The sequence below is a fragment of the Gadus macrocephalus genome, chromosome 12 (assembly GCF_031168955.1).
Source record: "Gadus macrocephalus chromosome 12, ASM3116895v1".
Classification (NCBI taxonomy): Eukaryota; Metazoa; Chordata; class Actinopteri; order Gadiformes; family Gadidae; genus Gadus; species Gadus macrocephalus.
Window position 1 is genome coordinate 20,476,517 of NC_082393.1, and position 215,827 is coordinate 20,692,343.

Below are 215,827 nucleotides of genomic sequence, written 5' to 3' on the forward strand. Positions count from 1 at the left end.
TGACGATACTGGAAAGCGGGAAAGCGGGTTATCTTGCCTCGCAACAAGCAGGAAGAAGCGGGAAGAACCCGGCGAAGCGATTTGATTGGCTGACGGATGCCTCTGCAAAGACTACTCCCCCATCCGTCAGCCACGCTTTCCCACGTCCGTTGACTGACGGTGCAGTGGGCATGTAGCGCCTCGTGCCCACTACCTCCGTCCGTTGACTGATCCCCATTGACTTTGAATGGGGACGGACGCGCAATGCATTGTGGATCCGTCCGTTCCGTTGGAGCCTTCGGCTCCGTCAAAAAGTTGAAAAATGTTCAACTTTTTCAGCAACGACGGATCCGTCATCCAATCAGATCGCGTATGCAAATTTAAGCACTGTGACGCGACTCGGGATCTGACGATACTGGAAAGCGGGAAAGCGGGTCATCTTGCATCGCAACAATCAGGAAGAAACGGTGCAGTGGGCATGTAGGGGAATCCGAATACTTAGTACATACTATTTCTGTTCAGTGTCTACTACTTGACCGTACCACACTTGACTGTGTAGTACGGTCTACAGCTATGCGTACAACGCCTCCGAACGCTTCCGAACACCGCCGAAACTCCACCGGATGTTTGGAGATGACGTATCTCCCTTTAGATGCCCAAAATTACCTTGATAAGTTACCTGTTTTCCGTCTTGTCATCGTTGCTATTAAATAAAAAAATTCTCTTTTTACTTAATTACTTACTTTACTTTTTTCTCTTTTTTTCGCCGCTTTCTACGACGTCTTTCTGGTGGTGTCGGGTCAGCCATCTCTTCCTCGTTCGTTACCAGACTCCGGTTGCATTGTGGGATAGCGTAGTGAACTCCGTTGTTTACTGTGGCGGTAGTATGCATTCGGAAACGTTTTCCGTACTACACAATGCGTACTTTGCATTCGGACGCGCTATATTTGTGGCGTACTACAAAATGCATACTATATAGCAGTCAAGTATGAGTATTCGGATTCAGCCTAAGGCTGCATTCAAATCAAATCCCGCATTGCGACGATAAACGTAGTTAGAGACCTATCGGTCTCTAACAGGTATTTCCTCTAATGGCCTTCCGGTGGTTCGCAGTGGTTGGATGCAGAGTAAACCGCCATTATTCTAAAGTGGGCAGAAATGTAATTAAAATGTCCCGATACGAAACCAATATCTGTTATTTTCCCTTGTTCGGTTAGGAGCTCAGTTCATCTCCATATCATGTATTTTTAGCGCCCATTTGAGTGGTTTATTTAATTTAAAAGTAATTAAGGACTGAATATTGCTGAGTATTTAGCCTTGAGCTAGTGTGAGGCGGCCATTAAATTCCCCCCCTCAATCTGCCAAATGTGGATTGTTTTCGCTGCTGGTTGCAAAAATCTCAAAGGGTGGCAATGATCCATGGAAGACGAAACTACGACCATGGTGTGTGGGGGACGTCACGGTAGCTAATTACATATTTTTTACAGTAATGACAGTCTGCGGACTGATAAACAGGGAGAGAGAGAGCTGGAGACTGCATGAGACAGAATGAGAATGAGAGAGAGGCGGAAGGTGAAGGAAAAAAGGAAGAAAGAAGAAAGAAAAGAGAGAGGAAATAGAGGCTGGTTTCAGCCTCTGATGGCCTCCCTCACCTTTTTCTTTTTCTTTCGCCTCATTCCTCTGTCGTTTCTCTATTCTCTGCCTGCGGTTGTCACCTTGCGCAGTTATCCATTTGAAACGAACTACCTATCCTCTCTCATCTCCTCAGTTCCCCAGTTAGGGGATTGATAGTGGCTAGTTGCTTGACTACTACAAGTCTTTCCTTTTATCAAATATTCTCTGTCATCTCAAACGTACAGCGTGGACCCTGTTCCCTGTTCACACACTCAACTGACATATCTGTTTTTACATGTCAACTTCAACATGCTAGAGCTAACTTTGCTTTTGCTATATTTTGCACGTGCACATACACGCGCACACACACACACACACACACACACACACACACACACACACACACACACACACACACACACACACACACACACACACACATCCAGCCACATCTCTGCACCTGGCACCTCTACCTCACACATCACCCCCCCTGTTCTCCCTTCCCTTTTCTTCATGTTGTCATCTCACATTCGTCCGCCCCCACCAACCTTCCCTCACATGCTGTTCTCTCTGTCTCCCAACATCTCTCGATAACGCTATATCTTATTCATTGGCGCAGCCTCGCGCTGTCTTCCTTCAGCTCTTGTTTTAATCCCCCACTCACTTCATCTCTTTGTCTTTTATCTATCGCTATCTTTCTGCTCCTTATTGCATTCCTTTATCTATTTTTCTTAACATCTTTGTGTGTGTGTGTGTGTGTGTGTGTGTGTGTGTGTGTGTGTGTGTGTGTGTGTGTGTGTGTGTGTGTGTGTGTGTGTGTGTGTGTGTGTGTGTGTGTGTGTGTGTGTGTGTGTTTCTGTCTGTGTTTGTTTCTGTGTGTGTTTGTGTCTGAGTGTGTATGCGTGGGTGGGTGTCAAAACGTGAAATGTGGCGATATGCTCATACTGGTGAAAAAGGAAGTTAGGAATCATGCACATGCATCATGCTCATGCGTCATGCTGAAACGTCAGAACGACAGTCAGAAGTCAGAGACATTTGTTAATTGGGATTAAACACAACGTGTACTGTTAAGTAAAAAATCAGTCATTAGTTTAAAGTCATATCATTTGAGTTGAATTGAAATTGAATTAATAACATTGATAAGTTCTATTGTATACATTTCTATGACAATCAATTTATAAACTGCGTAAATATGTGGTATGGAATTATTTTCTCTGAAAGATTGATCCGGCTTAGTGTGTTGCCTCTCCAGGCAACACACTAGGCCCCGTAATATTATTACATTTATTTCTTAAATAATTACTTTACAGTTTATATTAGCAAATGTAAAAAATCATATTATTTTGCCATTATAGTTTTGCGACGATGTAACTTCCGGTTTAGTCACGTCCAGCGATCTTCCTGTTAAACTTACCTGGGTAGAAAGAATGGCCGACATGTGCGTCGGAACATAATTAATCAGCATCCACTTGAAGGCATCAGAGACGCCATGCCGTTAGTTCTTTGATTGTTAGAGGACATGTTGAAGATGTTATATTATGGTGGATTTAGTTCGAAAAACTGTTTGACATGTTGTTTAGGGTGATTTGGGTCGCATTTGTGTACAAGCTAAAAAGCGATGCAATTGTCAATCAGAATGCCTAATTTCAATATTGGACAGTTTCCATTGTTATTTATAACTATGCATAACGTGATGTTTAGTTATAAAGTTTTGTCATAAATGGACACAATATTTTGTGTATTTTATTTGCAGTTTTCACCATCTGTCGATGAAGAAGTAAGAAAGTAAAAGGTCAAGTTTACTATGACTCTGTCTTCATTGGCTACGGTTTAGCTCAGTGTTTAGTCAGAGTTTCGACACTCTGCACGAGAACATTACACTTAGGCCCCGTTTACACGAGGACGCTTGCGGGTGAAAACGACAAAATATTTTATCGGAAGTGCCTTTCGTTTAGACGGTGACCGCGTTTTTGGGGCATGAAAACGCATAAATCTGAAACCACCCTCCAGAGTGGAAAAGTTGAAAACGCTCCGCCGTAGCGTTTCCGTCTAAACTGCCAAGACGCAAAACACTGCTCAGATCTGCTCACGTCGCGTACGCGTTTACGTCACATACATGTGCCAGTACAAGGAAATAAACAAACATGTCAGATTATTTCCATTCGTTGGACCTTCAAGCTGCTCTGGCAGCTCTAACAAGCATACAGGAGTATTTCCACGAAATGTACAGGATATTTACAGATAGTATTACTGAACATAGAAGGATCTTTTTGGTTTTTGCGGCACGGATAAGAGAAGGAAGATTCTACGCATGCGCTCAGACATGGCGGTGTTGTGTGATAGTCTATCACAGCACCACCTAGCAGCCTGGCATGCATACCCAATCGAATTCCACACACTTTTGCGTCACCGTATGCACGCAGATTTCCTCCCGAAAACGCTCGTCTAAACGCGGAATAAAAAGTGAAGACGCAACGCCACTTTTGCGTCTTCTGTTCAGACCGTCATCGTGTAAACGTAGCCTTAGACTTCGCCACAGAAGTATAATGCTTTCACAAACCCTGACATGCATACAGACCAGCATGTTTGCATAAATATTAACTCATAATCCCACATTCCATGTATCTTTTCCTGCACACATGCACACATACACATGCACACATACACAAGCATGTAACATACTGACTCTTTATCCCTTTATTTTCACCCCTCTGTCCGTCTTCCTCTGTTTGTGCATGTGTGTGTGTCTCTCTCGCTGTCTCTTTTATTTGTTGCAAATAAAAGTTAATCCGCACATGCTCATCCCGTGAGCAAACACAGTTGGGCAGTGACCCAAATTAACATATGCATGTGTTCTCTGTTCTCATATAGAACAACAGCCAGATGTCTGAGAATTTGACCACTGTGGGCGAGTGTGTGTGTGTGTGTGCGTGTGTGTGTGTGTGTGTGTGTGTGTGTGTGTGTGTGTGTGTGTGTGTGTGTGCGTGCGTGTGTGTGCGTGCGTGTGTCTGTGTCTGTGTGTGTGTGTGTGTGTGTGTGTGTGTGTGTGTGTGAGTGTGAGTGAGAGCAGGGATGGAGGGAGGTTGAGTAATGGAGGGTTGATATAGTTTAGAGAGAGAGAGAGAAGCAAGGCAGTGAGGGCACTCATGTTATGTTAGTCTTGCTGTCTTATTCTGTGCGACAGAGTGACTGGGTAAAATACACAACATTGTATGCTGCAAGCTATGAAGCCTGTCAGTCCGACTTGGCAGGGGCTGGCAAGAGTGTTTGGTTTTGGGTTGATGTGTGAGTGGATGTTTGTGTGCATGTGTGTGTGTGTGTGTGTGTCGTGTCTTGGCGTGTGTCTGTATGCAGGAGGGAAAGGGTTCATTGTGAGTGCACGGTATGTGTGTGTTTATGATGGGGTGATGAATTATGACATAACATTTATTGTTGTACCATATATGTACAGCATTTAATATCAGATTGACATTTAACTGCTGCTTAATGTTTGGCATGTTGACCTTCTACCTAACCCTGCGTTGTGTCAATGCATATTAAGCCCTTTCTGTGTGTTTGTAACCTACTGATCTGAGACCATCCATGAGAAATTGCATTCCTCTGGCGGTCCCTTCCCTCTCTTCCTCCCTCCCCCTTCTCCCGTAGGCCGCAGGGTGAGTTAGCAAGGGAGTGAAGGGGTTACAGAGAGAGCGAGCAAGAGAGTAAGGATTAGGGGCATACAGAGACCATGACTGTGGAAAATAGATTTTGATGATTCAAAAACCGAAACCAACTGCCAAATCTTCCAAGCCCTTGAGCTACAGCCGAGGCAGAAGAATGGGGAAACCACGTGTATATAGGTGCTTTTTCTTTGTGGCATTTCGTTATTGTCATTATCATTGGCATTGAATAAAAAAAAAACAAGTCCAAATCATTTGACGGGTTCGAGGGGGTGTCATTTGTGTTGACACCAACACTTGCCGACAGTTTTCCCCCCAAAGCCTTCTGACGTGAGTACATAGGCGCGGTGGTTGTCAAGTATTTGTCACGTGTTCATTTCTGGGGGGAAAGAAACAGGATTTAAAGTACCCTCACGCACTTGTGAAGGCAGCGAATGGAGACACACAAAGGGGTTGTGTGCCTCTATACGCTGTCTTCACAAGTGTACTCCTACCGTATTCCTTTTACTCTCCACCCCTTGCCTTAAATGTCTGAGTGAGACGGAGGCTAAATGAGGCAACAATTTCAACAACACAGAAATAGTCTGCGAAAAAACGGGATAATTCCAGTGTTTGTTACCTTACCATGTGCTCCTCCCCTTCTCTCTCCTTTTCATTTCCTCTCACTCCTTACTTATGTTTCCCTTACCGAAAACCGTACCACACCATACAATGCAGTACAATACAATGCAGTTTAATACCATGCCGTATAATACAATGCCGTACAATACAAAGCAATACAATGCAACGCAATACAATGCAACCAAGAGGCAGCCATGACTGTCTGTTTGTGAGGCTCATGAGGAAGAGGCTAGCATGCAGCTCCAGCCGTCAGAATACTCTGCCACCATCCACAGTCAACGGGAAAAAATGTAATTTTATGTCAATGTCACTCATTGTTTTTTCGCAATGAAGTGGTGATATTTGGACTCATCACACCACAGCATAAACATACTGTTTAGCCGCTTACGTTTAACATATAACACTAACCCATTTTCTTTGTATTTATGTATATGGAATTTAATCTAGATAAGATGCAATATCATGTATATTTGAAACTATTTAAAAAAACAAGATTGACTAGTATTTTATTTATCCGTCTTTGAATCCATCCATAATCATGTATTTGTCTTCTCTAGATATGCATCTTCCTCCCATTTTGCTGATATAGTTGAATAGCTGAGCAATAGCAAAGCAAGAGAAAATCCCCCATCTGATTTATCGCTAATCTGAATAAACATAATGAGCTTTCTGTCCATGATGCAAGTCATCACACACTTTCCGAAATGGACCACATAATCCTATGCTCTACTAATCTTAGGTAAACTACACAAGGTTAACTACACATCAAAACTAAAATAAACTATACTGTACTATACGATATAGAAGACAGTACTATACAACATTGAAACTATGTAACCTTAAATAATACTATACAGTGTACCACTGTTCTGCTCTCAGTTAACCACCATGCTTTGGAAGGACATGGCATGAATTTATGTATGTTTCACTTTTATGAGTTACTGGAGTGTGTCCGCGTGTGTGTGTGTGTTTGTGTGTGTCTGTGTGTCTGCGTGTGTGTGTGTGTGTGTGTGTGTGTGTGTGCGTGCGTGCGTGCGTGCGTGCGTGCGTGCGTGCGTGCGTGCGTGCGTGCGTGCGTGCGTGCGTGCGTGCGTGCGTGCGTGCGTGCGTGCGTGTGTGTGTGTGTGTGTGTGTGTTGATCAGAAGCCCTTTCCTGGACCTCGCCCACTGCGGTGGGCTTGTTAATCATTTTCCTCCCTGTCTCCGGGTCGTCCCCTCCGCAGCGCCTAGGCCTTCCCGCACCTCCCGGTGAAATTGAATCAATTAAATGCTCTTTTGTAGATAGGCGGCCGGCGCTTCCACAAGATTAGGCTTTGATCAAGGAAACGCACGAATAAATAAATAAACACTTGCCGGGAAATGAAACGGAAAACCAATGGAGTCAATGAGTCAGTCCTGTCAAGCCAACGACGTGCCTGTTTGTTTGATTGTGTGTGTGGTGGGGGGGGTCTGTTTGTGTGTGTGTTGGTCTGTGTGTGTGAGAATGTGTGTGTGTGTGTGTGTGTGTGTGTGTGTGTGTGTGTGTGTACGTGTGTACGTGTGTACGTGTGCGTGTGGGTTTGCCATTAAGGCCATTACTGATAAAAGAGCTTTCAGAGGATGAAAAAGGGACAAAGCACTTCCTACGACAGACATGTAAGGAAGAGGGGCTTCTTCTATGGGTGTGATTCCCCCCCACTTCCCCCTTCTTCCACCCCACCCATTCCGCCAACACCACCAAACCACAAATACACCTCAGCCGGCTGATCTAAACAGCAGCAGAGCAATATTGATTGTTTTTCTCCGAGCAGGGGGTTTCTAATTGAAAAATGGAGGGACAGTAGACCTGGAATGGACGGAGGGAAGTGAGTGAAATATAGAGGGAAAGGTCAGGTTAATAGAGACAGGGTCAGGGGAACCAGAGATTAACAAGATAGCTAGTCGGAGTGGCGGTAGTTGCGGAGGTGGACAGCCACCGGGAGCGAAGGTCAATGTCGGAGTGTAACCAGGCGACTGGGTTCCTAAGGGCAAGTAAATACTGGAGCCGAAACTCTGCGATAACAGCACACACACACACACGCGTCACCGAATCCGGTTTGTTTCAGCTGACTTTTTTTGTCAAACATATATGGAGCGTTGCGTCACCTGGCACTGTTTCAACACAAAGCATTTTTACAAGCACCATTTATTTTCTTTCAGATGGAAGATTGTGCTTTTGAAATGCTTCAGAGGCGTGAAATGTGTGTCTACCCGCTGCAGCTTTATTATGTTAACGCGTCGTACATATGGTGTTGGCTGCCGGATCAGGCCCATAACTCTCTTTGTTAGCCTCAGCATGCTCGACCATTTAAGTAGCTCCGTGGGAAAGGAATCCTGTTTTATTGCAATTATGAAATGGCCGTGCTTGTTAGTTTCCCTTTCTACATCTGCTTTGTTATCCCTGTTCAATAAGTCCAGATAGGCAGGAAAATAAAAGACTGAAAACGAAATGGGGAAATGTTCTCTCTTTAGTTGTATTTTATGGGCATATTTCATTCTTCATCAATTTTCTTTTCAAATTGATCGTCCTCGACTAAAGAATGCAGAGGGATTTATCCACCACCAGAAGTTGGCAAAAATCGATCTGGCCCTGTGCGTTTGTAGCTTCACATCTGAAATGAGTGCTGAACACAAACCCGCCGTTGTCAGGAAATACAGAAAAGGGAAATAAACAGAATGTCCCGGGCTGCTTTCACAACTGAATCTTATTTTACGGTTGCCATATTATTCTCTCTCTTCCAGCAGATGAGCATGTTATTCATGCCGCTTACGCACCATCTTTCAGGGTAAAATAATAGCAGCGTCTTGGCTAACTGACAGGAGGGTCTATGGAGGGAATACATCTGTTGTCCGGCTATAATACTGTGCTTCTTTGAACCCTGAAACACAGAGGCTATAACCAGCATCCAGAGTGAGTCAATGTACATGAAAGGAATAATACACAGACCTGCGGCCTGGCCTTTGCCACCTCATTGTATTATTGTTGGTTTATTAATGTTGCTAATCTTCCCTCTCCAAGACCTATAGTTTTCGCCACTCAAACTTCAAATTCGAAACTACTCCAAACCAATAATGTGTTTTACAAATAGTAAGCCAGTGCTCACCTCCAGGATGGACTATCTTTGCTCAAACACCAGGTTGAAATTGTCCACTGTGACTGGTTGACATTGATCCTTCTGAAGTGGACAGACGGGCTGAAATGCACAAGATGAGCCTAACCTGAACTGAATTCCTCTCTGGCAGGCTTCCTGAGCACGGGAGACCAAGCGGCCAAGGGGAACTACGGACTCCTCGACCTGATCCAGGCTCTCCGCTGGACCAGTGAGAACATTGCGGCCTTTGGCGGCGACCCCCTGCGCATCACAGTGTTTGGCTCAGGGGCCGGGGCGTCGTGTGTCAACCTCCTGACGCTCTCCCACTACTCTGAGGGCAACCGCTGGAGTAACTCCACCAAAGGTAACAGGGCCTCGTGGCATCTTAGGAGCCTCGTGGCTCGGCAGCACTGTGTGTCCGTTTATAGGGAAAGACCAACTGCCCTGTGTAGAGGCCTTGCTATGGCTTTGTTTGAGCATTTATCTGAAATAATTACTTGCAATTGCTTGGATTCATTAAGGTTTGTGTTAAAACACATTTTTATATGGCATATATGTCCTTCATTTATGTTAACCGACAAATAATGATGAAATTACGAAAATTATTTGAATTATATCTCGTGTTAGCATCGTGGTAGGCATTGAGCCTAGTAATCTGTATTCTGTATTGATTTTGCCTACATTTATTTCATTAAGCATACACGATGAATGACATTCTACGTTTGTAATATATAACAAACCAGATGTTAGTTTAAATGGTGATGCTTTTTGGTGACACAAAAACTGACACGCCCAACCAGCGTTTCATTCTGCCTGCCTAACGAGCCTTACTAATGAGGGAAAACATTGATATTATTCAATCAAGAAGGTTTATATTGAGCCCAGATGCTCATGGAGGTTGGTTTTGGTTGTTTCACAGCCATTTATTACTGTTGTTGATGTACTGGGATACTTCTTATTTCCCCATGTCTTTTTCACTGTTCCTATTTTGATCCAAAATGTACATTCATGCAAAAAACTAGACCATTGCTTTTATTTCAATATAAAGATGCTTTAGGATAATCTAGGTTAGATTTGAAAGTTGTAAAGAGATAGAGTGAGCAGAAGAGAGCACCATTGACAAGTGTGCCATTTACTACACCTGTGATTTAGAGGCCAGATTAATCATCCAAAACAATCACGGAAGAGTTACCCTGATTGGTCAGAAATGACCCAGGAGCAGTTTGTAATCGAAATTGGCTCATACAGAAGCAGGCACAGTCAACTCTATATATAGAATCCACTGTGGTGTTCTATTTGTTGTTGAGTATTTCACTCAACAAAAGCTGAAAGTCGGCCAAGCCATTTGTAACAAATTACACCCTAATAATAGCCCTTAAACTACAATACCTTTAACCTCATACACTCATTCCCTTCCAACCGTCCCTACCCTTTGCTCCCAAACCACCTAGGTCTCTTCCAGCGGGCCATAGCTCAGAGCGGCACGGCGTTGTCTAGCTGGGCTGTGAGTTTCCAGCCGGCCAAGTACGCCCGCATGCTGGCCCGCAAGGTGGGCTGCAATCTGCAGGACACGGTGGAGCTGGTGGAGTGTCTCCAGAGGAAGCACTATAAGGAGCTGGTGGACCAGGACATCCAGCCTGCCCGCTACCACATCGCCTTTGGACCCGTCATCGATGGCGACGTGATACCAGATGATCCCCAGATACTCATGGAGCAAGGTAAAGGTGGTGAAGCACGAGTACCCCTTCCTTTATCCTGAATGTACGGAGGTACGGTGGTCTGCCCTTGGATGTCAGGCCAGGATTCCCACGCCTCCAAGACCTGGATTAAAAGAAAAAGTTTGTCGGAAGCTCGAAAATAAATAATGAGTCAAATGTTCCTAGACTAAATTTGAAGCTGTCATGGAAAGTTGCAGGATTACCAAACATAATCATATTATATACTCATTTATACTGTCTGCTACATATTGTTGCATACAGGAATGTCCTGGAAAAGACCTGAAATAGATTGAGTCAGAAAGAGTGGCAGCCCTGCAGGTCATAGAGTGACAGCTCATGGATGCATTAGTCAGTTGTATAGATAGGAAGGAAATAAAAAAACACCAGCCCGACAGCGAGGATTAGAAATCTTCAAAGCAGTCAACCAAAGTGTGGAAGAACAAGTGTAAAATGGAATTATGACAAAGGGGGAGTATGAGGGGGAGTTCAAGCTTTTTCAATCCAATGTTTTGACTACTCAGATAGATGGCTCTTAATGATGATCTTAGTTCCGCTTATTATTCATACTTTGTACGCCGCCTGCAATATCCTAAATTTTTTCTCTATTTGATCAGAGGATTGGTATTTGCCTCCCCTTGTTTTTGCTCCTGTTCAACTCTACACTCACCCTCTTCCCCTTTGACTCCCTCCGCGGCAGGCGAGTTCCTCAACTACGACATCATGCTGGGGGTGAACCAGGGTGAGGGCCTCAAGTTCGTGGAGCTGATCGTGGACAACGAGAACGGCGTCCAGGCCAACGACTTCGACTACGCCGTCTCCAGCTTCGTGGACGACCTCTATGGCTACCCGGAGGGCAAGGACATCCTACGCGAGACCATCAAGTTCATGTACACAGACTGGGCAGACCGACACAACCCCGAGACACGCAGGAAGACCCTGCTGGCGCTCTTCACCGATCACCAGTGGGTGGCGCCTGCGGTGGCCACGGCTGACCTCCACTCCAGCTTCGGGTCGCCCACCTACTTCTACGCCTTCTACCATCACTGTCAGACGGAGCAGGTAGGCAGCTCATCTGGCTGTCCAACGGGGGCCTTGTTCCATTGATTAGACCATAATGAGATGTAGCCAAAAAAGAGTGTAGCTGACCTTTGCTGAGGCTCAAGGTGGGTTGTCTGTAGATGGATTGGCCAACGGTTCGTAATGATATTCTTTTCGAAGATACCAATTTTTCGGGCCAAATGTCACGCAACGAGAGACAAAATTTCATGTAACGTTTAATGTAGCCATGAATATTTTGCGTTTCTTTTACCTATTTTGTGTTCAATTTTGAGTTGACATTGTCATCCGTTACAAAGTCATTAGGTATCCATTCTGGTCTACTGTGTTTATGTGCAGCTCCTTTGAGTTTCTATCAATAGTAATGCCTTTCTTAGTGTACGTTGGTGAATGTTAATTGATCTGATCTCTGATTGAAAGGTGCCACCGTGGGCAGATGCAGCCCATGGGGATGAGATCCCGTATGTGTTTGGCCTGCCGATGATCGGGCCCACGGAGCTCTTCCCCTGTAACTTCTCCAAGAATGACGTCATGCTGAGTGCCGTGGTCATGACCTACTGGACCAACTTTGCCAAGACAGGGTACAGTTTAGATGCAACAGAAAAGTAGTGCTGAAAAATGTATAAATAAAAACTGTTAACTGACAGCTAAACACAGGGCTTATGCATCAGTATTCAAAACATTGTTTGGCTAATAAAGCCAATAGCACAAGCGATAATATTTCCCTAATGATTTTCTACTGGAAAGCTTGATCTCCAAGTTCCACAATTGTTTAATATGGCATAGGTTGCTCATTAGATTAGTATAACATAATTTTCCGGTAATTGTTCCGCAATTACTTTAGTAGAAGTGCTTGAACAACATTAAATCTACTCTGACACATTGTGCTTTCCCTGTTCCGGTTTTCAATGAGCTTGGCAATTAGGTTTGCTCATTATTAAGCACATCCATAATAAAGAGTCTTTTGTGCAGTAAAGTATGATTGGTATTCCTTGCACATGCACACACGTGGAATACATTCCTCATTAATGTCCGTAGCCTGTGGAGTGGCATTCTCGATCCGAGATGAGGCCAAATATATTCTGCCTATTCCTCACATTGCCTTTCAGCATTAAGTCATGGCAGTAATTGTCTTTGAAGCACCTAATGAAGGGCATTTGGGCTCTTTCTGTGCACTGCCCAAAAGGCTTGAGGGAAGCCGGAATAGACGCTAATGATCTACATATATAATCCTAAATTGACGTGAAATGCAGGCCACCTTGAAGATTTACGCCAGTCCCTTGAATGGTTAAGTATGCTCCTGATGAGGTCTGGCTGGCTACGTAAGCTGCTTCCAGACAATTGGGCGCTTATTGGGTCTGAATGGCCCTCCATAGATCACATGGCTGGCCCTTTCCCGCTTAAATAGGGTGTAAGTAGTTTTTTTGTCATGAAACATGGCAAATGGGCTCTCTGCTTATCCCCTTTATAAAAATAAAAGCAAGAATTGTACTTCTGTGTGTGTGTCTCGTCGTACAAATGTTCTCCCTGTGGTATTATCACGGCTGCTGTCGTGTGACTCCCATTGTGACTCCCCTTCAGGGATTCAGTCGATACGATCTAATCTCTCTTGTACTCTTACTATTCACAGGGACCCCAACCAGCCTGTGCCCCAGGACACCAAGTTCATCCACACAAAGCCCAACCGCTTCGAAGAGGTGGCCTGGACACGCTACAACCAGAAGGATCAGCTCTACCTCCACATAGGCCTGAAGCCTCGTGTCAAGGAGCATTACCGCGCCAACAAGGTATGGTCACGCACACTGCAGTGGGCATACTCCGTTCCCCTGGTTCGGTTTGCTTTGGTTTAGGTGTGGTTTAGGTTATGGTTTTGACCCGCTTGATAACGTCAGAAAGACAGGGTCATTAAAGGGAATTAATCCACAGGATTGTCATGTAGAATTGATGCAGACATTTGGCACTCACTCACTCTTTTTACGGTGAATGTAAGCCTTAAAAAGTATGGAGAATATTTTGAACAGATACAGTCTAACTTATCCAACTTTTGGAAACTATTCACACATTAAGGTGAAATATCCACGTCTAATTAAACAGTTGCTTTACCTTGTCCCAACCTTGGAACCTTCTTCCTTTCCTTCTGAGGAATGTTGTTGGCTGTACGGCCCTGGCTCTGAGCTCCGGTCCATAGTCCGTCAAGTGTCCTCTCTGCCCACTCTAACTCTGTGTACCGTGCTCTGGTCCCCAGGTCAACCTGTGGCTGGAGCTGGTCCCACACCTCCACAGCATCAACGACGTCACACAGGTCCTTCCCACCACCACCAAGGTGGGTCATTCAGCTCCAGTGTTTCACAGAGATACACTGTATTAGCATTGTGTATGGCTTGTGATTACTATATGTGTAACTATGATTACAATTATTATTTTAATAATTATTATAAATCCGGGCTTTGGCACGCTTGCTTTGTATTCAACAAAAGCAAAAGACGCCGCTACCACCCAGGGAAAACACGTGACTACTGTTATCATAATGACAATGAACAAACCCAACCTGTTGCTCAGGAGATAGAGCAGGTTGGTTGGTAACCGTAAGGTTGCTAGTTTGATCCTAGGCTCCTCCTAACTGAGTGTTCAGTTGTCCATGAGCAAGTAACCTCACCCTCACTGCTCCCGACGAGCTGGCTGTCGCCTTGCATGGCTATCACCGCCGTCGGTTTATAAATGTGTGTATGAATGGGTGAATGTTTGGAAATATTGTAAAGCGCTTTGAATGAATGAATGAATGATCTTCATTTGTCAAAGTACATGTACGTGTACAGCAACATTTGGGAGTGGCCGCTGGTTAGAAAAGCGCTATATAAATGCAGTCTATGTTCATTTACATTAACATCTCCCGCACCAGGTGCCCCCGGCGGAGGTGACCAACCGGACCCCCAAGACCAAGCCGTTCGCCACCAAGCGTCCCAACCCCACGCCGTACCCCACCGACACGCAGGACAGCCTGAACCAGCCCCACCTGGTAGACCAGCGCGACTACTCCACGGAGCTGTCGGTCACCATCGCCGTGGGCGCCTCGCTGCTCTTCCTCAACATCCTGGCCTTCGCCGCTCTCTACTACAAGAAGGACAAGCGGCGGCACGACGTGCACCGGCGCTGCAGCCCCCAGCGCAGCGCGGCCAACGACCTGGCCCACCACACCCAGGAGGAGGAGCTCATGTCCCTGCAGATGAAGCAGCACTCGTCGGAGCTGGACCCGCGGGGCCACTGCCAGGGCGGCATCGGCGGCGGCGGCGGCGGCGGCGGAGGCGGCGGCGTGGTGGTGGTGGGGGTGGGGGGCGGCGGGGGCAGCGACGGCATGCACGCCCACGACGCGCTGCTGAGGACTGCCTGCCCGCCGGACTACACGCTGGCCATGCGGCGCTCGCCGGACGACATCCCGCTCATGACCCCCAACACCATCACCATGATCCCCAGCAGCATGGGCGGGCTGGCGTCGCTGCACTCCTTCAACACGTACCCCAGCAGCGGGCAGAACAACACGCTGCCGCACCCGCACTCACACTCCACCACCCGGGTATAGCCCAGCCACGCCCCCCCCTCTCCTCCTCCTCCTCCTCCTCGACCTCCCCCCTCTCCCCCACCGTCGGACGACACAACGAGACGTACCAACACCGCAAGGCGAGGGAGACTCTGAGGGGCGGAGGTGGAAGTGGAAGGCCGAGCGCTGAGTGAACACGGTACATCCAGAGCTTCGACAGGAAAAGGGTCAAGGGGCTGTCGTCGGCTGGATGGATAGAGACTGGGATTCCGTCCTCGCCGGTGGAAACCTTTTACGGAATTACAGGATTTTATTGGAAGCTGGAAATCACGGAAAATATTAAATATGGTTTGTTTGGGGGGGGGGGGGGGGTTTGTATAAAAATAAGAGACGTCGGGGAGAAAACAAGCAAAAAAGCATTTATATATCGAAAGAACTGAAGAAAAGCAACTTGACAGACTAAAACAGAGTGGAAGATTGTTCGTTTTTTGGGGTTTCAGCAAAAATAGGGTAAAGGAGTTTTATTCGTTCTGGAGACATATATGGCCTTTGGGATCTTTTGACAAATGACTGCGTGATAGTGTTAACTGGAAGCAGAACGGAGCATCAGACACACCTCGAAGGTGGAAAAGGGAAAGTGCTTTGTAAATGAAGGAAAACATATTGTTTTCCTGTGGCAAAAACTAGATTACTCTTTTGTGGAACAGAGAGCAGATGCTGTGCCAACCTAGTTTAGGCATGTGTTACCTTCATAAATGAGCTATGTAAGATAAGACAATAAACAATCAGGAGAGGAGCAAAAAAAAACAACAACAAAGAACTGAAAACTTTAAGTAAAAAGAAAAAAAAAAGCAAACCTGTATGCACAATGCAGACATTTTAATGAGCGAAAAAAAGAGAAAATGTCACAGATTCTTTTCCATCCATTTATTTTCTTTCCTTGAGGGAGGGGGGGGGAGGTACCCGTTGTATTGTATAGATCCTATTTACATATCTAAATCTGTACACTTAAGCACCAAGGCTGTTAAGAGGGCCCTCTTCTCTCTGGGGTTGGGGGCAGGGTTGGCTGGGGGGGGAATTGGGGAGGGCCTCTATACTGCAAATCTGCCAGCAGGAGTGCACCAGCAGGAAGCAGATGATCCAACCACAGGCTCTGCGTTTCTGCCACTTAACAGCTTCATCACACAAGTGCTGTCAACAGGGAGAGCTCTGGGCGCGGGCTGGGGGCTGCGGGGGGGTGGCAAAGGATATTTTTAGCACGACGCGCATGACAATTTATCTGCTTGATGGCTGCTCTGCTGATTATGTCATTATTAAGAAGAAAAAGTCTGACCCCCTCCCTCCCCATTCCCTTGCATTGGAAATAATCTCAGATGGAACACTATACTCAAACTCAATCCTGATTGGATAACAGGAGACACACACGACCTTGATCACATTACGCTTTCGAGACAATGGGAAATTCAATTCCAGATTAGCTGTGAGAATAACGCAGGGGGTTGGCTGGGCAAATGGTAAAGGTTCATGCATAACATAATATAGCTTGAGTGGAGCTGGGCATATAAGAACTAGTTTTGTACTCTCTGTGTGTTGGTACAAATTTTTTGATAGTGGTTAAAATCACATTACACTTTATCAATGAAACTTTCATTGTACCTTGGGTTGATATCGATGTTCTTTGTAATTCTACCCATTAGTTTTGATTATCACCTCTCTTGCTACTAGCTATAAACCACCTTGCTGTATATAAGTAATCTCCTGCACTGTTTATTCCATGTCTCTCTTTCTATTTCTTTTCTTTCATTTTGTTCTGGCTGAACGTGTGTGTGCTGTGTCCACACGACAGATCCCCCCCCACATCACACACCGGCTCCGAGGGCTAGCGAGTCTAACAATGGTCAGCAAAGCGACGGAAGATGGCATCGAGGAAGAGAGGTTTTAGAGTCTCTTTGGGCTATGTAGCTTTTTCTGTGTTATTATAATTTCATATAGCCAACTTCCAAAGAGCTGTTTAATGATGAATGCCTATAAATGACTCATAAGGGCCAAGGGACCATGGTATGACAGCAAGCATTAGGAGCAGCTCTCAGTCCTTCCCTGGCATGGAACTTTTATGGTGAGGGGAGAGAAGAAGGGATGAGGAAGGAGAGGAGAATGGCTCGGAGTGAACAAGCAGAGATTCAAAGAAGGGTTGTTGTTGTAGATCATCAGATATATCTATTGCCTATGTTTCAGTGTGCCAAGGTTGACTCATTGTTGAGGCACATTGCATTCAGGGGAAAGAAGTGGATGCGCTTCAACACATTACATTTTTTAATCGTACCCCTTTTCGCTTTTATTGTTTTGGAAAATTCTCCACAAAATAAACTGTCTGTCAAATCTGAGTAATTTAATGTCAAAATGGACCTGTCTTGTCCTCGCGTCTCTCTCTCTCTCTCTCTCTCTCTCTCTCTCTCTCTCTCTCTCTCTCTCTCTCTCTCTCTCTCTCTCTCTCTCTCTCTCTCTCTCTCTCTCTCTCTCTCTCTCTCTCTCTCTCTCTCTCTACCGTTCTGTTTCTTTGTTTTCTATTTCCATGCAGGGTTGCATGACCGTAGGCGTCCGGTCCTCTACGGCCTGTGTTGCTCGCATTGTGAGGCTTTGTAATCCACCGTTTTGCCAGTAGACGGTTCACAGCGCGAGCCTAAAGCACCCCTGCCTAGGCCCCCCACTCATCTCAGCCTTCCTGTTCTGCGTAGCCGGCCTCCAGCCCCCATCGGAGCGCCACGAGATGACTGGCCTGTCCGACCCAGAGGGCTGGGGATGCAGCAGTCCACCACAGGGCGCAGTACAGTCGGGTGTACACAGGCTGGAGGAGCCCCCTACGCAGCACCAAGCCTACTGGGCTCAGATTTAGAAAACCTATAGGCTGCAGGTGCATAGGCGCGGCCCCTCGCGAAACTCAAAGCGCTCGTCTCACCTTATTTTGCTGCCCCCCCCCCCCCCCCCCCTCCTGCCGACGTGTGGATGGATGGCTCTGGAGTTCAGAGAGTACGCCTGGCCCCACTTGACTGGCTCACAGGCACTGTGCAGTCATTCAACATAATGGCTACAGACGCGTCGTATACCCTCACAGCTCGGCGCGAGACAAGCTGTAAATATGCCCGTGGTGGGGATGGTGGGGGTGGAGGTGGTGGTAGGGAAGGGGAAACAACAGCTATTTCGAAACAATCTGAGAGGAGGAATTTTAAACCCGATTTATGCCAAATTAAAGAAATAGTGGAAAGGGTTAGGGTCAATATGCAGAAAAAGGGTCCAGGGAATTCACCATAGACCATGCACATGAAACAAAAACAGCAGGCCTTTTGAACTATTATGGTCTTTTGGCCAACCTCTGTTGAAACATTAATATATATATATACAGTATATATATATATATATACCATTTCAATCTACATTGACTTTTGTTTTTCAAAATGTATGCTCAACGTTACTGCAGAAAAGATGATGAAGCCATGGCATTAGGCTACCCTGTGACACTGTGCTATGCCAAATTATCCAAACTGCCTTTTGTTGCATAACTCATCTGATGGACCTACACACACACACACACACACACACACACACACACACACACACACTCACACGCACACACACACGATGTTAGTAATCAATCCCAGGCTTTTAACCTAATTTGGTAAAAAGTCATGAAGTTGGATGATCTGATTTCCCAAACTTGAAAACGTAATCATGAGACCAATATTAATTGCGACATGATCTTGTTCTTAGTCTGTCGTTCTAACACCTGTCATAAGCATCCCACGATTTGCAAAAGAGGCTCGAAAGGAAATACAATAAAAAACATTGAGGTGATTCCTGCCAAAGGATTTAAAATCAAATTAAAATTGTTTAAATATTTCAGATGTCCGGCTATAATGTATGGTGATGTAGTTGCCAGGGACCTGTCTAAGAGGCCTGCAGCCAAATTCCTAATCCGCATAAATAACCTTTCCATCATATTTGAGAGGGTCTTCTTTTGAAACGTAATTACTGCAGAAATATGAGTACCACAGAATGCGGTTATTTGTGTGCTGACAATAGCCTCAGGAAAGGACTTACCCATGCAAATCAAACACACACATGTGTTTTGTTTGCATGTTAGTGGTAAAAACACTGCAGGCTAATGACGCACTGCACATGGCTATAATATCATTTTAATTGCATGCAAAGAGGATCACATGAAAGATGGAAGATTAAGCAGGACTTAAAGCTTTTAGGAAAATATATGTGGATGTGATTGGGGGATAAAAAGCCCACTCATTGAATTACACATGTAATTGCACTATGGGTAAACATTCAAGTAATTGCAGGGGCCTCAGCAAAGTAGCTGACAGATGAGGATGAATGCGGATAAAGGAGTTGATGTGCGCTTCAATTAGCCTATTGATGAAGAGGAGCAGAAAATACTCACGCACTAGACTCGAGTGTAAAGACTCTAGGATGGAAAGAAAAAAATGACAGATGTGTTACAGTCAAAATTTATCATAAAGTAAAACACAAGGTAGATTTGCTGGTTATTGTATGCAATCGCTAAGTGAAGTAAGCATAAACATAGTGGATTATACGCAAATATATACATATATATATTTAAAGAGAGGGAGACATGTATCATGGTACCTGATTGATAGGAAGGTGTTACTGTAACAGGCAGTATTGGATACCTCGGCACACAGGAGGACACTAGAGTCATAGCACACAATGGTCTCCCACTCAATAAATATTCACATATTTACATATGGACACAGTGCATTGGTTTCATGTGTCACTCCCTGCAATAAGCTTGAGGAGCGTGAATGGTTAACAGTGGTAGTTGGTATTTCGCATAACCTCCACTCTTGCCAATGGTTTTGTACTACACAGTCAACCCCTCATGTTTCCATACTGAATGACCTGCTGTTATTTTGATAGATTTTCTCTCTCGTCCATGTATTTTCGTAAAGTGCCATTGATCTTAAAGTCTCGAATCTGAGGTAATTCTAAGGGATGACAAGTAGGAATCTGTTGAAGGATATAAAGGAACCATCACAACTGTGTATTTTGGTCTAAGTACCTGCTAAAGTTGTGGCACATCAAGACAACATATGACGTTGATGTGTTTGTTTCCTGATCAACAGTTGACATGACCAATCTCGGTTTGAATGAATTACAACACAAATTGGGTCTTAGACTCTGGGGGTGGGAACTTACGCATAAAGTCAAAGGAGCACATAATTCAAGTAATAATGCAGGCTGGTGTTTTGATGGTAAACTCATCCTTCTCCACTGTCATTGGCTGCTACAGAATCCCATCTGAACGCAGCTTTAAGGGTGAGATAATGTGAATTTTAGAGTAATGATACATACATGATATTATACATCATAACAAACCCTCTTAACTACTGGGCAATTCAAACTGAGTCCAGGGAGCATGTGGGCATATGTGTTTGCCTATATATTCACATCTTAGCAAAATATCAATATCTAGCATCCTTTTCATTGGTTTTTACTAAAGGATAGGTGTCATAGAAATCGTTGTTTGACATTTTTCACTTTGCTAAATGCATCTGCATAATGCATTAATTTGCTGATATCATTAGGTATAATCCATTCAAAGCTGTCGCCCTCGATTCCTAGTTTAAAAAAAACACTCAACACTCAACGCTTATTCAATAACCTCATATCCCAAAGACGTGATCTGTAATATTAACGGGTTACACCACCTCCGCCACTTCATTACGGGCTTTGCAGTCTGTATAATTCCCTGGAATATCGACGCCCAGCCGTAATCCTTTTTGCGCATTAAAGCAAAAGAAGTCATTAACTACACGGTTCACTTTCTTTTTTAAGGATAAATCCGGGAGGCTTGACGACAATGGAGGACAAGAGACTAGTTCTATCGGTATCTTTGGAGTGGACCTTACAGGACGCAGTCCCCAGTAGGCTCTGGGCATACAGGCCGACGTGGTGAGGGGGTGAAAGGGGGTTTCCTTCTCCATTTTGGTCCCAAACTAAAGACATTAAAGACCCCCGGGTCTCCTAAAGTGTAAAAAGTGAGAGCAGGTCGGCGTGAGCCCCGTTGGAACCCATTACCACATGTGGATGGATGGACAGAGCAAAGTGCGCTGCGTATGAATGTAATGCAACAAGTGTGATTTTATAACCTCAAGCAGCAGAAAACAGAGCAAAAATGACCTTTGATTATTGGTCTCTGGAGTTTTATTTCATTTCTTATTTATTTTTGTTTCTGGTTTTGAATTCTTTCTTTTATTTTTCTGTTTGTTTCTGTTAATCGGTGACTGAAATTAGCAATTTAAACACAATGTAAACAGAGGGAGCACCATGTTAGTTGGTCTGGAATTTGTAATGTAGATTATTTGTCCCTTGTCTTTCTTTCTGGTTAAATAGTAATTACTCTTCTGGAGCACAATAAATTTTAATAAGCTGATAAGTCGTTGGGTTTTTTGTACTCTATTTTCTCTCTCTCCCTCTCTCTCTCTCTCTCTGTCTCTCTATCCATTCCTCTGCCTATTTATTTCCAAGTATTAATTTACTTTCTCTCCCTCTCTCCTTTTCTCTCTCTGTTGATGCAGTTAATGCTGAACGGACTGATTAAATTAACATTTAAAGCAAGTGCCAAGACATAAAAAAATAACTATAATATTAATTAGCTAATTATTTTTTGATACGATTTTCAAGCATTTCAACTATTGAACAATGAGGGTTTAGCTGCACACGCCATTGTAAGTTAAAATGGTGTAGAAGTGCAATATTGTTGGGGATTTATACGTGTGAATGCTAAATATGATCCACACTACAGAATTGAGCTGACAAGTTCAACTTTTTGTCACTCCACAGGATACCTCAGCATAGCTCTTTGAAATGCCAGAAGACTAAGACGGTTTCCTTTCTCGTATCTTTCTAAACTAGTTTGGATTTTCATTCAAAGATTCTGTGAGATTCGGAGATGATTGAAACTTACAGTGCACAACTCAATTGAATTGTGTGCAAGTTTCTTGGAATAACACTTTCTCCCTAGCTTTGACAAATGTGTAATAAATATAGGTCTCTTATGTTTAATATAATGCTAAATATGAATAACTTCAATTTCTTTTATATTTGTACAAGGTTGATATCATTGCTTGATTGACATGATTGCAAAATCATTTGACATGTCTAATGTTTGTACAAAACATTTTTTTCTGATGTGTTTCTTTCCTTCACAAATCCGTAAACATTAAGCAATAACCTATACAGAACAGTTATTATGGTAAATCGACATTCATCTTGCATTACGGTGGTGTATGTGTTTTATATGAAAAGCATTCCTAGTACCACTCCAATATTTTGCCCTGGGAATTTCTAGCCCAGAACAAAACAATATTACACACACAAAACAAGAACCTTTGGTATTTGGTAAAGTGTTTATTGGAAATCATTTGAAATGTATCCTTGTCTGAAACAGTGGCATTTTCCTATTCTCTTTGGTAATGATTAGAAACAAATTATACTGGCGCCTGAATGACATTTGGCAAGCTGGCAGGGGTGTTTGGAGAGGGGTGTGAGAAATCAACAAAGATGTATTCATTCATTCTCCCTGGTGTGTGGTGTGTGTGTTTGTGTGTGTATGTGCCTGAGTGTGTGCCTGCATGCGTGTGTGTTATGTATTTGTGCGTGTGCTTGCGTATTCATGCATGTATTTGTGTGTGCGAGTTTGTGTGTGTGTTTGTGTGTTTGTGCCTGGTTGTGCACTGGCATGCATTTTGCACACACACGTTTATTTCCCCAGACCAAGGGCATACACCACCCTGGGCCTGCTCAGCAAGCGTGGGCCCTGTAGGAATTGCTTGATAAGAGAGCCCTATTTACCATAATACACATCTCATCTGTGCACATCAAACACTCCTGCCTGGTCTGATAACCCGCTCTTTAATTTACCACTGTTTGATCTGGCTGTGGCCCTGCTATCCCATGGTCACTGTCACCAACAGTACAAGAGTTGGGTAATTGCTGTGTACTTTAGGAGCGCTTCCCAAATAGAACGCTTGCGTAACACACATGCAACTCTAGAGATTTATTTTTCGGATGCTGAGGCAGTGCAATGCACTTCCAGTTCAGACTACTACAGTGTATATTCACAACACATTAGTCCACTTTTTTTATGATATATTATTTCATCATTTGGGATTGAAGGTGATTATTAAAGAGATCTATTTTTAGATTATTGTAGTTTATGGTAAGTATATATATATTTTTTCATGTAATCCCTATTTCTGGAATGATGATTAGAATTGGCAATGGCCACACAATCTGTTAAAGAGCCCAAATAAAAAAGATCAATATATATTTATATATACTTATGCATACTCATATATAAAACATATTTATGTATTAAGTATGGCAGCACATTTGTGGTGATGTGCCATTTTAGAAAACCTTATTAGCTGACATCTAAACTATATTAGTTTATATATTATAATTTAAACGCAAACAATTGCATTCACAAACCAAAGTGAATTTTTTTGCCAGGCATGTTATGAAAATGTGAATTGTTAACTGTGATCTGCTGGGTGACACATGCGCAGCCAGCACGCCACAATGTCAACCCAGTGGGTTTAGGATGGATATTATCACCTTGTGGCCAGCATTGCCTGGTTTAATGTATCTATAATGTCTTGTAATGTAATATTAATACTAATAAATCTCCTTTATATGGCGCCTTTCAGGACACCCAAGGCGCTGCTAATGTGGTTGTAATGTAATTCGCCCTCTCTTCCCCTGTTTGCCACAATTCTACCTTAACCCCCACCTTCATAGGTTGCAGGGTCAGCTCCTGAACAGTGTTGGATGGGGCAGGTATTTCATTTCATGTCGAATCGCACTCGAGTGCCGTATTTCTTTTATGCTCTGGTGGGGTTGAGAGTAACTGAATAAAAAAATGAACGCAAAAGAAACGGAGGGAGAGAGCATAGATCAGAAACAAAACACAGATCAAAATATAAAGCTTATGTTTTGTCAGACCTCTAGTTTGTTATTTTTAATGTTGCAAGTCACTGCAAGTGCTGCAAGTGAGCCACTCGCAGTGATTTCAGCCAATCAGGCAGAAATAGCAATACACACAGCAATGTCAATATGCAGGTCTATGAGAACTTACTATGTGTTTTAATTCATTCATATGGAAGGGTGTGTGTGTGTGTGTGTGTGTGTGTGTGTGTGTGTGTGTGTGTGTGTGTGTGTGTGTGTGTGTGTGTGTGTGTGTGTGTGTGTGTGTGTGTGTGTGTGTGTGTGTGTGTGTGTGTGCGTGTGTGTGTGGGCGGGGGGGGGGGGGGGGGGGATTCCCCAGATGCCTATTAAACCATGCGATAGCTGAGCTTGTGATAGCTTCTTTCGTCTGCTTTGTTAAAATTAATTGGGGATCTGGAGCGCTTTTGTCTGTCTTTTACTGATGCCTATAAAGCATTTGCTTTACCTTCTCCAGGTAAAGCAATTATAATCAGCATGCTGGGATTCTTTTTGTTTACGGTCTAAATCTTTAAAGGAGCAAAAGGAACAGACATTGGGATTGAACCAAGGGATTGAACCAAGCCCTATTTACAACTTGAATGATGAAACACTTATAACTTTTATTCAACACTTTCCAGGTGGCTCCAAATCAGAGCAAAATGGAGTCTGGTAGATTTCAGAGTAGCAACAACAGCATTGATCATGCTTCTATAGCACTAGCACACAAAAATTGCCATCTTGGGACAAACAAATATGTATTGATCTTTTGTCCTCATTGATAGCTGAAGAAGCAGTTTTCATTGTTAACTTATTTTCATTTGTTACAATATGGCACAAACACAAAGCTTAGTCAAGGTTAACACAAGTGACTGTCAAACACACATGAATAGTGCATCGTGCTTGCGCTTTCATCTGATGTCTGCGAAAGACCCTCACCCTGTCAGGAATTGGACCAAACCATATTCAATCTAAGAGGATCTGATGCCTCTCGCAGCCTGTCTGTCTGAATATCTCGGAGTCAAATGAGATCTGGCAGTCGGCCTGTTCCTGCTGTTCATCTCAAAGTGAAGGAAATCAGGAACCACCCCTCAATAAAACTAATTTGCCAAACCTGCCAAGCCCATATCTCCATCGGTATCACCTAGACTACAAGTTTCACGGCTCACTATGTCCTGATCCGCAGAACTCAGTGATGAACCTGAAAAAGTAATCTATGTACCCGAGAACCACGCAGCTTAACGCAATCTTCTCATGTTATCATATTAGCCTTTTTGGTTTCCTATTAGGCAAGGCATATCTGAGTAGAATGCCTAACTGGTGGAGCCAATGGCTGTAGGTTCAATGATTTTGATATTCATGCATTTGTGTGCTTTTTGAATAGCTTTTTGAAAATGAAGCCCAAATCATTTCGCTATTTGAATTCTTTCCAGCATTCTCACTCGCTCACTCACACACGAAAACCCACACATAGGACAACGCGCACACACATGAAAACGCACACACACACAAGCCTTATCCTACTCATATCCTATCACATTCCTGTTACAAAGAACCTATGCCACCCATGGTAAATACATACACATTGCTTTCAAACATGAATTGTTGTACAGCGCTTTCCTTTTAAAGTTTTTTGTTTAAACATGGTTCAGCATGGAAATCTATGCCATTTTGACACTGTTACTTAAAATGTATTGGAATTAGAGAAAACGGGTGTGAATCCCTGTTTTTCGCCAGTCTCCACCAACCAATTTGTGAACGTTGTACCCTCCTCCAAACTCAAAGAAAGTACACAGAGGCAGCCAGGGTATGTTAACGCCACGGTGTGTGTGGATATGTGTGGAGCCCTGTCTGGGCAGTCGATGTTGATGGCCGCATCTGAGGGAGGGTTCCCCTTCTCTAACACTTATAGTACCATTGCAAATTATAACATATATACTCAACCACGTGTACTAGGCCAAATAGAAAGTTGCCATGGGTCGTTACCATGGGGTGGGTTAATGCGGGTTAACTCCTTCCTATTACCAATCTTTTTTTCTCAAAGTGGCGAATTTGAGCTGAACTTGGGGAATCAAATATACTTTTATTGTACACTCAATGGTTATCGTTGCAGAACAGGTCAATGTGCTGACCTGTTCTGCAACCTTAACAAAACAACAAAATAGATTGTTTGTATAGGTTGTTCAAAACAACCCATAAGAACGTTTCAGCTCCATATGGAGAAACACCAATATGTCACTAGTATGTGGATGACATTTGCTTTATTCTCAGTGGAAAATGTGTCATTTTAAAATAGTTTCAGCATTCAACTACGTTTTGATAACATTGCTTGTGATTAATGTGCATTTCGATTCGTAATCTTCAGTGAATTAATTTAATGTTTGGTATGTTGGTTAATGCAATGTTTTCTCTCATTGCCCTGGTGTATCATATGGGCGCAGCTTGCAAGTTTGAATTAATGTCTTTGCATTGTGTAGTCATCTTAGCTGTTGTGATAAGTGCTCCTTTATGTAACTGCTGATCAAATCAACGTTTTCAAGTGACCCTTGGATAGCATGGATTCTTCTTTGGGAGAAAACAGTATGTTTTGGGAGTATATGTTTAAATGAATGCCGCTTGGGGCTTAGATAGAGATGTCTGGTCTCTTAAATATGAATCAGTGCATTGTAGGAGATCGTATAGAAATGAGGACGGAGACTTGGTTGCCAGTGAAAATATAAAGAGAAGGATTTATTTCCCCGAACACAGAACAACCCCGCACAGCCAGAGGTGCGTTCCTTAAGTAACGCGTCGCACTCCCAGGTGGGTCTCACGCCCCCTTCCCTTAAAGGGGGCACGCACCATACACCATACACACGATACCGGAGAGATACCGCTACAGCATTAAGTTTAATACAATTAGTAGATAATATGCTATAAATCAAGCACTATAGGAAGTTATGTAATAAGTAGGTGACCTTGGGGTCAAGGACACTTGCTCTAGCTCACACTTGTGAGCTAGAGACCTCAGGTCTGTGTTATTTGAAAGAGGGCCTCAAGCATTTTTGCAATGTTCAATTTGGGGCCTGCAGCCATTGAAACACATTGGAAATAACCCAAGTGTGGAGGTCCGAGTAAGTCCGTGGAACAAGGTTGTTAAGTCTCGGCAGTAGGACCTTCCTATCTCCAAAATGACTTTTGCAACACATTCTGATCGACTATGTTGCACAGGAAAGAAATCTGAGAGGCTCTTTAAAAAACAGCATGTTTGGGTAAGACTTGATTCTGCAGGAGCTAGAAATAAAAATCGAGGATATGTCGTTCCAGGGATCCAGTGGAACGTGTGTATGCATTTTGGGCATCTCTTCCCATCTTGAAAGGGCACAAAAGAGGCATGACTTCCAACCATAGAGTAAATAGGCATTAAAACTGTGTGTCGATTTCATGTTCCCCATTTCCAGTGCGATGGGGGATAGAAACTTTTACCTTAAGGAGTGTAAACACAGCTGCCTTGTGGACAGGTTTTTCATATATGGCGTCAGAAGGTCAAAAGGGGCACCAAAATCAAAGTTTTTTTTTATTGAAACCACATCATCAGTTACACCGTTAAAACATCATACATTCACTGACTGAAGATGCCAAAAATAAAATGCACATTTATTACTCGAAAAGTTATCAATGTGAGCGCATTTTAATGCCGAAACTATCTTAAAATTTGACTTTTTTTCACTGACAATATAATGATTTTTCTCATCTATTTTGTTTAGGCCTTGGAGATCCATGACATATGTGACGCATTGCTATTTCTTTGAATAGTCGTTAGGGGGCTGAAACGTTCATATGGGTTTATTTTGAACAACATATATAAACAACCCGTTCTGTCGTTTAAGTTCGACCTGGAAAACACCAATATGAGTTTGGATGGGGAAAGTTAGGAATGATGACACGTTTATTGTGTTGTGATATGTATGGCCCTGAAGGGTGAAAGGACTCAAATCTTTGTTCCCTTTTTTTTTCTTGTTTGTTTTGGCTGCACCAAAAATGACTTATGACGCCACAAAAGCAGGCCTCATAACAAGCAGTAATTCAAAGGGTGGCATGACTTGTCATTCGAGGGCTTTGTCTGTCGTTGTGCTTGCAGTAGCATCTTTGGTCTCATGCTACAAGGAGAGCGTGCTATACATATTTAAAAAATAGACCTGTTCCCTTCGGAGTAAACCACTTTTCTCTGTTACTTTAGCAAGCAATGAGACCTTTCGCAGCATTCACTTTCATAGCATCCACTTTGACAGCATTCCGCAATTGATGCTGCCAGGCTCCTTGCAGCAATCTACAGTTTGGCAAGGAGCAACTTTTCAGGATAAACGCTTTCAACATTGAGCTCACTATCATCTTGGATTGTTTCTAAGATTAACTTGGTTTTAATATCTTCATCAGTAATGATTCAATATCTCAAAAGGGTCAAAACCATTTGAATAACATTTGAGTGTCCTCAAATGCTGAATGCTCAAAATTCATGACACAACCCTTGCCCATCCTCTTAGGTTTAGTCCAAATTTACAGTTCTACAAGGACGTGTGTATGTATATTACTGTAGTTGGTACATTTTCCTCATCTTAAAGAGTCCTCAAAGTATTTAAATCTAACCACGGAACAAAAGTAGGGCCTTTCACTTATTTGAGGAGCCTAAATCTGTCTGTTGTCACCTGCTCTTTGACAAGTGACAGCGCTGATCTTCTGATTTTTAGCGTAAGGTATTCTGAATCTGCTGCAGTGACACTGCTTCCATAATGCCCTGCGGCGAATGATGAAATCTATCATTCTCTCCGTCCTTCCATCCATCTGTCTATTGGCATGTCTGTCTATCCTTCTGTCTGGATGTCAGTGTGTGATGGGATATTAAATCGCGGTGGACGTTCTTCCGTTCGTCCATCCAGCCACCCACACACACGCACACAAGCATGCACACACACACACACACACACACACACACACACACACACACACACACACACACACACACACACACACACACACACACAAAACAATGTTAGCAAATCCGAAAAGTACCAAGAAAGCAGAAATGTATTGCATCAATGCATTACATTATTTACTCTGAACAAACAACTCTTTCCTATGAATAAACGCAGAACAGACTTCACGCTGCAGGTGTGTCTGTTACTTTCCAGACACACTACACCAGCCCAGCCAACCCCCCCGGGTCAGCGTCACCGATCCCCCCTCGCCAGCACCACCAGCACCACCTCTCCCTCGGGGACTTGGATGGGACAGGTAGAGAGGATATCTCTGTCAACTATGATGTGCAAGCTGCCAGCGAGGATACGGGATACAGAGAAGCCGTCCCGTGGGAGGAGGGAGGAGAAGAAAACAGTGGCGTTGAGTGCCGTGAGAAGAAAGAGACAGGTGAGAGAGAGAAAGGAGAGAGAGAAGAGACATCAAGAGAGCGCAGAGGGAATAAAAGTAGGAGAGACGTGTGGGGCAGATCCCCCAAAGTAGACGTAGTGCCACCGCAGCGACCGGGGCCCCGTCAGCGTTGCGGCCTGTTTGCCACCAAAACTGTTTGGCAAGACCCCTGAACTGCCTCTTTAGTTTGAGAAATGTATCCCAGGAAAGAAGGATCTATGCTTTCTATGGCTTCCTGTTTGGACGGTATTCTGTTTTAACCAACCCTGATTATTCAAAAACTGTAATTCGCCAATCACAATTCAAAGTGCGTTTGAAAGTGTATTTGAATGCATGGAAAGATATGCGGGGTCATACGTCCATCGAAAACATTTCCGAATGATACTTCATCAATGTTTTTTATCATGACAGATTATAGATACGTGGGTAGTCACTCTGTCCATGGGGATTTTTCAGATGGATCTTTTGAAACTTCAGTCATATTAGGCTGAAGGTTTTGATGTTTTGGACTTCACATAGCATATACATGGAACCCTGTGTCGTTTGGTAAATTAATTATCCTGGACAGAACCCTGGAGCTGTTTGTGTGTGCGTGTGCGTGTGCGTGCGTGCGTGCGTGCGTGCGTGCGTGCGTGCGTGCGTGCGTGCGTGCGTGCGTGCGTGCGTGCGTGCGTGCGTGTGTGTGTGTGTGTGTGTGTGCATGCATGCGTGCGTGTGTGCTTCTCTGAAATAATATCCAATAACAATTTGTGATTACGTTGATAAATCCATAGGATGACGTTCCTTTGACAAATTGAGGAGCAGTTAAAAAAAATTACTTAGATGCAGCACAGATTTGCATAGTACTAAGAGCACCAATAAGATCTGCAATTATAGCAAATCACAAGACATCTCTAGGTAACACTAGTGAACCAGGCTATAGACTGTGGGGAGTAATAGGTTTATTCCTCTTCCCTCTTGTGGATGGCATCCCTTTTTCCAAGAATGGTGGCACAGAGTCTCAGGGGAAGGTAGAGAAAGGAATTCATGTAGCTCAGAAAATAACAGAGCATGCGAGAGGAAAGGAGAGAGAATATCGTGAAAGAGACACAACATGACAGAGGCAGAGGAGTCGCTGTGATGTGTCTCAAAGCTGTCAATCACCCGTAAATATGAAGGACAACTTACTCTAAGCAGACCCTGGAGCTAAAACCAAAAATGGAAGGCCAGTTAAACGGAAGAAATTAATGTAAACCATTGGGTTCGGACAGGGTTTAGATGCAAATATATATAAAGATGATTACGTAAATTGTGCAGTTACAGTCGGCCTCTGGAGAGTAGGAAGAAGACGGATAAAAAGAGTGCAATACATTTTGTTCAGTAAATGTCGACCTCCGGAGAATCGGAAGAAGAAGACTTAGAAAAAGAGTTACATTTTGGAATAATGGTGTACTGCATTGTTCTCTAGATTATTGTGGAACTGGTAAACCATATGTACCACCCCTAACCCTAACCCATATATAATTGTGTATATTGTGGGCATCAAGAAAAGGAGAAGTCAACAATAAAATAGTTACAGCTTCTAACCACAAGTTAAATGGATCATACTGTATGTTGTAAAATAGAAAACCAATGAATACACAATGAATATTATTTGGCACAACAATGGTTGAGTTAAACCTTCTCAACCTTATTTGTTTTTATAAACTAAAGCAAAGTTGACCAAGGACTGTCCTACTTTATTGCACCACAATAATAACAGAATAAGACATCCGCCCATTGTCATAGGTCGGATGACGCAGTTACAATGGATATGATTACGTTATCTTTGCGCAGGGCTGCTGAAATTTTCAGAATAACCTTGGGGACAGAGCAAAGTTGGTCATAGCGCTCTTGCGGAACCATTTATTTGGTGCCTGTTCGGGGCTGCTGAACACATTTATTTATTAATTCCTGTACTTGAAGTAAAGAAACTTGATTATTTATGACTATTTCATAACTACTAATTCTACAACTACTAATATCATTTTCGGCCACAAGGGGGACCTTTGGTGGTCAAGGATCACCATTGACCACCAGGTCTAGAACTTTTTGACCCAGAACCGGCCTAACCAGGACCTGAACAGGAGCTAAACAGGACCTTAAAATGATCTAAACAGGACCTAGACAGGATTTAAACAGGATCTAAACAGGACCGTAACAGGACCTTAACAGGGACTAAACAGGACCTAAAGAGGCTCAGAGGATCTAAACAGGAGCGTGACAGGCCTCAGTCCCACAGTAGGAAAGATAGGAGGTGGGACGTAAGAGCATGTAAAGATGTCCATTTCCTGGAGTCTCACCCTTAATGCATAAGAGTTGGCAGCTCTGCTATGCCTACTCTGGCTAGAGCAGTGTTTCACTGGAGTGTTTAAGTGGAATGCACATGTTCACACATCACTTCAAGCACGGGCTTAGCATGTAAGTGCAGACCTGGGATTCGTTTTGTTAGTCGTTCAACATGCCCTCGTTGACTTCAACTCGGCACTTGCCCTGGGGCGAATCCCCGCTGCCATCCTAAGTGTTGTTCCATTTGTCTGTAAACTGAAGTGAACTGGGTAAGATGGACCCTCGAAGGGCTCAGGGAGCGTCAACAAAGATGGACACTTCAGAAGGGTATATCACCCACAAAGCATTGCAGCGATGCATCGGTGCCAGAAAATACATCCATTGGTTGCTTAAAGTAATGTTTGTACAATTCTGGTTGCTTACCAGCGAAGAAGGAAAAGATGAATAAATTGAAGGTAATGCCGGTATTGTTTTCAATCAATACTCTAATGCCGACATGACGTCCATATACAGGTGTATCATGACATACAATATCTGATATTTGGTGTTTGCTTCATACAAGTAATATAGTACCGCATATTGGTTTGAACTTGTAAAATACTAATTTCATTCAGTACTATTTTCTGGTCACACTGTTTGGAAATGAAATCTAATCTTTTTGGTTGAATTTAGGAAAGTATCCCAACAGTTTATTTTTAAGCAGTTTAGTAATTGCTCTGTTAATGTCTGCCGGCTTTTTGTTATCAATTAGAATCAAGTGTTTATAAATAAATGTCGATTAATTTAAAGAGTAACAGATCAATTCTCATAAACTGACTTTAAATAGGTAAAATATCCAGTGTAATCCAAATTCAATTATTTATCTATGCTGAGCCACTCTTAAATATGCTTCTCTCTTTACAAGCACAGTGGAAGCATTCAGGTGTTTATCTTTTGACTTTAAATCACATAAACACTTACAGACACACACACAGAATGACCCTCATTATGTGTGTGTGTGGACCCTCATTACGTCAGACAGGTGAATCATTAAAATTGTTTTACCATTTACAAATGAACCTTGTGGCCCTGTTGACCATTAATACAAAAAAGAAATAAACTCTTGAAAAAAATATTGTTAAACTCTGACCTTTTCGGTATTTATGTTTCTGTGTACCCCATCAATAGGGCACAAATAAACCACACATTTGCAGTAATTATTGGTATGCACAAGCGATTTATCTGCCACAGTTGCTCTTAATTAATGATGTGTCCCATCAATTTGGAAAACTAATTGCATTGACTGTATTCAATAGCAACTCAATAATCTCATTAATAGTCTCCACTAGTTCAGGTTGATTGACCCCCAAAGACCAAGCTGATAACAGCTTGGTTGAATACATAATGCGTTGAAAGTGTTGCTATTTGAGGTCATAAAAACACAACTGTTCTCCAAAGGGTTATGCAATACCAGCGGCCTGACGGGCATAAATTGACCTGGCATACATTTAAATGGTATAAATTGACCTGGTGTAGGCAACAGTAATTATTATAACTAGAAAATTCAATTCCTGCAGAAAATGCGTTGAGTGATGTAGTACAAAGTGAGGTTGAAAATCTTTTTTAATAAAGCCACACAGATTAAGACATAAAGACACGTTAAATGTCTTAAATCAAGTGAAGGGATTTGAACAAAAGTTCAAAAGCCTAAATGGAGTAAACAATGTAAACATGCACCATTTAAAGGCTGTCTTGCAGGGTTTATTTTAAAACGAATTTGTGCAATTTAGTTGTTGGTATTTAAGATTTAAACAGTTATTTATTGTATTTAATGTTGTTAGGTATCACAAAACGGAATGTAATACGAAAAAGTAGGTACTATTTTAGCGGTTTGCCATTGATTCGCATTTCCCCCAGAATGCATTGCATGACGTCACGTTGGAGAGACACGGACCAAAGCCGCATTGAGACCCTTGAGAGTAGAGACTAGTAAGAGAGTGTTCAGCAGATTATACAGATACATAGATAAATACATAGATATTATATATAGTTAGTAAATGCTGCATGTGTACCTCCTAAGATGGCGCAATTTGATTGGTTCGCTATCTCGGGATATTGGGCAATATCCCATGATTGACATCTCAAACTCGATATTGTTTTCATTGCAAAATGTCAGCTGATAACAACAAATAAACCTTCGGTCGGGGCTATTCCCCACTATTCACTTCACCTTCGGCGAATAATTGTTGACTAATAGCCTGGATAGATAAATAGCCTAAAGTCAAGTCTTTATTAATACCAAACTACACGTCGCTCACACAGTATAGCCTACAAGACCACACAGAACAAGGGAGACAAAAAGTCTGACTGGACATACACAAAATACATCACATTAAAACTAGACCCATGCGTTGATAGATAGATAGATAGACTAATAGAAAGATAATTAACTATGTTCTATTATTTGCCTTGCGGAGCCAGCCAATCCTGTGCTCGTATGCAAATTAACCATGTGCGCCTACAAGAAAGACGTAGCCTAATGTTGAGAAGTCATACTAAAAACGGATAGCAAGCCAAAGCCGAACCAGACTGTATCAATCACATACTTTGGGTCCATTCTAACTTATGGTAAGAGGCTAGTCTTTAAATCTTTGCAGTGACCGAATATTGATGATAAAAAAACCCTGATTGTTTTGCCTAAGATGAGTGTGTGCGACTGTGCGTGTGTCCTTTTCGGCTTCGGCATACTGCATGGTTATGAAGGCCTTGTGGTTAGTTGTGGTTTTAGTGCAGCCTAGCCTTGGAGTTGGATTAGTTGGAGCGATTGTGTAGTAGGCCTACGGGCGTGCGAGAGTGAGAGTGATGGCCAGATGGCCTAGTGTGAGTGCATTTGAGAGCAAACCCGCCGTGGTGATGTTTGGCTTGTTGTGGACTGTCTGTCAGCATCCGCCGGGTTGGACGTGTGCTTTGTGTGTTCAATGTACATCTGTCTGGTCGTATTTGCGGTAGATTGATGGTTAAATAATGTCACACCACGATCGGTTATACTTGCAGGCACACATTTGCAAGTGCACTCATTGCTGTCTGCTAAGTTAGCCCATAGCTAGCATTATGCCTTCTATTTCTAGATCTTCTGACTAAGTTTACCGGTACTTACGACATAATCGCTGTCACTAGATGTAAAGAAAACGTTGACTTTCATTCGGTGCTATTCACTGACAGTAAAAATAAATAGAAGTGTCGTTATTGTATGCATTGCTGTTCATTGACTAGCTCCAGCAACGTTGCTAAATGATAGCAACTCTCCACTCATTCTCCTCCATTTAATTGGCTTTGACCGCCATCAGTTCTCGGCAATTCCTCATTCGCCCTCTCACGTCTGACAGGTTCGAAATTATACTGCGGTGGGCCATCATACATGTTATTTGTGGTTCTTGCCACCTCATAATTAGACGCCATAGTTCTAGTAGGCTGAGGCTACCTTCCACCATGTCTCCCCAACGTGACGTCATCGCCGAATGGCGTTAGAAAACACCGTTACTGCCAAAAACGCCAAAAACTGGACTTTAACACTATTTGAGACATTTTATAAATGATACTTATTTTGAGTGCTTTATGTACCCATTAATCAAAACTTCTGGTTAACCTGCAAATAGGCCTTTAAGAAAAAGTAAATGGTTGAAAAAAAATAAAGTGACCACTGAAAGAAAAGCGCAAAGCATTGCTAAAAATGCAGAAATGTAAAATGAATTGAACTGAAGAATCTGAAATGTCAAATGTATTGCCCTGCACTGTGTGTGTGTGTGTGTGTGTGTGTGTGTGTGTGTGTGTGTGTGTGTGTGAGAGAGTCTTTAAGAGAATAGCGAGCCGGTGCGTGATTAAAAGTAGCTTTTTTTTTTTTTTTTTTAAATAACTTTTGACACGAGTGGGAAGAAACGCCCAATGTGGCAACACTGCCTGAACGTCCTCCAAAAGTTATGAAGGTATTATTGTAGCAAAAGTCTTTAGCACCTGTAACTGCAGAATTTGAATGCGTACACTAAAGTCACAGTACATTTGAAGTTGTGTATATTTATTTTGCATGTGTACTCTAAAGTCACAAATGTGTAACAGTACATTTGTAGTCGTAAAAAAAATATAAATATTTTTTATACCATTGTAAACACAAAATAGGGTCTACGAGTACGCTAATCTGTGTTACAGGTGCACAAATCCTTTTGCTACAATTATTGCAGCGCAGTTGGTGCAAAACACATTCGCACACCCGTGTTTCATAATCTGAGAACATGCCCAAAAGGTGTGCATTCGTAAACCCAAATTTGAACAAATGCATCAGAAGTTGCACATCTGTGAACGCTATGTTAATTCAGCATTTTAATGAGCGAGCACAAAACCATTTTACAACTGCTCGAATCTGCTCCTGCAAGTCTCAGCTGTGGGGTTTTTGCAGGTTGTTTTGCAACACCCCTAGGTGGTAAATGTGTAGCAAAAGTATTCGTATCCGTAGATGACAGAGCGTCCGTGAGCGGGACAAAATAGTCCCGCCCATAATTTCCTAATCCAATGAAAATCGCCGGCAGGGATGCATTTCTCAAATTACAGTGACGGCTGGTGGTGATTTTGGGTGGGTGGGCTAAAGAATGCATTACATTTATCAATACTTCACAGGGCTCCAGATGCCATGAGGTCACCTTTATATCTCTGTTCATAACTTTCATATAATGTGTATGATTTTTAAACAAGATTAAGGTGTAGAGAAAGGCATTTTTTATTTGAAGCACAATTATAAATAAAAAGAAAAATAAGGTGTTTAAAGTGCTTCACTGAGCTGAAATTGAACATTTCGAACTAAACCATTAAGCAAAATAAAACTTTTTTTGTGCTTAAAGTATTACACAATTAAAATGTTGACTGGTCTCCATTTGCGCAAAATGCGGCTGTAGACGATCACACACTCTTTGGTAGAGACGTCTGTGTCGCCGTCAATCATGAAGGACATGTAGGCCTATGTGGCGTTTCCGACGTCCGCAGCTGTCTTTTGCTTTAAGGTGTCGCCCATTAGGCCTACTGCAATGAATTGTGCAAATGCCATCTCATTGCTATAGGCCTACGTCGGGTTGATGTTTAATCCATTTCTCTTCATGAGAATAATTTCGGATTTAAATTGAGAATGGCAACTCCTCTTTGGCAATGTTGTATGCAACATTAAATGAGATCATTTCCGATTCCTTAGAGAACCTTATTGTTACTGCCTGTCGCTGAAATGCAGCTTGGAGAGGGGCCACTATCTCTACACACTTGTCACGTCATGTTGGGTTATTTAGACAGCTTTTTTAATGTTTCGATACGAAACGTAGTTGACCCGCTTACAAATGCACTATTACCGGCCATATTCTGACCGCACTCCTGACAGTAAATCTGTACATCGTTTGGTTGATGTGTCCCCAATCTTTTCACTTCCAATTTTTCCTCCAAAGACATTAAAGAAAACCGATTAGAAAGTAAATAATCCACTTCATTCATTTTCATGCTAACGCCCGCCATACTGCACTTGCGCTACTGTGCTGTGATTAGTCGAAGGACACTGTACTGTAGCTACTGTGCTAGGTCAGCCTTTGGGCTAAACTAATTTAGCCCAAATGGGAAGCATATGAAGGGGGCGTGTCAGGGCACCTGTCAATCAAACGTCAATGGAAGCTTACGCTACTGCGCTTGGGCTGAATACATTTAGCCCATTCACAGGAAAAAAACAAAGATATATATATCCTGGGTTTTTCTGTCACTTGTTGGTGCTGTTGCTCCTTTAGGTTCTACCAAAATTTAAAACAATATGTTCTAAGTTTTTAATATTTTTTTTATTTTCACTGTAAGAGGGCTTAGCCCTGTTAGCCCATTTATACCAGCCGTCCCTGACTGGGACCCATCGCGTGCCAGCCATGGAGCTATAAAGATCGCAGCATTCTTAGCGCGGGTACGTTTCTTTCTGGAGAAGTGAAGAGGGCGTCCTACTGAACGGAGGTGGGTATCCTACATTATGTAAAATGAAATGACTTAGTTCAAGGGAATTCTCCCCAAAGTATTGCATTAACATTTCTGAATTTATGTTATGGCGACCATTAAAATACATTCAAGGACATTTGCGGCATGTTAATGAAATACTTTGGGGGGAATTCACTTGAACTAAGTCATTTCATTTAACATAATGTAGGATACCCATCTCCGTTCAGTAGGACGCCCTCTTCACTTCTCCAGAAAGAAACGTATCCCGTGCTGAGTATGCTGCGATCTTTATAGCTCCATGGCTGGCACGGGGTGGGTCCCAGTGTAATTTGAGAAATGCATCCCTGCCGGCGATTTTCATTGGATTAGGAAATTATGGGCGGGACTATTTTGTCCCGCTCACGGACGCTCTGTCATCTACGGATACGAATACTTTTGCTACACATTTACCACCTAGGGGTGTTGCAAAACAACCTGCAAAAAACCCCACAGCTGAGACTTGCAGGAGCAGATTCGAGCAGTTGTAAAATGGTTTTGTGCTCGCTCATTAAAATGCTGAATTAACATAGCGTTCAGAGATGTGCAATTTCTGATGCATTTGTTCAAATTTGGGTTTACGAATGCACACCTTTTGGGCATGTTCTCAGATTATGAAACACGGGTGTGCGAATGTGTTTTGCACCAACTTCGCTGCAATAATTGTAGCAAAAGGATTTGTGCACCTGTAACACAGATTAGCGTACTCGTATACCCTATTTTGTGTTTACAATGGTATAAAAAATATTTATATTTTTTTTACGACTACAAATGTACTGTTACACATTTGTGACTTTAGAGTACACATGCAAAATAAATATATACGACTTCAAATTTACTGTGACTTTAGTGTACGCATTCAAATTCTGCAGTTACAGGTGCTAAAGACTTTTGCTACAATAATACCTTCATAAAAAGTAGCCCAATCTGGCGGGATAAACCGCCCAATCTGGCAACACTGCTGAACGTCATCACGCTCCAGCGTCAACGTAATAATGATATCGAAATTCCGTGTGGATATTATTGAAGATACAAGTGTGCAGATTTGTTAAATGGTCTAAAAGAAGGTAAACGGTTGAAATTTGACCGAGTTACGATGTCTTCAGTAATTTAGGTGTCAGAATGGGCCGACGGCTTCAATTGGACCAACTGTAGAATATGACGGTTTGAAACGAAAACTGATTCTGAAGAAAGTTTAAATTATATCGAAATTCCGTTTAGATATTATTTAAGATACAAGTGTGTAGATTTGTTAAATGGTTTGAACGAAGATAAACGGTTGAACATTTATTTAGTTACGTCTTAAGGTGCGGCCACACCAGACGCGTATCTCGCGTACTTTTTACGCGAGATACGCACGTATAATGTTGCTTGACCATTTTGTGTCAAAAATGGTCGCATACGCGCAATACGCGCAAGACGCGCTATACCTGTCCCTGAGTGACTTCCACCTCCTGCGACATACGTCCACTGACAAGAACATATATAGGCCTACATATTAAGTTGTGTAACCTGACAAGCGGGACAGTCTGTTGTAGTAGTATCACTTAATATTACTGCTAACTGGTGCTACCGCTAACCAGCGCTAACTTTTTTCATAGTAGAACACAACCGATAGCTGAAGCCAAGCAAAATACACACACATACACACACCAGGAACGCCAATATCCTCTGCCACGTCGACCCACGCCCTCTCTGTTTTGTTCCTGTCCCTGTACGACACCATCGTGGTGTCGTACAGGACAGGACGGCCGCACACGGCGACAATGATATTTTGATCCACCTCCATTTCTGTTCGTGTAGTGTCTGTAGTGTTGATCAGCAGAGAAATAGTCCGCCAAGACGTTGAGGTTGCTTAGTAACCAGAGACTCTGTCCATGCAAGTGAACGGAGCGTTCCCTCTTCGTCATAACTATCAAACCAAACATCCTTCACATTCACCGAGCGAACATTATGAAAGTAAAATGCACATTTCTCGCTAGAAATGTTTCCATAAAAGCATTTAATGGCGTAACTATGTTACTATTTCCACACAGAATAAAGAAAGATGTCGGCCGTATGCTTCTGTCCAAGCTCACTACTCTCTGCCAGTGACGTCGGGTCAAGCTCAACGCTGATTGGGCAACATGGCTAATCGTCATGCGTATGAGCGTAAAAAGTTAAATTTTTTGAACTCTTGAAATGTACGCGATATACGCGCGTATAGCGCGTAAATATACGCGCCTCATACGCGCAATACGCGCGTACAATGTTGCTTATACGCGTATTACGCGTAATACACGTAATACGCGCGTAAACCAATGGTTCCCTATGGAAAAAATGGCGATTTCATACGCGAAGTACGCGAAATACGCGTCTGGTGTGGCCGCACCTTTAGACAGCTGAAGTACCTTTAGACTCCCATGTTAAAAAAAAGATAATATTTCAAAAGTAGATATCTTAAAAAAAATCTGAAAAGATGCGTGCGATTCCAAGCTATTCTGAATATTTTAAAATCTGAATGGAGTCGCTAGGTGAGAAATTGAGGGAGGCTATAGGTCCCAAAGTTTGTAGAGAATAAGAAAGAAAGAAAGAAAGAAAGAAAGAAAGAAAGAAAGAAAGAAAGAAAGAAAGAAAGAAAGAAAGAATAAAACTTATGAAGAACAATAGTTGAGCGCTGCATGCAATTTTCAACCGTTTACCTTCATTCAAACCATTTAACAAATCTACACACTAAATGATATCGGAATTTCGATATCATTTAAACTTTCTTCAGAATCACAGTTTTAGTTTCAAACCGTCATATTCTACAGTTGGTCCCATTGAAGCCGTCTGCCCATTCTGACACTTAAATTAATTAAGACATCGTAACTCGGTCAAGTTTCAACCGTTTATCATCGTTCAAACCAGGAAACAAATCTACACACTTGTATCTTCAATAATATCCAAACCGGCTTTGTTTTCAGTTGGTCTCATTGATACACACACACACACACACACACACACACACACACACACACACACACACACACACACACACACACACACACACACACACACACACACACACACACACACACACACACACACACCAGCAGTGCAGGGCAATACACACACACACCAGCAGTGCAGGGCAATACATTTGACCTTCTGCATTTTTAGCAATGCTTTTCTTCAAATCCCTTCACTTGATTTAAGCCATTTAACGTTTCCTTATGTCTTAATCTATGTGGCTTTATTAAAAAATATTTTCAACCTCACTTTGTACAGCACTCACTGCGTTTTCTGCAGGAAAAGCATTTTCTAGTTTTTTTTTTATGTATTTCCAAGACATATTTTAAACTAATGCTACAGAGGGGCAGCTCAGTTGGAAACATATATATAGTGGTTGATAGGCTCACCAGCAACATCTTTTGTAAACATGAACGCACAAGAGGATAGCAGCAGGTCTGCGATTTGCTTTATAGAGTAAACAGAGCTAGCACACGTTGACTCGGTCAGAACATGGTGCTCTGCATATCTGAATTTATCACCCTGCCGCCTGGATATTATTTCACCGTCCATCAAACATTCAGTGGAAGCTTTCTTAATGATTGCATTTTTCGCTGGCTATAATCCAACGTAATCAAGGCATGTAAACTGATTATTTGAATTTTTTTAAATATATACATTTTAAAATGTGTTTTGCTGCAAAATACCGGAGACATATTAATTGTTTGATTGTTGAAAGTGATTTTTAATTTATTTTAATTTTTATTATAAATATATTGGATATTCGTCAGATATTCCCAGTCTGAATTAGAGGGATGTAACACGGGGAGCTAAGGATGCGATCACCAGCATGAGTCCCGTGTGTCTAGTGGTGTTTAGCCGCCCAGGAGATGATCGGGCAGTACGTCCTCATTGAGCCATCGTTTGGTCAATATATCTGGAGAACAACAAAGTACCCTTCACTGAACAAAAGCTTAACTAAAATGCAATAAACCCGAGACGTCTCATGTTTCAAAATGTTCCCAATGGATTAAAATTGTTGTTTAGAAGAGAGTATCACACTAGCTCTACAACATTCAAATCAGTTTAAGAACTGCTCCGTAGGGGCTGTAATGCATATAGACGCATATGATAGAGGTTCAACAGATGGAGAGTGTCAAGTTGTTACGGTATACAGAAGACCTGATTTTTTTTGATAGTTTTTTGGGCATTTTTCGAAAAAAAATGTTCTATCTATTTTGGTCAAGTTTTGAAGCAGGATATATAATTAAATCAGGGGTTAATCTAAACCGGGAAAGAGGGACGCTGCGCCTCCTTGTTTCAACCCAGCGCCTCCTTGTCGAAAATTTAAAATTACTTAAAATCTCCCGGAATGGAGAGCGAGCGAGCAAGACCGCGCACAGGAGACAGACGTGCTCCTAACCACGTTCGCATCTGTGTAGCGAGCGCGCAGCACAACAGAGAGGGATCTAGAAACTGTGCATGAGGCAGTGTGCAGTGTGCACGTGAGCCTCAGGCGCCTCCTGATTGGCCTGGATCAGTAAGTCAACCAATCAGTTTACAGTGTAGGCGGGCTTTTATCTCTTCTCCCGAACCAAATGTATCAGTTCAGTGAATCTGAGAGTGTCTGAGAAGAAAGAAAACATAGCGTTTGGTGACTTAGTTTACAGTGTTTTTAAAATGTCGTACTGGTCCTTCACAAGCCTCAGAATGATCAATTTCTACCTCAAATTTTCAAAAGCTCCGCACCCCTGATTAAACCCCTGATTAAATAATCCCAAATAATGTTTTTGCTGTTGCATTGTGGGTTAGCAAGGTTCAAAATGGGTTACCGCTCCAACGTTTACTAGCCGGCCGAGCAGGTTGGAGTTCCCCCCCTGTTCGACATGTTACAATAATGACCGCCGGACAATACAATATTGACTGCCAGACATCACAACTAAAAGTACAATGTGAAAAAAGCTAATTGCGCTAGTGTAGTTTCGTAGTGAAATAATCAGACATCTCAACAGTAGTTTATGTTGTTTGAAAGTATTCCCCCATGTGTCTAGCGGTGTATACCTCCCGAAGGACACAGGACTTCCCAGCAAAGCTGTTTGGAAGCAGCACTCACCTCTCTATATAACCATCGTTTGGCGAATATTTCTACAATATAGGCAAAGCAGACAATGGCCAAACTCAAACTTAAACTGGATACGTCTCAAGTTCCATCCGTCCCCGATTAGTATGACATTCAAATGTCCGTATTCTGCAAGCTCCGTAAGCTCTGGAAAGCCTAATAAAGTTCAACTGACTTTTGATATTTCTACATATCATATTAGAGACTACAAATATTACAGACTACCAAACACCTTCACAAGTACTTGTTGATATTTGGACTGTGTATTCCATTACTTTTCAGATATTTCTTGCATCCCTACTTCGTAATGGTTTTGCACCAAAAAATACATTTACGAGGACTTTTTTCTGCGAGGGAGCAGTAAATGACAAATTGTTATTGACAGGCAAATTAGACAATTACTGATCCTCCCCAAGTGTTCAATGCCCACTCCACCATAACCATTTATAAAAAAATATATATCAATGACACATAGGGAAGACATTGACTAGGGGGAAAGTGTAAGCATTCACTCAAAAGGCGACAGTAATAAATGTGAAATCACCGAAGCAAACAGTTATTCAGCATGACTGCCTGCCTGCCCAGTTGTTTTATAAAAGGCATCTGTTTATTTATGTCCAGACGTCATATATATTTAAAATGGGATGAAGAGGGTGCTTAAAAATCCAAAACCGTCATCTCCATAATCTCCAGCTCAGTAGGTTCCGCTGGAGTGAGAGAATGAAAATTACAGTCTGTCAGGCATCAATGACAAAGAGAAATGGGAAAATGGTGGTCTATTAACAACCATCCTATACTCATACATGCCCACAAAAACATTCTTGCTGGTCCATTTAACACTATGTCAGGCAAGGTCACTCCCCCTGAGTTAAGACTGTCTGCAAATTGAAACCACCCTTTTATCCATGCTGTGACAGCCTCGCTGAGAGGTTAAAGGAGCTAAAGGTTGCATATTGCAAGTGTGCACAGGGAGGGCCATGTGGGCTTGCTGGAAATGGGCAGATATGTATAGAATTTGAATACATAATGCATTGCCAACCCGTTCAACCCACTGCCTGGTCTGAGATATTCAACATTATATTGGTTGAAATGTAAAACTTCCTGTAACCTATGTCACAAAGGGTTAAAGATTGGCCTCAACAATGGGGCCAATGTTGGCAATACACCAGGATGAAGTCCAGAGAAGGACCTTTCACACATTTTGAAAAATATCCCTCCTTCAGGTTCTGCCACCTTATTATTTGGTGCGCTTACTGACATTTACTTCCTTCATTTACCATTTTGTTTCTTAATTGTTCATGTCATTGACATCTGCTATCTGCTAAGAGAAAAGTGAGTGATGTGCCTTTGTCAAATTGCATACTATTTTTTTCCTTTGATGCAGCTCCCTTTTCTAAATTGCTTATACAAGTCTTAATAAATGTTCAGTTCTTGACGGAAAGCCATATTTCTAGGTTTAGCATTCTTTATTTAACCATTGGGCCAATTTTTCATTGTTTGAAAATGTAATGTAATTTAGATATATGCTAATTCCATAAACATAGGTAGCTAAAACCTTCAAGAATTACGCATGCATTTTTTAAGGGAAATTAAGTGGCCGTTTTAACAGGAACACTTCCGCACAGGAGCTTGTGCGAGGAACGTTTTCAAAGCAAATGTCGCACTCGCTCGTGGAGGGTGCCAGAAAATAGAAAAAGACCACTCTGCAAAAGCGTTTCTAGGAGCAGACCCCTTGTGAATTATACATAATTTCCCCCAATTAAAAAACTTGGTTAAAGATAACACCGTTTGGGTGACTTGTAGCACCTTGTCACAGTTCTAATCAGTGGTAGTCATTTTCATAGTGATAACTAACTCCCACCTTATTCTTCATGTTTAACCTCTGTTTTTCTTTTTATTCCTAGTCTGTTTTACATAGTTTTGATAGGGCAATATGTAAAGCGTCTTAGAGTACCATATTAAGCGCTATATACATTTCATTTATTATTATTATTATTATTATTACAATGCAATATTTAATCTGTATTCAATAGGGGTGTGACGAGATCTCGTGCCACGAGATCTCGCGAGATTAAACTTGACGATATTACCCGTCGCGTTAAAAATCGGTCTCGCGAGATTTGTGATTTATCCAAACTTCTATTTGTCGCCTGTGGGGGCAGTAATGCGCCTTTGCTACATCTAGCCTGCCAGAACCTAAAGAAGGAGAAGGAAAAGTAGAGGAGAAGAAGCAGGGGAAGCATCGAAAGCAGCCATAAGCTGTGTTCGAAATCGTTCCCTATCACGGATATAGTCTACTATATAGGGTGCTCGCCATTTTGTAGTGGTGTTCGAATTCTCAGTGGTTAATTTCATGCACTATATAGTGCACTTAAAATACCCAAAATGTGAGTGTACATACGATGTAGCCTACATGTTACTCCGGTATACCACAATGCAATGCGGTCGTGTTTTTCTGGAGGAGAAGAAGAGGCTGAATAACCGCGAAAAGGAATACATTTAATCAAAGTACATTTTGGGTACTTTGACTTGGTTTTGCACATAATATTGTTTGCACTTGAAAAAAAGAGAATTATTTAATTTAATTTAACTTTTATAAATTTTTGTTTTAGTTTCAATTTCATGCATGTACAGAGTTATAATAAAACATTTCAAAATGCATGCGCGACTTGGTTAAATAAAAGTCTGTTTGTCATATATTTTGTCATTGTAGTTTTCTTAAAATCTCGTCTCGTCTCGTTCTCGTGAACCCAATATCGTGTCTCGTCTCGTCTCGTGAGCTGAGTCTATCGTCACACCCCTAGTATTCAACTATATAGTTACCTTTTAGCCTTCAGGCTTTTGACTTCAGGTGAGTGAACACATGAGGATGTAATTCCAACCTATGTTGGAAGGGTGTACCTTGAAGCCTACAGTGGTGGTATTTACATACCTGATGATCACAATAACTCATCACTTTATGGATTTCGTTTCTATAAGCAATTTGTATAGGTTCTAATGCTATGTCTCACTTTGCTAAACACTCTTCCGTACAAACCAACTGGTGACTTTTGAGTAGCAAACTCAAATTATCATCAATCATAAAAGTAACATTTCACTCTAAAATGTATGAAATGCAAGGATTTATTGCTTAATAACGTGGCATTATGGCAATACTAGGTATTAATGTATAAACATTTCATTCGCAGAGCAATCATTCCACACACTTGCATTCAGATCTATGCATTACAGATGGGGCAGACGTTAGTCAAAGCCATACTGTGTGAAGCTGTGATGAATTTCAGCAAAGCTCTATGCAGTTAATCAATCATTACATGCAGGGCAAGGACGCTGAGAACAGTCTGTTTGATTACCAACAGGAAGCCATCAAATAATGAGCTTCAGATGTGTCATGCCTGGATTAGATGTAGTGATGCTTGGTGGTCAACTGCCTTCCAATATTCGTTGTTGCTGAAAATTCAGTGATCTGAATGGCTAGCCGGACAGATGAAAAATGTGTTTGAGAGAAAAAGTGAGTTGTTGATCTTGAGTTGTTTCACTGTTGGCAATAAAAGATAAGGTGTTATTATGCAAGCATTACCCCATATATAACCAAAATATGCCGTTACACAACTTAGCCCTTGCATTGTAAATGTATAGAGATGATCCGAAGTAAAACGGTTTCAGCTATAGTTCATATTAAAGAAGGGAGCTAGGCCTACCAGCTTTTTACTTTTTGAACCACTATTTTAGCTGTGGGGCTGGTGCACAATTTAAATGTCTCAGAAGGCAAAGGCACTCCTCTGTTCATTGGTTAGCTTATGCTTAATTAAAGTATCTACCATGCAGGTATTTGTACAAAGACACTTGAAACTTGAGACACTTGAAAAAAATCAGTGTCTGAAACACAGACACTGTGACACTTGGGCTGTACAAATACAATTTAATATAATTGAAACAAGGATGGGGATTGTTAATCTACACACTAACTATAACAGAATGAGTAATAATTACATATAATATATATTCAACTATTACATATTAACTCTCTTTTTCAGTCTGCTGTTTTGTCTGAGCCTGACCAACACCTTTACCTACTTTGGTGTGACTGTTTGTGACATTGTGCTTTTGAGAGCTAAATTTAGCTGATGGATGTCACAGTGGATTACCGAGGGACATGAGGGAGACATGATATGGGAGAGGGATATGACATCAGTTTAATGAAGGACATTACTCAACCCTCAAGCCACATAACATGTACTGCACCCTCAATCTGCCAGGGATATGTCTAGAGGGCACTACGAAACACCCTGGAGAGTGTGCTAGTGTTACATTTCTTCCTACTGGTGCCCTGTCCCAAAGAACTCCCATGTTCGGCCTGACCCAGTTCAAATATGAACACATTTGCTGCAAATTAAATTAAACAGAAAACTGGTTCAATCAGTAAAAGCGTTTACAAGCACCTTAAATTGTTATATTAGGCGTAAGGAAAGGGTTGCTTAACGTTGAGTGTTTTTTTATTATTGCAGAATCTTTGAGTGGTCAGATAATGCAGACAAAAGGAGAAGGGTTGGAATGACAAAAACTACTTGAGGGACATGGGCTGTGTTCGATTTGGATCACTCGTTCCCTCATTCCCTATTGAACACAGTGCACTATTTAGGGTGTTTGGTATTGGGGAAATACGGCAAATCGCGTTTGGTTTTGAGTTGCGGTACTATGCTAAAAGTTTCCTCTCTTCTTCGACTCACTTCCCAGTCTTTCTCCAAAGAGCTCTCATCTTGTATAGGAAGGCGCAATCCTTGGTTTTTAAGTTGAAAATTGTAAGTTTTTTGTAAACATTCTGCACCTGGAAAGTAGCCCAACATCCATCAGTGGTCTGAAAAAAAAGAACAACCAGAAAGTCCTCTCTCACATGTTCCCAGATCTATTGTGGATTTTTTTATTTCTCTTTGTGACCTCGCCTGTAGGATCTAAATGCTCAAAATAATCCTTGACAAAGGTATTTGTATTATCTAAGACAGCACTGACAAAATAAACCCACAAAGAATGTTTTATCAGTGCACCAAAGAGGCTTATTGTCGTTTTTTTCCTTCTTTTCTTTTTTTTTCCAAAGGGTTAACTGGCTCCAAATGGCCGGGGATGCTAGATTGGAAGTGAAGGGCGTGCTCCTGGGCGAGAGCTAGACGGAGAGAGTGGGTGCGAAAGAGAGAAAAAGCGGCCCTAATGCGGCATCTCATTACAACCTCTGTCAGGATCCCTGTATTCCACCATCAGCTCCCCTTTAACTTGGTAAGAGCCCCGACTTGTCGTTTCGAGTGAGCCGCACGGCCGCCGAGGCATTTACAAATAAATGAAAAATGTCACATTTGATTTCACTCCTCGTCGGGAGGGGGTGGTGGGGGGGGGGGGCGGGGGGGGTCCGGGGGTGGGGGGGGTAGCAGGGCTAGCAGTGCCTCAGCTTTGACACAAACTGTCTTTTGTTGTTCCTCTCTGCCGGCTTCTCGCAGGTCCTGCTCTGGTGTCGGTCGACAGGTCGTCCTGGCAGGTTCGGTGGCCTTCTGCTTCCTTCTCCCAGGGTAAGCCCCACCGACAATGACCTTCCCTTCAACGTTGTTAAAGTCATGATTTACGCATTTTTTTTGTCTCTGGCTTTGTATCCTTATTCCTCTTGCTGCCGCCATCCTGCTTCCTTGGCTGGCGAGTATGCAGGAAGTTGGCGCTGCTGGAGTCGGTTGTGGTTGGGGGGGGGGGGGGGTGGGATACAAAGAGCTGGTAAAATGAAAATGGCGTGGTGTACCGTATAGAGAGAGAAGAGTCAGCTGTCTGTAAGCCCCTTGGCTTTGTGGCTGGATCTGGGATGCCCTTTCTCCTCCTGCAGATGCTGCCAAAAGAGACAGATGTATGAGAAAATGCCACACCTTTTTCCTCTATTTACCGAATTTTGAGATTCATCTTTTGGCGACACATTTGAGAGAATGACGCAGCGCCTTCGAAATTGTCTTTTTTTTGTGTCGCTCGCAATGTTTTTTCGATGTTTTCTCTGCGCACAAGGTTCGGTATTTTGGATTCATTGTGGAATGCTTTTTTTACACAATAATTTGGTGGTTAATCTTGGTTTATCTTTTCTAAAACGACAAATGCCTTCTGCATTCTTTGTTGTTCATAAAATACCAAAAATGTTATCCTAAATAGTTTCAAACCAGTCTGAATCATTTCATAAGAGAATGAATGAATCAGTAAATGGCGTATATAATTACCTTGGTCTTCGTTGTGTTTTGAATTGCATTACGTTTCCAAGAGCTTGCGAGATAAAAACAAGATTGCAAGGCAAAGTCATTTTGGTAACATTTTAAATAGTGCGACCAACACCCCTTTTTACATTTTGTGCATTACAAGTGCTGTAGTGATCACCTTGGAAGTATCTCTTAATCATTAGTTTCAAGCTTCAATTTACATTGAAGCTTGGTGTATTATCTAACCTTGATTCCAGTACAGTTCATATTCCAGAATGTTCCACTGGGACGGAAATCTCGCTTGCACAAACAAATCCTTCATATATCTCCTCTGGGCCAAACTGTATATGCATACTAAAGGAGCTCAGTCTTTGAAGCACTCTGTGAGACGTTAAGAACTCAAGAATTAAGAATGTTTGAATCTTCATAATGGCTCGGCGCAAACAAACCCTTTTAACTAAAAAAAATTTTGGTTTCGTCGTTGTTTCATAGGTTTTGACTACAATTACAGCCATAATATTCAGCTATTGGAGAAACACGGCTTTTGTTGAACAGCAATGAGACTTCTCTTAACCTAAACCAAATAATAAAGAAGAAGCTGCTATGCTACTGATGACGAGAACCAAGTGCATGATAGAAAATTGTACTCACCCTTTCCCTTAAACCCCTTCATCATGCATCAAGTTTCCTACAGTACCATTGATTGTTAACTTTTGACTTTTCTCCATCCATAACTCTGGAGTTCAATTTAAGTAGTGGCGAGTGTGGCACTGTTAAACGGACAAGAGACATGTCTGTGGACACCATAGGGGGTGGAGCCAGGCATTGGGATTAGCAATGGTGCTGGTAAGGGATTTGGAAATGTATCTGGTCCTCATGTTAAGAGGCCAAACTGTCCACATGTGTATTAGTTGCTATGCTCATCTCCTCAAGGGTCCAGAACACCACATCTCTTTCTGGTAACCCTGATTTGCCTAGAAATGACTATCCACAACAGCAGAATAGCATCAGAGCATTTGTACAGATAATCCAGGAGTGGATTAATCCCTTCTCATGCTCAGCAGGTCTCAAATGCTTGTGATGCACTTCTGAACATATTTCTGAAATCCCCACTCTTTATTTCCACTCTAAAACAGATGTGTCTAATGATCACTTGTCTCACTCACGCAATTGGACTTACACACAACTGGGTAATAACTGTTTATCTGTGCAAAGGAAACCTGGCCAGGCGAGAGATCCACTTGTGACATATCACGAGAGCAGTGTTTTGTACCTGCAGATACAGACCGTATATAGGTGTATACTCGGCATATTTGTAAATGCAACATTGTTCAAAATACTTTCTCATCCAAGGGTTCAGGATAACTATAGGTATGAAGCAAGTAATTGTTATTTTTACACTTAAATCTCTTTTTGTTGGTGTAGTTTTTCTAACAGATTGGTTTGGCTTCATTTGTAAAATGGATCTTGAACGATTCCTGAGAAAGTTTTATATGAACTCCTAACCCACTCCATATGACTTGATTAAAAAATGTTTTAGGATCAAAATGAAGAGTTTATGGTTAGTTTGATAGGTCATCATTTGTGGGTGTGTCTGAATTACATTTGACCAAATTAGGATAATGAATGGACACCTGGCCTAGATTGTTATCCTAGTAATTATGAGTTGTTTTAGCCCATACATTATAGCATAATATCAGTGAATTAATATGACATTCAAGAATTATTATTCTTGAATATTATATTCTTAATATGTATGTATTTATTCTTGAATTGTATATTCTTAATATTTGTATTTATTTTAATTTGCAGTGAACCAGAGAGAAAAAGCTATTAATACATTTATTCAGAAGATGGCTACTTATTTTACAATGATCAAGCATCGTACAAGCACGTCATGTGTCTGGTCCACCAAAAAAAAATCAAAATATGTGAAATACTGCAATTGGTGTTAGCCATAAGCGAAATGACTGGACTCACCTTAAAGCATTGTTTAGGTTGTCATAGCTAACGGGTGTGCAAAATGTCAAACTGCATGAGATAAGCCCAGATGATGAACATCATTAATATGGGTTAATTTAGTGAGTTGATTTGAGTTGATCAATGACATTGATTAATGGCCATTATCATTTCCTGGCCTTAATACTCCTGCCTTAATAGCACGACCCGAGGTAGTGAAACACAATTGCAGGTCAAATGCATTGTCTGAACCACTGTGTAGACATCAGTTGACATTACTTTTGGAAGTTTTGTTCGACCCGACTGCACACTGTATAATAGGACAATGTCAGTGTTTCTCCTTTGATGTTTTCGATGAAGTCCTGTTTTCTGTTGCTTTGATTTCTTAACTGGAAGCATAATGATGTCCTGTGGGTCCTTTCTTAGAGGCTCTCTTAGAAGAAAACACTTGCATGTGTTGATGTGAATGGATAATTTGCTTGTGTCTGTGTGTACTCGACACATAACAATTCCAAACATTAATAAATCGACGTACTGCTGCCCTGTGCACTGTGTGAAGTCAGATAATGTTGCAGGAATCATGTCAATCTTCTTTAAAAGATAAGTTCAGGGTAGGTCAGGCTGCTCCCCCTGAGTAGAATACCGGTTTTATTAGGATTTTTAAATAGGATTCCCTTGACGGAGCATTGTGTTGTCATTGCAGAATGGGTCTAATCATCGTCCTATTTCTAATGGTCTCATTGTCTCATTGGTCTTTCCAATCGTAAGGCAACTAGTTATTATGCAATATTTTATAATTTATTTTAAGCTACTCTTGTATGCGAATAGTATCACATTTATACACTGTGAGATTATAATTGTATCTGCTCTTTCCAGTTATTACGGACAGATTCAGACAATTGACTTCACCATGTCAAGGTGTCTCTATCGCACCTGGATTGTGATGGAAGACACTGGCTTGCATTCACAGGCTAAGCAATTTATCACACAGCCATTGTCGTGAATTGTCATGAAAGCATTCTTTGTCACCCTGTTCGACAATCTGCAAACATATCTGCAGCGTAATCTTGGCAACAAAAGGTTAACTTTGCATTATAATTGTTGGCATTTCCGAGTAAAATTGCAGACAAGGATGAGTCCGCAGGTGGGATCAGAAGCATGAAGAATGGACCCCCTCCACCCCTCTCCCTCCCTTTACCTCTCTCTCCCTCACACTGTTTCTCTCCCACTGCCTGCTCGACCTTATCGCATCCTACAATGACGCATAACTCTACGGCACACCTGCCACCTTTGACAGCTGTGCTGCCCTGCCTGGGTGCAGTGCTGTCACTCAGCCAGCTAACTGCCATTAAACAGCATAACCCCAGTGCCCCATTAGGCCCATGTCAGATGGACAGGATGGGTTTTGGGGGGGGTGTCAAATCATTCATACTTTTTTATTTCTGGGTTTTTCGTCACCGCATCTTTGGCACATGTATTCACTTAACACAATGTATTTAATGATTCTGCTCTGAATATTAGCCTAACCTCTGCAGTGGCCTGAATTATTCAGTAAAAAAATTAGATTTTATTATTTTGGACTGAACCGTCAGACACACGGCGTCGAGGGCCTTCAATTAATTAATAATTACAGCACTTTTCCATCCAAATATAAAGGTTTGCGGAAAAATGATTAGGCGCGATGCTCATTTAGTTTTTGGTGTGGACTAACTATGATTGACTTCGCTTCAAATTCCCTCTCCGCTTTAAAAAGTAAATGGTATTATTGCGAAAGGTAATAGGTGTCGGTCAAATAATAATTACATTCTTTTTATTTGGGTACTGACAGTTTTAAAAGAAAAACTGAATATTTCAGCTTTTTTACTGAAGGACTTTAGTATTTGGTCTTTCTTGCAGGACTTTTGAGTTTAATCAAATTTCCTAACTCTCAAAGCAGTAATTGTGTCTGATTGCTCGATGGCATTACATATATTCCTTAGCATCACTGAAAAATAGGAGCATTTGACTTTATTGTGGCTGCTGTTTTTCTCCAGTAGTTGCACAACAGGGTGTCGGTGGCCATGGCGACTGTTGTTTGTACTGAATGTTGTCACAAACATAACTTGTAAATAGACTTCTGAAGAATAAGGTGTGTGTGTGTGTGTGTGTGTGTGTGTGTGTGTGTGTGTGTGTGTGTGTGTGTGTGTGTGTGTGTGTGTGTGTGTGTGTGTGTGTGTGTGTGTGTGTGTGTGTGTTGGTGCCGTTAAAGTATCATTTATAATCGTTTACTACTTTAACGGCACCGGCAATCAAAAACCCAAGTAGAATATAGATGGAAAAAGTGTGTAGTTCAAAACGTGAGCAGCTTTTACTTCTTCGCCACCTACAGAGTTTGTTATGTACTATCATTCAAAAAAACGCATGTTATTTTCAATAGCGATTTGACCGATGGAACCAGGTGCCTCGGGAGCGGGACTTATTCTTCAGAGGTCTATATGCACATGGGTATGGAATTGTTACCTAGCTAGGCTCCTGACATATCCAAGCTGTGAAAGACATTTAGTTTTGCTGCCTTTCACTTAAGGATACACAACGCTGTTTTGTTGAAAATCTTTATACTCCTCGACCCACATGACATCGTAGTCATACTCTTGTTCTGTAAACTTATTGGTTAATTTAAGATTCAGGTACGTTTCTATAAGGATTAATAAGCTTACTATGTCAATACCCATTCATGTGACAATGGCATGCCATAGAGGAGATAATGAAACCTAGGTACCAGAGCAAGAGACATGAGACTTGTGCCTAAGTTGTAAAAATGGGGCCCTGTGACATGCCTTTGACTTGACTCACTCGAGAAATGACCTCTTTGAGACTCGAGTCTCTCTTGAGACTTGAAAGCAAAAGATTAGTCAGACTCTAAAGGCTATGATAAAGAATAAGTGAATGGGTTGTTTGTATGGTTTGCCGCTGCTGGATGCTTCCAGGGGAAACACTGCATCAGTATTAACTCAGTCCGATTTCCCTAAGTGGCCTCCGTAGTGGGCAACAGACCCCGAGGGACCTGCCGCTGTCCAGCAGCCTCCACTCTGATGCACATCAGGTAGCCCGCTGCTAGACACGCTGGGACTCGACCAAGGAACACCTCCTTTGTGTTCCCTGGTTTAGCCCTGTTATTTTGGCAACCCTTTAGTTAACACCGCCAGGCCTGCTAAAATGTCACTGCCGATTGTCCCTTTGGCTTCTCGCTTTAGATCACTTAATGACGGATCACAAATATCTATTGAATATTCAATCGGTAATATCTTTCTAACTCGGTCAAAAGAACGATATTAGGCTACCGCTATATCCAATATTCCAAAGGTTATGAAGGCTGATGGCAACGGGTTGAACCATCCATCCCACCTAGTGCTTAAAGGATCTCATTCTTTTGAGGAAACACTGTCGCATTTAAATGTCAGTGATCGGAGTTTGGCTCTGTTCCAATACATTGCCTTACTTGTTATTAAAATATTAACTGAACTCGACTATTCTGAATAGATTTCCAGCCTTCTATCTTCTTTGACATTTTCTTTCACAAACAGGCTTGTGTTGCTGCTGATGTTATTTTTATGCCCCTTCCAGTTCCACGTCCCCGTAAAGGTTTATTTCAGGCCCTGGCGTTGAGGCAGGTTAGGATTAATGGGTTGGTTTGACCTTTCTCTCCCTAAATTCTTTCAATAACGTAAATGTTTCACACAAGAAATTAAACTATCGCTAAATAAGATGGATTGTAAATGTATCAGTGTCTGCTTTTATTTATCCATGTCCACCACTTTTATTATTAAGACTTGAGACTTGACTTGGACTTGCGCCTTAATGACTTTATACTTGACTGACATGTGTCCATAAGACTTGAGACGTGACTTGACTTTTCACCAGAAGTCTTATAGAGCCAGTGTACTATCCACTCTTTCGGTAGGAATCGAAAACTTGAAAAATCGAATGACCCAATGCTTAGGACCCACGGCAACTTTATGATCCCTATTTCACTCCCGTCATTGTATAAGTTAGCAGCGTTGATATGATGTTGTGTAAGAAATCTGCCACACTGTTACATACTGTTTGGGAAGCCCACTCTCACTCGGACACGGACGTCTTATTGATTTTCTTCTCATTGACTCTGGAAAAATCATGCATTTATTAATCTTTTAAAAATATATTTGGAGCAGTGGACTTTCATGAACTTTAATAATAGTTCAACTGATGGACAAATAAAATAAATGTAAATGAAATGACGGCTAAATGACTTATAGGCAGTGTCCGGTACATCAGTTTCCTACCACGAGACGTTTTTTTAAGGACCTGGGCAAAGGCCTTCTGCTGCTCGAGGAACCTGCTCATCACGGGCTGCCTGGATCCACATCTGGTTGGATATTCTGTCCTCAGCTCCATCACACGGATGATCCATCATTTAATTCTCTCAGATTACAACAGCATAATTTGGTGTGTGTGTGTGTGTGTGTGTGTGTGTGTGTGTGTGTGTGTGTGTGTGTGTGTGTGTGTGTGTGTGTGTGTGTGTGTGTGTGTGTGTGTGTGTGTGTGTGTGTGTGTGTGTGTGTGTGTGTGTGTGTGTGTGAGATCAGTGTTGATCACATGATGTTCTGTATCTTAACATTATTGTGTCAGAAGAAGAGAGATACTCAGAATCGCTGACATACTGTATGTTTGGTGGTGGTTAGTGAGGTCCCCCCTTCACTTTAGGCGTCTTTGAGTGTTATTAATTATTATTATTCTTCATGTTTAACCTCTGTTTTCCTCTGTTTTCCATAGTTTTGAATGATGACTATATGCTCTGTAAGGTGACCTTGGGTGTCTTGAAAGGCGCCTCTAAATTAAATGTATTATTATTATTATTATTATGTTAATTACTTATTGTTATTTTCTTAAACTTGCATATTGCACTCAATTAAATCATCACATATCTACCCAATTAATTCATCACATTTTGCACACTGTCAGGAAGAAGGAATGGTACTCCCTTATGGCCAAAGGGAGTCTATGCCCGAGGCACTGGAGCCAGATCCATCCCTTGACTTCAGCCGCCAGCTTTATATTGGAGCCATTGTCTGTAGTCCGCTTGAAGGCTTCATCGTCGTCAATTGGTGTCAATGTATTGAATTGTAAGACTGATGTAAGGCTCCATGGTGGCGCTTGACCATAAATTGTTTGGGTTTTTTAAGTGTTTGGCTGTAGACAGATAATTTGCAACTTCCGTAAGGCTTTCGTTATACAGTCCAGACAGTGCAACTCTGGTGTTATGGTGACAGGAATCCTCAGTTGCTACCAGTGTTAATTGGGCACATGTCTTCTGCTAAGAATAATGTGATGGTATCTGTTATTTCTTTGTCTTTGAGACAAATGGGTATGAGGTTGCAGTATAAGGAGTGTCCTCCATCAATTACTGTTTTGTGGTTGAAGAAGAGGAGGCTGTACTTTTCAGTTTTTTGCTCCTTTATTGTTTGGTCTTAGACCCTTTTGTCATTGAATTTCAGATCATTAAACACATTGGTTGCATTGCCTTGTGGCGCAAACACCAGCCAGTAAAAAACTGACTTGATCTTACCTTTCTTGCTGACAAAAGGGTCTCTTTTCAATTTCTTGGCTCGAGCTGAAAAAAACATGCCACAGCTTGGCTTAGAATGAGTTTGAGGGGAGTGGCGAAAGCATCCCTCTGTCAGGGTAAAAGGTGCACTGGATTTATAACCCAAGACAAAACAAGAGTTAAATTGCAAAATGAAATGCAGCACAATATTCTATTTACCTAGATTATCAACTTTTCACTTTCGTTGGAAGCCTCTAATCTTTGGAGCCGTTCCCTCCCTAGTAGGGACATATTTTTATATAGGATGAGGAGTGGGAACAGTTGGTTCGTAAGGAAAGAGTTGGTTCGTAAGAAAAGACCACCCTCTATGCAATAAAAACATTTTACAATTTATTTTAGGTGAGTCATCATTGAAATGATGGATGGTACTTGACAAAGAAACCATGCCAAAACCGCAACAAAGCGGGAAAAAGGGGTGCGACCAAATTTTTTAGGCTGCCATCAAATCAAAAACAAGTGGCACCAGTGCTACAGTAGAATATTTTAGTCTTGTGTTGGTCAGTGGGGTTTAGACATTCTCAGATTGAAGGACAAGTACATGTCTGAGCAATTAAATCATTCTTGTTGACAGCCAAGAGTACACATATAGTCCTGCATACAAAGCCGCATTAAATATCTTAAATGTTACCATTAATGTGATCGCTGTATCCACAAACTTTCTGCCCACCGTTAATTTGTCATGGCAGACTTGTTATTTAAGGGTCTTAGAGGATGGTAATCCGTAGGGGAAGTGGCACCCATGCCAACTCAAGGGTGTCCAACAGCATGTGTCATGTTTGCCTGCCGTTAGCCCCCCGCATTAAGCAGCTTGGTCAGCATCTCACAGATGCAGCTCAGTTGGATTTAGATGTAATAAACAGGGCATGCCATTTCAAGTGAGCCAAATCAAACAGTGAGCTCACGGGATCCTATCTGGACAATCATTGTCATGAGGGTTTTAAGATATTGCTTGGCAAATAAAACAATGACGTCAGAGAGAGATTTTTGTAAACAAAAGTCCATTCTGTCATCTGAAAATATGATATAAGGTGTCTGATCAAACAAACAACTTATCTTTGCACATATTTAAAGTTTAAACTAATGATGTTTTTAAATAAAGATTAAATAAAGAATATATCTGTGAATTGTCACTAACATCATGAATAATGAGGAGAATTTGCCTGTTTACGTTGTTGGGCAAGATGATGAAAAATAACAAGTTGATATGATTCTGACAAATTAAAAAAAAACAACGTTTTAGCTCATTTATTAAAACAATTTTTTGTTGGTTTGCTTTGAGAAATACTATTAACTGTAACCATGTGAAATGCTTAATTGGTAATTAAGTGTTTTTTTTGGGACAAATTGAGCTTCAATCATCAAGTTATGCATTGCATGGATCAGTCACTTTTCTAAGCTCAATGTGCTCTCCTTTTCATATCAGTCACATATTTATGTAAGAAGAGAAGAGGATATAGAAGAGGATTTAATTCAAAGAATTGGGTTATTGGGAAGATGTTGAAAAGTGCATTACAAAAAACCTTAACCCTATTTGTGTTTTTAGCGAGGGAGCCTAAACAAACACAATTGTTACTTTTTTGTATTCCTAATCAAATAATCATTAAGAAATGCCTTCTGGGGGCTTATTTAATTGTGGCTTGGAGCTAGATATCTGTAAGTAAACATAAATATTATGTTTTTGGTAATATGTACATAATTTGAAGCACCAAACATAGTTTGTGCAGAATGATTGTAGTTGTTTCTCTTGGGTCTACATGGACAATGCAATTGTCAAAAAGTTCAGCCTTAATGTTTTTCCTGCAAGAAAAAAAAATACTATAAATGCCATTTGTAACGCACAATTTTTAAACCACTGATGTGGATTTTCCAATGCCCATTCAATTGCGAGATGTTTCGTCCTCAAAGGCCCTCACTTCAACTGAGAGTTAGTACTCACAGCTCAAGGCTGTGGCAATTATTTTTGCTCTGAAGAAATGTATCCAGTACATTTCAGGCAACCATTTTAGTTGGTCGACAGATTCATTTATCCCAGATCCATTATCCTAGAGTTGTATACTTCAGTGGAGTCTTGTGCTAACAGTATATAGTCTGTTAGCTAGTTCTGTTATAACCTAAGCAAGCACCTTGCAAATGCTGCATCTCCCAGTTGTCTTCCTGTTCCCTTGGCTGAACTGCTCCCTTGCAAGTTATGATATTATGCAGTTCCTGAAGTCGTCATCCAAGATTCTATAGAACAGCTGTAGTGATCTTTAAAGACCATGTTCCCATCCCCTCATGTACAAGCAGAACACACGGTGAACATCATTCCTTCTCCCTCTGCAGGTTCTGCCAATAACTTCTACTTTGAATGGTCCAGCGTAGCTTTTGATTGATCATCCACTCTCTGCATCCCTGGCTGCAACCAGACTGTCCGCACAAGCTAGATGAGGCCCCCTGTGCCATGTTTGTGCAAGAGGAACCACTTTATATGCAGACGGACTCTAGAGGCAGTAAGTGGGGTTCAGCTTTGTGGCTGAAGACTGTTTTATTTTATTGCGCACAGATTCCTGATTACCCCACTGTCACATGGATCAGCTGCAGGGCAACAATAAAGGACCATCTTGCCGCATCATGTCAACCTGACCTTGGTGTGCTCAAAGGAAACGTCTATTCCAGGGCCCAACAGTGATATCACTAGAGGCGGTACTGGCAGTGTCTAGCCCTCTTCAGTGAAAGCGGGGAACCAACTGTCTGTCTAGTGTAACATAACTGTGTGCCCTCATATGTTACCCAATGCAAAGCTGTTTGCAATTATACAGAATGCTCCAACATTACGTGACAGTCACTCTGATCTGTGTACAGCAGAGGGAACTTTAATTTATTTTAAGAACCTAGTTGCTCTTATTCACATGTGTAGTGTTGTTTTGTTATACCTAATCACTTTTAGTCTAATGTCGAATTTGTGTCCTTTGATTATGTACTTTGCATTATAATCAGTCAATTTCTTTAAATAGAAAATGAGATTCACCTCTGTGGACGCTGATTATATTGACACATCAATGCTAATACAAACAATATTCGATACCAAGAGATTCTCAAAAGGGCTGGCCTATCCTATTCTTGTGTGTAATTAAAAAAATAAATAAGTTGAACCTGAAATCTGTTACTGGAGCCGACCTCTCTACGTTCTGTATTAGCCACGCTTAATCATGGATAATAAAAAATAAACGACTGTAGATTGTTCATTTACAGAGTAAATTCCCTTCTCCGCAAGGGAAATCGAAAGTGCATGGTGTGTGCAAGTCTGTGTGTGTGTGTCTGCCCTGCAGAACTGTTGCGCTTATCAGTTTGGCATTCTTTGAAAGGAAAAGGAGGGTGAATTATTATTGTAGACGCATCAAGGGCGTTTTGGCCCAGACCGCACAACTGATTGCCATCAGTGCACTCGCTAGGTCGTCGATGCTACTACCTTGCCTCTGGAGCTACCTGACACAAGCAACCTTACGCAGACCAAGACATACTCTCACTCACACGCACGCACATACACATACTCGCACATACACATTTTCATGCAGAAAAACAAGGGAGATCGCAGACTGAGATTGAAATAGATGCTGCATGAAATAACTACAATGCAGGGCACAGTATGATATATTAAATTGACAAAGCGACGGGTTAAGATGGTGTTATATCCCAAAATATACTGCACAGGCCATAGTACTATGTGGAATGGCCATCAGAATGGTACTTGATACTGTTGCCGTCGTGAGTTTCATTGACGTTATGTGAATGTTACGTTTAGTCACGTTTATCCAAGTTATATTTTTTCATTCTATTGAAATAGCTGCTATTGAAAAGTTTAACTTGGTAACTTGCCATCAGGTGGGCCGACCACCCAAACACCCAACCAAGTCTCACGGAAATATGTGACACTGTCACGTCACGTCATTTAATCTATTCATTTGTGATCTGGGACACGTCATTTAATTTTTTTCGTGCCAAAAGCACAAATTTCAAATTCATTCGAAAAAGTAGAGATGAAGCAGATACCTTTTTTTCCGTTGCGGTTTGCCTACAGAGCAGCGCACCTGCATTAAATATATCTGTGAATTGTCACAAATTCCCAGAATCAAAGGTGAAAGTAGAAACGGGTGGCCAAAAGCTGTTATATTGTTAGAAATTTGTGCTTTTTAAATTTTTTGAAATGACGTGTACCAGATCACGAACGAATAGATTAAATGACGTGACAGTGTCACGTGTTTCCGTGAGACTGGGTTGAAACAGCTGTAGATAATGTCAAGTGGGGTAGCCCTGCGTTGTTATCCGTGGTTAAAACAATCCTACTAAAAAGTACTTTGAGCATGTTGAATATGTACATTAATAACATGACGTGCATATTCAGTATTTCACACAGTTTGTGTTTCTACCTGTGGTGGTATCTGGTTTTAGTTGGAAAGACAACGTGGAAAGATTGTGGATATTCAACAGATATTCAAGCTATGAATGACATTGATGTGAGCGGTGTGAGTCCCGGGTGTCTAGCGGTGTATGCCTGCTCCGGAGACGGTCTGGGAATACATTACATAGCTATAGTCATATTAGTGGTTTTAATGTGAACATTTTACATATTACACCTTTTGGTTGGACACAATAACAAACAGACCTAGATCAAGCTAAAGGTAAAGACATTTTTTTTTATTTTCTGTCCTATCAATAATGCTGCATGACACTAATAATAGCTATCTGAGCCTGTCAGTCGCAAAAAAAAAGCACTTTTAGAGGATGTATGTTGACAGGCCACCATTTGCCTCGCTCTCGCTCAATACTGGACCAACTTCAAAAGTTGTTGCACGCAGTAGTCACTTAGACCCAAAATGATGAGAAAATAGAAAAAATCCCAAAGTCAGCCTTAAAGGAGTTCTTTTGTCATAATGTGTTAGCCTTATACATCCATGCTTTCAGCAAGTAGTAGCTTTGGCAGTTTTCCTCCCAACAGAGATTATGTCTCTCGAATGGTAATCCACTTGCTGGTACATTGTACCACTTTGAAAAACGGAAGACTGACAAAACTGTCAAGATTTGTTGTCACTGGGAGTACTTTGCACTAACCAATAGCCCATTGGCCTGCAATATGCTAATCGTAAACAAGTGCTATTATAGCTGATATAAGTAAACTGTGATTTACTGCGTTGGTGATAATCTGTTTTATTTAATAAACCTAGGGGCACATGCTCAGACAGACTTACAATAGCAAGACGGCATATGACAAAACTCATACATTGCTGGATTTAAACCGGTTTAGGTGTTTCACTATTCTAATATAACTTCTGGAATGTAATGATTATCAGAACCTTTACATTTGAAAGTATGCATTTGAGCCAGCCATCCTTTCCAATGGAAAACAATGATTGGTTATTTTCAGTAAGTTTTTATAGCCCAATAATTATTTATATTATTATTTTTATAATATGTCTGATTATTTATAAGACAAATTATCTATACGTCTGTCTGTCTTTCCTTCGATTTTCTGTTCACTGTCAAAGAAGTGCAGTGTCAAGTGTACATTTAATTTAATGAGCAGTTCTGAAGAAGGTTCACAATACCAGGGGCCAAGCCAGCGGCCCATTCCCAATAGGCATGTGTGATCGGGCACTTTTCTAACAGGCACTAATGAGTGGTGTGCATCCCTCCAAAATATGAAGATCCGATATGTATCCAGATGCATGCGCTATGATACTATTCAGGAACGATTTTAATACGCAACGATCTGTATGATTCCATTCGGTACGATTCGATGCAATCTCATTCAGTTCTTAACGTTTGTTTAATGTACATTATTTTTCCATTTTCAATTAAATAAGCCAATTCTATAAATGTGGCATTGCTTACTTTCAAATATACATATTTTATTGAAGACCAGGGAATCCAAAGTGTTTCGTTACCTTTTTTTAAATGGGAAATGGAAGTCAAATGTATCCTTTCAAAACTATATGTCATTGTGTTCATTACTTTTGCAATAGACACAGTTCGATATAAAACACCGACTGTATAAACAATCGTTTGAGGTTATGAATATAAACTTAGTAAGTTAGCAAGGGGGAAAGAAAATGAAAAACTAGCAAAAAAACAGTCTTAGCCCATTGTAAATCATGTGCTTTGCAAAGCCCCTCTAACACAAACAATTGTCACTAATGGCACAAATTTTGTGCCATTCCATAATGGATTCCTCTCTCTTTACCACATGACTTCCTCATTGTTTTTCTCCCTTGAAGATCTTGCTGTCTCTCTCACTTTCTCCAAACGGCCAATCTGGTGCTGCACACACTTTTCTTTTTACAAGGAGGGTCCTCATCTGAAATACAAAACAAATACTTTATATTACTTGTTTGGTTTACAATGACAGCTTTTGTAGGACCTTACTACTATGTATACATCTTGATCTGCTTAAGCCTCACAGTGTATAAGAAGAACACACCTTTACAGTCATGAGCAGGGTCTCTCTATGCTCTATCGGCCTGCATTGGTCCTGAGCTGTGTATCCCTGACCCCCTGTATCCTCTAATAATCAATGTATAAAATCACAGCCATTATTAACAATCAGACCAATCTTTACTATTGATAACACACTCGAAAGTTGGGATAACTATTAAACAGTGTGAATTATGGTTACATGCAGTGTATATTGTTAGTGTTCAGTGTCAGTCAAACCTAAACATTGTGCAGTACCAGCAGTCACATAATACAGCCAGTGCTTGCAATACATCCAAAAGCAGACTGTTAGCAACTTTGAGAAAGCCCTAATAATTGATTTTGTGTTGAGTGAATGAGAGTGTTTGTTAACCTTGTTAAGTAGGGCTGCAGATTCAGCTGACATACTTGTGAAGGTCCGTCTAGTCTCATGGCCACTGTTCTGAAGCGAGGCTCTAGAGTAGATTCAGTGTAGAGGAGGTCATTGAGGTGTTTGTACTGTTTCTTCAAGTCATTCTTAAATCTTCATCGCTGTAATGAGCACTGTGTCTTCATCAGATACCTCAAAGTGCTTTGAAAGTTTTGCTTTGAGGGGGGCCATCATTGAGATTGTGGTCTGCCCGTCCTCAATCCTCACACATGAAGGTGGTCCCAGCTTTGACAGGTGCCATCACCTTGACTATGTCTTCAGCATTGCAGATGTCATTGTCTTTGAGAGTGTTCACCTCCTCCACTTTTCTGGGTTCCCTTGACATGAGCGTCGCAAAAAACACAGGTTGTGTTCTAGCAGGGCATGAGAGCTGTTCCATTGGGTGGACACATCCAGGGGCGGAGTGGGGCACTTATAGCCACCGGGAGAATCCTCCCCGGTCCGGCCCCCCCCCCCCCCCCCCCCAACAACGTTTTCTTTTTTCAGTAATAAAAAAAAAAATTCTGTAAAAATTAATGATATAATTATAATTAAGAAAATAAAAATGTGTAAAATAGGCCACAGTTCTGCTCTGTGCGGAAGAGAATTGGCGCTCCGAGAATTGGCGCACTTCCTTACAAGACCGGTAACCATAACAACGCCGGTAAACAAAAGCACTTCGATTCTGTCCGTAGTGCTCCCCGCACTACAGCCATCCGGAGGCGCACAGAGCTTTTGGCCGTGATATTATCTATAAAATTATATTATACTATTATATATAGAACGTTATAAGACGTCATTAATTTGTCTGAAATATATAAGCCAGCACATACATATTTGACTAGCAGCTTGTGCTAGCTCCCGCCTAGCAATAACGTCAATGGTGGAGCTCTGGCTAACTGTTTTTCTGTCAATTCACCTGCACAACTTGTTAATGCCTGACTTCGGAATAAATCTGTTATTTTTGAGCACTTGCATGCATCCCCCTCCAGCATCCGCCTCTTCTTTATTCTGGCCTTTTCAGCCCCTCCTTTCTCTTTTCTCTTCTTGCCTTCCATGAGTGCCAAAACAAGCAAAAGCAAGCAACCACGAACTTGCTCGCCTTCTCTGTCTGACGCGTCTTTAGGGTCATGCCATTAGACGTGGGGCCGCGCATATATTCCCCTACATTTCCGAAAATGGACTTGACCTGCAAGCTGTTTATTGGATAAACGCATTTCCCATTCCCAGGAGTCTTTGCTCCATTCTACGTCAATTCAAGAACAAACAAATTAAAGTAAACTGTAGTTCGTATTATTTATTTATGGCCATGAAAGTTCTGTAACGCCTGAATAATGAAGAATTAAATGAAGTAAAAAAAAATAAAAATCCATGACTGAGACAAGAAGTCTTTCTTCCCCACTGCCCTCAGACTCCTTAACAACAGATAGGAGTATGTTGTTAAGGAGTATTCTACCCAGAGTTCCCGTTGTCCGGTAATTACCGGTCTTTGACCGGAAAAAAATGAGGAGGACCGAAAATTCTAAATGTCTCTGGTCAGAATGACCGATTGGAAATAAGGCCCCGTCCACACGGAGCCGAAACGGGCGAAAACGATCCGGTTTCGTTTTTATGCTTAATGTTCAAGGCGCTGGTTCTCCACAGACAAAAGTGGAGCGCATCAACCCTGCGCTCATACAGCATGCGCGCTGTATGCAAACATTCAGTCACGAGGAGATTCAACCATTGAGCAGAACAAAATTGAGCAGGTCCTATGTTCCCGGTTTTCCCCAAAATAGGTCCTATGTTCCCCTGTAGCCATACATACCGGGGAGCATAGGACCCTTTTTGGGAAAAGCGGGGAACGTAGGACCCTTTTCCCAGAAAAGGGTCCTATGTTCCCCGCAATCTATCAATCTTTAAAAATATTTAAACTTTGACGCGGCATTCACATAATGACAGCCAATCGGTGTTCAACAGAGTGACATGTCTAACATAACAGCCAATCAGCGTTCAACCGGCCAACTCAGTGCAGTGCAGTCCGGGGTGAACTGCAGCATGGAGGAGAAAGTGATTGTTGCCGTTTGCGACTCCCGGAGCTCTTTATATGATAGTATATAATATAATTGTATAATAATATCACGGCCAAAAGCTCTGTGCGCCTCCGGATGGCCGTAGCGCGGGGAGCTCTCGTAGGGATTGGGCTTCTCGGGGTTTGTTTACCGGCGTATGAATATACTGCGTCAGGTTCTCCGACGTCTCTCCCTCTTCCACAAAAGGTAAAGACATGGAATGGTAGTTATCTCGGCCGGAATTTGGCAGTAATGGTGGAAAAAGTAACAGACCGGGGAACATAGAACCCTTTTTAAAAAAAGGGTCCTATGTTCCCCGGTCAAATACATATCGGGGAACATAGGACTCGGGGAACATAGACACGCTCCCCTATAGACTACCGTAGGTTTATGAACTAAACGGCGGCAAGCTAGCGAAAGCCGGCGGCAAGCTTTGCGGAGCACCGGTATTTAACAACCATGGCGAATCAAAATATGATCACACACTTCTTCTTCTTTATATAGCCTGCCTATCCATTTTTTTAAGTGCAATAAACACGGACAATATCCGACCGTTTCTTTTCCAATTTGACCGGTAAAATGAAACCTTCCCGGTCGCATGACCGGCACCAATTTCTTCTAGCGGAAACACTGATTCTACCTCAGGACTGCCGCAGCTGTTTACATTTTGCTCACGCACTTTGGCTTTCTTGGATTTGCACCATTCCGTTTTATTTATTTATTTATTTATTTATTTTAACTTAAATGTATTATTTGTTCTATCTATCTTGTAAAAAAAATCTTCAGCATTCAGTCTGTGGTAACAAAGGAAGAATTTCATTGCACAACTGAGAACGTCTCATTTATGCATATGACAATAAACACTTTGAATTGAATTGAATTGATAGAGAGTAGGCAAGTGGTATAAATATTGGTTGGATGTTCATGAAACATATATTGTTTATCTCGGGGAATTTCACGGCGTCTTGACGGGAATACATTATGCTCAGGGCCGGCTTGCAGACGCCTCGCGGCCGCTCACAACTGTGGGCCGGTCCAACTGACTTCGCAGGCCGCTACACAATTGTGGCCCGGTCCACCGGGCCTTCGCTGGCCGGCCGGCCGACCGGGAAATCTCCCGATCGTCCCGACGGCCACTCCGCCTCTGGACACATCTATAATGAGCTTGTGGGAAGACAAAGCCAGGGGCAGCTCTTTCCAACCCTTAATTTGTGATGCAGAAAGTCAAGCATTCTCCTCACTCTTCCAAGAACTGTGGGAAGAGTCAACCAGACTCCTCACTCTTCCCAGAACTTTGGGAAGAGTCAATCAGTCTCCTCACTCTTCCTAGAACTTTGCAGCAGTGTTCACTTGAAAGGCTTTCTGGGAGGCCATAATTAACGTGTGAGCAAAGCACCCGAGGTAAGGGTTCCTCTCTGCTTCAACCATCATGTTTCAGGCATTAGCAGGTACCTGGGCTGGTTCTTTATCAGCAATGTTCCAGTCAACACATGCTTTTTATTTAACACTAGGGCCCGACCGATTTATCGGCCTGCCGATTTAATCGGCCGATTATAGCCTTTTTGAAAATAATCGGCATCGGCCAAAAAGACGCAGATTACAACCGATTTTATTTTTTTATTTTTTATTTTTTATATAAATGTTATTGCGATTAGTATCCTGCAGATTGCGCTCCTACTCGCCTTGCTAACTAACAACTTTTTGCTGGAGTAAAAAAGAGGAGATTGAATTTTACCGTACAACATGAAAGCACGCTCGCTCAGGCAGCTGCGCGCTCACCTCACCAATGTACACAAGACGCGTTGTTTGAGCATGTTGTGCCTGTTTTTCTTTAGGTCCCAGGCCATGTTAATTTGTTATACTGTAGACTCTAACGGTGAGACCATACTGCTCAGCACGCACGTGTTAGTCACTGCTAACGAGCGCAGCACATTGGGAGTTAGTTATTTATTTTACATTTCACTCATTTTTGACTGTAAATGTATTCTAAAACACTCAAAGGTTCTGCATTCAATTCACATATTCGTCAAAAGTGTTTAAAGTATATTTAAGGTATCAAAAACTATGTTTTATATATATATATATATTTTTATTATTTTTTTTTAATCGGCCGATTAAATCGTAATCGTAATTTTTCTCTGAAAATAATCGGCATCGGCATCGGCACTCAAAAATCAATATCGGTCGGGCCCTATTTAACACCTATATTTTTGGCCTTTAAGTGTTTAATATCCATGTCTTATTCTCGCGTCTTCTTGTTTGTGCCAGCTGTAATAGCATAATTCCCTGCATAAGTTTCACCATGACGTCTTACTAGGTGAGTGGTGCGATTGGTCTAGCTACCTGCTGTAGTTAATAGCTGTTCTACAAAGCTTAGAAATGGCAAAACTTTTTTTTCCTTGCCTCTTATCCTTATTAAAATGCCTTTGAAACGTTGGATTTTACATTTGATGGTGCACTGTAAACGCGTTGGCGGACATGATGTTCTTGTCTGTACCTCGCAAGCAACACTAATGCAACCTTAATGGTCCACGTGAGACGCATATTTATTAGCCAATGAGAGACAGACATTATTTTGAAAGTACATGACTTGTAATGTTAGATCGAGTGTTCCGCAGCAGCTACATTTAGCAGAAAATATTCAGTCGCCCGATTTGTAACTTTACAATTGGGCTATCTCCAAGGTTCATGGTACATTTAGACTGATCCAGGGTTCCGAGGAACAATTTAGTCATATCTTTAACGTGCACCGTTTGCGATTCCTATCTATCAAGTTCTACTTTGGGTCGAAGCTGCAATGTTCTCAAGGTGCAGATGTTTTCGTCTTGGTTTTTTTAAAATAATAGTTGTCGCATTTCAGACAGATTTGTGCCTGAGATAATGCAAACAAAGCTCAGTTGTACCTTTGCCAAAAGGCTACTTGACCTGGCTATTGATGTGAAAAAGGGCTGTAAAAGGAGATGGATGCAGCTCGGTGCAGAAGAGGTCAGGATAACTCTGGTACTCGCTCTATGTCTCTCTGATCACTTATTCTCCTTATCCCATTTTCAGTGCAGTAAGGCGTGTCTACTTATTTATATCTTATTAATAATGCCATTTCCTTGCATAAATATCATGAGCACCATGCCTTTTAAATGCCTTTGCAGGACAGAAATGGACGATGTAGGGTTATCTTAGGTTAGTTCCATAGCTCAGGGAGATATAGCAACATTTTAGTATTCCTTGTTATCTGTCATTTATATTCATTTTGGTGCCCTTTTCTGAGATTAAAGGAGGGTTGTGCGTGCGTGCGTGTGCGTGTGCGTGTGTGTGCATGTGAAAAATCTCCTGCTGCTGACTGCAAAAACAATCATAAAAGTCTGTGATTGATATAGACATCACTCCATATCTATGATCAGCTCAAATCATTTAGCTTTGGGGAAGGGCACTTGAAAAGCCATTACTGTGAAGTGGTTGTATATTTATCATGATGTAAAATTGCACCCACTCTCTCAACTCCTGTTTTTTTGTCTACCTCTATCTTCCTATTTTCCCTCTCCTACAAGTTACCTTAATCAGTTCTAAATTGTCGTTTGGGTTTGACTTAAACTTGGCAATAATGAGAAAACGACAGCGACGCCCCATTTATCCTTTTCCTGGTTTTTCGGGCCCATGACGTGGGTATCATCAGTAGGCCCGGTACCATCTGATGGGCCGTAATAGCATAACTGCATTGTGCAAATATAAGAAAGAGAAAAGAAATATGGTAATTTGGGGGAATTTTGAGTTTTTCATCATTCGTATTGTAGGTTTATGAAAAGGGCTGGAGGAATATTTGAAAAGTTCAATTCAATATGGTTAGTTGGAAATGGACTTTGGTAAAAACTATATTTATTATAGGTTTTGGGGTTGTGTCTTTTGCACAGGGCAGAATTCCTTTGTGCATGCCGGGAACCACTCAATCTCCCTCATGTCCGTCAGTGATTTTGAGGAATGAAGTTCAAAGAAAACTGCTCCTATTTCCATTTATGCTGTGTTTTGTTTTGTGACACATTTGTAAGGTCTTTGTTACGTTTTAATGGGAATATGTGGCAGACTGTATTGATGTAGAACCACACTGAAATTTACGGCTGATTTTTCATGTGTCAGAATACATTATCATTAGTTTGCCTTCGTCATTCCAGACTGAATATCAATCTTCAAACTGCAATAATTCTCACTTGTGGTTTCCACCACTCTGTATACTGATACACACACTGTGTGTGTGTGTGTGTGTGTGTGTGTGTGTGTGTGTGTGTGTGTGTGTGTGTGTGTGTGTGTGTGTGTGTGTGTGTGTGTGTGTGTGTGTGTGTGTGTGTGTGTGTGTGTGTGAGTAAAATAGACATTGCTGCTCTGTATACAGTCGGAATAAATTTATGTAACCATAGACCAGGTTGCTCTTTGCTGATGTCCGCTCTCCGTGGATCCTTCCTTTTTTGAGAGAAGGAGATGTGAGATCTAACATGAGACTAACATATTAAAACAAAACTTGAAAGGCAAGTGTCAAACCGCGGACAAAACATATGAACCATTATTGTTGACAGATCTGGGTAAACCAGCTGTGCTTGTTCACTTAGCTCAGTCTTGTTTTGTATGCAATTTGATAGTCCTGATTGTATGCAGCACAAGGACGTGAATCACTGCAGCTATAAGGCAGGAACTGTTGATTGATCCATTACTAATTGATCTTGTCCAACTGAGTTAAGGTTGGAAAGATATTGGATATTCACGATCCGGAGTAAAAGTTGTGGAACCAATGGGACAATCTGCGAGGGGTCTTGTAGTGATGAATGAAAACGGAAATAAAATGAAGAAATGCTGTTAAGTAAGGGCAAAAAAAGAGTGGATCCCCGATCAGGTTCCAGCCATTAGCACTGCTAAAGCCATGGTTGGACCGTTGTGTGTGTGTGTGTGCCTTTCGCTTCCGGCTCCATATCGCTTTACTGTGTGATATTTCTATGATATCCATCCCTTATTTTTTACTTTGGTTCTTGTGTAATACTATTGTTGGATTCAGCCGTACGGTAGGCCGCCCAGCTTACAGTAATGCGAGTAAAGCTGGAAAAAGGGTTTCAGAATATTATTATTTTTTATTGAAACCACAAATCGCAGAATTATTGATTAAACTGCAGAAATTGACATCTTGGATGGGTAAAGTACGAGGGTTGGCATTCAAGTTCTTCCCCTGAGGGCACCCTGCGGACATACTGAATGCGCTCCGTGAGTAAAGAGATATATATAAGGATGCCACATGTAATCTGTACGGAACACAGGGTCATCATTATCCAGGGACGGGAACACAATGTGAGCATGGCAACGTCAAAAAGACTTCATCAGATACAAAGTGGTGGGTGGTGTTCACCATTGCATTTGACCCATCTCCAACCTGAATGTGGAAGTTATGTGTGTTGTTGCACAGGTCAATCTTGCTCAAAGGCTGTTATACATCAGGCAAGAATGGCAAATAGAAGACGATGATGTGCCATCCTTTTCCCAATAAAGAAGAAACCGGCACCAACTGGCCAGGTGGACAGATGGATGAACCTCTGACCTCATTAACGTGTAGGGGATTGGACCTTAAGCTTCGGAGAAGAGGCTGGGAGAACGTTTTTTATAGCAGAGACGCTGCTGTTTCAGATGAGGTTGGGCCAGCTCCCCTTGAAGTAGAACACCTATGATCAGTAAGGTGGATGTCTCCTATTACAGGTTCCTGAGTGAGAGCCCAACGGATAGCCCACAATTGAGAGAATGATTTTTGACAGCCGGTTCATTTACCAACCTAACCAGGTTGAAGGAGTCAATGACGTCAGCCGCTTGCCGTTACGAGGGACCGTAAACATGGGTATTAAAATCGCCCAGTATCAGAACTTCTCTTAGGTTGGCTGCAATCTAGAAAACAAATACCAGGAATTGACCAGGTACCATGAAGCACACACAAAACGGAAGAACAGATGGTACAGTTGTTCTTGTAGGATGTCTACCGATGTCTCTCAGTATTTCTTATATGAAGGACTACAATTTGATAAATACATATCAAGATCTGTACAAACCAGTTGGTAAAATGTTCGATGTTTTGTTGCCTTGTTTATGTTTTTGCATGTTATTGTTGTCCACAAGAATAACTAGATTTTGTTATCTTAAAACTTTTCAATCTGCAGAGATGATATAAAAACTGTGATTGTCGCAAAGTACCGGTACATGATTTTTGATTCAGCAAATAGAGAAACACCGTTAACCATGCATGGCATCTTATGTAGGCTTATCAAAAAGCATCTGGGTATTTCAACAGTAAAAATTATATTTTTACCATTACTGTTATTATTACTGTGCTATGCTTTGTTTTATTAATACTGCTTAAAAATTACAAATTGAAACTATTAATATGAAAATAGATATTCTAAGACACAAACTCTCCCTGAGAATTGTAAGAGAACTGAACTGGAATTGAATGCAAGGAAATAATTTCAATCCAATTCAAAGTCATAAGAGTTTAGTCTTCATAGATTACAGCTTTGTGTAAAATTCTATTTTGGGCACCATTAATGCTGTTGTGTAGGGATTTTGTGAAATCATCCGTCATACTCACAGGTAAAACTATCAAAAAATGGGAGGTGAAGTTAAATGTAAGTGGACCACGGATCAAGTCACAGCCAGTGTGTGCAAAGTCTTTACAACCAAACATACAGTACATACATTAGAATGTCAGGGCATATTGATCTAAATGGTCAAAGGTGTCTGGAATTCATTACCATACTCATCATCTTTAAGAAATGTGATCCAGATGCAAATTATTTTCAATATCTATCTTAGTTGGCTTCGACAACAAGCTTTGACTGACCACTCTGGTGTTGAAAGACCATATACGAGACGTTGTTAAAAAAGGTATTATGGAACTTGTTATATATATATATATTTTTTTTAAATCAAATCCAATGAAGGAATCAAGAACACTTTGTGTTTCTGTTCAACTTAATTTACAAAACAATATGAATTTTTGTTTGCGCTAACATTTGTCTAAATCGGCATTCCTCTTCTGAATGAAATTGATGATTGATGTCCATATATTGGCATTTTATACAGATGGCCTATAAGCCATACTGTATCACTTTGACTCTTGCGCTGATTGATAATGAACTCTATTTAGTCTGTTATAATATAAAAATATGAACATATCTGTGACGTCGCCAATTGGTTAACACACAAACTTTATGTAGCTCTAGATTCCATGTTACACTTGTAAATATTGCAATCTACAACAGAAAATACCAACATTTGGCACAAGGCCAGGAATTGAATGGCGCCTGGCAGTGGTCTATGGCCAAAACTCGTTCATATTATATCCTTAATAACTTTTTAATGACATACAACTGTCCAACAGGACATTTTACAATACATATTATGGAGATTAACAAGCCACTGAGATCCTAACCGGACGAAATGTATTTGCTTTGTATTTCAGAATGTAATAACAGATTCCTATTGCTTTAGAATGTCCTCTTCATCCAACCACTGCCAGCCACCTATGGGTCTTTAGAGGAACTACACATTTTTTGCTTCTGCCTACTAATGGTGTGACCACTTCTCCTTACTAGAATTCATTATTCCTTACTGTAACACATTTATTTGTCCCTTATAGCGGGGAGAGGTTATTTATTTTTCAGCTGGGTGTATTGATTGTATGCAGTGGGGGGGACTCAATGCCTTGGGTCACCGTTTGCTTTTCTGTGTCTCTCCAAGATAGTCTCCCTGTCTTCTCCTTCCCCCTCCCTCACCCTCACCTTCTTCCCCGTCCCTGGAAGAAGGGTAGGTATCGCCTAAATGGAAATACGTGACTATGAATCACACGGTGGGGAGGGCCAGTGATTGATAGTGTTGCTTACCATTTACTAGTGACTGTCCGGGCATAAGAACTAGAATTTATGGAGTATTGGAAATCCTGGGTGCTTGCAACATGAGGATTAGGTTGCAGACCTTCACACACACACACACAGTCACACAAGCACACGTGCACAGACACACACAGACAACCTCTGGACGTGGTTTACTGTTGAAGTAGTAGCCAAGTTTTTATTTTCATTGTTTTTATGACAAATCAAATTTACTGCGATGCCACTGTAAAATGGAATGCTAAATTAAGTGTGTGTGTGTGTGTGTGTGTGTGTGTGTGTGTGTGTGTGTGTGTGTGTGTGTGTGTGTGTGTGTGTGTGTGTGTGTGTGTGTGTGTGTGTGTGTGTGTGTGCGTGCGACCCTTATAACCTCAAAACTCAGTCTAGGCAAATCGACTAAGCGACAGAAGCAGTTAGAGATGGGTATCGTTAAATTTTTTTCGATGCTACTACTCTTATCGATACTGCTTTTTGATCCGGTACTTTAAACAAACTCTATTTCTTGTTTCTTTTAGAAAAAAAAATTCAGCTTACAATGTATTGAATAAATAACTATAGGCTCTCGGTAATGTTGTGTAAACGGAAATATAGAACAAACAAAGGCCCATTCATATTATGACCAATCAAGGGCAAAAAGACAGTGGAAAAGTGCACCACGTATGGGTTTTGCGTTATTTTTACAACTTAGCTGCAAAGAGGCCTTAGAGGCATTAGTTCAATAGTTCTTCTGAAGGAAGATCAGTGTGTCTGCCATTTTACCTTTTCTGTCGATTCGGCATCAATAATAGCAGCGTGTATTTTTTTTCATATGCTCTTGAATAGCGCGTAGCCTTCCATAGCGCAGTTCGATTTCATTGAAGCTTTGCACAATGCACAAACCACCATTTTAGTCTCATGATTTTTTGAAGTTACTAGGCTACTCCTACTACTAAGGCAGCTAATCCGTTTTAATTGGAACCTAAGTGGGTGTTTCCAACGAGAGTTTCCAACCAGAGTGCTTAAACCGGCGCCACCATACAGCCGAGCTATAACTTTCAGCATTATTCAAAACCGTTTATCCATTACCGAAACAAAGATGGAATCTTCCGAAACTGTTTGTGTTCGTGCTCGCTGGGGGATGCAGCACTCTGGGGCCCCGCTGATGTGCGTCCCGCTTTGCATTGATGCTCCGCCATAACTACAAGACAGTCCCTGACTTCTGCTACACAGCAGGTTCCCATGGTATTTTTGTTTTGCTTTTTGAAGCAAAGCCAATCAACTAACTGTCAGCATCGCAAAAGCCCTATTTCGAAATGTTGTATGAAATGTAGAGCTGGAAAGGAGCACGGTGGAGAAGGGCTACTAGTAGCCTACATTGTTTGGGGAGTTCCCTGAATACAACTATGGCAACCTGACTCTACCTGAGCTAACCAAAATGAATAGACAATGTATTTCCTTAAAGGAGCATTTCACCGGTGGAGGCATGAATGTGTATTGAAATTGGGTCCTATATGTAGTCGAATAATAAAAGAAAATTCAAATTTGGTGCCGTCTTGACCGAGAAAAGGCAGAAAGTGACTTTTTGGCGCTTGTGGATTGAAGACAACAACTCCCATCATGCACCACGATACCCAGCTTCGCTGGCCACTTCTCTAGATCTCCGCCTATTGGACACCTCGTTGTTCCATCTACCAAGCTGTTACCGCAAGAGTGAAGTCCCACCCACTGGCACTGCTCTAATAGGTCTGTAGCGTCAGTGGGTCCCACCCCCTATAGAGGGGTGGGACTAGTGCTTGTAGTCTTACAAGAATCCTCCCCTCTAAAGGCCTGATTCCACCGGACGTGTTACGGCAACGTTACGGCTGCGACACGTCTTGGCCGCGGTCACCGCAGCAGATAGGTTCCACTCTAATCAATGAGACCATTTCCACCGGGCGTGGCTGCGGATAGTCTCAGCAGCGTCCCAGGAGCGGCTCGCCGTGCCGCAGCGCTATCATTCCGTAGCATTTCTATTTTTGCCGCAAGCCGTTGCTGAACCGCGTCAATTTCTACAGAGCAGATCGAGCAGGGCAGGAAGTGAAAAAGTAAAAGCCATAGTGCATCCGGTCAATTTTCAAATTAAAACACAATACTCAGCTCATGTAGCCTATCACAACGTCATTTATGTACCAAATCATCATTTTTATAAGGGCAATGGCCGGAAGGTCAAAGCGTGGCATTTAATTGCAGTCGTTTTTGGAGTGGAAGTTGAGTACATTAGGTTTAGGATTATCGCGTGTTCTCGTGATCTCGCGTGAATACGGCTGGCTCGCAACGCACGTTGCGCTGCCGTAACGCGCCCGGTGGAAATGCTAGCAGGGCAGAGTCGCAGCCGTTCCGTGCCGCAGCCGTAACGCTGCCGTAACGCGTCCGGTGGAATCCCCGGGTTACACTTCCTATTTACTTCTACGCAAAAATCGTCATATTGCATCTTAAACAGGAAGTGTTGGAGATCGATACAGATCTCTCCAGTCTCTCCAGAAAATAAGGGAATGATGCACGACCATTCAAAAATATGAGTGGGTTTCTAACGATACAAAGCTTAATGGAAATGGGTGAAGTTTCCCTTTAATTTCTCCATGTTAGTGGAGGCAAAGGGAGCTGGCAATGCCCCCAGCTTAAAAGAAAGGCTCGGAGAGGGAGAGAGTTTTCTCTTTTTAATTTTGTTGACATTTAGGGAGTGACGTGGGAATAGCGAAAATCCATCTTAATTCATGTTACATAATTATGGCAACGTTTATTTAGCCTAAATGAATATCAAATATATTTCCGTAATTTCTCCTTTAGCGATAGTATCCCCGGTTATGTTGGAGCTTATCGATACTGCAGTGTTTAATTATTTGGCTTCGGGGCCTGTTTTATACCAGGTTTTGGAGCCCATCCCTAGCAGCAGTACACACTGTCCTGAAATGTTCTCTTGAGATGCTGCCAGAAACACAGTCTTTTTCAACATCTAGTTGAGTTTTGCACAAGTTCAAGTGTGACGTACGGGATCGTGGTAGATAAAAATGACACACTCACAGTTAGCCTAGGTGGATTGCCAAAATGTATGTCATTGTATGTTTGACATTTGTATGATTGCATGTTCTTTTTGTGTTTTTAGTATTCCAACCTGTCTGTCTTTTGTTTGGCACTTCTCTTCTTTGGGAGTATCTTGGGGCTATACAGTTAATTTCGCACCAGGCATAGTGGGGGTAAAACGATTACAATGTCTGAATTACCTGGAAAGAAGTGTTCAAGCAATGCTGAAACATGTTGTTTAACACATGGCTAAGTAATCAATCCATTTGCCTGAAAGCTCACGCTGTTGTACCTAGCGTGGGGAACGGTTCACATTTTAACCAATACCAGCATGCGGAATTTGGTACTGCTAACCAATGTTAACTTTTGTTTTGTTACTTAACTCTGTGTAATAGCAAAAACGTTATTTCACTTTGCAATTCATTTATTTTATTTATTCAGAACATTGTACACAACACACAAAATAACACCCCCAAACCCAATCCCTACAACCTCCAGCCTGTCACAGTCTGTCACCACAGCAGGATAAGGTAGCTTGAGTGTGTCTCAGAGGAAGCACATGTGATCCCCTTCCCTAGATCCAGGAGTCATTGCAGCGAGTCACTCTGTCGACGTAACAAAGTCTTCTACGCCGGCTTGATGGTGGAACCTCTGTGGCTCTCAATGTGACATGAGGAGGGGCTGAGAGAGCAAGAGTGTAAACAACATGAGTCACGAGCTGATAACTCAAGGTAACATGGCGTTACTGGCAACATTCATTTTCATTAATATCTAAATTCAAATTGTATAATATTATAAATGTATTTCGCCCAGCAGAGTTAAGTCCTATGCTACGTACATTGGTGTGTGTGTGTGTGTGTGTGTGTGTGTGTGTGTGTGTGTGTGTGTGTGTGTGTGTGTGTGTGTGTGTGTGTGTGTGTGTGTGTGTGTGTGTGTGTGTGTGTGTGTGTGTGTGTGTGTGGGGGGGGGGGGGGGCAATTTGCTGTTCCATCCTGTAATCTTTCCCTGTAAATAGTATGCAGTTCATGTTGCTCATGACACTGTATAGCCACCTTAAGTGTGAGAAAGGCTTGGTTGAAATGCTTCAACCAAGACAGTGGGAAAAAAGAACAGTTATCTCCAACAACAACTTATCCAATAAGCTCATCAATTACCTGAAGATGTCTTTGAAGTTGACGATGCCTCAGTCTCGTCGTCCACAAAGGGTCTACGTCGGTGCTAGCTGCCACTAGTTAGCTGATGGCCTTCTTAACAAGGTCAACTCCAAGGCTTTCAGACATGTGTTGTGATTGACTGTGTTTTCTCAGGTAAGTCCTGTTATCCTGGCCAGCTTTGCATTTCACTTTACAACTATTGCAGTAAGCTTTGTTTGCTTCCAGTTTTGAAAAGTGTAACCAGCCACAATTGAACTCAGCCCTTGAGGTCCTGAAATCTGGCACTGATTGTTTAAACTTGAATTGGTACTGGTAGCACCAACGTATTTCCGTCTGTACAATAAATAGTACTGTGTTTGGTCACAAACCCTTGTGGTATCAGTAGCCTAAGGCAGGGAAAAAAAGGCCTAGATTAGTCTCTGAATGAGATGTCAGACCCCACTTGGCATCTCCATTTTGCTTCAGCAGCATGTCATATGAGGAATCAAGTGAAGTGAGAGAATAAACCCAGCTCCACACAGACAGGAACCAAGCCGGTTCGCTAGCCCGCAGGTCTCTGGAACTCTCCACTTGGTCCACTCCATCCAATTGTGCCACACTGGTTTCAGTTCAGGTGTATCATTGTCTAATGGATTTACTCTGTCACCTGGGACAGAACCTCAGAAATCTGTCTTGCCTGCCACTCTGGAAGAGTCGTTTTTGTTGTTAAGGGGATGCCAGTGGACATACCTATGAGCTGCCGTGTTGATTTTCCTTAATAGACTCTTGTACAGGCTAACACAGATGATGGACTCAAGGGGTGGAGGTGCATGCATGGTCGTGGCCCACGCATGCACACCAAAGCCATATTATTTCCCCTCCACATCCTCCTGTGTTGATGTTCCACAGGTCGTTGTACATCTACATTGTGACAGTGCATCACAGACGGGGCCCATTTCCATTGTGCAGGGGACCCATTAAGGTACATGGCTTAACTCTCACTGACACAAAGCCAATTTCAGGGAAGTGATTGTTTCACAGGCTCATCCTCTCTTCCTTGGAACACACACCCACACATATGCACACGCGTGCTAAACACACGCACATGCACACGTACAGTGTTTCCCCTATAAGCATCCAGCAGTGGCACATCACCGCCGCTGCATTTCTAGCGTCAGTGCAATCAGCCATGCAACTAAAAGTTGTCCTCTTTTATTAGAATTTTATGTTTTATTCAAGAATGTACACCCACTTATCATAATCTCCCTTATCCACGAAAAGTCATTCACTACACTATTTTACCCTTGGATTCAAATGTAAAACTCCAGTATAAGGTATACAATCCTCTTAAACCATAGGATATTTTGGTGAAAGGACAGAGTATAAGTTTGTCTCACTAGACTATATAGGATGAGTTTTCATTTGACTTTTCACCGGCGCGATAAGAATATACGCAAAGTGGCTGAGTGAATCGTTTTTAACATAAATGTATGAAAACTTTATCGTTCATCCGACCTAACAAGATAAAGGCATTTTGTTTTCACATGCTGGGGTATGCCAAGGGCGAGATTCGCTTACATTAGCCGGCACATTTATAAAACAAAAAGGATATACAAATTAAAATAGTAATTTCAGAATTCAATTAGTATTATTCTTTCACTATTCGATTTATATTCAACTCCCGAAATTCGTTCCAGCAATCCTTCACACTGACAGACCAGTGTATAGGATGGCAAAAAAAGGGTAAGGGGCTGGGAGGTTGGGGGGTGAGTGGGGGCTTGGATTAGGTGTTTGAAAGACCTCAGCTAGGGGAGAAGGCTGTCATCTTGAGGTTGGAGAGCGAAGACAGTCCAGCGCATTTACTCTCTGGGAGACTCATTATGCAGGCAGGTGCCAGGGGCCGTCAGGGGACGCTAATTAACCTGGAGAGGTTTTATCGGTTCTGATGCATGAGAGCCCTGACACTTTTGGGTCTGACTTGTGGTGCAGCAGGCGTGGTCTTCTTCTGTCCAGTGCATATGCATATCGATCGACGTGGGAATTGCAACAACCTTTTTAGTTTCTTTATTACCTTGACTATCGTGTCAAATTGCAATGCATCGCTCAAAGAACTGGGTTGCTGTATAAAATTGTTTCCGGATACACATATTTCTAGTTTGCTGTTAAGACATGCCCAGCCTAGATGTTCACAATTTCAGACTTTAATGGGAATGAAAACATTTAGTGTATGAGCCAGGATCACTATTGGATGGCAACAGTTCAGAGAAGAATGGGAGGTTAAGGGTGCAGATGGCTAGCTGGTTGATGGCTGATGCTTCTGCTGGCCTCTGTAGTCTTCAGCACGGAGCAGGACGTCAACTTGATTGTATGGCGAGGAGGTCAGAAAGTTGTTCCATAATTACAGAAGTAATTATGTCAGATAGATTATATTATATTGCCTAGGTATATTGACTAGGTATTATAATTACAGTCGACACGCATGCACACAATTGCTAAATATCTATACCCATTCACTCCTGTTTAGATTTGCATTGCGTGCATAATTATGCTGCAAATAAAATGACACGCATTCTAGTTAATAATTCATGTTTAGAAAAAAGTACAAGCAATGTCAAATCATGATGCATGCTTAAACATTTGGAAAAAAGCAATCCCTAGGTAATAAATTATAATGATATGAAATATAATCACACGAGAGACACACGCATAACTGAATCAAACCCACCAATTCAGCTCAAAACACTGAAATATGAAAATCAGCGCTTCTGATATTTAATTACGTCTCTTTCATACAATCAAACCATTTTTTACAGTGGGAGCTGTTTGTATGATAGTTGGTGAACCATATGTTTTGTACTTTATTTTTTCTTCTTTTTTAACACAAACTGCTATGCAAAGTTTGCTTACATGTTTGCAAATGAGTTTCAAGCTTTGTGTTACCACCTGTCTTCATGATTGTCACTGATAAGACGGAGGACTTTCTGTCTGTCTGTCTGTCTGTCTGTCTGTCTGTCTGTCTGTCTGTCTGTCTGTCTGTCTGTCTGTCTGTCTGTCTGTCTGTCTGTCTGTCTGTCTGTCTGTCTGTCTGTCTGTCTGTGTGTGTGTGTGTGTGTGTGTGTGTGTGTGTGTGTGTGTGTGTGTGTGTGTGTGTGTGTGTGTGTGTGTGTGTGTGTGTGTGTGTGTGTGTGTGTGTGTGTGTGTGTGTGTGTGTGTGTGTGTGTGTGAGAGAGATAGAGAGGGAGATGTTGGAATACGGGACACAATGTGTCATCTAAATATCCTAGGGATGCGTGGGTACATTGTTTGAATTAATTTTCTTTTGAAGATATTAAGGCACACCTGTCCTAGGCACCTCCTTGATAGAATCTGGCTGTGTGTGTGTCCCCTCCATCTTCTATTTGATGCGTTGTGGTATTGCCAACTTTTTCTCATTTTATCCCCCATTTCTCTTAGCAGGACCCGTCCTTCCAATGTGCTTTGTTATGTGTGAGCTATTTTTTTGATATTTTTGTGCGTGTCAAAATGACCTTGACTAGACAATCCTGCACCAAACCACTCTCCCTTTGTCTTGCTTTTCGAAGACACACACACACACACACACACACACACACACACACACACACACACACACACACACACACACACACACACACACACACACACACACACACACACACACACACACACACACACACGTGGAGTTATCTTTACTGCACAAAATAGGTCATTTATTTAAAAGATAAAAAGGGGGGGGGGGGGGGACGTGCTAGTCTTGAAGCATTTTTTATCAGTTTTAAAATTCAAATATGTGTATTTATTCAGACCTGCGTTCAAATGCACACACCCTATATTATGGAAGGCCTGAGATGCAACATGGAAAAATAAATTACCCACATTGAAGATTACCCATAGCATAAAATTGGAGGGTAAATAATAAATAGTAAAGTTAGTTGTTAATATGAGTTAATATTAACTGTCTTCTAACTTAATAGAAATGGTGATGTCACATGCTAATTGCTGCTTTGTTTTTTATGGTTGTATAAGAAATACCTTATTACTATTTTTGTCAATATTTTGAGTTGAATACCTGAGGGTTCAGTAAACTGATCGTCAGGCCAATGTGGCAGGTACAGTGTTCATGGCTTCCCACAAGACCACTGCATGGATTTTTTATTTTTTTTTAAAAATCAACCTGCTGCATATAATGTAAGCAACCAAGGTCAACATCAGATGACTTGGACAACAAGGTACATAATATTCCAAGACACTTTAACAATCAAGGGTGAAAGGCAGTGTAATAGGCAGGCTAGTCTCTTTCTTAACAGCAGTGTGGCTGACAATAACACACTCATGCCACCTACCTGCCTTCCTGTCTCCTATGGCTGTATTAAAGCAGACTTTAAACCTTTAGATGTTCAGTTTGTGAAATGTTCTACTGTACAAAGCACGCACGCACGCACGCACGCACGCACGCACCGTTTATGATTTGCACGCACGCACGCACGCACGCACGCACGCACGCACGCACGCACGCACGCACGCACAGTCCCACAATGTAATAATGTGCCTACAGCACATGTTCCCCATAGTTATGAGCTGTGTCATGGTGTACAAGCTGTGCCTGCATTGGAGCAAACTATTTGTTATTGCCTTTTGTTAATCAGGAACACCAATTTAGTCACTGACATTTCTAGGGACTATTAGTCTGTGTCCGCTACAGAGTAATTCTGAGAGGGGGGGTCTAGACATTTGACTGTTATAATTGGAATTAATTGACCAATGCCCTTGTGTACATAGGAGAGCAAACGAGTGCTCGAGTAAACAAGGTCTCGTCGAGCAAATCATAAACGGTTTCAAAGATATGTAATTGAAATTAGTTTTGCAGTAATTTTGACGGCATCTTACAATCAGCTTATATATTATGTCAATTTTTTTTATATCATTTAATATAATTTAAATAATCAAAAGCCTTGCACAGTCATCCCGGAGGCCAGAGTTTTCCAGATCAAAACTGACTTTTGTTATGTGTAAATTGCTAGAAACTATGGCAACCATTTAATTGAGCACCTTGGTGCCCCAAAAAAATAAACCTGTACTCCACCGTTCCACATTAAGTCTGTTCTCTTATTTATAGTGTGCCCCGAATTCTGCATTCAAATGCTAAACTTGGTTAAGATTTAAGAACCAATATGCATAAATGCATATAAAGATTGACTTATACTAGTTCTCTTGGTATTCTCTTTACTACGACAGTAGACCATACATAACACTATTTTTAATGAACATTTGCATCGCAGAAGTGTACATAATCCTGTTCATGTACTATTTTTAGGGGATGGCCAAGTACCATTATACACATGCACTCATACTCGTTCTCAAAAGCATAATACGACATAATACTTATTTCCACCTTTTACTGGTCTTCTCTCCCTCGTGGGCAGCTAGACATGGACAATGTAATGCCACAGATTAATTTTGATCTTGTATCACAATTTATGAAAGTTTAGGCCCCCTTTACCTGAAGGTAAAGAAGAAATAAAGATGCTTTTGAATATTGAATTCGGATTCGAAAGTCAAGAACAGAACACGTCAAGGACAGAACAAATCCAGAACACTCAAATAATTGATGTGAGTCCCGTGCAAATTCCCAGTATTCTTGGTTATGATTCAAGTGCAAGTGCTATTGTTCAAGGTTCATTTGTTTAGACCCATACACAAGGACCTTCTAGGAAGCCAGCGCAATGTAAAATATCTACAATCTGCTTATAGATTTTTCTTCCTCCTTCGATATTGGAGTTATTGCTGCCTTTTTCGAACAGGGCAAACATTATCAACCATCCTTGGCTCACTGAAAGTAGTTTTTTTGCAAACAATTGATACACCAGGACTATTTCAAGGCCAAGCATTGACACATGCAACATGAAACCATTCTTATCTTGCTACTGGTGTTTTCAAAGCTTGAAAGCCTGTCCAAATCATTCAGTCTTCATTTGTTTGTAAATGGCTGCAGATGGAGCCATCCATAATGCACCTAATGCATGAAGGCTTCTGCTCTGTGGATGTTTCATCCTACCCATTCTGTATAACCCTGTGGGTTCTACTTCACGGCTTCATTCCTTGAAATACTAAACCATACATATAAACAGGATGTTTATAACATGCACCAATGCTGTATTAGCGCTTTTCTTGATTGTGTTTAATGCTGATGGAGGTGCCTTTTTTGTAGCTCACCATTACCTACCCTGTTCTACCCTCCATCCGTTCCTCTGATTTCCCTAGCTCTTTATTCTTTCTCTCTCTCGCTGTACCTCTTCTCTTATAAACCTTTATTGGGGTCAGGGATAGGTTGTTTAGTGGGTAGGTGGAGGGGAGTGTCCAAAGCGGCCTGTGTGTATTATGTGTGTGTGTGTTCGTGTTCTGTCTCTGTCCCTCTCTCTTCTTCCTCTCTCTCTCTCTCTCACACACACACACACACACACACACACACACACACACACACACACACACACACACACACACACACACACACACACACACACACACACATGGGGGGACAAGTGCCGTCCGTGAACTCGGTCTTGCACTGTTAACTGGCCTATTGATTCACCCAAGATGAATGCATTTGCTTACAGGAAGGGAATTTAGTTGAGGAATAAAAGGTTTGCGTCGTGCCCCTCGGTTATAGAGGACTCCTGTTACACGATCCTGATTCTAATTTTCAACAATTTGTATCTGATCTAGATTTGGGCTAACGCATGCACATATGCACGCACGCACAAAATGTGCTTGAATCCATACACCAAGATCAAACACGGCTATACACCCATGCACGCACGCACACACCTATTCCCATGCTTAGAACCCCAACAGGGAGCGAGAACAAAGATTTTTAGTACAATAGATCAGGGCCCCTAAGGCCCTCTTCAATGCACTGAGATCTGAAGCATTTAAACACAGTTGGTCAGCATCTTGACTGCATTGTGATACAAGCACATGCTTGGGTTTGTACTTGAATGAACATGGACAGCATTTAAACTCTTAAAGAACACCTTTCAAGCATATCCATTAAAGTCTTTTTTAAAGCCTAGGGAACCAAGAAACACTCAAATTATACTTCAATGCGCTGCCAATATCTCAGCCAGTGCCAGATTTTTGCAATAATATACACATATCAGAGTCAATTTTAGTCTGTATTTTAAAGATGTTCTTGTAATTTAGGGAAAAGCAGGGTACTTGCAGACTGTGTAGAATTATTGACCAAACAATCGCTCTTTAGAGAGGAGTACTGGTGCCCAACAGTTATGCTTGCAATCCCCATCTCCAGGGCAGGTATAGAACTTGTATCTCGCAACATTGAAATTACAATGACCGCCTCTTTAGAAGCATATATCCATCTCCAAAACTTGGCCAAAATACATATCAACATAAAACACAATTTGTTTGTAAGATTACACAGATATGACCAGCAAACGATTTTTTAATGCACTTTTTTTTCTTTATGATATGCTCGAAGAGTGCTTGTTTGCTGGGGGCACGTTTGCACCCCATCATCGCCGTTTCCTTTTTCTGCAAGGGAAGAGACGATGTTTGTAAAAAAAAAAAAGGATGTAAGAGATTATTGAATTTGTTCAAATTTTTTAAGTAATAGAGAATACAGCAATAGCTGTTTCTGGAATGTCAAACTCACTAAGCACTGAGCCATATTCACATTTCAGTCATTTCAAGTACAGCAATATCTATTTTTCCTGCATATCACAAAGCCGAATGGTAATGAACTCGGTTGCATATTCTTTAAAACACAAAATGAATTAAAACAGTGACTCCTCATGTAGATATATAAAAACGCATTCAAGTATAGCACAAATAACCCAGAAAAACGCTTCAGTGTAAGTATCTAAATAATATATTCTTTCAACATACAACAAACCTTTAAACGGATCAGTACATTCATCATTTTCAATGAGAAAATATATGTAAAATTGGTTCACCTTTACCTACGAATAAGGAATTGATGTGCCGCTCGTCTCATTGTCTTGCTCCTTGCTGACGCCTAGAGATGTGTAAGTTGGCGAAGAGACTTCGGCTGCATCCTCGGCCCATCATCTCTTCTACTTGGCGAACTGGGATCGGCATACCTAATGACGTATGAAAAAAATCCATCCTCACTTCAGCGACGACCGCAGTCGGCTGGATATTTGGCTGTTTACAATGCTGCATCGAATCTCCTTTCGGTGGGTTCTTCCATCAGTTCTTCCCTGCCTATTTTGAGATCCATTAGCCCCAGTCGTACTGAGTTCAACAAGGATGGTAAGCCACACCGCAAACCTTCCAAGCGGCTTTTTAAGATGACATGCGACATGAGTCATACAAATGAACAGACTTTTTTGACATGATGTGCAGAACCCATCCGCTCCTAGTCTCTCTAGTGCTAAAGGTCCTTTGGTGCTGACGATCCACGCTGATGATTGGCAGACAGGCTGTCTAGTAGATGTCTCGCTGATCTTAAGTCCTCAAAGATGGTAGATAACGGGAAGATGGACGCACACACACACTATTGTGCCTTTCTACTTTTTGGTTCATTCCAATTTATCACCTTCTATCTCTAAGACATCTGGAATAAAATGATCGCTGTGTTTTAGAGGTATTTTTGTTGTTGTTGCATAAGAGTGTCTGGTATTCCATGTCCATATGAGATTATACCATGTGTGGGAAAAAGGCTACAACTAATTATCTTGCAAGGTGATATTTATTTCAAACTGGCAACAATTTCCCCTAATCAGAAACTACAATTATCAATCTGTTGTTGATACTCTGTTCTTTGATTTTAGTGTTTGATTCCCTTATAATTAATGATTTTGTTTTCTTATGGTACCACCATATATGGCAGAGGGTGTCTATTTGAATTACTTATACCTTCTATACATATCCCATGGCTTAATTTTGGCCGCTCTAGACACGTTAAAACCAATCTTAGGCCTCTTGGGCCATCTTCGAATCTTGGGCCAGCATTTTCGTGTTTCTGGTCAGTTTCTTTGTCTAAGTTAGCAAAAGTAACTGTGGGGGGCGGGACTTGGCGATCGATAATTAATTATGCAAAATAATCTTCCAAACCAAGTGCTGGCTCCTTTTTAAGGGGATCCTTGACGCGTGTGTTGCGTAAATTAACATTGTATCATACTTGACTGAAACAACTCTCAAGCACTGCTGCTATTCTCTTACAATGCACTAAATAAGTATGGCATGGTATATGGATGGCATACAAAGTGTATGCTATAATGTTGTTGCTGATGCATACAAGCTCAGGACTCTTAAGTCTCTTAAGAATCGTACTTAATTTATTCAATCTGTCAGGAGATTCTCAAAATTGTTGCAACTTTTAATGCAAAAGTAAAGGACCCAGCGGAAGGTGGCGTTGAGCTGCTGTCCTTTAAACGGGGCATATTGACGAGCTGCTAATGAAAGGCCCATTAGGGGACATGTGTATCGATTGGGTTGGCATCATGATGACAGTGTCACACAGCAGCATTGAAAGAGACACACACAATAGTTAAGGGTGAAATGGGTCAGAATAGCCATCTTATACACTCTCTCACTCTTCACACTCTTACACATCTTCATCCTTTCATCAGCTGTTTTTATTCTTGTACAGGGAACATTTCTGTGTTCCAAGTAGCTTGCAAAATACATTTCACATAATGTGTATTTGGGTTCCCTGCATTTTTGACAGCATTTGCGTTCACGTGTATGTCTTTCGGGAGAAGCTTCAAAGTGTAAAAAGCATGAGAGAAAATAAACCCAGGTACAAAATGAATGAAAACACCTGCTTTTCCCAGAAGCATGTAATCGGTACTCTACACAGTACCGCCAGCAAGCTATTGGAGCTATTCAACGGTAACATTACAAGTTATCTCTCACACACACACACTGCTCCCAAAACCTCTAGTTGCCATTACAAAAATCAAAAGACCCTGATTTAATGACCACATAAGGGAAGGATTTATGAAAGATCAGTCCAGATAGTAACGTTTTTAAAGCAAACAATGTTTTTAGGATCAGATTAATTAAATCCTCAAATGTAATTCCTTTGCCAATATCAGCAATGTGGTGATAAAGTCACTGAAAACTAAACCAGCAACGATGACGACTTTTTACAATACAATCATTGTATTCATTGTATCTTTGTATCATTGTATGTTATTTTTTTCCAGTTTTAGATTAACGTCAGTTATGAACATATGTGAAAGTTTGACCACATAAACGACTAGAATACGCTCCTGCAATGAGGCTTAAATTCCTAGTTATTTTTATATAACCTATAAAGTACGCAGAGCCCAAAAAACCTACATCATTTAAAAAAGTTGGTTATTGTATTCAATGAAAGTACTCACATTTCTTATTCTTATTTTTTATAATAATATTGCTATGACAATGGATGTTGAAATTGTCGCTTAACTTGAGATAAACCAGTCAATTGGAAACATTTAAATTAAGACATTTAAAGGAAATTCTGTGACTTTTCAACCTGGACCAAACAACCTGTATTTTTCAAATAATTGTGGGTCAAGGGGCACTAATACGGACAAGAATGTTAGAGAAGGGCCCTCTGTTGAGAGAGAACGATGCAGCTGTTATCCGCGATATGGCTGCATGGTAATCCTTTAGAGCAAGCGCCTGTTGATGTACGCCCTCTAAAAGTGTTTGTTTTTGCCACTGACAGGCTCAGATTGTAGAAGTGTCAGACAACATTATGGAAAGATTCCCTACATATGGATGAAACGTTTTTTCGTTACCTTTTGCTTGTACCAGCCTGTTAGTTATTTGTTTACCCAAACCGCGCTCAAGGAGAAGTCTTGCTTTGAAAGCTTGTTGTTGCGCTGTTGCAAGTAATTTCCCTATTGACGTTACAATCTCAGCTCTCCTTCACCCAAATCTTTTAAATAACACTTAGCTATGCTTTCTGTATTCCAGCACACCAAATCCTTCTCTCCAGCTCAAGTTTCTTCACTTCTCTTTTTGCAACCGACACTTCTCCTTGAGCGAGTTCTTGGTTTCACACAAGAGCAAACAGACTGGATCCCAGCAAAAGATAACGAAAAAAAAAATCAGTAGGGATCCTTTCCATAATGTAAGAGTATAATCTGAGCCCGTCAGTGGCCAAAACAAGGTGCTATTGCCCCAAATGAATACATTGCAGCCCGTTTTGCAGAAAATAGGGTCCAGGTGGAAAAATCCCGAAGTTTTCCCTGAAGGAAAAGCTTTGCAATGCAGTGATATATTCCACAATAATACTTCAAGTTAATAAAAAGTGTGTAACTGGTTTTCCAAGATTTTGTATATTCCCCCTACAGGTTTTTTTTCAGTGTTTACTTTTAGCGGTTTGAAATACGATCCATCTTGACAGTCTGGAAAAAAGGGAGACCCTTTACAATGGTATCTCGTTGCATTAAGAAAGACCAGCAAAAACAGGCCCACACCTCCCGAACAAGTTGGACAAGGTGAGGGAAACTATGCTAATGTCAGAGCACTGGTTCCCAGGTAGTTCCCAGGAAGGAAGAAAAGAGAGGCTTGGGCTGGAAGATAAACACGGTCAGATAAACAGTGCAGCGCCAAACTCCACTGGGAGCACTGGTGGTTTCACTGAGTAACCACCGAGGACAGGCAGGCGGAACAGTCCCAGCACAAGTCGGCCCACGACTGCAGGCAGTGAGGCGAAGCTCTACACCTAGACTCTCAATAAGACGGCTTTTGTTACTCGAGGTTCTGCAGATATGCTGGGCTCTTTGGGGCTGTAAGCTAGATAACCCCTCTCACACACACACACACACACACACACACACACACACACACACACACACACACACACACACACACACACACACACACACACACACACACACACACACACACACACACACACATTGGCTCCTATATGACAGACGGAGCACCTATTACATCGGCCATTTGTCCTCTGTCCCTACAGAGTAAGAGAGAGAGAGCGAGAGACACACACACACACACATAGGGAGGAACAGAAGGAGCAGAGCTTTGCTGATTGGAGGAACGACACAGCACTGTCTACCAGCACAGCCATTCAAGGTAAATGCTTAAAAGGTTCTGTAGCCCTTCTCTTGCACACAAACATTTGTGAGGTTTTCTTGTTGCATTTGTTCCTTTATTTATAACGTTTCTATGGATTTGTTTTATTGGTTTGTCTCTCGCTCGCTGTCTGTCTGCTCTCTGTGTCTCTGTCTGTCCGTCTCTCTCTCTCTCTCTCTGCCTTGCGAATCTCCTCTGTGGTAACCATATTTAATGCAATGCTGTGGCCTCTGTTGGGTTTTTCAAGAGGATGTGGATGTAGAAGTGCGTGGTGGAGAGGGCCAGATAGGAGCAGCAAGGTGAGGGAGAATTAAGATGAGGGAGAGCAGGATGTTTCAGCCCAGACAGAAGTATATGGGCAGGTATATGCTGTTAGAAGAGGGCCAACGCATCAGTACTCGCAGTCCATTAATTCCATCCGTTATACATTTGATGTTTACAAACCACAACAGAATCTTGAGCATAACTCATGTGATGTCTTCGAGTTTGTTGCCCTAGCCCTTGTTGCTGGGGCAACAAAATAGGGATTCTTGTCTTTATTATCTTTCAGATGATGTGCTCCCTGTTTTGAGCTCTGTGAATCACCAGGCATCAGGGACATGGTGTTTGTCCTACTATTATGGTACTCTATTATACTATTTTCCTTTTGTCCTGTCGTTATTTGACATGCATCATCTAGCTTGGATCCATTTTGAATGACTCGGCTAACTTGCCATGGAAACAACTAGGCTCATTCCATCGTACCTATCTCCAAGCACATCTGCTTTTCCATCCAGACCGCACGGCAGACTAGTATACAGCATTAAAGCAGCATTGATCGCGAAGTGAGCAGTAGCATTTTGACACCTTTGACATCCAGCCCTGCATGGTTTATATTGTTGGGAAGGATTATAACTGCCTGGTGCTAATCTGTATCCCCACGGGTGAAATATATGTTTTTCCTACCACACGTTCACTTCTTCACAATCATGACAGAGTGCCACGCTATCACCTGCAGCACAAGTTTTCCAACTTCCCAACAATTGCTAATAGAACATGCATTCAAGACCTCAAGCCTTTATGAAGCTTTCCGATTCCTTGCTTGAGCTTGATTGCATGTGTGTCTACATTTCTGGGTAAATTTGTTTTTCTTCTTGTCACTCTCATGTTGTTTTCCAAACGGCAATGGATTGGGACGTGCGAGTTTGGGCTTCTCTGTGCAGGAACAAAAAACGTTATTCTACCAATTCTGTGCATCAGCAGTTGTATTTAAGGAATTGGAATGTTTCAGTCACTGCTAGTGCACTGCAACGTTGGCCTGTATGTCACACTTGACCAACATTGCACACATTTTACAGTGTTGAGAGGGATGCTTTTGCACACCTCTAAATAACCTTCTTATACCTTCTTATACCTTCTGTCGTTCAGTCACTTCTCTCATCGTGCCACTGTTCTAGCCGTAGCTTTGCATGGCCCTTTGATCCTGGTAACCCTAAGAGGCCCCGATTACGCCAGGGACATATCTACATCCTGACACCGTGTTTGAATCTAGATTTGAAAAGTCATCTGCACACCGGGGGCACAGCGTGTTTACGTATCGCTTTTTATTAATTAGTATCTTGGGAAGGTTACTTTTCAGTTTTTGCATTTGCTTCACGTCTCATGAGCTGTATTCCCCATGATCCAGCTCCTCTCCAGTAAAGGAGTTGGCTGTAATGGGACATGTATTAAAAAATACAGTATGAATATTGATAATATTACACTGAATATGAATGCACATCCAAATGGTTACGCTCACTGCCTCCTAGTAGCTCGTGGCTAGTAATAGACGTTGTTTGCAAATGGAAAGCCTAATGGGTGCTCATGATGAGATTCTGAAATGCATCGAGTGATTCTTAGGGAATCATTTTGCGATCGTCTTCCGTCAGGGTTTATATCGTCTGATCACACCCCTGCCTGAGAGCAGGTTGTCAGCGGTCACCCCTGAATATCTGTGTGTGTTTGTTTGTGTTGTTTGTTGATGTGATATTACGACGCTCGTGTTTTCTTCACCCAAGAACAACTTTATGACGTCATCAAACTAACTAACGACGTCGGAGTGCTAACGAACCCTCTGCTCCCCTTCCGAGGGCTCTGGAGAGAGAACAACAGAAGCTGAAAACGGACCCGCGAGTCCCGTCATCGGAGGACATTTGATTCTTTGTTGTTCTAATTACAACTCGGCGAAGGCTGCGGTAGACTCAGGCCGGGCGGGAAAATACGCGAGCAGCACAACACCAGCTCCAAACACAACAACCGTACTGCCAAGAATCCCTCAGCGAGCCGGCCCACCAGGGATATATAGTTTTTAAAAGTTTGTGCGTTGATTGGTTATGCAATCCACGGAAATTAGACCATCGGATTGTACTGGGGCGGCAGTAGTTCAGGAGGTAGAGCGTGTTGGCTGGTAACCTGAAGGTTGTTGGTTCGATCCCCGAGGTGTCCTTGAGCAAGGCACCTAACCCTAACTGCTCCCGACGAGCTGGCTGTCGCCTTGCATGGTTGACTCCGCCGTCGGTGTGTGAATGTGTGCGTGAATGGTGAATGTGAGGCTATTTTGTAAAGCGCTTTGGGTGGCCATTGATTAGAAAAGCACTATATAAATGCAGTACATTTACATTTACTGTTTTGCCCCACCACCCTCTGAAACGCTGAATTCAAAAGTAAATATGATTTTATTTCAACCACACACACGTGCTGGCGCGCACACATGCACACACAAACAGACACACAGACACATACACACACACCCCTTGTGTCTCTGACTCCCTTTGACTGATTACTTACATTCACATTTTCGTCTCAATCAAATCTTCACATGAAAAGTACTCTGCTGACCCCTCTCCCACTCACTCACTCTCATTTCGAACAATTGTTTTGAGTCGAGAATAGATTTAATTCATAATTCTCGATTCCAAAAACAAAATCATTCCTCGATTCAGTACATATGGGTGATATTGACAGGATCCAGTCCAGTCCGTTAGGCTGAAATTTAGACTGTGGCAAATTTTGGCCTGAAATATAATGATAATTTTAACAATCAAAGCCAAAAGTAAGACAAAAGGGGAAATAAAAACAATTACAGGTAATCAAAAGAAAGTTAAAATCCTATTTGGAAGTTGAATCCATTCAGAATCATAGAAGATAACATTCCAGATTCTTACGTCAATCCATTCTATTTTTTTCCTACCCCTAACAATCCTAGCATTTCATAAAGTAAACCTAAACCGGGTCTGTCTAGTAAGTGCTAGCGGCCCTGGTAGTGTGACAGAAGCTCAGTGAGCGTTGTGGTCAGAGGGTTAAAGGGGTCAGTTCCCTGCAGGATGAAGGGGGAGACGCCACAGCTCACCGTCTGAACAACCAGTGAATGCTCTATCGGTGAAGGGGTAGACGTTGAATAAAAAAGCATGAAGGTGTTCTCGAAATCATATGCCCCGAGTTCAACAATGGACCTTTCATCAACATTTACTCTCTTATTTTCATCATCTCATATGATTTGATATCGACATCATTTTATTGTCTTTCGCTGCTCTCACTCCAACATGCTTGTACCGTTAACACCAAAAGTGGATTTGAATGCACAAGAGAAGTTCAAACCTTTTCAAACAGCATGAACCGCATCATCAGAGGTAGAAACAATGCACAGCTCAACAAGCAAAATACATTACAACCCCCCCCCCCCACCCCACCCATCCCTGTAGCTCGCTCTTTCTCAGCCCTCACCTTACTCTCAGCCTTCCAGGTCAAGATGAAAACGAATTGATAGAATTGAGCGGAATACACTGAATGGAGAGCAGACAGCAAATGATCTCTAGAAGTTTCCTTGGCTCCCTGTTAAAAAAAACACTTTCCCTGACCTTTTTAGTTAGCCGACAAATTGAGCCACAGCTCAACGCACATTCTCCCCGCACTCGTGTGTGTGTGTGTGTGTGTGTGTGTGTGTGTGTGTGTGTTTGTTTCTGGCAGGCATGTGGGCACCAAGCAGAATGACTCATTCATTTTATTATCTGGGAGCATTTGCAGTCAGCCAGTGACCTTTTACAAGATGCGGGAAGTGTGTGTGTGTGTGTGTGTGTGTGTGTGTGTGTGTGTGTGTGTGTGTGTGTGTGTGTGTGTGTGTGTGTGTGTGTGTGTGTGTGTGTGTGTGTGTGTGTGTGTGTGTAGATGGGTGTTTTAGTGTGTGAGTACAAATATATCTTGGCATTCTTCTTTCGCCTTGTGCTTTAACATCATCTTGTTCAGATCGGTTCAAAAGCATCTATGAGTGCTTCCTCCCAATATCTGTGTTATGATTAGAATGTAGGTCTGTAGTATCTGTAAAGATCATCACTTTGTAAAAAACCCAATGCATTGTGGGATTGCGCATGACAGACATACTACAAATGATTTATGCTAGTGATTATGTACAGAGATTGAGTCCACACAAAGTAAAAAGGGTTTTTGTTACATGTGAGGCTTTTCTCGGCTGTGGAAATGACCAAAAGTGAAAGATTGTAAACTAAAATACGATTGTCTCTTTCTTATTTTATCACTATAAAATGCAGGAACAGCAATAATTTCTGGGTTTTGTTGGAATAACCAAGTGTGTGTGTGTGTGTGTGTGTGCGTGTGTGTGTGCATATTCTATATTCAGCTCCCATACCCATACAGTCCCTGAAGCATGTGTGCTCTGTGCTGTAATGCGTGGAAGGGAGTCACAGCAGGATGCCTGTGGCAGTGTGGCAGGGTTACACAACACTCAGACTGTGGCCCAGGTGTGTCAAGCAGAGAGCGAGTTCTGTACAAACAGGCACTTGCATTATGTCAGCACATTTCTTACATAATATTTATTCAAATTAATTCATGGCCGATTAGAATTGAAGACATTTTACATTGCTCCCTTTACCTTATAATTTATCTTTGTCTCTGTGAAAGAACAAATAGACAGTTCAAATGTAACACAAGGTTCCCACACCCGTGTGTCCAGCGTAAGACCTGCGTAAGACCTGCGTAAGACCTGCGTAAGACCTGCGTAAGACCTGTCTTACACCAGGCTTACACCGGGCTTACGCTCTCTTTTCCCGCTTTTTCTAGCAGCTGACCAAGGGGTTTCCTCTCGCCGCTGTTACTAGCAACTGACGCTGGGCTACGCTCTCTTTCCCTCTGTTAGCTGACGCCGGGCTACACTCTCTGTTATTAGCAGCTGACACCGGGCTATGTTTTCTGCCTGCTGTTGCTAGCATCTATTGCTTGGCTTACGCTCTTTGCCTGCTTATGCTCGCAGCTGACACCTGGCCCCCCTCTCTTTCCACTGTTGCTAGCAGCAGAACATGGGCTTTGCTCTCTTATCCTGCTGTAACTAGCAGCTGACGTCGGACTGCGCTCTCTTTTCCTGCTGTTATTAGCAGCTGACGCCGGGCTACACTCTTTGCCCGCTAATGCTAGCAGCTGATTCCAGGCTACCCTCTTTTACCGCTGTTGCTATTAGCTGACGCAGGGCTACGCTCTTAGCAGCTGATGCCAGGGGGGTCATCCCTATGTTCCCTATGTTCCCCTGTACATAGGACCCTATGCCACACATACCGGGGACCCTTTTTGGGAAAAGCGGGGAACATAGGACCCTTTTCTGGGAAAAGGGTCCTATGTTCCCCGCAATCTATCAATCTTTAAAAATATTTTAACTTTGACGCGAGATTCGCGTGATGACAGCCAATGGGCGTTCAACAGCGTGGCCACTGAGTGACATGTGTAACGTAACAGCCAATCAGCGTTCAACCGGCCAACTCGGTGCAGTGCAGTCCGGTGTTTCAGTTCAAGTCGTGACCGTGTTAACTGGTGACCCTAAGCCGAATGCTTCGCTTGTTGTCGTGGCTACGCCAGATGTTGGAAATCGGGACCAGACACGTAGATGTCCTTGCGAATGCCTCTTTGATTTGTTATTCAATAAAATATCAAAAACATTCTAATCTCATTCGTTTTTGGAGTGTAATTGGAAGAAATTTGTCACGTAGAACCGTTCTAAGCCGAAATAAATGGAAAATGAATGTTTAAAATATGATACATTGCGGGATTCAAATTCATACCATTGTGGGGAAAAAATATAACAAACCGCAATTCCATTCCATTGTGCTGTTGACCCACTAGGGGAAATATCCGCCGTAGTATATTAAAATTCACAAATTCTTCTTCAAAACACAGATCAACTTGTGACCCTCCATGTTGTTAAGACCATGCATTGATCGCGTTTCCAAAAAATAAGACGCCTTTACATCCAGTTAATCAAAACCTAATGTTTCCCCCCACTGCTTGAAACTAGCCAAAAACACTGTTATGCGCTCATTCTATCATTTCGGTCGCCTGATGTGGTGTTGTTGTCCCCTTTCACTGGATGTCTCTGTAAGCAAATGCAGCGACTTCGGAAATGAATGCGTTTACATGGGACAGCTAGATCGGTTTATTCAGATCAACAAAGCATACATTACGGGATTCAAACTCATAACATTTTGGGGGTAAAATATTTCAAGTTGAGATTCCATTCCATTGTGCCGTTGTGCCAGAGACAACAACTGCAGTACTAAAAAACACAACTACGGTAGTCTTCTTCCAGGAGGCAGCCAGATCTACTTGTGACCCGACTGTCCATGCTATTATTGACCATGGTATTTGTCTCGTTTACAAAAAGAAGAGGCCAACACACCAGTTATTCAAAACCTAGCTGATAGCCCTATCATCCCTTGGACGATATGTAGGTATGCTTTGTTGATCTGAATAAACGTTGTGTCTCAGAGTGATACTGCCTTGCGTCACATTGATTCTCGAGCTCGCTGCTTTGCTTAGAGACGATCCAGAGCAAGAGACGACGCCACATCAGACGACCGAAATGGTAGCGAAAGAGCGCGTAACAGTGTTTTTGGCTGGGTTGTAGGCAGTTGAGGGAAACACAACATTAGGTTTGGAATAACTGGTGTGTTGGCCTCTTCTTTTTGTAAACGAGACAAATACCATGGTCTATAATAGCATGGACAGTCGGGTCACAAGTAGATCTGGCTGCCTCCTGGAAGAAGACTAGTTGTGTTTTTTAGTACTGCAGCTGTTGTCTCTGGCACAACGGCACAATGGAATGGAATCTCAACTTGAAATATTTTACCCCCAAAATGTTATGAGTTCGAATCCCGTAATGTATGCTTTGTTGATCTGAATAAACTTTATGTCTCAAAGTGATACCGCCTTGCATCACATTGCGTTCCTTAATGCAATTAAGATTAAGCAATTGCATTGCTTAATCCGATCTAGCTGTCCCATGTAAACGCATTCATTTCCGAAGTCGCTGCTTTGCTTACAGAGACATCCAGTGAAAGGGGACAACAACACCACATCAGGCGACCGAAATGATAGAATGAGCGCATAACAGTGTTTTTGGCTAGTTTCAAGCAGTGGGGGGAAACATTAGGTTTTGATTAACTGGATGTAAAGGCGTCTTATTTTTTGGAAACGCGACCAATGCATGGTCTTAACAACATGGATAGTAGGGTCACAAGTTGATCTGGCTGCCTTTCGTGTTTTCAAGAAGAATTTGTGAATTTTAATATACTACGGCGGATATTTCCCTAGTGGGTCAACGGCACAATGGAATGGAATTGCGGTTTGTTATATTTTCTCCCCACAATGGTATGAATTTGAATCCCGCAATGTATCATATTTTAAACATTCATTTTCCATTTATTTCGGCTTAGAACGGTTCTACGTGACAAATTTCTTCCAATTACACTCCAAAAACGAATGAGATTAGAATGTTTTTGACATTTTATTGAATAACAAATCAAAGAGGCATTCGCAAGGACAGCTACGTGTCTGGTCCCGATTTCCAACATCTGGTGTAGCCACGACAACAAGCGAAGCATTCGGCCGAGGGTCACCAGTTAACACAGTCACGACTTGAACTGAAACACCGGGTTGAACTGCAGCATTGAGGAGAAAGTGATTGTTGCCGTTTGCGACTCACGGAGCTCTTTATATAATAGTATATAATATAATATAATAGTATAATAATATCACGGCCAAAAGCTCTGTGCGCCTCCGGATGGCCGTAGCGCGGGGAGCTCTCGTAGGGATTGGGCTTCTCGGGGTTTGTTTACTGGCGTATGAATAGACTGCGTCAGGTTCTCCGACGTCTCTCCCTATTCCACAAAAGGTAAAGAAATGCAATGGTAGTTATCTCGGCCGGAATTTGGCAGTAATGGTGGAAGCAGTAACAGACAGGGGAACATAGAACCCTTTTTTTTAAAAAGGGTCCTATGTTCCCCGGTTACATACATATCGGGGAACATAGGACCCTTTTTGGGAAAAGCGGGGAACATAGGACCCTTTTTTAAAAAAAAGGGTCCTATGTTCCCCAGTCTCATACAAAGAGGGGAACATAGGACCCGGGGAACATAGGACCTGGGGAACATCGACACGTTCCCATGCCAGGCTACCTTCTCTTACCCCTATTGCTATCAGCTGACGCAGGGCTACGCTCTTTGCCCGCTGGTGCTAGCACACATATGACTCCAGTCATATGGTGCTGGAGCAACGGCCGGCAATGGCTTTGTGGTGAGGGGGGTGTTAAAGCATTCTGTTCACGGGGAGATCCCAAGAGAACTCAGTCTCCCGGTGATCCTCTCCAAAGACTTCCCCGGGTCCTTAATCTATGGCATCCCGTGGCTTTCCAGGAGAAGGGAAATCCTAGCTGACACAGTTGGGCACAGAGTCAAGTGTTGTTGTCACACAGGGGTAATCCTGTCTGGATGATCTGCTGGGCTACTTGGGTTCCCACACGTGCACCCACGCACGCACACCAGCACACAATCACACAATCACACACATTCATACACACGCACGCACGCACACACAAGTGCGCACACACACACACACACACACACACACATTCACAGTCAAAACCACAGTCACACACAAACACACACAATCATACACAATGGAAACAAGCATACACGCACATACACTCACACGTATGTATGCGCAGACAAACCCAAACACCCGCATGTGCGCGCAGAAGAGACCCTTGCCAATACTTCAATGTACCCAGGCTGCATTTCATTTCAAAATACATGAATTAACAAAAGTACAGGATTCACAACACGATGATGCTAGAGCCTGGAGGTATACTGCTGGGGTCACACACCAAAAAAAACAACTTTGACATGAAGTCGGAATATATTACCATACAAATGCATAGACTAAGGTAAACACTCAAAGAAGTAGACACACTCACACACACACAGACACAAGCATACACACAAACACACACACAAACACACTGCTTTCTCACTTCAGAGATTAGAATACGATTGACGCCTCAGTAACCGAATGAATAAATAATGGATCCTGACGTGTAGAAAATGGAGATTTTAGGAAGTGGGCTCCTCTTGTCAGTGCTCTAAAAGACCTGCCACGTGCAGAAAGTGGCTATCAGACTAGCTGACAACCTGTCACCGTCTCCCGTTAAGGTACCGTGTTTCACCGACACAAAAAACAAAACAAGAGAACCTTAAAACGGGGACTTGAAAGGCTTTGATTATTACACAGGCTGCTACGTTTGTTTCAGCCAATTTGCTCTGACAGGATGTTCAGGGTGTTTTATCACGGGGCTTTGTTCGTTTTCCTTTCCTTTCCTTTTTTACGGGGATCTTTTGTGTCGGACCCGCCCCTTGCATGTGGACTGTACTTACTTAGTGGCCGCCCCCTTCCTAAAGTGCTCCCAGACTATCTCCCTATTGGGTAAGGACGGAAGGACCAGAACCACATTTATTTATTTATCCCATTCATACTTTTTTACTGAACTTGCACATGTGTACACAAAAACAATTGACCTAAAGGGAACATTGAAGCATTATATGTATGGAACTTATATGTATCAGTATTGTAGCGACCCTGGGACTCTCTAAGAGTTTCTGTGTTGTGTTTACGTTAGTCCAGTTGTGTTTTATGTTGTGCCAGTTGGAATGTTTTACTGTCAATCTGTGTGGGTGGCCAATCACAGTGGCAAGAGAGAGGGGCTTTGCGAGAAGATAAAGTGGGCTACGGCGGAACAGTAACCTAGCCTGATCCTACCAGACCATCGTAATTCATTTCATTTGTACAGAAGGTCTGGAACTGCCCAATTGACAAACGTTCACTCACTTGGAGGCGGTTGTCTGTTGAAGTTTTAAAATGATTGGATCTGCCCAGTGCCACTCTGGATCTGCCATAACCAATCGCATAGCGTTTGGTCGTGACGTATGTCATGCGACGGGACCGGCTCCTTCACCGCTAACGGAGCCAGCTGGAAAATCAAACTTTTCCCGAACCCGGTGGGGAAAAGCGCCACAACATCATGGCCACCAACAAAACTCAGCAAAGCTTGTTCTTGCTCCAGCTTTAATTGATCGATATTCGGAAGCGATCCCACAACAGACGGAATAGCTTTTCTCGTATCCTTCTCCATTGTCTTCCTGGTCTTCCTCTGACTACAACTGAAACTGGCGCGGAACCTCGACGTCATCGTTCTCCGCCACTCCCTCTGTTCGCTGATTGGACCGCCAAAAATCTGGCTTCCAAGGAACCCATGTATATGAAACAGACCCAGACCTAGTACTGAAGTGAAATGAAAATTGAGCGGAAGTATGTAGGTGGGCGGTGCCAGGCTAATAGTAACCTGTATGTTCCCCAAATGTAATTGTTTGTTACATACTTCTGACTGGACATGCCTCTGTCAGCGGTGGGATCGCTATAGTATGTAACTGTTTTAGGCAGTTAAGGAACAAAAAGGCCAAAACAGAAACAAATTAACAATCATAAACAACACATCATATCCGTAAAAAAAGTATAATGTTCTTTGTTTGAAATGTTTAGATCCTCAAACCGAAAGGATTTCAATTCACTTTCCTTTTTTCTTCTTATACGCTGTCTCGCTTTCCTAAATGGCGTTATTTTTTTTCGCCTACCCTCCACCACAACAGACACAAGCTGACCGACGGGCTGACAAACACATACACACCACGAGATCAATGTTTTCCTTCTGCTTTGAAGCCAATTGGGATTTCAACCTGTAGGGGGTGATAAATAGGCTGCCAAAAGTGTCTCCGTGGACTACGATCACATAGAAAATCTGTGAAACAATGCTGTTACAACATTCTTGTGATGGTCCCAGCACATAGAAATACATTTGAAAGAAAATAAATCGAGTTGTCAGAAAAAGAAATAACTGTGCTGTGTTGCTTAAAATGTCAAATGTCATTACATTTCGATGCAACATTTCAAGCTGCTGCTGGATGCATGTTTAAGCAGAAACAATGAATATCAAGATAGAAGTATTTACAATGCCAGTGCTGGCAGCCTACGTGTTTAACATTTCTCCTCAGGCAATTAACATCTGTCAATGTACTCACGGCGTGAAAACATGAGCAATGATCTAATTGCAAGAGGATCAGGTAGGTAAACTATGTAAAGTGCTCTTGCATTCATGGAAATAGCGACCCTCACTCTGTTTCTATGCCAGTTTATCCTGGCCACTGTATTGAATTTGATTACATTTGATTAACTTTCTCTGATTGGGCACATATTAAAGATGAATGAATTTTTATACTAAATCGGCCTCATCTTGAAGGAATGGAAAGAAACACGCTCACTATTTCTAGTTTATAAGTGGTTCTGAGGTGTAAAACACAGACACCTCCTCGCTCTCGCACTCCTGCTGAAGAGTTTGTGAACCTTGAGGCCAGATTTATTTGACTGTCTGTGGACCCAGCAGTGGTATATTTGACACTGGAAAGCACCTGCTGAATGGCTGGCTTTGTGCATGCGTGCGTGTGTGCTATGTTTGTGCGTGCCAGGTGCGTGCGTGCGTGCGTGACCTCAGGTGTAAGGTTGCAAATGAAAGTGTATATTGTGTTGTGTTCCTTTTAGACCTTCAGGGTACTTTTATTGTGTGTGCGTGTGCGATCAAACCAGCCACTGGCCCAGCATGGGGAGCCATGGGACAGGGATTTAGCATTGAACTGTTCTGCCGTCCAGCCAAGATGGATGTACACACAGTGTGAGTGGATTAAAGCACCGCCTAGCAAGGAGACATCCTCTGACCTGCCCCGCGGCGTTGTCCTCTATCAGCTCAGCATCTGCATTGTTGATGTGGAAGAGTGAGAGAGTGAGTCATTGCATCCAGGTCAATAATAGAGTTAGAAAGGTGTACTTGGCATTAGCATATCCTGAAAATAGACATGGCTTTTTGCCAATTGCACAAAATAGTACTTTACGGGTGATGTGATGGGCTTGATACTTTCCTGTGTTCACTGACCCGGAGTGAGAACATGTATAGGTCATTAAGGGGCAGACTACTGTATCGTCCTGCTCCATCTGCAATGTTGCTTACTTTTGCTCTGGCACGCTTTAGTTGGTAGTGGAAACAAATCAAGAGTAAAGGTTATACCAGAACAGAATGATGCTTAATAATGTTATTGTTCTGGAAATGGCCGAAACATTAAGCCCAATGTGGGGTAAGCCCAACAACCAATTACTAACTTGCATTTTAGCTGTTTTTAGCAAGATCAGAAATATTATAGATATGATAAATATGTAATGTACAGGCTGATTCAATTTATTTAGTGATGATATTTTTGAATTTGAAACGTTGATGGAGTGATATGTGCCCTTCCCCTAAAAAAAGTTACAAAAGGTACATAACTTAACGTATATGTAATAATAAGCATTTACTAATCATTTAACAAATTGTATAGCAGTAATTTACTTATGGTGTTCATGTTACCTTTTTTAATAAAAATGTAATACTGCCAACCCCTATTCTAATGCTATATAGTAATGCGTATTACAGCATTAAGTTATGTTATTAATGATTAATCATTGTACCTTCATTGAAAAGCATGACAGCGATGGCTTTCTCCATCATAGCAAGGCTTCCAGAACTGTGTGTGTGTGTGTGTGTGTGTGTGTGTGTGTGTGTGTGTGTGTGTGTGTGTGTGTGTGTGTGTGTGTGTGTGTGTGTGTGTGTGTGTGTGTGTGTGTGTGTGTGTGTGTGTGTGTGTGTGTACGATGCAAACGGCCACACAAACATACCAAAGATCTTTGTCACAGGGCGGCTGCGACAGCTGCTGTTTGTTGTTTACAAATAATTGATAACGATAAACAGAAAGTTGAGGGAGAAAGCAAGTGTTTGTCTCTTGTCATTAAAAGTTTCATGAGCTGTCAGGCCATTCAAAACTGGTGCTTTGTCAATGAGTGGCTTCCCGCCTCCACTACCCAGCATCCCTCCAAAGAGGGATAAGGGAACCTTCCCGAGGGAGGGAGGGAGGGAGGGAGGGAGGGAGGGGGAGAGAGAGAGAGAGAGAGAGAGAGAGGGAGAGGGAGAGGGAGAGAGAGAGAGAGAGAGAGAGAGAGAGAGAGAGAGAGAGAGAGAGAGAGAGAGAGAGAGAGAGAGAGAGAGAGAGAGAGAGAGCTTGCCTTCCCAAAAGTAATGGGGGAGGTGTGGGGCATCTTGCATCATCGGTTGGCACATGTCATTATAATGTGCTTTATTTTAATATAGGGCATTTGTTGAATGTGCAATTGCGTCAATTCCCATAGTGTCGTATTGCTATCGCAATTAATTCGCAAAAAAATTAAAGACCCTTTTAAAAAAAAGAAATGAAGACAAATACATGCAGTAGCTTTGCTAGCAATTTGTACCGTTCAGTGACTACAGTGTCAAAGTGGACAGCCACAGTGTCCCTAGGGTTTGACTTAAGTGTCAGGATACAACCATCATGGAGATCATGTGTGTGAGTGAAACACTCTTGATGCAGCACTGAACAAACAGTCTCCCATGAAACAAAAGAGAGAGTGAGTCCATTCCCCAACCGCCAACCTGACCCCATTTCTCATATCCTCTCGCCCACTTCTGGGATGTTTACCTTTCCAGTGCATTCGGCGGACACAATTCCTGGCCCAGTTGTTGAGTTCTAGATCGACCTTTATCTCTCCTTTGGTGCATGATTTTGTTGTGAAAATCCATACATTTACACACAAACCCTTTTTTCTACGGCAGGGCAATGAAACTTTACACCCACTTTTATGATATAAAATGTAAAGAAGTAGGGCGTGTGTGTGTGTGTGTGTGTGTGTGTGTGTGTGTGTGTGTGTGTGTGTGTGTGTGTGTGTGTGTGTGTGTGTGTGTGTGTGTGTGTGTGTGTGTGTGTGTGTGTTGTTGGTCAATTCGTCAAACATCATTGCCAACACATTAGAGTGAGTGAGTAGAAATCCTGGGAAACCGTTTCCTGGTATTGCTGCAGTCCTTAGTATTCCCCCTGAATCTGAAGCTTGACCTTTGGACCTGATGATCCCCTCCAGTACGCCTGGAAGGAGTTGTCCAAGGAACGCTGTGAGAGGTGTGATGGTCCGGTAAGTAGACCCTAGCCCCTGGCTCCCTATGCTAGAAGTAAAGGGGCCCCGTGCTCGGTATTGCAGTCCACAGATTTGCCCCTCTCGATATTGACGTGTTAGATTTGACCCAAACCAAGTAACAAGGCCCTGACGTGGGGAGACCCTCTGGTCCCTCGGCCTGGCTCCAGGGATGGGCGACCCCGATCAGCCAAGGGTAAACAGTGTTGACTGTTGCACCTGTGGTAGGATGCCACCACGGACAGGCCTTGTTGGCAGACCCTAGCAGGAGCATATTGCTCTAATTTTCTAGTGACTCACTGGCACCGCCGCCATGCGAGGGCCTAGGTCCAGGAAAGGAGCCCTGTTGAGTTTGTCTTCTCTCTTTTTTTCTTTAAATCTTTGCTAAGACAAATGTAGTTTCCTCTCCATCACCCCCCCCCCCCCCCCCCACACACACACACACACACACTTACACACAGCCCTCTTTATCAGTTCTTGTCTGGACCACTGCTATTCAGCAGCACGCAAGTGTGTGTGTGTATTTACACTTTTAATAATTCAGTCGGATGGATGCGAAGGACGTGAGTGATGAGTGAACAATGCACTCGCACTTGCACTCCTGTGATGGCCAGCAGCAGGCTGCGGAGATGCTTTGCACAGTACTCCTCTGAAGAGGCCTGCTCTCTAGAGCTGAGGGAAGAATAAAAACAGACAGCCATTGAAAATGGATGGCACACCAGCTGAGAAAGCAGTGTTTTTCACAGTGCATTGAAACCAAGCCTCTCAGAGTGGCTCTGCATGTACAACCGCCAGAAAAATATCTTTTCCATCCACCTCACTATTTTATTTTCATAAACAACCTGCCAAAGTGTGCCTTTGGTCAATTTCCCATTTCCATCATCGCACCTTTTTCCCTATTTACCCTTTCTGTATGGTACGATGACCCATTAGTAACAATCAGTATTTTTGAAGGGCAGCCGTGATCAAGGAGGAGCTAGCAAGGAGTGGCTGTCAACCGATATGTGTCATATGTTATAGTGGAGAACTCATTCCCTGTTCCCGACTTTAACAATGTCTGTGTCCTCCGAGAGGTGAGACTAAATGAGGGACACGCGCCTCTGGATGTTTCATGGTTTCTTTGGTGTGTGTGTGCGCACCCCTGTGTGTGCCTGCCTGTGTGTGTGTCCGTGTGTGCCTGTTTAAGGCACAAAGAGGGATAGCGTGTGTCCTCTAGTGACAGTCAATGACATTGTGTGTGTCAAATTAATATATTGCTACATATGTTTTATCAGGGGATAGTGTATGTCAGTGTGTGTGTTTTACTTCACATTTGTGGGCCACTGCCTCATAACCGATGGTCTTTAAAAAGATCCAAGTCTACATTAGGTTCACGATCTATACCTTATTTAAAAAAAAAAAATGTGATATGTTCTGGACATATCACATATTTAATTAGGACATTATTTTTCTAGATGTGTGGGTCTATGAGGTTCTTGGGTAAAGCTTCAGTGCTCAGCTGCCTCAAACCTTTCCTCTGATCCCTCTTGAATGTTGTTTCTTCCCTGGTGCTATTTTAACTTGGTTTCTACATTTGATGAGTTTATTTCCTATCTGACTCCCACCCACATTTCTTCCCCCGTCTTCACGTCTCATCTTTTTTAAACAAATGTGATTGCAGGCTTATCTCCCCCAAACACCTGTTTAGTACCTGTGCAGAACCCCTGCCATTGATGATGGACACAGTGCTGCATAAACAGATGTCAATTTGCTCCCTCTACACTTTCATATTTATTTTTCTTTCTATTTAGCTGAATATGAAATTATTCTATTATTTACACTGGAATTATGGAATAATGTTATTAATATTATTGTAAAAAATAACTGTAATAATGAATTGTTTTATTATGGGCTATCACTTATTCCGTGTAATCAGGAATTAAATATTTTGAATAGCATGTTAAATGTAAAAAGGAAAAACTAGGTATGAAATCAGCAGCAGCAAATCCAGCAATAAAAATAAAACACATTTGTTGGTACAATTGGCAAGTTAGCCTAGTGACTGAGAAAATAAAATTACAGAATTCCTTAATGACTTCAAGGTGCAGTGTGTATAATTAAGTGCCATTCAGCTCAACGGACTTGGCAGAAATCGAGTATAATATTGATAGGTATGTTTTAATTAGTGTATAATCCTATGAAAATAAGAATTGTTGGGTTTTCCTTCATTTTGAATGAGCCTTTATATCTAATAGGTAGCGTTGCCTCTTTTGCAGTGCCATGTTTCTACAGTAGCCCAGAACTAGGGATGTCGACGGCTAACCGTTAATCGGCTTACCGCAGAGAATATTTTTGACCGGTTACCGATGTTGGTCTATCAGTTAATTTCCATATACGTGTTGTTTATAAACGGCTTCGCAAGCTAGCAGTCTGAGGTAAAAAAGCGTGCTAAACAAAGCTTGGTGCTGGACCATTTCCTCTATATAAGTGACAAAATCAAATGTAAATTGTGTGATGCTTCAGTTTAGTAGTACTAGAAATATGCTGCAGTGAATTCCAGACACTGCTGAAATTTGAGCACTGCTGCTTAAAATCCCAGATGAGCTGGGAGGAGAGAGAAAGGAGAGGAGGGGAGAGAGAGGAGAGCGAGGAGAGGAGGGGAGACGGGTGCTTCATATCCCTTTGTGCTTCTTGCGCAACCGTCGCTTTGGATAAAAACGTCTGCCACCACTGTTATATGCAGGTCAATTTATTTTTACTTGTGAGTAGAGAAGAAATGTTGTGCTTACCTGGCAACCTCAACGGAACAATTTAGCATAGAGCAAACATCAACAATAAAATCGGTCATGAATTCCGATTAATCAAAATAATATTTTGCCCCAGGAGATCCAGAGATCCAGCCAGAAATGCTAAAGGCTCTGGGTGTTGAGGGGCTGTCATGGTTGACACGCCTATTCAACATCGCGTGGGAGTCGGGTACAGTGCCAAAGGAGTGGCAAACCGGGGTGGTGGTTCCCCTGTTCAAAAAGGGGGACCAGAGAGTGTGTGCCAATTACCGGGGTATCACACTTCTCAGCCTCCCTGGTAAAGTCTACTCCAAGGTGCTGGAAAGGAGGGTTCGGCCGATCGTCGAACCTCAGATTGAAGAGGAACAATGCGGTTTTCGCCCCGGACGTGGAACTACGGACCAGCTCTTCACTCTCGCAAGGATCCTGGAGGGGGCCTGGGAGTATGCCCATCCGGTCTACATGTGTTTTGTGGATCTGGAGAAGGCGTATGACCGGGTCCCCCGGGAGAAACTGTGGGAGGTGCTGCGGGAGTATGGGGTAAGGGGGTCTATCCTCAGGGCCATCCAATCTTTGTACTCCCAAAGCGAGAGCTGTGTTCGTGTTCTCGGCAGCCAGTCAGTTTCTTTCTCAGTGGGTGCTGGTCTCCGCCAGGGCTGCGCCTTGTCACCAATCCTGTTTGTGATATACATGGACAGGATATCGAGGCGTAGTCGTGGTGGGGAGGGGTTGCAGTTCGGTGGTCTGAGGATCCCGTCACTGCTTTTTGCAGATGATGTGGTCCTCATTGGATCATCGGCCTGTGACCTTCAGCACTCACTGGATCGGCTGGCGGCCGAGTGTGAATCGGCTGGGATGAGGATCAGCACCGCTAAATCTGAGGCCATGACTCTTAGCAGGAAACCGGTGGATTGCTTACTCCGGGTAGGAAATTAGTCCTTAGCCCAAGTGAAGGAGTTCAAGTACCTCGGGGTCTTGTTCGCGAGTGAGGGTACTATGGAGCGTGAGATTGGCCGGAGAATCGGAGCAGCGGGGGCGGTATTGCGTTCGCTTTACCGCACCGTTGTAACGAAAAGAGAGCTGAGCCGCAAGGCAAAGCTCTCGATCTACCGGTCGATCTTCGTTCCTATCCTCACCTATGGTCATGAGGGCTGGGTGATGACCGAAAGGACGAGATCGCGGGTGCAAGCGGCCGAGATGAGTTTTCTCAGAAGGGTGGCTGGCGTCTCCCTTAGGGATAGGGTGAGAAGCTCAGCCATCCGTGAGGAACTCGGATTAGAGCCGCTGCTCCTTTACTTAGAAAGGAGTCAGCTGAGGTGGTTCGGGCATCTGGTAAGGATGCCCACTGGGCGCCTTCCTTGGGAGGTGTTTCAGGCACGTCCAGTGGGGAGGAGACCTCGGGGAAGACCCAGGACTAGGTGGAGAGATTATATCTCAACACTGGCCTGGGAACGCCTCGGGATCCCCCCGTCAGAGCTGGTCAATGTGGCCCGGGAAAGGGAAGTCTGGGGCCCCCTGCTTGAGCTGCTCCCCCCGCGACCCGACCCCGGATAAGCGGATGACGATGAGGATGAGGGAAATAATATTTCACCAATCAGAAAACAGTCCTGCAACTTTAATCCTTATAATGACAAGTAAGCTAGTCTGCAATTTTCCCTGTTCACAAATGTACTGTATGTATATTTGTGCACGAACCACATAAATAAATCGTGAATTTTCTTTCCTCCAAAATGTGTTAGTTAAAATCAAAGCCAAAATTAAACAAATCCCTACCAAGAAAAGACAAACGGTCAAGAGTGAACAAGTTTATCATTAAGAAATTGTGTATTACTTGTACTTTAATTACTTGTCAGCTATGATCTTTAGTTTTAAAGATGAGTAAATATCATATATAAATCTATCAAGGACGTCATCCCTTCATATTTTGGTACTTGATGCTTTTATAGACATAAACATCCTTTTGGAAGCGCAAACTGGCACCTTAAAGACCATTACAGGCCTGAGTGGGAAGAATTCCTCTGGCCCGGTTTGCCTTTAAGTTTTACTGTTACTATGTTCCAATAGCTTGTTGTTAGTTTGTCCTTCTTTGTTTGTTGAACCAGTTCTTTGTCCCCAACTGCTGAATCCACTCCTTGAGCTTTCTGATTAGAATCTGCCTAGTCCTTTCCGTTTTGTTTCCATCAGAATTTTTGTCCTGATTTGTTAGTACTCTTTCCCAATTTTATGGATTCCATCTAAAATCTGGATTCCGACTAAACATTTGCTGGTGCCACTCCAGTCTAGATAGTTATCTTGAAGTCTGTGCGATAAGAAGCACAACATCATCTTGTGGTGGACATGATAAAAGGTCAATTTCATCAAAAATGTGTAGATAAAGCTGTTCGACAAGTGTTGATGAACTTCATGTTGATAATCACACCATCAATCACTAATATAAAAAACTAAACTGAAAAAAGTGGTCCGAGGCCAGTAACGCGTTACTAAGTAGCGCGTTGCTGGCATCACTGATTTTAACAGGGGGGCACATGCATATTAAGAAAACAGGTAGATAACGATAATGTATTGTGGTAACCGTGGGTCCGTCGTGCCCCGCCTCCACCCAATCAGTACACGTCTCTGTTGCGACCCGTGGCATGGGGTATGTGTCAAATTACGAGACCTCGTTCAGTCTCCTAAAGTCATTAAAAAATCTCAAAGAACCGTCTGGCTTCGGGACCAGGACCACTGGGCTGGACCAGGCGCTGTGGGATTCCTCGATCACTCGGAGCTGGAGCATCTTTGCGACCTCCGCCCGTATGGCGACCCGACGGGCCTCTGGAACCCGTTATGGTGGTACGCACACCGTGACGCCTGCCGCCGTTCTGATGTCATGTTGAGCGACCGTTGTTCTCCCGGGTATCTCCGAGAACACGTCCTGGTGCTGCAGCACAACTTCGGTGGGGTCCTGTTTCTGGGCGGGGCTGAGGTCGTCTCATATCGGGACCTCCGGCACCCCTTGCCGGGCGACAAGGACCAAGGGAGCCGGAACTGGTAGGGTTGTCCTGGCCTTCCACTGTTTGAGGAGGTTAACATGGTACAGATGGGTGGGTTTACGCCTCCCCGGCTGCCGCACCCGGTAGTTCACCTCCCCCACGTGGTGGACCACCTCATATCGTCCCTGCCACTTGGCAAGGAACTTGCATTTGGCGGTTGGAATGAGGACCAGAACCCGCTCACCCGGTCGGAAGAGGCGCAGCTGGGCCCCGCGGTTGTAGGTCCGAGCCTGGGCCTGCTGTGCCTTTTGAAGGAGTTCCCGGACTATGAGCCACACCTGAGCCATTTTCTCCCGTACCTGTTCGACGTGGTCCACCAGGGTACGATGGGGGGAGGGTCGGCTCTCCAACTCCTCTTTAGCCAGGTCCAGGAGTCCCCTTGGCCGCCGTCCATATAGTAGTTCAAATGAGGAGAACCCTGTGGAGGCCTGGGGTACCTTGCGAACGGCGAAGAGGACATTGGGGAGGAGCTGGTCCCAGTTTTTTTCCGTCCGTCTCCATGGCCATCCTCAGCATCTGCTTAAGGGTTTTGTTGAACCTTTCAACAAGCCCGTCCGTCTGGGGGTGATATACCGATGTCCTCAGCTGCTTCACCTGTAGGAGACTAAGCAGTTCCTTTAACACTCATGACCCCTGGTCCGTTAAAATGTCCCATGCTAGGCCCAACCGACTAAAAAGCAGCATTAGCTCCCGGGCTACTGCCTTAGCGGTTGCGGCGGGGAAGGGCTTCCGGGTAGCGGGTGGCATAGTCCACCATGACTACTATATATCGATGGCCCCGGCTGGTCTTCGGGAGAGGCCCCACAATGTCTAGTGCCAGCCGGTCAAAGGGTACCTCTAGAATGGGCATCAGTATCAACGGACTTCGGGTCGAGGGACACTCCGGACACGTCTGGCAGTACTCGGTAACATAATTTTTTATCCCGGGCCAGTGGAACCTGTCTAGGATCTGATCCCTAGTTTTGTCCATGCCTAGGTGGGCTCCTAAGACATGCGTATGGGCCATGAAGAGGACCTTACTGATATACGGCCGAGGCACCACCAACTGTTCTGTTATAACCTCCCCCCCTCTCTGCTACCCGATAAAGAAGGCCTGTCCTGGTGCAGAAATGTGGGTGAGGTAGGGTACTCACCGAGTCCCTGGCCTGACCGTCATGGGAGAGGACGTGGCTCCAGGTGTGTTTCAGGGTGTCGTCCTGCAGTTGGGCGGTGGTGAACTGTCTGGGCCGGTCTGACCCCCTCCCGGTTGGGGGAAAGTCTGAGAGATCCGTGAGGGGACGACTCTCTGCCTCCCCTAGGACGGCAGACTGTTCCAATGCTGTCACGGTGTCGGTGGTCCCTGATGGGTCCAGCCCGGGAGTCTCGCTGGTCTGGGGGGCTGGTGTGCGGTGGGGTGGGGTCATCTCTCCCAGTAACGTCTCCCTCTCCAGATGTCTCTCCTGGGGAGGAGTGGGGTGTCCGGGCTCCGAAGGTGTGTTGGACCGGTGGTCTGCGTCGCCTCGGCTGCGGTCGGGGCGGTCTGGGTCCTGGTTCTGCGTTCCACAGCCGGTGGAAGATGGGGAAGTCTCTCCCAATTAGTAGGGGCACTGGGAGATTGGGTACGATCCCGGCCCGTACTGTGAAGGCCCCTCTGGGGGTCCGCACGACCACATGGCACATGGCATAAGTGCGGGTGTCCCAACGTACGCAGGTGACTTCCTTGGGTTCCCCCGCCCTTCCGATGGCTAGGTCAGGCCGCAGGAGGTTGACGATACTCCCCGTGTCAATGAGGGCCTGGTCGCCAACCCGAGCCGGGAGGTTCGGGGCTCCGGCCTCCTGATGCGCCCAACAGGTCGCCTGCGAAGGCCGAGGGCATAGACACGTCCCTGTTCTCCGGGCACTGTCGAGCGAGGTGTCCTGTCTGACCACAGTTATAACATCGCCATTCCTCTCTCGCTTCCGGTGGATGGGTCTGTGGTCTCGGCGGAGCTATCCGTCTGATGGTTCCAGTCCCCGTCGGTCCCTACGGGTCTCGATCGGCCGGGGCTGTGGCCGGACGACGCTGCTCAGCTCTCGGGCAACCTGCCAGTTCTCCAACTGGTGGATCAGCTCATCCATCGTGTTCAGGTGGTTGGTGGCGAGGGTTCTCTGGGCGTCCGGTGGAAGCTGGCGGATGGTGTTATCCAGTAACACCCGATCGAGAGCGCTGGGGCCGTCATCTCCAGTCAGCCATCTTCTAATGAGTCGAGCGTGCTGAGTGATCTGGGACCTCACGGTGCCCTTGGGGTCGAACCGCCAGTCGTGGAAGCGTTGGACCCGGGCAGCAAGGCTATGACCATAGTACGCCCGAACCGCCTGCTTGAGGATCCGGTACTGGCTTGCCTGTTCTGGGGTTAAGTCCTGACTTGCCTGCTGGGCGGGTCCAGTGAGGAAGAGGGCCAAAATGTGGGCCCGCTCGTCCTCCGGCCATTCTTCTCTTCGGGCCGTCAGCTCAAAAAAGGTATGCCTCCACATCGTCCTCGGATCCTAACTTGGTGAGGCAGCTGGTGGGCGCCGAGATCGGAGAGGCCGCCGTTGTGCGCATTTCAAGCATGGACATATTATAAAATGGACAACGGATTCCAAAAATTCATTCCTATGTAAACTGCTCAATGGCGCAGGGCAACATCAAGGAGAGATATGCTTCCGCATCTTGGGAGCCTAGCCACGCCCTACTTCATGACGTACCGGATGCAGAAACCAGCAAAACAAACCAGCGCAAGCCCGGTACGGTCCCCCCCCCTCCCCCGTCAAACAACTGAGCGCAAGGCCGGTACGGTCTTCTCTCCCCCCCCCCCTCCTCAACAACTTCAAGAGACCCCCACAAAGATGGAATCATAACTCGAACCCTGCATGGAAGTATAGTACAGGCTGGAGGATCAGTAAGGGGGGATGATTGGGTCACTTGGGGAGTGGCGGTGATAACTAGCATCATTCACGTGATGCGTCTTAGAATTAAGCAATCATTTTGTTACATGGAGGGCGAATGGAGACATCTCCTATTCTGGAGGATGCAAGTGGTTTTAGCAGTTGTAATAGAGGAGGCAACAATTGTTGTAGTCGTGTAATCGAGTTCAATGCTTCTTAGCATAAAGGTCATGAACAGTATCCTAGTCATCTACAAGCCATATGCTTTCTAAATTGGTTTGGCTCTATCCCTTTTGAATGAATTAGCATGCAGATACCTTTTTAAAACAATGGTTACAATATTCATGTTTTTCTTACAAGTAGTATGTATTTAGAATCTCATGATCATCTTGTAGACTGATTATAAGCACAACATCATCTTGTGGTGGACATGATGATAGGTCCATTTCATTAAAGATGTGTAAATAAAGCTGTTCAAACATGAGGTGTTGATATAAATTGAGGTTCAGGTTGATAATAACTCTAAATAAAATAAAAATTGACAACCATACAAATTAATTGCAGTGAAGCAATATTTTTAATGGCATATCTGGAGAACATTGTTTTGAGAAAATATTTGCAGACAACTGGTTGTTGGTCTTAGCAACGATAGAGTCGGTTGATCCTTTGGAAGTCATTCCGGGTCATTCCCTTTCTCTGGCCGATCTGAACTCTGGAGTTTGGGATGGGGGTGATGCTGTCTCGTCCATTTATGGAAAAGGCTGTTCTGCCGTAGTGCATGATGGAGGTGTAATCGTAGGGGGTGTTCAGGTTGTTGGTGTTCTGCCTCTCGAAGTTGTAGGCATTGCTTGGATTAATGTTCTTCCAGTTTATCTTGACATACTGGTCACGGTCACTCCTGGTCTGCTCGTGGTTGAAGCCCAGAGCGTGGTTCACCTCATGCTGCATGATGCCGTAGGACATGCACCCCGATCTCCTGAGAGAGAGTACCTGCATGCCTCCTGTCCTGCCCAGAGAGGAGTAGCATCCACCTCTGCTCTGAATGCTGATGTGGTCGTACTGGTTCCGGCGGGGAACAAAGCGGATGCAGGTGCTCTGGTGGAAGGACTGCAATGCGTTCACAATTCTTGACGTCTCCGCAGAGGTGTAGGCGCTGCTCACTGTGTAGGGAATGGTCACAAGGCCATTTGAGGACTTTTTCCACAGGCAGTTGTTTCTAAAACACTTCATGGCGTTTCTGGTTGTTGGGAGAAGCAAGTCACCCTCCAGCAAAAGCTCACTGGAGCCGTTGTTTGAGATCAGAATCCTGGTGCTGATATCCATGTCCTCATTGTCTTCTAGGACATCAGCCACACTTTGTTCTCCCACCAGAGGTTGAGCTTGTTAGAGGCCTAGCAAGAGCAGGAGGAGGCTGAGACAGGTCTTCATCTTCTGGGTCTCTCCGTTTGTTTCTAGGCACTGGCACTGGAGCTTCTCTGGATGTCTACAATGGAGAGTCTCCTTGAGGTTGGTTTTGAGGGTTGACGGGCCAGAGCTTTTATAGTGTCCTCTGCGGGTGTGTCTGTTGGAGAATTTAGGGTTGTGGTGCAGAATATAAAGACTAAATAAACCTTTTAAGGGTGGACTCAAGCAACCATCCTACCTTTTCAACACTGTCTGTTATTCAAAGGCTTTGTGAGGAGGGGAGGGACTTAACTGAGTCAATGTTCACGCACACTAACACTAACGTCTTTCTTTACTGACTTGATATCCCTATACATTTAAGGTGTGCTTTTCTACTTTTATACATTGAGGGACAAACCCAAGTGTTTGGTGCTGAATTAGCATTTCCAACTGATGCACTCAAACAGCAATAATTCTTGTTGGATAATTATGCAATACATGCTTTATTTTGTAACAGATGCATATTTTCAAGCACAACTATTTTACTTAGTCAATGCCCTGATTAAATAAAAGTCTTGTCATTTGTTTTTTTCTCAGAAGTAGGATTGATGAAGCAGTGCTTTAAAGCTAGGGTATGGAATTCATTTTTGGAACTTTTATTTGAAAAATTTGTTTAAATTCTACTTGGCATTCAATTGTTCGAATTTTGTGAATAAATGTAAAAGATCAGGGGTCTCATTTATAAAACTGTGTGTAAGATTGTTACTAAAAGTGTACGTACGCCCAAAAGCCAAGTTTTGCGTGCCCCCAAAAAATGTCAGACTCATAAAACCCTTCGTACGCACACCTCTAAGCAATCTTTGCTTCATAAATCACAGAGTGCCTACAAGTGTGCGCAGCTGAATCAGCTTCACGTTCCGCCCTGTACATGCCCCTTTTTAACCATAAATGGTCAATGCAAACGACCTCATGAATGTGATCTGCATATAAAACAGACAGAAAATGTCTTGCCGGAAACAATGGCAGAAGGACTGAGAAAAGCAATAAAGTGAAATTTCACGGAGGTTGAAGTGGAGACACGTGTGGGTGAGGTGGAGGCCCAAAAAGTAGTTTTGTTCGGCGGTCACGGGATTGGGATCACTAACAACAAAAAGCAGATTTAGAGGCAACATGTTGCTGCAGCAGTGAACTCTGTCAGTGGCACGCAGCGCACAGTCCCAGAATTAAAAAAGAAGTGGTCTGACATAAAGGTACATATTTTTATGTACCAATAAATCGTTATGGCCCCTGAAGACCCTCTCCATCCGAATCCTGCCATTTGCATGGTCCTCCAGCAGTGCCATTGTGCAGCATTACGCACGGGGCTCACTGCTGTATTTATAGGGTTACGGTAATAAGACTGACCGAGAACACCTTAGATAATCAGTTTGTAATCACCCACGTAAAATGTTCTTGAACGTAACCCCTTTTTAATGCCTGATTTGTCATGAAAAGCATCAAGAGGAACGGACAATAATATAACGATTTTCCACACTTGGGATTTAATTGACATTTGATTATGTGTTTTCAGTGTCACATAAAAATATTATGTTTTCGACACATGTTGGACAGATGTTTTATTCCATGCAGTCGCGTCGTCAGTGGACAGTATGGAGTGACGGGATTAAATATAGAGAATTTTTTTCATTTAGATTCTAGGGAGATGTTTCTTGAGTTATAACGCAGTTGACTTAAATTATTCTGATTACATAGATTTAACGCATGATACGGGTTGAAATTAACTTCATGAAGGGTGATGATAAAACATAATCTTTCTTCTCACTCTACATTTCTCCTGTCTGACTTCAGTTCACCACCACACCGTCTGTGTCGCCAATTCTCCTTTTCCTCCAAACCATGCGTACGCATGGGTCAGAGTTTTCTTAGGGCTGCGCACATTCTACCATCAAGTTAGTTTTTATAGATCACGACCTTGGCGTGGAAAGTCAAGTACGCAACTTTCAGCCCCGTTTTGTGCGTACGCAACGGTTATAAATGAGACCCCAGGAACCTTTAGCTTTCGCAGGTTTGCAATAAGCTGTTCCAATTTGGCGCGGGATAGTTATGGCTTTCCTGTCTGTTTACCTAACTTCTCTGCTACCTGCGCGCACCCTTGCCCGTATACTCATTGTACATGACCGGTGTCTCTCAAATCCCCAGGCAGTAGGCTTGGGCGGTATCCATTTTCACGTCTACCTAACATTGTACCGGGGTATATGGTTGTGGGGGGACGTACGGCGTCTGGCCTGCAGGGGGAGTATGGGCATGTTGGGAGCACACCGGATCGGCTGGGTGGATTGGGTCTGATTGCGGACACCTGCTCGCAATCAGACCAATCAGGGAGTGTGTATTTACGTGCCTGCTTTATCTTATAGTGAGAAGTAGGAATGAGTCGGTCGCGACCGATTCGTTCACAACGAACGAATCCCGAAGGTGAACGACCAGAACTGGTTCCCCAAATACAAGAGAACTGGTTCTTTGATTCTTTTTTTTTAACATAAAACAAAAATATGGTCACGTAAATAAAATATACAAACGAACAGAGCTTCGTCTCCCCGCGATCTTATATTGATTGAGTCTACAACGTTCTCAAAGATTCAGCCAATGAGAGGTAGCAATGGTGTTGCCATGGCACCTGGGTAAACAAATGACAAGGTTGTACCGTTGAATTTGCGCGCTTTCTCTGTCTGACGTATCTTGGGTCATGCCATTCGACGTGGGGCCACTCATATATCCCCCTACATTTCCGAAAATAGACTTGCCCTCCATCTGTTTATTTGATAAACGCATTTCCCAATCCCAGGAGTCTTTGCTCCATTCTACGTAAATTCAACAACAAACAAAGAAATTAAACTGCAGATCGTATGTTTTATTTATGACCATGAAAGTTCTGTAATGCCTGAATAATGTAGAATTAAATGTAAAGTAAAAAAAAGTATAAATATAAAACCATGAATGACATATGGCGCGTTTCCACTGCAGGGTGCGGAACGGATCGGATCGCAAAGGTGCGGATCGGGTCGCGTTTCCACCGCCAAAAGTGGGCGTGACCCGGACTTAGCCGTACCCGTTTTGGCCAGTTTTGACCTCGTTTTCAGGACTCCTCCGTTGGGGTACTGAAAACGAGACGAGACGCCTGAAAGGGTCCCGGGAAATTCTAACTACACACCCCCTCCGTTGATTGGTCGACAGAATCATCACTTCCGGGTGACGCGGGGATAAAAACAAACAAACAGTAGCCTCGAGGTATTATTCTTTACAATTAAAATGTCGCGTAAAACGCTTGCTTGGGCGAACAAGGAGGTGGAGACGTTCGTCTGCATTCTTGGGGAGGAAGACGTTGTTTATGATGTTTACATAGCTGCCGCGGCGATCGACATCCGGCCTACCACAAAGGGTACTGTCGGCAGTGGAAACGCAACCTCGGAACTGAGCTGGGCTATACCGCCCCCTCCCTACCGCACCTTTGCGATCCGATCCGTTCCGCACCCTGCAGTGGAAACGCGGCAATATAGAGAGTAAGCAGGTGGTATAAATATTGGTGGGACGTTTGGCTATACAAAATACTATATCTTGTGGATTTTCACGGAGGGTAGAGCTTAGAAGTTGTTTCAATTATGCTCAGGGCCGTCTTGCGGGGGGGGGGCAGACAACCGTGACATTCCCTGTCAAATGACGTAATCTGACGAAACGAACAAATCAAAACGAACGAATCAACCGAAGGAATCGTTAAAGTGAACTGAACTGAAAGAACTGATTCCCGGAAAAGAATCGTTTTGCCCATCCCTAGTGAGAAGGGATCGGGAGCAGAGACGAAGGACTGGAGCACATTAACTACTTTGTGAGAAAGTCTCTTGAAACGCTCCGTGTGACCGCGGTGGGGGGTTTATAATTTCTGGACTGTCGTAATTCATGCAAATAAAAGACTTGCTTGTGCTTCCAAGCAACCCCAGTGTCCATTCACTCATTGAACCTGTTACAACGGTATATCAAGGTATTTGTATAATTGTTTTAAAATAATAATAATGAACAGCCAAGGCAGAGTTTCTGGTGACAGATGTCATTGTAGCATACATTATGACATTGTCCTGCCTACACTGCTGTGTGGCAAAAATTCTGTTTGGCAACTTCGTAAATTCTTGCCCGGTTAAATTCCTTACATGGCCTATAGAATAATGAATAGATAAGCGCTCCTCCGTGGATTCGGTATTAATCTCAACGAGTAGAACCGAATTGAGCACTTGTGTTCTTTCGATACAGCAATTGTTTTCACCAATGGAGACAGATAGGAGGTAAGGGTGTATTCACACCAGGAAGGTTTCTTATTGGTTTGGCGCCGTTCATTTTCACATTGCATTTTCGCAACAGTCCCACAATTTGTCAACAGTCCCAGATGTGGGCAAAAAATGTTAAATCCCTTAAATCCATCCGGAAAAAGAATACTGGGGCGGGGTAAAGCGTTTAAGAAAAAAAGGGGAAGAAAGCGCTGGTGAAAGTAAACAATCATGGATATCTAGCGTGATATACATTGATCTGCGGACCGGTCGAACTCCTTCTCCCTCATCCTGGGACTGAATGTGCTGAATGCATCGGCATTTTTATTTTTGTTTTCCAACATACTTTTTACGTGGGCATCTGCCCAAATATCGAATAGACACTCCGTCTCCTCTTTGCTCCATGTTGAGCCAGGACTCATTTTCAACCAAAGGTCTGACAATGTGCTGCTAATCTTGGAGTTACCGCTAACCAAACAATATTTCCCATGATGCGCTCTGCTAAGCAAGAGCCTATTACATTCTAAGAGGCTTTTCATTTTTAGAACTGGCTAAGACCAAGGTGCGGTCGCTTTCAAACCTCAAGCAAACCACACTAGGGATATTTTAGAAGCGAACCGAGACAACCTCTCCGGCTGGGTCTCGGAACGGTTGTTTGGTCCGCTCCCGATTTCAATGATTTTTAAGAACAACAGCCAAAAAAAGGTCTGCACCCGGGATTTTTTGGGTTTAGTTCGAACCAAACAAGGCAGTTGTGAAAACGCGCTAAGTCTAAGCTATATTATAAACAGTCAATGTGCGTTACACAGGTGTGGTGGTGGTTGATGGTTGGTTCAAGCAGCCTCAACTAGCCCGAGTCAGGCTTATTGAACTCTGGGGCTGGGTTAGGCTGCACACCTGTCGTGTAATGCAGTATTACGGCACACAGGTTAAACCAGCCTTCATACACACATTCTAAGAGGCTTTTCATTTTTAGAACTGGCTAAGACCAAGGTGCGGTCGCTTTCACTGGGTCTAAATGATATTAAAAAAAAAATGGAATTGCAGTAAGTATGGGTACAGGATGAAGGATCAGTAAGGGGGGATGATTTGGGGCACTTGGGGAGTGGCGGTGATAAGTAGCCGTTGTTTGAGATCAGAATCCTGGTGCTGATATCCATGTCCTCATTGTCTTCTAGGATATCATCTACACTTTCTTCCCCCACCAGAGGTTGAGCCTGAGAGAGGTCTCCCTCCAGCAGGATCTCACTGGAGTCAATGTTTGAGATCAGATTCAGAATCTCTGTGCTGATATCCATGTCCTCATGGTCTTCTAGGACATCAGCCATACTTTCTTTACCCACCAGAGGCTGAGCTTGGCAGAGGCTCAGTAAGAGCAGGAGGAGGCTGTGACAGGTCTTCATCTTCTGGATGTCTGTGGTTGTTTCTAGACACTGAAAACTGAGCTTCTCTGGATGTCTACAACGAAGAGACTTGTTGAGGTTTGTTCTCAGTCTGATAGGACCAGAGCTTTTATATTGTCCTCTCCAGGTGTGTCTGTTGGAGGATTAAGGGTTGTGGTGCAGAATCTTGGGATTAAATAAACCTTTTAATGGTGGACTCAAGCGACCATCCTACATGTTCAACACTGTTTGTTATTTCAAGGCTTTGAGTGGCGGGATGGGACTTTACTGAGTCAATGTTAACGCAAGAAAAATAAATATAAGAAATTAACTAAAATAGCATTTTAATAGCATTTTTCTAACTTCGATAATGCAGAATTCTACGCCGCACACTGACATTAACGTATATCTTCACCGACTTGATATCACTATCCTAACTAAAGGTGTGCTTTTCTACTTTTATACACTGAGGGACAAATACAAGTGTTGGTTACAGAATTAGGACTTCCAAATGATGAACTTGACTTTCAAACAGCATTAAATCTTGCTGGACATTTATGAAATGCATGCTTTATTCTGTTGGATGAAACATTATGTGAGCAACACATGCACATTATAAAGCACAACTATTTTATTTAATCAATGCCCTGAGTAAATAAATGTCTGGTCTTTTTTTTGGAACACTTATAGATGAAGCAGTGCTTTAAAGCTAGGGTAGGAATTGTATTATTTATGCAACGTCTTTCACTGCAGGTTTTACCAGATTTTTACTGTTGCAGAGCTAACAGATACACTTCTAATCAGCGATTTTAATCCATTGCGGACATTCTGTTATGTGAGACGTATCCGGGCTAGGTGTTTATAATTTTTTGGGAAAATGCTTGTTGTTGGATGAGCCAGATTGTCGTATGTGTAATATACTGTGCACATGCTAAGCCCAATAGGTAATCTGTCCCTGTGGTTCTCTGAAGCTGACTTTTGATTGATTGAAAAATGTTGGCTAATTTACATTACTGTATTTTCTCATATATCGGCCATAACTCTAATTTACGCCACAAACTATAGTATCTCGGCCGGCAATGTTTTGTGATTGGAAAGGTTAAAATGTACCAATTTATGTTTAACCCCATTATTGGAGAGGCAAAATCCATTGCTCTTTCATGCATCAGTTTTTTGTCACTCAAATAAATGTAAAATCATCACAGCAGAACACATTTTAGGAACCCAACATCGTTCTGTCCCTCCATCTTTCTCTCTTTGTGTATTACGGCGTTGTCCCTTTGCCATTGAAGTGACATAATAATTTTGTTTGTCGCGAGAGATACTGGCATAGATGGTGTCTGTTATTCTACCCTTGTTTTCCCTCCCCTTAGCTCTTTCTTTGCCTCTCCTTACATCTGTCCACCCGTGACTTCCCTGTCTTCTCCCCCTGTACCCTGTGTGTGTCTTTCCTTGTCAAGAGGACAAGAGTGTTTTGGGCCCCTTGCCAGCAGATCTCGCCGGGGCCTCCATCCATATGGCAGTCATGTTCCGGCAGCTATTACCGGGCCATTTAGCATGTCTAATTGTTCCACATTTGACACCTTGTCAAGACAATTGGTTCAGATTAGTCCCGCTTAGGAAGTTTGCTGCATCACTGGCATTGTAAGGGGCTCGGAGTGATCTTATTAAGGGCCCCAACTGTCTTATTGTTGAGGGCGTCATGCAATATCAATACCTGAGACGGAAAGCCACCAGTCAGCTGTTTTGTTTGTGTATGGACGTGCACGGATCAGAATCACAACTGGTTATATTGTTCATGCCATACTGTGTTGACCCAAATCGGTGTCTATATGCATGACGCGGGATGATACCGTTGTAGTCACATTTGCTTGTATAGCTTGCATTTTGTGGGGAAGTCAACTGAGAAATAAATATGTGTGATGTGTGTTTGACATGAACAGACGTGGATACACATGCTCGGCAGCCATGTTTTCCTTTTTTATTGTCGCCCTGTCACTTCACTTTATGTATTTCTTCCATCGACATCAATCAAGACGAGGCGAGACAGACTTTATTTAAATAGCCTATTTCCTTTCCTTGATGACGCAAAGCAATTGAAGTCAATTGTAAACATAGAAAAGCCAGGAACAATTTGTACACGCAAAGAACATCATAGATGATTTGAACAGACTCACCGTTTGAACACGCTATTGAGGCAATCAAGAAGTCAGGGAGTATTATCGGGGTGTAATTTATTTTATTTATATATCACATTTTCTTCACACTTGATGCTTTTTGTCGCTCTTTCTTGTCTTCCTAGTAAGACGTAAGGCTCCTTTAAATCACCCCACACTCAAAGAGACAACTTGCAATATAATGACATTGCAAGTAAAATTTTACTTTTCCTGTTATTGTTTTGTTTTTGTTAGCTTAGCTCTCCTTAGATGCTAGCTCTCCCCGGGTTGGCCATTGCTAACCCTTTACTCATCTCACCCATAGCCTCCTTTACATTCTTCTCTGCCTTGCACTCTGCTCATCTACTGTTCTCCGCTTCTCCTTCCAGCACTTGCAATCATGCTCGGAAAACAGGTCAAGCGCAACAGCTAATCTAAATTTCATTCAGCAGGGAGTGTGTGCAATAAAATTGACGGGAGGACTTGTCTCTTTCCATTGCCCTGTCTCGCTTTCACTCACTCATTTTCTTTGTACTCCCAGATTTCCTTCCGCTTCTCTTTTATTCCGAGTCTTTTGGTATCCCTCCTTGTCATCCTTTCATGGTACAGCCCCCCCCCACCCAGTTGTGTCGCCCCTGTGTTAATCGTATCACGTAAGGATGGGTTGTTCCAAGAGGCCAAATAAAAGTTAAAAAGCGCCATTGAGGTTGCAGCAGCATAACCGATAGCAAGAATATTTGAACCTGCTCATTGTTATATTGTGGTAACCCGCTACCCAAATGAGCCGGGTTCCACTGACAAAACTCGCTTGGCGTAGGGTTTTTAGCCATGGCAGGCATTTATTGCAGACAACTTAAATCAGACAATGCAGACGCGGTCTCTAGGGTCTCCGTGAGCCTCTAGCCGCTCGTGGACCAGAGCGCTTACTACGTCCTTGTTCCTGGTCTCCCGAGCCGAGCTGTGCTGTGCTGGTCCTCCTTTTAAGATGGCTCCGGTGCTTTCGGCCAGGTGTCCCCCAATCACCCTGATTGGGGTGCCGAAAGGGCTGCTCTCCATCGCCGGCTGGTGGGTGGGGGTGGTACACCCCGTCCTCCACGGTACCCCGGGCCCGTCCAGGCCGAGGACCACGTGACGGGATGCCACAATATCCAGAGACCTATTCCCTTGGTAGATGTTATTCACGATCATCGTAGCGTCGCAGCTTGTATGCCAGTGGCACCTTGATCCCCTTTCTTATTTTCTGCATTAAAAATTGAATAATTCCTTGATAGTCATGTCACTGCCTTGCGCCCACGTATAGCTGTCAAACCGATGTCTGATGTCAAACCGTGAGGGATGTATATTCTTTATGGTAATGTCACGTTGAATGTAATTATGTCCCAGGACGTTAAATTATTATGTAAATATTATGCATCATGTACACACATGCATCATTCTTGCTGGAGTTTTCAACATCACACATTCCTTGGGTCATTTGTCGGTGGTTTATTTGTTGCTTTCTTAACATTGCATTCTTATTAGATTGAAGCACTACTGACTCCAACTTCTCAGAATAACCCTCTCTGCATTCCATTCTGAAGAGCACCTTTTAACGGTGTCTCTATATTACCCAGGAACTCTATCGCCACAGTCAAGTGCGTGTACGAATAACGCAAGCACAAACCCAACAGCCTGTTACGGAAGGCACTGCAATCGTCCAGATCTTTATTTCTTCAACGGCATCTCTTGTACATTGATTGGTTGGAGGACTCCCCGTAGACGACTGTGTGTTCATGTGTAAAGGGCATGTCGAGTACAATTCCTCTTCTCCAACCCACACATTGAATTACACCCCATGCCCCCCCCCCCCTGCCTCCCACACCCTCATTCACCAATTAAATGCACAGATAGAGACTGCGTCACGGCCGCGTTATATATAGCTGTCATCGCAGGTCACAAAGCCTGGTGTGTGTGTGTGTGTGTGTTTGTGTGTGTGTGGCTGTGTGTGTGTGTGTGTGTGTAGGTGTGTGTGTGTGTGTGTGTGTGTGTGTGCGCACGCCTGTACGGATGTCTCTCCAGCATTATGCAATGTTGCGGTACTATTCATATCTATTGTAATAATGCTAATGATAATTGATTATAATAATTAATTCCTCACCACTCTACCGTGATAGCCAGTGCATAGGGATCGTTCATCCAAGTCAGTGCTGTGCAGTGTGCGCGTACACACACACACACACACACACACACACACACACACACACACACACACACACACACACACACACACACACTGTAAAGCGCTTTGGGTGTTTTGCGCTATATGTGAATTATATATAGTGAATTGAGCTCGACACAATATACTGATCTGTCATTTTTTTCCGCCAGCAATTGTTTGAGAATATTTTTGGGCCATTCCAGAATCATTTCTTCTATCTAATGGTAAACAAGCTGGTTTTGAGAACCTCATTCATATTAATGAACCTCTGGCTGGTGTTTGAATATCAGGATTGTGGCCCAGCCCTCTGTGTAGGAATTGGCTGCTACACAACCATGTCTGTTCTGTAGACCCACTTGGAAGCTGAATGAGGACTGGGAACGCCTCTCTCTGGCTTCTCATCAAATTATGAAATATTCAGTGTTTCTGTTGGCCAGTGGGCCAGTAGGGGGGGCAGGTCTTGGAGTGCCTATAAGAGTAAAGTTGTTGTGTTTGTACAGTAACAGTATAACTAGAGAATAGTGGGCAGTTTATCGATTCTTTCAGGATTACTTTAGCTGCTTTTTTGGGCCTTGCTGTGCCTCAAATGTTCATAAGATTACAGAACATATTGATCAGGGAAGGGATTTTGTTATGTGAATGAGGTATGTATGTTTTTTTTTAACTCAAACAAAAAATAACTTTTGTTCCAGCATTCACACAAAGCAATGGACTGAAATTATCCAGGGACCCTGACAAATACTGCAGCTTTGACAAACAAGAACAATGAAAAAAACATCTAACAAGGGTGACATAGCTGCCCTGACTCTTGAACCAAGTCAATCCTGACTGCACCATCATCAATCACCACTCTCTCCAACTAGAGCCAACCAGGCTAACCAAATAGGGATACCCATTGGGTTAGCGCCACCTCTAAGCTAAACCACGTCAGTGTAAATCAATTTACACACATTCCAAACTTAACCAGCCAAATTACATAACAAAGGTGTATTACATTGTCATAACATAAGAACAATACATTACAACTTTGTTCAGATAGACATCTCCCTTTAATAAAATGGATTGAACCAGGTTGAACTATGATGATGTAAGTACTATGGCCACAATCGTTACGTAATGCTTGGGTTATGCCGTTTAGAAATCAGTTTCACTCATCTTCCTTTAAAATGGCAGTTTGTTTCACATAGACCAGAAGGAATGAACTGGTAGCATACTTCAGTAGTTTAAACTAACATGTGGATCTGTGCATAATTACAGGTAGAGGCTCTTATGTGCGCAGACCTGAAAAATGAAACCCACAGACGGGGTGAGTGAAGCCCCCTCTCCAGTGAGATGCAGGATATCCTTTAATCAAAATAAACTAAACAGGCCATATGTTTATGGTTAAGTGGAGCCTACCTTTATGGAGAGTCGGGGTGATTTAAAGAGGAACTCGGTTAAATGAAGCACAAGCATTAATTGTCTCAGTGACTGAACATAATGACGGCGACTCTTGTCCACAACTGCACATTATTTTGAAGTCAGGTGATCGGCTCCTGTAATTGCGTGTTGCCATCCGACAATAAGGTACTGCTCCTCTCAGTGCAGTGCCACTCATCTCTCATTGAAAATGAATGTCTAAAGGGCGTGCAAGGCCCCCGTCTAAAAGGGACATTTTATGTATATATATATATATTAGAGCTGTCAAGCGATTAAAATATTTAATCGTGATTAATCGCATTAATGTCATAGTTAACTCACATTAATCGCGTTTAATCTCAAATTTGTTTTCTATGCTAAATATCCCTTGATTTCTTTGTCCCATTAATTCTTCTCGTTTTAATTCTTTTATCAACATGGTGAAGTGCATCGGCTTGCCTTGTGCAAATGATTTTTTATTGATAACAACATTGGCATATACTGATCAAAACAGGAAGATACAAAAAAAGAGCCTATAGTGCAATCAAAATCTAAGCAGTCGTTTAGACTGCTTTGAACAAATGTCATTTGAACATAGCAGTCAGGCTACTGCTTCCTTGTTTTGAGGCAAAGAAAAAAAATAAAATTATTATTTTTTTTTTAATAAAAGATTTGCGTTAATCGCGCGATAAAAAAATTGACGGCGTTAAAATTGGTTTGCGTTAACGCCGTTAATAACGCGTTTAACTGACAGCTCTAATATATATATATATATATATTCCAGAACTGAATTTCAACACCCAAGTCCCAAGCCTGGGGTTTCCGTGACCTTCTACGTGATTATGTGTCATGATGGATGTGGCCGGGCCCGTTCATTTAATCATATTGATAGTCCTGATGGAGGATTAACCGCCCGATACTGGCAGCATGGCAGTGACATATGTTCCCGCACACGAGCAAATCTACACGTGCTATATGCGACACACATACACACACGCACAGACACACACACACACACCCTTTCTTGAAAATGTGGGCAAGTAGTGTGTCACACAAAGCTGTTGAGTAAATATAAAACTCCAAGCTTTATCGCATTTATTCTCAATGGGATTCCAATCCCCTCATTCAGATGATAATTGATGGCAACCCCAATTCTATGTCCTCAAACGTCCCTAAAACCCAGCACGAAAAAAAAACATTATGTCCGATTGCAATCATAGTGTATACGCAAAGTAAACCAAACCTGAAAATGCACTGGATATAAAACATTTATAACATTTAAATAACTTCAACTTCTAAACAAAAAATACACGTGATGTACTTACAAAGACATGATTGAAGGAGCTGGTTTATAACTTCAATTTATACAATGGGGGACCTAAATCCAGCGATCTGATTGGTTCCCAACTGTTGTATAAAGAGCGTATACATAACTGCTATGACGCCCGATCATTTTGTGAAAGTATCACTCCGCGCCTTGAAGAGGAAACCGTTACAAAGTATCGTAAGAAACTTTATCACACAGAGATTTAGCTTGACCATGGAGGAGGGGATTCACCAGCGGGGAAATATATCGGCGAGTGAACTGCTCCATAGGATAAATTGCCGGCGAACCGCTCTATCGGAGCCTTCTCTCGGAGGGACGCTAAAGTGTGTTGCATAGCGACCGTCGATGCATTGCGGCAGCCAGGAGGGACTACTTTTTTGTATTCTTTAACAAAACGGCTACTTTGACTTTCTTTGTTTCTTTTTAAATGTAGTGTGTCTATGACTTTCGTTTCGCCATAACAGTAACCATTGTATAAAAGCAATAGATCACTTCAGTCAGTGGTATGTGCTCACATTATACCACTGTGAAGGGGGTCGCCTGTGGTGCAAGATTGGCAGCCGTGTAGAGTTGTTTGGAATTCACTCCAACTTAGGCCGGACTCTCCTCCAAGACTCTGCAGTGCTCTCTTGACAATGCGCACAGCAGCTTCTGCGGCACCATTCCGGTGTGGAGAATCGGCTGGATGAATCTTCCACGACCATTCTGTGCCATCCTTGGCAGCTCTCTCCTCCAGGGTAGCTTTGTCAAGATTGGCAAGGAATCGGTACTGTTCTTCTAGGACTGGCTTAGCCCCAATGAAGTTGGTCCCAGGATCTGACCAGATTTTCTTTGGATGACCTCTTAGTGCTGTGAACCTCTGGTAGGCAAACAGAAAACTCTCTGTGGACTGAGAGTTCACCAGCTCGGTGTGAATAGCTCTGGAGGCCATGCAACAAAACACAATTCCCCAAACCTTCAGTGACACTCTTTTCTTTACATCATCCCTGACTTGGTAGGGTCCGAAGAGGTCGACTGTTGTGTAGTGGAATGGGGCAGCTGGTTCTGTCCTCTCTGGAAGTAGATCACCCATTATTTGCTGGCATCTTTTTGCTTTAGTTTTCCTGCAGAACATGCAGTTTTCGACCGCTTTTTGAGCAATTCTCCGACCTTTCACGACCCATGCTCTTCTTCTCATCTTGAGCAAGGTCCCGGCCACTCCATCGTGGTTCTCCTCGTGGGCTTCTCGTGCTAACAGTGTCGACACCCAGGCTTCGTAAGGCAAGATGGGGACAGCAACTTTATCTTCATTGAAGATCTGCACACGACCCCCACAGACAAACAATCCAGTCTCTTGGTCTCTGTACACCACCAGCCTGTCTGTGGTTGTGCTTGGGAAGGATGCACTTTGCTGTGCCGCAAGGAAGATGTCTTTTAGGGCGTCTTCCCTCTCTGTCACTGAGATGACTTTTGAAAACGACACTGCCTCCCACTTTGGATTGTTTGCAGTTCGCTTGTTCCCTTTCATGAACATCCTTGCTGCTCTCCGGATCCAGGCGACTGTTTTGACAAGTCGGCTTAGGTTACTGAACCGCTTGACATCCACCAGTTCTTGGACAGTTGATCCTGCTGGTGGCCTCTTTGGTTGTGTTTGGGTCTGAGTTGGTTCCTGGTCTTGCTTTAGTTCAGAAGGCTTCTGCGTGTCAGTATCCTTTGGATCCGGCAGCAGTTGTGCCTTGGCTTGTGCTCGGGTCAGTGCAGCAACAAACGCTTTATTCTGTAATCTGTTGACACCGTCTCTGGCAGCCATCACCAACTCTTTGGCAGATTTAACTGGCCACTCATCCACTGGTAGCTTCAAGAATGTTGGTCCGTTCTGCCATTCTGAACTTTCATCCAGGTCTTGAGGACTGGCCCCTCTGGTTATGATATCAGCAATATTGAGAGGACCAGGAATCCACCACCAATCTCGGATTGCTGTTGTGTTCTGGATCTCGCCGATCCTGTTTGCAAAGAAGGTTTGATAACCATAGCTCTCCCTTTGGATTGCACCGAGAACTGTCAATGATATGGAACCACTTGTCAACTCGGATCTTGCTGTGCTGTTCGAAGTACTTTTTGAGCCGTGAGGCAAACACTGCTCCGCACATCTCTGCTTTGACAGCATCACCTTTGTGGTCTAAAGGAGTTAGCTTTGCCTTGGACTCCACTAGAGTGACGACTGGGCCCTGCTCAGTGTTCCACCGGAGGTACATCACTGCGCCGTAGGCCTGCTCGCTTCCATCTGAGAATGTTATTGCCCAAGGTTCTCCACTGAAGCTTGGAGGCATTATGGCCCTGGTGAATGTAATCCACCCGAGTTGCACATACTCTTCGAAGAGCCGGACTGCATCTTCTCTGAGGCTGTCTGACAATGCTGTGTCCCAGGTGTCTTTGACAGGGCAGTTGACACTCTTTGCCTCCTGGAATGCTCTCCGCACAAGGATGGCACCCTGTTGCTTGGCAGGAGTCAGCAGGCCAACTGGATCATGTAACCCTGAGACTTGACTCAGGAGGTCCCTTCTTGTCAAAGGGTTGGGGGTCTGCGCTCTTACTTGGTCTTGTAGAAGGTCTTGGCCAAGTCGCATCTTCTGCTTTCTCTTTGAGAAGTTTATGGATGACATGACATGGAGCTTATCCTCTTCCACGAGGTAACCTAGACCAAGTGCTTTGTTCTCGTCATCCCTCATTTGATTCGGGAGAACCATGTTGTTACCTTTGGTCTTGCTCACCTTCCTCCCACTTTGGCCTGAGAAGACCCAAGGCTTCAACAGGAAACCTCCAGCTTTCAGGATTAGCTCCACATTCGCTGTGATGGTTTTCAGTTTCTCAAGGTCATTGTGAGATGTTAGGATGTCGTCGACATAGCTGTCATTATGAAGTACTCCTCGCTCCTCTTCGAGGTGGGCAAAGGAAGGTAGGTTGGCTGTTTCTCGCATTGCGAGCTGTGCAATGCAGCCTGCCGGTTTATCACCAATGTTGACTCTGGTGATAGCGTACTCCTCCATCTCCTCTTCTGAGTCTCGCCAGAGGAACCTGTGGAGGTGCATCTCACGGTCTTCCAACCATACTGAGTTGTACATTTTTGTGATGTCCCCTAAGGCAGCGTTGGTTCCCCCTCTGAACCTCAGGAGGACAGCACGTATCTGGTTGAGGACGTCTGGCCCCTTCATCAGTAGGTCGTTCATGCTGGTTCCTTTGAACTTTTGACTGCTATTCCAGACGAGTCTTACCGGGGTTGTTACAGAGTGTGGGTTTGGTGCTATAAGGTGGCTTACAAACCATACTGGTCCCTTCCAGGTAATGATCTGTTCTTCAGTCAACTTGACTGCAGCTCCTCTTTCCACCATGTCATGCACCTGAGCTTTGTAAGCAGACTTCCACTCTGGTGCTTTGGCTAGCTGCTTCTCTGTCCTCAGGAATGTTGCTTCCACTGCTCCTCTGTTGTTCGGCAGTGAGGCTGGATCCTCTAGCCAGGGATACTTTGCGTGCCAATTAGAGCCCGACCGATATAGAATTTTTAAGGCCGATACCGATACGAATATTTTGTGATTTAAAAAAACGATATGCCGATATATCGGCCGATATACAGAGGCGCCGCCGCGCAACAAAACAAACACATTTCCCTAACATTGGTTATTTGTAGTTATCCTTTAAATCCTTTTCACTCTCAGCTAACACGTAACAACAGCAAAACTGGACATGGTAGTCATGTATTAAGTCATGCTTATCGACTTTAGAGAATTGATGGGGATGTTCTTTTAATTGTTATTCAAGCAATGTATGTCTCGTGACATTTGCCAACTTACCGTGAACACACTTGCACACATGAACAACACCGATGATCACCGTCAATCTCCGTCATTCACTCTGCCTAAATCACCGGGTTTGGGCGTTAGAGCGCCCTCTGGTGGACAGAGGGCGTTTTATTTTATTTTTTTTATTTTTTTTATTCATTTATCGGCCATTATAAATGCCGATACCGAATAGTTTGAAAAATGCCTAATATCGGCCTGCCGATATATCGGTCGGGCTCTAGTGCCAATGTGGTTGTCTGCTGTGATCATCGCTCATGACATACGTGAGTCCTTCTTTTACCACCTCAAGCTCCCTTTCTTCTGCAAGGGTAATTTCTTTGCCACCGGGCTGGCAATTTCCGCAACGGCAGCCGCCGCATCTGGGCTCGCATGCGGCGCCAATGCTATCCCAGTGCCACCACTCCAGGAAGCTTTGTTTGCTGGTTGAAGCGGTTGATCCTTGTATTTCGAATACTTCTTTGTTTGAGATGTTCTGTTCTGGACTGTACGTGAGCTCTTCATATTTCACAGCTGCCGCTCTCATTGATCTTGCAAAATGCGTCTTTGACATGTGGGCTGACACTTCAACCTCCTCGAACAGTTTGGGGTGGGTTCCTCCAACCGTTTTCCCGAGGGGTCCATCCCACAGTACAAGGTCCCCCACAACTTTGACTCTCTGTGGAGCTAGCCGGCCTTCTCTGTGGCTAATGAGAAGCTCCACCTCTTTGGGCCTCACAAGCTCATCAAGAGGTACATCTGGGAAGAATGGCTGCAGTTGTCCAGGTGTTACACTTTTGTGGACATCTGCGATGTTCTCAAGCCCATAGCAAACCAATTGATGTGCTCTCAGTGTGTCCTTGGAAGTGGATACACGGATTTTGAGGAGATAGCGCTTTGTCTTTACTTGGACCTTCATTCCGGCTACTCCATGGACAATGAGTATGATGTCTTCACTCTTCAGATTCAGACGGCTTGCTGCTCTGTGAGTGATGTAATTGGTGTCAGATGCTAAGTCGATGAGTGTTCCGACTTTCTCTCCGGCGTTAGCTGTGACGACGAGTAGCATCATGATCACTGGAAGCTCCTGCATCCCGCTTTTTTCAAGTAGACCTTGCTGGTCATTTGAAGTTGTGAAGACTCTGGAGGCAAGGTTTGAGAAGACCTCCCTGAACTGCTTTGCTAGGTCGGGTGGGAGATTTTTGATGAAATCCTCTTGACCCTCTGTGTACTTCCTTCTGCCTTTATCCTTTTCCGACTTGTCAGACTTCTTTGACATAGATTTAGGACAGAGGTAGAAGTGATGCTCAGCCTGTTCTTCTCTGCAGTCTTGATTTTTGCATAGAAAGCCAGGTTTGCAGGATGACCGGTCATCGTGAACCTCAAGGCATCTTGTACACGCTCCCAACTTCTTTACTGAAGACTTCCTTTCGGCTGCAGTCAGAACCTTGAATTGCTTGCAGAAGTAGAGTTTTCTCTTGTGTTTGGCATCACCACAGACTACACAGCCTTGGTCATCAGCTGACTTTGTAGACTTGGTTCTTGCACTTTTCTGCTCAATCCTGTTGTCTCTCCAACTTGGCTTACTTGGCTCCTCATCTCGTAGCTGCTCAAGCTCCTCATAGATAGCTTCTTGCTTCTGGAGGAATGTCAAGAGATGATCAAACCGTTTGTCTGGCGTTACTCCATTATTTGGATCGGCTACATAGACAAGCCACTCTTTTTTGAGGGATTCAGGGAGTTTACTCTCGATTGATTTTGTTACAAGGGGATTCTTTATGGCGCCTGTGTCTCCGAGGTCACTCAGGTCCCCGAGTGCTTTCTCCACGGCTTGAATCAACTCCACAATTTTCCTTGGTTGACTACTTTTGACAAATGGCATCTTCTGTAGGTCTTCCACTATTTCAATGGCGATAGCCGTTCGATTTCCATAGCGGTTCTCCAAGACGCGGAGAATGTCATCTGCAGTGTTATAGGTGGTCAGGCGAAAGTCTTTTTTGAACTTGTCATCGAGACTGTCGAGTAACTGTATCTTTTTCACTTCTTTGGAGCCGGTTACTTCTCCCTGTTTTTGGAGCGACTCCCAGTCCCTTCTCCACCTGTGAAAATCACGCTTGTAGCCAGAGAATCTCGGGAGAGCTATGGGTTTCAGCTTAATGGTTGGAGTAAAGTTGTGATTGCTGGCAGTGTCAGTTGTGTTTTCCGGTAGTCTTGCCGTTATGAAGTCAGCCTTTCTAGAGACCAGCCTGGTTGACTGGTGTTCCAGCTCTTTCAGCCGACCACGGAACTCTCGTTGGTCTTCCACCGGAACCCACTGCTGCCATTTGCAGTGCGCTTTCTTTGCGGAAACCACAAGTGTTTTCAGGTGAGTGAGCCTAAATTCATAGGCGTCAAGGTTGCTGTCGGTATGTACTCTTCCAACACGATCAGCTTCAGCTTCTGCTAGTTCTACAGCTGTGCGCAGTTCATCTCCAAACTTTGTCCAGAGTGCTTTTCCAAGTAGCTCTTCAACTTCCTTCAGCTTCTGATTACATTCACTGATGGTCTTAGCTATGTCAGCGCCTTGCTGTTCGGTCAGCTTAACTGATCCTCCTTCATCCAGCTTTGCCTCCTCTTCTTCAATGACACCTGCCATGACTTCGTCATTGGTTTCCATGACTTTCTCGGCTGCAATGGTGATTTTACTGAAGCTATCTCGGAGCTGGTCTTCTGACATGCTGTCGTGAGTTCTGATGATATTGTTCCTTAGTCGTGTGAAGGATCGTTTGGCTACTGTCCGCTCACTTTTGAGCTGCTCAATGGTTTCAGCCATGTTGGATGTTTTGGGTCCACCTGCCGTTTGCAGGGTTTTTTTATTTTTTCCAGGTCACTGTTTTCACTGTTCCAGCTTACAGTCCCGTTTTTTTACTGTGTCACTGTTCCAGCTTACAGCGGTTTTTTACTGTCAAGCTATCTAGTGTTTGTGCAGCTTCCCTGCTTGAAAGGGATTGGTACAGACCATAGGAGGTTTAACTGGGTTCCACTCATGCAATGACCACACCGTTTTCCTTCTTTAACTCCTCTTTACTTTTCTTTTTGTATTTTCACAGGTACAGGTAAGTTGTAGCAGGTAGGTATTGTGGGTACAGTTGTAAGTGGGTTGCAAGTGGTAAACTGCTAGGTATACTGCAAGGTAAAAAACCTTTAAAGAAACCAAAAATAACTACAGTAAATGCAGTGCAGAATGAAATAGTAAATACAAACATGTTTTTCATATATGCATTTAAATACTTATAAATATAAATATATAAATATAAATATTATTAATAGTTTTTAATGTCTAAGCATATTTTCATGAATTCTGTTTTAAATATATGAAACCATTTTTAACTGCTTTAAATATCAATTCATTTTTAAATGCACAAATTCATCTTAACTGTTTTTTTTTTATATATAATCACTCATTTGAAATGTAAATATAAATAGATCAATAAAGTCAAATAGAAATAACTTTAGCAGTATTCAGATCATTTCTATCAATCTACAGATCAAAAAATAAACCCCATTTGTTTTCAAACAATTTGCAGTCAAACAATCATGTGGCATCAAACACCAAACAATTGTCCATGCTTAAACGCACGTTTTAACGTGCGCTACAAGCGGTTGCGCAACTTTACAATCCTTACACTAACAAAATCTTTCTCTTACCGGCCGTTTCTCCAGGCTTTTTATGGCTGCACCAGCGCTGCTTTTTCCACGTTCTCTAGCGCAGCTTTGCTGCTGCTGGACAGAACGCTGTCTGATTTGTTTGCAACTGGCGTTTCCTGAAAGAGTCTCTCTTCCCCTTCCTGTCCTTTCCGGTAAGGTGACGCAATGACGCGGATTTCCCAGGTAACGCTCTGAGGAGGGATTCCCCCAGCTGTCGGTCGGCGCTGCATATTAACCCCTCCATATCCAGCGGGGATTTTCCAAGTTGACTTCACAATTCTACTGAAACTACATTACTGAAAATCTGTTGAAAACTCTATTGTCTTTCCTAGCCTCAACAAATACACCCATGTGGGTGTTTATATGCCAATTGATTGTTCCTTTTCACCATCATGTCCTTTATGCATGGTTTCTATTTCATAAACACAGCCATGCTGACCCCACAGTTTAATACAATTGGTGATGGTCATATATCGCCAATGAGGCATCAATTGGCCATGACTCACTCTGTGACAGAGCACCCAGGCAGCCTGACATGCATGAAAAACTCCTTGGTCCTCGTGGCAGCACCCAGGCTCTGCCATTTAATTTGGACATCCCTTGCCACACTTAAATAGAATTTTACACCCCTTGTTTGTGTCTTGTTGGGCCAGATCTGCAAGGTGTAGTAGACAGGATTTCCACTGCTGTTTTATTTGTATGTTTCCTGATTCTGTCTAATTGTGTGCTAGCTGTGTGCCCCTCTGTTGAGTGTTATAAGGTGGGATTTCCGACCGCATTTCCACTGTACTGGTTGAATGATTGAATTAATTCACAAAGATAATAGGTCAAAGCTCCTGGAACACTTGGGTTTACAATCAGGTTACCAAGGCAACCGAAGCTTCCCGAATTCTGACTACACCTTTCACAAAATAGCCTCTGTAATGGGTGGGAAAATGGTGCACTTTCCTATATTTAGCAAATGTGAATGTAGTACGTACATGCAGATTTAGAGGGCTCATGTCCACCGAAGACTTACAAAAACTTGTACATGCCTTTATCACTAGTAAGCTTGGTTACTGCAATGGTCTCCTTACAGGTCTCCCAAAAAAACCTCAAAGGAATCTTCAGCTTGTTCAGAATGCTGCTGCTAGTGTTCTAAAAAAGTCCAAAAAATGTGAACATATTACACCTATTCTTAAATCGTTACATTGGCTTCCTGTAGGTCAGACAATTGATTTTAAAATCATGTTGCTAACCTATAAATCCCTACGTGGTTTAGGCCCAAAATATTTAACTGATATGCTTCCACTACATAAGCCTTCTAGACCACTAAGATCTTCTGATACAAACCTGTTAAACACGAAACATGGAAAAGCAGGATTTAGTTACTATGCAACAAATGGCTGGAATAAACTCCCTGAGGGTTTAAGACTTGCCCCAACTCTAAGCACCTTTAAAACAAGACTGAAGACTTTTATGTTTGCTTTAGCTTTCTGCTAAATCTTAAATACATTGTACTTTCTAAAAAGCCTTTTTAACTTTTCCTTTAGTTTCTATTTTATTAATGCCTTTTTGACTTTCCCTTTATTTTCTATTTTTTACCAAAAAGATACATGATCTGATACCAGAGAGAAAGGAGAAGGGTTTGAGACCCAAGTTCTGTCTGGGTTAGAGTCCTAGAATCTGGGTTGGAGTCCCAGAGAAAGGACCAAGTTCCTTACGGTCGGGTTGGAGTCCCAGAGAAAGGCCTGAGTTCTGTCTGGGTTAGAGTCCCGACGTCTGTCTGGGTTGGAGTCCCAGAATAAGGCCTTTGGTTCGTGGTTAGAGTCCCAACGTGTATCTGGGTTATAGTCCTAGAATCTGGGTTAGAGCCCTAGAATAGAGTAATCCGGGTTGGAGTCCCAGAGAAAGGACCAAGTTCCTTAAGTCGGGTTGGAGTCCCGACGTGTGTACCAAATTCCTTTAGGTCGGGTTGGAGTCCCGACGTGGGTATCAGAGAGACTGTTGATCTGATCTTACATACATTGTACTTTCTATTTTACTAATTTCTTTGCATATGTTTTCTTTTACTTATCTATTATTTTATTTTATTGTATGACAATGTTTAGATGTGAAACACTTTGAGTCTGCGTTGCGTCTGAAAGTGCTATATAAATAAAGTTGCCTTGCCTTGCCTTGCCTACATTGGATTTCATGATCAGATGATTATGCTCTCTAATTAAGAGATCTGGTCCCTACCCAGGTAACCATGGTTGCCTTGACATCCCAGGCATAACTGACCAGTATCACAACCAGTACCTGTATAGTACTCAATTTAGCACTTCAACAACATGTAGTCATACATGAAAACAAATTATTTAAATATTTCAAATAAAAATAATAAATTAAGTTAATTTGCTACACCTATTCTATAATGCTTACACTCCATATTGAGCTTTACTTAATTTGGGACTCTCTCTTACAAGAGTTTCAGAAGATTTCAGATTTAGTTCCGGAATATCTGAAAATACTAGTGTTACCTGCCCCGTAAAACAATTCCAAAGAAAAAAACATTTGTAAATAGTTTCAGTTGGTAAGTGTTCTCATATGTTATTTTTTATAAATCAATGTCAGTTTATCACCTCCATTAATCAATATTGTGCAAACAGTCATGGAGCATTTACAATGGACCCTGTCCATATAGCGTGTGCAGGTCAGGATCTGTTGAACAGGCAAATTTGTGGCAAGAACAGTTCAAGAGTAGCCTAGTCCTACTCGACTCTCGTACCTCATTTCATTTGCACAGAGTCTGGCCTCTCTCCACTGAAAAACGTAAACTCACTAGAAGGCGGGTGTCTGTTGGAGTTTAAAACTATTCGATCCGCCCAGTGCCACTCTGGATCTGCGTAACCAATCGCTAACGTGTGACTAAACTCAAGCTAGTGCACAACCTCAATGTCATTGTCCTCTCCCTCTGTTCGTTGACTGGACCGGCAAAATTTGGCCGGAGAAAACCTGCGAATATACCACAAACCCAGACGTTATACTGAAGGGAAATGAAATTGAGCGGGCGTAGCCAGGCTAGTTCAAGAGCAGATCACTATTGAATCCATCTATTTTCTTAAGAGGAGTTATGTTTCCATTTAATTTTGCTGTCCTTCATTCTGTATGATTTGCACCAATATATGTGTTTGTAATTGACTAAGTGTAATTGACTAGTAATTGATACAGGCTCACATGAGTGCTATACCCTCTCTAGGCTTGAAACGGGCATCCATGCCTTGATGTAGCAGCCTGAAGGTTAAATTGCATAAAGCAAGTGGACAATTGAAGCTTGTTGTTGACCCTGCAGGAGTTTCCTGTCCAGAGTTGCATTTGAAAAATGTCGTTAACGTGCTGCTAGTTATGGCAGTGCTACTCTACTTGTTCACCACATTCCATTACCCCCCCCCCCCCCCCACACCTCTAAAGATGCTGATTAAAATAATGAAGGGGGAGCAAAAAGTGTGGAGCTGCGGTATTGCAATAGCTCTCTTAAAAAAGGGAGGGGGTTCAGTGTTAGAATCAAAGACCAATTTATGTCCCTGCAGTGTTGTAACTCGAACACATGGCTCTGAACTCACTGACTGGTTGTGTCTTATTAGCAGAAGGCAGTGGTAACAGTTGGAAGGGTGATGGAGAGGTAACATTGGTACAACTTTTCTTGAAATGGGTTTTGTTTCCTTTTGTATTTTTAAAGTTCTTTATTGACGGCTGGCTAATAGAACACTTTAAGGCCTTTTTCTTATCGAGTTACCTATTCAATGAACTTTACTTGCAATAATCTGACATAATCCTGTTGATCAAATAATGCCATCATGAAAATGTTGCTGTTGTATTTCATACATTTCTTTCTTTTTACAAATGAGACAATGTGACTTCATTACCCACCAGCCATTAGACACCCATTGCATCAAGGTGCATAAAAGGATGGTGTCAATTTTCACTGTATTCTCACTTGATGATAAATAATCAGTCATCCTTAAAGAAAGTTTGCTATTTTACAGAGAAAAGCCATTCGGAGAGTGTGCCACTCTTTTGAACGTTCAATGAGGAATCTTTTTGTCAAGACAATGTTATTTTGGAACGATGATTATAGCAAGTGGTAAGTGCGTTAAATTCGGGGACTTCAGAATCTTAAATTGGGCATGTGGGCGGTTTTAACATGGATCGCAACAGCGCTCCACCATAAATGTCTATCCCAGAGTGGCTGGGTTCTTGCAGTTCTGAGTAGCCCTCCTCCATCACTGAATTAATGCAAAACAATGGTTCACAATTTTCAACTACTATTTGCAACTTCATGGAAGCCACGCATCCGACAGGCCAGTCGATTAAGCCTGAGGCCTTACGGGGTCCAGAGACGTCCACTTGTTTCTAAACAAGCAAAGTCTGTTTTGCATGATTTTGGGTTGTTACGATGGGAAATGTATGACTCCTAATCAGTATTGTTCATTTGACATTTAACTTTTCCTTCTCATTCACATTCATTAGAGTAAGACTTACTTTAGAGACTTACTAACATTACTACTGATAATAAGTACCTACTAAGTGCTAGTAATTATTAGTAAACAAAAAGACTATTTTTAATAGAAAAGGAATCTGAAATCTAAAAGGAATACATATTTTTATTTAAAACTCGAAAATGATTTATGAATCAAATTGCAACAATATTGTTGCTAATATAGTTACAGCTGCCGTTAAATGCAATTCATTAAAGAAATAGTTTTGTTGTTTTTCTCTGCAAGAAAATGAGCAACAACCAAAGAAAGTATAATATGAATAAGACCTTTTCGGACAAAGGACTGCAGTTACAGTCCCATCACCCGTGCCGTTGCATTTGCTCTCCCTGAAAGCCATATCCAGGCTTATTCTATTGTTTTCTGTAAGGACGTCCCTATGTGCATACATATTTCCATAAATGCTCACACAAGTACACACATACACACACTTTCATGATGGATTTCCATATTTACAATGTTCGATTTTAAACAATGGTTGTGTAGCTATTTCAGGGCTTTACAATAGGAAGGGGGTCCGGGGAATTTGTAAACAAAAATATGTGCAGCCAGACAGGGAGTGACGCTATACTATCAGGTTTGAGCTCTCATACCCCACAATACAAGGGCATTAACCAAAGATGGGTAGCGTTTTCCAGGCATATCATTCTCTTTAACTATACTTTGACTGCAGCAAAAAAGTTGGCAACAAAATTAACCAGAGGATGGAGTTTTTTATCTTCAGTTTTTTGGTTTCAATGTTTCATCAATGCTTGTCATTTCTGTCCCTTGCTATTGCTTGCCACATTTTCTATGTTTGTTTTTTGAATGAATAAGAGAAAGACAAAAGAGACATTTCAATTCTTTGATTCTTCGATTCTTTAAAATAGTTATAACTTGTTCTTAATTACCTAAGCACCAATGTAGGCTATGGCAGGGCTAAAATCTAAAATACTGTATCGTTTTTTATTATCTACTTTATTTAAAATAATCATTACTCCAAATTAACCAATAGGCCAATAAAGTACAATAATTCTAACCATGGATTTGAATCACAGTCCTTCAAGGGTGGAAAAAATCTGTAAAATCCTTGTGTCGATCAAAAGTGGCTGAAAATGGTAGTCCAAGGATGGAGTAAGTTACGTTTGGATGGTGTCAACATAAATGGCCCAACATGTTTGACGGGCTCCTGCTAATATAAGAAAAGGGCATCACTGTTGTAGCTGATCCTAATGTTTTCATACTTAAATGACGAAGGGGGATCTCCAATCAACAACTCCAATCAACGTTCTCTACTAGGGCTGGGTATCACGGCCAAGTTCCTGAATCGATTCGATTTCGATTCTGAAGGCTTTAAATCGATTAATCACGATTCGATTCGATTCGATTCAATCCGAATCGGTTCCATCTGCTCCTAGATTGAATGATAATTTTCTTAAGTTGTAAGGAAATATTCTTTATAGGCTATCATCGTTAATTCATCACTAAAATCATTAATTGTGACTAAAATCTTGTAGTTGTGACTGTTAATTAACATCCTTAGCAAGATTTTACATTCTATTCAACGTGATGGCCTGCCTAATTCAATATATTAATGAAATTATCTCCATGCAACACACTGCAAAAGACATGTTTTTATTTTGTAGGCTACATTAATGACAATCCAGGCAACTATAAACAAAACTGCCTCCATCTTCCTAAAAGATATAAATATAACCATTGTAAAGATTATACCACATTTTTTCAACACATTAAAAAAAAAAAAAAAAAAAAAAAATCGATCTCATGCCCTGTGAATCGATAGCGTGAAATTTAAACGAAATCGATCCAAAATCGATTAAATCGATTTTTTTACCCAGGCCTATTCTCTACATAACCTCTGGCTTCATTTTTTATATTTGCCAACTCTACTGCGGTCTCTAACTTTACGTTCTTTGCTGACCAGCTTTCATTAAGTACCACAATCACGGAAGTTTTCAATCATCTTTGTGATTTGTGATGATATCAAACTGATTTAAAGTATAGCTAAAGTATAGCTATATATATAATAACTATATGGCTCTGACTCCAAAATGTGCTAAAATCAGGTTTCCTTTTTCCTCTGCCGTACCGTATTTTAATCGACCCTAAACCGTGCACGTTTGCGCACCTTTCGTGTCGTACGGTAAGATTTTGGGACGGGACCCCGTTCCACCCATAGTATATCCGGGAGAACAAGCTCTGGGGTGCATGTCATCAGTTGCTTTGCAGAGAATTGTTTGACCTCGAAACTCATCACCTTAATATTAAATAACTACTCTGATGGTATCAGTCCCAAAGAGATGCTCTTCTCCCAGCCAACCCATCATTCATCTATGATTCATCTTGCGGCAATGTTAAATTAAATCTGGTTGGGCAATATTTTTTGAGCAACTGTATGGAGAAAAATACTGTAGACTTGAATTGTATGTAATGGTTTTATCTGATAGTACATATGAAACTAAGAAAAACAAACTGAAATGGCAGCTTATTAAGCATTGCTCTGCAGACGGTGCTTAGCTATATTTTTGTACTCTATCTAGTACTATTAATTAGGTTTTCTATCTTTTTTTGTGTATTTGTGTGTCTGCACAACAGCTGGTCCAAGCCGGCAGTTATTCTGTCCAAGTGTGTATCAGTGTGTGAAGCATTAATACTGGTATGTGAGAGGGGTGTAAGGTAGATAGACGGTCAGCCACATTGTCCACCACATTGGCAACTGTTGCTCTGTCGAAGCTTATCTTGTACACACACATATGCTCACACACACACGCACACGTACACGCACGCACACACACTCACTCTTCGCTCCGTTGACTCTGTCCTGACATTGCTGTGTGTTGCTGTTCAAATCCAGAAAACCATTGAACCACATACACACACATGCATACACACCAACACACCAACAAACTCACAATGATTTATGGCCTCCCATAAAGTCAATAAGACCCATGGCCAGGATGAAGGCTCTTGGCAGTAGCAAGCACGAGAAACACACACACACACACACACACAGCATACATTAACACGCAATTTTCTGTCCATTAGCTGGGTTTCGTAGCAAAGAGTTGCAGTGCTCTCTTCATTAAGCTTCTGTTTGAAGCCATGCGTGGTTTCGGGGACCAAGCCACCTTAAGTGTGTCACTCAGACACCCGGCATATCCCATTACACCACCACCACCACTACGACCACCACCACCACTCACGCAAGCCCTGACTGATGTGACCGCCATGTCCAAGAGGATGTCGTGAGGAAAGGTGTTCATGTGTAAGGTAGCACATACTAGTTTACCTAAATGTGATTGCATGTTTAAACTTTCTCCCATGCAAATTGAACGCAGCTTGTTTATTTTGTGGTATCCCCAATGGAACAAGTGTCTATATCCATGGCAATTGGATGGTTGTTTCAATGGCTGTGTGGTGGACAGGCACGACTTGCTTTTGGTTGTTTAATCAATATGTCTAATCATTGGTACCTTAATGTAGCACATTTTATAAATAGGCTATACATTTACTAATTCAACAAATACATGTAACAAACCTCCGTCCTCAACCTCTAGCTAACTTTTTGAGTGACTATTTTTTGAGTGACAAGCTGTGTGTTCATGTTAAAATATCTGCCAGTCAGTCTAAGGGTGTGGGAGCCTCTTGCCAGTGTAGTGAGAGTAGCAGAAGCTGTCTTAGAAATTGACAAATAAACAACACTTTCAGCGTATTTTGAGCTGTGGTGGTTTCTGTGGTTTTTTGTACTGCGTTATCGTCTGCTTTACATCTTTGCAATATTTGCTTACATACTCTTATGCAAATGTGACTTTTCCCTGTTAGAAATATTTACAATAAAAAAATAGTAATTTAACTTTTTTATTCATTTCAATTCTTACTGTTGTTTGGCAACATAAGCAAAATAAATGGCTCATGATGATCCTGTGAACAAAATAGCAACATATGTTGGCCACAAAATCCAGCAGATCAGCTCACTAGGCAGTTCAACAGGTTTCAAGGCACTTGCTTTGCTTACCATTTTTAAAATACAGATTATGTTTATTAAATAAGTACTGTTTCACTGGATAACAATATATTATTTCAAATTTTTTTTTTGGAATAAGGGTTATATTTATGTTTTGTTTGTCTTCAAAGTTAATTTCCAGTCTTGGTTCAATCGTGTTCAATATTTTTGTTCTAGTCAGAGCATAGGGAAACATTGAGTTTGTTTCATTTGGAAAACAGCTCCTCTCTGTCATACTTTCTTAATGCTATTCACTGCTTGATTTAACTTTTTTTGCCTGGCGGCAACTGCAATGGGATCTGATTTGAGATATCCTTCAAAGGGAGAATATATTTTTGTGCAGCATGCATACATCAGCCAGCTACATGAAGGAAATAATTAGAGCTCTATATATATACGTGTGTGTGTGTGTGTGTGTGTGTGTGTGTGTGTGTGTGTGTGTGTGTGTGTGTGTGTGTGTGTGTGTGTGTGTGTGTGTGTGTGTGTGTGTGTGTGTGTGTGTGTGTGTGTGTGTGCATCTTTCTTTTTGACCATTCGCACCAATTCATACAGCTACTAACAGCAATGTTGTTGGGATCGAATGGCAACATAAGCAAAATAAATGGCTCATGATGATCCTGTGAACAAAATAGCAACATATGTTGGCCACAAAATCCTTATCTAAGGTGTTATGTTTCCCTACTCCCCAACAAACAACAGACTCCTACGAGGGGTATACTATTTTGAGTTCATGATTAATAGTCTTCTGATTTCCTTCAGATTAGTCAAATATCAAACATGAGAAAACCTTATGCATGTAAGGGTCAAGTAAGGTTAAGATCAGGGTAAGGATTTTGTTTCATTGGGAATTCATGTTGTGATATTTTCTCTGCCTTTACTAATAGACGGAGCACATTTGTTGGGTTCATTGTAATCATTTGCAGAGGCATGACTGAATATACGTTTTGGACAATGGGAGTTGGATTTCAGATCAGCTCACAGTTCAACAGGTCTCAAGGCACTTGCTTTGCTTACAATTTTTAAAATACAGATTATGTTTATTAAATAAGTAAATAGGGACTTTTCTAAGCCATTACTTCATTACCCAATTATGGCTCACTCTTGCTATATAGTGGTACTAATGTATTGACAATCAGTGGCTGCTGGCGATCAAAAATGTTGAACTTGGTAGATTTGATTTCCTGTATTCTGGTGCATTTTGGGGATGGCCACTACCAATTACCTATTACCTACTATTCATTTAGATTCATAGCCTACACCCTGACTTGCAGGGCCTGGACAGGCTTACACTGCATATACAGACCTACTTTAAGGCCATTCCACCAGCCATTGCTATTTGACCCATTGCTCTTATTCTGATATTGAGACAAATCGTGATCACTGTCCTATAGCGTCCATTTTTTGTGAGTCTTAATGTCTACTGCAAATGCAGTTAGAAATATGGGACAGTTGCTTCATTTTGTTTATATGCTACAGGCCGAAAGACTAAATTAATATGTAACTTACTTACTCCTTTTAAGTATGACATTGCTTGGAGTCCAATTCCTCCAATGAAATGGTAGGAAACTGCTTACAACTCTCTGCTAGTTAGCTGAATTTTCCAATCATGTGGTGATAACAAAAAGGAAAAGCGATACCATTGGCCTGCACGCACGCCCGCACTCACACACACACAGACACACAGACACACACACACAGACACACACACACACACATACACACAGACACACACATACACACAGACACACACACACAGACACCGTACAAATGAATGTGTCCTAATAACCTGTCAAGTATTTGCCTAATTAACTGAATCACAATAAAACAAAGTCTGCAAAGTATGGTATCGAAATCCTATTGGTCGACAAAAGGCAGCTTTTTAATATTTTATGGAGAAGTATTGTTAAGCCGCTTCGTAGATAATTTGAGCGGAGATAATCAGCAAAATACATGAAAAATCTTTAGGAAATGTGTTTAATCGGGTTCATGAGATTTGTAGTCAAGAATATGCTGGCCACTTACAAATACTTTCTCAATTTACAAATTCAACTGACTTTTACAATACCACATTTGTTTAAAAAACTTGCAAAGTGCAGTGTTTCCCGAAAGATCCTCTTTTGTAGATATGTTGTTTTCTGTGTCACTGGCGTGTACCTAGGATGGAATTTGGATGGTTGCGTCTCCCTATAAGTCGGTCTTTTACATTGAATTATTCTATGATGCATTCGTGATTTCGTATCATGTTTGGTTCGCCTCCATATGTATGAAGTGATGCCCACACGTGCATGCAACACATTGCAATTTATGAGTGTGTGTTGCACTATTCACCTCGTGTGTTTATTAAACGAGGCTTGTCTGGTCTTGTTTAGATTTGGTAAGCCCATACTTTCAGACAAACGCTGTGCTGATGAAGCAATGGATACGTATGGCCCACGAGACCATGTCTCTATGCTCCAGTTTGCATTGATGTGGGATATTTAGATAATCAATGGGCCAGGAGGAAGTCTACACACTCTTCTGCGTGGGCTGCTTCAGCTAAACATCCTAGATATTCATAACTCACTTTTGGCTCTGCTCTTTATTTGGTTTCCTTACCACTCGGTGGGTGGGATGATCCAAGCAAAGGAGGGTCCAAGACGAAAAGGGATGAATCTGAAAAATTGTTCCTTTGCAATTAGCAAAGGAACATATGTCAACATTAGCGTCAACATTCTTCTATTTTACTCTTACATTTAATTCAGATATTAATGTACTTCAAAGTCTGGACCTCAAGAGCATTAAAGAACCTCATCTGTCTACTCTAAAGGGGGGAATTAAGTGGCCCAGGATTTCAGTTCATAACAAATAAGCTGCAACAAGTTAGCAGCCTGTAACTGAAGGTTTCAAATTTTTTTCATTTCTTACCCTCCGACGTGACAAATTGCCATCAACAACTTTTCAAATAAATCCACTGAATATTTACAGAGAACATATGCCTGGAACCAGTCAAATGAATGCTTAGTGTTTGCCAAATAGTGGGCGATGGATTTAAAGTGAGAGGGCTGTAAAGTGCAGAATTGATAAGTGACTCATCTTACAGGGCGTAGGTATGGCATCGTCAGACTAGTGAGATGACATTGTGAATGTACATTTCCGATATCAAGGGCGCTTGCTAGCGGATCATCAACCAGACATGAGCAGTGTGGGTATGAAGAGAGAATAAAAGTTAGCTTCATTACTAATATGTTTCTTGTCTAATGAGATGTCAAATTCCTAAAGGTATCAAATCAACCATGTGTCATGGCAGACCACAATCCTGTTTTTTGCATGCGTGGATTCATGCTTGCCTAAACATCCTTTATAATATACAGCAGTAGTTCAGAGAGGGAGCCATATGGGAGGCATGATGGGCGCATCAAGCATGGCTGTCGTCAAGCTGACAAAGAGCAATGATTTAGCAATGTAAAAAGATGGATCCAGTCTAAATTTTTTAAATCATCTGTCTGCCGCTCCTCCGGCTCTGTACAGAGTTAAATGTGTTATTCTGTCTGTTTGTGACGTGTCGGTCAGTTGAAGTAATGCTCAATATGTGTTTTTTCATTTCCCCCTCACTGCTGATCTCTGTTAGTTGTGTCATGGCGTCTTCGAGAAGTGACTCGTTGACTTCATCAACAACCCACTCAATGAAACTGCCTCAAGTAAAAGGTTTTTAGCTTATTTATTTTGCCAAAGTGTCAAAGTTTTCAAACATGTCCTTCAAAACTTAAGAATGAGCGTATCTTGTTTAATCATCCATGACTAGAACATGGGTTGTAAGGGTACGAGTCACTTCACCCAAGGGGGAGCTAAAGACTTTCCAAAGCTGTTGAGTGCTGCTTTAGCAGGGCTTCGACTGGCATCGTTGTTGTAGCAGCACTAATTCAGTGGCTCTGTATTTCATCAACTATCTCGTATGGCACCTGTAAGGATTTGCCGCTGATCGTTTTTATAGTTTTTGCCAATTTCTGACGTGCAGAGCATGATGGGAATCTTGTCATTTTCCTTAGGTCTTTCTCTTTTATTTTTAATATATATATATGCATGTCTGTGTTTATAGTAGGGTGAGAATAGTCAACATGTTTTAAATGAATGCAGACTCTCTTCCTAAAATAAATATGTTACCTTCCTGTCAAAAAAGACAGCTGTCATTTTTGCGCATGCATCATAAACTTTGTAGCTACACTTGCTATTCCATCAACAAATTGGCCACTCTGTGCAAATACTGCAAGAACTGTTTACTTTAGAGAGAATGTATGGAGAAAAGTCAGTAAAAAGTAATACAGTCAGTCTGAATCATAAAATAGCAATTCATTAAAATGTGAGTATTTAATATATTTATTAGTGCTGTCAGTTAAACGCGTTATTAACGGCGTTAACGCCGTTAATAAATACATATTTATTTATTTTCTTTGGCTCAAAACAAAGAAGCAGTAGCCTGACTGCTATGTTCAAGGCAGTATGTTTGTATGTTCGTCATTTAATTGCACTATAGGCTTTTTTTTGTGTCGTCCTGTTTTGATCAGTATATGCCAATGTTGTTATCAATAAAAAAACATTTGCACAAGGCAAGCCGATGCACTTCCCCATGTTGATAAGAGCATTAAAATGAGAAATGTATGGGACCAAGAAATCAAGGGACATTTAGCATAGAACATTTTTTGCTTAACTATGACATTAATGTGATCAATCACGATTAAATATTTTAATCGCTTGACAGCACTAATATTTATATCAAGTGGTAATTCTAGGCAATACTCTTCCATCCTCCATTAATTAGTGTATTCTTTCATTTATTGCTGTACAACTGGTTTGCCCAGTGGTTCGCCCTGCGGCCCCCAGCAAGAACTTACTGGGTGTAAACCCTGGGGGTGGACCTTTCTGTGTGGAGTTTGTATGTTCTCCCCAAGTTCATATTAGTTTCTTCCAGGTGCCTTTCCTCCCTCACCACAAAAACTGGTTAATTTTTTACCCTGGCCATAACAAAGGCAACGGCAAAACACCTGGATTTACCTCACGTGTGAACCAAAATTAAACATATAACTTATTCTTAAAGGAGTACGGTTTAAAATGGATCTGCGATATGTTCAACATGATAACGAGTTGGGGTGTTCATTTGGGAGCAAAAAAGCGCATGTAGATGCATTCTTAATGTAACTATTGGTAGAATAGATAGGTGGTCAGATCTTTCAATCTCCTCCTGAATTTGGCCGCTCAAACAGATCACTCACCGCTAGTTCGCAGCCGGGGAGGAAGTCACGGCCTGTTATATTTTGTCTGCATCATTACCAGACCGAGGCCTTGATTGTCTGTGAGGGCTGGCATAGACGAGATTCTGATCAGTACCGTGGGACGCCCCTGTAGATCTCTGAGGTTAACAGAATCTAGTTCCTCAAGCAACGCGCTAAATTAATAAATAAAGTTTTTTGAGCATGCTTTTGTGCCCTTTTTCTATGCTACACTGTAGAAAGGTATTTGTAAAATCGTTACTGCAATGATGTGAAACTGTGTTATATATGACAACTGAAAAGATGTGATGGATATGTCAGACAGCAATGGTCGACTTAGGAAAATAAATCATCTTTCATCCACCATCAAATTATTTTGACCAAAAAAACAGCAAGAAGGATTTATGAGGACACAAAACTCATAATGCTATTAATTAGTGACTGAAAGCTGGCACTTTCAGTGACTTGCCCTGAAGTCCCGTGGCATCTGTCTTCTAAAATAAGTAGCATTGTGTGTATGCACTTAGAATAACATCCTCCTATTAGGTTCTGTTGGCCAGGGGGACAAAGCATAGGCTCAATAGTATTCACTGATGGCAGACAGAAAGCCCAAATCATAAAGTCTACTTCGCCTTATCTGACTCTGTTACTCACTCTGTTTCACAATCTCTCTCTTTTACACCCACAGTTTCTCTCTCTCTTACACACTCTCACTTACTCTGCACTTATGCACTTGGACTGATGTGCCAAATCCCTACGATTAGGAGGCATTTATTTCATGTTCAGGTTATTTTCTTCCACTGACATTTGCCAAAATAAATTGGTATGAGATAAGTCCAAGAAAGCATTTTCACTTCACCTCATTGTTGCCAATGGTAGTTTCTGACTATGTCTACATAGTTGTTGCAGCTTGTCTCACTTTTATGTCTTAAAGAGGTGCACTGCGGGTTCACCAGCATCTGCCACAAGTCCCTGACACACCAAATCGGCCTTCGGTCAAAGTCGCTGTCACTGAGTATCAGCCGTAATTTATGTGGCTTTTTTGCAGATCGAACCAGTTGAACCAGCCAGGGGTTGTTCGTGAGAGAAGTCACTCCTATTAGTTTTCCATTGAATTTCTGCATGTGAAGAGAAGCAGGTCTGGGCAGGGCAGCTAAATGCTATCATTGTCTCAAATTCTTTGACATTTGCTTGGTGATTCAAGGCCTTAATAAGTGCTGTTAGTTCTGCTCTGAAGCAACCTATTATAGACACTAATATTTGGCACTAATAGCTTTAGTATGAACTGCAAAGAGCAAACCAGACAAAATACACCCAGTAGGAACTATGTAGGAATGAGGATAAGCAGAAATGGAGTGGAGAAGTGTGCTCGGTAGTCTTGAATACATAAATATATATTCTTGTACTGGTTTACCATGGTGAAACCTTTAACCATTAACAATCGACATTGTAACTATTGTTTAAATGGTAAATCAAAAAAATCTGTACAAATGCCATGGAGTAATTAATATTTTCTGCAATATATGGCATGCTTGCTGTGGGTTTTGGTATCATATTTTCTTTTGTCAGATATCAGTGGCATGCTCTGATAGGCCTATTTAGTCTGGATTTAGACTGTTATCAGATACCACTATCTGCACCTGTGCTCCCCTGCTTAAACCCAACAGCCATACATGCCGTGGTCAACATAATGGTCAATCTCAGTGGTCACAACGTGTTTGCCATCAGGTGGGCTTGGGGTGGGCTGTGTTTTCTTTCAGCGTTGGCAGCTTACAAGTCTCTGTGTTGAGGTTTCAATGTGACTAACACTGCGTAAGTCACACTTGCAGCCAACAAACCTCAAGTCATCCCCAGGCCACTGCCACAGTGCGTTAGCCATGGTGCAGCGGGACGTTTAGGCCTCCCTCAGACGTAAAGTATTGTGTTAAAGAGAACGCTTCCGCTTCCGCAGCTGTCTAGGGGAACCACAGGAGTCGTTCAAGACCAATTATGAGTCTGCTACTTTAATGTACCAGGAAATCAGTTATAGGGTTTATACTAGAGCTGTCAAGCGATTAATATATTTAATCGTGATTAATCGCATTAATGTCATAGTTAACTCACGATTAATCGCGATTAATCGCAAATAATTTTTCTATGCTAAATATCCCTGGATTTTTTTGTCCCATAATTCTTCTCATTTTAATTCTCTTATCAACATGGTGAAGTGTATCGGCTTGCCTTGTGCAAATGATTTTCTATTGATAACAACATTGGCATATACTGATCAAAACAGGACGATACAAAAAAATAGCCTATAGTGCAATTAAACGACTGCTTTGAACAAATGTCATTTGAACATAGCAGTCAGGCTACTGCTTCTTTGTTTTGAGCCAAAGAAAAAAAAAAAAAATATATATATTATTATTTTTTTTTAATAAAATAATTGCGTTAATCGCGCGATAATTTTTTTAACGCCGTTAAATTTGGTTTGCGTTAACGCCGTTAATAACGCGTTTAACTGACAGCTCTAGTTTATGCATCACACTGCATCATTGGATTATTTGTTAGCAATACTCATACATTTTGTGATACTCCGACAGATAGTAAATTGAAAACCCCCCAAAAAAACTGTAGATTTGTATGGACCTATAGCACCGTAAGTGTGTACAGGATTTTCTTCTGAAAAGGGATGAAGAGAAATGCGTTCTCCTTTATGTGTGAACCAGGCTTAAGCATATTACCTGTGCCCTGGCACATGAAAGAAACAGACCCATTATTATTGTTTTACTGTTTTATCCTAGGATTATTTCACAGGCCTCTGTGAAAAGGTCCATAAACTTGGCTAAGGAGTGTGTTTTAGTTTGTCAGTGTCAAGCGAAAGGGATAGACAATCAACTTTTATTTGTTTTTATTTTAGAAGACAAGACAGTTACCAAGGTGAATTTTGCCTTCCGTTGCAGTGAACTATTTTAAAACACCCACAATAGATGCATGAGGCTATGGCATTTTTATTGCATGAGTGTATGTATTATTTTGCCTAATGCCTTATTTATCACAATTAATGCTGAAATTTATATAATGCTTAGCCTGTGTAGTTATGGTTCGCTGGATACTGAATGTGAGAAAAAGGATTTCCAATTTACTGTTAATCGTTTATGTTAAATGCAATGCAGTCCACAAGCCAACCCTAATAAACAAGTCCAAATAAACAATTTGTCCAGAGTTGCGAATGTAAATATGTGAAAGCACTGATAATGACTCTGTGAAATGATTAATGTATACAATTTGGGTGACGTGTTTAGCAGAACCACACGCTGCCCTAGCCCTACAAAGAATTGCTTTTGGGTGTGTATGTATGGTTTGGGTGGGGAGGAATGGTGCAAATGCTCTGTTAATCAACGCCTCTTTGATATCTCTGATTAAACACACTGATTGCAAGTGAATCTATTCCAAAGAGGGAGAGAATATGGCCACGCTGCATGAGAGATGTAAATCACTTCACCTATGAGAACACACAAACTGAAATCCACAGATTGACTAGCACTCTTTAACCACCAAGACTTGATTACTTAGGGGAAGTGACATAATAGTTGCCCAAAGCAGCAGTAGCACTGGCCATTCAATCCCATTCTCCACTCAAAATACCTCCCTGCAGAGCTTTATAAGCATATATCACCCTATACAAATTAGTCAATAACATTTTCAAGCTTCTTCCTAGGATGGAAGTTGCCAGAAGATGCTGTGAACCTCAGTTAGAGCAAGCGAAAGCCCAGATTAAGCTCCCTGTTCGTCTGCATGAAACGCTTTTGTTTGAGTCAGATTGTTTGCTCGGTATACTGTAGGTAACGATTGATCAATATCATATTCACGAAAGTGTGTTCGGCGACCTTCAATGTTCAGGTTGCTAGTGGCATGCCACAGCATTTGTGTATTTATTGTGTTCGCATCACTCATCTGTTCTTCTTTTGGGGACTTCCAGTTCCAGGATACTTTCAGGAGCGAGCGAAGATACGGGCTAATGAAATTTTCACAACCCAGCAGATGTAGGCTGTGGAGCGTGGCACTGTGTCTCGGTCCCGGAGAGCAGGTCAATCAATTCAATTCAATTTTATTTGTATAGCCCTTAATCACCATTACAGTCTCAAAGGGCTTAACAGGTCAAATATTTGTGACACCCCCCTTTACCCATGCCCCCACACGGGCAAGAAAAAACTCCCTTGAATCAGCAAGGAAGAAATCTTGAGCAGAAACGCAGTGTAGGGGATCCCTTCTTCCAGGGATGGTCAGGAGTGCAATGGGTGCCACAATTGACATACAGGTAAATACATGCACATCATAATAAAATGGTGATGGGGTTCTGGCCGGTTATCCATGAGGAGAGTCCAGGCATCCAGTCCAGTACCCGCAACACGCTAGAACAGACAGAATAGTGAATTAGAACGGAAAAGTACATAGTGGGAATGTATAATGTAATAAGAAATCCAGGGGAGAGGTTGGCAGTACCAGGAAGATAAAGGATGCCCCTCTTGCTAAAGAGATGAGACTGACATGCTGTTCCTCATGTCAAGGCAAAGAAGAATAACACGTACCAGAAACCATTCTTGTATCAATGGTATCTTTGTCAATTATTCTAAACCATCAACTCATGGCCGTCAATTGAAATGTGTTTTGCATTGCCATTGCATGTATTTGAACACCCAAAACAACCAATGTTCTATACCAGCCTCTTTCTCTTCACCTTTTTTTATTGAGTTATTTAGTTATCTTTCCTTCCTCCCCTCTGACCTTTCTATTCAGTCTGTCTTGTGGACTACAAAGTTGACCTTTTCCCACCTGCTCCCACTGCATGATGAGATGGCCCTGGCTGCCACGGCTTCCATTAACCCCTCCCCCCCTACACCCAATACCCTCAACCCCTCATCCCTCCAAACAAAGCTCCCAATGCAGCAAGCTAACTTCTGGCCCACAGGATTTCCCATGATCTCCATTTTATTAGATAAAGCCCAACTTCCCCAGAGCCCAACTACTATCTCTAGGTTCTATTTCATATTGAGTGTTGAGTGTGTTTGTTGGTGTGTGTGTGTATGCATTACTTAACATTGTTCTCCAATGGAAATTAGAGGAAAGGTGGAACCAAAGTGGAAGGAAAGATTTGACAACGCTTTACATATCGGTCTGTTTTGTGTTTGCTGGTTTTCGCCCATATTCATGCATCGCATGATGACAATTACTTGTGAATGCGCTTGGATCACTGTTGATTGCTTTCGTTTTTTCTGTTAAATACTGCAATCCAATATTCTACAAATTGGCTGCAGTCCTCTTCCAATCAGGCGCGTGCCGTCCATATGGGCAGGTGGGGCGGTGAACTCCCTGCAAAAGCATGCTCCCAAATAAAATAGTTCCTCAGTAAATCATTGCTCCAAGTTTATTTTTAATAATGTCCTTGTCTCATTAACTATCTATAGTTTCTGTAGGCTTTCCGAGTATTTTTGGTCTGTTGATATCAAATTGATGGTGGCGATTCTAGTTGAGTTTAAGGTGTCATGCAATGTGGGGCAGCGGAGCTCAACGACCGCGTCCCTCCGTATGTTTCTCGCATAACCCTGCAGGCTGCCATAAGAATTGCAATCTGCGCTATAAGACGCCCATATGGTCGTAAAGTAGTCTGCCCCATGGTCATATTCTAGGACTGTTGTTGTTTAAAATCGAATTACTCCGCCTGTATCTTTCGCCATTGATAACTATTTATTTATTTATTTCAGCAGGTATTAAAATTGTAAACCGAATTTCATACCTGATTTAAACAGCTGTTATTGAGAAATATCTGATTTCAAAAGTGTTGTTATTGAGAGATTTGCACGCATCATCGGGCCAAGTTCCAAATCGAAGGTCTGCTTGATTGATGACTTGTATTTCTACTTTTCATGTACTTGCAATGCACTCGCTAAGCCTGTTGTTAAAATAAAATATGGAAGAAATAACTTCCCTATAAGGGACATAATATGACGAGTGTTGCGGATGGCACTTCAAAAGCATGCAGTAACATTGGGCTATTAGTTTATTTTTAATTCTTACTCACAATTAGTTTGGTTATCATCTTTTAATGTAGCTGAAAATATACACGTTAAAAATAGGGTGTGGTCAGACTCATACGCCAGTAGTTTCTGCCCCACCGAAATGAAGAGGCACCGCACGCTAGTTCCAATGGCCTTTTCTTACCTGAAAAATCATTCCATTCCATCCTCACATCCAATCCATCAACCATCCGGCCAAGAGTGCATCATTGAGTCTTTGCTTTCCAATTTTCTTTTCACTACCCTTTGCTTTTCCAATGGCTGTGGAGCGGATGGGCGTGGCAATTGCCTATGTCCTGTAACCTCCCATTTCCTAAATTCCACTTCTCTCTCTCTCTCTCTCTCTCTCTCTCTCTCTCTCTCTCTCTCTCTCTCTCTCTCTCTCTCTCTCTCTCTCTCTCTCTCCCTCTCTGCCTCTGCCAGTGAGGTTGCAGTATTATCCCGAGGAGACCGGGTGAATCATGATTGACTGGCAAGGGAGGAGGGAGACATATTAATCAAGAGAGGCCGCAGAGCTGCTCTGCCATAATGCAAATAGAGTGTTAATTGAGAGCTGGATGGCTTTGAATTATGACTGCAGCTTTTCACTTCAATCAATGCACATCACAACAATAGGCTGACAGGACAGCAGTGTGGTGTAATGCTGCGATGCTGTGAGCAAGAGGAATTCATCCCATAATGCACCATACCTATAGCCATAGCCCGCTATATATTTGTTGTGAAGCTTGTGTTGTTACAGTGGGGGCCTTGTTTGAAGAGCTTTACCCCTAAATCATAGGTCTATACATTTTTAACCATAGGCTGATTAAATATCATCCTAAGGTCGCTTAAAAATACTGATTTGTTTTTCATTTTTGTATTTCAGACTAAAGTTGTTGATATACTTGTGCTTTTGTATTTTTTTTGTGGAAAAAATCTTAATACATTAGTTACTTTTTTATAGTGATACAAGAGAGATGAGTTCACACAAAACCAGAGTGAACCAAAATGTCACTACTCAAAAGGGTGTAGGTTGTCAGTCACAGACTCTGTCAGAATTGGTTTATTAACCACCCATTTATTTCAAAGCCATTACAGCAGGGCTGACAAGCACATTGCTGCCTCTGCCTCTGGTTCGAAAGAGCTCAATCAAATCATTTTTTGTGGTTAGATAGCAGCTCCGTTACCACCAGGCTCAGACAGCCATCTGATGACACGGCATCACTTTTCTCCGTAACTTGTACATTGTTTCCCCCTTTGGAGCAGCTTTCAGTGATTTGAAGAAGCCTTCAGCAAAGCAGGAGCCTCCACACCATGAGCAAACTCTGGATGTTTCTCTTCACAAGCAGCCAAAGCTGACACGCACGTAGTTGCAGACACCGAAATTTCACGTTGTCTCTTCTCTACAGTCCTTGATGCCAACCCCTCTTTTGTTGACTACTTTTTCAATCTGTCACGAATGTCTTGAGATAGAAGGAAACGTCTATTAAGCCTATTGTTATAAAGAGGCGAAACAAATTCTTCTATAAAGAGTACCTGGGCAATGTTTGTTTTTGACTGGGTATTAAATCTAACTTTCCTTAAAGATCAGGTACAATCTGGCTTTATTAAGAAAGATATGCACATTTTTATCCATCATCCATGCCCATGTATGTCTAGGCTGACATACCAAAGTATTTATTTGACCCAGGATAGGCAAATCAATTCTCAGTACATTCAGTCATCACTTGGAGCAGGGAGCTTTCTATTTGGATAAGCAGCAGCTTATGTGTCTTATGAGATGATCTTCCCGTTTATTGAGTTGACTTTCATAGCATCTCCATTGGGTTTTTGTTTTGTCTGTCACAAAATAAATTTAAATCCATTCATTAATTTATTCCTTTATTTCATGTAATCTCATTGGCCAGAGGGTGTATTCTTTTTCTGTGAAATTTTCTTCCATGTCAGATTGGTGGAGTTGTCGACAGTTCAAACAAAAGTCTTTTGCACTTCTTCTACCAGCCTATATGCTAGTTGGTTATTGTTTTTTAACAAATATACAGTATATAAAAGCAATTCAAAAATATAGCACACTCATTTTAAGATCATGAGCGGGGTGTACATCTGCATTGTTTTGAAGTGGGAGTTTCCACCTAGATGTGTGCTGGATAGATCAGTCTACCAGCCTCCCCAGTGGACTGTAGCAAACATTGCAAACGGCTTGTAATGGCTAATCAAACACACACCTGGTGGCATAATATTTCACCTTTAAAAATTTGTTCTGTTTGGTATCACAGAGCGAGAACTACAAATTAAAATGAAACTCGATGTAGATCAAATTGAACTCATTACTTGATCAATTCTTATTATTTCCCCTCAGTCGTCATTCTCTCATTAACACACTTTCATTAAATGTTGTGGTACTGTAATGATGGCGCAAGTCAATTCTTCTCTGTCAAACAAACCACCCACATTTTCATTTGGCTCAGATGTGGGGGTTTGTTGTGAACCAGAAACTATGACACTGCTCTGAACTTGAGCAACCTTCTGCTTCTTAACTCTGACTCACAGAAAAGGCTGGGAAAGAAGAGGATTTTTAATAGCAATGTACCATTTATTCCAAAACCCCTCTTGTACCTTCCACTGGATTTGTTTTTGTATTTTCAATTATTATCATGTAAATATTATAGTTTATTTCAGAGATGGCATCATTGAGACCTATAAGGCCTAAAAGTTAATATATCATGTAGTAACGTCTATTGAAATGTTAGTACATGTATTGATGCATTCAAGTTTTCATTAATAATAAAGGTCTTATCGTTCTATTCTACAAGAAATGTATATTCTATAGTGATGATGAAATATAATGGATCGTACCTTTGCTATTCTATCTATCATTGCTGTGATTCCTGAATGAAACTAGTTCATTTCCACACCTCTGTCCTTGGATTACTTAACCATAACATGGATGATGACACCCACCCACATGCATGCGTGTCTGTGACTGGCCGAGCCTGAGGTAAAGAGAATTGATTTTTTAGAGATATGGGAATAATGACATTCTATGGAATGAACAAATGGATTTTAGGGAAGGCAGGCAGTGCGTTAGCAGGTGTAATTTTCAATGGCAATCACAATGAAGGTCACATGGTCACAGTATCTCGGTATGAAACCAAGATAATTGAGTAATCAGGAATATAACTCGGACAAGATTTCCCTCATGACCGGTTAGGAACACTTGCGTCTGTGTGTCTGCGTGTGTGTGCGTGCAATGGGGACTGGCTGGAGGCCATAATGTATGGTTAATGGTAATCCGTCATCGATATTCTCCAAAGTAGAGAAAAACGTAAGTGCACAGCAGTTAAGACAAGCCCAAACATCTTTTCACATCAAATATTAATTCATGATAAAAAAATATATACCAATATTCAAAATGGGCCAGTTTTCAGTAAATCATTTTTTTCTTAAACATTTTTGTTTTTCTTTCACTTCAATTTCGCGGTTAGTAGTAGAAATGTCACTGGGGGGCAATTACATTGCAGAAGATAGATGAAGAGTAGAGCAATAACAATAATACATATAACGTATTTATTCTCTTTGATTTCAACATGGAGGAATCAACAGTGGAATGAAGCAAAAGCCTTTTACACAATAAAACAATAAAATCATTTTCCCAACAAATGACTGCGCCAGCCTTTATCAGCTTACGGGAGAGCAAAACCAGCAACACACTCCAAGAGGAAGCATTGACACAGGGGAGTCCCGATGATTACAGGTGTAGGCACAGACTCATCAGGGTCACTATCAGCCAATACAGCAGTAATTGCTTGGTGACAACACACTTTATTATGCTGCATAAGCTGTTTAGATAAAGTTGGCTTGCTTCACAAAGTGCTATAATACAGGACACTGACCACGGGTGGTATTCCTCCTCCCTTGTGCTTTTCTTCTTCTTCGACACATTCTGCTGACATGAGCTATGGCTTAGCACTTTTCTTTTTCAATGGAAAGTTAACATGAGAGTTCACATTTTGAAGTGATTTAGTGTTTTTTTTTAGTGCACTTTCCGTGAGTCTGCATCAGTGCAGACTTCCCCTGAGGGAATAACCCACAGTTCAAAGCGTTGTGACGTTTACCGCGTAGACCATAGGGAAATCCGGACATTAGGACGGTAAACAACAAGACGACGCTACTGTCAATGCGCGATCAGATGGGAATTTCGGCCTTATTTTAGTGAGCCGGATCATTTTTAACAGCTCACCAACAAGAGCAGGCTTTTTTGCTCCCAAACAGCTATTCATATTAGGCTACTACTTGTACCTTTTATAATTCAGCCAAATGTAGCCCGTTCTGATTTATGTTTAGTAGGCCCTATGTGCTGTATAAACAGGGATTCCCCATGAGCATTGTGACGGCTGATCCTACACAGGCCTCATGCATGAGTATACGATATATGCAAGATTAGGCAAACACAGGGTTTCAATCTGAGATTTGTTTATTTTTATTAAAATATCATGTTAAAAGATAAACCCTACATTCAGTCATTCATACTGTATAGAGGCCGGAGTTTCTGCTGGGCAGAACAAACCAAATCCGTGCGCACTGTTGGGATAACCGTGCGGTTTCGGAATCCCTCGGTTTCGGAATCCGATTTCGGACTCCGAGGGAACTGTGTACAAATCCCTGCAAACAGATATATGCATAAAGTAATTTTTTACTACCATGTAACCCTAGGGGGCTCCGTACTTATATCTTACTCAATGAACAATGCCTTTTATATCTGCATCCTGACTTTGCATCTTGGATTGTACGTCTCAGACAGTGAGGGAGTCTTGTTGTCATTTATTCTGATAGCTCCTGATTCCCATGGTTACCGTTGTAAAACGGTGCACCTCATGCTGGAAGTACAACTGTAAATTGTTTAATTCAGCCTGTTTCTGACTCATTACTCTTTTATGGGAATTTAAGGCAGTGAAAGAAAAAAAGTGTATTTTGTGCTCTCCAGCAAAAGCGGGACGTTACAAATGCCATAATCATATCAAACTGCTCTGTATTTAGGTTTTCCGGTAAAAACCTTTTGTTCTGTAGCCTCTGTTTGCATTGGTTGTCTGTGTTGATACGACTATAATCACAATCAGAATGATCTTTCAAACCTAGCTACAGTGTTGGGCAGCAATGTCACCAAAGTATGTCGGATCAGACCCCACTCAATTCTGAACAATTAGTTAATTAGTGGTAACTGTTTAAACAGTTATTATAGTAATTTGCATTTTCTGCACTCTATCTTTTGGTTGATATTCAATAACACCAATTTTGAAATTATGAAAACATTTGACAGTCAAAAATGTAGTCGTCTTATAAACTCTGAAGCATATTAAATTCATGAAACAATTATTTTGTACCTTAAATTCACACTACAAGCTCTTAGCACTGCACATGCAACCATTTCTAGCAGGGCTTCATCTTGTTATGTTAGGGTCCTTCTCATGGAATGTATAATGGCAGCCGCCCGTTGTCGTCACATCTCTGGAGATCTTTGGGGATTTCATAAAATACCTTTGTTATACTTGTCTCCTCTTTCTTATACAACCAGGGGAGCAACAGCTATTTACCATTGAGAGAAATTGAGCAGGTGGATCACTGGAAAGAATTGTGTGAGATAGAGTAGGTTTATACTGCCGACATGGAGGTGTTTTGATCCAGCAGATTGACGCATCGATTGTTTGTTGTCTAATACAAGGGTTACTCGATGAATTACCTGAAGACAGTTGGAAAGTGTTTGCTGCGACTTAAAGGTGCTATAGATACGATTTATTATTTGAGTGTAATGTTAGAAATGGCATAGCCATCCTTCAGCTATCAACGAGTTCAACGCGATGTGAGAATATTGCCTGCCTCTGTATGAGGTCATTTAGATTTGAGGCAACTCCCCAATCATTTCTGACAAATCAGGGCATCTTTTCCGTGATTGGTTGGGGGACTCCATATTAGCTGTCAATCACGGGTCTGGGAAATGCAACACTTCTCAATAGCTGAAAAATTTAGGGGTGCGGGGGAGGGGAAGCTGAGAGGGTTGGATCGTTTTTCTGGTTGTTTAGCTTTAAAATATTTTTTTGCTCCGCACTGAAATCTCACCTACAGTACTTTTTAACTGAAGCATATCAGTGCATCTGTAATCAGCACAGAATATATTTACACACCCATGCACATTGACTCTCATGGGGTGTATTAGAAAGTAGCCGATGACAACCCAGTAAGAATCACTCATGTTGTCGCCTGGCATGAGTAGGTCTGTAGGAGGGGGGATTAGTTCTGGACCGATGCACACTTGATTTGCACCTCGGAGGTTTAGCCGGGCAAAGTGTCCACGGCCTGCTCCCCGGTGCTGACCCCTGTCTAAGCCCTGTGAGAGTCTGCCGGGTTATGGGGTCCATAAGGCAATGTGCAGCGCTCCTTTCCTCAGATACCTATAATTGAAGGAGGTTCATTAGATGCTGATCCTGATCCCTGAAGGGGATTGACTTCACGCCGAGTAGGGAATTAAGACAGGGATTTTACGGGGCTTTGGCTCCTTCAGCCGTGTCCTCGCCTGCTCGTGTACTTGAGACTCGGCCGGCCTTTGCTGCCGTAATACCCATGTTATTAGTGAGTGGGTTATCATGAGCTGGGCCGCGTTTTCTTTGGGTGGGGTCTAGTGACAAGAAAGTTAGTCAGAGTCGACGCACCCCCTTGACTTTATGTGTTTTATGCATAGGTGTGTGATGTGTTTGAAAAAACAGAAGACTGCACTCTTGTTTCCCCATACACAAGCGGCGGGAATGTTGCTACGATTCCTTAACCTACAATCTAAACCTGTGATCCTACAAAGCACGTTGTTTGGGGTTTGAAAACATGATGTTCATCTTATTATTGTCAAATGTTCCCGGAGGCATTACTAAGATGCAAGGGATTTCTACCCCCATGTGTGACAGTTTTACACACACACACACACACACACACACACACACACACACACACACACACACACACACACACACACACTTTTTCAAAGATGTACACACATTGACTTCTTCACAGACACAAAGACAGGTGGAAACCATCTTCCTTATATCTCTAAAGAAAGATGCATAGAGGGGTGCATGGGGATGGTAAATGTTCTCATTAGCTGTTTGAATTATAACATAACCAGCTCTGATGTATTACCTCACCCCACACACAAGCCCGCCTTTGCATGTGCACAAACACTCACCCACTCACTGTATTACACATATTCCTTTAGACAGGGGTAATTAATCAGGTAAATCAATCATATATTGGGAATTGTAAGGTTATACTATTTTAAGGTAGTGTCTGGATCCTTCACCAAACTGTTGGGATGATGTAATCGAGATAAAAAAAATATGCATCTCCATCAAGCACAATTTTGTTACATTAAGACAGATATAGAAGTCAAAATCCCAGAAATGTCTCCAAGCTTAATAACAATAATGCTAGTGAGTTCTATAAGTAATGAAAGATGCCCAAAACAACCTCAAACCCAGTGGGAGAACATCCATCAGCTCTATCCTTCTGCTTTAAGCAGTATGCCTCTTACCCACTCCTGAGCTTCAGTCAGTTATATCCTTAGTGTCACACTCTGATCAGGATTCCTTACCCTTGACAAAACACACCATTTACACCGTTGAACCTTTTGTCTTATCAAATGTCTTTGAAATTGGATTTACCGTTTGCTGGCAGGCAGAGTCAAGCTACCGTACTTCAGTTGTGGAAATGCTGCATTTAAGGGGCAAATTCACTGGATTCATATAGTACATATATTATAAATGCTTATGCAGTCAAACTCATAAGTTCCTTTGTATTTTCATTTCATTTCTCCTATACGCATAACTTTCCATTTCAACAATCGTTTTCATCGGACAAGGCATAGAATGCCTTGGCATGTCTGTCATGGCATGTTAATTGTGTTTGTTATACAATGTTTTATTTGACCTTTATCAACATCCATTACATAGTATCAGTGCCTCACTGTTTCAATATAAAAATACCATTTCCCTTTTTTCCTGCTTTATACCTACTCTTGGTTTATTTGCTACATGTCTCTGAAGTGCTTATATGCTTTTGGTATGGGTTTAAAGCTAGACGGAATGGAGGATAGCAGGGCTGTTAATCTACCTCTCTGCCTGACGTGACCCCTTCCTAAGAGCATATTGCCACTAAATGTGTATTTTGAGGTTAAAAATCGGATGACCGCTTTAATGCAGAGGGTAATATGCAATTTCCTCCAGATCAGTGTCATGTCAAAGTGCTAAGATTAAACCATGCTGTGGATTTTCTGAAAATGTAGACAACAACCGGTTGCACGATGTGGCTGTATACGTTTTTCTCCGATCCATCAAACAAGTGCCTGCATTTCTCTTGCACAAGCTCAAGGCTGGACCCATTGCTTGTGTGGTTTTGATGGGATGCTTTTTACTCTGAGTAAACTTTCTGCCACTTGGGCACAGCTTGGTCAGTGCCACATCACTGGTTCAGTCAGACCACTTTAGTTTAAAGTGAAACATTTATTAGTAGTCGGGGCAGCACATTTGTGTTCGGTGCTATGACTCTGTGGCATAGCTGCCTATCTCAGCAGCTATGCCCCACAGGCAGGGTGGACCAATAGGGGAACAAACCCGACAGCAATATGATATCAGCGTTATGCTAGCACTGTCCGATTCATTGCAAATGAATAAAAGTTCTGTTGATAATCGGTTAATTGCAATTAATTATCAGTAATACAGGCAAGATAGTTTTGTACTAATCACGCAGCATTATGCTGCATACCATGTTTATAATGTATGCATGCACAGAGTTAAGAATGTTCAGTACTATGTATACATAACATACTTAACGGTGCTTTGCCTTGATATACAGTGAGACGGGACAACAGTCTCAGCACGAAACTGTACCGAGGTTGCTAAAACTTTTTTTATGTTTTTGGTTTTGCTATTGATGAGTGAGCCTATCCTTCTATTTAAGCCATGATACAGTGGGAATCTTCCATAAGGGATGCTCAGTTCAATGCAGGGTCACATAAAACGAATTGCCATGGGTCATTTGGGGTCTCCAATTTGCTTTTAGTGCTCATGTTTTGAGACATCCAAGTGAGTGATTCATTCCACTGTGCCGCTGTGCCACTGTGAACTCGAACCATTTACAAATATCAATATAAATAGACTGATACTTTATACAAACGATTATGCTTAATTGATTCGGGCAGCGATTGCATTTTCTACTGAACGTTGAATGCATGTAAGCCCTGACGGATATCCCCCTTCTTGTTATTCTGCGACTGAACATCTCTCCAAAGATGACCAGGGACATTAGGCGAGGGAAAATAATTGAAGTTGTTTGACAATAATTCAATTCACTTACACCGTTCACCCTGCATCGGGTGAGCGATTGGGCCGAATGTGTGCAGTGTGAGGCTGTGTGTCCTGTATGTGACGCTAGGTATCCAGTCCTGGGACACCAGATGGTAGAACTGAAGGTTCTAGACTCTCCTCTGCATGCATTATTCAGGCCCATTCATCACAGGTGAAGTCCCAGTGTAACCGCGGTAATCATCCGTAAGGGTCGTTTGTTTATGCCCTATTTATGTCGCCGGAATGTAAAGGCAAAGTCCTTCTCCTTGTTGAATTAACAGTCCATGTGTCACCTTGAGTGGGTCTGAGTGCCTTCGTTAGCATGGAGACCGGCCCCATCGTGTCACTATTGTTTTGAATGAACTGGAATGGATATGATCTACACCATTATTGCTCTATAAGCTCGATAAATTATAAATATATGTGTATGTTTACTTATATCACAAAGTGTCACATCTGGGCTATGGAAAGCAAACCTGCTTCTATCAAGGTTTCCGCAGGCCATTTTTTGATGGCAGATAATATTCTTATTTACTGGCCAAATGTACGAATGAACCCTCTTTAGTGCACGTGCCACCGGTGTTTATCTAACGTGCGTGTGAAAATTTTGTTTTGCAATATTTTCCCATATGAAATAAACAACCAAACTTGCTATCTCATTATGACGGAAATATGAAGAATCTTCTAATAAGGGCAGCACACTGAAAGACAAATGGATTCAACCCTTAGACTGTAGTGAAGATGAGCTTATGCTCTGTCGTTTCACCAAATTATCCTTTGTATTTAGAGCATTTAATTATCATTGAATAATTCAAGTGCAAAATTGTGTAGCGAATGGCAGTTTGATAATGAGGCTGAATGTGTTATGATCAATGTATATTTCTCAGTGTAAATCTGGAATGTTGCATGTTTGGGAAATATTCGTTTTTGAGGTTGTTAAATAACTCAAATTATGTTTTCACTCTTTTGAAGAAAGCTTGTATACATAACGAAAACTGCAGTAACTACTGTAAGAACTGCAGTGCCAGGAAACATTGGCCTCGCCGTCTGCCATTGAGATGAATGTTCAAAACATACAGAAAGCGAAAATTATAGATCTCTGAATGTAGTTTACATATATGGATGCAATTAGACGACTATATTGAGTCATGGCCTACAAAATGTTAACTATGTTGACTATGGGAGTCAAAGACACCTAGTTATTGTTTGAAAATAATAATTCTCTGGCTAGAATCAACCTTTATGTGATAAGAATTAATGTTGCTTTTCCCCAAAATGGAAATTGTGTCCTTTGTGTACAGTCCTATTGAGCTCCATGAGTTGTTATGAATGTGTTGATGTCACAAAATCACAACAAAATCACATTAAAAGATTGTTCTTTCAGTTTTTTTCGCTAGTTCTTCTCCAATGTTTCTGCATACTCCTTTTCACATGTCGCCTCTTCATTGTTACGTTAGTAATGGGGGTTTTAAATAATTTTGCCATTACTGTAGCCTACCCCAACAAAGGGGTGTGTGTGATTGTTGCGATTGTATGTCGCAGGAGGGCAGTAGTTTGACTATGCATTCAGTGAGCAACACCCGAAGGCTGTTCATGGATCATTTTACACTCAATGTATGCTAATAATAAAATTTAAATAGGATTTTAAAAGTTTCACATTTTCGCATGGCAAAGTTGTGTTACTTTATTAAATAGAATACTAATAAAGAAACAATAAAGATTTATATTTATAGGCCAATTTAAATTTGAGTTGGCAAATGGCAGGTAAATGCCAGCTCTTTTCTTTGCTGTGTTCAAAGCTACTCGAGACAGTTTGTAATCATTTTCGGTTGCCTTTTGTGGCCTCACAAATTTGTGACGGACTTGGAAAGTCTGCTTTTTGAATAGCCTTTGGCATTAATTATTTAGAAATTACTTTGCACTTATTGAAACCTATACCTTCATGTGAAAAACCCTTCCATATAAGAATATTCTTTCATTTTATTGCCAGAGTGACCATCCCTTATTGTATGAATATGGCTTCAAAGGTTCCATAACAACCATATAAAATAATTATTAACAACCCAAAGTGGGCCCCATGGCAGAAATAAAAGGCAAGCAAGCAATATGATAAACAGAATTTGTCACGTTATTGAATCGTCAATGTCCATGTGGTTTCTTGTTGACTTAATGTTAATTTAAAATTATAAAACATGCGGAAATAATGGCAGTTTAATGGCAGTCTGTAATTTGAAAATAATTGCAAAGGTGGCCAATATCGAAATTCCAAGATGGAACCTTCTAATTGTTCTGCTCTGCTGCACAGTTTACTTGTATGTAATGCAATTGCAGCCATATGCTGATTCACCCTTACTGAACCTTGACCAACATGTGGAAGAGAGTGGAAAGGAGAGAATGGAAGGTGTGTGTGTGTGTGTGTGTGTGTGTGTGTGTGTGTGTGTGTGTGTGTGTGTGTGTGTGTGTGTGTGTGTGTGTGTGTGTGTGTGTTTGTGTATGTATATGTATATGTATATGTATATGTATATATATATATATATGTATATATATATAAATTGGAAATGCAAATAATATAGATGGATCACTGTTATTACTGTTATTTTTTTCTGTCATCTTGTTAATTATAGCTGATTATCTTATTTATCCCAACAAATAAAAAAAGCTCCGGTGCTCTCTTTCACCACAAACTATTTATTAATTTGGCCATTAATTAAAGTAGATTTGCCATGTTCCGTTTTATTTTCTTATTATTGGTTTAATCGGGCTGGCCAATGAATGAAGCGGGTGAGTGGAAGTGAACTACTTATTATCCTGCACCATGATTTAATTTACTGTAAAAAAAAAAATCTAAATCGAAGTGATTAATTATCTGCGTTTGTGGAGGAAATTTATCACGCTTGCTCTGCAGGTGATTATTTCATTATGGAACTGGCAAATCCAAAAAGTCCTTGGTCAATGCCACCTTCGCGACACTGTTTACACCCTCCCCTGCCACCCCTTTGTCACCCCTCATTTCTCTGCCCAGCCATCACTTTGTTCAGGCACTGTTGCACCAGACAACAAATCCAACACCCACACCACCACAGTGAAGGAAGAGGGGAAGACATGAAGAACAGTTGACAGTCAGATTGAGAGCGAGAAGAAGTGAAATATGAGAGCAAACCAGCAGTGATGGAGCGATGGAGAAAAACTAAAAAAAGAGAGAGAAACAAACCAGAGAGAGAGAGAGAGAGAGAGAGAGAGAGAGAGAGAGAGAGAGAGAGAGAGAGAGAGAGAGAGAGAGAGAGAATCTTGTACCGTCTTCCTGCCCATCACTACAATGATCTATATTTTATTTTAAGGCGTGTGTCGCATGGGCAATTCTTTAAATTCCCCAATGCATTAGAGCTCGAGAAACCTGACAGAAGTGCAGCCAGATAGCGCCCTCCATGGAAAAAAGGTGACGATGGAATGCTCAAAATCAACAGACAGACAGTGAAAAGCGCCTGGACAGAGCGGTACAACAGGCTGATCATCCATTCCGTGGGTCAGTTTTGTGAGGCAGATGGAGAGATGAAGAGATCAAAGCCAGCCTTCTTCATGGAGCGACCAGCGGCCCAGATGGCACAGAAGACTGGGCCCTCCTGGGCCTCCCTGGCTCACAGTTAGCCCGCCAACACATGCCCAGACACGTCCTTCTATCGGCCAGCCAGCTGGCCCCCCGGGGGGGGTGAGGGGGATATGTGGTGGTTGGAGCAAAGGGGTCACTGTGGGACAGAAGCTCCCCCGATCCTAGTTCTGGAGAGAACTGGGTCACGCAAGAGAGACTCGCTGGGCAGCACTTGATACCACTTGGCCCCCCCTGTCTTGTTCACTTCTTGAGACACGGCCCACGGTTACTTCCGCCACATCTGCGCGAGTGATACTGACGAGTTCTCCACGCGTGATCTGAGGGACGAGGGCCCGGAAGATGTCCGGCTTTGGGCGAGGGCCAGCGTCTTGTATAAACGTTAACACCCCGTTGTTCAGTGGGAAAGTGGATTGGTTTTTCGGACCTTCAAAATCCACTTTGAAAAAAGAAAAAGGATAAAAGACTTAACAATTCTGAAGTTATTCCCTAAGGGCAAACCACATTTTATATGACTGCATAGTGAAACAAAACAAATACAAACAGACAAACAACGCTTTTTATTTTGGTCTAATGCAGCCAGAGCTGTGCCAAGTGCGAAAGGGCCCTTACTGTGTACTAGCCTGCATTGAAACCCCTTCTCTTTGTACAGCTCCTGGACATGATATGACAACTATGTCCATTCAAGCCAACATCCGCTGCCAGCAGCGCTGCCTTCAATTCAGGGCCCATGCAAACATACCAACAAATAGACAGTAATAGGCTTTACGGCAAGGGCACTTTTTCTACTGTTTGTTTTCGTGTGTGTGTGTGTGTGTGTGTGTGTGTGTGTGTGTGTGTGTGTGTGTGTGTGTGTGTGTGTGTGTGTGTGTGTGTGTGTGTGTGTGTGTGTGTGTGTGTGTGTGTGTGTGTGTGTCAGGCAGAGGTGTGTGTTGTAGTGATTAACATGTGTGCGTGTGCAAAATGGCTCCAATCTAAATTACTCATTGCCTCAGGGTTGACTGAGATTTTGACTTTGAGCCTGTGTGGGAATCGTGCTCTCTCTCACACTCTTATATTGTGGCAGTGTTGCCAGCACTATGTGCACCCTTGGTAAGGCATAATCAATTTAAGAGTTTGTCTTGGGTCATTATTACCTGCTGGAGCACCATCTGTTCGCTAAGAGCTGCCCAAGAGCTCCGCCAGTTAGGTGTCTCTCACACACACAGACACACACACACACACACACACACACACACACACCCACAACGCACACGCACACACACACGTGCAGACACGCAGCCTGTAGTCCTGCCAGGTAGATGAAGTGTTGGACTGTGGCCCTGGCAGGGGGTAACAGGATGCAAGGGAGTTGGATGGATAGAGTACAAGTATTGGTGTAGACCTACCTTGGTGTGTGTGTGTGTGTGTGTGTGTGTGTGTGTGTGTGTGTGTGTGTGAGTGTGAGTGTGTGTGTGTGTACGCATGCACAGACAAGTAGTCAAGGCTGTTCAAATATTAGGCCAGGATTCATGCAATTATCTGAATGTGAGTTTACAATTTTGGATGCATGCAGATATGCATAACCTTTTATTCATTTCAACCTTTATGTGTGTGTCTGTGTGGGATGTGGGTGTCCATTTTTTTTTATCAATAAATGTTTGATCAAGAGGGCCAATCATCAGTTTTACTCGTTAACAGAGAATCGGGACCCAGCAGAGAAACAAAAGTGATGAAGCTATGTCCTGCATGGCCTGCTCTCTATTTTCCACTGCAAATAAACAACATGGATACACGCAGATAAACAGATATCCGACAGGACAGGTAAACTTTTTTGCAATAGTATTTGCGCCAACTGCTTTACCACAGCACATCCATGAGCATTAGCAATGCCTATATTAACCTAACCCTACCAGAGAGACTGTTGATCTGATCTTAAATACATTGGACTTTCTAAAATGCTGATCTATTTTACTCATTTTTTGCATATGTTTTCTTTCACTTATCTATTATTTTATTTTATTGTATGACAATGTTTATATGTGAAGCACTTTGAGTCTGTCTTGTGTATGAAAAGTGCTAGATAAATAAATAAGAGTTGCCTTGCCTTGCCTATATTCATCTTTCAAAGGTGTTAAAAACAGACTCAACTGACTCCTCATAGTTTTATAATGATGCTTGTGGCCCATTGAGTGTTGAATCTCTGCATTATTTTTACCCGCCTCCACATGGGCAGTGGCGCACCATTCATTGATTGGTTACTGCTTCACTTCCCCACTGAATGCAAGAGCTGACACTCATTAAACCCCACGCTTGATGGCTCCGGTGGAGCTGAGCTCTCGGTCTTGGAGTTTGACTTACGGCTTTCGCTTTAACCAGGCTGATATCGGCAAGGCTCATGTTTGCTTCCAACCAGCCACAAGTCAATACATGTATTATTCCAGTCAGTGTGTGCCACAAGGCCATCTAGTCTGCCCGGGAGTCCTTAGGCCTGGTATTCAAAACCCCATTACCGCGTTTGGGCCCATGGTGGCTTATTTTCCCTCGACAGTCGGCTTCGGCACCCTCCAGCTGGCGTAAGACAAGCTGTAAAACATTTAAAGTCAAACTCAAGGTTTCCTTTCCGCTCTCCACACAATTTGCCGTCACCCACAAATCTCAAGCCTTCCTCCCCAAAAACACAACCCGACCCGCACCCCTCCCTCACCATGGGGGCGGGGGACGACAACACAAAACCACGTCACCAGCTGCCTTCCAATTCCCGGCCTTGGAGCCCCTCTGCCGCTGGGAGTCCGCCATTGCACAGAAACCCCCTCCCCCAAACAAACTGATTGGCTTGATCTGTAATTAATTGCCTGACACGGGCTAATGAAGCTAATAACGCTAACTGCGCTAGCATATGGGCTCCCCCCTGGGGATCGGGAGCTCTGCGCTCTAATTTAGATAAATGACGCCCCGGGTTACGGCGGACCTATTTGCATTTCATTTGGGGAAGGCCAAGGGGGGATATAACGGGGGGATGGATGGGAGAGATCAGGAAGGAGGTTTGTTCAGAGGCAGGAGGGACAGGAAAAGATGGGTATGTTGTTGTTGTTGTTGTGTGCATGGGCACAGAGGATCTGTGGAGGAGGGTGAGAGGTTGGGAGAGATATTGTTCTGGGGTTCATGTGTGGGTGGTTGTACATGTGTGCTTTTCATGTACACCCGTTCCCTTCGGGAGCAATGCCATGGTAAGCGGTAGAGTCTGTCTCCCGAGGAACATCGTTAAATGTTATAGTGCAGATTAAATATGAAGGCAGTTGGCACTAAAAATATAACCACAGAACTAAATTAGTCTAGCATGACCCTGGAAATGGTCCCCTTCAAAAATATTAGTGGGTAAACATGTATGGGTGTTATATATGTTATATGTGTCAATATGCTTTTCTTAAACCCACTGAAGCTTAACAAGTTTCCATTGAAGTTCTGCGGTAACAAAGTTAGACTAGGACCAAGAGTGGATCTGAAACCCACTGACTTCCTCCAAACAGCCCTTACTTGATATTTAGGCAAGCAGGTAGAGAAAAGTGGACTTTGGTCAATTAAGTTATCTAGTAGTGGTGCAACGGTTCACGGGTTTCCCGTGATCCGTACGGATCAACCATCACGGTTCGGGACGCAAGTGATCCGCGGATCAGCTGATAAAAAAAAAAAAGTTGTGCGTTGACGTGATCAGCGCATGTTTAGAGGACAATTCCGGTATCAACAACATCATCAAGTATCGTAGCGAAATACAGTTTCTGTTGTGTTTTATTTGTCGTTCCGTAAATCCCATTGAAACGTAAACCGGAACCGGAACCGGACGTGTTTAGGTTTGGTTGTAGTCTTTTCGCTCGGTTCGCCGTATCAACAGTAGGGCTAAAACCGAGCGAAAAGACTACAACCAACCCCCCTTGCAATGAGCAATGAGTCTCCGAACCGAAATCAATGGATTTACAAAATGCCAAATAAAACACCACAGAAACTGTATTTCGCTACCAAACTAAAAAAAAGAAGATAAGGATGTCTGCATTGCCTTGGGAGAGTGTAGACTCTAAACTCTCCCCAGGCAATGCAGACATCCTGAATTGTAAATCCAGGTTTAGGGATTATTTACTATCCTATCCATGTTATAAAAAAAGGAATAATGCCTCAGATTGCACATTTTTTAAATATTGACCATGCTTAGAGGAAGCAGGATTATTACCTAATTTTTCACTTTATTTTGTTTTGACACAGTTGAAGATTTAAAGTCACATTTGTCTTGTTATCTGTTGATCCGAAAACTATCCGACCCGTCACTCAAAAACCGTGACCCGATCCGAACCGTGAGCTTTGTGATCCGTTGCACCCCTAGTATCTAGAGAAAAGGTGCAGATTTCTTAAAGAATTTTTCCCTCATCCACCTTTTGAGTGGTATCGGAGTTGGTTTCATTTCTGTCAAGTTTTTCTTTGTTTACCTACAGCCCTCATACTCTTTGACCTCCCGACCAAGTCAGCAGCTTAGTGCTGGACGATATAACCAAAATCTACATCACAATCTACTTTTCCATATCAGCTGTCACGATAAATATCACGATATCAGTCAATTAGTGTGTCAACAGGATATTTTGGGGTTTTGACTAAAGCTTGAATACAATTACATTTGATCATAAAATTTGTCAATAATAATTCTTTCAACTTTTTTTAGCTGAGTAAAAATGATGTTTTATTGTCAAAACATTAGTTTGACCCCTGCAAGGTTTAGACTTTCAAAATACACATGACATCACCACCAAATAAACATGAACATTACAGCTCTGTCAATATCAATATTTTCAAAAACGATGCAGATCTTTAGTAAACAGAATTTAACAGTGCTTTAGGATGCAGACAAAATTACCTGAACGACGCTCAGAGTACTGGGATTATGTTGTATTCTGCTTTAAAGTATTTAAAAAACATATCACCGTTACCGAGGTACATTTTTATCGGGATAGATATCAATATTGATTTATCACCAGTTGTAAAATGTATCTTTATTGATTTATTTTTGTGGTTTCAGCAGATGTAAAACGGTATGTGGATGTTGCCCAGGTAACCAAGGTGAACATGCTTGCTGTCCGATTAATAGAACATAATTACGATTTTAAAACTCAGAAATTAAACTAAAAGCGTATTTGCCTCATACTGTGTGTGTGTGTATGTCTGTGTGTCTGGATTCAAGCCAGGCTTTAATGCCACTATCACTCTTTATTTTTTTCTCCAAATGACATTTCTGTTTGAAACCCACCCACTGTCAGAACAAGAGACTTAATCTGCAGGCTTAATGGACTACCGGACCTATTGACTTGTGGAAAATCCACTTTTTAATGGACTACCAGAACTATTCAAAATGTATTGCGGAATTGTGTGTGTGTATGCATGTGCGCGTGCATGTGTGTGTGTGGGGGGGGCATAATGAAAAAGGGAGATGAAGGTCGGGAATGATAAGGAAGAAAAATGGAAGATGGAGGCAGGGGGGCACAGGAAAAAAGAAATGCGGCGAAAAAACAAACTCAAGACGAAAAATGTTTGGCTGTTATTGTTTTCGGTGTCTAACATCCCGAGACATGGCCTGTGGTATTGAGGAGATTTAATGCAGAAAAGAGAGAGCTCCATAAAGCTTCTCCTCTCCTGCATCACCCCAAGGGAAGCCATCTTTAATTCATGAGCACCACTGAAATAAAGTTTTCCTTTTTTTCTCGTGTGTGTGCATGGCCCCTTAAGCCAGTAACTCATTCTCAAAGCTCCACAGCGCGGTTGACAGATGTTGATGCTGTGGTTATAGGTGTGTGCCAGTCCAGAGAGATACAGGTTACACTTTAAGTGTAAACCAACACTTACGCCGTGTGTGTTGCTTTCATGGTTTCACAATGGACACTGATTGTGTTTTCCTTAACGGACCAAGCATCCCCAAGTGTGTTGGAGCCTGAGCTCCTTGGTTTACACATCCATGCTTGAGATGGACCTCTGTCCTTCCGTTATTTCCCCTTGCCTCATGATGTCAAAATGCGTGATATCCGTAGCTAGTATTCATAGTAATTCAGCTGGATATGTCATCTTTCAAAAGCGGCCTAATTCATACACAATGTTAACATGAGCCGTATTATTATTTTGTAATTATATGGCAACATTGTTATTTGTAATAATATTCATGAAACGCCTTTCACACAACATAATATGAATCTTAAAGTGCTTCACAAAACATTGCAGAATACATTCTGAATACATTATGGAATAATTTAATATTTCAGAATGAAATATTGAAACAATAAAGCAAAACAGCAATGCATTGCAGATGGGTAAACGGGAGATACTCATAAACATAGCTTTAAGTCCTTTACAGAAGATTGCAAAACTATTCATGAGAAATAAGTTAGTAATAAATGCTTGCATTATCACCAAAGAAGAGAGATCAAAGAGCACACCCCTTCTACTTGAATTCCAAAATAAACTAAAGCTTATTTATGATTGTGATAAAAAATACACTGCTTAATTCTTGCTTTTCCTTCATTCATTTACCCATTCATTAAAGTCCTTGGGAATTGTCTAACCAATGTTGGCAGGGTGGCCCACAAGGATTGAGTGTTGTACTAGAAATTATAACATTTGTCGATAATTTCAAAATTTATTTGGAATAATAATAATAATAATAATACATTTAATTTAGAGGCGCCTTTCAAGACACCCAAGGTCACCTTACAGAGCATATAGTCATCATTCAAAACTATGTAAAACAGACTAGGAATAAAAGGAAAACAGAGGTTAAACATGAAGAATAATAATAATTAATAACACTCAAAGACGCCTAAAGTGAAGGGGGGGACCTCACTAACCACCACCAAGAGCATGTATTCCTCTGATGTGCTGATCTGCAAAAAAACTAACAAAAACAACAGTGTACCGTGGGTGCAGGGCATTGAACTGCAGCGACTGAGAAGGTTGTCTCTCTCTCTCGCTTTCTCTCTCACACCATCAGTGTATGTGTGTGTGGAAAAAAATAAAAATATAAACCCCAACCACCCCCACTGCTGAATTATATCCCAATGTGTTAAGTGCCAACAAAAGCAATATCTGTGTTTTACGAGTATAGGGCATGTTGTCAATAGTAAATTGGAGTAGACATGACAAATGACCTGGTCAGTTGCAGATGTAACTTTACCTCATTTGTTTTTCTAGCAATTGAAACGTGTGCCTGCATGTGTATTGTAGAGTCTGCATTCTTGTGCATCTGTTTCCCAGTCCCACAGCTCCTATTCAGGACTCTCTTGCTGTAACATTTATGCCTGCTACTCCACACTACGACCCCGTGGTTTGTTCTTCAGTGGTGTTCTGGGGATTAGTTGCTCAATAAAACTTGTTTTTCTTTTTTTGTTTTGCAGCGGTTTTCATACTGTTCAGAACAGGTACCTATACTCTCAAACCAGTGCCGGTGAATTTTTCTTTCTTTTGAATTTAACCATGACAAAACCTATGGATGATATTACTCAGGTTACCTCACTGAGCCTTGCAAAAGCTCTAGTCTGAGCAACAAAAACATATTTATTCTTGCTCTTGGTGTGTGTGTGTGTCTGTGCGCGTGTGCGTTTGTCGTTCACGTCATTATATCCCTGTGTGTGGCATGTGTCCATTGGAATGTCTTTTCTAGCATGCATGGCAAACAGGCTTGGTGTCTAGCGTATGTGACACACGGTTTGGAAACCTGAACCTGAAGTGTATGCATGTGCCAGAAGGCAGGTTGGTAACTAGAAGCTGTCAGCATAAGTCTCTGTCAGTCAAAACATAAATATGCAGACGAGGCGCTAGACATCTGACAACAACAGTGTTAAGAGAACAAAGACAAGCTAGATGAGTCCCCATGTGGCACTCAGGTGTCTGTGTGTGTGTGTATGTGTGTGTGTGTGTTGGTTTGGGTGAAACCAATGGTCTACCTCCTCCCAACATCTGTCCTCTCCAGATATTGTGGCAGATCGACATCTGAAGATCACCATATCGTAGCAGTCTGGCAGGAAGGAAGTGTAGTGTCGTGGTACATTGATTATGACAATCCTAATAATACAGAGTGAGTTACCACAATACTTTATTGTAAACTTATTCTTATTTCCAAGTTGTGGTAGGGAAGTGGACTAGTTCTGTTCACTTTAAGGGGAATTATAATGAAGTAAGGTTATGGATTTGGAGAATTCTGACTCTTAAGGTGCATTCTCATTGTGATACGCATATTAATGACAGTTATTCCCATCCTTTTAATGCATGAAGATTGATTTAGATATGTTTCACTTCTTGTGTGACAAGGGCCAATTTAATAAGGTAAGGAGCCCATAAGTCAGGTAAAAAGCCGATTCTACAGTGACATAAGAAAGAACCACTGAAGCAGGCACACTGATACGTGCAGTGTAAGGTCCTGCTCAGACAGAGCGCCTTTCAGCAGCTGGGGGTGGCTCTTTGTATTTGTTTTCAATGAGAGTGAACAGTCTTTTTCTTTGCTGCTTTTGTGCCGCAGAGCGCCACGCACTTTTCAGCTCTAGCCGCCTTGCGTTCTTTGTTTAGGAGAAACTAGCAAAAGCGCCCTCTACCTGTTCATTCTTTATGCATACGTTTGGATAAATGTTAAAGTGCATGAAACATCTAACCTAGCCTAACGTAGAAGTTAAGCCAAGAACAGTTATGTCGGCGGTTGCCTAGTCACCGAAGCAGCAAGCTGTTTTTCTTATGTAGGCTTCACCAAGAAAAGGGACTGCGGTGAGCATGGCATTCAGATGTAAAGCGCACTCCATCTGATCGGGACCTGGAGCGTTCAACACATGACAAGCATCCAGCAAAGCGCTGGACACTCCCTTTGGCGTTTGGAATAAAGCAGGCCAGACGGGAGTTCAACTCTTTTAACTCCCGTGGAAACCTGCATGACGGTTTAGAAATGAAGGAAACCACTGTCAGCTTTAGCACGTCAAACAAATCTGTGATCCTAATAGAAGCGCTTTGTGACGTTAAGTTTACATTATTTTAACTTTGAGAGCAGTGTAAAGGTGGACAATCGAACGAGGGTAGCGACAATGCGAGGTCGGGGATTCGGTACTCGACTGCAAAGGCATTGGCAGAGCTGGCAGCTCTCCTTATGTGCTGAGCCCTTTACTGCAGTGTGCATCACCAAGTTGAAGATCTCAGCTTTGATCAGGCTGCTGTATGAGTGGGACCGGGCCTTTGGAGGCAGTGGGAGAGGGGTATGGCTTGCATCCTCAGCTTACAAACTTTATTCGGCCTCTGTCTGAACAGCTTTTCGATCAACTTTGCTGCTAAATTAAAAGCCTGACTGGTGGAGGAAAATAATAAGATACATTCCTTGGATGTGGGAGCACATTGTTAAGAGGAACCGCCACGCTTAGAGGTGTGGTCTGCGACAAACAGTGGAATAATCAAAGAAAAGATGGACAGTTGACGTTTCGGATCATCAGGATTTGGAGAGATTTACATTCAGGATTTGCGTTCTCCACTGGTCTGATTTGAAAAATGCGTTCAATGGTCCAACATCGCTGTGATTTTTCCGCTGAACCGGAGTTGATTTCCTCACAAACACGCTCATGAAGCAGTATTTTCTCTACTATTAGAAAATAGCTGTGCATGACGGCTCCCATGTAAACCAACGTGATATTTGTCATTTATTTCATCCATCATTCTCTCTCTTTGGGCAAGAACTGGCAGAAGGATACAGCCTTTAAAGATTCAGGGACCCACTCATCCGGGCAGCTCATCTCTTCCTCTCACTCTCGTTCTCATCTTCTCTCTTACTCTCTGCACTCACTTGGACATGATTTATTAAGAGAGTTGTGTGACATGGCTTCGGTCAAGCATCTTCGTCAAAAACATCTAATTAGAGATGAGGCCTGATCTGTGGAGCAAAGAGGCAGCTAGAGGCGTGTTCGTGAAATACCACTCAATTCAAATCTTTTGGGGTTTCTTTTCATTAAATTGCAGAAAATTGTAGTTTGATCGGGTAATCGTAAGTCCAACTGTCTCAAATGATTACATTTGATCGTTTTTAATTGAATGTGAATGGCAAAATATCTTTGAAGCCGGTTGGGAAAAGTGTCAAATTAACTGTTAATTAAATATGTGTAATTCAATGTGCCCATGTTATTCATGACCTTAGGGGCAGGCCTTTATCAACTGAATATTTTACATTATTCTTCAGAAATGTAGTTTGTAGTAATGGTGATATATATATATATATATATATATATATATATATATATATATATATATATATATATTGACATTTGTGGAAAAGCAAAGCATGTCATTTGCATAAACCTACAGTTAATGTAGGCATAACCTTGCCTGGCTCCTCCCGCGTAAGTACTTCCGCTCAATTTGAATTTCCCTTCAGTCTGGGTCTGCGGTATGTTAGTGGGTTTTCGCCGTCTACATTTTCTGCGTCCAGTCAGCGGACAGAGAGAGTGGCTGGAATCAATGACGATAAAGTCAGCTCTCGTTGACGGACATCTTCACCCACGGTGTTTGGTTTGTTTACAGCCTGCGCTCAACGTGATGCCCAACGTTAGCGCAGGCTAGGCATAACCCATATTCAAGCCCAAAGTATGCTATGCAAAATTGACTGAACTGAACGTGGATAAAAACAACAACAATGGAACGCCTGGATAAGGTAGATTAAAGCCAGTTTGGACGCAGCTGCAACATCGGCCTACTCATAAAATCATACAATACAGTACAAAACAGTAACATAATTATAATAACATCATTATAACAGAAAATTTATCTTTTTAGACTTCAGACAAGATTTCTTATGCAAAGGGCAGGAAACAATCTTTTAAGAAATATTTCCATGTAACCCTTAATTGATTTATTTTTAATAAGCAGACCTAATTAAATACAACTTAATTCTCACTATGAAGCACGGCAGCCTAGCTTAGCCTCCTTCAGATGTTTTAATCTGTACAATGTGCAGGAATACACTAGTTTTCTACATAAGGATAGCCTCCTTATGTTTGCCAATCCAAAATATGGAGAAATGTGTTTGCGCGCCTGAATGTTTTTCTGCGTGCAGGCATGTGTATTGCTGCTGTGTTTATACTGTATATTGCTTATGTTTCGTATTCAGATTTTATTTGTGCAGTACTCTTCAACTCTTAGAAAGCAATGGGGTGGTTTGCGTGAAAGATGCAGAGTCAGACAAAAATATGGATGAGAGTTTATTAGGAAGAATAAAAAAGATTCTATACCTGAAAGAATGAAGGATGACATAGGAACAAAAGAATTGTAATCATGCCACAGGCTTTTGCCTTCTGCATATGTTTTACTCTTACCTACGCGTTATCCATACAGTTATAATGGTTTTAAGTATTATTTTAACGCATTTCGATTATTAATTAAAAAGCAGAAACACTTAATAAAAGTAAAGCTTTAAGAAAGTGTGTGACTGTGCATGTTTTCAGGTATGTGTGTGTGTATGCGTGTGAGTGCGTGTGTGTGCACGTGCATGTGCATACCAGTGAGGTTTGCACGGCTATAACGCAAGGTCAGGACTAAATGAACTTTTGTTCCATTTTCACGCAAAGATCCTTCATCTGCATTGAAGCTGGAAGTAATGGAAGTGTGCTGGAGCATTGAAGATTGATGTGAGTAAAGTCCCAGGCCTCTTCCCCTCACCTCCCTGTTTCCCTACTCTACTCTGCCATTTCGATATCTTGTTTTTCACCCGCTTTCTCCCTTTTTCCAGCACTGGCTTACTCGCTGGTCTATTTCTAAATCCATTTTTTAATGCATCTCCTCCACTCTTCACGACGCTATGCTTTCACTCTTCCCATCTTGGCCTCTCTTTCTTTCTCGATTCTTCCTCAGCCCTTTAGCTCACGCTCGCTCTCACAGACACACACGCACACACACACACACACACACACACACACACACACACACACACACACACACACACACACACACACACACACACACACACACACACACACACACACACACACACACACACAAAAACCATGCACACACTCTTTCTATACCACCATTTCAAGAGAATTCTCACAATCCATTCATAACATACAATCTCATCTGCTCTCTCTCTATTACTTTCCCCTCCCTCCCTCTCTTTTTATCTCTGTCCCTCTCTCTAAATTCAATGTAATGGCCTTTGAAGTCTAGAAACCGTAATCGAATATAAGATAATGTAGAATACAATAAAATGCAGTTAATAAACTGATCTAATAAAAAAGCTGTATGTAAATGCACCACATATACATCCGAACACCATTAAAGACTCAAACAATAAGATATTCTCAGGACTTGGTCACATTATGTAATCGCTTCTCTCTCTCTCTTCTCTCCCTCCATCCACCTGTCTCTGACTCTCTTCGTCTCTCTATATCTTCCCTCTCCAGGGAACACAATCAGTTAAGTTTGCTACCAACAGTTTATTGACAGTCAATCCCATCATTCCCAGGGGGGATGAGCCATCTGGAAAATCGCCACAGCTGACAAAGACAACAGAGATAGACAAAGAGAAAGGCAATTTATGCACATGCATGTAGACACATATGTTTCCATGGGTGTGTGTGTTGAGGTTGTCCCGGCGGACAATAATTGGTTGCAAAGACCTGGATTGCCATTTTGTTGTGTGGTTTGGCTCAGGGAAATACAATTGAAAGGGATGCTAATTGGTTGAGTTGATAAAGGGGTTGAGACAGCAGTGAAGACGTTGTTGTAGTTGTCAATTTTGTACTCAATCTCGGCTTTTGCATCACCATCCTCCACCATAGAATATCCACAATTCTACTCCTTATAACATTGAGAGCCAGCAGTGAGCCCAATTCTGCACTGATGAGTCTATCAATACAATGCCGTGGACAAATAACCATATGGCAGGGAATTAAAAATCAAGGCAGAGCTAGATGCATGGCAATTGTTTGTCAATTTGGTAGAAAGAAATAGTTCGGAAAGGTTAGAATAACACCAGGCTGGTTGCTGAGAGTAGATATGTCCTTCTGTGTTTGTATGTCTCTCTCTCTCTCTCTCTCTCTCTCTCTCTCTGATGATTGAGAATGTTAAAAGGGACAGTTAAATTTGATGACATCAAAAGACATCGGGTCTGTCTTTAAAAATGTGCTGAGCCCTACCCTCAGACATGTGTGTATATGCACGCAAACACAGACACACACTGACTCACACGCACATATCCACACACATGAACATGCACGCATGCACAAACACAAATAAAAAAGGTTGTTGCTCACTCATGGGTACATCATGGGCAAACATCCCTATTGGGTAGGATCACACAGACATACACACACTCGCATTAATAGATGCATACATGTGTACATGCTAACATATACACAATTAGGCCTTCATCGTCTCGACTCACTAACATGAAAGTGTTGCATGTGGCCCCTCCCAGCGCTCCATAGGCTTATTATCATATGCATGCGGGGGGATATGAATGGTGGGGTCCATTGAGTTGAAGCAGCTTGCAGCCTTTCAACGCACACTGCCGGCTTTCAGTCCGTACGGTTTGATGTGGGGTGATCATGATTAAAGAGTACATGTTTTTCACGAGATATCGTTGAGCCTTTTTCCATTGGAGTTTGAACAAGCAGACCAAACTTGAATCAGAGGGCACCCATCGGCTGAAACTGAGGAAATAATGGAAACATATTGAAACACTGAGGAGATTCATAATGATCACTCTTGGGGAGCAGGTAAACCAAATTACCACTGTTAACATTTCTGCTGCTGGGGTAAGATTTGGGAGTTGAGAGCACGCAGAAGAGAGCAAGATTTTGAAAATATGCCTCCCTTGGCTGCCTCCTGTAATATGTTTCTCCACTGAATGCACGGATGGGATATACAGGGATAAGGATTGACAGTTAAGACGGATTCACCCAAGCAATCAGAAAAGACGGTCCCTGATTGGTCATTTATTATGAAATGCTTGTAATATGAAATGCCTGTAATTCTTTCCAGCAAAAAAAATCGTGTATAATTTGTCATAAATTAATCCGCAAGCGTAAATGTAATGTAAGCCCTTCTTTGCCTCCCTTCAGAACAATTTCATTGACAATATCAATTGGAATTTGTATGGCTCTGCCAACATCAAAGGTTCCCTAACCCCTAATTTAGGCCCAATCCCATTTCTACCCCTTAGGCCGGGGTAAGGGGAAGGGGTAAGGGGTAGAAATGGGATTGGGCCTCTGCCACTACATTTGTGCTCTGGCCCCGTCGTGACGGACCACTCGCTGTGTGTTTGCCGCCCTTTCCAGGCAACATGATGGCGTACCGGAAGGTGGACGACGGGCAGGGCCGCCCGCTTGGGGGGGAGGTCCTGCAGTGCTCCGAGGGCCTGGGGGGTCTGGATTGGAGCCTGGATAAAGAGGGGGACCTCCAGGAACCTGAACCAGGCCTGGTCCGCATGCAGTTGCAGCACGCTGAACACCAGAGGACAGGTACAGCCGTCACCTGTTTTACTCCAGAGCACGGCATGCACCGATGCTGAAACACACGCCACTGTGCCAAAGCGTCACAGTGTCCTGCCTGTATGGAGCCGTGTTGGATTATAGCGCCAATGGGGAAAATTTATTAGGAATTAGATTTCATATTTTTTTGACAAGAACAAATATCAAGTGAGATTGTCACCCAAGCGACGGACTGAAGGGAAATTAGAACCTGGGGAAAACATTGTTTTGATTGATTTTGTTTTGGGCTTTTAGCAATTCCATTTTTAGAGTTATTTGTAGGTTATAATCAGGCCCTCAATTGAACCACCGGTATTAAGAATTACAATGTTTTCATGTTTCAGTCTCGATCTATGTTGCTCTGTATTTCCTTATCCCGCCGCACTCCCCGCTAAAAGCCTTTCCTATCGTGTTAGCAGCCCACCCCAACCCTCGGAGGTGAACATGTACTTCTGTGTGTCATGCCTTCCTAGTCAATGCACACAATGTAATGAAGCATCGCGTCCTGAGGGTTTTTGTCATCGAGCAGTGACCTTCTCCATGTCAGAATTGACATGACATTTTGACATTTACATTGATTGCTATGTTATTTGTTCATGTAACCAAATCGTCTTCAGGTTGCACTAACGCCAGCCCGGACCCTGACCTCATGGAGCCCATCCAGCCCTCCGTGTCCGTCTCCCCTCACGGACGTTTCGAGCGGCTCCAAGAGGACCCCGATTACATCTCCCACTTCACCCGCTGCCCCGGACACAAGGGCCAACGGAGGCTGCACTGCACCCTGGCCAGGTAACCCTTCGGTCAGCCCAGTATGTGATAGTCATACGCCATTACATCTGCTCACCTTATTGACGACCGCCGCGGCATAAGCACCGGTTGAACCTAGCAGGGAGACGTGGTCGAGTGCTGTGTGTGCTGCTTCCCCTCTGGGGTCTTATCAGCGCTCTCCTCTGTGATTGCGCTGGGAAATACCCTAAACCTGATTGTGAGAGATTGCCCTTGACGACTCTTCAAGCGTCTCCAGAATCACAACGCTTCAATCAGCGCTCGTGCATCGTACATGGGAGGGGAAATTGAATCTGGTGAAATTGGGACAGGTTTATGTCAACGTTTTTTGTGCGAAGCAAGTGAATACCATATTCATGGGGTTCTGAATGTCATCCTTCTCTACAAAGCTGACATGTATTTTAATTTCAACTGAAAGGCAAACATTTTTGCCAAGTAACCATTGTGCTTGTCAAAGACTTTGGATATTTGAAAGGACAGTTATGAAAGGAATGTAGTTAAAATCCAGCTTCAATTATCTTGCATATACCTATTTTATTTTCTTAAATAATAATTTTTACTTTGAATGATATTTGGTGATTTTCAGGCACACTCAGTTGACACGTGTTCAACATCCCTGAGCATGTTATCTATGTTATGATTGTGATTTTAGTAAGTGCTATTTATTAAAGCAAAATGTCAGCCTGTTGCTTTAATTGAAAACATGATGCAAATGGCAGGAAGCAGGAAGTAGAATACCTAGAAGTACAGTAGGTGGAATGTATGTTTTGGCTTTCCTTCATGGCGGTAAAAGATGATGGAAAGATTCCGTGATGTGGATCTTTGCTCATCCTTTAGTAAGGCCTCAGAAAGGGAAGAGAAGAGGTATTGAAGTATTTCAAAGCTTATATCAGCATATGCTTCTATTATTTCCTATGGGAAATAATAGATGATCCTGATCACTATAGTAGTGATCAGGAAAGCTACCAACCTGTTGCAATACTTATTATATTCGATTGATTATAATTACCGGTAAGTGTAATACCTGATACATCTATTTCCCTTTTCTCACAGTTTTTAATTATAATCATACAAGTCATGTGAATGACTTGATATTTAGGAAATAAAGTATTGAGACGCTAGTGAAATAAGTTTGGCTGACCGTTCACACTGATCTGGTTTCACACTGAGCAAGTCAACACGAACTGGACTTGGGTTTTTCATCGCTGAACTCTCATTGTGGTTTTCCTTAAAGGTACCTGCTGGCCGGGGCGTGTTTCTTTGTCACGGGGCTCCTGATTGGCCGTTTCACTCGTTCCCCGGAGAGTGGTCCATTGGCCCTCCCTGAGGATAGCAAAGACCTGCTGGAGGATCTCCTTAAAGGGATCACAGCTGACAAGATTAAGACCCTGCAGAGGTAGGCTTCCTCTCCTTGAACACTTGAAATGCAAAACCGCCATTCAAAAAATCCTGTAATCTTTGGAAATAACACGTCTTTACAGGGCTGGGATTTCCTGGGGTTCAGCAACCCCAATCCAAACTCCTTTCAAGCTTACAATTGCCCCCTGCTGGGGAGTAATCTGTGTAATGGTGAAGAAACGTTGTTTTGGATACGTACACAGGAATTGCGCGTAGGATTTACAGAGACTGTTTTGACTGTTGATAAACATCTCCAGGAAATTAAACCAGGAAGCACAGAAATAGCAGCTGAAAAAAGAAGCGAATATAAAACAATTGAATGCTGGAATAATCTGAGATTAGCACAACCAGTATACAACTCAATTCATCTTCACAAACTCCCACTCTTTTGCCTTGTGCTGCGCATACTGATGTGCATATTCATGATGTGCTGTTGCCATGGTTTCTTCCATTTAAGTGTGTGCTGCTATATATTAAATATATATTTGATGGAACCACATCTACCCAATAGCCAATTAAGCTCTAAATAATACTGAGCATGTGCTTTTTTTTAATATTGTACATCTGCACATGTGCATGTATTTATTATTGTGTTTGTTAATGGATTTACCACTTGAGTTTCTGGAATAAGGTTTGCCCATCGATAAACCACTTCTCAGGAGTGGAAAATGTCCAATAAGTACTTGACAAAAAATGTCCAGTAGATACTGGACCAATAATATCCAATAGAGACTTGACAAACAATGTTCAATAGATACTGGACAAATAATGTCCAATAGAGAATTGACAATGTCCAATATAACCGTGACCAAAAATGTCCAATTGAGACTTCACAAAAAATGTCCAATAGATACTGGAAAAACAATATCCAATAGAGACTTGACAAACAATGTTCAATAGATACTGGACAAATAATGTCCAATAGAGAATTGACAATGTCCAATATAACCGTGACCAAAAATGTCCAATTGAGACTTCACAAAAAATGTCCAATAGATACTGGAAAAACAATATCCAATAGAGACGTCACAAACAGCCTAGATTGAAAACTCGGGATGAACATATTGTTAGAGTTGTCTATTGGGATATGCATGTATTTGTGTGTGTGTTTGTGTGTGTGTGTGTGTGTGTGTGTGTGTGTGTGTGTATAAAATATATATATATTTATAGATATCTCAGTGAGACGTTATATCCAGTTTTTCTTTTTCTCTGCTCCCTTATATGTTTCTAGAACTGTAATGCATACTAATCCTTTCTATTATTTGTCATTTGCACTTCAAAGCAGGGTAGGGGTGTGAAAGAAATAAACAGACCTCTTCCATGAGTAATTGGATTAAGTTCAAATCCCTGAAAGACTATGTATCCCCCCACGCTCCTGCCCTGGCCTGGTCCACGATAGTTTATACGAAAGTCTGAGTAACTCAGACTTACTCAGCACAGTAACTCCACAAATTGATTTAAAAAAAATTAAGTTTTTTTCAGACCTTTTATTGGTATTGGAAAATCATGTGATCCATTTAGAAGGTCAAAAGTATGTGATCAGGTTTTTGCCTTTCCTCCCAGTAAATATTGGCAATTGGTGGTGTCTAAACAATATGTTAATGATTAATAACATTCAATGTCAGCCCAGTATGGACTGGAACATGATCAATAAATTGAAGTGGCTCCATTACAAACCACTCTTATATACACTGCGCTAACGAGTGAACCAAGTGAACTCATGGCAGAGATGATTTCAATCTCACTGCTGGCAGTATACGTACACCGTCTGAACCTTGAAAATGCCTTTGTGCATCACTGTTTTCCTTTGCAAACCTCAGCACATGACCAGATACATGATAGGTTTTCTGCTAAATTAGATACCCCTTTTTCTTGTCTTGTTTCCAGCTATCTGTTTTAAATGTTAGCTACAACCAACACATTATAGAACGGACCGAGGAACTCCTCTTCTTAACAATCGATTCACAATTGTCCCATAAGGAACAACCTCAACGCTCGGTCAGTGGTCAACAGGTATCTGACTTTAATTGAAGGAGTCTCTATATGTCTTAATGTATGTATTTATGTCCACATTAATGTTCACCTGAACGACTTCACACAACCCAAGGAAACACCCGAGTGTTTGGATGAGCGTTTCCAGAGAACTCGCCAGCGGCAGTAACCGCAAGTCAGGCTATCGGAATGTTCTGAACAGGCATGTTTTTGCACGGGCATTGCACCAGCAATACAAACACATGGTAGCCTTACAGTAAGTTGAGCAAACTGGCCCCAGATTCCATATGGTTTATCATTACACGGGTCATTAAGCCCTCTGCTTCAGTGACCCCATATTGTCTTCGATTGTCGCAACATGATGTCACCCCGTGGGGTGGTGCCCGACATGGTTTGTATAGCCCTCTGTTATCTTCGTATTTCCTGGAGTCAATGCAGAGCCATGATCCTTTTTCCTTTCTGAATTCTTCAGCATTGGTGTTACTTTGATATATGCTAGCATTCTGTTGGGACTCAAGAGACTTTCCTCGGTTTCTCCAGTGTCAGTGAGCGTGAAATCCTATTGCCTGTATTTCATAAATGTTTTAGTCCCAGCATTGCCATCTGCCTGTATACTGTGAGGACCACATTTACCAGGCATGCATTTGTAGTGGCTTGAAACGACTGACTCATGATACAGCGAATGAAAACAGCAAATGCGTACCTTCCACACAGCTAGAACCAAGGCATGTGTACATCCAGTTTTTATTACAATGTTATAATGATAATCTAGTAAAAGGGTGAATCGGGTTTCGTTGTGGAGACATACGGGGACGGATATAGTTTCCACAGTGCTGTGTAAGCTAGTCAGCCTGCCCGCTGCCAGGTGGCCAAGTAGCACTCTGACTTATTAACCAATCACACGAGCGCTTACCTCACCGACGAAAACAAGCCTGTGTGATACCACAAGGCTCGAGGTTACATTGGTTGTCCTCCCTCTCCTTTTCCATCCATCTCTCTCTCTCTCTCTCTCTCTCTCTCTCTCTCTCTCTCTCTCTGTCCCTCTCTTTCTGATTCTCTCTCTCTGTGTGTCTCTCTCTGTGTCTCTCGTCTCTCTCTCTCTCTCCCTCTGTCTCTCTCTCTCTCTCTCTCTCTCTCTCTCTCTCTCTCTCTCTCTCTCTCTCTCTCTCTCTCTCTATCTGTCCCTCAACTCTCTCTGTCTCTCTCTCTCTCTCTCTCTCTCTCTCTCTCTATCCGTCCCTCGTCTCTCTCTCTCTCTCTCTCTCTCTCTCTCTCTCTCTCTCTCTCTGATCTTCCTCTCTCACCTCACCCTGCCTCTCTCTCTCTCTCTCTCCTCACCCTGCCTCTCTCTCTCTCTCTCCTCACCCTGCCTCTCTCTCTCTCTCCTCACCCTGCCTCTCTCTCTCTCGGTTTCTCCCTCCTGGTCTTGGTCTCCGGGGAGTCGACAGCACGTCGGCTGCGGAGCCCAAAGTCAAAATGTGTCTCGGTCGCAAAGAATTCATCGTAACAAAACACGTACGTGGCATTGTGAGTGAAGCATAATGCATTTATTTTCCCTCTAACCGTGATGATTGATTGCTTTTGAATAAAATAGAGGCGAATATTGCTTTGGGAATATGGTTTTGCGTATTCAACAGAAATGCTGTGGCTGCAATCTGCCTTCTGTGCCGGGGTGGGGGGGCAGGGGGGCGGAAATGCATAATGAACTGTGTGCATGTGTGTCTGTTTGTTTGGATGTATGTTTGGATTTGCATTTGGTTTTCATTCCCTCCAGTGTGTGTTGTGTGCGTTTGTGTTTGCAGTCCGCTGTGGCATGTGAACGTGTGAAACATAGCCCTTGTCAGAATAACACCGTGGCGCCCCGACGTGCGTATCCGTAACAGTGTGTTTGGTATTCCATAATGCCGCCGGATGGATAAATATCCACATCATGCCAAAGGTTGAACTGACAGGCAGGTTCTCGAGCCGTAACATGTGAATTATGGTAATGTTATAAACATCACAGCACTCACAGTCATAGAAATCCTGGAGAGGGACATTTTTATTGTCGTTGCTTTGCTCTTGCAATGCATGGTAATGAAAGTGAGGTGGGGAGTGAGAACCGGCACGGGGGAGGGGGGGGTGGAACCAGGAAACGTGTTTCGAGGGATTGAGGGAAAACAGGGGAACAAATCAGGAAGGTTAGGGCGAGGGAAATGCCTTGCGCCAGAGAGGGCATGAAGAAGAAAATAATGTACAAGCCACATGCGTGGGGTGCCATGGGCAAGGCTGGAAGAAACTCGGATTTCCTCTTCCCTTCTTTTCCATCTTTATATAGCTTGTTTGTTTGTTGTTCATTTTTTCTCCCTCTTCATTTTTTCTTTTTTCTTTCCTTCTCTCTTTTCTTCTTCCTTGCCTTTCTTTAAGATTGTTTCCATGTGAATCTACCCCCTCAGCGCCAAGTCTCTTGTTAATCCTCCCCATGGATCCTCAAACTAACTGTGAAGGCGGTCACTCTTCTGATTGGGGGGAGACTCTTCAGAGAAAGTTGTCATTCTTTTCATTCATTTCATCACTTTAAAAGTTTACCTCCTAGTTCCAAGAGGGCAACCATAAGCCGCCCCTGTAGCTCAAAACTCTGACCGCCCTTGTTTCTCACCCTCTGTGGGAGTAACCAGTCAGAGCCAGCATACAGCTAGGCAGTTTTGAGAGGAGCACAGACCTCCGGGACAGTCCTTGATGACCCCTCCATCCTCGCTTTAGATCGCTTTATTACAAATCGCGGATATCTGTTGATTATCTTATATCTTCCTAACTGTCAAAAAAAACAATATTGCCATTTATCAACTATTCTGAATGTTATGGCCGCAGACACCGAGGCTGAAGCAAAACGTTGTTCCATCTGCACACCGCATCTACAGTGGAGTTATTTAAAGAGAAAGCTAAGCTAAACTGACATATGCAGAATGTATTGAACCTTTTGGAAAAATACCCCCAGGGGTGCCCGAGAGGGGGGGAGGATGAGCACCCCAGTCGGACGGACACAACGGCAACAGACCTAAGCAATGGACAAACGACTATGAGCAAGCAGTGTACATGTGGTAAAATCTGCAAGAACATCCACTGCCTAAAGATCTACCGAGCGAGGATGAAGTGCCCATTGGGAGCAGAACACAACGCACAGGTTTTAAACCTGGTGAGACCCAGGAGGGACCAGGCCCGGAGTCACCCCATAGTGCCCGGAACCTCCAAGTGTTGGAAGCTAATCCCTCAACATCAAATCTGACAGGAGGCAGATCAAATGGCCAGCAGCTAGCATGACCTCACTGTGGATGCAGTTCGATGATGATGTTGACCAAGTTCTGGAGGCAACGGTAAAGGGTGGGGCTGACAGGAAGCTACAAGCTATGACAACAATCATTGTCAGTATTGCAGCTGAGCGATTCGGTGAGGAGGTAAAGAAATGCTCTGGAACAACTTACTCAAAGAACCAAAGAGCTGTGAGGATCCATAACATCAGGCAGGAGATGAAGGCACTGTAGTTCCAATTCAAGGAGGCCGTAGACGAGGATCGCATTGGCCTGGCCTAGCTAATGTGCATCCTACGGAAAATGATCAGGGATTCTCCGCCGGGCTGTGTGGCATCGGAGGCGGCGCCGTGAGACAGGGGGAAAAGCGCGCTGCCTTTATCTTCAACCCCTTCAAGTTCACCAAGGATTTGTTGGGGCCGAAGCACAGTGGTAAACTTGCCTCCTCACAGGAAGAGATAGACCAACTTCTGAGGCAGACGTACAGTGACTCCGCAAGAGAGCAGGAGCTGGGAGAATGTAACATCCTCATAGACCCCCCTGAACCTGAGGTGCAGTTTGACATGTCAGAGCTGCAGCTAAAGGAAGTCAGGGAGGTCGTCCGCAAAGCTAGGGCAAGCTCCGCTCCAGGACCGAGTAGCACTTCATACAAAGTGTATAAGAACTGTCCCAAACTCCTGCTGCATCTGTGGAAAATCCTGCGAGTCTTCTGGAGAAGAGGGAGGATCCCACATCAATGGAGAGTAGCTGAAGGGGTGTGGATCCCGAAGGAGGAAAACTCCACCCAACTAGACCAGTTCCGCATCATCTCCCTACTTTGTGTCGAGGGAAAGATCTTCCTCAGCACTTTTTCCAAACGGCTGTGTACCTACCTTGAACACCTACATCGACACATCTGTCCAGAAGGGCGGCGTTTCGGGAATTCCAGGCTGTCTGGAACACAACGGTGTGGTGACACAGCGGATAAGGGCCCGCCTCTGATAAGGGCCCGCCTCGACTACTGCAACTCACTCCTGGCTGGACTTCCTGCCTCTGCGATTACACCTTTGCAGCGCATCCAGAATGCGGCAGCGCGCCTCGTGTTCAACCTACCGAAGTTCTCCCATGTGACCCCCCTCTTCCGGAGCCTCAACTGGCTCCCTGTAGTAGCTTGCATCTAATTTAAGACGATGGTACTGGCATACAAGGCAGTCGATGGAACTGCCCCTGCCTACCTCCAAGCATTGCTAAAGCCACACACCCCAGCTCGATCCCTCCGCTCAACTACCTCAGCTGGACGTCTGGAACCGCCATCGCTAAGAGCTAATAAAGGCCGTTCAGCTAAGTCTCAACTTTTCTCGGTTTTGGGACCTCAGTGGTGGAACGAGCTCCCTGCCGCCCTCAGGACCGCAGAGTCGCTCGCTATCTTCCGAAAAAGACTCAAGACTCACCTGTTCAGAGTCCACCTCGACTCTGCATAGCCACCTTCCCACTTCGGACCACCATTGTACACTGTATTGTATTGTATTGTATTGTATTGTATTGTATTGTATTGTATTGTAGTACTTAACTGTGTAGCAACTGCAGTAGCTGCTATCATGGCTGTAACACAGGGAATTGATTCACCTAGCGATCGTGGTACTTGCACTTGGTTCTATGAACAATCCTTTCTGTACCGACAGCGATATATTGATGCACTTCTTATGACAAATGTACTTATTGTAAGTCGCTTTGGATAAAAGCGTCTGCTAAATGCCCTAAATGTAAATGTAAATGTAAATGGAGGCAAGAGAGACCAAGGGCAACCTGTCAATGCTGTGGCTTGACCTGGCAAATGCATTTGGCTCCATTCCACACAAGTTGGTTCATCTCACTTTGACAAAACATCATGTCCCCAGCAAGTGTAGAGACTAGGGCTGCAACAACGAATCGATAAAATCGATAAAAAATAATCAATTACTAAAAGCGTTGGCAACGAATTTGGTCATAGATTCGTTGAGTCACGCGAATAATACGTCACTCTTAGGCGCGGCACTGTTTACAGTCAGCCGCCGACAGGTTGGTTCATGGTTCATGCATGTCCACAGCGACCATACAAGCTGTGGTCGTATTTAGCAAAATACGACCACAGCTTGTATTTTGTTCATATCTTAACAATGGACTGTAGGCCTATATTAAAGTGTTTTACCTTCACTGTCTTTGGGTTAAAAATACTCCTTTAACACAGTATCCGTCTAGTCCAACCAAAAACTCTGTCAGCTGCTGCTGCTGCAGACGGTGTGCAGACGGGCTCGGAGTTGGCACCGCGTGCATCAACAGTCATTCAAAGCAGCGGTAGTAATCACACAGCCGGACGGTGTAGAAAGTCCCGTCAGTTAAAAATAGTAATCCAGTTTTTAAATCCATGTTAAAATCGGCAGAATATAGAGCTAGGTAGCTTAAAAAAAAGTAGCAAACAGTGTCAAAGGTGATGTGTTCAATTCGGGTCAGTAATATGATTGATGTGTTCAAATGCAACACAAAAAAAAAAAAAAATTGTATATAGATAGAAAATAGATAGTAAAGATGGAATTATGACCTGTATAACGTCCTATTTTTGAGCTATGATCATCTTATCAGCAATTAAAGCAATAATACAAGTTCTATTTCAACAAAATAATAGAAAAGTATCAATAGTGGTATCAATAAAGACTTGGATCGTTAAGGAGTCTCGAAAATGGTATCAATATCAATAAAGATTAACGATCTCCTGTCATCTGAGAGAAATTAAGATGATTTTTAACCGTTAGTATTTACCGGTTAAAGATCTTATCGGATAACCGGTTAACCATGGACATCCCTTGTATACTGTATAGATGTAAATGTATATCACACATTGTATGTTTTTTTGTGTTATCCCAGTTATGTTTTTTTAATATTTTTTTCATTTAATATTACTTTTAATAGTTCCGGGACGTTGGAGCAACAACCTGGTGTTTTTACACTTCAGTCTGCCCTGTCAATTCGAAGTAGTGTTCAGTTTTTGAATATAGATGCGGCAATTACAAATGTTTCTTTTTTTTATCCGATTCATCGACTAATCGAAAAAACGATTAATCGATTATTGAAATAATCGTTAGTTGCAGCCCTAGTAGAGACCTCATTGCTGATTACTACACCAATTTCAGGATGAGGGTCTCTTCGGGAGCAATAACCTCACGTTGGCACAAGGTGGTGATCGGTATCATCACAGGGTGCACTATCTCTGTGACACTATTCTCCCTAGCCATAAACATGCACACCAAGTCTGCTGAGCCAGAGTGCAGAGGGCTCCTATCGAAATCCGGTCAACGGCAACCCCCCATCAGGGCCTTCATGGATGACCTCACAGTCATGACAGAATTGGTCCCAGGCTGCCGGTGGATTCTGAAGGGACTCGAAAAGGAGATGGACTGGGCCCGGATGGGAAAAACAGCCAAATCAAGGTTTATGGTGCTGAGGAAAGGGAAGGTGGTAGACAAGTTCCGATTTAACATCACAGGCACAGCCATCCAAACCATCTCAGAGGAGCAAGTCAAGAGCTTGGGCAAGGTTTTTGACAGCTCTCTGAGAGATACAACATCTATCCAGTCGACCTGCACTGAGTTGGATGGCTGGTTGAAATCCGTGGACAAGTCCGGCCTACCTGGAAACCGATGCGGCAGAGAGGGCCTCAAGATGGCTGTGGCTCAAAAGAGGAGAGCCATGGAGTCATGGTAGCTAGCTAGCCATCTGGACACAGGCTGGGGTCTGATCAGCCCCGGCTGGGTCCCCTAGAGGAGGGCGTATTATATTGAAAGACCCGAAACGTCTGATGATCCCAGGCACATCACTGATGATGTGTCCAGAGGCATCAGTAGATGTTTGTACACAGCGAACAAAGGCAACTACAACCACAGTTATAAAATGTCTTATTTCCGGACTAACATTAGTATTCGTTAACATTATATTCAAAATACTGACATTCACGTTTAACTGAAAACCATTTTTATTTGGTTAACTGGATGCTATATCTCCTCAACAACAACAACTGTGTTTGTGCTTTTCTGGTGTCTTTCATTGTTGTTGTTTTTTGCATTTCTGGAAGCTGAAGCTGGGCTTGCTGGTGAATTGTTTGAGTCCCACAACGGTTGGTCACTGTAAAAGTTAACTTCAGGCCCTGGCGCTGAGGCAGGGTTGATTCTGCATTGCTGACACCATCTGGATTCATCTGGCCATACTCTCTCTTAATTGTAATTAATAACCGTGTTTAACACAACAAATTAAACAATCTCTAATTAATCGCCTGATTAATCTTCTTATTAATCAATCTAAATTGTTTTATTTGGATTCGGCATCACTGATTGAAAAATGCATGTCCACGTTTATTTATCCGTGTCCAATTGTGCTGTTAGGACTCGTGACTGACTTGGACTTGCACGCAGACTTAAACCGTGCTCTCTGTGTGTGTGTGTGTGTGTGTGTGTGTGCGTGCGTGTGCGTGAGCGTGTGTTGCCTCATGTGTTGGCTTGCGTCTGTCACCATCCGTATATGGTTTGTCTTTTCCTAAATTGTCTTTGTTTTGTCTGGGTGAATGCAAGGGGAAGGCATGGAGGCCAGGGGTGTCATTCAATTCTTTCATGAGAGAAGAACTGCTCCTTGTATGGTTGTCCGTGTCCGTGTGTTTGCCCGATTTCTTTACGGGGCCTGTGTGTACCTGCCTTATTTGCTTTATTTGCGGTGGCAGAATTGGTCCCTGGAGCATTAACCCCTGCCACCTCAGTTAATTTGTGGTACGGTTAGAACACACCGATAAAGTCAGTCGCTGCAGGCCCCAAAAAAAAACATTCCTTACCTTATCCTTACCTTAAGTCTGCTTGCAGAAAGGATTTATCTTCATCACCAGTCAATGTACATCCTTACACTGTGGATGATTGTGTTTATTTTTCATCAAACTCATTAAATGTAAACACAAAACCTTTTTTATTCACTTAACCATTTCATTATTTAATGCTAAATTGTTTATAATTACTTTATAATAACTTTATTTGACCAGCCCTCTCTCTTTCTGTTACAATTTGAAATGGCCTTGCAACCCACTTAAAAAATACGCAGTTCTATTATTCTCTTGCCATTCAGTGGGTAATGAACCACACAAATTAACCAATTGTCATGTCACACACACTTTTGCGGGACTTTGTGCATATGCTTTTCATTCTCATTGTTTTGGTGTATCGTCTCTGCTTCAATCCACTTGGTGACGTCCCGTTAAGCATGTTGCTGTAATTGGTAGTGCACATTGATATTTTTTTCCATCTTGCTCTGAAACGGCTGGATAATCCACAGGGAGCCAGAGTGAATTTCAAGAGCCGTGTCTCCAGGGAGCTGCTGTGATGAGATGGGGTGGGGGGGTTCATTAGTTAGGCAGTTTCTACCAAATGTTTGTTTGCTGTGTATCTACCGGTGTTCAAAATCATGATTTCCCTATGATAACAACTGTGCTATCAAGATTTCTCGCCCCTGTTCACCACGCAACCAAATGCATTATGATAATGTTAAGAACTGAATTTAATTGGTATGATTTCGAATCCGAATTCTTTTTGACAAAGAAAGGTTTCCTCAGACATTGAAGAATTTTTTTGGGCAACACAAAACCAGTGACCAAGAAACATGGGAGCTGCATTCTAATCTGTTATCACTCATGTCATGGTTTTCAGCGATGTTCACAAACCTTCAATCTGAAATAATCATAGACATGTCAAAATGTGGACGCATCATCGGTTACTTCAACCATTGTTGTACACATGAAAGTAATGAAGATGTCGATTTTGCCTTATGGTCACTGACATTCCTCAGGATTTTTGTCCCCATCAGCGGAAACAAACCCATATTCTACGCATAAAGGGTGGGATTGAATGTTCGCCTTGCAATAGTTTATTGCCAAAAGTCTGTTATATTCAATCCATCATATTTTTTTAGAAATAAAACTTCACTTCTCAAAATAAATAATATGGAGATGAACAAGCCACTGAGATCCAAACCGAATTAAGATCAAATGTATTTGCATACAAAGCAAATGCATTATGAGAATTGTATCACATTTTTAACATTGACCTAGAATGTTGGTTGGTCTTTCTACATCTAACCACTGTGAACGACTGTTTGAGCAACTACATTCATACCAAGAATATGTTCATTGGACCAATGCCAAAAAAATCAAAAAATATTTTGTTATTTTTTAGTGTATAAAATAACATTCTCTTATTAGAAAGTAGCCATGCATGACGGTTGCTCTTGAATGGATTCTTAAGTCTAAGTCACATGGGAAAGTTGCACTTAGGCACCTGATTGCGAAAAACTGCAAATAGCAAACGGTTCCTGATTGGTGTGCAAGCTGAATAATTATTATTTATCACACATACTTGGAATGAGACTGGAGAAGTAGAATTGATAGTAAAAATCAAAGTGTAGTGTTATTAATTAAAGAGACTAGACAAAAAATAGGTTGATGTTCCCATTACATCACTCACTCTAAGTGGTTGATTATAATTGACTGTACGACACAGTCGTCCCACTCAGAATGTAATGAAATAGAAATAGAAGGGCTTCGTAATGTAATGTAAAGGGCAGGAGGCCCCGGCTTCCTGTGGCATTAAGATGACTAACGACTGGAGGACCAAAGTCACTGCTCAAAGCCCACGCATGCACATGCATAAACACACCAGTGCATGGTTTTTAAATAATCAGTGTCAGACAGGCAATCAGCCTCTACTACTTAAATAAGAGCGAGAGATATGAAAATGCCCAGCTCTAATTGATTCATTCCCGTCTCAAAATTATGCAATTTATCTTTTGCACCGAGGGTGACCATCGCTTGGTATAGAACGCGGTACAGAATTACCAGCGTGTCATATATTTGTTAAGCCAGTCATCCTATCGACTCTGATTAACGGTGAGATATAAAAAAAAACAGAAAAGCCGGCCTTTGATATTAGTTTAATTGACTACACACTGGCCCATTCAGTAATATATCATTCACATTGAAGACCTTGAGGCATTCATACAGGAAATCCTCCCGCCCCCATCCTCCCATTTATTAATGAATTATCTGAGGATGTCCTTGACTTTTAATGTCTTGATTCCCCCTGATCTTTGGCAGGTGGACATCGTATTAAATTCAGCTGCTCATATAACATATAAATTGCTCGTGTCCCGTATTCTAATTCACCATGATGGATTAGAGCGCCATCGTGGGACGGGTTATGAGTGTACTGCTTTTTACGTGCATCAGGTTTAATGCTAGATGCTGCACTAGTCTTGCACGCTTCTGGTGATATAAAGACCGTTATAGGGGAACCGCTATGCTTGATTCATTGGTAAGACAAGGGAGTACTTCCTCATACACTTTTTTATAACAATCACAATCTGAAACTTCTACTCTGTTAAAATATTCAGCAAATGTTTGATGTTTTTTCCACGACTTGCAAACCAGATTGAGTATTGTCACCATAAAGATGCTCCCAAGCCTTTGCTCCTTATTCATTGTCTGATTGAATTTACTATAGCTCCTGGTCCTCTTTCAAAGTGCTCCTATAAGACTAAAATATGCAAGAAGAAATGGCAAATTAATGTTTTTCCTTCATAATTAAATTACCAAAATGTCACCCATGCTCGCTCGCACACATAAACATGCATCTAGTAAATGCATTATTTATAAGGAATATGGAAATTGTTCATAAGTGATTTTGACAAGCAAAACATTTGGACAAGTCAAACATTTGAACGCCATTATAAACAAGTTCCAACAAATGAGGAACAAACATGCGGGGGCGTCTTACCAACTCCAATTGCACCTCCGTGCTTTAATGTTTGAGGCCAGTGGTGTGTTGTGTGCGTTTCAGTCCATAGAGGGAAGGTTAAGGCCTGTGATCTGAGCACATCTTTGTTGCATATAGCTGTTGTACACTATCAACAAGTAAGGACTCTGATTCCAAGCAGTCCATTACTTGTTTGCTAATCCGATTGATTTTAAATATGACTTATGACCTGGCTTTGTAATACTAAAGGAGAAATTATTCTTTATAATGTTTTTATCAGGCATTGTACTTCAAACAGACATCTTAAGCCACACCAAATTAAACTTGTTGTAGCATTGATTCAAAAGGACATTTGTATTGATAACCCTTTGAAGCATGCATATATGACTCCATGGTGACCTTGCTTTTGCCCCCAAGGACCGTAGAGAGCCTACAACTTTTGTGTAATTGTATTTTCCGCAGTGCTGCGTTCATTTGTGCCGGACGTATTTTCATTTCTTTAGATAACACTTACATTACACGTGTTTGCATGGGAGAGTACGGCTGGTGGCAGAGGAGAGAGGTTTAGACTGAGGTCACACGTCAAGGCAGATCCAAACAAGCTGTGGCGTGTGTCAGCTCCTATTTATTATTGCATGTCAGCTGAGGACCATGTCTATCCACTCTCTGATGTTTGATAGTTCACCTGACTATGTCAAAGTAAAAAGAAAAGTACCTTTTATTTAAACTTATTTTGTTAAGTAACTGTCGAGAGATGTTTAGTGGATTGATACCACTGTCGGGCAATGTGTAGTGCAGATTAACAAAGCTGTTTCAAATGGAAATGCAGAACTAAGTAAAGGCTCAATTTAGGCCTGGGCTTTCTTTTAGATAACGCTTGGGTTAAGATGGAGTTTCGCCCAGAGAAGAAAGTGTTCTACCTTCCGGTTTGACCGATGTAGGTAAGAGACATGCTGCTTAGGGCCTCAAGATTAATCCTTCCTAATGACCCTTATAACTTAACTTTTACAATCAATCCCTGCACTGAAGAAAGTGTTGTTTAAACTTCAGGGATAACTTAATGAACCTCTCCAAACAGCAGAGACAAGGCAACACTCAAGCTCCCACCACACAAGCCAATTCTACCTTAGCTGGCAAAACAGCAACTAGGGCGGTGACGACAGATGTGGCTGGCCCACCTCAGTTGAGGAGAAAATCTCTTCGAGACACCAGAAGAAGCAAACGCTTTTGTGATCTACGTGATGCCACTCAGGGGGAGAACAGTGTCTGGAGCTGTGTGGTCAAATGCATGCATAAAAATACATAACCTCTTTATTTTTGTTATTTACTATGTTTACTCTGGGGGGAAGATGTTGATTGATTAATAGTGGATTGATTTATAGGGAAACTGCAATGCACAAAGGTAATTGTGCTCTAGGTTAGGGAAAGGGAGAATGGTCCATTGGGAGAACTGCGTTCCATAAGGAGGCAGCAGTTTACCTCAGTTTGGGGGGGCCACATAAGGAAAAGGATGGTTCCCGTTGGTTTTACGACGGTATTTCATTTTGTGGATTAATTAATATTCTTTCATCTAATAAGCTATACTTTTAATGCATTAGTCCTCATCACAATCCTGTATGATAATGACTGACACATCAAATAGAAACATAAGAATTAGAGGATCAGAAGTTTGGCTCTTGTTTATGCTCACCTTTAAAAAATATCCCTAAACAAGAAGTAGCATTCCCACTCGAAAAAATATTTTTCAAAATAACAGCAGATTTGAACAAACTCAGAAAGTCATGGGTAGGACAAGTAATTCAAATGTTAATACTAAGGCAAGAGAAACAGCAATAATAATTCATAATAAGGTCCATCTCTGACCCTCAAGGCCGATATATCATAGTGATTCGCTCCCTCTTTTCATATTCCAGTTATTATTGATTGTGTATATGTTCCTAACTGGGATGAGGCAAGTCTTATAAGCAGGTTGATTCATGTTACCAAACCTGAACTCATCCTCTCATCTTTGGTGGGGACTAGAACTGTGTAATTGATCCGGCCCTAGATTGTTTAAGCTCGATGTCAGTGCCTCCATCTGAAATGGCTTTGTCAACATTTTTAACAAGGCTGGTTGCATACATCCCTAGTGTATTGATATCCTGCTTAAGAAACATTTTTCATACTTTTTGTTCGCTCCTATTCAAAATCAACATTTGTTTGATTAATAAAATCATGTTACCCTCTTTTAAGATAATTCAATACACAGTCATTGTAGATTTAGACTATTCACTCCTATTGTTGGACTTATGTTTCTTCCTCAACCATACCGAACGTCCCAGTTGGAGAATGGTCTCAACCTATTTAGCAGATCAAGTTTATTCGATTTGATATCCACGTTTGTGGACAATTTTCTGAAAAGACTTTCAATTGGAGGCGCTCAAGGTTATAATCAGGGGGGAAATTAAATAAACTGCAACACGTAACGAAGCCAGAATGCTAAGACAGGAAAAATGCAATAATTAAATCAGTCCCAAACTTTTCCATCTGACCTTCACCTGAACTGTATGAATTTAGACTGGGTTTATAAATGCAATACAACCTATTAACAGGAAAAACCGAACAGCTTCTACCTCGACCAACTGGTTGGGTATTTAATCATGTTGAGAAGGCGGGTTGCCCCCTGGTCCATCAATTGCAGTGTAGATCTGCATCCAAAATCTATCCCATATAAAGGGAAGAGGGCTTACAGTTGACCTTGTTAAAATAATAATAATATTGTCTTGAAATTTCTATAATTCAGATATGCTTTTATTTCCAAAACTTAAATGATAACCCATCCATTCATCCTAATAACAAGGAAGAGCTGCTTGAGCCCCTTGAAGTCGCCATCTCATATGCAGCAATGGGATTCACAAATAAGGCATTCCTTGAATTGGTTATAGATTACCTTTGGCCTTGCCAAATAAAGTCACAGAAGCTACTATTAAACTTGTATTAATAACTGATTCATATATTTCCAGTTCCAACAGGACAATATCACTTTGAAACGGAGATGCAAACATATCAGCCAAGTTCCTTGCCACTTGGTTAGACACTGTTATAAAGAACATAATATCTATGGATCAATCAGGCTTCATTAGGGGTAGTCATTCTTTTATCAATATACGCAAACTCCTTCTAATCACCCCCTCATCCGCAGGTTCGTTGACTCCCAAGGTAGTGGTGTCCTTGGATGCAGAGATGGTGTTAGACCTGGTTGATTTGCCATATTTGCTTGAAGATGAAAAATCTGGAATACAGAGTTTCCTTATATGCAAATGACCTGCTATTATATATATATATCTCAGATACTGTGTTGTCTACCCCTGACATTGTGAACGTGCTTTCGTTTTTTGGTGTTTTTCTTTACGATATTAATATAAAATGTTAATGTTTTGAGGTAACAACGGCCTGTGAAATTGCAGAAACAGACTTGCCCTCCCCCTTTCTAGTGAAGATATAAGTAATTAACAAGCTTAAACTTCACCTCTTGAATGGAGTGCTGTAAACATGTATTTAGCTGGAAAAATTGCAGGCGTTAAAATTAAAATATTGCCAAGGTTCTCGTGGTTGGTTCAGAGCATCCCAATCTTCTGAAAATGTTATTTTTGGCCAGATGACAAGCTTGTTTTTAGGGAGTAACAAAGGCATGGGACAGAGGGAGCTCTTCCCAATATGATGTACTATTTGTGCGGGCAGTGAACCTACAAATATGGTTGATTGTATTCTGACCAAAAACACAGATTGGTGTAAAGCAGAACGGCATACCTGCATAACATTTCACTCTCTGCACTAGTCACTGCCAAGTTACCTCTATCTCCTAAAATATATTCGTCATGCCCTTTTGTAATCACTCGTTGGAATTGCTAGAACGTTTGTAGTTTGGGCCTTGTGACCATTTGTGTAAACGTTCAGCCCAGTGTAGAAAGGTTTGTGATCATGGGTCAAGTATGCCCTGGGCTATCCTGGGGCTTACGTTAGCCTGGGGCTAAGCAGTGAACATTGATCATTAAACCTATTACAGTTGGATGTTTCTTATTAATAATATTTGAATAGGGGAACACATCCTGTTTAAACAATTAACTAAAGTATTGTTTCAATAATCTGTGATATGAAATTCCCATACATGCAATAATGAGAATCCACACTAACAATGTTGAACGTTTCCTTGAACATGTTATGGACTTTCTTTCCTTTCTTATTCCAATCTAGCGGTACACGTACCATTGTTGAAGGTACTGGAGGGTACTGAAAAATAAATATCATTGATTTTTCAAGATAAATATATCAAATGTTTTGATATCGCTTGTTATTATTTCAGAAAGGGTTTCTCAGGTTTCGCTTTGTGTATTCCATCATAGATTTTCCAATGTAATGTTTTCGAACTTTTTTTTGTGTTAAATTGTGTTTGTTTAATAAACACACTGGGGGCATAAGCAGCACGGCTGGATTTATTTCTGCTGATTCCCACTGGCTATGGCCTTCTTGCAGTAACAATTGTGTATGAAAGGGGGCTCTGGCAGTCTTTGCTCACCCACTGCAAGTGTATTTATTCATTTGTGTACCGTTTGCAGTTGAGGTTTGCAAAAGGTCTCGATGAAAATGTAATGGTGCACCTAAAGTCAAAGGATGGGAACCAGTGATCTAGAGTCTGTGTGTTTGTTTGGTGAACTGGCAAGCGTCAACATTTTACATTTACTCTATTACACCCTGTCTTTACCCCTCAGCTTCTCTCCTTCGTTCCCTTTCATTTAGTATTCCTGACTGTTGTCACACACACATCAGTTATTCCACACCACCACTGCGTCTAGATGTGACAAGGCATACATGAAAACCCTGTGTGGGTGTATACGGGTGTGTGTGTGTTTGGTTGGCGATGCATGTGTTACTGGGATGTGATGACATGCAAAGGCAGCTTCGAGATTTTTTTTTTTAGTTTTGCTATATATATATATATATATACATGTATTTATAATAGTTTTGATACCAGAAATTATGATGTAAAGTTTTGCAGTATTTAATCAAATTAATTATTTTTATTTCTCCAACAGAAAAATCCCTAGTGTAACCATTTGCACTGACATCAATGCAGTGGCAAAACAAAAAAATATCCTTGAGCCATTTTGCACAGCTCAGTGCAAATTAGGCATGAGGGTTATTCATCTGAATCCGGATGTGTGTGGGGCATACATTCCTACCACAGCCAAAACTATATTGAATAATGTAGTGCTACTGGCCGTAGCATTGAATTACGTCATGAGCGAATCACATGTTACATGAGTGTGATTTGTTGCTCTGACTTTGTTAATTTTGGAATCCTACTCAGATCGTTAATGCAAACAAATTCTTCATCATTATATTGCCATGTTGACGGAACAAAAATACGTTTGTTTGCGAAGAATTACATGGTAAATAAAATGTTGCAGTCTTTGGGTTCCTTATTTGCTCCTGCTGAGGCCCCATTCATCTCACTTCAAAACCGAGAAGCACCCTCCCTCCCTCTGATGATTGTAGTTTAACATTTGCGGGCAAATTATTAGTTGTATCTACATAGCTGCATATGTTGCTTTCAGATTGGGCAGAGTCTGGCATACAGATAAATCAGCCGCTTTTGTTTCCTCTTTTTTCCTGGTAAGTATAACATCTATAACACATTAATCAAAGTATTCCCCAGCTAATACCCACTTTGTGTGGCTTTGTAGCCCTGGGATGCCTGCCTTCCAGAGTTCATGCCTACGTCCTCAAGGATGTCAGTTGGGTAATTACCAAGGCTGTGAATATGGCCCCCATGCAGTGGGACATTCATGGTCTTCTGAAGCCGAATGCAATGTTGCAAGCTATCCACTTTCAATTACGCTCGGCCGTATCCTGCACACATTCTTTTACACACACACACACACACACACACACACACACACACACACACACACACACACACACACACACAGACAGACAGACAGACAGACAGACAGACAGACAGACAGACAGACAGACAGACAGACAGACAGACAGACAGACAGACAGACAGACAGACAGACAGACAGACAGACAGACAGACAGACAGACAGACAGACAGACAGACAGACAGACAGACAGACAGACAGACAGACAGACAGACAGACAGACAGACAGACAGACAGACAGACAGACAGACAGACAGACAGACAGACAGACAGACAGACAGACAGACAGACAGACAGACAGACAGACAGACAGACAGACAGACAGACAGACAGACAGACAGACAGACAGACAGACAGACAGACAGACAGACAGACAGACAGACAGACAGACAGACAGACAGACAGACAGACAGACAGACAGACAGACAGACAGACAGACAGACAGACAGACAGACAGACAGACAGACAGACAGACAGACAGACAGACAGACAGACAGACAGACAGACAGACAGACAGACAGACAGACAGACAGACAGACAGACAGACAGACAGACAGACAGACAGACAGACAGACAGACAGACAGACAGACAGACAGACAGACAGACAGACAGACAGACAGACAGACAGACAGACAGACAGACAGACAGACAGACAGACAGACAGACAGACAGACAGACAGACAGACAGACAGACAGACAGACAGACAGACAGACAGACAGACAGACAGACAGACAGACAGACAGACAGACAGACAGACAGACAGACAGACAGACAGACAGACAGACAGACAGACAGACAGACAGACAGACAGACAGACAGACAGACAGACAGACAGACAGACAGACAGACAGACAGACAGACAGACAGACAGACAGACAGACAGACAGACAGACAGACAGACAGACAGACAGACAGACAGACAGACAGACAGACAGACAGACAGACAGACAGACAGACAGACAGACAGACAGACAGACAGACAGACAGACAGACAGACAGACAGACAGACAGACAGACAGACAGACAGACAGACAGACAGACAGACAGACAGACAGACAGACAGACAGACAGACAGACAGACAGACAGACAGACAGACAGACAGACAGACAGACAGACAGACAGACAGACAGACAGACAGACAGACAGACAGACAGACAGACAGACAGACAGACAGACAGACAGACAGACAGACAGACAGACAGACAGACAGACAGACAGACAGACAGACAGACAGACAGACAGACAGACAGACAGACAGACAGACAGACAGACAGACAGACAGACAGACAGACAGACAGACAGACAGACAGACAGACAGACAGACAGACAGACAGACAGACAGACAGACAGACAGACAGACAGACAGACAGACAGACAGACAGACAGACAGACAGACAGACAGACAGACAGACAGACAGACAGACAGACAGACAGACAGACAGACAGACAGACAGACAGACAGACAGACAGACAGACAGACAGACAGACAGACAGACAGACAGACAGACAGACAGACAGACAGACAGACAGACAGACACACTAGAAAACACCTCCCTGAGGTCCAAAGTGCACAGGTAATTACTTTGCCTCCACATCTGTGTCGCTCTGATCGATACAGCTGTTGGCGTGTGGCATTAGCAACTTTGTACTGTTAAATGTTGGTTGGGGTCGGGGGTGCTGTGGCTGGATTTCTGGGAAATTGCCTGTAGCAATTGGACTCCTATTCACAGTAGAGAACACATGTCTCTGGGTTTGTGTTGGCACGGCGTTATTGTGGTCCAGTTAGCATTAGAGATGTACTCTGGCTTCTGGTTTGTCCTTGGTAAGTTTGAGCTTGTTCACAAAAATAATTTACTGATGGTTGAGCGTCCATAAAATCCAAAGGTTGTAGGAGTTGTGGGTTCTGCCTTGCTCTGTGGCCCGAGTCTGCAAGGCAGGCACCCAGTTCCCCCATTTAGTGTTGAACAGCAAACCAATACCCCGTTAATATACCCTGAATGAGTTAATATGTTATAGGCTATGCAAGAAAATGACTTCCTTGTTATAGGTTTATTTTAAACTAAATATGGTGTCAACAATGCAAATGTATTTTCTAACAATATTTGGATTGCCTACGTTACCTGCTTGGCAATGGCTTTTAACATTGCTTGTGTTAACATCCTGGCTACTACGAAACAAGTCTCCTTTCAATGCAATTCCCAACTGTTGCTCAAGCTGGCTTACTTGAACAAATGAGCATCTGTAGGACTACACAGATAAAGTTTAGTTAATCATTAAACTATGTCTTATTGCATTGTAATCTTATAGAATCATCTTTGCATAATATGGCTAACAGTAAAGATTCAAAGCCTCTTTAAAATGAATCTACTGCAGGAATGGAAGGTTCAGTTGGGATTCAGTCGATGTGGGCGTTTTACCACTCGGGATATCAGGCAGGTTTGTTCTTGAACAAGAGTTTGGTACTTCACTATGTTGCTTCAGTATAAAGAAGCAACAAGACTTCCATGTTTTCAGCATAAACTAAAATGTTTTTGTGGTTAAGGTGAACTTCTGAACCTATTCCAAGTAAGATAGAACATCTATTAGAATACTAACAATAAATACCCATAAATATACTCCCACCCAAGGGTTGTGTGCTATCCTGTTTTCCACTGCTGTCTCCTTGACAATAACTATGAATCAAGCTATTTGCATCTAACTGGCTTAAGGAGAAACCATTCATTTAATCTCAATCATTTCCTTTTTTTACCTTGGTTAAATTATGCAAAACTCTGGTGTGACAACTGCAGCGTTTTGTCACAATGATTAATTACTGTGCAATTCCACAGCAATTAACCACCATTTGAATCTTTTTCTGGTTTGCAAATCGTCTAGTGTTGCATTGCTTCTCCAGACAACATCACACGAAGGTATTCTGCCTCCAAGAGGTAAACGAGGACATTGTCAGATACTACTTAAGGTTGTTTTTTTTATGGGTGCCTCAAAGTCAAATCGCAGGAGGGGGGCCTAGAAGGTAGAGGGGGGGTGACGTGCCCAGCAGGGCGCCGGGGTGGGTGGAGGAACAGACGGAAAACAATGAAAATACCCAAGGCACGTAGAGGTGGGACATGGGGAGAGAGAGACACATGAATAGATATAGAGAGACAAGAGACTGAGAAGGAGACAAGAGACAAAAAAATAAACACACGCCGTACCTGGGGATCCAGACACAAAGACACAAATTATGCCGGGTCCTTTTTTTCTTTACTTAGTGAACTTGTTTCTTGTAAATCAGTGGGCAACACTTTGATGTTGAGTCACAGTGTCATAGTGTGCATGTTGTAATCAACACAAATAGACTCTTGACTTAAATGGCACAGATTATCACTGTTGTTCCAGGTCGGAGAGAGACCTCCAGTTGTTTTGGTCGGTTTACTCGGTTGTGATAAATTATTGTATACCTCTTTTGTGCAAGCAAATTAGTTTGTTTTGAATTAGTTTTGCACAATGGAATATTTTACAGCAATGTCTTCCTTTCCTAAGTTGCTATTACCTATTACTTTGTTCAAGGTCATATTTTAAATATTCTTGTTCAGATGATATGCTCCCAGATTCTTTATGGTAAGCAATGAGTTGGGATTGTTGCGTGTCACTTATGGACAGCTGTAGGGAACCATGAAGGGCTAATATTCTTCTTGGAATATGTAAAGCTCTCTGTTACAACATGGCAATCTATAATCGATCACCTCTTCATCGTGTGATTAATGATTGCTTTAAAAGCCTGTGGTGAACAAACACCCTTCGAACAGAACCTATCCAGGTCAAAGCCAATCTAATCTTTCTGGAACAGTGCCCTGGAGTTATGAAAAGGAAACATGGCTTTTATTCCCTTAGAAGGAGTAGCCTTGTCTTTTTACCTTGGAAAAAACATCACTATTGTAACCGAAAAAATGCCTAGTTGCAATGTCAGCAAGGTAATGTTATCCACTTCAACTTCTATCTTCAAATGTGGTGAGTAGTACAGGTGTATACTTCTGCTTAGAATAAAACATGATAGTGTCGATTTTAGACTACAAATGCCATCTTGAGCTTAAAACATAAACAAAGCAAACACTAGTAACGATAATAATACAAAACAACAAGTATAAACTGTTTTGTCAAAGCTTAGATTCTGTCAATGGCCTTAACTTAAGTGTGTGTGTGTGTGTGTGTGTGTGTGTGTGTGTGTGTGTGTGTGTGTGTGTGTGTGTGTGTGTGTGTGTGTGTGTGATAGCACCTTCCTTAACACACCAATCAGTGACATCGCAGAAGGTAGGATTTGAATGTTGACAATAGGAAAAAACCCTCAAAACCCAGCCACACAAACAGGGAGCGCACAAGGGAAACAGGCGCACGCAGGGACACATAAACGTAAGCTGATTAAGTGAAGGATGAAGAACTAAGGGAGAGAAAGGGATGAGTCTGGGAAGGGATTGACCATTTTTTCATTGGAGTAGAAAATGTCATTTGAAAAAAAATAAAAAACGTCTACCCTTATCAGCAGCGCACACTCCCTGGCTGGTAGGAAGGGTTTTTTGTTGTGGTGCTCGAAACACCATCCGCTCTGGCCTGATCCTGAGCACATGAACCCCAAGCTGGACTATGATGAAGAGGACCAATCCGTGGGCGAGAGCTGAATATCAAAATGAACATTTGTGTGTCTGCGCACGCGCGTCTCCGTTTTTTGCAGTTGTGTCTGTAGGTGGGGACGCTGGTAGGTTTCCGATCGTAACCCATTTCCGCAAGGGCTGTGTACTTCTGGAAGTGTGTGTGTGTGTGTGTGTGTGTGTGTGTGTGTGTGTGTGTGTGTGTGTGTGTGTGTGTGTGTGTGTGTGTGTGTGCTTGTGTGTGTGTGCTTGTGTGTGAGACAGACAGTGGTGATATTGTGAGTGTTTGTTTTCAGTGGGTGTTTCCAGGCTATTTCTCTAGGGGTCCTTTTTACCTCACCACTGACCAGCTAAGGAGGCGTGCATTTTGTCCCAGTGTGCTCCTCCCCAGAATGGCGGATGGTAGGAAGCATTTTGGGCCAAGAGGGTAGTGATGTAGAAGTAATGGCAGCAGGAGACAATGGTTGGGTGGGATCAAGAAATAAAAATACGAAAGAAGACACACACACAGGGAAGGAAATAGAGGAGCTAGCAGGAAGATCAGTTGAAGACTGATGGGGTGCTCGTATGCAAGGAAGGGAGAAAAGAGGGGAAGGGAAACAGAAAATAACAAAAAAAAAGGAAGAGGAGACATCTTCAAGTGCGGTTGACTATAACATAACTATTGGAGGGAATAAAGCAATCAGGAGGAGTAAAAGCTATGGATGTACGGGCACAGGGGAAAGAGTAAAACATATGGATGTACGAGCACAGGGGAAAGAGTAAAACATACAGATGTACGGGCACAGGGGAAGGAAAGCAATCCATACAATGGAATTCATCCCTTCTCTCCGTTTACTAATGCAACCGGGTGATTGCTACCAACACATTTCTTTGATGTATCATGGCGAAAGTTCTTTGTTGGTCAAAAGGGCCACACTACTCTGTGTTTTCTTTAATGAAATGGGAGACTTGATGGCCACATTTTATCCCACTGATTCTTTATTCCCTCAACTTTTCTCACTATGCAGTAAGAAAAGTCACACACAATGAGAATATCAGTAGAATCTGGCATGTTTGCTCCCTATCATCTAAATATAATGTAATGTATGATTATAAGGTATGCTGTCTATTCAGAAGGCCCTCAAATTAGCCACTAATATGAGCAGCGGCTTATTGGCGGCTAACACTGGTAGATAATGAAAGCCTTGCCTTACGATGGTGGTGCTGTGTGCCTTCGAAAACAAAGAACTCAATGGCACTATAGGTTTTATTTTTCAAATAGTTATCAATTATGTCTAGACTATTTGATGTGTTTTGCTTTAGAAGGTAGTGCATGTGTCTCAAAACACAGGTAATGATAATGATGATAGGCGACTTCAAGTGCCATAGTGCATGTGTCCTTTTTGGGAAAAGTGTAAAAAAAAAAAGTGTAAAGTTGTGGATGACTCAACACACAATGAGCTTTCAGCATTGATGTTGCCAGAGTATTCCCCATGGAATTGACCGTGAAAGCCCAGCCTAGCGTGGATGCAACCCTGAGCATAGCGGTCACCTCCGATTTTTTCCACCTTTGATGCTGCGCTCAAAGTTCAAGCAATTTCAGCCAGGCTGACCTGTTGAAGCGTGCCAATCCGATTACACGTTCGTCTGACGTTCTGAAACCAACAGAAACGTCACCGGCTTCCCTTCATTTCTAAACCTAAACACATGTTTTACGAGTTAAAAGTGCTGCACTCTGGTCTGTTGGCTGGCTATAAGAATAAAGCCAGCCACATCACAGGGAATCACACAGGGGACCACACATCACACCACATCACCTAGTCATCATCGGGATGACTTGGTCTGGCCGTTCAATCAACAGCCAGACCTAGTCATCCTCATTCGATGTCAGCATGAATGTGTATCTGCTCTCCAGCTGAAGCTCGTCAGGTTCTTGGTTCTTTTCCTGAGGTTGGCTAGTTCATCAGTATTACTGTGTGAGGGGAATGGCTGTCCTTGAGGCTGCTGGCTGCATTGCGTGAGATGGAAGCAGGGTGAATGGTTCAGGGTCCCTGGTGGTACACAATACCTTCTCCACAACGCTGACAGAAGAGGAAGTGCTCAGCTAGCCATGCTGTCCGCTAATGCGTGGTGGTAGAGCTTTTAGTTTAATATTTTTTGCTGAAACCTATATCTCAAGGGACTTACGGTTAGCAAGTAGAGATCAAGGTGTCTTGCTCGAGGATCGGACATGTAAACCTATTCACGATCCTGCCACCTGTTCCACACTGTCTTGTGCTTGAATGTTCATTCAATGAAAACATACAAAAGATACATGTAACATAGAGCAGATACCTTCAACGTGCTGCTGTATGATGGCTGAGCCAGATTTATGTGTGATGAAAACTGTACCTGTCCTTTTCTAGACTAGTTGGGGTTTTAATGGGCAATCACGCACTTTAGCCTGTTCTATTTCAAGCTTTCAGATCGAATGCCATACAATATGACATTCGGACACAGAATGGCGAGGTATGACCTCCCCCATGAACTGTCAATCTGGTTCTAATCTTTTCATCTTAGTTTAGCTCTTTCTCCCATTGCCAAAATGTCATTTCATTTAATCGTAGTCATCCAAGCCCACACACAGTTACATAACCATGGTATGAGTTTCTACGATTTCGATTCTCTGGCAAGCTCTGAGCACGGTGCCATAATGAATAGGATGTGAAGAATCCCTTCCTCTGAAAGGTGTTCAAGCGAGTGTTCGTGCATGTTTCACTTCACAGAGCAACGTAATATATTTTATAAGAAAATGTAAAGGCACCATTCAGTATGACTGTTTAGTAATATGACACCCCAACGACATGCCCAATCAGATATATCGGATTTCAATTTACCACAAATACTAAACCAACATTGATGGATAGATCTACAAATACATAGAGTGATTTGTTTCGTTGTAATTTAAATGTGCCTTATCAGATATTTGTTCAGCGTGTGTACCAGCAATTCATGCATGGATAGCGACAAAATATGGGTATGAGAATCTATTTGTTATTTTTCAAAAGTGTGAAAGCTAAACTTTTTTGTATTTTTGGTGTATTTAAAGCTGTTATACTCGTGTGTATGTCTGTCTTGTTATAGCAAGTCAGGCTGAGCTGTTGGGAGCTGTTTTAAATTCAGCCAAGAACACATCTTTAACGGCTCCTTTTATTCAAAGCCACTAAACAGACACACTCTCTATCTATGTTCTCTCTCTCTCTCTCTCTCTCTCTCTCTCTCTCTCTCTCTCTATTTCTTTCTTTCTTTCTTTCTTTCTTTCTTTCTTTCTTTCTTTCTTTCTTTCTTTCTTTCTTTCTTTCTTTCTTTCTTTCTTTCTTTCTTTCTTTCTTTCTTTCTTTCTTTCTCTCTCTCTCTCTCTCTCTCTCTCTCTCTCTCTCTCTCTCTCTCTCTCTCTCTCTCTCTCTCTTTCTCTCTCCACCAAACTCAGAGTTGACACAAACATCCTTCTGCGGGACCTGGTGTGTTTCCCTCTCTTGTTTTTCATTTTTCTCCATCGCTCCATCACTGTTGGTTTGCTATCATCTTTCACTTCTTCTCGCTCTCAATCTCACTGGCAACTGTTCTTCATGTCTTCTCCCCTCCCCTGCACAACCCCACACCTGCGCAGGAACACACAAATGTGTTTAAAAATACTACTAATTTGAGACCTGAGACACACTTGAGATTTAAAGAAGTCAGCTCATAAATATACAATGTTTTCAGGCAGCCTTAGACACATACACAAACTAGATACAACATCTCATTCTTAAAGTCTATGTGTGTGTCTGTCTGTGTGAGATTCTCCACCTTGATAGCCTTCTCTGGCACCAGTTATCTCCTCTGAGAATAGCGCCGTACTTGTGACTCATTCCTGTCATTGCTGAAGTGCTATGCAGAGGGATGGATTACATCATTATAGCTCATGCAGAATAGCCAAGAGACAACGGTGCCAAAATTGCCGTGGTCACCAACCATTGATGTTTTTTTATTAAACGGTATCTGTTGCACTGTTCCCTCAATCCACCTTTCTCGTATGTTTGAGTGAAAGGTAGATCACTACCAACAAAAATATAACCCATTTGTGTGCCAGCTCATCATTGAATCCATTCCATAGTTTTTGGTTGAGATGTGGCCTCAGCCCATTCAACACCAGGATGTCAGTACATTCCCAGGGATGTCCTCCCTTACGGTAACATTAACCCATACACCAATGAGATGTGCAAGCCCTAGGGTTCTGTTGTGAATCCGCCTGGACATGGACACACAGCATTCCTTCATGCGTTTCTCTGAACACGTACCCTTTTTCAGAGACTTCAGCAGGTTGAACGTGTGTTAAAAAAGTGTTGGACTTAAATAAAATCATATTAATATTGACTCTGTTTCATCTCTGCTTGCTTTTACGCATGGCTGCCCCACGTACTTTGTCTGTACAGGCATAAATCATGAATGGCACAGACTACATCTGTCAGCCCTGACACCTCTGTTAAAACCCCGCCCCTCACCTAACATGAACTCCAGCGCGGCACCTCCAGCCGTCCAATCACTGCAGTCTATACCTCACCTATGCTATACTACCTATCGCCCCTCTCTCCACCTTTGTGTATTAATTATTGGAAAACCTGATCAACCAATCACTCAGAGAGCCCTTCACGGAGCCTTTCAGCACACAGAGCCTTCCCACTCGCAGCCCTGCATTAAAGGCCATGAGGTCCACTGTATCCATGCAACAGCCCCCAACGCGGCACAACGCTCACGCGTCGCGGACATGTGACTAATGCAAATGGGACGAGGGAAATCCGTCGTGACTAACGCATTTGGGAACAGAGAAAATCACTTGTCTCCCGAACAAATGAAGGAAGCTATTAAAATGAGAATATATTATCTGTGAGCAATGGAGAGCGGCAGCGACAACAGCGGGCTCCATATTCCGTGTCAGCTGGGCCCGCTGCTTCACACAGAGTGCCCACTAAGGCAATTATTTCCAGGAGCTGGTTGTGTGAGTTATCTCTCTCTCTCTCTCTCTCCACTCTGATGCTAATGCACCTTACACATTATGATTACGTGGACCGCATAACAATGCAGGCCCTGCTTGCCAGAACGCATGGAGAAAACGGCTTGCCTTTTTGTTTAGTATGGTCTCATGATCAACGATAATAATACTGCCTTTTTTTCGTGTGTTGGGGTTTGAATGGTTTAATTAAGCCTTTTGCTTTTTAGATTTTCAACGGGAGAGGATGCAATGAGTTGTTCACTTTTCAAAGCAACACTCTTGGTATTTCAGAATCATACATGAAACGTTGTATGTTTTTAGTTTTTTCCCATGTCACTCTGTGAATGATTATATTTGCCAGTGTTTATGCAACCGTTTTCTAATCACTGTGAAAGAGATTCATTACAATTTATGCTATTTGACAGACTTGGGATAACAACGGTTTGTTGGAACTTTCTGCATCTGTTAAGCCACGACAAGGAGGATGAAAAAAAAACCTGATTCGGTAATTTCTTGGGTGAAACTTCTAAAGTGTGTTTGGGGATGTGTAGACGCAGCGCTCGGCATGAGAACAGATGGTCTGCCGAAGACGGGCGTTTAATCAACTCATCATATTAAGGCATTTTCCTTTTAACTTTTTATTGGCCTGTGTTTAACACTTGCATTCTTCACCAGAAGCCAGTGTGGCTACAGCTTTCCACCCCGATTATTCTCTTCATTTAGCTTATTGAAAAGGATTTTGTTTCCAAAAACACAAATTTGATTCAAACATAATTATAATCAATTAACAAAAAGCTCATTCAAAATTGGTTGCCCTATAGGCTTACTTGCTAATTCGTTTTTTATGTGATTTATCTACATTGTATTCACCTGGTGTACACCGTTTGCACCTGGTGTACACTTTCGATACTGCAATAGAGAGTTATGCTTTTGCTCGGCACACATCTAGGCACACTCACATGCATGAACAAAGACCATATATTTGTGTATAATTTAGGCACAAATTAGCTTACACACAGCATCGAAAGTTCTTGTGAATATTTAGGCTCAACAAGCATTCAATCAAAATTTTGGTCAAATAAGGAGACTGTGTGTGGATGGGAGGCAGAGTTTATATTGTGATATTACTAATGACAGATTTGTATAAATCATAATACATTCATTAGACTCTCCTATTTATACATTTATCTAAATATTTATATATATTATATTTCTCAGGTATTTCTTCATCTTCACCGAATAGCAGCCAATTGGAACTTTGTGGAAAGTCGTCTTTATTGGTGAATTTTTGAGCCTTGCCCTTCCCTGAGGTAAAGGCAATAAAGAGAGTAAACCTCTACAGCCAAACAAGACAGACTTCGGAAATGAGAGGCTCAAATGTATTGACATTTCTCTCCTGTTAATAGAGAAAAGAAAATGACATAGATTTGCAGGGTCTGTGGACAAATGCCACAGACCCTGAGAAACACCAACAATCCCCAACGTTGGTGGTGGTGGTTGGCTGTTTTTGGAGGAAGTTCTTTGTTGGAGAACATGTCAAATCACCATTTTCCAACTTCGGCCAACAGTCGATAATTGGGTGCTGGCATTTGTTTGGTCGTTTTGCAAGCATCTTTAACATGCGCACACTGTTTATCCATTTGAATGCCTTGAACGGATGGGAATATTAAATAACTGAAGTTACGTTGTTATTGTCAACATGAAGAATGTGAATGTCTGATTGAACGCAGTTATTTAAATACACTTATCTGTTGCCCTCTCAATGTAGCAGTATACTTTAGGTTGCATAACTGTGTGATGGCATTTTCATAGAGAGTCTACTCTAACTGAGTCTAGCACATCTGTTTACTCCAAACAGATGTGTTCGCTTCCCTGTAGCTAGGAACTTCCTATTGTCAGAGACCTTACAGGTAGGACACACCAGGCTCTGAGGTCATCATTGAGCTGCTTCAGTGGAGCTTATTCAAGTTAGTTGCTGATGCAAATTGCCCTGCTGGATTCTTGATGGCCGCTGCTAGTGTGATGGTGATCTGGAGCTTGGTTCCCCGTATTTCCCATGGCGAGGTGCATTATGGGTAGGACAGGCCCGCTGGCTCGCTGGCGGATGACACCCTAATGGCTTCAGAGATCAGGGGGCGAGAGAGAGGCCTTTCCCCTGGGCCCACAGCCATTCATCTGTGTGAATGCTCCCAGGAGACAAAATGAGAGTCTAGCAGCGTAAGAGAAGGAAGTAGGGAGATAAACCAGGCCAATCATTTTTATAATTCAATGCAGCAATGCCCTCTTCCACTCCCTCCTGTGTGGATTTAGTTGGTGCAGCAAAGATATAGTTTTACTGTGCCTTGGCTGTTTCACGGCATCACCAGTGTCATTTCTACCCCATGCTTGTGTAAATGGAGTCGATCGTAGTGGGGTTTTTGTCATTACGCTGTGAAAACGTTGAGTGGCTTTTGAGTGTCATTTGGTGTAACCCAGAGTCCTCATCCCCACCATTGCAGTGCCAAAGTTGGAAGAGTATAGTGTTAGAGTTTTCCATGTTTGGGGCATCTCCAATGGTTGCATACAAGGAGGACTGGTTTCATGTACTGCTCTATCATAAAAAATTGCATCGGCCTGGATGCAAGCAGTGATGGGAGGCCAGTAAAGAAACACCCCTACCAGCAAATGGCTATAAGGTCATTGCTAATCAGTAAGTTAACATACATCGACCTTCCCACTGGTTCTACAGACCCATTTGCCAAATCCAAGGTCTAGTATAATTGCTTGAAAGTGCACTAAATAGACACTGGGGGGAAGGGCTATAAAATAACGATGGCCGACATTGTGGATTCTCCTGCTGAACCCATTAGGAAAAAATAATAAGGTCCACTAAAAGCTGGAAAATTGCCATACACCAATTCTCTCTCACTGTAGTATGTAAAGTATGTATTTATTTATTCAACAGTTTTACATTTTTCCCAGCTTCTTTGTCTTACCACACATTTGCTACTTTG

The 215,827-nt window shown here is 42.3% G+C and overlaps 4 protein-coding genes and 1 pseudogene across 5 annotated transcripts in view; 4 read left to right on the forward strand and 1 right to left on the reverse strand.

Annotated features, from left to right (window-relative positions):
- Positions 1-21,755, forward strand: part of nlgn1 (neuroligin 1) — a 117,364-nt gene extending 95,609 nt beyond the window's left edge. For both annotated transcript variants that reach the window (XM_060067017.1, XM_060067016.1), the window contains 8 exons: positions 9,135-9,347; positions 10,435-10,701; positions 11,399-11,760; positions 12,178-12,338; positions 13,388-13,544; positions 14,003-14,080; positions 14,657-19,817; positions 19,869-21,755. In XM_060067017.1, coding sequence (XP_059923000.1) covers positions 9,135-9,347; positions 10,435-10,701; positions 11,399-11,760; positions 12,178-12,338; positions 13,388-13,544; positions 14,003-14,080; positions 14,657-15,334 — 1,916 coding nt within the window. In that variant the 3' untranslated portion in view covers positions 15,335-19,817; positions 19,869-21,755. The remainder of the gene's footprint in view (positions 1-9,134; positions 9,348-10,434; positions 10,702-11,398; positions 11,761-12,177; positions 12,339-13,387; positions 13,545-14,002; positions 14,081-14,656; positions 19,818-19,868) is intronic.
- A 26,463-nt stretch (positions 21,756-48,218) lies between these two features.
- Positions 48,219-188,036, forward strand: LOC132468551 (inactive N-acetylated-alpha-linked acidic dipeptidase-like protein 2). The gene is made up of 7 exons (XM_060066280.1): positions 48,219-48,389; positions 48,608-48,676; positions 89,881-89,994; positions 181,842-182,024; positions 182,651-182,822; positions 184,054-184,215; positions 188,012-188,036. Exons 4-7 carry the CDS (start codon positions 181,847-181,849, stop codon positions 188,034-188,036), a joined length of 537 nt encoding a protein of 178 aa, XP_059922263.1. The 5' UTR covers positions 48,219-48,389; positions 48,608-48,676; positions 89,881-89,994; positions 181,842-181,846.
- Positions 113,719-114,617, reverse strand: LOC132469117 (high choriolytic enzyme 1-like). Its single transcript, XM_060067020.1, has one exon. It carries the CDS (start codon positions 114,422-114,424, stop codon positions 113,741-113,743), a length of 684 nt encoding a protein of 227 aa, XP_059923003.1. The 5' UTR covers positions 114,425-114,617; the 3' UTR covers positions 113,719-113,740.
- A 1,559-nt stretch (positions 188,037-189,595) lies between the features above and the next one.
- LOC132468552 (uncharacterized) lies at positions 189,596-193,213 on the forward strand (annotated as a pseudogene).
- A 19,522-nt stretch (positions 193,214-212,735) lies between these two features.
- LOC132468553 (inactive N-acetylated-alpha-linked acidic dipeptidase-like protein 2) overlaps positions 212,736-215,827 on the forward strand; it is a 128,464-nt gene continuing 125,372 nt past the window's right edge. The window contains exons 1-2 of the mRNA XM_060066281.1: positions 212,736-212,815; positions 214,693-214,744. Of these exons, the coding sequence (XP_059922264.1) occupies positions 212,736-212,815; positions 214,693-214,744 (132 nt within the window). The remainder of the gene's footprint in view (positions 212,816-214,692; positions 214,745-215,827) is intronic.

What these genes read in the sequence shown, in the direction of transcription:
- LOC132469117 (XM_060067020.1), bottom strand. Translation starts at nt 114,424, where the DNA reads ATGGATATCAGCACCAGGATTCTGATCTCAAACAACGGCTCCAGTGAG.
- LOC132468551 (XM_060066280.1), top strand. Translation starts at nt 181,847, where the DNA reads ATGATGGCGTACCGGAAGGTGGACGACGGGCAGGGCCGCCCGCTTGGG. An exon ending in CGCTGAACACCAGAGGACAG is followed by an intron (nt 182,025 to 182,650) that starts GTACAGCCGTCA and finishes AATCGTCTTCAG; the next exon opens with GTTGCACTAACGCCAGCCCG. An exon ending in AAGATTAAGACCCTGCAGAG is followed by an intron (nt 184,216 to 188,011) that starts GTAGGCTTCCTC and finishes TTGTGTTTGCAG; the next exon opens with TCCGCTGTGGCATGTGAACG.